General features: G+C 41.2%; 4 protein-coding genes across 6 annotated transcripts; 3 read left to right on the top strand and 1 right to left on the bottom strand.

Annotated features, from left to right (window-relative positions):
• Positions 1-23,469: 23,469 nt before the first annotated feature.
• On the top strand, positions 23,470-76,451 carry TBL1X (transducin beta like 1 X-linked; the record flags this gene model as incomplete). The annotated part of the gene is made up of 14 exons (XM_082009804.1): positions 23,470-23,527; positions 40,668-40,813; positions 43,545-43,794; positions 50,343-50,475; positions 58,864-59,005; positions 61,863-61,926; positions 62,030-62,127; positions 63,669-63,729; positions 67,895-68,016; positions 69,461-69,535; positions 72,009-72,136; positions 73,262-73,427; positions 74,235-74,336; positions 75,495-76,451. 14 exons carry the CDS (start codon positions 23,470-23,472, stop codon positions 75,519-75,521), a joined length of 1,572 nt encoding a protein of 523 aa, XP_081865930.1. The 3' UTR covers positions 75,522-76,451.
• A 19,674-nt stretch (positions 76,452-96,125) lies between these two features.
• Positions 96,126-109,124, bottom strand: GPR143 (G protein-coupled receptor 143; the record flags this gene model as incomplete). The annotated part of the gene is made up of 8 exons (XM_082012925.1): positions 96,126-96,425; positions 97,860-97,977; positions 100,512-100,620; positions 101,978-102,087; positions 102,572-102,664; positions 104,011-104,105; positions 107,052-107,161; positions 108,881-109,124. The coding sequence occupies 8 exons, from the start codon at positions 109,122-109,124 to the stop codon at positions 96,126-96,128; spliced, it is 1,179 nt and encodes a 392-aa protein (XP_081869051.1).
• A 16,221-nt stretch (positions 109,125-125,345) lies between these two features.
• SHROOM2 (shroom family member 2) lies at positions 125,346-250,119 on the top strand. Of its 3 annotated transcripts, XM_082004626.1 has the most exons (11): positions 125,346-125,687; positions 176,277-176,428; positions 205,680-205,811; positions 211,465-214,114; positions 216,099-216,202; positions 232,550-232,627; positions 233,553-234,311; positions 238,028-238,579; positions 239,495-239,675; positions 244,352-244,624; positions 249,094-250,119. In XM_082004626.1, the coding sequence occupies exons 1-11, from the start codon at positions 125,472-125,474 to the stop codon at positions 249,358-249,360; spliced, it is 5,364 nt and encodes a 1,787-aa protein (XP_081860752.1). In that variant the 5' UTR covers positions 125,346-125,471; the 3' UTR covers positions 249,361-250,119. The 3 variants fall into 3 exon arrangements, with proteins under 3 accessions (XP_081860752.1, XP_081860753.1, XP_081860754.1); XM_082004627.1 differs by lacking the exon at positions 232,550-232,627; XM_082004628.1 differs by lacking the exons at positions 125,346-125,687; positions 176,277-176,428; positions 205,680-205,811; ... (1 more) ...; positions 216,099-216,202; positions 232,550-232,627 and having other exon boundaries at positions 234,120-234,311; positions 244,355-244,624.
• A 21,519-nt stretch (positions 250,120-271,638) lies between these two features.
• Positions 271,639-272,283, top strand: CLDN34 (claudin 34; the record flags this gene model as incomplete). Its single annotated transcript, XM_082010485.1, has 1 exon — positions 271,639-272,283. The coding sequence occupies one exon, from the start codon at positions 271,639-271,641 to the stop codon at positions 272,281-272,283; it is 645 nt and encodes a 214-aa protein (XP_081866611.1).
• Positions 272,284-288,358: the final 16,075 nt, after the last annotated feature.

The following is a 288,358-nucleotide window of genomic DNA, read 5'->3' as shown; positions in this document are numbered from 1 at the left end:
AAGAAAGAGTGAGCTGAGAAAGTGGAAAAATTAATTTTTTGGTGCACTATACATGTAGACCCGTGCATTCCTCCTCTTCTTCCTAGTTGTGGTTTAGCCCCTGCCGGCACCTAAGCACCATGCAGCCACTCGCCCACCTCTCGGCCCCCCCGCCAGGTGGGATGGGGAAGAGAATTGGAAGAAACTCATGGCTTGGGGTAAAAACAGTTCAATAGGACAGCAAAGGAAGAGGAAATAATAATAACAACAACAACAATAATAATAGAATAATACTGATAAAGGAATATACAAACCCAAGTGATGCACAGTGCAGCAATTGCTCACCACCCGGTGATCGATAGCCCGTCCCCGAGCAGCGGTTCCCGCCCGCCGGCCACCTCCAGCCGATGCGCTGGGCATGAGGTTACACGGTGGGGAATGTCCCTGTGGCCAGCCAGGGCCAGCTGTCCCGGCCGTGCCCCCTCCCAGCTCCCCGGGCACCTCCCCGCTGGCAGAGCCTGGGGAGCCGGAAGGTCCTTGGCCGAGTACAAGCACCACAACTACTCAGCAGCAACTTCAAACTTCAGCGTGTTATCGGCATCATTCTCGTACTAAATCCAGAACACAGCAGCACTGCACCAGCTATCAGGAAGGAAAGTAACTCCATCCCAGGCAAAACCAGGACACTTGTAAACTGTGTCTCCCTTAGTCCTGCAGGCGATGAGGTTCTGTGAGTACCGCAGGACCGGTGTCACACCCCTGCTTCACTGGAGAGCCACGGAGTCTCATCCTTAACTGTAATAAGTGGGTTTAGTCGAGAGCTTTAACTGCAAGTTCTTTGGGAAGGAGGCTTTGCCTTTACATCTCCTGTCAGAGGGACTTGCCATACTGTGCAGCAGTTAAAAAATAACTACTAATACCAGTGATGAAAACAAAGGGAGCAAAAAGTCAAGGATGTCTGTTTCTGCAGTTGCTGAAAAATGGGTTACACTTTTAGCACTTCAGTCTCTTCCACTAAGAAAGTGCTTCTGCTTTTATTTTGTTGCTTTTCTGAAAGATGAACAGAGGGAATATGGAGATAAGCGATTGTAAAGGGAGTTTTTAGTTGTCTAAGTACATGCACAAATTAGATTTCCCTTCCCCTGCTTCTTCTGGATATCTGCCAGTTAATAATTTGAATTAACAGGAAGCTGGAAGGTTGGGAGTGTGACGAAATTCAATCAACCTTAAATTCAAAGTCACGGTTGGTTTTTTTTATTATTGTGATGATGATGGGAAGCGAACTTCTAAAGTGAAGTTATGTGGTGGTTTATATCCTTTGATAGTTTGCATTATCATCTTGTGTTTTGTTTCTCTTTTTTCTGTAAATTTTGTCCAGCTGATGACCACAAAACGCTGGTGAGGTGAATGAATCCTAAGTGAACTATTATAAAGCACTTTACAGTGGGCTGAAAGTAAAAAGATTAAATTGTATTTCCCAAGGTTGCGGAGTTGGAATTGAGAATCAGATGTAATCTTTGGGAATCAGTCTTCAGCCTAAACCGCTTAGTTTCATTATTTTTAATTATGTAACATACTTCATTAGGACAATATGGAGCAAGCTGGAAATAGCTTCTCTTAATTTCTGTGTTCAAATGATGGTTTTATTCACAAGCGTGTTGTGGTTCCAAATAAATGTAGTAATTTTCAGTACTAAAGGCGTTTTCCTTCTCTGGCACAAAAATGGCTTAGGGATTATACAAGACAAAACATAAGACTTTGTAGCAAAGGCTTTTATCTCTGGATAATACCGGTTTTTATTCTGTGGGTGCAGGTGGCTGTTACTAAATTTTGGGATAGTTCCGAGCTTTTAAAGCAAGGGGGATTGTGTAGGATATGAAAACAAACATGTCTTTTTAACACATGTTTTTAAGCTAACGTAAACAGACTTTCACAATTCGTAATTAATCGCTGGATTTACCATGAACTCCATTTACCATCTAACTCACTTGTAAGGGTGGTCAAACTACATTTTTTAAGCTATCCATTTTTTAAGCTGATAGCTAAAGACAACTTGGAAAACGCTAGTGAAATGCTTCCTAGAAAGGAATTTTTTAGTAAAGTAGAAAAGAATAATTCAGCGTGTGCACAGGTATCATCACCCAATTTTCTGCTTTAAGTGTAGGATACGAGTTAGATGCGCCTTGCTGCCTCTGCACCGCATCCACACTTGTGCAGAGACGTTTTCCGTGGCAGGACCGGTGCTGCCGTGGCAGGAGTCTTTGCTGCTGCCAGGCGATACCTCCATTTTGTCGTTCGCCCCCAGAGCCGCCTTCCCTCTCGCTACTGAGGCTGATAAAACGCGCTCTTTCAGGTGTCAATCAAGGTCACAAAACAAATCCGCGATGGAGCCAGACACCCCGGGTTTTATCCATTTGTTTTTTATCACCTGCCGCTGCTCGTGTTAAGGTAGCACCTAACGCAGCACTGGGATGGGCCGACTGAGGGGTGAGAGCAGGGGCCCCGGGGTGCTGATCCCCCGCCGGCAGGGCTGGCGGCTTGTCCCCGCACTTTGTCCTGGGCGCGGGGAGGGAGCCGCAGTTCGGGAGCCGGGGTTGGGGCGGCCCTGCCGGTGCTGTGCGCCGGGGTCCTTCCCTGCAGACTTCGGTCCAAAGCATGTGGGAGCTCAGGAGGAAGAGCGGAGTTCTGGAGCAAGACCCGTGTCTCCTTCTGGGCGGCAGGCTGGGGTACGCCCAGAGCTCCTATGGGGGGCACGTACGTACGTCATTCTGCCTGTAGCTCCGGTTTCTGTGGCTAAGCCGACCAAACAAAAATGTGTCTACGGTTCCAGTAATAGTCTATTGCCATCTTTACAGGCACAATTCAGCTATCCAAGAGTGGCATTTTTTGTTTTGGTTTGTTCAGGGGCATGCATTTTCCCTCGTTTTGAGGTCAGAGACATCAATGTGTGACTGCATTGAGTACCAGACTTGCTTTTAAAACTGTAAGGAGTTTTGAATGTGAGGAAGGAAAATGTCAGTTCTCTGTTAAATTATAGACCAAGGAGTTTAATACTGGAAGGTGTAATTTGAACTTGAGACACCTAGAGCAGAGTTTTCCCTTGAGTCCCTAATGGAGAGAGAAAATAAAGTTCCTTGGTGAATTTTGAACTATAACACCCTACTAAAGTTATGAAGGTGTTCCAAGTGAGAGAAAAAAGGCATGTTGCATTTTTTCTGTTGTGTGTCCTGTGGCTTTATGTGTACTGTCACTTTTTCATTATATTTGCGGCTCCATAAAATGTTTCTGATCTTCTATATATAAGCCTATTTGAAACCAACGTGCCATTCAGCATCATTTTCATCAACTTTTCTTTAAGTTATCGTATGTTGATGCAGTGTCCAGAAGTGGAGCAGAATATGAAAACCAGTCTAGCAAGTGCCTGAAATAGTTGTCATACAGAAGTTGTTATTTGCTGTCTTTCACAAGTCCAAGTCTGCAAGCCTTTTCCATCATGTGTCAATACCCCGCGTTGGTGTGTAGTTTGGTTTCAGTTACGGCCTGGAGCTACACAGTGATGAGCCAAAAAGGGCAGTTGAAGCACCAGGGACACTTTCCAAATTCTTCCCCCGTAACTAATATTCTTGGGCAGATAAACAGTCATCTCCACTTTTGTACAACGGGCTCCACCTTCTCTGTGGTCTCCCAAACTACAGTCGCACTTAGGTATGCTTTAGGGTCTCAGCAGTGTGGAAGGAGCCTTCAGAGGCTGTGAGCATCTTCACCGCATCAAAATTCTTGGTGTGTTGCATTCTCTAACACCATTTATGTGTCCATATATGTGAATTGCTATACAGGTGGTAAATTACACATTTTGTTAAGCACCAATCTGTATGAATAACTGGTTATCCTCAGAAAGGAATGCGATTTGTGGCATAGTTTCTGTTGGGTTTCCTAGAGAATCGTAGAATCATAGAATCTTTGCGTTGGATGGAGCCTTTAAAGGCCATCTAGTCCAACCCCCTGTAATGGGCAGGGACATCTTCAACTAGATCAGGTTGCTCAGAGCCCCTTCCAACCTGGCCTTGAATGTTGCCAGGGATGGGGCATCTACCCCCTCTCTGGGCAACATTAAAGAAGTAGTTGGTTGTTATGTTTCAACCATATATTTTTAATAATGGTGAGGTCAAAATATTTCAGTCTGAACTTTTTTTCTTACTAGTTCCAAGACTATGTGAAGACAGCCTCAAGGGAATCTTTTGGAAGAGTTTATTCAGCAACACTGAATATCAATAGTAGTTCCAGAATAATTTCAGAAATGGGTAACATTGCTGAGTGTTCGCTGTCAAAATATGGAGCTGGGGTCAAAAGTACCAGTCGACTCCTGAATGCAAATGGCTTGTCACATTTCCCTTTGGAAGCAGCAGATAACTAGAATGAACTGACACTGGAGACAGTCTATTTTTTATGACAGAAATTGAACTCCTGCCAATGACAAATGCCAAGGTACATTGTGAAAATAAAATGATGCAGTGCTAGCTAAAGTGCATGACATAACTATGAATAGATGTACCCATGTGCACGACACGGCTCCTACCTTTCTTTCCTTGGAGAGAACAGTTTCACATGTACCAAGGTCGCCAGAGTGGTTGTATCCTGCGAAGCTCATGTCATGCATGAAAGTACATAAAGACCATCTGGGAACTATAAAAATAGCCTGTCCTGACTAGATGATTTGTGTGGTGGCCAAGGACTGATATGCTCATTCAGGAAATGGCAAAACAATGTCAAGCTTGTTGGGAAATAACCAAGCTCCTTTTCATCCTTGGGAATGGCCTGTTATCTCATGGAACGAAATCCACAAGGAGACTTTGGACCACACGGTTTCTGAATGCCCTGAAGGAGTCCGTGTGAATTGAAGTGGTTCAGTGCATGCAGTGGAAATGTTAAGGTTCTCCTCAATATTTTAAGCTCTCAGGTTTGGTATTTCTGAAACAGATTGAGAGCGACAGTAGAACTTAACTCACATCTAAAAAAATTTTTTAAAAGTTTTTAAACTTTTGTTTTTTTAAGTTTTTAAATGAAGGTATATGAAATTTGTCATACAAGTTACTATGTTCTGACACGCCAGTCAGCTTTATTCAGCCATCTTGCAAGTGGTTTATGTTATGATCTCATGTGAAGATGGTTTCTAAAGCAAGACTGAATTTTTTAAATTGACCTACAGAAGTGCAGGACGTACAACTTAAATCTAGGAAATGTTGGCCAGACTATTTGGGTTGTGGGGTTTTTGGGGGATTTTTTTGTTTTTAATTTAAAAAATCCAATCTAGAAAGAATGATTCTAAACGCAACAGAAATAGCCATAAGTAGCGAAACTCAATTGCAGCCTTTCCATGCTGGAGAAAAAAAATAGAGATATTAATGACTGGTTTTCTGACAAGCATTTCTGTGTCACAGGTGACAACAGCAGCAGCTTTTGAGCACTATTTTAATGAGGTATCATACCTAAATGACTTCTGTTGAAGTCCTTAATCTGAACACTGTAACCTGTGACAAGTCTGTCTTGCAGTTTTTATTGTTAATGGGTATGCTGGATAAAGCTGTTGAGGTTCTCCGGCCATGTCAGGCAGTCCAGGAACTATTTTAGATACTGCCAGGAAGCCCAAGAGATGCTATTAAGAGAATAGTCATAAACCACCTCCCTGACCTGGTTTGTTTAACACTGAGCATCTAATTATCTTAAAAAAATTGTTACTTCAAAACTGCCATTTTATATTGAAGAGAAAGTGCTAGTGTGAAGGACCTTGTGAAAGTGGCAAAGTCTTCAGAATAGTATATTCACATCTAATATTAGTAATGATTCAGATCCTATCTTGGAAATATTTACTTACAATCCAGTCTTCCATTCTTCTGTGTGTAGTCCCTTGCTTCTGAAAGTGGCATGAGCAAGCGTCCTGCTTATACCTAAAGAATATGGATGATTTCTTGAAACGACGATGTTATCTTATGTTAGAGGTATAGTTACAGGCAACAGTTGCGCTAGCATGAAACCCATTTATTCCGCTTGCTTGAATACAAGTCTTTTTTCATGTGTAATCTTGAAGGGAGGGGGAAATTAAGTTGGGTTTTTTCCAGGTTTTTTGAGCACTGTTGAGTGGTTTCAGTGGGGGTCTGTGATGTGGGTGTTTGAGGATTTGTGAAGTCTTTGGAATACAGACTTGAAGCCGAAGTGCAACTTTTCTGTTTTATAGCCTCACCTGTAATCAAAGTAAAAGGTGTTTCCTAAATGCCATTAGAGGGTGAAATTAAACAGCAGGAATTAAATAGGAAACCATTTATTTGCTCTCAGAATGGAGCCTCACTTCAGCTGGCACTCTCGCCCATCACAGTTCTCGTTAGGCAGCTCCCGCAACCTGTCAGCCTTCTGCTTCTTCACTGTGCCTGCGCCGTTGCCCTCTCGTTGACGCTTTTCTTCCACGCTCCCAGACACATGTATGCGGTTCTCCCCATCGGCTCTCTCGCCGTCCCATTTGCCACCCGTCCCCTGAATTTAAGCCCAGCAGTTGAAATTCTGCTCAGACCTTTCCAGGCGCTAAAGTTCGTCATGCCTCTTCTCTGGCTCAGCTGGCTGGTTCCGGAGAGAAGCGCGGGGAATGGGTTTGCCGTTGCAGAAGGAAAGGTGACTGCTTCAACAACCAGTGGCAGGAGAGGCCATATCAGTTAGTAGCTTCTGCAACTTTAATTTTAACAATCACCCGTTGATTTTATATTTATATATAAGGTGACTCGTTGAGGTGCCATGTGTATATTGTAATTTGTGTGTTACATGGTTCTATGTCCTATGGATTAGTGATTATAGATATCACATGTAAATGGTTTACCCCTTCAGCTTCACATCATCAGCATTCTAGCAACTTGGTTTTAAATTACTTTTTATGAGCACAAAATTTTAATAAAAGTAGTCAAAAAAGATCCTTATAAAAACATTTAAATAGAAGTTGTGCATTTCTCTGTAGATAAACCAATTGCCCCAATTTTAAAATAAAGCTGCTGCAACAGAGTATTTATTTAGAGAAGTAATTATAAGAACTGATGTATTGAGACATGCTATTATTCTGTCACTGCTTAGCTCACATGAAGTAAAACAATTTTAAGGGTTTCATTTAACATTAATAGAGATCCATTGCATCTTAGTGACTCTGTATGTCTTACAGAATAATTTAAAAATTTAATACCGTAAGGAACTGGACCGTATATTTAGTGATGAAGTAACAACACTGTGTGTGCATTCACAGGGCTGTTGTGATTCATTAGAACTATTTTTAAGTCAGTGATTTATTTGTTACTTATTTCTACCTCCACGCTGGTAGAAATTGATTTGATATCTTGTCCCCAGGCTTCTCTTTCCTCCACCTCTCCTTGATTTTTAAACTCAACAATATGCACCTTAGTTGAGAGATCCGTCACCCGGAGATGATCTAGCACCTGAACCTTCACCTGGAGCCTGTCAGCCACACCCTGCACTAACTAAGGTGCTTTGTAGAAGTTCACTGGTGAGGATGGATGCAGCTCTGCTCTCCGCTGCTTGCTGCTGCTGTTGTAATGGCAGGCGGAATCAGTAGGAGCTGAAGAGTAGGTTAAAGCGGGACTGGGGCGGGGGGGGGCAAGTGAACAGCTGACACGTGGGTGAATATTTCTGATCTTTTTCTAATATGTTGTGTCAGAAGGGTTACTCAATGTCTCTTAAGAGCCACAGTAGCGTTACTGGCAGGCTATGCTACGTTACAACTTAGTGGCATGAGGTGGAACTAGTAAGATTGTGGTTAGCTTTGCTTTTTGAGAAACAGTAGAAATGATTTTGTGCTTGTTACTAACAGTTGAAATGTTCAGAGAGGTTAGGGATCTGAATTTGTGAAACATGTGCTTTACATTTATGTTCATCACAGATGCACTGTGGTCCTTCACTTTGGAAGAGAAGGGTTGTGGTGACTTAGGACCATACTGGTTAAACCATGGCTGACACATAATGAGAGCGTGAGAAGCTCCAACACGAAAAGCCACACAGGAATGTCTAAGGTGTATTAGATACTGTTTTAAGAGCACTTTGAAAATACAGAGCAATAAAAAGTCATTAATGGGTGACACTGGTAACTTCTGAAGTAGGATAGCCATCTCTTTATGTGAGAATGGGCATTTGTCTGTGCATGAAACTGCTTTTCTTAGGCTATTGTTATCATTATTGATTGTATAAGAACACCCCATATTGTGTTTTAATTTATTTTCCTACTTCTTATATTGTAATCCTTCCAAAAGGAATGCAAATTTTATTACTAATAATAACTAGCTTTCTTTGTCAGTGAGATGTGCTTAAATTATTACCCCCTTAAAAAAAAAAAGTTGGAAGTTGTTTGATTGTGGTTGTATGGTAGTGCTGTATGGGTGTGCCCATGTCAGGTCGTAAAATAAGCTGAGAGTTTAAGTTAAAAAAAAAAAAGGAGAGACGTTATTATCCTCTTACGGGTTAGCTCACATGAAGTAAAACAATTTTAAGGGTTTCATTTAATATTAATGGATAGCCATTGCATCTTAGTGACTACATGTCTTACAGAATATTTCACAGATGTTAATAATTGTGGAAGACTTGCACATAGATCTGGACTTAAAAGTACCAGGAGCAAAAAGTAAAATTTGTTTGCAAAATACCTCCAGTAGTATTTTTTTCCTTTTCTTAAAGAGAACAAAATGCTATTATCGTATCAGGTAACGGTGATATATTAGCATGAAATACAAAATTGGTCAAATCTTTTCCTCTCTTTAAGCTTTCTTTCACTAGATATTTGATGGGAAGGGGAATCATCTGTATCAGTATATTTGGTGAGAGAAGAAATGTCTTTTGGATCTGGGGGGTTGTAAGCATTCTTAAACATCAAGTGAAATTTTAAGACATCTATTAATAAAGGAAAGAAAGGAATCATTTTTTGCACCATTGTGAAAGTCTTATGAGTAAGTAGTTGCTTCCTTTGCAGACAGCAGAGTTTAGAATATCCCTTTTCTCAAGCTCCAGATCAGTTCTGTACAAGTTGGTAGTGAATAAAAATTTAAGTGGTGGATTTATTTTTTTAATCACCTTTTGTCTAGTTTATAGTACCAAAATATGGCTCAGTGACAGCTGAAAAGCAAATGTACCTCCTCAAAACCTGGCATTTTATAAGTGGCATTGACAAGAAGAAGGTCTGTTGCTCTTCTGTCTTTGAATCCAATCCCTGAGAATGAGCATGCATTGAACAGTGTGTGTTTGTGTGCATTTCTGATGTTGAGAGGAGCTGACTAAATATTGGTAGTTTATTAAAGAGCTAAAAATTTCTGCAATTTTCAAATTAAATTTGTCCAAAGTAAAATACAGGTCCTTATAAGTAAGCAGCTATGCTATTTGAGCCTGTTCTTAACGGAGAAAAAACAAATGAGAGGGGAAGAAAAATCTACTTTCTCTTGAAAAAAAAAAATTTTTTTTAGATTTTTATTTTTGTAATAATTTCCTAAACTAGCTGAGTCTCATAATTGAATACTTGGGGGAAAAAACCTTAACTCACACAAATAATAAAAGATGTTAATAAATACATCTACAAGGCATTAAAGATCACATGGTCTAAAAGTGCAGGAATAAACTACGTCTAAAAATTAATATGGAGGACAACTGAGAAATTTCAAAATCAGGATTATATTTTGGCTATAATAATTTTTCCTCTGAAACACTTGTTGGGAAGAAAGAGTATTCTCTCAGTCTGGAGGGAGATGAGACACCTGGGACTACCAACTCAGTGGTCCATCAGCCTGTAGCCATGATGCCCTTTGCCTGTCCCAGTCCCTGTCCCATCCCTCACCTTTCTTCTGCATCAGCATGTGTCTGCTTTCCCTTGTGTAAAAAGACTCTCAGCTCCTGTCACCTGAGTAAGAAGCAAAGTTAATGCGAAGAAAATATTTTGATAAATCAGTTATAGGCCTCTAACAAACCTGTGCAGAATGCATACAAGTAGTATTTTCAAGAGGTTTTATTTTCATCAAATTTGTGTGGATTTTCGCTGTGACAGGAAAGGCACTTTGCCATGAGAGCAATCTCTCTGCCAAATGTCAAGTCCCTGCTCCGAAGTGTGGAAACACTAGAGATTCTCATTGAAACAGCTGCATAAATATCGACAAAACGGGGTTTTCCCCACCTTCACTCTGAAACGACTGAACTGTTTTTGCTTATGCCTTCCAGAAAACATTTTGCCTGAGGCAAACACTCACCGTGGAGTTTTACAGTCCAAATAGTTAAAATGGAGTCAAATTGTAAGTGATAATATAAGCTTATAATGTGTCATACTTAAATATAGGTGTTGCTGTCTGCTCCCTTGCACAATCCTACAAAGACTCTTGAGTTTCTGTAGAAATAAAAGACCAAGATTATCTTCCCTGAATAAGGAAATGTGAAACATATATAAAAATAGTTGTGAAGACTGAAAAAAAATAATGAAAATTCATCTTTGAGTAAACAACACACGGATGCCCATACTTACTATGCATTTTTTTCATTGATGCTGAAAAAATTGAAATATATATGGCTCATGATTCAGCTGCAAGATATCTGCAATATAAGCCAGGGATCATTAAGAGAGGTTACAGATCTCCTTTTCTTTCCTCTGTCCTTCTGGCTTGTGTCTCACATTCTTTGCACGATAGAGTTTTTGTTTCAGCAGCCTGTAACCAGGTGTGAAGTCTGCTCTCCTGGGAGCTGGAAAATGCAAGTTTGAACCTGCTAATTCTTAAGTGAATACTTTAATCTTCAGTCTCTTTAAATCTCTTATACCACTTCCACTGCCACCTTTCTCCTGTAAAAATACGAAGTCAGTTCTCCACAGCCCAAGATACAAATTGGAGTCTAGATTTGGAGGGGAAGTTTGAAGCAATGAATCCCAGTCTCAGGCAAGTGTCTAATCCACAGCTGCAGGAAAACACATAAATCTTTGAAACAGGCGCATAACTTTCCCCATTCCTTGTAGAGGGAATTTCATAGCTAACTAGCCTTGGAGAATTATGTTCCAGGAACTGGATGAATAAAATACTCGCTTGGTTACAGTATCCTTAGAAGATCCAGCAGGCATGACAGTATGGAGTGTTACCCCATCTACCTTCCTGCATGTCTTTTCCAAATAAAAATTATTTTTCCGACTAAAATTAGTAAAGAGGACAGTGAGTGAGCCTGTTCCAATTCAGAAAAATTACTTCCTTTCGATTAACGCCGGTATTGATGTTCATTTTAAAGCCGTATGGAGGTTTTGCATCTTTATAACACCAGTGTAATTTCCCTGTGTGTGAACTAGAAGCAGCAAATAATCTGGGCTGTGTGAGTGGGAGCGCAGCCAGTTATCAAGGGCAGGGATTGTCCCCCTCTATATGGCACTCGCCAGACCACATCTGGATACTGTGTCCTGTTTGGGACCTGACATAGGAAAGATGTGGACAAACTGGAAGGAGCTTGGGAGGCCTCCAAGGTGGTGGGGCTGGAGCACTTGCCCAGTGAGATGGGACAGCCTGGAGAAGGGGCGGCTTCCGGGGTTCCTAACAGCCCCCCAGCACCTACAAGGGATCATTGAGGAGACGGAGCTGGGCTCCTCACAGCGGTGCGGGGTGGGAGGGTGAGAGGCAAGAGGTACAAGTTGCAACAGGTTCCAGCTGAGCATAAGGAGAAACTTTCTCCGGTGTTCCCATGGAGAGTGAGGCAGTCCTGGAAGCCTGTGACATCTCTGTCCTTGGAGGGTTTCACGCCCTGTCTGGTCCAAGCCCTGAGCAGCCTGGTCTAACCTCAGAGCTGGCCCTACTTTGGGCAGGGAGTTGGACTAGAGACCTCCCTGAGACCCCTACCAACCAGCCTGTGACCCTCAAGCCTCTAGGCACCCAAAATCCTACTGATGTTCAGTGGCTTTTATAATGTTTTTGTAATAGCAAACATATGATTGACATCTGCTTCAAACCTTCTGGTCACTTCTAACGTCCCTGGAGTCCTTCTTGGAGGGAAGGCCAGAAACTTAGAATCTTTCTATTCTCTGACAACATAATTCTTGTCTGGTGATTGAAACCTTTAAAAGCTTCCCAAACCCTGTATATATGGATTTAAGGCTTCAGTTCTCTATATCTTGATATTTTAAAGCAGGGGAGTGCTTTTTTTATTTAATCTGAGCTAACTAATAACTGTGTCATAATATATTAAGATCCTTCCTGCAAAGTATTCAGCTGAAATTTTTTAATGAAAAGCTTAGATTATGTCATGTCTGTCTCGGAGTCCCCAAGGACTTTTGAATTCATCTTGGTTTCTAGCCTATTTAGCTTTTAAAAAAAAGCAGGTTAAAAAGCTTTCCTCTTAGTGTTGCCTTTTAATGTATAGACTTTGCTATTTATATTAGGGCTGTGTAGGACTTCATGATGCTCACCAGAAATGTGATTCTTTATCTTTCTGTGCTGTACATTCTTCACTCATCTACAAATGGAAAAAAAACCCCAACAAACTAGTGAGGACTGGCAAGTCACTCTTCAAATACTATCTGAATACACAAACCTTACAAAGTTCTGCTGCTTGAGTCTCCTGCTATCCCTAGACTGGAGGAAACTGCAAAATACCATATTGAAATGTACCAAAAATTGATAGAAGATCGGGAGGGGGAAAAAAACCTTTGTACATTTGGTACCTCCGTACAGGGCCGCTGATGTGTTTGTAAAAACAGTCAAACGCCCTCCAGCTGAAGAGAAGCACAACACTATTCCACTGGTCTTACCAGTAAGACAGAAAGCCAGGAAGACCTAAAATGACAGAGTGCCTCACCCCTCGTGGCCAATTAACAGCATGCAAAAGAAGAAGGATGGATGAAAAGACAGATAATATATGTGATAGTGTTTTACAACTTGGATATGCCATGCATGAATTTTTTGTTGCTATTTGCAGTCTGGATATAGAGCATATGAAGGAAAAGCTCAAGGAAATGAAGAAAAAAACAGGATCGGAAGTTGGCACTTGAGATGATTTTCGTAAGATGGAAATTTCTCTTAATTCTTTGTATTCTTTTTTATGGGAGGTTTCTCTATGAAATATTTAGCAATGTGAATGCAGAAAAGTAACTTAGAAATAAGCTTCTATTCTAATGGTTCCTTAGAAGTTTCTGCAGGCATCCTTTGATAGCCAATTGTGTCTCTCTATCCTTCTTCCTTCCCCCTCACCTTCCAACAAGGAAAGTAGTATTATACCTTCAAGAAAAATGGAAGCATTTAGTGACTCTTCTCCAGAGCTCAAACCAATGTAAACCAGAAGTAAACCTAGTGAAGCTTGTGTTTAAAAAAAAACAAAACAAACAAAAAGCCAACAAACAAACAAAAAAAAGCCAACAAAAAAAGGTAAATGTTGGAGGTAGACATATACACCCAGGAAATATCCTGAATCTGTATTTATTTTTCTATTGTTCCGTTGTGTTATCCTATGTAATCTTTGTCCTTACAGCATTTAACATTGACATTCTCTTAGGACTACTCAAGAGAAAACGTTAAGTATTTATAGCTGTAGTTACTATCTTTATAAATAGTTTATAATAGGATCTGCCCTAATAAAAGTTTGAAATAATTTCCATTATAATTCTTTGTTTTTACATATTCTAAAATTTACAAAATACTTGTTTGGGGGGGGTGAAATTTTCCGTGTTGTGAGTCTGAAAAGTATTTTTTCCCTCTTCAAGGCAGAGTATAATCTTTTCAGCTATTTTGGAATTATAGGCAAATGGGAAAAATACTTTTTCCCTTTGTACGGTAATAATAATAATAACAATAAAAACAAAATCTTCAGCTACACTTTTAACAATACTACAGGGAAAACAAGTTGAAGTTGAAATACATGGTAAGATCTACTGCCTTTGCTTGCTCTGAGGGAAAAATTAAAAATAAAGTTATAAATGACGGAAAAATAACATCAAACTGTTCCCAGTAACATCTGCTAAGCTTATTAGCAGAAACTAATAAAAACCCACCCCCTTAATGACGTCGCTGCACATTCCCTTTGCCTGAGGCCATCCAGACGTGAACTAGCCAGGCTGCGGCGGCTCCCGGTTTGGGCTCTAGACCTTCGCCGGTCCTTCACGGGGCTCCCGCTTGCGGGGCAGCCACGCAGCCCCGGCTGATGCGGCGCCGGGGAAGTGCCCGTCCTCTGCCCACGTGTGATGAACGACGCTGCTACTTCTCCTGTCCGCTCCTTCTAGGGCCCTGCAGCCCTGTGGGGCCAGCCCGCACGGCTAGAAGGATGTAGTTTTTTAGCCCAGGGCCGACTCCTGTTGTTTTGTATCAGCTTATACGTAGAGCTTTGTTAAGTCCAAGGGTTGGTTTTGTCACGCAAGTTACGGCTGTTGTCATGAGACAGCAGTACCAGCATGGCTTTCACATTTGGCCTTTCTCTAACTGCACCTGTGTCAAGCCGTCCTAAAAGATACTAAAAGAGCATGAAACTCAAATGTACGTGGAACTGAAGCACAGGGTTTGCTGAATATCTGGGCCTTGTGGGAGAAAAGGAGTAACACACAAGCCTGCAGGTATGCGGACAAACAGGCCCTTCTGCATGGCGTCGCTGCTGTGTTTGTGTTGGTGCCCCTTGCCTGCAGAGCATTCCCTGCACCCGCAGCTCTGCGACAAAGGAGCTAAATATGAGATCTAAACATGAGATTTCGGGTGTACCTCAAAGACCTCAAACCCTTTCGCACCTACTGCACGTCACCACCCTGGTCTCACGGCGTTTATGCAACATGCCTGCCATGCCTGTCCATAGCGTGTTGGGTAGTGGAGATACCTACCGCTGTAGCTGGCACTAGTACCATTGCAACCAGTAAGGTGGTAGTGGTGTGATTTTTAAAACGAGGGTTCACCTTCAGGGTGGTATAGGAAGTAGTTTATGTAAGGAACATGGAAAAAGCCACAGGTGGACGTTCTATCCTTTCTCGCCCTTCAGAAATAAGGCGCGCAAGCAAGACTGATCCGGCAGCCTAGTTAAAGCGCTCAGATGCGTTGGGAAAAATCGGCGTTTTGGCCGCTGCTCCTGGAGTTGCACCATTTTAAACAGCAAAGTTGCAGGGTAAAAGTCAGAAAGGACTGAAAAAGCCTTATTCAGATATTCCATCTTCTGGGCAAGGCCTTTAGGCTGTCTCTCACTCATCTTTCCAGGCCCATCGCTCTTGCATTCCTTGCTGTGGCGTTGCCTCGTTTAAAATGTACATCACGCCTGCTAACCCCCACTGCCCACGCAGCGGGTGGCTCCGGGCCTTATGGGCGTTTCTGGAAGCTCCTTTTCTGTCCCAGCCGAATGGTGTCACCTCAAAGGCAAATGTTTTACCTACTGGACCTTGGCCTGTCTTATCACAGTTGGGTGTCCGTCTACACCCATTCTCACGGGCAAGATTGTGACTCTGATACCTCACGTTGACGTTTTAGTGGATCTTTACTGTTAGGTGTCTGAGAACTGTTGACAGCTGAAAAAGAAACTGTGCTTCATTCTAAATATTTGGGGGGATGTTAATTCTAAAAGTTCAGCTGTGTTATTTTACTCATGTCGGCGGTCACAGAAAGAAAATGAAACAGGTACAACCAGTTCTGGTAGGAACAAATCCCATGGTATGCCTTTCACCTTCGTACGCTGTGAATGTGGAGCACGCATGAAAAATTTAAACACTAATGTTTGCTCCTTTCGGTTTTGTTGAGGTTTTAGTAAAAATCCAGGTAAATGAAGTGAAAAGTTAAATTTGAGATAGTATTCATACACTGTTCCTCTTTGCCAAAAAACAAGAAAGTCAAATATCTACCGAGTAATTGTGTCATCTTTTTAAAGTTGCAGTCTGCCTTAACTTTTTCGAGCTGTAGCATGACTTGTAATATTTAAAACACATTTCTTGTTGCATTACGTACATGGAAATGCACGCGCATGCAGACAAGTAACTGCACAATCAGACGATCATGTATTTTGGCCTAATTGGTTTGAAATGAGTGGACACATGCTATTGTCCCCCAGTTTATCCTAATTGCCATTTTGTGCTCATGTAAGGAAGAAAACTCTGGTTCTGTTTAGTGGCAGCATTCCCAATTGACTTCAGTTGTTCCAAGAGTGATGAGGTATCTTCATTCTCAAACTAAATCAAATCATGTGTTTTGATTTCTCAAGCCTCTGTAATTCCTTCCTTTTTTTATTTTAAAACAATCAACTTCATTTCATTCGTAAGCTCTAGAACTACTGTCAACCTTTACTCTCCTATCGATTTTATTTTTGGCTTCTCGGAGCTTTCCATACAATATACTAGTGTAAACATTATTTTTGTTTATTTAAAAAAAAAAAGAAAAAAATTAATTGAACTTGCCTCTTCTTAGAACTAAGCTATAAAAGAGGTGTAACACAATTGCACTAATTAAGAAGAGCGATTGGTTTTGTTTGCCTTTTTTTTTCCCCCTAAGAAAAGTGCCAAAAAGGAAAGATCAATACAGGAAAACCCATTTCACTCTTCAGCAAAGGGAGCTGGAAAAGATCCACTTGAATTCTTAGAACTGAAATGCTGGAGACTGATGTAATTAAGTAAACCAGCTGAGAACTGAAAAATAACCTGATCAAACTAAGAGATTATAAGTGCATGAGCTGATGCATAGTTCTGCGTCTTCTGATAGAGGAGGTAGAGTTTGCTGGGAATTGGGCAATGAAAGGCTTGTCTTCTGTTGACAATTAGTTATTCTGCGCTGGAAATTGTTGATTAATTGAAAAGTGTTTGAATAGCACTTAGAAATTGCTGGAATAGCACTTTCTGCTCCTTTTTTTAAATAAATAGATGTGGATTTGGTTCCAAATGGCTTTTCAGTTTGAAATGTAATTTATAATTTAAAGAAAAGTAGTATTCATGCGGAAATAAAACCTTCTGCAATGATGTCCACCAAAATGTTTAATTGGCCAAGTTATTTTTATTAATATTTTTGTATTACTTTTGATTTTTTAAAAAAATGTTTTGATATTTTACTGGACGATGTATTATTTTGTTAATATTTTTTCCAGGCCAGGACAACCATTTTGATAATTTATTGCAGATTTTTAGAAGGATAAATAAAGTAGGCAGAGTTATGCTTTAAAAACAGAAATATTCATCTGTTCAAAAGCATGTCTTTATAGGTATTGCATAGTAAACTGGCCTTCTCCCTGAAGAGAGTTTTTATTTTATTTAAATGAAAACCCGTTTTTTGTCATATTTGCCCACCCAGCATTTGATTCATCATGAGTGACCTCTTCAAGACAGAATTGCAGCTTCATTGATCACTGCCACATGTCTATAGTTGTCATTCCTTCTAACTCCTCTCTCTTCAATTGGCACCAGATTTTGAATACTGATACGGTTCAGTTCAGTGATTAATTGTATGAGATACCCTAACATGTCAGGATCCAAGCGAGAACTTTTTTATATCCGTGCAATTTTTCCTGAAGCACTCCGATGCAGATACATTCATTACTTCTTTTCATCAGACTGTGGTCTTGCAGGCAGCAGTGAGAATGGGGGTGAGCTGGGGCTCCCTGGCTTTGTTTTGCTTTAGTGTGACTTTTTAAAAATCAGCAGAACGTCAGTGTAAATAAATAGACTTAAAAACAAAACTACAAAAAAGGACCCAGCCTTAACATTAGGTAACGCAGGTCTTCTGAGAAGCCTGTTGCCTTTTCTCTTTGAGGTCCCTGTCCTTGTTGAGCTGCTGTAATTGTTGGTGACAGAGCTCGAAGTGAGACAGCACATACTGTACAGCACAATAACCATTCTCAAAGGAGATTACCCTGTTCTGCAGAATCTCAGCTTCCAATGCCCCAGACAACAAAGTTGTTACTGCGTTTGTGGAGAAAACCTCAAAATAGTAACAGTATAAGTGATGCAAAGACATCTGTGAGCATCTGTAAAAAGCCTGGGACTATAGCTCTGAGAGGTTTCAGTTGCCTCATTTTTGTCGTTAAATAGTTCGGATGACCTACGATCATAATTTAGAGAATGAGGATATTTAACTATTTGCCTTCTTGTTAAGAAAGGCCAGGGAGATACGGTGCAGGTCTTACGTGCGCACATCTTTACATGCTTTCTTAAGTGCATGATCTCTAGAAGGGGCAACTGTTTATATTCTAGGTTTAGTTTTTTTAAAGCAAGATGTCAAGTTCAAGCCTTCAAGGAGGAGTCTGGAAGTCATGCATGCACAGCTGCCTTTTGAACAGACTGGCTGTTACTTTGGTGACTGGCATAGGTGGAGTTTGGAAGAGCCATCCTGCACGCACTGTACCTTGTAATCAACAGGAATGCAATGGTCTCATTCCCATGTCAGAATGCTTATAAAGAAGCGATGTTTTACTCTTTAGCTTCATGAAATGGCAGGAGAGACTGCAAAGGGAGAGAGGGCCGAGTCTGCTCTTTTCCTTTCCAGAAGTTCAGTTTTGGCATTTTGGGAAAGAAGTGTGCTGGAGTTCCTCCCCAAGAAGAGGCAGCTGCAAGAAAAGCCAAGACTGAAGAATGCAGTGATGTGGGCCAAGCACAGCTCGTTAGCCTTTGGGGAAGAGCTGCTGGCTGCTGACTCTGTTCTGGTTCCCTGGTAAGACACAGCACAGAAATACAGAAGCACAGGGCTCACTGAAAGTTTCTGATGAAAGTGTTTTTCAACAGAAAATACTGAGATTGACTAAAGTGGCTCGTTTTGTGAGAAGTAGCTTCTGGCTTTGGGAAACGTTTTTTGTTACTACAGAGCATATGCAAAACAGTAAGACATTGATTTGGCTATGCTGTCATGGTGCCTTCCTAGACTCTATTTTAGTTCTCATGTTCACATTCTCTTCTCTGAGATGGGGAGACTGTAGTGGGTCCTGAGATACGTGGCTTGATGCATGGAGCCATCTTGGGACGAGAAAATGGGAACACAAGTAGGTGAACTCCAGTTCCATGTGGCAGGGCATCAATTTGGTAACATTAAACATTTGAACTTTCTGGAATGTTTTCATTTTTATGAAACCTCTAATTTTTGCCTTTTTTTTTCCCCAAAAACAAATATACAATTTCTCTTCACCCCCCATCATTTTAATGACAATCTTGTCATTGAAACTTTGTTTGGGAAGAGACATTTTGGCCTAGCTTTGTCAAATAAGTAGGTAAATAGTGCAACCCCTCCAGGAGATAAGTGAAAATTTTGGGGGTTGGGGTTGTTTTTTTGAGGGGAGGGTATTTATTTAACAGTAATAACCCCCAGAAAATACTCCCAAGAAGCTGACAGCTGCTCAGCACTTAGTTAAAGCAGACTGGAGCTTGCAGATTTCTTCAGGGGGTAAGACAAGGGCCAGACTCGCCGTCTGATGAATTTCTGTCGACAGGGCTGGATGCAGAAATGGGAAGTGCCTGACTTCCTATTTAGGTTTCAGGTTTGGGTTTTAGTTTAGGTGTTTTCCTTAAATGTCTGGCCTGTTTCCGCCTTCCTGAGGGGAAGATTGGACTGGCAACTCCCAGACCCTGTGGATGGCAATGCTGTTTCAAGTAGCAAATGTAAACTTTCCTGAAATAGCCTTGGCCGTCCCCTGTCCCGGGGTGAGCCTGGAGGTCAGGACATGGCCCTGGAGGACCCTGTGAGTATGATTTAGAAGAGAGGCAGAGGAGTTGCGTCTTTAGATGCTATTTCAAAGTTCAAAAAGTTATTTTCCCTTGATTCTTCAGCCAGATCTCCCTTATTTATGGCAACAGTGCTAAAATATGCCGGAAGAAGGAAGAACAACCCTTGAGTAAAGGGATGAGATGTAAATAAACTCTTCTTGGTCGACCTGACTAGCACTGTGCTGAACCGTAGCTTCGTGCAAGGCTGCCTTCTCCAGAGCTACTTACATGGCCCATTAGCAAGATTCCCAGTGCTTCAGGAAGGTTTAATTTGAGAACAGTGGTATGTCAGTGCACAGAGCCAAATCAGGTCTGGTGGTGTACTCCAGGAAATAAGCTGCCCTGGTTGCCCGGAGCACAGGGGAGCGTGCTGCAGGGTTAGCTTTGCTGGAGCCAGCTCAACTCCAGCTGAACGACCTAGTTCAGCAAAAGCCAAGCAGCCCTAGAAGCACAACGGTAGCGTATCTGAATTAATAACCCAGCTTTTTACCTCTGTATGGGAAGCATTTCTGCAAACCTATCCCAGCAGAACTGAGAGTTGAGTGTTTATTTAAAGTAAGTGTTAAATTTAATTTTGCATGGTCTTGACAACCCATCCACTGGGGGAGGGTTGAATGTTTAGGATCCATTATACTTTGGGAAGTCTTAGTGGGCTCTGCTCACATGTTTGGACGTTCTCAAACATCTGCAGGATCACAACCCAGATTCTTAAGGCAAGGTTGAAGTATGTGTAATTTCGTACAGGAAAAAGTGTTGCAAGTAAAGAAAGTTCAGACACATGTTTGAATGCTTTTTGGTAACTCCTCATGACATTGTGAAGAATTAAGCTGTTATTGCTGCTTTAATTGTGAAATGTCTCCAAAGGTACATCACGGTTGTTTATAAGCTGTAATTTATTTCTTCTAAAAAACTACTCATCTAGGTAATACTGATCTCCAGTAACAAAAGGAGACCATCAATTAGCAGAAATAAATCTATCACCATGATAACTAAATGTTTCTGTGATTTTCTACAGAAGTTTGCATTTCTACATTTAAAAAAATGTATTGAGGGGGAGGCTAGTTGTTTGTTCCTTATGAATCAGACTTGGAGTTACACAAAAAATGAGTACGTGCCTTTCCTCCTCACCATGTCTTCTGTAGCCTCTTTTATTTGGGGTGTTTAGAGAAGAAGGAAATCAAAAAGAGTGTTAATGAAACTAAGTATGGTCTTTCATAGCTCAGCCAAATGTCTAATGAATAGGTTTCTCTGGGTCAAAGCCAAGATCTGTGTATCATTTTGGAAGGGCAGAAGCTTTACAGTTGTGTATCTGATTGCTGCACTGGCATCTGTGGGAGGGAAGAAACCTTAAATGTATGAGTGGGGATCATCTGGTTATTTATGGCATGGTAACAATGTGTATAAAGATATGATCTGACACATATGTCAAAGTAATTCCTGTTGACTGACTTCAGGGAAAATGCATTGTAAATCCAGCCACTCGGTGTGTTTGGGATTCTGATACGAAGGTAGCTGCTGTGGAGGTTTTTCTGGGGCTGTCAAACTGTTTATTTTGCAGCCAGGCTGATTTTCTCTGGTTTCAATTCATTTAAGAAAAGTCTTCTTTAGAAAAACAAACAAAAAACAACACTCCTCCTTTCCCTTCCCTTTCCCAAAGCAACCCTCTGTATGTGGGAAATATCATGTTATTGTCTTAAATTAGCAGGACACATCCAGAAACAGCATTTGTAGTTTCTTGATTTTTTTTTTAATAAAGTTCATTTTACCACAAAGTACGTCATTGCTGAAACTGAATTTTTGTAAGAGGTTTCATCTTTACCAACTTTCCTACCACCAAATAATGAAACTGCTATTTTTAAAATGCTTTTAGAAATGTTTTGTCGGGTGGTTTTTTTAGACCCATAGCTATCAGAGTTTCTTGATTTATTGTTATCATGGCCATAGCAGCGATTCAGATGTATTTTAAGTACTCAGACGGAGATGAAAATGGCCTTGACTGTTGCTGTGAATGTCTTTCTTGTTCTTCATTGTATGGTGATGACTGTGCAAAAGGGGGCACAGGGATTTATTAGTTATTCAGAAACAATTCTGTTTATCTGGAAGAAGTATGTATAAAGTTGCACTGAAAGTGGTGCTTTCACTGCCTGCAGTCGCCAACCTTGGTAACTAAAGCCCTTACAGCTACCAGAGCTTCCAGTCTCCTGATCCCGTGGCAGAGAAATTTGAGCCCATTTTACAGATGAGGGATTGAGGAGAAAAGAGACCAAATGGCTTCCCAGGACGATACATGGCATGTGTGACAGAACTGGGTGTTGGATACAGCTGATGTTGTCCTCATCAGGAATCTTAGCAGAAACTGATCGTACTTTCCAAAGCGGATGAAATTTTCCGCACCGAGACTGCACGATTTTCAATATTTTGTTTCATCTCGTTCTCTGGGAAGTGTAAACTGTAATAATGAAGTCAGTAATACTTGAGGAAGATGTCTCCCAAATTAGCAAGCTATGGTTACTTATGGAAAACCCGCATCCGAGCCACTGGCGAAATACAGCAGCCCAGGAGAATAAAAGGTTTACCAGGGTTCGAAAGACCTGCATTTACATAAATATGTGGAGACATCTGTTACAGTCATGAGTGACCTGCTGGTTTAAATCATCAGCAGGGGAAACTTGTAGTCGATCAGCATTGCCTGCAGTAGCAGGTGCTACTTTAGGCAACAGGAATTACTGAAGAGGTTTTCGATGAACAAAGACCTTTCCGCTTGCCAAGAAGAGACATACGGGAAATTGAAACAAATGACACGCGCCTACGGTCTTTCATTTGTAATACGCGACAAGAACGTAGTGTGTGCTTCTGCATCCAAATCTTTACGTGATTAGTTATAGGTATGGGGTGGCTGACAAAGCTGCAAAGTTTATGTCTGAGAAGTACTTACAGCTTTTCAAACCAAACTACTTAAGTCAGATGCCCAAACAGAAATGAATCACCAAGATTTAATGGAAAATGTTCAAAACAAATTTATCATCTAAAACCCACTGTTTTTATTATCAGAGTATATGCCCAAAATAGTAATGTAAAACTGTCATCCTAAAGGTTAAGATTACTTAAGTGAATAATTGAAGTTTAATTCTTGCTCACCGTTAATCAGCAGAGACATTGTAACATTACAACTTTACATAATGCCAGGAGGTTTGTATTGCTTGTTGGCACAAGGTATATGGCATCCTCTCTCTTTTTCGCTCGCTCTCTTCCCCTCCCCCCAGTAATAGCATTTGTAATCTCATCTTAAATTTAGATTTGGTTTTATTTTCTGGGAACTTTATTTAAGTTCTCTGCGTAACATGGTTTTCTAAGGAAAGAATCTGTCTTTTCAGTGGATAAACTACTGGACAGAAAACTAGATTGCAAATTTGGGGCTGCAGAAGTTACAATTTCATGTGTTATACATGACTGTAATTGCCAGCAGTTCTGAAAAGAAAATGCTCACACAGTAAAAGATTTGACATTTGCAAAGGCTTCCAAGATTTAAAATGCTCCCTCTGACTCTCTCATATGTTAAATGCTGCTCTTTACTTATCATAAAAGCTACAGTACAGCTTGAGTACTTGATTCACAATATTTAATGGGTGCCTCACATTGGGACATAACACCTCTAGTAACTATATAAGATCTTTAAATACCTTAACAATTCCCACCTCTATTTTGATAACAAATTTCGTAATAAATCAAGGTAAAACAAAACCTGTTCTTTTTTTTCCCTTTGAACAGAGCGTGGATCACACTTCTCGTAAACCTCATCATATTGAGGTTGGGCTAAGATGAGCATAACCAGTGACGAAGTGAATTTCTTGGTGTATCGCTATCTCCAGGAATCGGGTAAATTTCCTGTCTTTCCTCACAACTTCAGGTCACAGATGAAATGGGAAAATTGGCTTTTTGCATGATGTTGCTTTAGAAATGTTGCATTGAGTGTTTCAGACTGATAGACTAAGTATTTCTTGCACAAACACGTTTCTTTGAAATCATGGTCTTGAACATAATAAAAGTGCAAACATATGCAGGTACAAAGTAAACATTGGAGTTAGGCAAAACAAGGAAATAAATAACATTATGTTAACAAATGTTTTTGTAGAGTTATATCACCTCAGCCAAAGTAATTTTTTGGCAGCAAAGGCAGAAAGCACATGGATTTTGTATCTCTTTTTTCTTAGCTACTTGAAATATTGCTGTCAGATACTTATTAAGTAAAGAGGGATTGTCTAAATTGGTTTTATATTGGATGCGAGCGGAGATTTGGGTGCAAGCATCTGATGTTTTAGAATTTCATTTGGGTAATTCTGTATGTAAACTGAGCTGCGCAAGTGTCAGTGTAGATCTGTCTTAGTATCACTTCCACCTCTATCTGTTCTCATATCAGAAAATAGTGTCTTTACAGGGCCTTGCCTTTTAAAAGGAAAGCTTTATCTTTTCTTCAAAAAAAAGAATTGAAATAAAAACTTAAATTTAGGGTCTATTTTGCTTTCGTAGTCTTGATTCCACTCTTTGCAAGAATTAGAAATTTTCTTCACTAATGGACAATGTTCTGCTAATGCAGAGATGATATGGGAGGTGAGAAATACTGACAAAGGATTTATAGCCAGGATCCCAGTTTACTTGGTACTGGCCCTATGTTCTGAGTTGGTAAAAGTATAATTGATTGAAAATACTTGGTGTTTCATATGATGAAACAAGCAAACAAAAACATTTCTGTGAAAAATACATGTCTTACTGTCAGAATACATGTCTTACTGTCAGAAGACTTGAAGCCAGTTTTAGAGTAAACCCTCCAGACTTGAGAGATGTCTGGGACGGGGACCAAAATCCCAGCAGGTAGAAGTTACTGGGTTAGCCTACTTCTGTTGGTCGTTATATATTGGATACATTATTTTCGTTTGTTTCTTCTACTTCCAAAGCTGTTTCTATCCGAGGAACCCAAATCCCTATGCAAGGAATCTCCACTGAATTTGAGAAGTAGATTTATAATACTTTTTCAGGATTTGGTCTTTTAACACAGCTCTTTGAGAGTCCAGTTGTGGCCTGTGTTAATAGCTGTTTTCTCACATCATATTCCTCTCTCTAATAACAGCACTTACAAAAAATAGTCTAGTTCTAGCATGCAGTCAGATGAAAGAAAGATCGGAACTAACTGAACTAAAATTTCATCCAGACAAAGTTTAGTTTTAAAAATAAGCTGTTGGGTACCACACAGGAAAGGGCTTTTGAACATTAGAGCAGTGCGAAGGTGGACATAATCGAAGCCTAAAGAATCCTGAATTTGTTTTACATTGTTACCTTTGTATTGTAGGAGATTCTACGTAACAGTCTATTAAAACAGTAACTTTCCCTGATGTGAAAAAAGAAAACCGGCCTTTTTTATTCCGCTTAAAATATCAGTAGGTGGGTTAGTGTTGTGTAACGATTCAGAAGGAGGCTTTACAAAGTCAATCAAGAATGGTGGTATCAGCCAAATGTCAGGAGAAAGTTCTTCTAGGTGACCCCTCTCCCACAATCAAGCAATCACTTCTGCCGTTTTAGGGAGAACTTCACATTCAAATTTCCACTTTAATTGCAAGTCATACTACTCTTTTCTTCCTATGTAAAGGGCCAAATGTTTCTGTATTTTACCCAGATAATAGAGTAGAATTTGAGATTAAATGTTTGAAGAAATACTCAAATATGCTTCAAACTGAGCATATTAAAGTCTAGATGCTAGATATTGATTTGGTAGATATACCTGGCAGTTTGGTAGTAATTCCATTCAGCAAATAAGAGCTATAAGCAATGATGAATGTATTTTAAAAGTTTCTTACAGTTAGTTTGAATCTTCTTTCATACTGTCATTGTTTTTTCCAAAGAAATTTTTATATCTGTATTTTCAGATAGAGTAATAGGACAGTAATTGTTATACAGCATCTTGCCTTTCCACCTGCTGGTATAAGTGCCATAAGATGCGACAGCAGATGAAAGATGTTTAATCAATAGCTTCAGAAATAATGCATGCCAAATTTAGAGGGCTAGTGTTTAAATACACTTTAAGTTCAAACCTCTACAGTTTAAGTTTGCCAAAACCAAGGTTGATTATTTGTTAACGTTAGCTGACCCCAGAGCTCCTAAAAATTATGTCAAACACAGCCATAAAGGTTGCTTACAAAACTGTACAAAAGATCAGATTTTTTTCCAGGTATCTGTCCTTTAATCTTACCCTGTAAAACTTTCAGGCTTTCCCATAAAATGTAGGCAAATGGTGGAGGAAGAGAGAACAACCATGTAAAAAGCAAATTGTCTTAATATTTCAAGTATTTTGCAACTGCAAGGCACAGAAGCACTTGAGATTATTTGAAACTTTATAGAAAAGATACTGATGGGTGCTTTACACTTCATTACGAAAATGCTGGCAGGTCATTCTGGTAGAAGTTCAGCTTTTGTAAAATTGAAGTTAGAAGTGAAATTTGATAATTTTATTTCCTCCTTAATTCTCTGTCAGACTAGAAAACTTGCACAGTTATTAATAGAATTGAACTGTCTAAACCATTGTTGTTGCTTTTTAACAAATCTTGGCATACTGAGGGGAGTTCCAGTGAACTGGAAAAAGCAAATGTTGTGCCAGAATTTTTAAAGGTTAAACAAGATGATCCAGGTAACTATAGGTCAAGCAAAGTCGTTGGAAGGTTGAAACTAGATAGCTCCAACAAAAAATGAAGAGATGACAGCATGCCTAATGCCAGCCAGGAAGTTCCTATGGATAATAGATCTTGTCAAACAAACTTGATACTGCTTTTTCCAAGATCACAAATGAAGTTGACAAAGATAACTGTGCTGACAGTAATACGCTTAGACTACTTTTATGACATTTACTTAGCCTTGTTGACACTGTGGTTAAAAACAAAATGAAGGAACAGTGTGTAAAACCAGTGTAATCCCGGGTTACCAAATGGATTAAAAACGGACTAACGGAAGCATCTTGAAAAGTGATTAGAGTTGGAGAATATTCGTCTCACAGGTTGCTTCTAGTGGGAACTCAGAGGAATCTGTTCTTGGCCTAATACTGCTCAATAGCTTTATCAGTGACCTGGAAGGAAATATAAAAGATTCTCGAGTACATTTGCAGATGGAGTGAAATGGTAAGTTGTGGCACTCCGTACTGACTGATCATGTGGTTTAACAGAAAGAAATACAGGCAGGGAGACTGCTTTGAGTTGCCTGCCGCTGGAGAAGCAGGCTGGAGAAGATGCCTGGTCCAGGGGCAGTACAGTCAAATCCCTCCAGTAACAGGAAAGGACTTGGACAAGTTAAGGCTCTAATTGCTTAGCTCTATTAAAATAAGTAAGTTAATAATCGTCTCTTCACATAGGTGACTGTTTCAGGGTTTATCTACGCCCAGAAAAACAAAGCAGTCAGGCATAATTTCCATTTAGGCTCCATGGGTTGATGGCATAGGAATTCCACCACTAAGGTAGCTAGGTGTTGTCACTTCCACTGTAGGACCACGAATGCCTCCCTTCTTGAGGTATAAAGAAATTGAGTGTTTAATTTCAGTGTAAGATTGTTACTTCCTATCCAAAAGTCAAGTCCTGCAATGTTCAGTTTGCTCCTTTTTGGATATGAGCTTGTTGGTGCTTTTTTTGGTGGCCTAATTCTTAAAAGTGCTGAGTACTTGGCAAGCATTGTTTATCTTCGGAGTCAAACTTTTAAAAGTCAGGTTATATTTATTTGTAGGTGTCTTGATTTTAAAGACTACCTTTAAGTGAAAATGTTGGCCTCAGTTACGAAAATCAGGCTTAGGTTGTATCTGCATTGTGACTGTACTATCAGTGTGGAGATAGGGGCTCACAAAATACTCCTGTGGTGCACGTAGTTACACCAGCAAAGCAGGTGCATTGACAAAAGTGAAACAAGCCATACCAAAGAAGCCACAGTTCTGGCCTCCAAACTACATTGGTTCAAGTTTGTACTTCTTCAAACTCCTGAGAAGCATACTTCTGCTAGCAGCCATCTTCACTGCTGAAGAATAGTCTTTCAATTGGTTTTCAGAGTGAAGAACTGTGTTTCTCCAAAACCATAAAGAATTCAGAATATAGAGTTTTCCCATTCTGCTTTGTCTGCCCGAAAGAGAAACAGATAATTATTCGTCTTCTGGCATGAAGGTCAAAGCAGTACAATGCAATGGGAGTAATAAGGATTCCAAGCAAAATTGAAGACGGGTAAAGGGAGGGTGGCAAAACCAAGGGAAATCAAATCTCCCACATACCTTTTAATCTAAAATGTGCTGCCATCTGTTGTGAGTGACAAATCCTATCATAGGTCCAAATGCTACGATAAATTACCTTCCCTACCCAGCCCAACATGTCAATTCAGTTATTACAGCTTTTTCAAATTTGGTATTTTTTGATGCATTGATCGATGTAACTGTGGTCCTTTCCTAGTGCGGTACATGCATGTTGCCGAATAGAATCCTTATCTGAAAACCATCTCCCCAGCTGTCTGTAGCTTATACTGCTCTCTAGTAGGGCATTTATTGTAGTGGATGTCTGGCAATGACTTGTTAGAGTTAAGGTTGTGTAACAGTTTCCATTTTTGCTCATACTTTTACTGTTCGGTTTGAATTTTTCCATGTTTTATGACATACACTTGATAAACTATTCCTCAGGGTACAATCCGTACCATGTCCAAGACAATAAAAACGCTAGCTGGATGCTTTTGCTAAAAAGATGTCAATGAAATTCTTAGCTGCTGACTTGGGACCATTTACCATTATACTTTAGAATTGTGTTTTGTTTTCTTCCCAACCATACAAATTAAGGCAGCTAATAACGTAGTTTTCCATCTATAGGTTCAGAATGACAGCAGCACATTGGTCTGTTTGGTTAATGGTTCACAGATTTTCCTTGTTTTCTCTCAGGTTTTAAGCACAGGATCAAGGGCACATATAGCATGAAGCGTTTCTGTGACTCACAGCGTAAAATCCTTTGTAGAGTTAGGCATGTGCAAACATGGGCCTTTCCTGTCCACGTCCGGGGCATCTTACTCTCATTCTGCTTTTGAAAGTTAGGAGAGAATCCAAAATACGGATGTTCTGAAGCTTCTGGGATTTCATCTTTGTGGTGTTGTCCAACTAGATACTAGTAGTTGGAGTAGTACTAAATTACAGTTTTTCCAATGCCATTTACAATTTTCTTAAAGGAAGCAACAAAATTTGAAGCAAAATATCTTCTTTATGACTCAATTCTCTTTTTTAACAAAGAAATTTTATACAAAATCTAAATAGCACAATTTGCTTGGGTAAGTTCTCAGGCAACAGGGCATGACTGAAGATCAATATTCTGATCTTTTGAATTTGTGCCTTATGCAACGGTCTTGCTTACATAAGCCTATGTAATTTTTCTCTGAAGTCCCTATTTTTTCTGCGTGTGGGGTACATTTAGAGTATTTTGAACAACTGTGTATTTCACAGAGTTCCTGAGTCACAGATGAGAAAAGTGCATGTTGAAAATAATTCAGATTAAGCATAACATAAAATACTGGCATATGTAGGTCAGCTCAATTTTCTTCAAAGCTAACAACTTCCTTTGCGTAGGAAGGCTGCTGCTAGGTAGAAGGGGAATGTACAGTGCATGGGTTTTGCTTAAATTATTAAAATCTATACCTTGAAGAATAATTCATTAAAAGAATTAATCACTTGGTCAATAAAGACACTTGTCCAATGTGACAGTAAAACAATAGTGTGCACTGATAGTAAAGTGAGTGGATAAGACTTTTCCCTTTTTTTTATGTTTTCTTCCAGTTTGGCTCAGTAGGATCATAGGAGAGTTCAGGCTGGATGTTATCTCAGGAGGTGACAGAATCAGAGAATAATTTAGCTTGGCTGGGACCTTTGGAGATCGTCTAGTCTAACTCCCCTGCTCACAGCAGGGTCAGCCACAGCAGGTTGCTCAGGGCTATGTCCAGTCGGGTTTTGAGTATCTCCCAAGGATGGAGTGTCCACAACCTCCCTGGGCAGCCTGTTCCAATACTTGATCACCCTCACATTAGAAAAGTAGTTTGTTTTGTTTCAGTGGAATTTCATGTGTGTTTCAGTTTGTACCTGTTGCCTGTGGTTCTGTCACTGGGCACCACTGTGGAGAGCCTGGCTCCATCCTCTTTGCACTCCCCTCAGATATTTATGCCCATAGATGAGGTCCTCCATGAGCCTTCTGTTCTCCAGCCTGAGCAGTCCCAGCTCTTTCAGCCTCTCCTTGTGTGCCAGATGCTCCAGTCCAGTGATCATCTTCGTGGTCTTTTCTCTGGACTCTCTCCAGTGTGTCCCTGTCTCCTTTGTACCGAGGAGCCCCAGAACAGAACACAGTGCTCCAGCTGTGGCCTCACCAGGGCTGAGTAGAGGGCAAGGATCACCGCCACTGACTGGCTGCAACGCTTTTCATAGCGCAGCTCGGGATGCTCTTGGCTTTCCTGGCTGCAAGGGCACATCGCTGGCTCACGTTCAACTAGTGCGGCCTCCTGCTGAAAGCTGGGGAGCCTTGAAGATCTTTTGAAGAACCTATACATAAAGGTGGCCATTAAACACAGTAGTCACTGGAACGCTCTTGAAGCTGTGAACATAGCTGTGCTCTAATAGTAAAGACGGAGACCTTTTGTTTGCTGAGGGAAAAATACATCCTTGAAATGACATCCTGCCAGCGCAAGAGAAACCACACGTTTTAGTGTTGTTTCAGTAACAATCTACGGCTGCATTATTTGTGTCTCCATACGTGTTCTCACTGGCTGTGGGGCTGCATGTATCCTGCCTGCAGTATAGAGTAACTATAGTTCGTAGACCAAACTCAGCTGCACTGGTAGAAAGATGCTTGTGTATTTGCTTAGTATCTATTTGCACAGGTACTTCTGTGCTAGTGTAACGGGGCGCTGAACAGCTATTACTGAGTAAATAAAACAATACACTTGTTAGGGAAATAGGTAAGAATTGGGTGTTTAAACCTGGCTTTAAAATGTTTGTGCCTCGATATTCCTGTTTGAAAGTGAGGTTAATACTACGTACAACACATGTTAAGAGGTTTTTAGTCCTAAGATGTATTGAAATCCTCTGAGGGAAGACTATTACAGATGTGCTGGGACACTATTTAACATTATTTTTCTATTATTTCAAAGTACTATTTGTGAATTTATAGGTGAATATATGTATCTAAATGCAGTATGAACGAGATGATAACTATATTATTCAGGAACTGGTATTAAGACTGAAGGCCAGGGTTTCTTTCACCTTTTCAGCTGTACAGTGGCTAGGCTTTGGAGCAATACAAAATCCTTTTTTAATTCTCATGGTTCAGCACAGATCTGATTTGTGGGCATGCAGCCCTATTTATATGATGTGTTATCCTCTTTAGAGCCAGCCTACTCAATTAAAATGAAATGACTTAAGCTTATGATCCAAATCTCTGATACACTGAAAGTTGTATATAGAACCAACATTTGTGACCTTTCATGAATTATTTGAGATAAGTGAAAGCCATGGTGTCGTTCTAGGAGTGCAGTATGTGTTATAGTGATTCTTAGATAAAAGCGCTTGAGAAATTTGACAAAAACAGGCTTGGTTTAAATAAAAGTGTTTCCTAAAAGTCACCCCAGAATGAACATTACTATCTAATGAGAAACCATCTGTAACTATATATACTGCATATAATGTAACATAATATATATAACTCCTCCCAGCAAAATATGTATGTAGTAAAAATAGAGTGTACTATCAAAAGGGTTTATAAGAGGTTTCAATAAACTGCTGCTCTTTTTTTTTTTATTTTAATCTCTCCCCTACTTTCTGTATTTCTTTTAAACTAGGGAGGAAATGACTGTATGATTCAAGAAACAGTGAGACTGACTCTGAATTTGAAATAATATTTTATAGTTGGAGGATGGCTGACTACTGAAAAGACAAATCCATTTCTCAAATAGGAACTGCATTATTATGCATAGTTTCTCTCTCTGCTAGTAATCATTTATTCTCTTTGCAAATACTAAGTACAATTTGAGAAAATCAGGGTCAGCATTAGAAGACAACAAGCTTTATTGGGCTGCAGTTCCAAAACCATTTTTTTAAACTTCACAAAGCTATAGCTCTTGGGAAGGATGAAGCTGCTAGGTTAAAGGTAAATACTTTTCCCAGCTTCCTTTAAAGATAAGCAAATTGGTTTCTAAGCCGACAGCACTTCTGTATCGTGTGAAACCATGTGTGAGTCAAAACCACATTGTGCACTTTTTTCGTAGAGCAGTGAATACATACTAGCAGTATTTGATGGTTAGCTTCCCAAAATCCAAATTCCACAATCAAGAGGGGAAAAAATATATTTACAGCTACAGAACTTACTGGTTTTGTCATATTTTGTTCTGGTTATATTTTCAAAAGAATGTAATAAGCTGTATGAGGGCCATTTTTACGTATATTTATATGCAGAGACTTAGAGTTTTGTGACCAGATACCTACTTTACATACATACATATAAACGATAGTTTCAGATGCTTTGTGGTGTAGTTTAACTGGTCGTATTGAAAATGTCTTTCTCTGTGTATTTTACCCGTGTTGCATAACAACAGCAATATAAATGCCATGTAAGATAAGCAGTACCTGGTGCAGAATTTTATAAGTCCTGTGAAGGAAAAAAAATACACTGAGTGTCTTGTTTTTTTGCCATTTGCATAACCCTGCTTACTTGGTATTTCCTTCTAGGTCTCTTCACAGTTTTCTAAACTTGACTATTTTAATTTTTCTTTGGCCTGAAAGTTGCCGTGCAGTGTTGGATCTCAGACACTGAGCAAACACGGTGATTTTTAAGCTACACAAACATAAGCAATTACACCTTTGCAAATTTATTCCATAGCATGGATTTTGGTTCTGATCACTTTATGCAAGCTTCAAAAAACAGGACACAAATGTAGTATTATAAGCATATTAAGAAAGTAGGATGGAAGACAGATCTATAGGTCAAGATGGCTTTGCTAGTAAAACCAGTGAAGTGCTACACATCTGTGCATTTACTGCTTTTCCGTATGGCTCTCCAGCCCCAGTGAAATCTGCCGTGTCTTGCAGCTTTGCAAGTTTTGCCAGTAACCGGCACAGCTACGGCAGTTACAAACCACCCCTCCTCACACCTAACCAGCGTAGCTGTGTTAGGACTCTGTGGTCACCATCAGCAGAAACCATCCTGGTGTTGAAGTTCTTGACTGCTCACTGAGTGTCAGCTGGGGTGTCCTCTTTGCCACCACTTATAGGTGTATATTAAAGGTGATAGAAGAGCAGAGCTTACGGGAATAAATTGTAAAGTATGTATGACTGTGAAAATCTCTTCTATAAATGTGATCCTTGCATTTTGGGTGTTTGGTTGCACGGACAGGGCCAAAAGATAACAGGAAAATACTTTTTTTTTTCTTGCCGTTGCCTTTGTAAATTACTTCAAACCTTGCCTGTAGTTGCATTAAAGTGCTAGATCTGTGTTGACATTTATTCTCAATTGTCAGTCTAATTTACACAGACTGAGTGAAAAAGGGGATTATTTCAGACCTTGTTTTCAAAAGAAAGTTCCTCTTTCCATTGCTTGTGTTCTGTTTTCTCTCTGTATCATATTTCTTTTTGTTAATTTGCAGCCCTCAGAAAGACTTAAACAGTGAGTGCCAAGTACTGCTCATCAAAAGATCATTTCCAAGTTGTATTAATCTTTTCCAACATATTTTCCTGCATAAAAAGAAAAAAAAAAACCTGCCAAAAACATTCTTTGGCACATAATAAAATAATTTTGGGTAGCAGACATTTACTCTGAATTCTTGGCAGCAGGTAAACAGGTCAGATATCCAAGAAAAAAGGGTGTAACATTTAATATTAGTGAATAATTGCTTCTACAAAACTTCGGGTAACCAGGCACACTGTAATTTTGGCAACTGACACAAGCTACAGCTAGGGATCCTTTCTTCGTATTTCCCAGGGACTGTGAAAGAGCTTGTAATACAGGACACATTTCCCAGGGTTCTGGAAATAATTTTAATCGCTCAGCAATCCTAATCTTGAAACAAATGTACAAGCCCTATTGTTCAGCTGATTTTCCAAAAATATATTTCAACTGCAGTTCTCTATTTTAAATTGCTAATGTGTGTCCTTGTTAAGTCCTTTATGTAATTGTGAAGGTAAGTCTTCAAAAATAAGCAGACACTGCCAAAACCAGAGAGGCACTCGAGGATGTATTACCGAGAAACAAAAAGCTCAGCTAGGAGAAGAATCTCAGTCTGCTGTGAATAATAAACAAGATATGGTGTAGAATTTTTGTCCACCTTTTTTTTTAACTGCTTGTAGAACCTTCTCCGTGGCTTGAGGCACCAGACACTTATTAACCGCAAGTGAACATATTTTGGAGAGACTGGTGTCGTTTTTGTGAAGCCTCTGCATGTGTACACTAGGGTTTTATGGCCATGTTTTTATGGATACATAATTAACGTTTAGACAGAAATCTAAGGAGGAGTACGGACTGGGATCCATGCTACATTCTCAGTTCTCACTCAGTGCATCATATGGAAGGGGAAATAGTAGACTCTAAAATGGCAGCTACAGTCAAGTACAGTGAAGAACATCATTGTATTCTCTTGGGCAAAAGGCAAGAAATTATGTCATTTACCTCAGAAACTAGATGAGCATATATTAGGCTCAGGATTAATAAAATACAGTTGCTGTAAGTTAAACTGTTTGCTTCTGGTTTTGCAGCCAGAAACTGCATTCAAATATGCCCTTGGTGATACGTGTCCTTTGCTTCTCTACACTGGTAAATATAGACCTACAAAAGACTTAATGTTAACTGTGCTGTTTGTACATGATTAGTATTTGGAGGAATTTATTTTGTTAATGGTCCTATTTCACTGGTCTTTAGTAGAATTTCTTTAAACTGCAGTGGTGGGGCTCTAATTTAGTTCAGATCACCACATTGCACCACTCTTCCCTTCTTGCCTTCCTGCTTAGATGGCACTCCCAAGACCCAGACATCAGACTTGGGAAGATGTTTTTCCACTGGATCCATCTGGTTTCTTTGGCAAGCAGCTGTGTGGGCAGCTTTGGAGTTGCTTGGGTTTGGTAACATGATAAAGCAGCTGATGGGACTGTGCGGGGACTTCTTTTCCACCTGCGTGTGATTTTCTTTTGACTCATTAAACTGTGGAATGTTTCTACTGATGTGTCTAAATAACCCAGGATTTTTGCCCATATACTCATTTATGGTCATAAAGATGACTTTCCTTTACCTTCTGACAACAGTCATTTTTCCCTGGAGCCTGTAGAGCTGTAGTGAGCTCTTAAAGCGCCTTCCATTCTTGCATGAATTTTATGTTGGTCAAAGTCTCAGCGGTAATGCCAGGTACAATACTACCTTAAGAAAACAGGCACTCCAGCAGCCAGAAAACTCACAATCCCATTATAGCAGTTGCAGGTTGGTTCTACCAAAGCCAGAAGTTTTAATAATTTGTACAATCTTGCTCACTTTTGTATTTTCTACCTGCCAAATACTTTCGAAGAGAACAGCATGTTACTTCAGAGATGAGGATTGGAAGAGCTGGTATTGGGAATTTCAAAAAAGAAAAACAACACAATGTCAGAGAAATCAATGAAATAATTACAGAAAAACAAGGGGTTGTCAGATAGTTTATGCCTCCTCTTTTTTTTTTTTCCTCTTTCTTTCTATTGAGGTAATAACATCACTATTTAGTGATTTCCAGAAGTTGTATCTAAGATCCCTGGATTTGAAAACCTCAATCTGGACTGCTTGAGTTAAAGAAATAGGAAAATTTATTAAAGGAAAATTACTCCATATGAAATCTCACTATGTTCCAGGACAGAGGGCCACACTGGGCATTAATTACACAAAGATTTGTAGGAATGAGTTGTTACTTGTACTCACTGCTGGGATAGAGGCTGTTCATCAGAAAGATGCCCGAGATGAGTGTGAAAGGCAATTTGATGTTCTTAATTCTTTATTCTCTGTTTCATTGTACAGTAACCAGTGTTTCAGTGAAGAATCACATAGTATGAATAATTAAATTGAATAATTCGCAAATAACTTAGAGACATCTGTTTTTTAAAAAATTATTTGAACAGTATGCCAGTTAAATTTACCAGGGAAAACTAAGTCCAGTGAGTTCACAAACTGAAAACTTGTGCAGCGTTCAACAGATCGCTTAACTATTGCTAATCGGGGCATCCCCGAGGTAACTCCCAAGTAACCTGTGAAGACTGAAACACATCAGAAGCTGCTGCTTCCACAGACCCCTCTCTGTCATTCCCCCACCTGTACAAATGCAGCAGTAGGTGCTGTAGCTGTTACAATTTAAGATTGCGATTTAGACAAGACTGCTTTTTGTGGTGCTAAAGGGATCGGAAAATGAAAGGAGCACTTAGTGAAGAATGTCAGTCGGCTGGATCTGTGATTGCCAGATGAGCGAGCACGGGGAATACTCGGCAGCACCCTGGTTGTGTGCCTAAAAGGAAGAATCCGTCACTCCCAGAAGAAGTGAGAGACATCTCTGGAGAAGACAAGGCTTTGCCTGGGCTGCATGGCTGCCCAGTGCCCTTTCCTGCACCTACGTTTGGCAGGCGTTTCTGCTGTGAGCCAGGCATGCTACCAACAATTAAAATTATGCAGCCTGCAGATCAAACGAGCACACGAAGAGCAGCATTATGTTCGCTAAATAAAACCTAGTTGTATTATGATTTTGACAAGTCTTGTTTTAAGGCGAGGCCTTTTTTAACTGAAAAAGGAGCAGCCAAGGGGAAAAAAATCTCTATCATCTCCGTTTTTGCAGTTACAGCAAAATCCATCAGTGAAATTTTGCAAACCACAACCCCACATACGCATTTTTGGCACTGCTTAGGGCAAGAATTCCCGAACGTCTGTGTATGTACCGTTAAGATTATATACAGACACCTTGGTGTGGGAGAAGATACAGAACCAGGACCACTGTCAGTACAAAAAAGTGCAGGAATCTCTGAATGAGGAATTTCATTCCGTTTTCAAGTCAAAAACACTTGTATAACAATTTTTGGGTTGGGGGTGGTCATTTAAGTAATTTTTTCTGCATTCATTATATCCTCTGTGCTTTTATGCTCTGTAAAATCTTTCAAGACCAACTATTCTACAGTTGATAGGTCACCTCCCTTTAAGGTGATCATACCAAGTTCATTTGGATTTTTTTTTTTTTTTTTGTGTATGGTAATGTGTTTACAGATTGTACCTAGTTTGACAGTTTATGTTTTCCCATCTTTTTTGAGGTAGAAAAAACCTGGAAGCCATTCTGTCAGGCCTGCTGAAAGGTGCCGTTCAGGGCACTGGTCGTGTCTCGGCACAAGTGACTGTCCGGTTCACTGGTATGGAACTGGTTCAGTGTGTGGCCATGCTCTCTCCCCTTCGGCCCTTTGTGTTCATGGCTTTAACTTCAAAAGCTTATAGTCTCATTGCATGTGTCCTCGAAGGGTGTACTACATTAAGATTTCATTTAGTGGTGCTATTGGAATAGAAGTTCCTGTTTTATAGAGTGATTATTACAGTCACTGAAATGACAGAATTTATGAGAAATCATGCATACGGACACAGATTTGCAACTTTCATTCATTTTGCTGCTACTACAGCGTTTTGAGTTTGGATCTGTTGTAATTTCATGTCATCCCTACCGCATCCTTTCTTCAGATCCCCCCTTGCAGAGCACCTTCTGTCTCTGCTCTCGCTCCCCAACTGCCTTGACAGCCTGCACCGAGCCACTGGAGGAGGGGGGATGCTGCTGCCTTGGCTTTGCGTTCCCCAGCGTGGTTTCATGAACTTAGAAGGAGAGCCAAGTTAACATTTGTAACACAAGCTAACATTTAAAAAATCTCGCCTTTGTTTAGTAGAAATCACCTTTGTGTAAGAGTGAACTATAGAGCTGCAACGTTGCTATATAATTCAGCATCCTCGCACGCAGAGCCCCGAAGAGAACTGATGACATCTGGTAACTATAAAAGCAAAGCTCAAGTGATTCTTCAGCGTTATCAGAAACCTGACATGGGTACAGCTTCATTCAGGATTTCGTTAACTGTGTGTGTTACTTTTAAAACCGGTCCGCTTTCACATGAGTCATATAAATGCTACGGTAGCATGAAAAATCAGGAGGTAGTTAGCTATCAGTCGGTGGGCTGGTTGGCTTGTTTCTGCTGTACAAACAGACAAACAAACGTTTTTCTTTCAATTACAATTGTATGGGAGGATTTTTCCAAGAGGGGTGAGGAACACAGTCACCAGCAGCACCCCCTGAAGCAGTTTTGCTCCGTTGATTTCCAGTATTTGGATCTTATTCTTGGATCTAAAGATAAGATTTTAGGAAAGTTTGTCACAACTACTGGAGATCCGTGAGTGAGATTGCTCTTCAGTGGCAGTGTAGCCAGGAGTTTTGTGCTTCCTCATCTTAACAGGTGCTTTGGTAATGGTTTCTCAGTGTCTAGAGAAACAAGTGAAAAACCAAGACTCATTGCAATAACACAACTGGGGTTTGTGCCAAGAAGTTCCTTCTCGCACGTGCAGTGAGGTGAGACGTGTTGCTCTTTGGGGATGTGGCAACTCAGTGCTGGACAAAGAGGGTAGCTGTGTGCCACTGTCACCTGTCTGCTGGCAAAGATGGGGCTTGAAGTACGCCAGCAGCCAACTAAGAAGTCTGCGAGACACCAAATGCAGTAGTGAGAGATACAAAGCCATAATTAAAATTGAGCTTTCTGTAGATCCACAGTAACGATTTTCTGCTTTTTTTACATTTTCTATCCATGTTTGTTGGTTGCCATTTTTATGCCAGCCACCTTGTGATTGAATCGGAGACCGTGTTACAATTTTCTGAGCTGCCGACTCACAAACTAGCTGCTGGCTTTTTTAGCAGTCAACTTCGGTGCTTCTGGACAACAGCTTAATTATCTCATTCTTCTCCATTCTTAAGCAGATTCACTGATTTATCCATCATGCATTTTAAAGTCCGTTCCTTTGCAAGAAGGTATCGTTGTTGATTAATTTAAATACACATAAATATAAACTGAGTGGGATCTGATTCTCTAATTCTGGTTAGTTGCCTGCCGTGTATTTATATATACATAGAGATTTCAGTGTGCAGTGATCAAGCCCTAGATTTCTCAGACGCAGGCTGTGTATGCTCAGTGCTTGATTTCTCCCTCACTGTGGTGCCCAGTAATGTGCTTAGGTGTCCTACAAAACTAATAACAAGGGAAAAACACTGCCCTGCAGATCTTACAGTCTGTTTTGGATGCAGCAGGAGGTCCAGCAGCTCATAAACTAGACCAGGATATAAAAAGCAATACAGGATAAGAATTGGGCCAGGGATTTGGTAAATGATACTGCAGTTTTTCAGGTGTTTTTTCCTGTGCTTTATTTTTATGCCTTGTAATCCTACGTAATTCTGCTCACAGATGGACCTGCCACTTCCTAAAAAGTGTCCAAAGCATCCCCCAAAACTGGGGGTGTGCCAGGAAGGGAGGGTAGGGTCGGGAGGGGAGAGGATGGAGGCTGTTACCAGGAAGAGGAGACAAACAGGGGCAAAATAAAATGTGTAGGGGGAGAAAATCACAGAGAAATACATACCTCGGTTTCAAATGTGGGAGGCATTCTGTTTCTCGGCTTGTTTTTGCCATCTATCTGCAATCATAATTAAGCTAGCTGCAAAAAGGATCTTGAGAACAATTTGAGTGAGAGAGAGAGAGCGCATTACTGTGGAGAGAGCCCAAAATCCCGTCCTCCAGCCCACACCCAATTGGACATTGCAGTGATGGGGGGGAAATCCCTTAACGGACAAAACTATAAATGAAACTACTGTTGACAAGGGGAAGAGGCACAGCTATATTTAACGGAAGTATTTTCATTTGAGAGCTGCTTTCTTTTTCTTTTTTTTTTTTTTTTTTCTTCTTTCTTGTCTAGCTGGTGGGGACTGCGAGGGCTCTTCCTGTTTGAGACAGTGCATGGGTGGTTTCCCCAAGGCTTTTAATGGTAGATTAATGCTCTGGAGACAGTGTGGTGATAAATGGGTTCCTACAGTTATATCTACATCCTGTTCCCCCTTCCCCCTCCCGCATCTGCCCCTACGTACGGTCGCTCTGCAGCGCTCGCCTGCGTACCCAGCAACGGTTTTGAGCAGCTTCAGCCAGCGTTCAGGGCACCAATCTTTAAAATCTGTCCACCAAAACTCTTTAGTTTCCAATGCCATCACCTTCATTGCCCCTTATTTCTCAGACAATTACAAAAATGACACGGGGAAGAGGAAGACTTCTGGTTAAAGGACTGCGCTGGCTTGCCGCCTGCTGCTTGGCAGATCCAAATTAATTACTTTTGCTATTACCGTTCGCTTTCAGAAAATAGGTTTACGGGAGCGGCCTTTCTGTTGGTTCACGTTTTGATGGCAATCCTCCGCACATCATATTGTACTCAGCAATAAATGAGCTGAGGATTTGAAATCTCTTCCCTGGTATAAGGGAATGGCTCCCCTGTGCCAGCTGCATCTATGCCTTGATTTTATACAACTTGCATGCTGGTAGGGATTTAAGTATTCCGCTTCAGAAAACACCCCTCCTGAAATGCAGCAAGGGAAATGAAGATTGGAGGCACTTTTTTTAGCTGGGCTTGGCCTTGTGACGATTCCTCATTTCTTACGTGTTTTTGTTTTCAGTTAGTGCGGTTCTCTGGTTACTTTTCACTGCGTGCGTTTCCACGTCTATACGGCTTCCCCTATACGTGCAGCGTGTCGGGGAGGGGGCGGGCGGTGGCAGGGTGGTCAGGATGGCTCTGGTGAACCTCCCTGGCTCCATGCAGCCAGCCCGCGTCCTTCTGCGTATGGCGGCAGCCTCTCTCAGATCTCGGAGCAGAATTATTTTTAGACCGTGAAGGTGTATCTGGCTGGTGCATTTAGATTTCATGTCATGGCTTCCTTTTCCTGCTCTCAGGTTTCTCCCACTCGGCCTTCACCTTCGGTATCGAGAGCCACATCAGCCAGTCCAACATCAACGGGACGCTAGTGCCACCTGCCGCACTCATCTCCATCCTCCAGAAGGGGCTCCAGTATGTGGAGGCTGAGATCAGCATCAACGAAGTAAGTGCCGCCGCCGCCACCCCGCACGCCGCAGCTTGCCAAGCGACGCGTCCCCAACAAGCCCGGAGACGCAAGCCACCGCTCCGCCCTTTCCGTTGATCTGGTTTCATTTTGTTCCTCAGACTTTGCCCCACTCCCAGCAGAGAGCTGAAAAGCTCAGAGATACATTATTCCAATTTTTAGCTGTGGCGTTGCGGCCTTCTTTATGATGCTTAAGTGGGTTTTATGGTGTTTCCACTACCCTGGTCAGCAAATCCGGGGTGCACAGACTCTTGCAGCGAACAAGAAAATGTGTCTGTGTTTAGAGTTTTGTGTTTTCAAGGTCACAGTGGAATTTGGCAGGAAAAGCTTGCAGTGTAGGTTAAAACTTAACCCCTTGACACCTGCTAGCAGGCAGCACTGCTTGCAAGCCGTGAGAAGCCTGATCAAAAATCCATGGCAGTTACTGGAGAGATTCTGCCTGATTTCAGTGACTTTGGCTCAGATCACATAAGACCAGGCATCATCCTCTCATGTGCGTGGTGAGACGGTTGAGTGTAAATTCTGCCTCTGACTGGGACGCTGGTTGTCTGTGGGGATTGTGTGAGCAGCCACAAAGTGGTTCAAGCTCTTCTCCTTGAACTGCCAGGGGAAACAAAGAGGGGATGTGGGCAAAGCCAACCTGCCAACCCTAAAGGCGTGATGTTTCGAGAGGGAGTGAAGCATGACAGATAAGCAAGTACTGCATTACAAAATATTTACCACAGATACTCATAATTGACAGAGATCTGTAATAAATATTGATAACTAAAAAGCTATTGCTTTTTCCTTTATAGCTGAATGTAATATGTGAACAGCGTGGGTGAGAACATAAATAGAATATAAAGTAGAGAAAAGGTGGTGGTGTTTGCAATGTGTAGTTTGGAAACTCGTTCGTTTTTATCACTAACTTTCGGTGTGGTTTTCTTTTCATGACTCAATACGGTGTTTGAGAGTTGTAGATGTGTTATGTTTTAATTGGGGCAATGACATTTGACATTCATGCCAAGCTGTACTTTGATGCAGTTGTAATAACAAACCAGTGTTAGGAATCTGTCCCAATTTGCTGCTACTTAACATTTTGCCCTGTGCCTGAAATAGGAGCTACACAGTCAGAAACTTTCAGTCATGAACAGCACCTATTGGTTCTGGTCACATGAGGGCTGTAGGGGTCTGCTGCTGTGCATCCAGCTTCAGAATTGGCCTCAGTTAAGAGAAAATCTAAAAATATGCCTGTTGTCACCATTAAGATTTATGTTGCTCTCATCGTGGTTTAATTCTGTTCAAATACATACTTGTAAGTACATTACAGCAAAGCAGAGGCCATTCTTGCTACGTCTGAACAGCAGTAATGGCTACATATATGCTTTTCTATGTGTGCATATTACTTAAGAGCAGTGAGTAATAGGTAAGTGTAAACCAATAGTGTATAGAATTAAAGTATTGTTTGTTATCTGTGAAAGGGCAGTCATGGAAATAGTCCAGTGAGTAGTTTTACAGTTAAAAATGTAAGAGCCAAAATCCATTGGCAAACATTTTTTTTCATTGTGTAGCAAAGACTTGAGCCAGGATTCAAATAAATGTCAGTAGAGACATTTACATAAAAAATGTTGAGGAGAAAGAGAGCTTATATTTTTCTTCTCTAGTGACTCTTTCCTCCTTTTTCTTCCCCACGAGGAAGCAAGTATGTATTATGTTAATACTGTAATTTTAAGGGGTAATTCAATGACTAGTCCAACAGAAGGATACTAGTCAGCCAAGCTGCTATTTTTCTACATTAGTTAGTTATCTATTGAAAATGATAGTTTCCCAGCTGCTTCATCTATCCATATCCTAATCTTATCTGTTATTCATCAAATACAAATCTTTCACTGCTACATCTTGATTATTTCAAAGAATGAAAGGGAGTTTGCAGATGATCAGTAAAATAGCACTTTATGGAGGCTACTAAAACCTTTTTCCTATATTTAAGCGAATAGGAAAGTGAAAGTGAAGCAAAACTAAGTAAATACAGCAGTTGTTGACCTAAGTCTGTATTAAGTCTTAAAAAACAGCCCTTAAAGGTTAACTCGGTGAGTTGTTGAACCTGAAGTCTGATTTACAGAAATCAAAATGAAAGCCACAACTATCACAAATAAAACTAGTGGAAAAAAGGAAAGATAATGGTAAAGCAGTCCTGTACAATCAGCTGCAACTGGTGGTGCTGGGCTGATAAACGCAGTGGAAGAAACCACTGAATTTGCGCATACGTCTTGTTTTGGCTGAGGTTCATTATTCATCAGCTGCTTCCATTCCTATGCCTCTGCAAGTGCAGGAAGACAAAACAATTCAACCGAAGTCTGTTTGCCTTTGTCATGGCTTTAGCCATGACTCCTTTTTTTCCAGATACAAAACAAAGAGAAACTTTCTGTCATCAGTCAGACATTTTGTTTTCCACAGCATAAGGTTTTTTGCATCTGTAAAGAGTTTATATGCCTGAATTTTCTATAAAATTCCAATAAATGCCTTATTCACCAAACAGTTTTCTAAGTGGAATGTGGGTACCACTGTCATGGATCTAAGAGAGAGATGGTACGTAGTAATATGGCACTGTTGCTTAAGTCAAAGTGCAGTATCTTCACACACTCTCGTTTTGTTTCTTTATACCTCTTTGCCGACCTCAGCGGTGGAGATCCTAAACTTGCAGTTTCACTTCTGCTCATTTTCCCTGCAGGATGGTACAGTATTTGACGGCAGGCCGATAGAATCACTGTCTCTGATAGACGCAGTGATGCCTGATGTTGTACAGACCCGGCAGCAAGCATTCAGAGAGAAACTAGCTCAGCAACAAGCCAGTGCGGCGGCGGCAGCGGCAGCAACGGCAGCAACAGCAGGAGCAACGACGACTGCTGTTTCCCAGCAGAACACACCAAAGAACGGAGAAGCCACTGTGAATGGAGAGGAGAATGGGGCACATGCAATAAGTAAGCCAACCCTTGCAGCTGCTCGCCACTACTGGGGTAGATTTGAGTTTCAAGAATATTCTTGTACTTAGTTGGTGTCTGCAAGGCGGTAGAACTCAGTGGAATCATTTCAAGGGGGCAGGTTTTTTCTAGAAAGGCTGCTGAGTTTCACATCACAGCACTGTGTTTTACTGGTGTCCTCTCAGAATCCAAAAACTTCAGGTATTTTCAGAATTGCAAGCTGAAGCCAGTATCAAGAAGTGGAGCTGTATGCTCTCTCTTTGGAGTAGGCTGCCCAGACTTTGTCAATATTATCAGCTGTATAGGTGCCTTTAGATATTTGATAAAAGTTGGGACAAGCTGTAGCCACAGTTTGTCATTTTGGCCAGGCTAGGAGGGAGTTGGGTTGAGAGGCTGGGACTTACAAGCCACATCTGTGTAAATGAAACATGGCCAGAGCATAGCCTTGAGCACTAACTATGCTGTGATTATCCATAGCCTTGGCATGGTCCTTGGCACAGTTTGGTCTATACCAGCTATCCATTCTTGAACACCATTGCCAAGCACAGGAGAGGGAGTCGCACATGCCAAGGACTATTCCCAGCAGACAGCTTGGATGCAGCCAACCTGTCTTGAAGGCACGGAGGAAAGAGTTCCTCACCTTTTTATTTAGTAGCACGTGCTTAGTCATACAGTCCACTGCAGATATGTAAGTGAAAGTCCTATCTTCTCGAGACTTCCTTCGTCTATGGGAGCAGTCCGTTCACAGGAGCTCTGAATTCACCTTTGTTTATTGGTGACAGAGGGAGACTGAGCTCATATCTTAGACATCTGAAGTCAGACATATAAAACAAGGAGTGGACATACCTGCTTGTGTAACTAAATCTTGACGGCTGTGCTAACATCGTGGGGCAGACATGATTGATGGTTCTGGTTTCTGTGTGCAGATCATATTAGGGCACTGGCTAACTTCTGAAATGAGACCTTAATGCCTGATTGCCTTCCAAGGAAATTCTAGAGGAACATGCATGGCAAGTTTTGTAGGAAGCCCCAACAGCTGTTTGGCTTAGACAAGTAACAGGTCAGGACTGTAGTCCTGTAACAGATTTTATTTGTTCTGCAGTGTAGATACCTTTATCAGTCTCCATCTTCTCTTTGATCTGAATAGATTCCTCTGTAGGTCAGTGAGAAAAACGCTTTCAAACCAGGTTTTTCTTCAGAGAATTCCTGTTAGACGGGATAGTTTCCCCCAATAAAACTGCATTGACTTAAATTACATTCTTCTTTTGAGAAAGCAATTTTTAGAAAGTTCTGAAAATTTTGAAAATGTTAATCTGTTTTTAGACTATGGAATGCTTGTCTTTTACTTCCAACTAACCCGTTGTTTTGAAATTAAACTTACTTCTTATGTGAAGGGGTGCCAACAGAAATGAAAGCACTTTTAAATGTATCAAATGCTGGTATTTTGTTTGTTGACACTTTCCTTCAGCTGATTTGTGAAAATTTGAGGGGAATGTGTTCCTGTCTCAGGACCAAAAAAACCAAATCCTGATTATCAGTTCATCACTAACGCAGAACTGCTCAGCCTTACTTCCCTCTGATCTGAAGAAACACATACCTGAAGAAACAAAAGCAAAGCCTTGTAGATCAGTTCAGAAGTATGGCCACACTCTAAGCCATGGTCTCTCAGAACTGCCATTTTTTATTAAAAAAAAAATAATTTTCACAGCAAATTTTAGTAGGAAGGATTTTCAGGAACGGTTGCAGACTTTTCTTGGAGTGTTGAGGAGGAAAAGTCCTGTATGACTGAATACCATCCAACAGCTCTGTCTGGAGCAGGATGCAAGAACAGGGCACTGTGTTGTCCAGTAAAATTTCACAGAGGCAGGATACATGTCATCCAGTGAGATACTCTACCAGACAGCAAATTTCAAAGCATTACTGTGGCTAGACAGCCTACCAGGCAGACCAGTTAACTGAGCAGTGGCAACGGGAAGACAGAAAGTCCTCAAGGAGTAGCTGGCCAGCTGGCATGTGCTGTTGGCAGCTGCTGTTCTGCCAGTTGGTCATCCTGAGTGAAGAGGTGAGGTCTGCAATTTAAGGAGAAAGAGCTTGGAGAGAAGCTGCTGAGAAATCCAGGGGCAGCCAACTCTCTGATCTGTGTGACTCCCTCGCCTTGGGAGGACTATAACCTTTCTGTCTGAGGCATTGGAGGATAGCAGCAAGGTGGTGTAGCACCTGCAGATGAGGACTATACATGGGAGATACACACAGCACTGCAAAACTGGCATTCTCACCCTTGAACAGACCTGCTTTAAGTAAACTCCAAGAGATCTGCCTCAGTAATTATCAGAAACCACTAGAAATAAAGACTGACGGATCTAGCTGGCAATTTCCTGCACGGGTCTGATTAACACTCTTAGAATTCTATTTCCCTCTCTAGTGGTAAAGTTAGAAAAATATAGTCATGTTAATGAAATAACAAAAGGGTCATACCCTTCCTTTTCATTGTTTATGCTGGACAAACTGTATATCCAGCCTTACCTTTTCCCTTATCACTGTGTTTAGAGAATCTGTTTCGTCTAGGATAGACGAAGACGAAAGCTCTGGCAAGAGCTTAGCTTAGGACAAAAGGTTTAGGGTAGGAGTGGACAAAAGTTTAGGATAGAATGTACGATGGGTAAGGTGAAACTAGAGAAGACTGCTGATACAAAAGGCATGAGAAACTTCCCAAACCTTCATTTTCAGTCTTGTTGGCTTCCACAGAACTGGCATATATGGGGACGGTTTTGACTAGTGTGCTAATCCGTAGTCATAACCTGGAAGTCACCTGTCATTAAAAGGTGGGATGGAGGGAGTGGGTGAAAGAGATGTCTTTGGGAAGTTAATCTAGTTTGCATTTATTCTGACGTGGAGTTCTCCAATATGCTATAAGTCTTCCAAAAAAGTGTCAATATATTTAATATGATATGATATAGTTTTGTATATGTTGTAATTAATACAATGTGATAGGGTGATTCGATTTAAGAAAGGGAGAGACAGAAAAAATCTAACAATAACAGTTTGAGGGCAGCTTCAAATAATAAATAAATAAAATTGCTGCCTTCTATTGCTGCTTCCTGAGCAATGTTTTCAGCTTTGAGTCACTTTAAAAAAATCTGTTTAAAAAAAAAAAAAAAAAAAAAAGGCATGTAGAAATGAAGCCAAACCTTGGATTGTTTTCCAACTCAAATATTTTTAGTGTCGTTTGTTTCATTATATTTGCAAGGATTGGCATGGGTTTAAGAAAAACAAGGCTGAGCCCAGTTCCTTTATTATAACTACAGCTGTAAAGAACAACCTCAGTGAACAGCCCGTCAAAGGTTTAAGTAAAAAACACCCACATTTCCTGAGAAAAGACAGGGTAAGCATTGGTAAGCTCTTAAAAATAAATATTTTTTTTCATTTGGAGGAAATAGAGAGTTAATATTACTCACTAGTATGTTAGAATTATTTTTTTAAAAAAAATTAATACTTTGGGGAAATATTTTTAGTATTTTTTTAATTTCCAGTTAATTTTGTTTTTTAATACGTGAGGAAAAAAATCAGAATATAGCATAGACTTAAGCAGAGATCCTCTAGCCTTTAGAAAATGGTTTGTGTGAACATTTGAGCAGAGTTCTCAACTATATGAGCTGCAGACTTAAGTTTTTCACCGATGAGAATCTGTTGCACTTGGTAGAACTGCCCCCTCTTTCAGAGACCCCTTCAGAGGCATTCTTTGTGCAGATGAGGTCTTAACCAAGAGCTTTCTGCTCTGAAGATACTTTGAAAAAAAAAGCAGACTATTCATGATCGCTACTGCATCTTACCTATTTATTCTCGTTTCCCATGTACACATTGTAGCTGCATCCATAGGAAAGCCAAATTTTCAGATGAGACCAGGGCTCTCACAAGAGCTCGTGCTGTGTAAGGAACCAGCCCTCTTACGAGGGTGCTGTCTTGTGCTCAGGGGTTTCTGCAGTTTGTTGTTGTTGTCATAATCATACCCATTTTATGTTGCTAGTGTCTGCCTGCATCTGAGAAGAGCCTGAAGCAGTATCGCAGAAGCATGAACTGTCCTGTTTGTTCCACGGGGCATTTTAAGTTTTGTGCTTAACAGTAAGGCTCTAAATACGGATGTGTCTGACTACTAACGAAAATAGGAAGAAAACACATACAATATGAACATTTGTGAATGATTTCTGAAAGACAGCTCATCTTTCCCTCCCTCTTCTCCTGAACCATCAAAGCTGCAGTGTCAAAATCATTACTGGAAGACAATAGAAAATAATCCTGCAGATGTTTCATTGCTTCCAGAGGCCAGGCAGTCTTGCATGTACTAATGCAGGTATCAGCTGATCAAGGTTTCTTTTTCACAGCATGACTTTGTGGGGTTTTTCACAGCAGTTAATAACATTCAAAGTGTGTATCTAGGTTCCTCCTTTCGTTTTACAAACGAAAAATATTTGTAAGTATCAGATGGCCTTTCTCTGATAGCACATTGTAACTCTGACCTTGGAGTAACGCTGCTTCCAAGCTGTTATTTGGCTTTATTCAAGAGTGAAAAGCAGCTCTGCCTTCAGAGCCAGTCAGATAGCAGTAGGATCGTATGTGGTAAGAGTAGCATCTCATTTAATTTTTAAAATGAAAGCACTTGAAAGATCTTACTTCTTGATTTACCCCCAACTTCCAACTCACACTGTGAACAGGACACAGATGAATGCATAGCCATTACCATGCTGCTGTTTTTCTCATGAAAATATGCTTTAAACCTGGTGACTCAGTGCTGTGCTGAGAAATAGAGGATTGTGAGCTCTAGACTCATATCTTCCTTGTGGGTTTTAATAGTGCTTTGCTCTTCATTGCCCTGATATTCTCAGAATACCGTCTCAAAGTTCCCAGCTGCTAGGGTCAGGCTAAATCTGGAGTACTGGCATATCTTGACAGTATTAACTGTGGTAGTTATATACATAGGGAATTATCAAGGACCATGCTTAACATAGGGACGCAGCGTAGGTATAGATTTTACAAATAGGCATTTGTAGTATGTTTAGTTTTGTGCAACAAGTCCATAGGTAATAAGTGTAGTTAAAAATCTAGATATTTTGAATAAGAAACGTGAGCTGCGAAACTGTTGCTAGTTGTTCTCCAATTTCGATACTCCGTGCTATGCAATTCATTGTATTACACATGACTTACATTTCATCTGTGGCGTAGATATGGCACAGACATAGTTAATAGGGTCCCTAACCAAATATGCAATGCGAAGTGCTGCTTGTGTGACTCAGCAGAAATTAGGCAGAGCAAAACAGGGTGTTTGCAAGCCCTGGGTAAGGGTAGAAATCTGGAGATCTTCCTTCCGATGGCAGTTGTGCAACGTCACAGTCTGTTTTGCCAGTTGATGGGCAATAGCTCAGCAGAGCTTGAGTATCGGGACAGATGGCTGATTTTAAATGCCATAAACATGTGGCAATAAAGGAGCATAATTATTCAACTTACGAACCTATGGATCTCCATATGTGATTAAAGAATGACTAACTAAAAGACATAACCCAGACTAAGAACTTGGATTTTGATCAACCAGAGCAGATCAGCTGGCCAAGGTATTGATTAGATAACACGAGGCTGCCTTTCCCCCAGCCAGCCAGCTGTCCGCTCTTGGATTTGCTTTCTGCGAAATGGGCCATGCTTCTGCGTGTGACATCTGCTGTCTGCTGTTTCAGTGTGTTACCTGTCCTTGGTTGGTGTCTTGTTCGCAGAGGATAATAATTTTGCGTTCCTGCCAGGAAGTTGAGCTGAATGAGGAAGGTTTATACTGAAGCAATGAAAACCTGAAGTGAAAACATTGTTCATGATGCAAATTGAAACAAATTGCTGCCACTAAGAGAAGTTCATCATTTTACATTCACTTTTTTTCCTTAAGGAAATAAAAGAGCTTTATAAAAACAAAGTTACTTAGACTGCAGTCTAAAGAACCCCAGAATTACAGCATGCAGATTGAGTATATCTCTGCCTCAGTTGGTACCTTTGCATATATTATGATATCCTTGAGAAGGTGATCACTCACCGTTTCCCTGCCTGCTTAGGGATTGAGGCCCTTGCTCAGTACATTCTTCATCTGTGAGTAGCATACGTATTACTTACAGGACCCTGTGTAAGAAAATGTATGTGCTGTATGTTAATTTTTTAAAAGAACAGCATAAAACTTTTCTCAAATGTGGCAATCCACTATTTTAATAGATCTGTAAGTCATTTTTAATGAAGCCAGCTTAAAAAAAACTATACTAAAATAAATGCTAACTATTTTTTGAGGAAAAGCTACATGCATTTGTAGAAAATACTTTGGAAAGCTCTAAATTTTGAGGAAATACCATAAATTTAAATCATCATAGGGAAGAAAATAGAGTAATATGGTCAGTGACACAACACAGAATATTATTTATAGTGTATACGTTGCTTTAAGCTTTAGGCCATGGGTAGCCAGCTTGTTTTTAAAGCAGACCTAACAGCATCTTGCAAACGACTTACTCTGGTATATCTCCTTACAGATAATCATTCAAAGCCAATGGAGATTGACGGGGATGTTGAAATTCCTCCTAACAAAGCAACAGTCCTTCGGGGCCATGAATCAGAGGTGTTCATCTGTGCCTGGAACCCTGTCAGTGACCTGCTAGCATCTGGGTAAGACCATGACTGAAACCAGCTGCTGCAATTTGAGTGTATTTAGGGATGCAAGAACTTGTGAGTGTATACTAGAGATGAATGAGTACTCTCTTCACTGCTTTTTCAGCCTGCAGCTGTTTTTTTCAGCAGTACTGTACCTATGTAGCAGTTAAGTAATTATAAGGTGACACAGAGTATGAAGCGTTTGCACATTTAAGATGTGCACTGTGTGGCTCTGAATACACATAAATTTTTGCAAAGGTTTTTGAAACAATTATGGATAATTCTCAGTCTATTTGAAGTTCACGTAACCTGCTCCTCCTGCTTTTGGTTCACATTGGGGTCTCAGAAAGTCTGTGGTATCCATGTTTTCTTTTTAAAAGTATGAAGACTCTCAAACAGAGTTCTCTTTGGCTTTGTCTGCATTGGCCTCGTGCAGCACAAACATTGTGTAAGGACCTAATGTCAACGCTGCTTGTATTGCGGGGCACGGGCTTCATGCTGGACCTAGTTTTGTCCGATGTGCTGACGATGAGGGCATGTTTTGGTTTATTGTCGTTGAAAAGGAGTCCAGTCCAGGACTGCTCAGCAGTGACAACCAAAGCATGGTAAGTGGGACAATCAGGACACTGACTTAGAAAAAGTGCGTTTGATTGAAACAAAAATGCTAACGTAAACATACCCCTAGAGCTCTACTGTCACTGTTAGAATCTGTGTTTGTTCATGCTTAAAGTTAAACCTTAAAAAGAAGGCTAAATTTAAGAAGTCTTAACTATGAATGCGGAGGAAAGCTGATAGAGTTAGAGGAGAGAAATGAGCCTTCCTCATGTAAAGTTACCTGACAGTATCACCATACTTATTACAAGGAAGAGGAAAGTCCTTACTTTATTTCCAACTTTTTGCATGATCATCAGTATAGTCTTCTTCTGAGATCTTTGTTGACTTAATACATGAAAAAAGGAAAGTGCAAATGGGACAGAATAAATAGGAAAAATAAAAGTCATTAACTGAAATAAATATCGGGTTGGATAAAGAGCATATGATCTCTAAGAGAGTGAAGACAGCAGTTTCCAAAGAATAATTTCAGACAGCAGACTTCTAGAAAATATAATCCTTCTGAATACACCTTGTTTCTGGAATGCCTAGTCCTGGTATAGCAGTAGAATTTGCAAAAGCTGTATTTAGGGTTTTCGGATGAAAAACTTCGGTTTTCAACTCTTTTTTTCATAGGTTCAGTGAGTATTCTGGTTTGTGTTAGGGCCCCTGAGTGATGACCTGGTACAGACAAGAGCTGTAATAGCAGCCATGCTGCTATGCCATGCATTTGCTGTATTTTCTGCTAACTGTATTCCTCTATCCACTCAGTTTTCTAGTGTCTCAGACAGTATGGCTTGGCAGTATTACTTATCCCTAGCAAATGATTATTATTAAGAAGGGAAGTCCTGATCACTAAGATCAGTCACCAGTTCAAATAAGCAAGCATAAAACAGTTATTTCACACAGATTGTCCTCTTCCCAGCATACAGTTGAGTGAGCCATAAAAAAGAGATTTAGTTAATGTATAAATAAATAAAAATTAGGATTGACAAATGTGGAAGAACTGTGGCATATGTTACTCCTTAACCGTCCCAGCCCAAATCTGAGAGGATCTTTTCAAGGGAAAAAAAAGAATCAAGGGAAGGCAGAGAATCTGTGATGTTCATGAAATGTTACTGCCAGCATAACAATTTGTAAATCAACATCAAGTGATACTGAACGAAGATGCTCCTGTACTACTCCTCTAACTTTTCCATGTATGCCTAAATGCTTTGACTACTCGTAAATGTTAAATCATGACCTAATAGTGAAGAAAACCTCAAAAACTAAGATGAATTTAGTTAACCTCATTAAATTGTTTTTATGGTTGTTTCTCATTAAAGGTGAAAATCTAGAGGTTTCATAAAATCTGGAAAAGCTTTCCCGTTGTGGGGGCAAACTCAATTAGGATTTCATGGGCTGTCTTGAGATCAATAGCTCGCAAATACTTTTATTTAGCATCATTCAAATGGAGGGGCTCTATTTGTTGATACAGTAGAAGTCCTTTAGCCCTGTCATCCTAAACAATATTTTTTTTTAATAGTAAACTTATCCATTATGGTATTGATTTGCATTCTATGGAGAACAGTCTTCAGGTGATCAGTTAGCACACCCACATTATTTTCTAAAGGAAAACCGGTGGGGAGAAAGAATACCATCCAGAATTATTCTTTAGGGACACCTGGTGGCGCCTGAGATGAAGCGAAGATGCTGCTTTATTCTGGAGAATATCTGCACAACTGAAATTAGGCATCTAAGTCAAGCATCAAGTGCTCTGTCCCTCTGCAGGTACCTACATCTCTCAACTCATTACGTAGGGAGTTAAGACTCCTAAGCATAGGTGCTCAGACCTCATCTGTTGGCTTTAGCATCGGTAGCTGCTTCCCGGTATCTGACTTACCTCTCTGCCAGTGCTTGCTGTCCTGAACTGCTTCCCTAGGATCTGCGGTTCGCAGTCCTAGTGTGCATAGTTAATAAGCCAGTGAACCATTTAATAAACCAGAGTATGTACTGCAGCGACTGATGAACTAGTAGGTGTTTAACTTTGCTGCAGGGTGCTAAGCACTGGTAGTTGGATCCCTGGGACTGTCGTATCTTACACAGCTTCAGGTAAACCTGGAGGATGATAATCGGAACCCTTAGTCGGATGTCTAAGATAGAGAAGTATCTTCTCACCATCCTTTCAATTAAGCTTTACCCTTCAGTGTAATAGGTCTTTCTTAACAAGCTTTGCTACTGATTTTGGAAGCACAAAAATATATGCATGGTCTGAAAGTACAGTCAGATGCTCTGTCTCATGCAGACTAATGGCAATGCAATGAAAATGCAAATAATTTAAATCCATGGGCATCTAGATCAGATTTTAGCCTGCTCATAAGAAACAACGTATGTGGTGCAGTTAGCCTCCAGGTAATGCAGTAGTGAGTGCCTGATGAAGCTTACATGACTGAAATGGCATAGTAAGCACAGAAGAAAATGAAACTTGAAGGAAGAGAGCTGAGTGTCTGGTAATGCCACCACACAAAGTATTTGAGATGTCTGGTATAATAACAGTGCAAGCTATCATCTACAGGTACACTGTGTATTATGGCACCAATTAAACGAGGGGGAGAAATTCCCTGAGATCTACAGTATGCTGCAGTTCTGTTTGTCCTTTACAAAGTAGCGCTTCAAAAAAGAAAACTGCAGTTAGTCTGATGTGCAAACACTGAATTGTTAGATTCTATAATGGCCATATTGTGCTGCCCAGTCCATAGTTTTCTTCTGGTTTCCCATCTGCCTGACTGTACCCATCTGTTGCCTTCTTAAAAAATACATATTAAAATCTAGCTTTTAAATAAAGGAAATAACACATTTGTTCTGTTTGTAAAGTGCCTAGTACAATCGAATCTCAATTTGTGGCAATGTATTTTCTTCAAGCCTTGTTATACAAGCAATAAATTTTTCTAGCAATTAGCAGCAGTTTAGACAGCAGCCTGATGTAATCTTCAAAGCACTAAAGGAATAATGCAGGTTCACAACCTAATCTGAAGCAAACTGTGTAAGGGGATTTGTCTGTAGATTGAATTACGCAAAACTAGAGCATTGGTTTCCAGGTTTAGTGAGTATCCCACTGATAGAAAAGCATTTTGATATTTGATGTCCCATCTACTCATTTGCCATGACTTTTTAGGGTGTGAAGGCCAGCACGGGAATATATACTCTGGACTTTGTAAAGGGCTATTTAAAAAAAAACAAATACTGGAGACAAGAGTTTCTCTGATCAAATAGCCAGAAAAAATACATTCTGCAGCTGCTTTTCCTCCTCCACCACACCCATAACTCCTAAAGTGGAGGATGGAGGGGACTAGAGATACCAGTAAAGGCTACCAAAGGAATGACTTGTCACCAAATGCTTATGAGAAGAATGTTTAGGTGTTATGAATGGTAGCATTATAATAGTGCGGTAAAGTGGATACATACAGCCATGTAAGAGGATTAATTACCCTTTATGAAGGAAATCAACATGCCAAAACAAATAATTGCATATAGTGGAAAGGTAAAAAAAAAAAAAAAAAAAAAAAAAGTAGGTGTTTGGCTAAATCTCAAGATTTGTCCGTTCCTGGACATAATTCCAAATTTGCTCTTAAAAGCCAGTTATCCCCCTCTTCAAAGACTGATTTCTTCCATGAGATATCTTTCAATATCTAAGTTTTAACTTTATGACACATGTAAATTGTTACAGATGGTTATGTTCCCTGGGTAGTGCAGAAAGCTGTTACAGCTATGTCCACATCAGTAAACTAACCATGCCTGGGAATATTCCTAGGCACCAAGGCCAACTGGCAGAGAACGGCCAGTATCTGGGCTAGTAAACCATCCTGGCTGCCAAACAAACTGCACATTGAGAATTGTCTCTGGACCGTTATAAGCACCAAGCCATGCCCAGGAGTTACTCAGAGGGAACGCCAGGGCAGCAGGCCAGAGCGGCCAGGGAATAACCTACCAGTTTGCCAGCATAGGTGAGCGGGGTCCAGTGACCCAGGGTGTTCCTGAACATGCTCGAGTTTCCCAGTATGGAAGTGGATGGACTGTGAATGACAAGGTTGCCAGAGCATTGAACTCCAGAAGCTTTGCTAGTTGAATTTAGGATGCTCTGTGCGCACGTTGCGCTGCCGCTTCCAAGAGCATGCTCTGTTCTGTTGCATCCAGCCATGACCTTCAAGTAATTCTCGTAGCTGTGAAGTAGAGGGACCTGGCCTCATTCCAAAAACCCGACAGTAGGTTTCATCTCTTACCTTTGCTAATCTACACCAGCCTCTTTCACACAGGGGAACTTTGACTCTTACAGAGTGCTTCCTGCACCTTCACTCTCCCTAGTCAGCAGAATAACGAGCCATAAAAGCTGTTGCCCAAGATCTCTCAGTTATGGCTGTGTCTCTCAGAAGCAAGAAAGGATGTTTCTAGGCCATCTCCTGTCATCATGTCTGGGTTTTATATAATGCTTCAAGTTACTGTATTCCTCATATCTGTTGTTTAGGATCCACTGTGAATTACGTTTCTGAATAATCCTTTTAAATTACCAGTTTGAGGCGGGTGATTTCAGCCCAGACAGTGCCAGGTGTTAATTCTACTAACTGTAAGTGCTTATTCATTAGCAGGTGACTTTACTGGGACCAGTTTCCTTATTGCATCAGATCCATTAATGCAAAGTGGTCAGCTATTAGGTGAGGTCCGTTTGAATAACCTGTTGCAGGGAGCAATGTTATAGAATCAGTGGGACAGACATCTCCCTTTGGATACCTCTGGAGCACTTCCCTCTCCAGACTGCCTAGGAAGCGTAAGCACTTAACGCTGAGAGACCTGCTTTATTAAGGAAAAGTTAGGTGTGTACATTATGAGGCGGCGTTTCTTTCCCTTTATGCTTTTAATAATCTCTTTTAAAATAAAATAATAAATGTCTAACTTCTTTGAGCCAGAAGTATTAAATACACATTAGCAATATTGCATATCAAAATAACAGTGATTATTGAAGATTAGAAATACCAAGGTTCAACAACCATCATGCAAATTTCTTTGCCCAACGGCGGCTATTTTGAGCTCTGTACTGACAGTTACAGGATGGAGAATTTATATGTCACAAATAAAATTCTGCAAACGTTCGTCCACCTCGATTCATGATTATACTGGGGCTGGAGAGCATGAAATAAAAATCTTTCAGAACTAGCCTTCCTAAAATTTGGCAGTACTTCACCATAATGCAGAACAGTATACCTATTACTCAAGTGTTCATGACTTGCATGTTGCAATGAGCTGCTTTATCATGCAGATAGAAATGCTTCTGTGGGCTAAGGAGATTAAATATCTTCTGAATTGTGCTTGAACTATGGTCCTCTAATAAGGCAGGGTTCACTGAATCGTTCAACAGAAATCAGTATACTTTGCAGAGCAGGGAATACTCTTTTTTTCTTTTCCCCAGCAACAAAAGGGAAGACACACAAATACCCCTGCCACACACTGGTAGGCTTATAAAGCCTCTCTGCAGGGACACATAATAGCTTATGTAGCCTTAGGAAGAAGAAAATGGAAAAACAAAATTAAAATACTGGAAAATAAGATTGCACAAGCATTGCCAGAAAACTGACTAAATAAAACTGTTGAAAAAACAAAACATAACCCTTTTAGAACTAGCAAATAGGATAGTGTTTGATAGCCAAGTGGCTGAGTACTTTATTCACAGGGTCCAATAACAAACTGAATTATTACAATGAAGGCAGGGCTGGCCCGGGGTCTTATGTGGTGGAGAAGCCAGCACTGAAGGAATTTCCTACTTAGCATGTTAACCAATAACCCAAGCCTATGAAAGACTTATGTTCCCATTATTGTAAATTATCACAACTAAAAATGTTCCTTCTGAGCCTCATGATTAACTTTGTTAATTTTCTAGTCGTGTGCAAAATTGTTACTCAGTTTTCCAGACCTCTGAAGGAGTAAGGGAGTTATATTACAGTCACAGCTCTGTATGGTGACAAAAACTATCATGATTCAAATTATTTCTTAATCACTAACATGAAAGATACGTGCCAAAAATTAAGGCGTGGCTGTACAACAGTAGCTTGTGGTGGGGCTGGCAAAGCCCTGGCCAGCCATCGCATCTCAGCCTGACACAAAGGGTTTGGAGGAGATGGGGGCACGTTCCCCAGGCGTGCCATGATCCAGCAGAGCTCAGAGCCACTGATAGAGCCAGAGAGGTTTTTGCTTTTACAATTGAACTGTTACTCCTGTAAAACTTGGCTAAATAATTGGTAAAATAATACACAAACATCAATCAAGTTGGATACTTGATTGGTCAGTATTTGCACTCGAAGATGTATGAAGTGTTTAAAATTTGCCCGGTACTTTTAATATAAATAATTAAAATGTTTTATTAGTAGACCAGAAGAAAATTTAATATTCTCTTGTGATGAATTTCCTTTACAGTAAAACACGGCTTATCAAAGCGAAAATGGATCTCAGGTTTTTAGTCTTTTTCTCCATGTTAGTGTATAGGAAAGGAATTTTTAGTCAGTACTTGAAAAAAAGGAAAAGCTAACACATCAGGTATATCAACAATGAAATTTCATCTAGACTGTATGAATTGTTGGAAATATAAGAGAGATCCTAATTCTGCTCCAAGTTTCTACTTACTGCACGTAAATGCAAATTACCCTCTGGACAAAACAAGCAATCCAGGGTACTTGGATTGTTTTGAGGGTTTTTGTTATTGATTATTTTTTAAAAAGCCAGCGGGGGGGGGGGGGGCGGGGCGGCGGGGAGCGAGAGACAAATGCCAATAAACTAGGAAGCGTAATATCTTCTACCCCATTGCAAATTGATTTTTGACCTCAGAGACATTTTTCATTGGAAGAAAGATTTATGCAAAGTGAAAATAAATATATTATTTATAAGCAGATTACAATAAGCACTTCACTTCCTCCTCACAACTTTTTCTAGACAAAATCGGGATTTCAACCTGCAATAAAAACATCTCCCTAGAAAATATTTGGTCTATAAAATGGATGAAAATCCTGATGCTGTTTCTATCTTGCTCTACTATGTCAATAGTTATTTTGCCACTTTTTCAGACAACGTGAGCTAAGCAGCCAAGGTACAGACAGCAAAGGATGCCGTAGACATGAATTTAAAAAATTGAAATTAAGATGAATTTTAAAAATGAATTTAAATTACCTTTCTGTTTTCCTAACCTTTAGGTTCTGTAGCTTGATTTAATGCCGAGAAGCTGTTTTGCAAACAGCTTCTGTCAGAGGCTATGTTCTGGTCTATCCTGGACAGAAGTACCTTACGAAAGGGCCATGGCCAAATTAAAGGCAGCCTTAAGCTCCCCTCCCGCTCCTGCAGCAGCTGCCTGAGGCAGCGGGGCAGGACCGGGCGCTGCACGCCTTTGTCACGCTGCTGGAGGTCCCCTTCCCCAGGGCTGCCACCAAGGCAACCCTCGCACCTCCACGGGTGGTGGCCCTGCGGGTCCTCTCACGCCGTCTTGGGAGCGTAGCGCAGCGCCGGGGGAACACCAGGGGTGCAGCGAGCCACTGGGAGCTCGCGGGACTGTGCACGCTTTCTACAGGAGGCTTGTCATTTTGTCTTTGTGTGGACAAGGACAAAAACCTGTAGTTTAAATATGTGTAAGCATTTTTTTAAAAAGTACAGAAGTGGAGGAAGGGCAGAATTGGAAAGAAAAATTAACATTTTAAAGGCTGTGATGTTCTCTCAATGAAAACAGAAATAGAGGTTGTTGCTTTGTTTCCTGGGTCGACACCAAGAGGAGTTTTCATCTCTGCACAATTGCTTTTATAGATCCGGAGACTCAACGGCCAGAATATGGAATCTCAATGAAAACAGCAACAGCGGTTCCACTCAACTAGTTTTGAGGCACTGCATAAGAGAAGGAGGACACGATGTCCCCAGCAATAAGGATGTGACTTCATTGGACTGGAATGTAAGCTAACTTCTAAGACTGTGTATGGGTTTTAACTGTCTAAATTTAATTCAGAGGCAATTACAGCTGCTGCTTCATATCTTTTATATCTGAGATGACCAGAAGTTCTGTTCTAACCTACTGACCTCTTGTTTCAAATACTTATAATAGACTGAACTTTCCCCTATATGCTATAATTTTCCAGGACTGTTGCCATCTTCAAGCTTAATAATGATGTATTTATATCTCTTATTTTTGCAGCATGGATAAAAATAAACTTAGCTAAATTTAAGAATTAAGATTAAACAAGCAATCTATGTAGTAATGAAGCCTGATTAATAACGTATTTGCATCTCATAGTTACTTTATTTTGGCATGTGAGGAGATAGAAGCACCAGCAAAGGACTGTTGAGACCCTCTCTTATTTGAATTATGCTGTGCATAGCAAAATGTGCTCACATTATCATCTTTATCTTGGTAGGAGCATGTGTAGTCATTCTCTCTTCACCTACCCACCTTCTGGGTAGGACTGTCTTGCCTCATCCCTTTTTTACTTTCATCCTGCAAAACATTCTATCTTAGATAATATGGTCCTGCACGGAGAAGACTGAAGTCAGCAGAGAGGACAGGTATTGTTAAGAATCCCCAGGGCCTGGGCAGTGTCTTTGGGCAGCTTTAAGCCTGCTTCATGTCTCTGTTCTGCCACCGAGCATTGTAAAAAGAACTTATAAGACCTTGCAGGAACCTTAATTAATTTTGAGATCACTTGTATTCTGTCTGTTTTGCTGATATTAGTACAGACAGAGTTATCATATTAGTCTTGTTTTCGTAGGAAAACAGATTAAAAATTAAGTACCAGAAAGGATGCTCAGCAGTTACATACAGTCTCAGTTCCTGGCCAGAGACCAAGATTTGATTAAATCTTTACTGCAGTATTATTGTCCTTCAGGTGAGCTATGTGCTTCACAAAAGTAAGAGATAAGGCCACTGCACAAATCCACTTACCCTATGCGTTTTGTATTTGACACAATGAAAGAAGTTGGTGAATAGTATGGAAAGTAAAGGTAGGTTAACAAAGCAAATAAAGATAAAACCTAAGAATGTTCATGACTTGTTTCCTGTGGATATCACAGTGAAGAAAAATAGTGGGGGAAAAATGAATTGAGGAGTAGGAAAAGAGTAATTGAAAGAGGAAAACATGCAGAGGTGCAGAACAGTTATGAGAGAAGTCGTCCAAAACATATAGGGCATCCTGTAGTATTTCCTGTAGTAGTTCCTTGCCTTTCCAGACTTTGTTGGTTACTACTTCACATGCATTGTTCTAGTACTTAATGTAAGGAAGTGTTCCTAACTTAAACACTTGAAGCCCTTCCAACTTACTTCAAGTTTTCCAAAGAGTATGAATTACCACCAACAAATTTGGATAAACTGTACATCCAGTGCCTGAGCTTTCCTTCCCTTTTCTCTTTTTGCTCTTACTGCCTTTTGTTCTCATCAGTGGTCCAGATAAGTGTATATCACAGTTGAAGTTGGCTTAGGTTTTGATATTTTTCCCCCTACATTGTTATACATTTAAGTTAAATCTACAACTGCTCTGACTCACTGTTTTTGAAGGGTTGGAATGGACGTATGTTTTAAAGGATTATTTTATGCCTTTCTCTAATTTTCTATTCACGATGCTAGAAATGCCATCTGCCTTTATTGTTTATTTAGAACCAAAATATTAATCATGTTTCACTGTGAAATCTTCACACTGGTGATATTAAATTAGTTCTTCTCTGGTTTATGTGATTTATGTTATGATAAGAAAGGTTATTTCTAGAGGCCATATTCAGATCATGTCCTTTGGTATCAAGCATAGGATTCACCTCCCTTAAATTTAACCATCTAAGCTAGTCATCTAGGCTCCCTCTAAGTCAGTAGAAACAGAGACATGTGTCTTCATACTGGTCTGGGCAGAGTCTAAAGCAAATGGGATCATGAATTACACTCCAGAGGTGGGTGATGCTGTTAGTTAGAGAGGGAGACTGGGTTACTCTTTCAAACTAACTCCTAGCTTCCGGACATCTGGAGATAAATGGGGTGAATCTCCTAATCCAGGTGCTGAAATGTTTGAAGACTAGACGCCCAGCTCCAACAGTACCTATCTCACCAGGGTACAGAGACGAGTTCCTTTTTAATTATTCTCATTCTGGCCCAATAACTCTAGCATTGTTGGCTGCACAGGAGATACCCTTCAATGAAGGGCACCTTCCAGGAGGACACATGCTGATTATGATTTCCACACTTTTTTTCTCTTAAATGAGACCCATGAATCCAGCTTCTCTTAGGCTGTCCATCATGGTACTGTGCCTCTGAGCATGTGTGTGAGTCTGTGTTCGGACAAGGAGGAAGCAGCTTCTTTGTGGTAGATAGCATTCGAGGTGTTAACCGTGAGTGTTAGGTGGCTTAGGTGTTTGGGTCCTTCTTTCAAGGAGAGGTGCCTGAATTTCACTCAGCTGAGATTTAGTCAGGATTTAGATGATTTGTTGGTGTTTTATAGGCTCTTTACATCTAAGAAGTAGTATCTGTTTGTTATCTGAAAGAATCCCATAGAATTTGTTATATCTTGTTTTCGCTTTCTAATCCTTTTGATTAAATTACTCTTACCTGGTGGTGTAGCCTGGTATTTCACAGTACGTTAGAGGGTTTTATTTCCTCTTTGCGGACTGCAGTAATAACCTTTAGATTAAATCATAGTATAATCTGTCTCAATGTGTGGACTCACATTTCCCATAAATCACAATGCACAAACCTTAAAAAGAAATGAAAAGAAAAATGTTCATTGAAACAGATTCCATCTAGTATCGACCTTTGTCATTTTTATATATCCCAACAGAGTGATGGAACACTATTGGCAACAGGCTCATACGATGGTTTTGCAAGAATATGGACAGAAGATGGTAAGTCAAACAGCACTTACTTTTCTTAAGCATTGAACAGCAATGAACTGTAATTTGGCTAATTTATAAACAAATTATAATATTAACCTTTTCTTTATTCCAGGTAACCTTGCAAGCACCTTAGGTCAACATAAAGGTCCAATATTTGCCCTGAAATGGAACAAAAAGGGGAATTATATTTTAAGTGCTGGTGTTGATAAAGTGAGTTTTAAAATACATTATTCTAACATGTAAATGTGCTGACTTAGGGAGCTTGTGCTGCTGAATTCCATAAGATTATTTTCTTCTCCTCCGGGCATCCTGGAGAGTTTATTTTTCTTTAATATGTTTTAGTGCATGTTGATTACATTTTTGAGGCTGCATAAATGTGTACTATTTTTATGTAAAAGATTTTACTTCAAAAAAAAAAAATGACACTTGCCCCATGTGTAAAATTGCGTCTTAAATTTTTCTCAGCTGAGGAAAGAAATGCTTCCGCTAGTTATGTTTATAGCTTTATCATCTAACTATTTCCAGGAAGGAAGTGATCTTAAAGATACTTGACCTTTTAGCTCATCTAATTATTGTAACACTTGTATTTCAATAAAATATATATGGCTTTCTATGCAAATATGCAAAAAATGGTAGTTCTGAACTCATAATCGAGAAGGCACGGTCGTTTCAGCTGAGTGAATATTAGAGATTAAAATGAACAGATGACTGATGATTATGAGCACAAATCCATTAAAACTGAAACTGGAAAGTACACAGCATTCATCTTGCCTAACTTTCCATGATCAAAAATTAGATGTGTACGTCATCCTTGGCTTTCTTCATAAAATTTGGAGAGAAAAGTGGCCTGTGTTACAGCGAGATGCACTGACAGTGCTTCTCTCCAGCAGCTGACAGAGTGAGTCTAGGGAAACTAGCTCAGGCTTGTACATCTGATTTGTAGGCTATAGGTGAATCCCTATGTTTCCACATACTTGTGAAAATGGAAAATTAGAGTTTTATTGCTTTTAATACTGGCTCGTATTCAGCTACACTTATCTCCCAATGGCAGTTCCATTATTCTGGCAAATTTACATTCCCAATAACAGCAGTGATTCTTTAGATGATCCATTATTGGCAAGATGAGGCATCTTTAATTTATTTTCTGGAAGCATGTACTCCCAATAAACTGACAATACACTCAGGAGGTGGCATTGAGCTCTATAGGAGGGTGGCTTATGTGTGCTGTGAATATGGATTAAACTTATAGTAAGCAAATTACACTTTAGTCTGTCCCACCACAGTGGCAAGAAGTGATATGTACTCCGCTGCTAGATAAACATTTCACTTGGTGATTTAATTGTTAGAAATGGAGTGTTACATAGTTTTGCAATAGAATTCAACTTGCATCTTTGAAAAAGGGGGAAAAAGTCATCTTTGAAGGAGATAACTGAAACAGCTGTTACAAAATGTTTATTAAAAATTTGTAGTGCTGTCTTCTAGCATTATTCAGAGAAAATATGCCTGTTCTTAGTAGTTACGTTTCCTCCTCTGTAGGAGTGATACTTCTCTATCTGCACTTAGATTATTATTCTGTAATATTTGGGAGTTCATTCTGCTTTTTCAGCTGTTCAGCACACAAGGCTCTCTGCAGTCAATAATTTTATCAGTCCATCTTTTAGAATTGCTCCTCAGTGAGGGCTCTGTCGATTTGTTTTCTCTGCGCTGAACAGTCACTAATCTTCTTTTTTTCCCCTTTTCTTTGGATGCAGACAACAATAATTTGGGATGCTCACACAGGAGAAGCTAAACAGCAGTTTCCTTTCCATTCAGGTAATTTCTCCATAACTCTTACTCGTAAAATGAAATGCACTTTTTAATTTTGTCAATCTAATTTATCTTTTTGCACAGATCTATCTGCCAGAGAGAAGTAAATTTTGAACCAAGGTTTTTATGCTTTAACTCTCCTGACTATCATGGCTTGTGGGTTTGTTCTTTTTTCCAGAAAAATTAGGTTCTCTGAGAATCAGTGTTGAAAGTCAAACTGACTGTAGGGGAAGATTTATAGACCAGCCATTTCTAGCTGGCTGAATGATTCTGTTTTGCATAGTATCAAGTGGTGATTTATGAAGAGACTTTTCTGTGGAGGTGTCTGGGATCTCTTCCACCCTTTCTGCTCCTGTTACAATGAAGCTGACTTGAGACAGAAGCAGACGGATCTCTCATGCAGCTTGCATTCACCACTGCCAGCATGAAGGTCCTCAGGAATTTCTTAGCTTTTAATTTTGAGTTGAAGTTCTTCAGTATTTGCTTTCTCTGATTAACAGGAGTCAATTGCCAACCTTGAGTTTCAAAACCTCACAGCGCCAAAACCTTTACTTGAATGGTGCTTTGTAGATCTGGTCTGCTGTACGAAGGCAGGAGATGTCACAGGTATTAAGTAATCTTGCGTAACAGGCAATCATTGACGTAATCTTAAATTCACCTCAGACCAGACTTGTAAGATGTCTTACAAGATGTCTTACATGTCTAAATTCATGATTCAAACTGGATAAATTGTCACAGTGAAGAATTTTTAAGGAGCGTAGTCAAACTGAGTTTAAAACCACCAGAACATTCCAGATTCTGATGCTAGAAGTGTTCATCTTCCTGTGTGTTCACTGTAACTAACCCACTTTTAAATACAGCAGGCTTTCACAAGGTGCTTAATGGTGTTTAAAAACACTTACTTTACTACTAATTTTAGAACATTAATTTGCACGTGCTTTTCAACTCAATTTCTAGTTGTTCTCATTCTAACATTCTCACTGATGTTATTTATGTGCAGTAGCAATTGAAATGGTTATTGAACAGAAGACAAAGAGTATGTCCATACACACAGCAGATCCATACTCTGCATTTTTGTCACTCCTCTTCTCACTGTGGTGTGTATTTATGTGTCACAGCTGTTCCATAAAAGCAAACTTCGAGCTGTATAGTGATGTTAATGAGACTCTTAAACCTTCCGATTCCGAATTACTATCTAAGTAGTTGCGGATTTCGAACTTGATTGCCCCTTGAGAATCACGTTCTCTGACATGTAGCTGTCTTAGCAGTGATGTGCATCAAGGACATATCATTCCATTTCCCTTATAGCAAGTTGAAAACTTAACTACATCTTCCAATGCAATATGCTGAAGTCCATCTGCATTAACTGATTTTTTAAAAATTCTTAGCACGCTTGCTGTTTGTCTTCAGGCCATAAAAGACAACTGAAGTGGAGATGTGGAGGGGCTAAATTTTTTTTTTCATTGTTTCAAATATGTTTTCATAGGGAAGTAAAGCAGTTGGTTATTAAGGAAATTGCTGATAGGCCAAAAGCATATGTCCTACAGAAAGCCTCTTAAAATCGTCTGTAGTCTTTGTCCTCACATAAGTCTAAAGCCACAAAAACCTCACCTTGTCCTCCTTGCATCACTTATTCACCAGAACAAACTAATGGCAAATTCCTTACCATATCTGGAATCTGAAAATCTTGTCTACACAAGGATTAAAGGTGGCATTTTAACAATTAAAAGTCTAGTCTAGACAGAGTGCAGTTCCTTTAGCACATACTTGCGTGGCATACTTCTTTGAAGTCTGGAGATAGTTGGCCTGGGAATAACATAAATTTTTTACTCTCGACTGCTTTACAACAACTTGTTTAGTTTACACCCATATGGATTAAACTGTCATCTTAAAATACGTAAGGAGGACTCCTTTGTCTAGGTCTTGAAGGCCTCTGTATCATTGATGTTCCCATGTAACTTTAAGGTTTTATGGACAAATACATGAGTATGTGGATAAGTAGCTTCTAGAGTTTTATTATTCTTCGCAAAACTATGAGTCATCATAGGACATTTGATCAAAGCATGTATTCACAAAGTTTATTTCTTTAAAATTGAGTGAAATAATCCAATTTTCACATGTACTGATAGATACAGACTGATGGCTAGGCACGCAGGAACAAATAATGGTTAAGTGGTACCGTAAGAGGTATTTGTATGACCCAGTTCATAGACATCTAAGTTGCTCTGAATCACTCCCTGCAGAAACTTAACTCTGTCTTCTTCTGAGCTTCTAATTCTGAATCATACCTAAATTTGTTCAGAAAAAGCTTAAATTAACTGACAATTATTCTAAGACTTCTATTGCTGGTATTTATTTTAGCTGCATTTCTTAAGGGTTTGTTGCTGCTTTTATTAGATGACATTCTAATTGGTTGTATGCAATCGGCTTAGTGTCCTGTGGTTTTGGAGACACTTTGGCAATTCGATTACTTGCATCAAAAACCACATTTGGTTGTTTTTTCCAGACCATTTTATGTAGTTACTTACCCAGTAAACATATGATTAAATACACCAATAAATGAATCAGTATTAATTATCAACACTCTATGATTCAAATTATGCTGCAGTGCAAATCCATTGCTTTAGGTGCCAATATCTCTCAGAAAATTACTTTTCAACTCATACGTATCATACTAGATATTAGCCCTGAAGGCATATCGCTAGTAATGAAGATAGATTTTTTGTTTGCTCTGAAACAGTAATACAAAGCTTGCAGCATAAAAAGACAGACAAACAGGGAGTTAAAGAGACAAAATCCTTTACTGTTTCCTGATCCCCACTCAAGATCATTGAAAAAACTCAGAAGTAACCTGCCTTCCTTACAGAGATTTCCTTTCTATTTCTGCAGTGTAGGAATTTCTTACCAGTCACAGAGAATTATTGAGCTTTTTCATTACTATTCTAACATATATTTTATTTGAAACAAATTTCATCCCTCAGTTCTCATTTAGAGCTACCTGATGATTCAGGTGATGTGGTTCAGTCTCATTTTGCAGCTCATAAAAATTATAACGGAAAAAACATATTTAAATGTAATAGGCTTGGCAGAACAGATATCTTTCCACCTCTGTATTACAAAAGTATTTCTCTGAATATATTTGAATAAGGCATTTCTTGGTTTTGTTTTAATGCTAAACCTGCATTGTGTTGTTGCCAGAAAGAGATTCAACTTTGCTTCCTATATCCTGGTCTCGTTCTGACACACTTGCTTCTCTCAGGAGTGTGCTGGGAATGTAGATTTCTGTAGTTTAGCAAGTCTGATGTCATCCTCTGGAGGGCAGCTAAACTCTTTCCTGAGCAAAAAAGCAAGCAGCCATCATAGAAACACAAGCCAGCTGTATGTCAGGAGTTCCCTCCTACTCCTGTGCATGCTTTTAGTCTGCAATGACATGCTGTAAAAGATTTTTTTTCTCTTTTTTCCCACACTTTTTGCAAAGCAGGTGTTTCGCACACAGGCATTAGTTACATGTTCATGTGTTATCTATGTACACAGTTTCATTCCTTCAGTCCTAGTTAATGGCAAACCTGCTACAGAAACTCTTCCTCTCATTTCAGATCAGCTTTATCAATGTCTCTATCTTAAATCAATCCCCAACTAAATTAAACTGAACGTAGGTGTTACTAATCCACGCGTCTGCACAGAACAATAGGTTTGTATCGGTGGAAGGAAGATGTCCATCTGCTGCTTCCCCCTCCCGTGTGTTGTGTCTGGCATTCACCGGAACGTTTTTTCTAACACAGCTGAAATTATCCATGTTTTTTCTGGATTAGTTTTCTTCCAGGTTCTTCGCTGAACTGGCTTACAGAGGAATGAATGGTAGCGGTGGTCCGAGAGACGTGTGTAGCGGGGAGGGTGGAGGTAGATTGTTTTGCCCCCTCTTAGGTAACTTAACACAAAAGACTGTCATAAATAGATGCCATGCAAAGCATCCAGATTATCCACTGCAAGAGAAAAAATGATTTGTGCCCTTCAGACAGTCCCTATCATCCCTGTAACTGGTCGTAGGTGATAGGCCCAGAACTAGCTTTTAGTCCCTTTGACCCAGATGGGTGACAGGAGGAAAATTATTTGGGATAGCTCGCTTTTTGCTGGCTTCCCTGATGTTCCTTCTGCTGTTTGTACTTCACAGCTCCTGCTCTGGATGTAGACTGGCAGAACAACACTACTTTTGCCTCCTGCAGCACTGACATGTGCATTCATGTATGCAGACTTGGCTGCGATCGTCCTGTTAAAACCTTTCAAGGACACACAGTAAGTTTAAGAAGTCCAAAATGTTAGTGGTAAAGTCACAGCAGCATGTTACGATGATGGCAGGTGATGTGTTTGCAGGGTGTGTTCTAGTGCTGAAGTTGTTACATCCCATTGCTTCCCTAAAACCCTATTCCTTGGGAGTGATTCACTGCCTGTGAGAAGGGATAAACTGTTCTAAATCACTGTAGGAGGCAAAACCTGCAGCTTAAACAGTGAGACTATTTATATGCAGTATGAGCTGCAGACTCAGGACACGATAATAAATAAGATTTTGTTTTCTGCTGGTTTAATTTCCTGTAGTAAAAGAGAACTCTGAATAAGGAGATAACAATTTACCTCCAGCCATTGTTCGGTTTTAGAATCAAGTTAATCTAATAAGATCTATTTAAGATGTATTTCCCCCCTCTTTTCCTGGTGGTATTTTATGACCATCAAAGGCTAGTCTTTGTATCTTTCATTCATGAGAAAACTGCTATCAGATACTGACCAGTAATTTAGATATTAACTTCCAGAACTTGCTGTCTCCCCACTGAGGAAAAATTGAGCACTTGGAGACCTTCATCTAGTCTATGGTTAAACTGATATTAAACTAATACTTTATGACAGGTTGTACATTCCTACCAACAGGCTGGTGCTTTTTGTGATTATATGAAATGCACCATTTTGCACATGATCCAAATTTTTACTTCAAATAGCTGTACAATTCCTTTTAATTATGAATGAAACATGTAAAATGGACAAAGCAAAATTTAAATGTTTTCCAGGTTTATTTTCACCAGCAATCTTTCCCTTTTTATGAAATGCTTTTTCCCCTCATACGTATGACCCTCAAAAAAATGCAGGAAACTCGCTCATTACTATGGGGATACACAAGACTTACTTAATTACACAGTGCTAGAAAGATTGATAGAGGAAAGCGTCATAAACGATTCAACATTCCATCCTGGATTTCATTTACACGTACACTTCTTTTTAGAGAGACCGGCATTGTTGTAGAGCTGCAATACAAAGAATTATAAACTCCCCACAACTTTACACCCCACCAGTATTTCCTACTGAAAATTTGTATCTCTGAGATCTACAGAATATTAACCGAAGAAATATATCAATTTTTAAAAGTAAATGCGGTCTCATCGATCTGTCTGGTTTGAGGTTTTATTTATCCTAGCATATGAAGAAAGGGTATGAAAGACTTTGTGCCAGAACATGTAGCAGAAGACTGATTGTGTGTACTGTTCACAAACACAAAATGGTTACCATTGCTAAATGACTGTCAAGTAGCGTGTTATGGAAGCAGCACTGCTTTTGCTCACCCATAAAGCAACCAGGGCTGTAATTTGTGGTTGAACTTGTTGCATGCATAATCCTTGAGTGCCCTCTGCTGGGTGCCCAGTACTATGCAGTAACCGGAATATTTACTTAATAAAATCACTCTTCATTTCAGAATGAGGTGAATGCAATCAAATGGGACCCATCTGGCATGCTACTAGCATCTTGCTCTGATGATATGACATTAAAGGTAATATAATTTCCATTCTTGCTGTTAAAAAAGTAAAGACAAAAACTATGGCTATTTTTTAATCTTCTCCAGAATGCTGGTACAATAGCACTTAAAACTCTGCATGAACAATAGTTTCATTTTGTCCCATATTTCTTAAAGTCAATGTGAAAGACTGAACACAGAGAAACAGCCACTGGGAAAACTGAGACCTCCTATCCAAATCAGTGTTAAGTGACTGATGTGTCACTGTCACAGAATACTCATAGTTTAAATACACACATATATATACACACACACACACCTGCTTGCCTGTCAACAGAGGCACAATCCCTATGCTAAGACATAGTCTAATGGTTACACTTCAAAAAAGAATATAAAAATAAAGAATTTTCCCTTTGGAGTCTTTTTCTGAAAATAATTTCACTGGAGACGTTTGATGATTTTTCTTAATAGCTTTGGATGAAGCGACGGGACACGACATATATATTCAGAGCCCACCAAAAATCTGCTCTCTGAAGATGCTTCTTTCTATCCATTCACTGCATGGGAAGCCTGAGGCAGCTACGCTGCTGATGTACATGCCTCTGTTAGGTGCCTGAAGTGAGATGGAATGAATCTGGATTCTGGCTTGCAGGCAGTGTAGGCTGCTTTACCAGCACACCTGGGCCATTGCGCTGTACCAGCAAACTAATGCTAATACAGAGGGAGTCTGGGCCTGCAAAAATACTGCTCGTGATAGAGCTTTTCCAGCCCGAACTCTTCGCAGCCTCATTCTCCTTTCCCAGCCACATTGAATGGCGGCTGCGTCCACATAGGAATGGCCGTGTGTTGTAACAGTGAAGCCCTCCTGCTGGCCCGTTGCTTTATGCTGGCTCCCTGAGAAAAGCAAACATCCTAGTAAAGATTTGGTTTCATGGATAGAATTGTACCAGTAATACAGTTTCCTCGTAGTATAGTTGTGTTAATAAAGGTGCATACCTTTTTGCACTGCTGATTGACACAGCTGAAGCGAGAGGCGTTTCTGGCATGCACACAGCCTGTGTGTAAGACCTGAAACTGAGAGCAACAGGACTTGTAGATGAGAGCTAAGTGAACGTCAGCCTTATCACTGGTTCCTCGTCACAGGTAGCCTGACTTCTGCTCAGTTCTACTCTGTCTTTGCCATGTACCCACTGGGGTTTTCGTCGCTTTGGATTCTAGATGTAGTATTCCAGACTACTCGCAAAACTGGAAATTGAAAGAAAATAGGGCTAGAAGAGACTGAAAGAGAGCACCTTGTCTGTTGTGCTGCCACAAAGCAGTATTGTAGTAACCAGTATTACTTTGCTTAAACATCCTCACCTAGTAGTAGCACATTTTTTTGGTGCCCAGTTGTGTGCTGTGTTTTAAAAACCACTGCGGCTCGGTGGTGGTGTGCCAGCTGAAATTTCTGACCACTGGATTTGGCACAAGAGCTAACAGTTTGCTCTCCCCAGCCTCACCTGTTTTGAAACATCTTTAGTGATGAACACTGCAAATCCTCTTCAGGCTATTTTGTTATTATTACCATCATTTTTATTATTATTCCTTTGGAAATCAGCCCTCTCTGGCTTCTTTTATTTCTTCTTTGGACTGTTTAATATTTTCCTACAACTTCTTGGAACATGTTGCCTGTTAGCCATAGAACATGGCTAAGCTTTGCATAACATTTTCAAAAGCAGACTAAGGTATGCTGCTGAAAATTCAGCATAAGAGCGCATGATTTCCCTCTTAGTACAGGCTTATAACAAGTGAGTTAAATCATTACTACATTTTTAGTATCTCTCTGAAACTGACTGACCAAATTTGAGTTATTTTCCCTGCTGTGAATTAGCTTCATCTTGCTTTCTCGGTTAGATGAAGAAGAGATGTACTAAATTACCTGTCATCTCTGTTGAGCAAGTTCTTTATCTCACACTGAAGTATTCGGCCATGTAATACCACATAAACAGCTGCTCTTGTTCCATTGTCTGTGCTATTAAAAACATCAGGAAAACAAATGGAATTCAGGAGGAAAAGGAAAATTTTATGTGTCTCTTGACTGGCATAAGAGGCGATTTCTAGGTCCTAAGCAGTTATTGAAACTTTATTTTCATTCTTTAAGATGACTGCTGTTGCAACGTGTGACTTAAACTGCAGTTAAACGTCTCTAAATGGAGTTACTTAAGCTTCCGTATGCAAATAACAGTTACAGCCTATGAGCAGTACAGCAACTATTTAGTTCTTCTTGTCTATTGAATAAATACTACTAAATGTGTAGCTCTTTCCCTTAATAGGGTTATTCTAACGTGTGTGCACTGTAGGTGCCAAACTGCTGCGTTAATAAACTTCAGTTAGGTTATGTTTATGTGTATGCATGTGTGTAGAGATCTTAAATAAACAAATGGTAAGAATAACATAGAACTGAAATAATTCAGCTGAGAAGAGATCAGTAACATTGCCATTTTTCCCTTTCATAATTACTCTTACTTAGATTTGGAGTATGAAGCAAGATACCTGTGTACATGATCTTCAGGCTCACAGCAAAGAGATTTATACTATCAAATGGAGTCCTACAGGACCAGGCACCAGCAACCCAAACTCCAACATCATGTTAGCAAGGTAAAAAATATTTCTATTGCCTACCAAGAAGAAGGATCGTCTTTCTGACATGTAACTCTACTGTCACCTTGCTGTCAGTCTTCCTGCGGACAATTCCAGTCAAAAGTACCTGCATTTGTAAATCGAGGCATGGATACAAAGGGAAAGGAATCGTATTTGAAAAAGGAAAAAGAAGGAAAATAGAGTCATGTGAAATTTAACTTGTCAGCTGTCTTGACAAAAGGATTGTAAATTTGGCATTGCACCTTCACATCCGGCATCCGTTGTTATGAATGAGAGTGCTTAATGAGGCAGGTGGCAGCCCATTCAGCCAGCTGGAATGTGTTCTAACCAGGGTCACACAACTCCCCTGGGCAGATACTGACAATGTTTATAGCCATGTTAACTAACAGAGAAAAGCTTGGATAATCTTTAAAATTCCACTTGAAAATCTGTTCAACATTCCTCTTTGAGTTTAGGAGATAGAATGCCAGTTGATGGTAGTACCATGGGATTATCACATCAGTTCATGGTGTATTCAGTTTGGAGAGGAGTTGTAGCAAAGATGTTTTGTTTATTTTACTCCTTAGTCTGGAAGCAGACAGGGAGGAAGAACTTTGTGTTCTTGGAGTTGCTAGTTTAATACCAGTTATTTCCCTTGCCTTTTTCTAAGACCACAGTTTGGGATTTAGATGGATTGTAGCAAAAAACAGCACTGAAACAAAGCGAAAAGAACCACAGTTCTAGAGAATTACAGAATGCTAATTCATTAAATAATGCAAGTCCATTAGGAATAAGATTTCTCTGGAACATTTACCCTACTAATGACAATATATACTTTACCTTCCTGAATAATATCAGGTAGAATCTCAAGAAGCAGGAGCTTGGCTATTTCAGGGCTACTGATCTGATCGTATGTACAGCACCCCAAGATAAATTCAAAGGTGCCACATAGAAGAATTCAGTTTTGTAGATACAGTTCTTGTTAAGGCTGTAGTGAATATTAGCTTTTCTGTTTGAAACGTTATTTCTTGCCTAGCCAAGGGAAAAAACCCTGTGTTATTCTCTTAAAACATTTACAGTATCAAACTACAAACTGATTAACACTCAAATTAAGACGTTCTTGTGTTTGAATGCTTCTTGCAGTGCTTCGTTTGATTCCACTGTTCGGCTGTGGGACGTTGACCGAGGAGTTTGCATCCATACGTTAACAAAACATCAAGAGCCTGTCTACAGTGTAGCTTTTAGTCCTGATGGAAAATATCTAGCCAGTGGGTCCTTTGACAAATGTGTCCATATATGGAATACTCAGGTACTGTTTTGCTTCATGTGAAGCACATCTGGTTTAGATGACGCATTAATAACAAAAGCTTAAATGGAAAATATATGTGCTTCTGTAAGCGTATGACCTGCCAGCCAAGGTGAACCTGATTGTATTGGCTGATACAAATCCCAGTACGACAGTTGAGTCACTCAGGTAGAGTGAGGTGACTCTCCAGGACATTTCTGCTCAGGCTTCATCGTCTGCTAAAACACTAGCGTGCATGAAAATAGGTGCGTCACATTGTGCCGTCAGCCTTGTGAAGCAGAGGTGCAGGTTGATTCTTAGAAATAAGTGATACTTTTATTTAGTAACAAGCTGAGTTCAGCTGTGAGACCGATGCACCTGGCTTATACTTTGCGATGAGGAGATGGTAGATACAAAGGATGTACAGGCTGGGGAGTGGGGACATTCTGGAGAAAAGTGGGACATCGTAGTTCCACAGATTTGATTCTGGACAGTGATGCCTCACAGTAACACCACCAGTTAGCTGTTGAGTTAACAACAAACTTTAGACGAGACCCCCTCAGCCTAACTCACCAGGCCTTTACTCTTATAACGCTGATAAAAACAGATGTCTGAGAGTCCTACTCTAAATTGCTTTCTGGTGGAGCCTGTTTCTCTTCATTGTCAAAGACCATTTTCCTAACTCCAGGACCTCATGGAGATGACCATAGTTGGGTGATGTGAATAGCCCGCCCTCACCACCACTCTCTTTTTTTTAACATAGTGTCACGCGACAGAGAAAAAGAAGGGTAATTTCTGTATCAAATGTTTGCATGCTGTTTTGCTTTGTAGAGTGGAACTCTAGTACATAGCTACCGAGGCACCGGGGGCATCTTTGAAGTCTGCTGGAATGCTAGAGGAGACAAAGTGGGAGCAAGCGCATCAGACGGATCGGTAAGGAGCTCTACACATTGTAAATGTTGGGTGGAGATTAGTCTTCTGGAGAGCAAAAAAACATACATGCCATACTGCCATCTCTGGACAGAGCTGAAGGCTGGACAGCTCAAGACAGAAATAAGTAGTTCTGTGGAGTATATTAAAACTGCTCCTGCTTTGGAAGGTTTTGGATACTAGGAGGTGGTGTTCCTACTGGAAATGAAGAATGCTTGTGGAATACATGAATATTACTGAAGATGGGAATGACTTTTAAATACATATTTGATAAGAACAACAGTAGTGTTGTTTCTATCATTATTTATCTCATCTGTTAATTTTTAATGAAGGTCAGGTCACAGCAATCAACTCTCTAATAAGCAATTGTCCTGGGGCTTTCTGAGTCTCATCCCACAGAAGAAGTTTACCCTTGAGTAGTTCCTAAAAGAGGAAGTTTTCAGCATGATGCCCAAAGATTTCATCACATTGTAAAGGAGAAATATTGCCATAGAGATACGATTATTCATTACTATTTTTGCTGTTATCGTTACTTTTTAAAAGTGTCATTTTTAGCATGATCAGCTTATGAAGGACGCACACATGTTATAACACACTATAGCTTTTTAGAATAACTTTTCTACATGGCTGGCTGGCATAACTACTTTAGAGCAGTATTTTTCAACTGTTTTTAACAAAGGGTACACCTACGACATGATTCAGTTGCTTGAGCTTAGTTGTGCCGTTCACGATGGTGCCATGCCTGGCTTCCAACAGCTGCTCCATATGGGTGCATGTCCACTCTAGGTCCTGTGTCATGGCTGCCAGGCCTCTGCATCTATTTTGGATATATTTCAGAAATGGAAGTGGACACTGTATCTGAATACAGCAACTAAATAGAACCCATAGTCTTATCTGGATGTGCCACCAAAATGTTTGTTTGTAATCGCGTGAAAGCCCAGCTAGATGTTAAATGTATGGTTTTCACTTGGGTTTTCTCCCATGTCGGGTAGTTAGTTCCCTTGCTTGTGTGCATGTAAACAGGTACTGGAGACAGGCTGGTTCGAAGCTGGGGAGTGTAACATACAGCTGGGTGCTCAGCCTCTGTACTGCGACTTACATGACTAGGACTGCCACGTCACCTTCAGAAATGGTTCTTAATGCTGAGTCTTTTCTCTCCAGGTTTGTGTTCTAGATCTGCGGAAGTAAAAGTGAAAGGTTTTAGAAGGAATTTCAAATGGACCAGCAGTGAATGTGTGGGGAGAAGCACTCTTCAAAACTATTCTTAACAGCTCCAGAACTGTACGAACTTGAACAAAGTTAGAGTGTACCGTGAAACCAGCTCTCCCTGGCCACAGGTGTCTAGTATTTTGTCCGTAACCTTCATCAAGGAGTAAAAACACAGTCACTTCAGAGGGGGAGGGAATGGTTTCCATCTGGAACATTCAGCCTTGGAAGCATGAAGCCACCAGCTAGGCATTGCACTGTTTGGTTTGCGTCTGAGAACTTGCTCTGATGGCTGGGAAAAAAAAGCTGTGCCAAAAAAAAATTAATAAAAAAAAAAGAAAAATGCTGTGATAAACCAAAAGGGAAAAAAAAATCCTCCTCCATGCGGTGTTGTATTTTTTCCTTCCAATTTGGACACTACAGTTGCTCTCCCAAAGGACGTTCAAAGACCAGTTTGTACTGATGAAATGCTCAACTTTGTAATCACAACACTTTCTATTTTCTAGACTACTTTTTTTGTTCAGTGGTTTTTCTATCAGCTGGAATATTACAGCCTGGAGGATCCCAGGCTTAGGATGAAACTTTTGTTTTCCTTTTATTTCTCCCTTCCACTCCCAACTTCTCCTTCCTTTTTTTCCTCCTCTTTCTTCTTGCCTTTTTTTTTTCTTTTTTCCCTGTATGCCCATAGTAGATGCAGCCAGGTGGACATGACAATGAAAATTTTTGACAGACTGCTTCTCCTCTCCTCTCTCTTCCTTTTCCTTTCTTTCTCTCCGTTTAAAAGAAAAAAAAAATCCTCCATGCTTCAGATCTTAGCGTCTCAAGGGCACTTTCAGCAAATTGTGTAATAAGTGCTTTATATAAGAATGCAGTGCTGGGGAAGATTTTTACAGGAGAAAGATGACTTTTAACAGAAAGAACCCAGTGTATTTTTGGAAGAAAAATATTTTTTATGTTGAACAGTTTTAAAAGCCTAAAATGGCCACCAAATGTAGACCAGTTGTGTAATTCAAGCAAAAAGAATGACACAGAGTCCAAGGAACATGAAAGGTGCAGTATCCTTTTTCTCTTCTATCTCAGAAAGTGCTGTAAGAAAAAATGCCATTTAATACAATAAATGCTAGTCATTTACTAAGAGTCCTCTTCCAGCAGCCAGCCATTTATATAGTCTGATTTCATTTTTGTGGCTGTTTGATGATGTACACTTATTAAAAGGGATTCATAAGTTTTGACTATAAATACAGCATTCATTTTCTTGAGTCCATATTTTCGTTTATCCTCGGTAACCAGGGGAGAACGCTTGTGTATCTTCTTTCCTCTAGAGAGAGTTCAAATTGCACACAGAACATGGGTTTGGCTGCCTGTGGCCTGGCTGAGCAGTGCTGTCCTCCACTGTTCATCCCACTCAGCTGTTTCTATTCCAGTAAGTCAATGGGATTTTACCACTGACTTAATGAGACCAGTTGAACCAAGATATGTTGACTGCATCTATCACTCTTGAAGAACGGACTCTGGCCAAGCTCCTGTCCATCCATGATCAGCACAGACCTAGAAGCAGGGTCTTCCATTGCATCTGGCAGCATGTGGTGCTGCTGCTACCCTCAGCCGTGCATGTGCTGCGTGCTACAAGGAAAGCTCTGGGTCTGCACCTGGAGGCTCACCGTCTGCCCAGGTGGGCTTAGCCTTGAGGGTGTCCTCGGCGCGGTGCTCGGAAAACAGTGTAGAACTCTCCGTTAGGTGAGGGCATGATAAAGGATATATCAATTACATCTCAACATATAGAGGTCTAGTGGGTGAAATGATTGGAGTGACACTAGAGACTTCCAAAGCACCACCTATCCACTTTGGACAAGGTTTCCTTGCTGCAAGCTAGACATCTGCAGGGATGCCTACTGAAGACTACGTTACTCTGAGAGCAAATGATGGATGCAAAGAAGGATGCATAGGCAGAGTTTACTGAAAGTGCTGTAAACTATAAGGCAACCTTGGGGTGGTGGCAGCCATTATTTAGATGAATCCTCAGAACTGGCAAAGTTAAACGGGTGTCCTCTCTAGCCCAGAGGCTGGACTAGGATTTGTAGGAGGCAGAAAAACGAACAAGCAGAGAATCCCCTTACATCACGTAGTACCTTCCTGCCCAAAGTCGCTGTTTCTGTAACGCGGGATCTTCCCTGACCACAGCTGCTGAAGTGGTGATTTGATCTGAGCAAAACCAAAACCAGAGCCCTAGTGCTGAACCGGTGGTGTAAGACCTACCAAGCATCATGGCATCATCATGGCATTGTGGAATCTGTACGTCATTTTTTCTCCTGTGTTTTCCTGTCTTTATGCTTGCATCTGTACAGTGTCTTAGTCCTTCCAGTGGAACTAGCCACTGCCAGCTTCAGCTGCGTTTCTTAAAGATACACCTTCGGAAAGGAGAAAAGGATGGAAAGAAAGAACTGCTAAAAGACTTACTCAATCCTGAGATGAAAACAGTTATGTGGGATTTTTGGTGCCTAATGACAGTTAGGCTTGTTTGTAATTTATATCAAAGAATTGGACACTGGAAGGTATCAAGGATTATTTTTGGTGTTAAATGCGTTTATGTGTTGGTTTTAGTTTTCTGCTCCCAGACCATGGGTTGTAGATGACACACAGCAGTTTTTTTACTCTTTTATAATAACCATGTCTACCTACTAATTTAAAGTCACTACTTTTTAAAAAAAAAGAGTACTTGTTTGAAGAGAGACTTGAATTTGAATACAAAGGTTTAATGTGGTTTTATAAAGCACAGTTGGGTCAATGATTTGATTACAGTCATTGCATGTACACGGTTAACTTCCAAAGCTGCTTTTGTGTGGCGTTTCTGACAATAACACGGAGAAGCTCCGGGTCTGCAGGCGGCGGAGGGCAGCGCGGATGGGGCCCTGGCCTTGCCTCTCTCCCTTGATAGATGCTTGGATAGGCCAGACCTCAGGATCCAAAGTGATGAGGTTGCTCAATCCAAGTTCAGCGACACCGATGGCTGGCTGGCCACGTACCCCGTGTTTCGTGGTTGTTTCCGGGATAGCTGCTGTAGATAACTCAGCAGTGTCCATGATGCCTTTTTCTGTTTTTCCTTTTTTTAAATTGTCAGACCACCACCTTTCCTCTGCCCACCTACATGGAGGTAAGAAGCCAAGAGAAACACATTTTGAAAAGCGGTTGGTTTGCAAAGCCTACGTGTGAGAGAGGCTGCTGGTCCCGAGAGTTTTCTCTACAGACCATCTGTACAGGCTTTGAAAGCAGCGTGTGTGAAAAGCTAAGAAAATTCACCTTTTCTTCCCCTTCCCAAGACCCTAAAGACTGGAAAACCCTCGGCGACACTGTAGAACATAGTTTTCCGCTAAAGTGAGGGCAGCTGTTAAGGAAGGTAGAAGATGTAGTTGCAAAGGCTAATCCCAGCCTAGCGGGTTGGTTTTGTTAGGACGTGGGCAATGGGGAGAGAGGCTTTTCCAGGGTGTAGTTCAATGTGGACGTCTAAGCCTGGACCTGCAGAACTACCCTTGTGGGAGCTCTCGCTTTCCTCCACTGCTGCGGTGGCATCCCCTGGCTGGTGGTGCCTTTCTGCGGCTCCCCTGCGACAGAACAGCGCAAAGCAACAGGCTGGTAGACTTCATTTTTTTTCATATAATATATTTTGATGATTTTGTTTCTAGTTCTTTGTAACAGAAGAGAAACTGAAAAGCCTAAGTGACCAAACAGGATTGTGAAAGCATTGAGAGACTTGCTGGATTTTTATCATTGCTGGCTGTCTGGAACTGGCCTTGAATTAAAAAAAAAGTTTCTGAAAAACCACTTGACTCTCTGGATTAGAAGGATACTGAATCTTTTATGTAGAAAACACTGGGTCCCTTATGGGGCACTAAAGGGCCTGACCTACAGGGTTATACACACATTAACCCCATGCTACATCTTAGAAATTTCCTTTTAATTTGTTTTAAAAAAAAAGAATAGCTAATTTTAGAGCCAAGTGAAGTGCACTTTGTCAAATGTAAGGGTCTGCTTTGTTTTTGGGTTTCTTTTTTCTTTTTCCCTTTTTAATTTTTCCTCCTTTTTTTCCTCCTTTTGCCTTTTTAAAAGATGTGGTTCTTTGTCAATTGCAGAAATGTTCTTTCAGCCACTCACTGAAATTCTGAATTCTGGCTTCTGCAGTTTTTATTGTCTGTGTCAGACTTGCAGCCAGACTTGGTTCTCATTTCAGCATTTCCTAGGTTCTGTTGAAACAACATCAACCCTTATTTTGTTTCTCCCCCACCCACACTTTCTTCAAATTCACCTTGTGTATTGTAGCTCATTTGTTTTAAGGAGAGAATCAACAGATCATATTCAGTGTCTTGAATAAATTGCTATATTTTGATATTAGAGAATTCTGTGCGTGTTGTTCCTTATTCTTTCCCGGTTGTTTTGCATCCTGCGCTTAAGAGTTGGGGTTGGGTGACTTAAATTGTTAACGTGGTGTCACAACCTAAAGGGTTGCAGGCCTGCGGGTGTATAAAGATTGAGACCGTGATCTTTATTTTACAAATCGTAGGATTTTGTAATAACACAAGGGCACAGAGGCTTTTTCCTCTAACTTTCTCTACTTCATTACAGATTGCCACAAATAACCACACAAATCACCACTAGCAAGTGTACCTTGCATTAAGAAAGTGGAGAGATATATAGAGAAATATATATATATTTATATAAAAAGCTGTTACAAATTATTATCAGCAAGCAATAATATAGCAACAATCAATAATACAGCAGCGATCAATTATAGCAACAATCAATTATGGCAGCATCCAATAATAGCAGCAATGAAGCATGTGCATATATGTATATAAAAAAATATTGCAGGTAACAAAGTTCATACCAGTGAAGCAAACTCATCAATAATGCAACAGCAGATGCACTTCGGCTAGGTTACTTACACGCATATATGTGGCACCAGGCGCATTAGACAAGTCTCAGAAGGGACCCAACCATCCCAAAAGGTGGGAGGACAAACCAGACCGGCCCAGACGTGGGCTCAGTGGGGGAACGATAAAAAACAACGGGCAGAATCTCGCTTCAAAGATGATCCATGCCACAGAGTTTGGAGTCAGCCAGGCGTCCCCAGCGAGGGTCCCAGGCCTTGAAGAAAGCTCACCCAGACCTGTTTAGGAAGGGGATGGGTATGTGGGTTTGTGCAGCACGGGAAAAGAGAAGCTCCATATTGGATAGAAAGTCATTTTTGTATCATAAAGACATAAGAGGGTGTAGGACACCACCACTTCGAGCAGCCAATAGATGCCGTTAATGTCCATTTTTCACCCAGCCAATAGATGATGATGGTTTCTATTCTCTCAGACCCATTTTTATTTTCCTGCTCTTGCAGATAGAACAGCCCGTGGCAGTTACCGATTCTTGCTTTTTCAGGATCTTTTCCCCCTTTTCCAGTGTATTTTTCACCCTTTCAGACAAGTTGCCATTAAAACTCCTTGGATTTCTGCTTATTGAGGGTATGTCAGGATGTCTTCGGTTTGTAGGTACCCAGCTGCACTTCAAAGATGCTGGCCCTGCTTCTCAAGGGTGCTTCTGGTTCCCAGGTTCGCAGCTCCCAGGCTGCCAGGCAATTTCTCTCTCAGTATTTCAGCAGACATCTTCTGTTCATTACTTTTTCCCTTCTAACCAAGTCACCTTTATGGCTGCTCACGTCACACGTTTATTGTTGAGTTTTATTTCCCACCGTCATGCCTTTATTGGAGATCTGTACAGCTGTTAAGGAACCAATTTCAGTAAGATAGCGTTGAAGTACTTTTTACACAAGTCCTTTAAAAAAGTTTCCTCAGGAGGAAGTTTCTCCGGATAAAATAAATTGGACTCTAGTTCTGAACAAAGTAAATTGGTAATTTTTCCTCAAGCTAGCAAGGCTTAAATTCAATCCTGCTTGAGCAGTTGGAGATTTTTTAAGAACTTCAGGATATTCCAGCTTGTGCGATGGGGTCACAGTCATCTCCTCTGGCAGGAGCTCCCATGGGAACCATCTCATAGCTCCTCTCTCTGCTTGGAGCTGGTGGCACTGACACCTCAAAGGATACGGTGGGCATCTCTTAGCTTTAACAGGCTGAATGTTGTGTGGTCTTTAGCTGGGTTTTATTCCACAAAATGGTACCCACGGTACTTAGTGGGGGATTCAACATGAAACGTGGGATTTTTGCTTTGTGACCATGTAACACGCTGACCATTCACCTAAGCTAAGGCTGAAAGATTGTCAAAAGCCTTCAAAAGGAATTAGCGCTCAGATCAAACACAGTCTTATGTCTGTGTCACGTCATCTAGTTTTTAGGTGTTTAAGGACCTAAAGCATTAAGTTAGGATTGATATACAACATTTGGGAAGACTCAAGTGCTAGAAAAACTGGTATGCTGATGATGAGCACCTTACCATGTCATCAATACTCAAAAAAGAGAAAGGAATGCCCTTTCATGCCACTCGTCTCAGTTTGTGCTCTGAAATTTGCACGGCGTTAATGTACAATTAATCCCCTGTAACTGTACGAGGTGAAAGCACTAGGACACATATGTTTGTTCAGCTCTCACAAAACCAGGAACCACCAGCAGTCTTCCTGACGGTTTCTGTAAAGAACGTGAGAGCTGAGGAGGCAGCCACAGTGGGGCTAGAGCTTTAACAGGGAGCGCGGTATAAAAGCTCTCACTTTACCTGCTTCTTAAACAAATGCTATGCGATGGTCCTGTTTTTAGTCACGTCATTCCCAGGCATTTCAAGAAAATGTGTGACTGTCAAACTAAAATTGTAGTTCAGTTTTCCTTTATTTATCCTATAAATATTTACTTATCCTGTAAAGTATTTGACAACTAACACTGGAGGCATTGAGCTTCTCGCTTCTGTCAGCGTCCAATACAATAAAGGGGTATTTGTTAGAGCTATTCTGGGAAGGTGTAATATTGCAGCATCTCACTCAAAACCAGTTATTTCCCTGCCATCTTTCTATGTATCATTTCCCACCAAGGGACAGATCAGCTTCGTCCATTAAGAGCACATGCAATTTCATATCTAAGCTCCATGGTACAAAAAGTAATTTTTGAAGCTTTGGAGTCTCTTAAGTGAAGAAATTACTCACTTAGCAAGAAATTTATCATCCTTGCTTACTCCTTTCCCAACAGGAAGGAAGATCTTTGCTTCCTTAGAGATAGGGGTTTTTTCTATTTCTTTTTGAATATATTCACAAAACTAAAAAATACAGAACTTAATAACCACAGGAAAGCAGCTATATCCTCATTTCCTGCTGCAAGGTCTAACATCTACCTTCATACAAGCAGCCTTGGCTTCACCATGTAAATCATTAGTATCTCCATACAAAAGATCAAGAAAAGATTCTGCTCATCTCTTTTCCAAACCCTTCCCATTAAATACTGGGACAAAGTTGGCACCCTCCTCCTTTGCCAGCATAATTCAGCACAGTAAGAAATGCACAACAAACAAGAATGGATTTAGTTGGGAAGCACTGCCATTCTGCAGTTACAGAACTGAGAATTACCTCTCTAGGCTTCTGAAAATCGGTGGTGTCAAGTGAGCATCACGTCCCTACACGCTGTGCTGCAGTTCCTGAAAAACTCTGAATATTTTCTTCAAGGGAAAAACAGAAAGGGCAAACCCTTAGAAGGGTTTTTGAGACTTTCTGCAATCCTCACAGCCACGGTGTCTGGCCAGGTGGACTGAAAGACATGTCCAGTCCCTACAAGAGAGTACCATCAGTGGGGACACTTAGGGTGGACAGGATCACAGACTCCTGAGAATAACAGAAATCTGATGGGAAGAGTCTGCAGCATGGTGTTGCTATCTTTTAAGTCTTGGACAAGGGCTGCTTGTCAGCTTCTTTCCCAGAGGCTAGTTTGGGGACAATCGTGAGAAATTCCTGCGCAATGTGATGACCATGCCATTCATCTTTCTCCACGGAGGATGACGCAAGCAGAGAGCCTGTGGTTCAGTCAACTCACACAGACACCCTTTTTTTTTCATATCCACATTAAAGGTCCAGGTCTTATGACTTGACTTGATCAAGGAATACAGATCAAAGCAATTAAAAAAAACCCAAACCTTTCTAATCTACCAGCTTTTAGGACGGCATTCTTACTTCAGCCTGCTTCAGTACAGAGACATTGCTGAAGACTGAAGATCTATAAAAACCTTTTCACAGAGAAGAAACATCAGCTTTCAACAGAAAATCCTAGATCTCCTAGGCACGTGGGTAAAAAAATTAATTGGTACAAAACCAATGTTCTGGACTATGTGCCAGAGTCTGCAAAAGATCAATAGATTCAGGTGTATTTCTACAGGTGCAAATTTGGAAACTGAAGGTGTTGGTATGGGAGAAACCAGCATTTCTCATCGCTGCAGAAGTTCCACCAGCCCTCCTGAGAGTGGGGAAGCTAGTAGAAGGTTAACTGCATATATCATTGAAGACCCCTTGCCAACAAAAACCCCCATTTCTATCAATACAAACTAGCACATTTCTGCCTCATTTTCACTTCTGCAATGTCAGAGAAGCAAGCAGAAATTATCAGCGCTCAGGTGGGGAGAGGGGGACTAGTCTATGTGCCACTCCAGGCCGAGAACAGGTCCCACAGCTTTCCCCGCCGAACCTTACATAATAGTTACTTTAAAAAAACACACCATCACCCTGATCCATTTCTTGAGCCAAACCCAGTAGTAACTGAACTCACAGCAGCACTTCTAGCAGAAAAGAAAAAAAAAAATGATTTTGTTACATATTGCCACTTGGTCACTCCTTTCACCACAAAAGGGTTGGTGCTCATTCCTCCTTTGGTGGAAAGATGAGTGGATCAGCTCCCAAAATGAAATTAATTTAAGAGAATGAAGAACATCTTGCTTTCTGCTCTACTGTTTGTCCCTGCTCATTGCAGGGGGTTTGGACTAGCTGACCTTTAAAGGTCCCTCCCAACCCAAACTATTCTATGATTCTGTGATTCTATGTTGACCTAATTCATTAATACTGTCTTTCTCCTTGCTATGCCCTGGATGTCTTGGACTGGGGAAGATATTGCCTAGTAAGAGCTGTGTATCTGGCTTTGTTTCTAAGATGGACTTCCCCTTTGGACCTGCTTCTCCCAAGCAAATATCCTCCAGTGGCCTCTTGGAGGCCCATGTAAAAGGTTATTGCTTGAGTTGTCTGAAATAAAACAAAACCAACCAAACACCCCAACCGTCATTGGAAAATGGCCCAAAAATGCTGAGAAAACAAGGCAATGGCATTTAATGAGGAAATGTTGCTGGAGTTTTTGATGCCGTTTTTGAAGGATATTTGGGGGAAGTAGTGAATTGCATGTTGAAATTTTATTTCAATGAAAATTTGGTTTTGTTAAACTGAAAATTTGTTTATCATTTCAGTAGTGTCTTCTGGGGAACTTACCGTTGTTGGTTTTAATAAAAGGTATTCACACTTGGAGGAGAACCACCAAAAAAGTTCTAGAACATGAAAATTTAGTTTATAGTTTACCCATCATCAGAAACTATGAAGTTACAATGTTAAAACCTAAGGAGTACTTACCTCTGTGTGTGTGTCGTTTTCTATGTATATGTGCACTGACACAGGGGTTGTTTGTGTAATTGTGCCTGAATATTTACCAGTTTCTTCCACAAGTGCCTACAGGAGCAGGCCAAGAGGCAACCCCACAGTTTCATAGGTATGACCCGAATCTCACCTGCCATAAAATGAAGCCATCCACTGGGTATCTACTAATAAACTAAAACAATGCGTAGCATTTATGTCTCCCAGTAACGTGCTGATAAATTTAATACCCGAAACAGGTGCCATGAAAACAAAAATCTACTTTTTTTAAGGTTTTGCAGACCCGTAGCCAACAGCCTGGTGCTGGGGCAGCTCTGCTGACAGCGCCGACGCCGGGGGCAGGCAGCACCCGGCCTGTCCCTCGCAGCCCCGGCTCCCCCTCCGCAGCTGAACGGTGCCAGCCTGGAGCACGGGCCCTCCTACCGCCGGGCTGCCGGCTCAGCGGCGCTTGCTTGTCTCCCCTCCTTTCATCCCGGTGCAGAATGAATGGCACGAGCATGGCGGGAGGCTCCGAGGGGCAGGAGGGCCGCCGGCGTGGTGGCGGGGACAGCAGCAGCAGCGCGGGCGCGTGGGCGTCCCACCGACCCGACCCCACGGGAGGGTGGACACATCCAGAAGCGAGGAACAACTCTCAGAGCCCTGTAGCTGCCGTCGTCTCCTCAGCTCGCCCGCCCGTGCCGTCCATGGGTTTCCCGGTATTCTACGTCAGCCTCGTTGCTATTCAAGACATAGAGCGTCAGGCCCCAGCAAGCAAAGGAGAAAGGCCTCTGGTGCCTTGAAAGATATTTGTTAAAAAGTCTTTTGTCTTCGGCAAAAAGTGTTTTGTTAATGTAGACGTGATTTTTTTCTTTATTTTATATTCAAACGTTCTATTGAAGGAGTCCGGATATACCAGCTTTCGGGCTATAAAATCCCTGGGGAACAAGGAGAAAGCCTCCTTACCGAGCCTCCGCTCTCGTTGCTCCGGGGGGAGCCGCATTCCCAGGGGATGGCTGACGGCCTGACACCCGACAGGGCCGGGGGATTGCTTCCCATCCTTGGCAAGCCGGGTCCGCTGCCTTGAGGGAAGGGCTGGTGAGAAGGCAGCCACGCTCCCCATCAGACGGCGGCGCATGGCTCGGCGCTGGGTGGGAGGAGGCCGCTTCGCTGCCACAGAAAACGTGGCGCTTGGTTGACTGCTTTAGCCTAAGAAGACAGTTGCATTGTTGGGGGGGGTGCTAGTGGTTTGTTTTGTTTTGTTTTGTTTTGTTTTGTTTTCTCAAGGAAATTCACTGAAGATCTGCTGTAGCGGGCAAAAGAGGAGCAGATGTGGCTACAGCTGCTACAGGCTTGGGGAGGAGTGTCTGGAGAGCTGCCCAGCAGAAAAGGACCTGGGGGTGCTGCTTGACAGCTGGCTGAATATGAGCCAGCAGTGTGCCCAGGTGGCCAAGAAGGCCAACAGCATCCTGGCCTGTATCAGCAATAGTGTGGCCAGCAGGAGTAGGGAAGTGATTGTGCCCCTGTACTCGGCACTGGTGAGGCCGCACCTTGAATCCTGTGTTCAGTTTTGGGCCCCTCACTACAAGAAGGATGTTGAGGTGCTGGAGCGTGTCCAGAGAAGGGCAACAAAGCTGGTGATGGGTCTGGAGCACAAGTCTTATGAGTAGTGGCTGAGGGAACTGGGGTTGTTTAGTCTGGAGAAGAGGAGGCTGAGGGGAGACATTATCGCTCTCTACAACTACCTGAAAGGGGGTTGTGGTGAGGTGGGTGTTGGTCTCTTCTCCCAAGTAACAAGCGATAGGATGAGAGGAAATGGCCTCAAGTTGCGCCAGGGGAGGTTTAAATTGGGTATTGGGAATAATTTCTTTACGGAGAAGGAGATCAAGCATTGGCACAGGCTGCCCAGAGAGGTGGTGGAGTCATCATCATGAGGTGTTCAAAAAACGTGTGGATGTGGCACTTTGGGACATGGTTTAGTGGACTTGGTGGTGTTGGGTTGATGGTTGGACTTGATGATCTTAAAGGTCTTCTCCAACCTTAATGATTCTGTGATTCTGTGATTCTGTGAATTGCTGCTAGTGTTTCCATGCTGTCCCAAGCCATGGTGCTCTCTGAGCGGGGAGGACACTGCAAGGACAACCCAGCCAATGCAGCCGGTCCCTTACAAAAAACCCCACGCCACTGCTTTAAACTCACGTCTTTAAAACGTACCTTTTTAATTAGCATGATAAAAGAGGTCATGTTTCGTTTTACACATTTTCAAGACTTCAGGAGGCTCACAGATGCGTAAGTGAGTGGGTACCTCCCCGGAGGCAGCTGGAGAGCAAGGATCCAAGGCCTCCATTTGCCCTCTGCATCCTTCTCGGCGATGCTGTGTGAAAGCGCTCAGTAGATCACAGGAGGCAGAAGAAAGCTGGTGGAGAACTAGCTTAGGGTGAGGCTTGGCCAGCAAAGGTAGCCTTTATTAACAGACACGCTGTCATCCTGTTCTCCAGAGGGATGGAACCTATCTCAAGCCTCCACGGCTCTTTTCCAGCCCTTAAGTCTTCCCATCACTTTCACCACTGGATGGTTTCCGCGATGTCAGCGCGCTCACTCCCCACTCCTCCCTACTGCCAGGGCTGGGAATGGGGTACTGCTGCTGACAAACCCTGGCAAAGTAACGAGGCCTGATGAAAAAAGTAATATAAGACCCCCCTTCTGATGGTACAAAGAGAAATGGAGTCTTGAAAGCTGTCTTGGCCTTGTTTTAACTGTAGATCTTCTCATTTATAAACAGGTGATAAAGTCTAAAAAAACCAGGTGATAAAGATGATAAACAGCTGATAAACAGGTGATGAAGTCTAAAAAAGACGTATACATCATACGTCTTTTCCAATGGATGCTTAGGTGGATTAGACAGCCATGAGGCTGTCTTCCTATTGCACTCAGGCGGTACAAATTACTTGGTGGGCTTTTTTGGACTACTGACTTTTTTTTTCCAACTGACTGGTAACATTACTTAAATTGACTGTGTTATTTTTACACAAATACTGTTTTTACCCTTGGCCAAGAGAAGAACACCCAGTTCCTTCTATTCAAGCTTCTCAGGACAAATTTACCTGTTGTAGTTTTTTATTCAGATTAAGATCATACCACACTCATATTTGTAAATATAAATCACAGGATGATTTTCATTCAGAGGCCTTATAGAGAGACACAGTAACATGCAGGGCTGTTAGAAATAATAGCTTCTAACCACAGCAGACTAACACCTCCATCTGGACTTGCCTTCCTTTCCGGAGGTGACAGCCACCGTATGATGCACAGCAAAACCACCTGCTCCCTCGTTTTCCTAAGTGAATTCAGTCTCCAGATCCCTCAGAAGGCTCAGACTAGAAAATGCTCAGTGCGTGCTCCCAGCTCAGAAACGATAACGTGAGCTTCTTCACCATCCGTTAGTCTGTGCCCAACATCTGACCAAAAGACCTAATGGGGTGAGGGTGAGAGCCCAGATCACAGGAGGCATTGAATCACTGGAAGCATCAAAACCATCCACCACCCAGTATTCCACCATCACTGGAAGTATTCAAAAAACGTGTAAATGTGGCACTTCGGATGTGGTTTAGTGGGCATGATGGTGTTGGGTTAATGGTTGGACTTAATGATCTTAAAGGTCTTTTCCAGCCTTAATGATTCTGTGATTCAGTGATTCTGTGAGTCACAGACTGGCTGAGGTGGGAAGGGACCTCTGGAGGTCACCTGGTCCAACCCCCCTGCTCCAGCAAGGCCACCTGGAGCCGGTTGACCAGGTCGGTGATACTGGAGCTAGACATCAGGCCCAGGCGCTTCCAGTTCTTGCCTCCTGGGGCAGCTCCTCCAAAGCAGACGCCTGCATTTTGGGAGCCAAATTAAGACTACAATCTGCGTTCAGAGAAGCCAGCACAGTGTCACCAGATGACAATGGGTTTAGATCCCCCACTAATGTAAAACCGGATTCATACCAGCGCTGTGAGAACTGAAGCTCTTCTTAAGGTTTAAATGCCTTTTATAACAGAGCCTTCCCTTGGTCTAGCTACCAGGTTTTTAACCTGTTGAACCAAACAAAATGGAAATGTGAATTCAAACCAGCCCTGTACAGCTTACTGTGTAAAAGCCACACTCTTCTCACAGAAGGTTTTCCATTAAAAAGTAGTAGGAGAAACTCCAAGCTGGGTGGAGAGCTAGAGTCTGCCGGGGAGAAGAGCAGTCACTTGACTATTTCTCTATATCTCTGCTAAGGCACTGCAAAATACTATGTGCTGTCCCCCAAACTCTCAAGCAGCAACAGATGACATCATAATGCTTCACAGGGACTGAGATAAACTGCAGTCATCATTCTGACTAAAGGGGCTCTCGCAGCTTCTTGTGGCTGAGAATTTCTGTCTGCAAAATCCTAATCTTATCTGGAAGTTGCCCAGACTATATCCCTCACTCAGCATCATAGGATATTTTTGTTTCAGCGGGATTGCTTATTTCACCTCATCAGAAGCTAATTTGTTTTGGAGTGAGGAAAGGGAAAGTTAGGCCACTTCCACTCTGAAGTGTTTGTTTCTTTATCCGACACAGGTAATTCCCTGCCTGGGAGTTCTCCTTCATTTTCCTCTGTCCATATGAACATCAATTAACATGCTCGGTGTAAGCACCCACACAACCTGGCATTCCTATTTCCTACACATTTATGCTACTTTCACTGCACCGTGCAGCTTCTGGCTTGTACACAGCCAAACTCCAGCTCTGACTCCATGGACTGGTTTCATGTTAGTCCAACTTCCCAGACACATCATGGCTTTTTCTAAACTAAGGGTGTTAATAGTCATTTGGGCACAGAAGGCACCTACCATAATATAGATAACTAACAGATACCTTTTTTCCAGTAGTTCTTTAATATGGTATTGCATTTTCACCTCTCATTCTACTTGTAAAGCGCACTCAAAATAAAAATTGAGATAAATGTAGGCTTAGCCACAAAATCCTACAGAAGCAAATACAGCTAGCATATTAAAGTCCACTCTACGTCATTATAAGTGATCATGTTAACTAATGATCCAATAAATACAATTGGCCTGAACCTGCCTTATCACATACTAGCTTGTTAAAATACACATTGAAGGACCCCATCAAATTTATTTTGTTTTTTCATCAGCTAACCACTTCACAAAATAATCATTCCTGCAAAACTCAGAGAAGCCTGAATTAATTTCTAGGGCTCTAAATCCTCCCTAAGCCCACAGACATTCAAATGAAGATTGAGAGCTGAGCTTTCTACCTTTGAGACATAAACATTTCTATATTAATTAGAAACACGGGCTTTTCTCCACGTGGATGCCACCTTTGGGTCTCACCGTTTCCACTGTATTGCTTCTGACCCAATTCACACGGTGCCGTTGGCTGCGCTGGGCTCCAGCAAGGTCACCCATCCCTTTGGCCTTTCAGCCTTGGCTCTAACGATGCCGTCAACGGCAAAACGTCTTCTGGGGGCTTTCAGTTACACAGCACGCACAAAAGCACCCCCACACAGGCTGGTCCTTCCTGTAGATTGCGCAGCCCAGCAGGTCCTTGCTGCACCACACGTTTAAACACGCCAAGCAGGGACAAGGGTAGGCTAGCTGGGAACGCGTCTAAACCACGGGGCTGTCAAAGGTCTAGGGGTGGCTACAGTGCCTCTCTTCCTAGGTATGATGGCCTGATTTCTTTTCTAGGACTCTTTCAATCCCGTATAGCGTGAGCACACAGAAGCTGGAGAGAGCTAGAAAGACACCTCTTCTTAGTTGTGTGGAAGAAAGCGCTTTAGTTGGCTTTGGGGTTTTGTTTTGGGTGTAAACTCAAATGCTACCATCACTCAGTGAATTTTCTCGGCCTTTTGAAAACTTTACCTACAAATCCCCTAATACGTTTAGCTTCTGAATGTTTAAGAGTTTGCTTAGTCAGAGGTGCAGTGTGAGAACCAACTTTCCATACAGCTCACAGTGCATCCTCGGGAATATAAACCGCCGAGGAAAACAGATTCAAATGCATCCCAGGGTTTGACTGTGCTCCCTATTTTTCTCTCAGTAAGCCTGCATCTTCTTCAGCTGCCGACCTCCATGACCACACAGATGCATGCCTGCTCCTTAAATGATGAGTGACCCAGACGTCATCTGACCTGTCTTAAAATTACGTTAGCTGCCATGTGATTTGGTGATTTCCATCTAGGATTACTGTAAACTTCAGGAATCCATGAAAATTAAGAAAATTTTAGAAGATCAGATAACTTTTCATCATGAATACACAAGGACAATTCCTGAATTACAAGTCCATTCCTGTTATACAGGAGATGGGGGGTGAGCATGACATTTAGCATTTTGCTTTCTGCTTACTCCTTGTATTTGGTCTACAAGACCAGAGGAAGGGCTTAATGAGAGGTGTAGTTTAAATTTTGGTATTCAGACAGATGGTGGACCTCATAAATGCAGAGCTTTGGTATGCAAGAAGCCTGCCTATTCAAGTAGTTCATTATTTTACTAGTGCTCATATTTCAGTTTTGCAATTAGCCTGAACATCTGGTCAAATAAAATAGTGATTAAATGTATGAGATTGGCAGGTCAAATACAGTTCCATATGTCCTCTTCTACCAACAGAGAACAGCTAGGAGTCTTTAAGAAAGTATTACAGGATATGAGAGGACATTTTTCCTGGAAGTTTTAATTTTATCTTTGAGGGCTTAAAGACAAGTTTTGGTGAACACAGGGAACACTTACTGTGTATGGTTGGATTTGATAAGCTGAGTGTTAAATAGAGGCAATTCTGCTGCACTGCCCTGTGTGCATAGATAACCTTTTTATGAGATTCCACTACAGAATTTTATTTCAGTATTCAACTATTTTTTCTAAATTTACTTTTTCCCCCCCCCTTCAATAATTTCAAGAAGGCTTTGTTGTGCCCTAATGGACTTAAAATACAAGAAGCTAAAATTGACAATTGCTGTACTCTCAAAACAGTACTTTAGCTGCATGTATTTTCCTAGACAATATCTGATCTCGTTCCCTATTTACTTCTCCTCTTGAGTCACGCCTTGCTGTTACAGAGAAAACAGCCACGTTCCTGCTGGTGAAGTGTAGAGCTGTGTGGCTGTGGAAGAGACCCCCACCACCACAGGCAGTGTAAGATGAAGACCATAGGCTCTGACTGCATCTACAGACTCCAGTATTGCCAAGATCTCTCCCTTGTTAATTCAAGCCATGTTTGAAACACACCTCAGAAAACAAATATTCAGGCCAGAGACGAGCATTTCCACATTCAGCAGAAGCAGCCTGCCAGCACACTCCCTAAAAAAAAGCATTTTTGAAGCCACCCCTTGTACCATCATAGACTGGGAACCTAGGTACGGAGATGAACAGAGTGTGATGACTCTGCAGATACAAGTCATCGTCCAAATGAAAAGCAGGATGTTTTTCTATGTGCCGATGAGCACAATGCTCCTGTCAGGAGCAGGCGGGTGGCACACTGAAGGCGGCCGTGTCACGGTCGGTGTCACAGCTATACTGTCCAGGACGCAGTGTCTATAGCGTGCCTTCACTGAGCCTTGGAGCACACATGTAGCTTCCCTCAAAACGAAGCCGGCTGTGGCACCATGAGGTGCAGGCAGCACGTGGGGGCAGTCGGGAGATGCACCTCAAAAGCACAGCCCTGATGGGAAGAGACGAGCAGCCCCTGCAACGCCGGGAGAAGGCAATGCTGTGCCTGAACTGTTGAACATTGAGGCGAGGACAAGGCCTGTGTGGGGTGAAATCAAATATGGTCACGCTTACACATGAGCAGAATCAATTATTGCCCCAATTTAAGCCGCAGAGGAATGTCTTGTGTGCGTTCAACAGAGGCTGGGAGCATCAGGTAAGGAAACTCTCCTCACGCCTGCTTCTTTTGCTGTTGGTTTGCTCTGCCCCATTTCATGTTCTCAGTGCACCAGCATTAGCTCAGTTGTCTTCCTTAAGCTCTCAGATGAGCCCTAATCTTTCACGATGACACCCCAAATACAGAGGCTCGCCACGCGCATCCCGAGGACAACCTTGAAAGACCAAGAGAAGGAGGGGAGGCAAACATGGCCCTTGCAGGAGGCTGCCCCAGTGCAGGGGTGCTCCAGCCCCCCAGCACTGCTCAGGGGCTGCTCACGGCACCGGGGCCGGGGCTGGGGCACGGCATTGGCCCCGTCCCGCACATGCCCTGGAGTGGCAAAAGGAAGGGGGGATTAGTCGTGTGGCCCTCTCACGGGCCCTCTTGCTGCAGCCTGTCGCCTCCCAAGTGCTTTTGTGCCACGTGATTGTTCTTGTGAAGCCAGAGGCTGTTCATTTGGGTTTAGGGTTTCGTAGTCTGGCCCACACCCTAACATCTGAAAAGGTTTACCAACAATTCCACTTCCGCCTTTTTCCTGCTCTTTTGAACCCTCTTGTGATGAGTATTGCACCGAAAATGTGGTCTCTGATTCAAAAGGATCAGTATAGTCTGCTCCCAAGTCCCCGTGCTTTCTCTTCACTCTTAGCTAGGAGAGAAATGACGGTGATGAAAAGAAAGGAGCTGGTCATCTGCCCGTATTTCTGACTACTAGAACAGTAATATTAAGCCATAAACCCACAGAGGTTTCTACAGCGCACAATTTAAAAGACTTGCTACAAACCAACCACCGCTCTGCAACGATCCACCTAACAATTATTGGATTATTGTTACACACCTTTGTATCAAAAGATAAATTCAAGAAAACAATTTACTTAAGACAGCTAATCAATATTTTTCTGTACAGTTTCTGCTGAGCCTGCTTCTCTAACCATCCTGGGACTCTCCCAAGTAACACAGCAGCTTAAGCTTCATGTTATTATTGCGCTAACCTTTCAGCTTTCTTTAATAATATCTTAATTTTTTTACAACAGCTGGGACTGAACTGGGTTTGAAAAGAAAGGTGTGGACAGCCAGTAAAGTTCAGCCAAAGCGGCTGTGAACAGCCTTTAAAAAATTGGTTTTTTTTATGATGGGACCTGAAGGAAGGGAGGGAGGTTACCTGGGGTCAAGGGGCTTCCACCATGCCATCGGTCAAATTGTATTGTAAACAGCTTCCAGCACAACCAGACTTAAATCATACCACTTCTACTTTTGATATGAAGTTAAAAGCCTGGGGTAGACACGGTCACCATTTTTTCTTAACTTTCAACTGAACTGGGGAATTGTTTGGGTAAGGGTACTTCTTAGCGCGCTGCACCAAATGAGATACATATCTGAGAAGATAAGAAGAACGGATTTAACATCTCTTTGTTCAGCAGCTGAAGACATAAAATAGAGCACACCACAGAGAAAAGACCGTTGATTCTACTTACTCTGTTTTTCAATGAGCACTCTGATCATCTAGGTGTTTTTTGCAAACGTTACCTCGTAATGCACTTGCCCCTAGCAGTCATAATCCTGTTAGACAAGTACAAACAAGGATCAAACTGCATCCATACTAAAAAATAGTTTGAAGGGTTATTTTTGCTTGAAACAGGAGTGAACTGGAACCATTATTTTGAAGTGTTTATGGAACCTAGCCCAGGCCTGATTTTTTTTTTTTTTTTAAGGACTTGCAGCTCCCTAGATAAAAGCAAACTGAAAATTCATATAAACAAACTAATAGAAGACTTTGTAGGTGAGACTCTACACAAAGAGGGAATATCTGTGATTATGTCAATGTTTGCTGTCACTAACATTTTACCAGAGTGTCAAGGCTGGAAATAGTGTCTCAGAAATCCTAGAGCTGCAATTCTGGGTGAAGAATTTTATATTGCTATTAACACACAGGTGGATGGAAAGTTATGTATGTATGTATTGCATAACGCTTGATGCAGGATCAAAATTATTATCAGTTAGATTTCTATTTTAACCTTCAGTCATGGACCGAATTAACTCCACAGACATTTTAAAGTGATGGCCCATGGACTAAGAAAGTGATATCTGTGTGTATATATTAAAAGACAGGAAGAGTAATAATGAATAATTGGAATGTATTGAAAAGTATACAACCCGGGCATGACATAAATGGTATGGAATAAGGGGTGGATACTGTCCTGGTTTCAGCCAGGATAGAGCTGGTTTTCTTCACAGAAGCCAGTGTGAGACTGTGTTTTGGATTTGGGATGAGAAACTGTTGATAACGTGCTGATGTTTTGGGTTGTTGCTGAGCAGTCAAGGACAGTCCAGCTTCTAGTGCCGGGCTGCCAGCGAGCAGGCTGGGGGTGCCCGGAGAGCTGGGAGGGGACACAGCCGGGACAGCTGGCCCAGACTGGCCAAAGGGATATTCCCTACCATACGACGTCATGCCCAGTACATAAACTGGAGTTGGCCGGGGGGCGGAAATCGCTGCTTGGGGACGGGCTTTCGATCACGAGGTGGTGAGCAATCGCTGTATTGGGCACCACTTGTTCTGGTACATTCCTTTGTTGGTATTATCATTGTTGTTTCCGTCTCTCTTTCTGTCCTATTAAACCGTGTTTATCTCAACCCACGAAGTTTTTTTTCTAATTCTCTCTGCGGGAGGGGGAGTGAGCGAGCTGCGTGGTGCTTAGCTGCCGGCTGGGGCTAAACCACGACAGTTGAGCAAGGCAAGCAAGGCAACACATTTAAAAACCCAACATATTAATAGTCTGTTTATTTAAACAAAAGACTTTTCTACCATATGGAGTTTACAAGAGAGATTAAAACAAAGTGGATGAAAATGAATCATAAGTAACATAGACCCTTGCAGAGATATACTCCTGCTGAAAAAGGATCAGGTCTTTATACCTTTTAACACGTCCCATAGGAAAATGAAGACATCATAAAGCATAATTTCTCCCCATCTCCCATGCTCTCTGTCACACATACACACAAGTTGGAAATGCCATCAAGCCATTGGCCATAAACCTAATTCCAGAGTACACAACGGTTCACACAGTGATGTGGTTTTGAGTCTTGACAACAGGAGAAGTGAGATCCAGCTCTGCACCTATAAACTACCAGCCTTGGTAGATGGGAGAGCTCCTGGTTAACCTGTCATCACTGCTTGTGTTACCTTCAGACAACATGCTTATAGCCTCATCAGTCTGCTGGCTGTCAGTTGTCGATATCTTCTTTGAGTCATGGATGTTGCTTTGGTAGTTCACTGGTGAGGGATAGGCATTTTCAGCCACAGTTGATGAGGACATCGATTCCCAAGGTATTTCTTTCTTTCGCCATTTCAGGTCCACTCTCCATCCCGTCCAGCCGTAGAAAGCTAAGGTGAAGAGGAAGCCTTGCATCGGATTAAGAACACCCTAGGAAGGAGAAGGGCAACAAGAGTTACACCAGCAAGGCTTCATTTTGAACTCCAGCAAAACATTTTGCATGCATTAACAACTTCCCTTTCACAGAACAACTGCTGTCTTTAAAAGATGCATGCAAATGTATGTTGTGTATGTATGTGTTATGTTGTGCATGTTGTTCCCATTGCAGACACAAGTCAGAGTGAAACACGACAACCTGTTGTTCCAATATGCTGAGGCCATCCCAGTGAACAGTATGCCAAATAATTTTCTAGCATGAATTTTAGCTGGTCAAGCCCCTGGTGTGTTTTTAACATTTCCCACAAGCTCTAGACTTTTTTATTCACAAAAGCAAGTATTATATTTTTCACTAGAAGCCAAGTTAAATATAGGAGAGTAGACACTAGCACACACGGTCAAGTTTTTTTTTAAAATAGCAGCAACTGATCTGTCTGGAATTGCTGCAGATTCCTGAGCCAGTGAAAACGTCCATCAAAATGGGATGGAAAAACAGGGAGAAATGCTGAAAAAGAAATTCCCAAGTGATATATAAAAAAAAAAATTGTCTTTGTTCCCAGTGCCATGGGATGCTTGGCAAGTAAGTGGCTTTAGCTGTTTCCATTTTTCTCATGAGAAAAGAGCAAATTATTTTTACAGCCAATTTAAAAAATAGCTCAGCTCCTAGACCTGACCTCTTGCTCTGCAGGTGAGCAGGAGCAAGGTTCCTGTCACATGAATGTCTTCACTCCTTGGCAGACGAGGAGGTTGTATCAAATCAGTTGCATTGCTTAACGCTGCAATACAAAATGGCTCAAGGGCTTAACTACACAAAGCATGCTCAGGCCTTACACGTATTTAACAGCTCCAGAATAAACTCTCTTGGAAAAGGAACTTGCAATATCACCTCTGAAAAATCCCTTGACAAATATTCCAATGGGCAAAAAGAGGGTAGGGTACAGTAAGAGGCCAGCACCTTACAGCTACTTTTTGGTGCATTGCTTTCAAGTTTTTTCATGTATTTGTCCCCAAATAATTACCCAAATGTCATGATATAAGATGCAATTATTCTTTATAATAAAGGAAACCCTGGTTACAAACAGATGATTACCAGAAAATGCCCATTTTATTGGAGAACCTCCAGGAATCGTGAGTTAAAACTTTGTAGCTTGCGTTATGGCAGAGGTTAGCAAGGTGAGACTAGAAATTGTTGTAGTGTACTGCAGTAAATGGGAGAAGAAGTTGGCCTTTTGTACTTTTTTGGCAAGGTTTATGTGTGAAAAGCACTCCCAGTGACGACTCCTTCCTCTCTCTTACTTTCTGCTTTTCTTGACTTTCAGAGTGTTTATACACCCCAAAATCATAAACAAGCCACTCACTACAGTGGTGCTGTTCCGCCAGCCTTATAAAAGTAATTTGTAAGACTAAGCAATGTCGCGGCTGACCTACCATTATAATCCATGTGATCAGTGCAGCACTTCTGATGTTTTTCAGGGGCATTTCATTGATATCTGGCTGCATTTCGAGGTAGAACAAAAGGCTCTCATTGATGATATTGGATGACCAGCTATTGCAGGAATAAAGAAGAGAACAAGACAGTTACATATATGTGTGTATATATATGTAAAATATGCTTTACTTTCAAATTAAAGACATTAGGTTCCTCAATAAGGAGAGTGAGATTTTTTTTAATGTTTAGTCTCAATCTGAAAGCACCAGTAGGTCTCTGAGATCAAAAATCAAACACCTACCTGGTAGCCCAGGCCTAGACAAAGAAATCAATATAACAAACAAACAAACAAACAAACAAACAAAGAACCTGATCATTTGAGCTTGCTGCAGAACATTAAATTGCAGGATGAAATTGAGATGATGAACAACTGTGATCCATAACGGGAACATCATGCATGCTGACTTCTTTTACTTGAGTCTTAAAAGGTTAGTGCTCACAGATAAGGAAACCAAATATATGCTTGGGTGTTGTAAAAGGCTGCAGAAACTCTAGCTGGAGTTAGAATTTCAGGGTTAGATTACAGCAAACTGTCAAAATGTATGTAAAAAAACTACAAAACAAAACAAAAGTTGACTTTAAAATCCTTGAAAATGCCATCAACTTTTTACAATAAAGGTAATTTCTGTTTTCAAAGAAGGAAGAGCATAATCAAACCTCACCCTGTGAAAGAAAATGAAGATATTCTACACTAAATAAAGGTTATAGTAAATGGCTGTAACTTCTTATGACTTCTAAATAGTCAGACCAGAATTTCTTTATAGTTCTACTGCAGCATCAGAAAGGAAACATCAGCATCCGTGTCATACTTTCTAAAGGGCTTTACACATGTCCTTCATGCAATTATATTTTCATCACAGGGCAAAACTCCTGCTCTCCCTTCCCAAATCTGCAGGGATCTCTTCTACCCCATGTTGCCCCGACCTGATGTCTTTGACTAACTCATCTCATATTTGACCTCTGGGATGGAAGGGCATCTCCCCTAAGCTTCTGAGATGGGACTGCCTCAGTCTTCCCCTACAGTAACCTTTGAGAGAGTTTTGACATTCTAAAGCTTATGTTTTATCAGGAGAACAACTAGAGCCGTGTTTATTTTTTTTAATAGGAAAGCCCAGAATGTGACAGAATGGAAATAAACAAATGTTCCCCCTGATTCCTTGGGGAATTTGTTCTTTCTTTCATGCTTGCTCCCAGAGCAGCCACCATTCCTTAGGTTGCAATGCACTTCTGTGGTGCCTCTGGGCTCCAGAGCAAGGCTCGCTCCTTCCACAGCCCTGGAAGCCTGGCTAAACCTCTGCTCCTCATTATTTCAACAGTTTCCAGGAAGCCGGGCTGCAGGCTTGTTCACTGCTGTCTCCCTCCCCCTCTCCCGCGGGCTACCCCACCCTTCACACTAGAAGCCTTTCTCTCGAGCCAAGCAGACTCCGTAGTACCCCAAGAAAATGCGATCATTTTCCTCCAGAGCACTCTCGCGTACAGCAGCCAGCAGAAGATAAAAGGGCAGCCTTTCTCCTTACTCATCCTTTTAAAGCAATGTAAAATTCATTAATGTACCTGCGTATAAAAAACTTAAGCAGTAGGTCGAGCTGTTAAATTTGGCCAAGTCATTTCACTGCTCCAGGACCATTTCTTTCCTCCTCCTGTCACTTGTGTTACCCACAGAGGTAGTAAACACTTCACAGCAGTGACCACTTCTTGCTCGGTCATTGCACAGACCCTTGTAGAGTGGATCATCGCTCCTTCTGGTGCCTTTCTTACTGAGTGATAATTGTGAGATTGCAGTAAAAACCATTTCCTCCAAAACCAGGCCCTATTTCAGCTCAGTTTTGCTGTGTGCACCCAGAACCTCCGGTTCCAGTCACCACTCCACTGGATGGTGCTGCTGGAGCGGAGGCGCAGGGATTTCAGGATGAGGTGTGCACCCTTCCTCCTTCCCCACTTCCCGTGCTTCCTCTCTCCTCACCTGCCTATCTCTTTCCCGCCCTACCCCAAAGTACTATTATCATGGAAGAAGATGGAATATTAAAAAAAAGACTAAATTATCCGAAATTTCACACACAATCATACAGAGATTTCTTTTTCGGCGTATAGCCCCGTTATTTCCAGTCGATATCCATTCTTTTTTCACACACTTGAGCTCTGCAGACCACAGAGGTGGCTGCATTATTAAGTAATCATAGCCAGAACCATAAAGGCAGTCTTAGAAGTACATTTATTGCAGGTTTTCAGTGATGCCTTTGGTGACAAGAGGCTCTGAGAAATCTTGAGTACAGAAAGCCGTCTATCAGCTCACAGTGCTGGGGAGATGTTGTTCCAGACAGCTTTAGTCTATGCCCAACTTTTTTTTTTTTTTTAATTGTTTCTTGGGGTTATTGTTTTCCTGTTGGTTAAACATTTTGATCATTTGCTCGCAGCCTTGTGATGCTACATGAGTGATTCAGCTACTTTGTGACTAGTTTAAAACTACTTCTTCCTTCCCTTCCAAGCATCAAGACAAACAAATGAAGCAACCCATCAGACTCTATATTCTTGTCCCCAACCCACTCCAGCTGGGAAAAAGGCAGTTTAAAACAAAATAATGCACCTCTTACCAAATAACAAATACCAGCATAATTTTGAAGAAGCGGATCTGGATTTCTGTCCCCAGACGTCTCTCATTCTCTGTGTAAATCCCTTGTCTCCCTTTCAGTAAGGAGGCAACTGGAAAGTATACAATTATGTTCATTAATATATGTGCATCTTGTTAGTTATAGGCACAAGGATCCAGAAGATGGATGTCTGTAAAGAGGGAACAAAGGAACGGATGGACTTGGCTCCAGCAGCAGTTGGAGCTGGAGGAACCATCTTCAAGGCATCTCACACACAGCCCAATACTAAAGGAAAAGAAATATGTCCATTATGGATTCCTAAAATGGGTGATATCCCACTAGCTGTTTTTCCTTCTCTCAATCCCACAGAAAATACAAAATAGTACAGTCAACATACTTTTCTTTTATAGCAAAAAGGTAGTGCTTACGACTCCTAGATAATGTGTGATATAATGATATATTTATTATGTGATATTTAGGCTAAAATAGAATAAATACTATTTTATTATGCACATTATATTTCATTGTGCAATTGATACAGCATTGGATACACCTTGAAAACTTGAAGGCGTAACATCAGCAAAAATAGACAGTTGTGCCACATGCTGTTCAGATACCACAAGGAATATACATACGCACAAACATAGTCAGTGTGTATTTTCCCATAAAAAGAGCAACTTTTTATAGGATCAACTTTTTAAAGGAACAACTGTTCCTTTGAAAATCAGTATCACTGAGGCACGCAGGGTAGATGGGATGAAGACTGAACTGAGAATACAAGGTCTTCTGTTGGTGTTTTTATATATTCAATGTGTAGATGATAAGTATGAATTCAGGTACTGCAAACATCTAGAAGTGATCATATCACGTGCAAAGAATGCATTGAATCTGTGGCTTTTCTTGGGTCTCATTTCTTCAAAGCACTGGATAATAAATTAAAGGAGAACTTCAAGATCCCATCTGAATTGTGTACCATACCCATTTGTTTCATAATCTCAGAATCAGGACTGACAAAGTTCTGATCATATTTATTATTTTTTTCAGCTCCAGGGCTGCCAAGAAGTTAAATCAACTATCAGATCTCACCAATATTATTCTTAAACCAGAATATATGACATTTAAACATCCAGGTTGGTACCAATACATGGTAGAGTTAAGCATCCACTATACACTGCCTAAAATACTTCAAGTCAAGAGTAACCTAGTAACACAGAAACACCTTTGCCAGTCTGTGGTAGAGGTTTGTAACAGCATAGCTTGAGTATGTCATCACAGTGTGTCTCTAGGGCAAATTTCCCATCCAGATGGTATCTTCATTTCAATAGGCAATTCCCTCCCACCCTTTGCTGTATCTTTATGATTTAATGAGGAGCTATCCCACATCGCTGAATACACAGGCATGACTTTTCACACTATAGTTATGTTGCTAAATAACACGCACTGATTCATGCTGGCCATGAGGAACATACCTGCCGATACTGTCCTCCTAAACAGGATTGGGTTGACCACCAGCACTAGCAGGAGTGGGGCGTAGGTTGTGATATAATGTGGGACTGCGTGCTCCAAGCCATTTTCACAGCTGAGAAGAAATCATTAACAGCTTACGCATTATTTTTCCCCACATCTGACAGTTCTGGTTGTTTTATATATGTCACCTTTAACTTAAAAAAATGAAAGGAATGAAGCAAACAGATGCTAAGCTTCTAATTCACAGGCCTTCGCCACCGGCTCACAAGGGACACAAAGTTATTAATATGCACCATCTGTGCATTTTTCTCAAATTTAAAGGGACAAATAATACAAAGCTGAAACCAGGAATGGGAGAACAGTGGCTCAGAGCAGAAGCTCTACCACAGCCTCTATCACCCTGCCCCAGTGCCTGCATTGCCGGGCACGTTTCTTCAGGGCCCTCCGAAACCCAGGCAAGTATTTCTAGGATCACACTGACTCAGTGTGGGACACGCTTGCCAAGGATCAGAAAAGCCCAATGTTTGGCCGTCTGTCTCTACAGCTGACCAAAAGACGTTCAAATGACCCGAGAGTGTTCCCAGAGCCCTGCTCACCTGGAGAGAGAAGGGTAGTAGAGCAGTGCAATCCCCTCCACGCAGAGCATCACGGCGAGGCCCCACGTCATCATGTGGTAGAGCACAATTGTACTGCAGGCACCAAACAGGACAGGCGTAATTAAAAGATACTAAACCTTACCCTTTCCACGTTGCAGCATAAAAACAGGACCCTCACTAAACCAGAGCCTTACAGATACGAAATGGTGCAAAGCAAAACTGACAGTGCACGAAACTAAGGTAAGCAGGAGGTGTCCCTTCAGAAAAAGGCTGAGCCAAAGCAGTTGTTCAGGCTTGCACCCAGAAGTCCTGTGTCCTCCAACCTGTAGGGTGGAAAGCTTTTCCCTTATGCCCAAATCTCCAGAAGGAACCCCTGCCTCCATCATTTCTCCTGCAGAGAGCAAATTAGGGGGTTAAAACTTAAGAAGGGAGCAAAACAGTCAAATAAGCCACCCTTTTGTAGTTTGCAGAGAATTATGTTTATCTTTAGAGGGGTCAAATACTGCTCTCATCTTAGGGAGGTTCAGATCCATGTGTGTCAAAAGTCTTTCGTTGTTTGCTATGATCTTAGAATCAGGCCATGATTTTTTTGTTGTTGTTGTTAATAGATATGCAGAAAGGAGGTAAGTCCCAGTTGTTTCAGACTAGAACTATGGGACTTTACAAAACCAGATTGTTCTCCACAAGCTGATGATAACTCAGAAATCCCCATTTTGATAACATCTGCCTGACGAACCGTGTCTCCAGTACCTGACTGCTCAGTATCGTCTGGGTAGAGTCATATAATTCCATGTTTAGCAGTGGCAACCAAAGGTCATTTTGTCTTTCTAACCACCAACTTAGAAAGACCTTATATTTTCTGTCTCACATTACAGCATGGTGCTTTCCAAAGTGTTTAGGTTCCTCTGTTACAGGCATTGCAGAAAAATGTATAGTAAATACATATCCTTTTTCTTAAAAAAGTCTATAAATGTGATCAGAAGCTTAGTAATAGCAACACTGCAAAGTGAGCAAAATTGAAAATCTGAGCGGAAAAATGGAGACTGAACTGTATGAAATTCAGCACTTCCCCCTTCCTACATTTTATTTTCAGGACAACACTTTTTTTGCCGCAAGAATCTATTTCAAGTACGGAGGAGGGACAAAAATAGTATCTCACTGCAATAAAGTTTATACAGCCTGATCTGCTCCTTATTTTTCCAAAGGTTAAATGAATTCAATTGCATTTCAATTCCAATTGGGCATAAACAAATCAATAACTGAGCGTTGCCCTGGCAATTTAAGCACTCAGCACACCACTCATCCATATCATTACCTGGTAACGGTATGAACACCAGATGTTTGTACAAGCTTCACTTATACACTTAGATAGCTGCAGACAAACATGGACACACAGTGTTGGAAGGAAAATAACAAATTCAGAGCTTAAACTCTGGTACCTCAGTCCAGCTGATCTTCTTACCACCAAGTAAGAATCAACGGCGTAGCAAAACAACCACCAGAAGCCAGCACTGTATAACAGCTGGATCCACATCTGCAGGGAAAAAACGCCAAATGTCACAGCTGCTTCTCAAGTACCACTGGGGACAGGGGAGGGACTCAAACCTTTAGCCTGGTGATTTGTTCTTTAAATGTGTGCATTTTCCAGCTGAGATTATGAAGTATGAAATCTTACTCAAAATCACAAGGACAGCATTGCTGGAGCCATAGGTATATGGCTCAATATGGTCAAGTCATAGGTAAATTGAACAGCATTTGCTTTCACAGCTTATTCTGTTGTTTAGAAAACCTGTTATTTACCTCTCCGGTCCTAACGCTCAGTGTCGTGAGTGAAGCCCAAAGAAATTTATGGTGAGGCTGTTTTAATTTTAGGTTAATATTTTAGTAGTTTCTCAGTGGCTGAGGCATAAAAATACAACTGAGGTCAGTCATCACCACAGCGTGCCTATGCATTGCGGACTCGGCATGTGACAGGCGTTTTCTCCATGCACAACAATCCCATTCAGGGAACAATTATTATGAAAAAAGGTCATTAACAAAAATCTCACTCACCCTCTGGAAACATTATGCATACCAAATTACCTGACTGAGTTCTTCAATAAAAATCCGAAGGAAACAGGTTCAAGTCAAGTTAAATTCCACAGTGTTCGTGAGCTGACCCTATGCATTTTTCCCATGAGCCTATATAAGATAAGTGATGTTTCTTTGCTGCTGTTTATAAATTCCAAATTTCTCCCACACAGGAGCTGGCTCTTCGTAACAGTCTGGAACTATTTTAATATTCAGACTACCTTCCCTCTGAACCCTCTTTCAGTTCTTATCTGAATATCCTTTGTCACCGCTCCATAGTAGCATCCTTTTACAGCTGGAAACCAACATACTTGTTATTGAGCCAAATGTCAGTGAATACAAATCTACCATTCCTTCCTCCAAAAGGTAAATCAAGCTGGAAAATATTTCCTTTGGGTGCAGACCCCACCTCTAGTCATTTGCGACACGAATTATTCAGTGTTTGATTCAAACGCAATGACATTTTCCTAGAGCACAGGAGCCAGAAAATAAAATTCTAGTCTTACTTCTAATGTGTTTCATCCATAGCACTCAGCATGTAACTTCATCTGCACTGTTACATATTTACAATTTAAAAAATGCACAATTTACTATAGACATGCACAGACATACAAAAATAAACCGTGGGGTCTTTCCACCTGGAAAATCCAACATAGACAAGATCGTCTCCAGAAATAATATAAATCAGATGCACCTAAATCCAAAATCTTCATACACTACCTCACTTTTTTGCAAAATGCCACATTTTGCTACAGTGCCTGAGAGGGTACCCCTCTGCAATCCAGAGGGTGTTATTCAAAGAAGATGCCTAAAGGCCTCACTATCTGGAGTTTGTATTGGCTTGTAGTTAAGTGAAATAAAACAATAGTACTAAAAGAAAAATAAAATCGAATCAGAAATATTTTATTAACACACATGAGAATATGTTAGGGGAAGTGAGTGGAAGGAGGGTTATTTTTCATTCCAATACAATTAAATCTAAATTTAGCAAGTGACTCAAATTACAGCACTTTGCTGGAGCCCAAGAAAGGGAAAATAAAAATTGTGGTAGACCGTTATGCTGCTCCCCACCTAACCTGAGACCCAAATGAAAAACAAACAGCCTGCATACACTATCTTTGTCACCATTTAAAACTATTATTTTTTGTGTTAAGGGCCAGAAAGTGAAATTTAAGACACAGGGAAATATGCTTTTTGAATAGGACGTTCTTGCTACCAGATATTGATGTTGCTGGTTTCCCCTTCCTCAAAGAAAAAAAAAAAACAACATTTGCATCTAATAAGCAAAACTTAAACATGTCTGACAGAATTGAGAATCGATAGATGCGGGCAACTGATATCTGCTTCTATAGCACAACACCATCAGGTCTGAAATTGTCATTATATAGGCATATAAGGTACAGTGAGTTGCATTTTGGCATGTATTGTTTCATTTAAAAAATTATGGAGCTGAAGAATTTTGTTTACACGCAGCATATCCTCTTCTATATTGTAAACATTGAATTGTAAAGCTAATACTGTTATTGCTCATGCATGTGTTCATTGGGCACCCTACGTTCCTACAGAATTTGGGTAAAGTGATGATCTATCTTATTTGTCGTTCTCCATGTTTTGGTTAAAAAAAGGCCTTTTTTCTTGCACAGAGAACTCCAATTCTAGGTCTCAGACAGTGCTTCAATTGTAGTATTTGAAACCGCGTTTACATGTTCTTATTCTACGCTTTTTAACCCGGAAGATACCGGATCAGACGTGGCCAGATGTGGTCGTTTCCCAAGGCCCATAGGAGCAGCGGCCCGAGCTGCAAGCCCGCGCGGCGGGGACGGAAGCGCTGCAGCAGCTCCGCACCTCTGGGGATATTTATCCCGCGGTCCCCGCGTCTCTAAAGCACGCGCTCCCGCACCGCGAAAGCTAACTGCAGCTACTCGAGCTGCTGGGTTTCGGTCAGCCCCCACAAGACACCACCACACAGGCTGCAGCTTCTGCCGGAGAAGGTGGCCAGAGACCCTCGTGCCGCCGGCACGATGGAGCTGCCGGGGTCCCGGCGATGCTGCGCCGGTGCCACCCGAGCCCGTCGTTTCCCGTCCCGTTCAGGAATGCCTGCTGCCTTACGCCCCCGTACCCCGGACGCGCCTGCGATGAGCGAGTCCTACAAGAAGCTCGGGAGCAGCCTGACCCGTGCCGCCCCGCGCCCGCAGCCGCCCCGTGCGGCGCCCGGCCCGCCCCGAGCCGGGCTTTCGGCAGGAGGCATGAGCGCGCTTGCAGGGGCGCGGCAGAGGCTGAAACCATCATATCCAGGCTCTGACTCACAGCCGAGTTTCCTTTCGGACGCGGTGGTTTGCCTTTCAGAGTCCCCACGATGAGGGATTGTCAACTGGGAGCCGGAGGAATGGGAGACGACCCGGGTACCTACCGCGCTCCCCACGCAGAAAGCAGAAGGCCACACGTCCGTCCCGTTCGCCACGGAAATGTTGGCTATGAAGCCCGGGAAGCCCAGCCATACGCTTGACCTGAATATCATACCTAAAGAAAAAAAGCGTGTTAATGCTTTGAATCTGCTGGTGTGATTCGAGTCACATGGTTCTTCCCGGCCACATATTTCACATCGCAGCCCAGATTTTGGGCGTTCACAGCAAGGCTAGGGCTGCAGAGGAGCAGGGCAGGAGCAACTGCGCTACTTGGACCTCGGCGGAATCGCTCAGGGGAGGTAGCCCCAAGAGTCTGAAGCTGCTGGGACTTGAAACGTTATGTAGATTAAAATCTCACTTACCTACAGATACTGTCATGCACTTCCCTAAAATGAGTTGGGTAGCACTTAACAGATTGACATAAAACAGTAACTAACTCTCTACAGTTCTACTGGTATATATTCACATGCTAATACTCATTTCTCTATCATGTCTCATTGCAGAAAAAAGCTATTTCCCACTTTTCGCTGTCTTCATTTTTACAAGCGGCTCTTTTCCTCTTGGTCACAGGGCTGAACAAAGCAGGGCTTTGCAATTACGTGAGAAGGTAATTTTTTTTAAACCCTTTTTTTTTCAAAGGAACTTACAGTTTGTTAGTGAGACTTTCTGGGTTTGCTTGAACTACGCATTAAAGCACCAACAGTTTGTAGCAGAACAAACGCACCAGGTTTCCCACCAAGAGAGAACGGTTTCCCACCCACTGAAGTGCGTCTAATTCAAAAACAATGATGGATAAATAGTTTGAGTTTGCCAGTGAAAGAGAAAGGGAGAAAAATAATAACTTTATCTATTGCTGGCCTCATCTGACTGAAAGGACGTTTTCCAGGTGAATGCACATACGCTTTTTCAATATCTCCCTTTCTTTATTTTCCTCTCTATCACTTGTTTTAATATTGGTGCTTAATACATACTGTGAGAGAAGTTGGCTAGGTATAAAAGGGGAAAAGATTCTAAAATCCTACTCCCTTCCCAGGCAGTGAGAGAGACTTACAAAATGGCACTACTTCTGTTATCTAATGTGAGGGAAAAAATGTTATTTTAGAAAAAACTCATCCTGTATTTTCATAGCATGTGTCATGGCAATTTATACCTAATTTGGCAGTAAATGCCATAGACTGACAGGACAGATTTAGATACATTAGTTTCATTTTGACTCATTAGTTTGGTTTTATTCTCTGTTGTTTTATTCCTCCAGCCTATCAGCCACAGGCCGGGCAGCAGGTTGTCTTTGATAAGGGAGCTTCGCTCACGTTTCAAAAGCCTGTGTCCAGCATGATCTGTGTCCAGCTGCATTTCAAATTCGTTTGCTGTCGACACGATGTGCCCAGAGGAGCGTCTGGCACCTGAAGAAGATGGCAAACTTGGTCTTAGAGGATTTAAAGACATACAGGGAGTGTTTTTCAAATGTAGTCCTAAGGGCTGGCTAAGTGTTTGATGTCAGCTTTAGTTTTAAATATGCTGCCTTGCCTCCACTTTTATGCCTTCCTCTGAGAACCAGCCACTGTTCCGGATTTTAATTTCTTTTAAAGCAGAGATTTTGGTGTACATTTGTCAAGAGCTTTTGCTTATAAAATATAGCTATTAAACAAGACCTTTCTTGCCCAAAGGCCCGTCATTTTCTGATCTCACTTAGCCCAATTCTTCCCATGAATACTTATGGCATGTTTCTCTCAGAAATCTCTGTTGTCCACTCACCAGCTTCATTTGGCTATGGCACCTCAGGGCAACAAGAGCCTGCTACAGCAAGGGTGAGGGACATCAAGCTGGCACTTACCTAAGCCACCAAGGATGTCACAAATGGAGATAAGGAGAAGGATGGTGGAAGAAGAGGAGGCTTTGGGCATCTTCCGCGAGCTCTGTCCCTTCTTCGGCAGGAGCTGCAGGATGGTCAATAGCAGACTGACAGAGGCGCTGCCAATGCAAACCCCGCAGAAGACTTGAGGCGCGAAGTTCATCACTAGCTGCGTGGCTGCATCGCGGTTCGGGCAGCAGTAAGTTTCTAACCTGGGAGAAGCCATGGAGCGTTCAGCTGGTGGAGAGGCCCCGCGAGCAGAAGAAACTGCTGTTGCTTCCCCAAGGCAGCGCTCACTTTCTCTTCACCCTCCCCATTAGTCCTCGGTGGTGAGAATCACGCGATTGATGGATCATGTGCTGCTGCTGCTAGAAGTAAATCCCCTAGAGCTGCCTTTCTCAGCCTCTCCTAGCTAGGAGATCAGATCCGAACAAGAAAACACAGTGTAATCTGAAACATGCCCCATGCTTGCTCCGAGCCACTGGCAACAGTTCACTCACATATTTCTGCTTGCACAGTATGTGATACAGAAGACTTAAACTCACCAGCGCATTGAAGATGGTTTAAAATAAATAAGGCTGCAGATACCAAAGGAGAAGCACTACATTTTAATTGTCTTTCTCTTTAGCCCCATCCCAGATAGCACCCTTTAATTACTGCAAATTAATTAAAAAGATGAGTCCAGACACAAGCAGTCCCAGCCTTTACAGGGAGGAGCTGGGCTATAAATCCACACCCTAACCCAAGTATAAATTTTAGTGATCCAACCCACCCACCTCTGTAATTAAAATTAGAAACACGATACCTTATCACTGTAGAAGCAGATTACATATAGGAAGAGAATATTAACCTCATCCTATTTAAACCACAATCGCGAAGTCTTCTCTTTAGTCTGTAGTGTCTGCATTGGATCAGCTTGACATGGAAAATTCCAGGACTTCTGATTTCTCAAGAATACTTATCTTTTTTTTTTTTTTAATTTGGTAAAGGTTTCATATGAAAATAGGAGTTTGACCTGTAATATTTGTTTTTACTTTATAAGCTAGACGATACTCTTTAAGTCAGGGGTCCTATTAGACGCAGCAGCAAATACTCGCTATCATAAATACAAAAATCAACTCTCCTCTCTCAGCTGAGTTTCAAACTCCTTGCGTCAGCCCTCACCCCTCCAGCAAACTTGTTTGTAGGAACATGTTCAGGAAATACAGGAGGGAGTATTGCCAACATACTTGGAAATGGATGTTAAGTAACACAGTCATGGATTTTATAATTAGTCCTTATAAGAACAAATGACCTAACCTTTTATTTTTTTCCAATGTCCCAGCTTATAATTTCAGCACAAATTATGAAGGCCTGATGAATGACAGTGGATGTTTTGTGTGCAGGGGTTGTAAAACACAGAGGTTGGGGTGGTAGCCAGTAGTAGCCATGGCAGGGCTTGGGTGGTAGCTGGTGCCCAAGCTGCCAGGCAGGTCGTGCGTCCACCCAGCCTGCTCCCAGGGGCTGCCCGGGCGACATCAGCCAAGGAGCAGGATGTCAGTTTGCAGATTCAGGCTTCTACACACAGGTGCCCATCCATGGGCAAGGTGTCTGAGCTCTATAATGGGAATTTAGGTGTAGACATCGTTAAAGACTCTGAAAACCCAGGCAGCTGAGTTTGAACCTGAATGTTACCTGGACGTTTTTGCTGCTTTCCAGCATAAAGACATTTTCCTGTCCCATGGATGAGGACAGGTGAGTGACCTGGATGTTGGGATCCCATGTTTTGTTACTACAAAACTATACTGGGGACAGCAAGGTTGCGAACCAGATTGCCCTGCTCCAGAAATACAAACTCTTGTTGAGGTAAAGGAGGATACCTATGCTCTGTTGTCAATACAAGGCTCTGTTGTCAGTACAAGGTTGGGACTCCTCAGATTTTACTCCATCTCTCTGCCAAGATACTGCACTGCAGTCTACCCGGTTACCAAAACCCAAAAATTACGATGATTCTGGAGAGACAGATTATTATTTAAAACAAAGCCATCATATAACACATATACAATGCAAATGCATATGCATTAAAATAAATTATGTTTGCTCTCATTTGAAGGTGAATTTATGTTGCCAGGTTTATACTTAGAACAGCCAGACTTTTAGATTTTTAGACAGAAACTGTTGAATAGAAGCCTTTCATTTCCACTATCGTTTTTTAAAAATTGTTCCCCTCACTATTCCTGTTGCCATTTTCCTTCCTTCAGAAATTTTAAAAGCATGTCAAGTTGTTACCCTGATCATTTGTTCTGGCTTACAGACAGGAATGTTTTGTGTGTTTTGCTTTTTCTGCTTATCATCCGTTTTCATTGATCCTAACTACGATTGTCTAGTTTTCCCATGTGGATTTATCATTTCATTTCTTCTCCCTCCCTTTTATTCAGCTGCTTTGAAACTACTTTCATTCCTCAATTGTACTTTTATACTCCGGAGATTAATTTTTTTCAATCCTTCTCTCCTTTTCTCTCCACAGTTCTGCCAGCTGTGCACCCTATTTGTATTGCTTTACTTCTCTGAGTGGAGGATTGCTTTTTAAGCTCTTCTTCTGGGTCCCCTCCCTCCTACTGCCTCAGGACATGATTACACATTTACTTACAGAGGGAGTAAGTGATTTTTATTGGAAGCAAAGCGTATGACCTGTAGCACACCTAATACAAAAAGAAAATGAAGTGACTCATGAATGAATGGATACCTGCCATGATACAAGTAGATGTGTCTTTACATGTGGACATCTGCGGTTGAATGGAAGATGGATCTGCCAAACCAATCAGCCACCAAATATCTCAACTGGTAAGATCTAGCTAGTCTCTGGCCCTCATTGCTGGACTCAAAGTATAAAGAATCAGAACAGTCAAAGAAATTCAAAGCTGGTTTGGCATTCTAACACCTGAGATTAATTTGGCTTCTCATGATTATGAAAATAAAAGGATAAAACCTGGGGACAAAGGCAAAGGAAAGAAAAAGTTATGAAAGAAAGTAAGAGGAGAGTTATTTTGCCTTGTTAAGGAACACTGTTTAGTATTCAATAAAACATTGTTCTACAGGTCTTAATTCCCTTCCCTCTGAAATTATTGACACAGTTCCCACTGCCGTCAGTGGTACAAAACAGCCCCACAAATATGGTATGTCTCTCATTTCTGCACCAAGGCAGGATCTCAATTAAGCAAATGATGTACCTTGGAGACAACCATTAGCACACATAGAAGAAACATAAAAGAACCCTCCTGGCATTGCAAATATCAATCAATCAAACTCTCAGTGTAAGTACAACATTGCACAACACTGAAAATTCCAGTCCTGGTTTTGTACATTGGCAACAGCGAGCTCAAGACTGAGAAAAATACACAGGAACAGGCATGTCCTCCATGCGCACAGCTTTTAGAAATACCTACTCACGCTCTCCTTGCACCCAGGACCTAATGTTTCAGTCCAGTCCATGTCCATCATTAAGACCAAACACTGGCTTGCCTGCTTCTAAGGGAAAGCAATAGGTTTGCAAAAATATGACAGGCATGCATTTCTGCTGCAAAGGAGCGTGCTATAGCTTATGCTTGAGTGTGCAGCTACAGATCCTTCAATAACTGTTTTAATTAAATCTGAGACTACAGTACTGGTTTACAAAGGGGAAGGAAATTTATGGATATAGAGACAGAGGAGAATTTATTTTTGTTTATGTGTACAGTTCAACGCACCGCTGCCTGAATTTACAGCTCCCAATGAAGAATGTAGCTACCTTACAAATGTAAAAAACATATTTTGTCAATGGTTCGTGATGTCCTAGTCTTACACACCTGATGTAGCATTTCTTGAACTGATGAAAGTTGGGCCTTTCTTCAGGCTGAATGGATGCAATAAAACCAGTTATGATCTTCCCAGCAGATCCTGCAATATGTTCTTAAAGACCTTAACTTTCAAATCTATATGCTTAGCAAAGTACTTCATTTTATCCACACAGGCCTCCTGCAATTAGAAGAAATTGTAAGAAAACTGTAAGATATGTCTTTCCCATAATTATCAGTGCTAATTTTCAAAGCTAATTTTAAACTGGCATTTCACTTAATGCATAACTGAAGTGAATGGAGAAATTCACACCCCACCATTTCTGTTTCAAGTTTTCTGTAAATTTAGGCAGTAGTATTGTAACAATAGTGATATTCAAAGTGTAACATCTGTCATGATTTTAACAGCTACAGACTCCATTAAAAATTACCAGAAGAAAAACAGTGGTATCTCTTCCCTTCCCTCAGTGATTTGAATATAATTATAGAGTTGTAAGTCAGTCAGTCACTAATTTATGTTTAAAGATGGTGAACATTAATTTGAAAGGATGAGAATGAATGTATCTCCTTTGCATAAAAATAATGTTTGCATTCTTTTTGTTTTCTTTTAGAATGAAAATATAAGTACCTGAAATGAGTGTGCATTTGAACAGCTCAATAATTTTGTGTATTTGACTGCTGCAATCATGTTTGTTACACGTATTTTACTGACTTCTTACTTATCTTCTCCAGTGAAGTGTTATTCTACCTGACTTTTGTTAAGAACTGTACACAAATTATTGAAACTACACCTATTATGCATTTAAAGCAGTAAACAAGGTTTATATGGATGAAGTACAAAGTAACTGAGTAGAAAAATGCATCCATAAGATGTAGAAAACAATTTTTGCTTAGGGATTGGAAGAACACAATCCCTGATTCTCTGTACCAATGCTAAAAGTATTACAGTCTTTGAACTTGCATTAGGACAGATGTTGTGGCCACATTTCTGGACAAATTTCACCATTAATCATTGCCATCATTGTATTAGTTCACAGAACAAAACGACACCTCCCTTTCAGCATACATGTAAGAAAGAGACCTTGTCCCACACCTACACAGACTACATGAGGCACAGTTTGCGTAGGAACTGATTAATGAAAAAGACTGTGAAAAGAAAGAATATCATCCTCTCTACACACAGTGATATTGAGAATTGGTTCTTAATGTTCATAAGCATGCAGAGGTTACCCCGGTCTACAAACATGCTGAATGTCTATCCCGCCCTCAGTATCTTCCAAAGGTATCCTAGGCCCCACTACTTCTGCATTCTCTTCTAGAGGTGATATTAGTTGGTTCCCTCAGGAAAAAATTTGTGGGATACTCTGATACCCTTCTTACAATTGTTAGGCTGTGGAATCTTGTCAGATTGTATCTCCCACCACCCAGAAGTCACATTTTCAAAGCCATTAGCACTAGAAAATTATCTTATAAAACCTCTATTCTGAGGCCAGTCTACATAACCAAATCAAAATATGTGACAGCACTAATTTCACAGCTCTTATTCAATGCAAGAAGTCTCCAAGGCTCTGTTAATTAACTTGTTAAAAATGTCAGTGTACCGCGGCCAGTTAGATGGTCTTGTTGAACAATGTGACCAAGTATTGAAGGGAATTCTGAAAAAGCATGCAGCCCAGGTCCACACAAGGGGGACCAGATGATGCTTCCCTTTGAAATTCCATGAGCATCACTGAGTTTCTTCCCTCTCCAGTGGCTGCATGGCCAGCAGTCAGCCCTGCAGCATCTTGGGACTGGGTGAAGGAAAGTTGCAATCTTCTGCTCCACAAATTGTTGTCTGGTAGTTTCTGAAATGAGCAGAAAGCCCAAAAACGTGCCTTACCCAAACTAGGAAATCAAGAGGAAACTCAGTAATAACAGCAGAAACATTGTAGTGCAGGAAGCATTTAAGATGCACTCTGTTCACTGTTCTGTTCTTCAAGACTGAAGATCATGATTTTATTGTCAGATGTGGACTTCGCAGTCCAGAGTGGACAAAGTCATGAGACTAACCCCTCAGTATCCAAAGTAGTTTACTGGCTATACTCTTCAGATGACCAATACAGCTACACTGTACATTTGTATTATATCTTGGCTACCTCAGCTACCCCCATTAGTCAACTTCCTGGGAGCACAACTCCAAGAAATTGGTTTGTGCTAAGCCTGCCTCAGAAAATGCAATGTTCTGCAAAAAATCTTCTGTGTACTTTTAATACTCCATAATTCAGACTTTCAAAAGAAATTAACCTTTGGGGTTGTAATAGGATCTGTGTTATCACAGAAGATAGGCAAACAAGTCCCCAAAGCTGTTTCCTCAGGATGTTACTAACAATGTCCCACTGACATGAGAACACTCCATGTTGTAGACAAAATTCAGGCTAGCAAAGCAGTACCTCCCACAGCAGCCTTATCCTTTCTAAGTCTAACACAATCCGAATGTTGGCACTTTTTCTCATATGTACGACCCAGTAGGATTCCCTCAAACTTCCCATCAACTGCTAATTGTTCTGCTTTGGTCTCCTGAGAGAGGAGACCATATCTATATCTTCAGTATAAAGGGGCATAGCAGTCTACGGGGAGGTGGCATGCACAGAAAGAACTTCTGAACTCCCAGGCATGCTCAAACTAGCCTCGTATCAGCCCTAGTATCACCAAATTCATGTAACATCACAGGTCTGGCACTGCTGGACCACAGCCTCTTGTGCATACCTGATGCTTTAGAGCAAACTGCTATAGCACGGGAAAAAAAAAAAAAAAAAAGGAACATTTACTTCATACTGCATGCACGCTTAGATGGACTCTCACAAGATGCTACATCCTATGACCTCCACCTGGACACGGTTCATGTTCTGTGTAACCAAGCTGGGAGTAGAAAGGTCATTTGTAATGAAGGAATTGTGTCTATTTATAGAATGCCCTGAGAGATTTATTTACACATTGCTGACAGGCAGAAAAAGGAACGTCTGTTTGGGGTTAGCTAGCAAATGAAGACAAAGTCCAAGCGAAAAATACCAGATTACAAGGCTTTTGTCTGCTCTCATGTATACTCTGGCCTTTTGCTATTTATCTACCCTTTTAAAAGCCTTCACAGCATTCTCTGATAAAAGAACATTTGAAACCTTCCCTTTGGCATTTTCCCTGCTCCAGTGATCATCTTCATCAAGTACAGAATTTAGATACGACATGCTGTGATATCAGAGTCTAGATGCATTAAAGACTGCTTGTTAGCCTCTGAGGCTATGTCCCTCTTGTAACTAAGATGGGCCAGTGCCTGGTTTTTGGCACATAAGGGCAAGTGGCACAGCACAGTTTGTATAGAGAATGTTATCATGTAACGCGTGTTATCAAAGAAGATGGACAATGAAAAGCACTCCCTAATGTACCATGATCAGAAATGCAACAGCAAGAAAAAATATGACAAATGATGCTTCACTGAAATGGTGCAACTTCATGAAGCAAAAACAAATCCCAGGTCAACGAAGTTGCAACACACATACATATGACCAAATATAGCTATATAGTGTACATATACATGCATATACTGCTGAAGTCTCTTCCACAGCTGAAAAAGGGCCATACACCCAGTAACAGCCATTGGCCCACACTATGGCCCAAGCTTTGCTTAGTTAGCCTGCTGACAATGAAGCAGTACGGACTGTCATGTACCAGTGCTTCAACGAGTTTGTTCTCACTCTGCTTTTTGGTTTCTTTATAAAGTGGTAGTCTGAGATGTTGTTATACGATTTGACAAAGGGGCCTAAGGCAGGAACTGGAAAAGGAACAGGTATACAGATACCAGAGGGACTATGGCCCAAGCATGACTTCATTTGTGCCTGAATTTGACTGCCAGCTGAAAACCCCATCCCCAGGGAAAGCAGGTTACATATTCACCTGCTCTTGCAAGGTTGCATGTTGTCTTCTGACTCTGCAACCACATGAGGAGTTGCTATTGCCCTTTTCTTTGACTATCAATCTTGTTATCATGCAAAATCATGAAAATTATAAATCCTGAAGTGGCATATGGATTACAGGAGTCTGTATTGGACTCATCTCCTTTTTCTCTGTCCAGAGGTCTAATAGGTCTCAAGATCTGAGCTAGCAAATCATGTTCTTTTTTCTCTTGGTGACTTGTAGCCACAGTTTGTTCTGCAGTGTGTGCTTTCACTCTCAGAAAATTGCTCTGAGGTTCAAAGCATGTATGATGTTGTGAGAGCATGTAAGAACTGAATAATGTTTGAAACAAAAACTTAATGGGGATAGAAATACCAGAGTATCATATGAAAAGCTATTATTTCACAATAAATGTCAGCTTCATAAAAAGCCCTAGATAAAGAACACAGAAGCTTTTTTTTTTTTAATTGTCCTAAAGAACTGAAGAAGTTAACATATATTTGAGTATTTATCTGAAAGGTTGAGAACTTCTAAGGGTTTCTGCAGCACTAATTATGTGCTGATGAAGCCTTATTTGCAATACAGGAGAAACAAGGCACACTTGGGAAAGAGTTTTAAAGTGCCTAAATCACACAGGAGACATCCTGCTGGAGTTTTTAAACATGGTATTTTTCATTCTGGGAAAATGGATAATTTGTTGAAATCAAAGTGTTTTGCAGAAGAGCATGATTATGCTGAATCCATCAGAAGAAACATGGCAGGTTTCCAAAGTAAACCCTCCTGGTTCACAGCTATGCCAGGATGTCTGTCTCTCGGGCTGCTACCCAACCTGTTTCTCCAGGTTCTCAGGACTTTCAGACTCCACAACAAACTGTCAGCGGCTTGCCAACCCTTGATACTTTACTTGATCAAAAAAACCATCCACTTCTGCTACAGGAACTTCTTATCACTATTTTAGTTGTTTTGGTCTTTGTGATGGTTATTTTTAAAGACACTAGAGTGTCAAACAGGACACTGTTTGACTTCAAACAGGAAGGAGCTGGAAGCCACTGTGCAGCTAGAAAGCTACGATCTAATCACTATCGCCGAAATGTGGTGGGACGAATTGCACAACTGGAGCGCTGTAGTTGATGGCTTTAAACTGTTCAGAAGGGACAGGCACGGAAGGAGGAGTGTGTGTGTTCATTGTCCTCTATGTGAAAAAATGGAGTTGAGAAATGGTAATGAACAGGTTGAGAGCTCATGGGTAAAAATTAGGGGCCAAGCCAACAAAGGAAACCTTGCAGTTCGTGTTTACTACAGGCTGCCTGAGCAAGGGGGCCTGTTGATGAAGCATTCTTACTTCATCTACAGGAAGCATAATGCTCTGAGGCTCTGATCCTGCCAGGGGACTTCAATCACCCTGACAACTGCTGGAAAAGCAGCAGAGCAAGCTGTAAGCAGTCCAAAAGACTCTTGGAGTGCGACAAAGATAATTTCTAATCCAGGTGATAGCCTGACCAGAGGAGAAGCATTACTAGACCTGTTGCTTACCAACACGGATGAACTAATTAGAGATGTCAATATTGGTGGCAGCCTGGGCTGCAATGGTCATGTCCTGGTAGAATTCACAACCTTGAGAGAAATGGGCCAGGTGAAGAGCAGAGTCAGGATGCTGAATTTTAGGAGAGAAAACTTTCAGTTGTTTAAGGAATTAGTGGATGAGACCACCTGGGAAACTGCCCTCAGGGACAAAGAAGCTGAACAGACCTGGCAGCTTTTTAATGACATTTTTCTTAGAGTGCAAGAGGTCTTGATTCCCACATGTAAGAAATCACGCAAGGAAGGCAGGAGACTGGCATGGCTCCGTAAGGATCTTCTGGTCAAACTAAACTATATGAAGGAAATGCACAGGCAGTGGAACCAGGGATATGTATCCTGAGAAGAATGTAAGGACACTGTTTGGAGGTATAGAGATGGGATTAGAAAAGGTAATGCACAGTTGGAGCTGAATTTGGTGAGGGATACAAAGAATAATAAGAAGGGCATCTACAGGTATGCTGGCCAGAAAAAGAAGATTAAAGAAAATGTACTCTCCCAATAAATGAGACAGGAGAGGTGGTGGCAACCAACATGGAGAAGGCAGAGGTACTCAACAATTTTTTTTCCTCAGTTTTCAAAGGTAATGTCTCTTCCCACATCTCTCAAGCCCCTGAACCTCGAAGCAGGGACTGGGGAAATAAAGTCCCTCCCATTGTAGGAGAAGGTCAGGTTCGAGAACACCTGAAGAACCTGAATATACACAAGTCCATGGGACCCGATGAGATGCATCCCAGGGTCATGAGGGAATTGTCTGATGAAGTTGCCAATATGATTGAGATTGGCAACTCAATCATATTTGAAAAGTCATGGCAGTCAGGAGAAGTCCCCGGTGACTGGAAAAAGGGAAATATTTAGCCCATTTTTAAAAAGGGTAAAAAGGAGGGCCCTGGGAACAACTGATCAGTCAGTCTCACCTTTGTGCCCAGTAAGATCAGGAAGCAGATCATCCTGGAAGACTTGTCAAAACATATGGAAGACAGAGAGGTAATTAGAGACAGCCAACATGGCTTCAACAACGGCAAATCATGCCTGACTAATCTAGCTTCCTTCTATGATGGAGTGGCTCCATCAGTGGGCAAGAGAAGAACTTGGAAGAGAAATCCAGTCATTTACCTGGACTTAAGGCCTTTGATGCAGTCCGCTACAACATTCTTACCTCTAAATTTGAGACATATGGATTTGATGGATGGACTGTTAGATGAATAAGGAATTGGCTGTATGGCCACATTCAAAGAGTTACAGTCAATGGTTCAATGTCCAAGTGGAAACTAGTGATGAGTGGTGTCCCTCAGGGCTCTGTACTGGGACCAATAGCGTTTAATATCTTCATCAGTGACATAGACACTAGGATTGAGTGCACCCTCAGCAAGTTTGCAGATGAGTGGTGCAGTTTGTAGTAAAGGGATGCCATCCAAAGAGACCTTGATAGGGTTGAGGAGTGGGCTTCTGCAAACCTCATGAAGTTCAACAAGGCCAAGTGCAAGGTCCTGCACCTGGATGGGGGAAATCCCCACCAATATCAATACAGACTGGGGGATGAAGGGGTTGAAAGCAGCTCTGCCAAGAAGGACTTGGGGGTACTGGTGGATGAAAAGCTGGACATAAGCCGGCAGTGTGCACTTACAGCCCAGAAAGCCCATCGTATCCTGGGCTGCACCCAAAGCAGCATGTCCAGCAGGTCGAGGGAGGAGATTCTGCCCCTCTACTGTGCTCTTGTGAGACCCCACCTGGAGTCCTGCGTCCAGCTCTTTCTTTTCCCTCAGCACAGGAAAGACATGGACCTGTTGGAGCGGGTCCAGAGGTGGGCAACAAAATTGATCAGGGGGATGGAACACCTCTCCTATGAGTAACGGCTGAGAGAGTTGGGGCTGCTCAACCTGGAGAGGTGAAGGCTCCAGGAAGACCTTATTGCAGCCTTCCAGTACTTAAAGGGGGCTTATAAGAAAGATGGAGAGAGACTTTTTATCAAGGCCTGTACTGACAGGACAAGGAGCAACAGTTTTAAACTGAAAGAGTTTAGGTTTAGTCTGGACATAAAGGGAGAAATTTTTTACGATGAGGGTGGTGAGACACTGGAGCAGGTTGCCCAGAGAAATTGTGGATACTCCATCATTCAAAGTGTTCAAGCTCACGTTAGATGGGTCCTTGAGTAACCCGATCTAGTGAAAGATGTCACTGCCCATGGTAGGAGCATTGGACTAGATTATCTTTAAAGGTCCCTTCGAACCCAAACCATTATATGATCCTATGATTCACTGTATGTTTTGCTAAATGTACCATAAACACTGCATAGGATTAACTTTTGCTCCACATACAATATGTGCATGCATGCCCCAAGATTTCAACAGCAATATTGCAGATTACTGTGCCAGGGGAACTGAGGACTAGAGAGAGCTCTCTGGGAATAAGGTATGCAAGTCCATAACCCCTGTCTTGTAATCTATTTTCCCTCTGAGTTCTGGCAGTACTCTTACTGGATTCACAGTATTCTCAGAAAGCTCTAGCCTTCAGAAGAAGGTTTTTTGAGTCCTTCCATCTTTCCTGAGATCACACTATACATACATTTCTACCTATCAAGATTTCTTCCAGCACTGGTGACTAAAATGATATTACTTCAGGAACTATTGCAGCTGATTACATAGAAGAAGCTGCATTGGTACAATTATCAAATAGCTAGGTCATTTTGGCAAATGCCACTGAGGACATGTACAAGTCTGCCCAGCTTTTTTGCTGGAGTTTGCAACCCCTGTAACTGAGCTGACAGAGCAGAACATGTGCCATGGATCAGCTACTCCATTTCATAGCCCAGCATCTTGACTTAAATTGTCGGTGAGCTATGCATGCTCCAGGGCATCAATTTTTTATTTCAAATGGCTGAGGCAGAGGCATTTTGCCTCTTCACCGAACTGTGATATTTGGTGGTTAGCTCCAGGAAAGGAATAGTAACAAACAGTGGGAGGTTGTAAAGGCTTAACTCACCTCAGTTCTCCACTCTGTAACTATGAGTCAGAAGTGCTGCTTTCAAATTTCTCAGCTGCTGGGGAAAAAAAAGCACATCTGGCATTGCAAGGTCCGGCACAACGAATGCTCTCAAGACTGAGAGTAAACCACTCTATTCTAGAGTCATCCCGCAGGTGTCCTGTGCAGTTCAGTAAGAGGGTGTCTTAAGGAAAAGCTATGTGGTGTAAAGCCACAAAGGTGAAACAGGCTGTGGCTTAACAGTATGCTGTGCCTAATACTGTTTAAACAAAACCCTGCCATAGGGGAATTTATTCACATTCACATGACTAAGTAGGGAACAGATATGCAATCTGTGCAACAGAAAGGATGAAGGCTGAGTAAATTCTGTAGAACAAAATTTCCCTTGAAATTATTAATTAAGCTTTGAGTACCAAGGTAGGAAGATAGAAGTACGGTGAAAGGAACCTGGTTTACTACAGAAAGCTTTTGTTGTTACAGGGCAGGGACTCACAACCTGGGTTTGTGGGAACCATCCCTTAATATAGTCTGATAGCTCCTTGTGCACGGCAGGAGGCAGCGTTAGGATAACTTTTGTGTATCACTGTAAAGTATCTTTGATAATATTAATGGCACAAGTTATTACAGAGTGGGATCCCTCTTATACCACGTCGGTTATAGTTGCATCATTCTCTGTCCTTAGTGTGAAAAAGCCTGTTACTTCCTTCAATACATTTATGGCACCTGGATCATACCTTCACCAAGGTAGGAATCTTGCATTTCTGCCTTGTACTGATAACTTTTGTGTACTCAGACAACATTTGACAAGTGAAAAACAAGCTGTAAGGGAGAAAACTGAGGGTTTTGCCACTGAGGGTTTTGTTAGACAAATACAGTTACCATTGGTTTTCTTATCAGACAAATTAAAAGTCATATTTTAGAATACATTTACTAAATCCTTTGTTCTTTATGACTATCTGAAACCCTGTGAAGGTTGGCAGAAGCTACAGAAATTCAAGTAATACAATTATCACAATATTTTAAGAAGAGCAGGAGTACAAGCCTCCAGCTGGGTTCTGAACAAGCTTAAAATCCCACAGAGAGGGAGGATATAAAAGATGTGATGAAAAATTTGACCGGTATGACAAAAGAGAATTTCTGTCTTGCTTCGGTCTGGCAAAACTTAAATCTATGAGGACCTTTACATATAGGTGTCTCAATTTTCCATTGGTAACATCAAAGGACAGAAGGTAAAAAAGATGTCATTCAAAATAAAGAAGTCTGATTTCTGAACTGTCAGCCATAGGCTGAGGACCTGCTTGATAACTGTGTCAGACCACCAGGCTCTAAGTGAGTGTCAGCCTGAAAACTGTTCTTTACTGAGGTCTCTCTTAATTGGGAGTGTGAAAGCTTTCAGATACTCTTTCTTTAGGCAACTGCTTTCCCAAGAGCTACAAGTCCATGTCTTCTACTGATATAATTACAGCAGCAGAGCTTGACAGTTTTCACTTGGCTTCCTTAATGTATATGACAGTCCTTGGATCTAGATATTCCAGTTTGAAAACCTGAGCTGAGACTTCTTCATCATTCTTCAATACTGGACTTGTAAGACCAAATCAAAAAGCCAGAACAGTAATGTAAATATTCAATTTCTCATGGACAACAAAAATTTCAAGATGAAGAAAAAGAAATGTTTGGCAGTAAAAAAGATGGGACACATGCAGAGAAGACATTTTTGGAAGCACAATTTGCTCTTCTCATTAATGATGTATGCTATTATTTATTTATTCATGTTTCATTTGCATATTTGGGGATACACTAAAGTTCAAATTATTATTCTGGATCTTTCTTTTATTACCATGCTTAAAACAACAAAATTGTATATACTGCAGCTCCTTAAAACTTACAGCTATAGGTTATTGAGTGCATATCGCTGTGTAGAGAACCTGATACGTGTTACAGGTTCTAATGATACAAAAATAACTGAACACTTTGTCTCAGATTTCAAGAACACCTGGAAACAGTACATGAAGAAAACTATTTGTATTTCCCTTTACCTGTGCTTTGCTAAATTAGCATTGGAACAGGCTGCCCAGGAAAGTGGTTGAGTCACCATCTCTGGAGGTATTTAAAAGACATGTAGATGTGGTGCTGAGGGACATGGTTTAGTGGTGGACTTTGCAGTGCTAGGTTTACGGTTGGACTCAATGATCTTTTCCAACCTAAATGATTCCATGATTCTATGAGTCTATGTGTAAGTTGGTGCCATTTGGGTCCCCTGCTCCATGGTTTCTTCTGTCCCTTAACCATGAGGGAACAACAATCATCCTCATCAAATATTTTTCTTCTATTTCTGTATGTCCTCCAATCTGCTACAGGGGTTGATGACCTCAGATGCTCTCAGTCTTGAAAACAAGGTTTTCTTCAGGTATTAGAGACACATACAGTAGGTAGTTCTGAAGGTATTATAGAAAGAAACTGCCGCCTTTAGATCAAGGCAGGAGAGTCTTCTGAGGATCAAATCAGCTGAAACAGAAGTTAGAGGATCAGACTACATAAGTGTAATGGCCACTTTTGGAAGCAAAATATGTGAACTGTCACATTTATACAAAACCTTAAATCCCACTGTATATACCAGGCACCTCCTTGAGACTATTTGTCATACATGTACCTTGAAGTTCACTAGTCTTTCAGAAACTAAAATACAGATCTTCCTTTGTTTTAGAGCAAGCAGTACTTCACCTGCTCAGTAAAGAAAAGCAAGGGACGATTGTGTGCTGGTACTCAGGTACTCCAGGCCAAATCTAGTCCTGATTTAAGCCACTGAAACCTCCTACGAAGTGATGCAGTTCAGCTGAGAGAATGATGCCCCGCAAGAAATACGCATTTCACTCCCAGCCCCACCACTAACTCAGTGAAAAGATCAGGCAACCCCAACCCTGCATTTATTTCCCATCCATAAAACAACATTTGTAGGAAGATCAACACTTCTAGTCCTGCCACGTGCTCCTCTGTCAAACGTTTTTGGTGATACTTATGCAGCCGAACCCATGTCTGTGCCCGTCTGTCCTGCCAAACCGTTTTCCCTTTGCGTTTTTCTTCCTGTAGCCTTCACCTGCCTTTACCACACCTCCGGCCCGCCGCCCGGCCCGGCGCGGCCGCGTTTCTGACCCCTGAGGCCTCCGGCCCCTCCAGCCGCCGGGGCCGGGCCTCGCCTCACCTCAGCCCGGTCCGGCCTCGCCCCCGGCTGCCGCTAGAGGGTCTCGGAGGGAGAGCGAGGCGGGCAGGCCTGGCCCGGCACACGCTGGGGCCCCTCCCGCCCCACAGGTGGCGGAGACAGCACGGGGCGGGGGGAGAGGCCGGGAACAAGCGCCTCCCTCGGCTGCCCCCTGACCTGCCCTCCATGTTGCCCGGCCTCCTCCCGTCCCGTCGCCCTCGCCGCTTAACCCGCCCCAAACACCACGGCGCGGCGGGAACAGCGGCTCCTCCTCTCTCCGTCGCTCCCCGGCCGGGGCGGTGCGGCCCCCAGCCGCCTGGCACCGCGAGGGCGGGGCGTCCCTGGCCGGGGGCAGGCCACAGCCACCGGCTGCCCCCTTCCCCCCTAACTCTCCCCGCCGCTGCTGTGGGGCCGGAGCGCGGCCGCCTTCCACCTGCTCGTTGCTTTTGTTTCGGGACAGAGGGTGAAGGAGAGGCGCGGCCGCTCCTGTGTGTGGCGGGGCGGGCACGGGCGCTGGCATGGCCCCGGGGTGACTCGGGGCTCACGGACCCTCTCGCCGCCGCTTTTGTCTGGCGGCCGTCCCGGGGCTGCTCTCCCCCACTCCTCCTCCTCTTCCTCCTCCTCGCCCGGGGGCATCGCGCTGCGGGGCTGCACGCTTTCGGAACGGGGTGAGCGGCTCCCCGCTGGGGAAGCCCGCGGTGAAAAGCGGGTTTAGCCCTCTTTTCGGGCGAGAGGGAGGCGAGGGCTCTTTGCCCCGCCGCGCTCCTCCCGGCGTCCCGCGTTGCTCGGCGGCGTTTGCCCCGCCGCCAAGTTGCCTCAAGTTGGAGCCGCGCCCCCGCCGCCGGGCTCTGGCCTCAGTGTGAGACAATACCGCGGGCTGGGGAGGAGGAGGAGGAGGAAGAAGAGGGGGCGGGCGGGAGGGAGCAGCCCTCTCTCGCCGCTGATGGGGCCTGGCTGGACGGCGCTGCGGGGCGGGTAGGTGGCTACGCGGGCTGCCGCCGGCTGGCGCGCAGCGGGGAGCGGCCGGCAGAGGCAGGCGAGCCCCGGCCCCAGCCCCGACGGGCGGCGCGAGGGCTCCATGGAGGACGTGGGGCTGCGGAGCGGGCGGGAGCGGCTGGCCGGCGGCGACCCGCGGCTCGGCGCCGTGCTGGTGGAGCCGGGGCCGGTGGTGATGGTGGAGCAGCGGGCAGCGGAGGGCTACAAGCTGGTGGAGGTGCTGCTGAGCGGCGGGGCTCCCTGGGGCTTCACCCTGAAGGGCGGACGGGAGCACGGGGAGCCCCTCATCATCACCAAGGTGAGAGGCGCCGGCGGGGCGTGGGTGGTGGGTCCGGCCGGCTCCATTTTGGCGTGCCCGCCGCGCTGACAGCCCGGCGGCGGCAGCGGGCCCGGTCCAGCCGCGCCGCCTGCCCGCAGCCCGGGGCGCACCGCGGGGCAGGGCGGCTGCGGCGGTGCCGCCGGCCCTAGCGCAGGTGCCGCCGGGCCGGCTGCCTGGCGGCGGGGCTCTGAAGGCCCCAAGGAGGCCGTTAGCGCTCGGGGGGCGGGTGCCTGTGGGCGCTGGGACAGCCCGGCACCGGGGGCGCCCGCGCGGGTCTGGGGGCGACAGGTTGCTGAGCGCAGCCGGCCGCGCCGCTCCGGGCTGCCGCTTCTGGTCGCTCTCGCTCCCCATGAAAAGCCCGGTGCGGTCGTTGGTAGCTGCTGGGGGGGGGACCCCGCTTCCGCCCGGGACCCTGTGCGGGGCCCTCCCCTCCCTCCCTGCGGGCTCCTGGCGCAGGAGCCTCTGGAGGATGAAACTCCCGGCTCTGAGGCGGAGTTTTCTGCGCTGCGGTTGCGCTTGCAAATTCAAAATAACTGGGGTAACCTTTTGTATCTCCCTCTTCCCTTTAACAAAAGGTCTTGTGATTAGTGACCAAATCCATGCTCCCAAGATCGGGGGGAAGGCGCCTGGGTATAAATGCACCTTCTGATTGCCTCCCCCCCCCCCCCCCCCCCGGTTTTTTTGTTTGTTTGTTCTGGTATACTCACAGCTTTAATCCCGGTGTATTGGGCATGAGTTAAAGAAATGCATCATGTTTTCTAGAAAATGTTTTTCATCTGGATGTGTTTTGACTTGAGAACCCCCCTCCCCAGTAATTGTTGGGTTTTGCTGTTAAGACAGCTTTCTTGTTGCACAGTGAAAACACATTAAAACAGAACCATATGCAGTTGGGGAAAAAAATCCCAATTAGCAAAGCACATTTTGCTCCAGATTTGTAGGAAAGATATATATGCTTTGTCTGCAGGTCGTGTGGATTCTGCCTTTTCACGTTTTAGAAGTGCACAGAGTGTCAGAGGTCAAAAAGTCCTATTTTATCCACAGCAGAAATTCTAATCTTATTTTTCAGTTGGTTTCATTGTGAGTTGTTCAGTTGGTTCCCTTCTCCCACCCTTGGAACAACTACATTGTGGATTTCCCAAGTTAGGACTTTTGAAACAGTCTTTTTCTAGATCTCTTTCCTGCTGCTGTTTTTCAAGAAACAACAGTGTCAGAAGATGTATAGGCTGAAAAATGCGTGTCTGTTGGTCTCTTACCAGTACCCTGAATAACAGAATATCAAACCTGGGAGCATTTGAGGAAAGGAGAAGAGAGCTACTTACTATGTATATAATAGCTATCAAGTGCCAAATCAAATAATTCCACCTTTCTGGTAATGGCTAATAAGTGCTAATAAGACTGATCAGTGATACTTATTCATAATGTTACCTAGGTATTAAGTAACAGGCTTAAGTATTTGTGGCATGAGGATGCAGCTGTGGTATGTGGAGAGAAGTGTCTGGGGATGGGAACCTTGTAAACTGGGTCTGTTGTAAAGGAGTAATTAAGTGGAACCACAGCCTTGATACCTCCTGAAACTGTGCTGCTGTGCAAAAGAGAAATCTGGGTCCGTCTATGATAACCTGTAGGAAGAAGAGACAACCTGGATCCTTGGGACTAAGGTTTTGGAGTGTGTTTACAGTCGCAGTTGTTGGATGCAAGTTCAAAGAACTAGGGACCAGAGCTTGTGTATGCCGCATCCCTAGGACTCTTCAGCTGCAAAATCTTCCCCTTGATTTGTCCCACCCATCTTGGTGGTGAGTTTTGCTTTATCTGTACAACTTCTAGTGGTGGAAAGCTGCTAGGAAGAATAATTTAGTATCAGATAATTAAAATAGTCCCTCCTTATAGGGATGATAATGTAAAGTTTGTCTCTTCTCAGCTGAAGAGAGCCCTGAAATCAGGTTGTCCACTTCTGAGTGCATGTGCGGATTGCCAGGCTGTCGTGGAAGAAGACATGCTGCTTCACCTGTACTTCTCTCCCTTCTTGGGTAGGCTGGTGGCTGGTCAGTGGGAGAACCAAGAAAACCCACTGGACCAAATCCTTCAGGATACCTATACATGTGGAAAAACTCCCAGTTTTGCAGGTTCAAACTGTTGTTAAGTGTGAGCTGGCTATGGATCTGTTTCACTCTAGTCCGGCTCTGGGGAAGTGAGGATGGATGACGCCAAGTACCGCTTTTTAAAGAGAGGAATGTGACAAGGTGTGAATGGAGTCTCAGATAGCAGCTACTTAAGGGGGATTTCTAGAATTCTGCCTGTCTCCCTTTCTTACTGCTGTCTCGAAAGCAAGATCAGCCTTTGAAGCAAGTTGCACCTTTATGTAAATGCTGGGAACTCTGTGGTGTAGAAGTTTCCTGCGTTCCTTAGCATATATGGGACAACTACTGTAACTGCCAGAAAAGTAGCACCAGAAAATACTGTAATTGAAAAATTAGCAAGCAAGTGTATGTTGTTCATTTTGCACCACTTTGTGTGGCACACCTCTTGGGTGTTAGTTTCTCTGATTGCGTGGCTATTTCGCTTGCTCGACAGGAGGGGAGATTTTTTTGTAAGAGGTATCATGGGGAGAATCTAGGACAAGGAGAGCTGCGAACACTGGGAATTTATTAGCTGGAAGTCTAGTCAATTAAAAGAAGAGTGTTCTTTAATCCACCAAATGACCAATAATCAGGGAAGAGGAGGCATGGTAAAGAAGAGAAAACGTGTCCAGCCTTAGCAGGGGGGTAAGTGTGTGCTCAGCCGCTGGAATGCCAGGAGGAAAAATGCTTTGCCCAGGGAGAGGTCAGCCTGCAGTCACGTGGCAGTGGGCCCCGGCATTGCGGGGTGGGCAGGCTTCCCTGTTTCATGAGAGTGTTTCTTTCTGTAACTGAAACAAGACTTAGAGAAATAATCCTGAACCAGGTAGGTAGAATATCAAGTTCACCTGCCAGGCGCGAGCCTTTTTCTTTATTTATTTATTTTCCCCTTGCCCTTTTTATTGTTGCTGCAATAAGCACAGAGAAAACTGGTGCATGATACAGCTTGCTCAATCTTTAAACATAGCTGGTCTTCTAAAACTTGCCCCACCCACGTGCAAGGGCTGTTGCTAATATTTAAGAAAAAAGTCTCTTAGCTTTGTTGGTGTGTTGCTTACTATTGTTTTTATAGTGTCCCTTTAAAAAAATGCTTTACATTTTTTCTGATCTCTGCATGTGTGTATGATAACATTCCAAAAAAATTGCCCAAAGGCAGCTTGTTCTTGCCTAATTTGACATCTTGAAAGAAAGGACTTGCTTTTTATAGCAATGTGTATTTCAACAGAAGGTGAAATGGCAGCTTTGAGGACTTTAATTAGAAGACTCACAAGCCTCACTTTATTTTTTTCCTCTTTTTAAAGAAACAAAGTAAATGCTGAAGAGGAAGATCTTACTGGAAATAATGAAAAGTCAAGATACTCAAGTGTGAATCTTGTGAAAATCTCCCATAGCTGCATTATCTTGATTACTTTTACTTTAAAATTACTCTTATCTCAGATGCACAACTTGTAGTGTCAGTCACAGCATTGATTGTGGGTGATGGACAGAAAGTCATTTCACTTCCTATACTAACAATATCCTTAGGAACTCTGAAGCTGTTCTGCAGTCAACGTTGTCCTTATTACTTTAATAAATATGAAAACATTATGCGTTTCAAGAAAGATCGATGTATCATTTAAATAAATCGGCTTTACAAGGGCCTACAGCCATACCTCCTCAAGCTATGATCTCATTGCAGGCTAATCAAGGCTGGGCTTGGCTGGTATTTCGGCAAGATTTCCAAGTGAAACCTGGACTGTTGCAAGAAGTTGTGTTGTTGATTTAGTAGATAGAGTTCTTGTCTCCTGAATCAGTGCTGAATTCATGCCCCAGCTGGAGGTGCTGTCTTTCAAGAAGCAGCAGTATCAGACAGACTCTGAACCTTTATTTCTCTTTATTCCATCGCACTTTCCTAATCTGCTCCTGTCTATGGTTAAGTGTGAACTGTAATTTGTTTAACCTAATAATTATTTAAATTGTATAAAGGAATGCTTCTGTATTAACTGACTGCAGGATTTCTCCATATGAGATATCAATTTATTGTTTCAGGACTAAGTGAAGTGATTACTGTTTTCATTTAAGTAATTCTTTTATCCTTTGGCCTTAAACATATAACTAAAGGCAATTACTTGCATTGCTATATTGCCACAATATTTAGAGGGAAAAAAGCTTTAAAGGTGCTGTATGAGAATGAAGCAAAAAAAAAAAAAAAGACATTTTCAAACTTAAATACCAGTTGCCTCCCTCAAGTTAGGTGTTTGAGGTGAGCTGCATTGCTTGTAGACATTAACAATTCTTAAACTTGGCTGCAAAGCTTGATGTCCAGAACACCAGCATTTAATGGTAATCCTGGGAAATTACTGACTACTTCAATGTAAATGCAGTCATTTCGTTTGTGTAAACAGCTGATTTAGAAGTTGTACTGTGGCTGAGAAGGAGAGTTCTAATCTAGGTTTCTGTATCCTGACAAATTTCATTTGCTTCCTTCAGTTCTAGAACGATAACGCATGAAGGAGTATTCATTCTATTTTGTTTTCTATCCAGATTCTCTTAGCTGTCAAAAACAACAAGTAAAATTATGGAGCTATACGGGCCATGATTTGAACATGTATCTTCACCAGCGATTTTAAAAGAATGTATCAAATCACATTCTATATTTGTTTTGAAATCTTTATTCAACGTCTTAATTTTCAAGAGGGGTTTATTGTTTGGGAAGGATTCGCCTTGGACTTGGACCTTTTCTTTGTGCTGTTAAATTTCATAGTTGAGAAATTTCAGGAAATGTTTATATATTAGAATGAAAGTTTCAGCATTAAAATAGTATCATGTAGGTATTTACCTTTTTTTACTTGTCAAATATGCTAAAAGTTATGGTTTTTCAGTGCTATAGAAACTGTTTTGAGTGGTATTTACCTTTGTGTCTGGTTGCTGGATCCCACATCTCGATTGTTGGAAGAGAGGAATTGGTTTGCTTTGATGCAAGAAGATATTACTACTTTTACTTTGGTAAGCTGATTGATGAAGGGAGTGCTCTCAATTTTAGCACTTTAATGGCTGTTGAATGGACTCTTTATTGTAACTGTTAATCTACTGGCGGAGTGGAGCCCACCATGCTCATATGTGGTGTAAACGGTCTCGCTGTGGAAGCCTGAAACTTAAGAGAGGATTTTCTTTGCAACAGCATTAACAGTTGAAATGCTGCCATTATTGGAAATTGCATTTTAAAGCTATCGTGGATATTGCTACATGTGATCCACAAACTGTGCAAGGAGTTGAAATGAGTGGATGGGTTAAAAGGCTTGTGACTCGAGAAGTTTCAAGTCAGTTGAGTTGCGTGCTTAGAAATCGGCAGTGTGAGAGTGTGATTTAAGAAACAGCGTGTGTGCGCTTGCAGTCCTGAAACTGCAGTTTTTCTTTGTGCATTTCATGCTACGTTTCAGGACAGAAATTCATCCGGAGAAAGATTCAGAATGCTGTGTTTAAAACCAGAACTAAGAAACTTTCTCACAACAAGCAGAATTTTAACTTTTGGAAATACTGGTTGCTTCCAAATTGCTTGGTTTTCTCTCCTCTGCATTTCCCCCTTCCAGCTACCTAGGACAAAACTGTCAAATCTGTAATGATTTTTTGTTGTTGTTGTTGAAAACAAAATACAAACAAAAACATTCATGTTTGTGGAGTCTGGCAGAAGGATTGATGTGTTTTGTGGGAAGAGTTACTACAACAGGAGTTAGCAGGATTGCCTGTTTGAATTTTTATTAATTTAGTCTACTTATAGGACAATTTAAACTTCTCATGTTGTTAGTGTCTGTTGCTACTTTTCAGTATGAATATTGGATGCTACCATAGGCATTAGCATAAAAATAAAAGACCAGCAAGAGACCTCTAGTTATTGCTTGCTGTTGTCAGAGGATTGCCAGTAACACCATTTATTACCTAGTTATCCATCATGCTTGTGTGTTTGCTTGTTTGTTTGTTTGTTTTTTTTTTTTAAGAGGAAAAAACAGTGTGGGCTTGTGTGGTATTTATGCATGTGCTACATATGCTTTACTCAATAGACTGTGTATATTTTTTCCTGTAGAACTTGATTCATTGTGTGTTCTCCTGCTTAATGAATATTTAAAGTATGGGAGTGTGGAAAGAACAAGGTAAATGGGAAATGAAACCTGGTCATGAATAGATTAGAGAAAACAACTGTTTAGTAGTAACCAAGCCAATATTACATCACGTAGGTGAGCTTTTTTTCTTCTTAAGGAAAGCCATTTGTGTTTAGTCTTCCTATGCATTTGTAATCTATACAGAGAATACCTAGTATGTATATGGATCTAGTTCTGTGGGTCACTTTATTACAGAAGTTTGAGACAAATCCCAGCCATTAAGCAGATTTTTTTACTTGCTGTACGTTTAAGAGTCTCAGTGCATGAAGAGTTTCCTGGAGAGGTAAAGTAAAAATTGATGCTGTTATGTTGAGACTTCATCTGTTTAATCTACGCAAACTTGCTTTCTATTGTCTGTGTTTTGAGGCTATAAAAAAAAAAACTGTAGTATATATTGATGTAAAGTCAATTGTAGTTTTTTTTAATATACACATAAAGAAAAATACTGGTGCCTCTCTAAAACTTATTAAAGTCTTTCTGGATTTTTGGTTTTGTGATGTTTTGGGGTTTTTTTCTCTTGTGGTTTTTTTTTTTTTTTTTACTTTAAGGTAAGAAACAAATTTGGAAGCCTTCTAATTCCACATAGCACAATATTTTCAGTTTCTTAAAAGTTATGCAGCAGGTATACTGTGCTATTCCCCTATCCCCCAATATTATTGCCGCTCTGGTGATGAATTTTTAGGAGTTGTAACTTTTATACTACTCCTAACTTCACAGATACAGTCATACACAAGCAAGATGGAATGTAACATTTATGGAAGGGGTAACTGAATGCTTTCTGATTAAATGCATTCGTTCAGCGATAGGAAACGTCTTCAAAGTTTTGAACTGTACATTCAACTTGATGCACTTGTAGAATGTGTTTGTATCATTCATATATGCTTTGCCAAGCAGCAGACTTTTGGTGGTGTTCACCCAGACTTAAGCTAGATGTTTGATAGAAGTAGATACTTTTGGAAAGTGATTTGTAGTGTTTAAATTAGACATGACTTTAGTGCTCTGAATTGCTTTCTGAAGGTGCCTACCATTTGCTGTCAACTCTGTGAGAAGATGAGGAAACCCATGGTTCCTCAACACATACCTGGATGCCTACGTAGGTACCTTTAGTAAGACAAAATATACCCAAGCAAGATTATTGTCTGCATATTTGCAATGTGTGTGGCTATACCTAAAACTGTTGGAAAATTCTTCATTTCTCTGATTGTGCTTTGTTTCTGAACATCACAACGTAGCTTTTCAGTTTGATTTATCGAGCTAATCAGGGAAGAGTTGTAACCTACTAAGGATGACGACGTTTGTGAAGTTAGAAGAGAACTTCTTTCTCCTACCTGTCAGTTAATGCAGTATCAGTATTCAGTCTCTAATTAATTTGGGACATTCTTGGTAAGCACAGGTCAGGTCACAGAGAGAAGAGAATGGCTTCTGCAACATAACAGGTTATTGGGGGACCTTTTTAGTGGCCTTTGTGTGTACCTGAGGGTCACTGTGGTATGCTGAACTCCCCAAGGCAGAAAGAGCTGACTGTTCGGTAAATGCTGGAAATGCAACAAATTGCTGCTTTGAGAAACTAAATAGCTTTTGTCAGGTACACAATTCTTGGGTTGGCTCTTAAAGTAGAACCAGATGGAGTAGAGCGTTTGACAACAGAAAAGAGGTGGTTATTTCAAAGTTCTTCTGAACCCCAATGAAACGGCAAAATCAACTGAAAGCTTTGAACTGTAAGGCACAGTAGCATTGTCATTGAGGGGAAGGCTTCATGTCCTGTCCCCCTGTACTACTGCTGCCTCACCCCATATAGAAGGGAAGCCTTCCCCTCTTCCACCAGCCCTGCTCTCTCCCCCTTTAAATCTATCTCTCAATTTCTAAATTATTAGCGTCTTTGAAATACTTAGATTCTTCTACTTACTCATTCACATCCATCAACTCTGATATATGGGTTAGGCAATATGTTGTCATGTTTCTTAGATGCAGGGTTTCTAAAGAATTGTACCTAGTAGGGAGGTCTTTGAAGGATGTAGAGTGGCCTTTTGTTCAAGGGTGGTACAAAGGGCAAAAAATAGTCTCAGTGACTAAAAGTTGGAAATACAGAATATATGGGGACCTCTGCTGTGGTGCTTCAGAGACTGTATCCCTTTGGATAGCTGGTAACAGTGCAATTTCATCCGTTCTTGCAGTCATTTTTCTAGCTGAATGACCTTTTAGAAAGAAGGTGGATAATGATTGAGGGTCCTCTCGTTATTGTGGTTGTAGGTGGGCTTATCGGATGCTTTCTTTGCCCCAGACTCTTAGCTGTTCTGTCAGTCATGTTTCTGAGATCTAGACCATTTCTGTACTCAGAGGAGTTTAGTCCTTTGCTGTGTGTTTGTGTCATCTGCAACAACAGGGTGTTTAATGTTCTGGTAATAACAGAGAGGCAGTTATCTCTGAGCAGTTTGGCAGAGATTGTAAGAATGCTCTTGCTGATGTGTGAAGTTGACTTCAGCTTGGTTTTGTTGAAACTGTAGTATAACCTGGTGAAACTAAGTCAGAGTGGTTTTTTTTTTTAATGGAAATACATGAGCTTCATTCTAAGTTGTGCTTTTTCTTTCAAGTGGAAAAAGACCCAAGTGTTAGTGAAACTTACTTGAAACAAAATCCAGAGACTTTTAAAATGGTCAGACACTTTAATTTTAGAGTAACAAGTTTCTGTCTGTAATGGACTTGCAGTCAAGTTTGAATAGCTGAAGTAGGGAGGGATCTGTCAATGGGGAGCACGAGAGTACAATAAATTTGTTCAAAAGTGAAACATGGGTATCTACTGCTGTACTCAAAATTGCAGCTTCAGTACTTTTCCTCTTCAGTAAAGTAGATTATTGTTCTCAAAAATCCCTTCACAAAACTATAAAAATGTATTATTTTGGATTTTTTCTGTCTCTTGAGATAAAACATACTTTATTATACACTTTGCTTTGAAAGCTTCCAACATAAACTATGAAACAGCACAGTATCTCTGTTTCCCAAATACATATAAACTCTTCATTCTTTAGGAAATAAAGCTCTGATTTGGTTCACTGAATACTGTAAAAAGTTACTCTTGAGGGGTAACAGTTTATTTGGAAGCTGTGTATTTTTCACTAAAGTACTATAATCTTTTAGGGTAGTATCATAGAAACATGATTTCATGGTAAAGGAAGCGAAACACTTCCTACACAGTATCAGTTAGTCATCACTGTGTTAATTTTCTTAAACAAATTACATGCAAAAATGAGTTTGTGGGTGTCTAGCTGGCCGATATCTGATATAACAAATTCTCCAACTCCTGATGAGTATTTGGATTCTGGATAATGAAATCTTTACAGTATTTTAAATTGCTTTCTTTTCTATACAAATACATATTTTGTTGATCCTGAAGAAAGGAGGACATTAGATTTTCATTAGAGACATTTCCAGTTGTCTTTTTCTTTCTTTTGTTTTTAGTGGAATAGCAAAGCATCCATTACAGTCATTCATTTAAATAAAAGAAAGATATAAACATACTGTGTTGACATAAGGTAGTGTTTTCTTGGGTGTTTATATGTGGAAAGAATTTTAAGATCATAACAGGGAAAACTTGAAGCCTTATGTATCTGTTAAATATAACTAATGTTTAGAATACTTAAGAGAATACTTTAAGAGAAATGTACACTTTCAAAATCAGCTTTTATAAACAATTTGTAATCTATTTCTTACATGACTGTTTTGGTAAATTGCCTTTATTTCTAAATGTAACGGCTTCTGTAAAATTAAAAAGCAATGTCTTGTTCTGAGGCTGGAAGATGTTATGTAAATACTGGATTCTCTTAAATCCAGCTCTAATGGCATAATGTTATTTCTACTTTCTAAAAAATTGGTAAGGCAAAACTTTAAAGCTCTAAGGTAATTTTTTCCCCCCTTTTTAAACTATGTATTCTTAGTATGTGCAAGAATTTTTGTATTTCTTATTCTTTTTCCTTTCCTCAGTTTTGTAGAAGGTAGAACCCAACAATTTGCTCCCATGCTTGTAAAACTTAAACTACAGTGATTTATTAGCAAAATATTTTTTTTTCCTACAGTCTTTACCTTCTGGGAACTTGATGTTTTTCCTGACTGCTGGGGGAGATTGCTATCGAGAGGAGGGCTGTGCCTTTCCTGACACCTTGGAGACCTGAGGAGTTTCTGTGATTGCTCAATCTGATGTTAGGGAGGGGTGTGAGGCAAGTCTTGTTGCTCAACTGAATTTCTTCTGGCTGATTAAGGAAATTGTCGTCTTAACAGGTCACAGCTATGATATTTTTTTATGTTAAAGGTGTAAGTGATTAAAATGTGAGGGTGGAGAGGCATGTGGCACTTTGGTGGTGGTTTGGTTCCATGAAGCCACTGGTGAGTCCCACTAAAGTTTGGAGAGCTTCAACAAGAACCCTGTGAGAAGCTAGGAACTGTGAGTGTCAGTGAATTGGAAATTGGGAGATCTAGTAAATTAATTACCTCTTTTGCCACAGGTTGCTTGTGTACCCATGTGGAGTTGTATGGCATTTTTGCCTCAGTGTCCAGTGTTGAATAGGACTAACAATATTTCCTACTTCACAGAAGTCTGTTGCTGATGAAACAGACCTGACATGGAAGTGCTGAAATATTATGGTGGCAAAGGCTGTCTAGTCTTTCTAGTAAAACCCAGAACCCAAGTATATGGAAACCCTAGGAGTACACAGAGTTGTTTTTAAAGGCTATAGTTGTGCAATTCTGTTGGGAGTAAATTCTTCTTCACAACAGAAAACAATGCTTTGTGCTTGTGTATCTCCAGCGTTCGTCATAAATGAAGTACTGAAGTGTACAATTAGATCTCTTCTCACAAAATTAAACCCACTACCTTCCCAAAATGCAGATATGCTCTCAGTACCTCAGAAAAGATGAATGGAAGGAGACAAGCTGTCGATGGCTGAGCCAGAGGGAGAAAACATCCTATAATGTGGACTTCTTATATGAAAGGTCAGCCAGACATTTGAATCTGTGAGATTTGAAACATTTGTTAGCAATAAAGCTTCATAAGGAAATGCAGTTTTGTAGCCAAAACACATGTCCTTGCTGACCACTTGAATTTCCTTCAATTTCTGATGACTATGACCTACTTACAGCTCCTTGATAGAAATACACTGTCAGTGGCTTGAAGACTGATGGTGAACTTACGGTTTATCATCTCAGGTAAACATAGGCTACAAGTTTCATAAGAATAAAGGGAGCATGCACATGTTTTCTTCTAACTGCAAAGAAACTTAAAAATTCAGTTTCTTCATCTGCACATCACCACCACTAATTGGAGGCTACTGTTTGCTCCAATACACTGTATCAATGATTGGTACAATCGCCCCACCTTTCAACCTAAAGGTGCTGGGCTGGCATAGACTCTTCATCCTAAATCCAGTGCTGCAAACAGTAGGTCTTCAGCAATCTAGTTTATTTTGCTGAAAGCTGACTGGGGAAATGTTGCATGAGCAATTTAATTAGCCGATGAGAGGGAGTGGAGATGAGCAGCAGGGAGTGGCAACATCGTGGTATATAGTCACATGCCCTGCAGTGACTTACAGGCTGTATTCCAGCTGACTTCCAGTGAAAATTAATTTGAAGTACGGAAATAATTTTAGAAAATAGGAGATAAGCGTTTACGACTTTTGACCTTTCAATAATGAGCCGTCTGAATCCAGACCTGTACTCTTTCTTCATCTTGTGATTTCAAAAAAATGCATCCAGCCCTCTTCTGAGGACAAAATGGACTTAACTGTTACTAAGATCAGAGTAAAAAGAAAACTGTTCTGCTTGTTTTAATTTTTTGCTCCTAAAAGATACTTCACATTTGAACATCTAGGAGAGAATGTTCACTAAATCAACACTAAATTAAATAATGACACATTATAACTATGTCTGCATCTGTTGTGGGTACCTCTTTGTCTAAAGGCTTGGAATTCTCTGGGATATTTGATTGATGCTGGCTGCAGTTTGTTATGGCCAGGTTTTCTTTGAGTTCTGGGGAAGTTTCTTTGAGGACTCTTTTGTGCAGCTTGTTTTGATATGAAAAAGTTGGTTTTATACCTTTTAATGACATGTTGCTAGGGATTACTACTTTTTAAAAATGTTTTTGAACTTTGGACTCCAAAGTTCTCCTTTAGATTTCTGATGTGTTTAACTTTTTTGTAGCATTTCCAGTGCTAATTTAACTACTTCTTAGTCACTGGAAAGCTGCCTCTAGATCTAGACTGTTATAAAACATTTCAAGGAAAATTATTCATGGATGTGTTTGACTCTGCTAGTAATAAGACTGGCTTCCACCTTTTAAAACACAGTTGCAGTCAGTGCCCTGAAAAGCAGCCCCCCTTCACCCCACAAAACCAATCAGTTTTTGAGCACTGGACAGTAATTCTCATTTGCAGTAAATTGATGAGAGGAAGGAAACAGCATGCTATTTGGCCATGAAATTTGGCGTGTTATCGTAGAATCATAGAATCTTTGGGTTGGAAGGGACCTTTAAATGTCATCTAGTCCAAATCCCCTGCAATAAGCAGGGACATCTTCAACTAGAATTGGTTGCTCAGGGCCCCGTCCAGCCTGACCTTGAATGTTTCCAGAGATGGAGCATCTACCACCTCTCTGGGTAACCTGGGTCAGGATTTCACCACCCTCACTGTATCATGTATGGTTGTAAGGAGTGTGGGACAGGGTTGTATATATGTAACACTTAATTACAGAAGCCTTAAATAATTCTACAGAGTGATTTGCTTTGTAAATTTTATATTCTTGTAACGTGTTTTGTGTATATTTGCTTTTACTTATTTTTTAAAGAAAGAAATGTGGCATCCTAGTGGCATTCATATAATTTTATCAACTGAACTGTAATTTTCCAAACTAATAGGAACAACGGTAGGTTGTTGTTTCCTGTGGGGATCAACACTAGAAGGTGACCAGAGTACCTTGCCCACCAGGTTTAGGTTTCTCCACTGACAAAGGTATGTTTGGATTCAAGAACTCAATCTCCAGACTCTGGAGGGAGCATGTTGTAGCTGCCTCTTCTTTACAGTGCTTGGTCCCAGCCTTTTCTGAATTTCCTTTAACCTGTTACAGTTCTACCTCTTTCTTACCTAAAAGTTTTTATCTGTTATCATTCTCCTCATCTGATTGGTTCCAGATTCAATTAAACAGACAAAATCATGTTTCTTTACCAGTTTCTCTCACTCTGATGTTGCTGCCCCTAGCTCCAAATCTTGTTCTGCGTTTTTCAGCCACGTGCATTTTGGCTTACACGGCCTCCTTTCCTTTTCTTTGGCACATCTCTGCTTAAAGCCCCAAGCTGATAAAATGTTTAGCATGGAGGATCTCCTCACAGGACTTGCAGTTGATTGAGACTTGTAATAAGCGGATGCTTTCAAAGGTGTTTAACTCAAGCAGCATAAGGCATATATGCATGTAGACAGCCATGTGCACATCCTGGGTGCTGTCAGATTACTCCTTTTACTGAAGCAGGGGTCACTAGAGTGACCAACAAATTCAAGTATGGCAAATTCGTCAACCACTGAAAGAAAATATGATCTCATGATGGGAAGCATTGAACGACTTTGATTAGTGAAGTGGCTAATAACACCTGTGGTTAATGACCAAAATGGATCTTAGAGGAAGATGAGGACATAAGATGATTCTTGTTATACCTTGGCTTAGATAATACTTTATTAGAAAGGCGTACTATGGAAATAAGAGCAACAAAAAGATGTCTGCACTTGTTGCACCATAAATATCAATACAAACAAAGAGGAAGTTGAGAGCTTGCAGGAAGAACAGTGATTTTTGTGTTTTTGTAGTTGTATTTTAAGTTAATCAGTCTGCTTTTTTAATTCAAAACCACATGGCCTGAAAAAGTATCCTGTGAATATTGGTACGCAACAGAGCCCATTGTTTTTTCTCTACCTCAGTGACTCATGCAGCTAAGATGTCTCATCCAGCCTTAGTTTTGAAGAGAAGAGTATCTAGCATGGTTAGTGAATGTTTTGTAGTGTTTGATGATAGTTGTCCAGGTGATGATTAAATTGTAGCAAAGCACCAGAAGGATGTGTCGTCTTTCTGAGATATTCTGGGAGTTCCTTCCCTTTATTAGGCTGTGAGTTGAGGAAGAAGGAGAATGATGTAGTAGTTACAGATTTTAAAAAGCAGAACTAGCTTTAATGTACAGTGACAGAAAAGGAATTTTCCATTCTTGACCACATTATTCAAAGCTTGCAGTTTTGGAAGGAAAGCAGGAACACCTTATGACCTCCAGCACATTCCAGTGTTTTGTTTTTGAGGTTTTAAAAAAAAAGTGACAGTTTCAAATGCATTCTGTTCTTATCTGATTTATGTTCACAGATCCATTTCCTGAACTGACCAAAAATTCTGATGATGGATGCCAATTTCTTCAAGGGTTTCAATGATTATGTAATTAAAACTAAATCTTGAAGTTCATAAGCTTTAGTTACTGAATGCTGCATATCAATGTCAAAGCAGTGGAGGAGTGGGGGGGAACCACCTGTAAGCTGTATCTCTGTGACACCACTTCTCGTTGTAATGCAGTACAAGTTGTGCACGTGGAATGGGTGCTCTCTTAGAAGGCAAGAAGAGCCTAAGATTTTTAATAGGCAACCATGGGACTAAGATGCAGTGCCATCCCAAAAAAGGGAGACCGTGGTCTTGGGTGTTACAGGCAAGGGTGCAGTCACCAAAAATAGGTGGGTTTTTAATCTGGTGCAGGACAGTTGACACAGACTTCCATTTTATTAAGGGGATGTTAAAAATTGAGTAAGGCACTGGAAAGCAGCATAACAGTTACCTAAAAACTGACAAAATGTATTTTACTCAAGGAAGTTCAACCACAGGCCAAAATTCAATAGATTTTTAATCTAACAAACATGAAGACTTGCCATGTTTGAAATAGCAGTCTAACCTTAAGAGCAAAGTTCCAAGGCATATTGCTTGATGTTTTCTGTTGCTTGGTGTTTTTTTTGAAAAATGCTTGCTTAGTATAAAAGAAGTTATTGGGCTTAGTATCAATGTACCTGGAGGAAAGTAGATCAGAAATCAAGTTGGATTGTGAACTGATAGACCCTTTTAGTCTTTTGTCCATTCACAGGTATTTAGTGTCTGAAGAAACATAAATGGTCACTGGGATTCCAAACCAAAAAGCTTTGAGTTGTGTGATGGCAAAGTAAATGCTAGCAAATTGTAGGATCTGTAATCTACAAAGCCGTTAATCAGTCAGAGGAACTGAACAGTGAAACTTTTGACTGATACCGTTCAGGTTAAGTACAGAAAAAAATGGGTTTTGTTCTGTATTGCATTGTGTTTGCAGGATACTCAAATGAAAACATGTGGCTTTGTTGGTAGTTAAACACAGCTTTGAATCCTTGTTTTGCCATGTTCATAAGATTGTTTCCATGATCATAAGATATGAGATCAGGTCTTAAATTAGCAAACTTTCTGAAATTTTGCAAATACGTAACTTCTTGAAGGTGGAAACCTATGCCCTTGTATTGGAAATGCCACACAGCTGTAGGATTTGGTAAGACAATCCCATGATATGCTTGGGGGTGGAGACCTGAGAGGGTGTGCAGCAACACTGGAGGTAATTACACAAGATCACAATAGCATCAACTTGTGGTTAACTCGGTGGCTGTATCAGTTTTGTGCTTGTAATTCTCACAAGGAAAACTTCCTAAGGGACCCTGCGTCATACTGATGTATGGTCGCTCTGTCATAACCTGGCTGGAGTCAGCTTTGTGACTCCTTGAGCGTGGGAGATGTATCAAGGCATAGTTTCAGATTGCTTTGTAGTTTCAGAGGGAAAGATCTGTGGGAAATAAGTGGGGCTAATACATTTGAAAATGTGATGAGCTCTTAACGTGCAGGTCATGAACCTTAATGATGTACTGGGCATCCCCACTGATGAGGAAAACATCTTGGTCTTGCCAATCAAAGATTTCCATCCAGGGCTAGACATACTTTTTCCTGATTTGCTGCAGACTCTGTATAATGACTGTTGCAGGAACATTTCTGTGTATTCTCAGAGAGCACCTTCTAATTTGTTTCACATTTTAAATTTCATATATTTGGAGAGAACCAGTATTTTCAGTGCTAAGAAAACATATCCTGCTGGCTCACAGAGGAAAAAATAGTTATAGAGTAGCTCTGGAAAACTTAGGAGACCAGTAATTTCAATTGAAGTTATGTTGCCTAGGAAGATTCCTGTTCATTTAAGTGCGCATTTACGGAGTCACTGCAAGTAGGAAGAAAACTTAGGTGAACTATTTTTATTTAGTCCTAAATTCATGTGACTGGACTAATTTTGTTTGGTCACAACTTGGGCTTGATATTATAAGCTTCTGTAAAAAGCTTCTGTAAAAACTGAGTATTTGTCAGCTTTATTTAGGGGTTGGGGTTTCAATTTCCTCATGAAGCTTTAAAATTCTCAGCTGAAACTCTTTTATTTCCTAAGTGATACCTGTTGGCACTGGTGAGTCTATTGGTGATAAGCCTGTCGGTGTTCACTGACAGGACAGCAATTCATCTACTGTCCAGTCCAAACCAGAGAGCCTGATAAGCTAGCTGTGTTTCAAGTCAGTGACATTTCCTGTTTGATAAATATAATAAATAGCGCTATGGATTTGTATCAATCCATTGCATTTTTCAAAAGCTTCTGTTTGATTTTGGCATTTAAGTATGCTTGAAATAGTCTTACTGCTTCACATGCAAGCTAAATGGTACAGTACAGTTTAAGGATTTTTGTAGAGTAAGTATATTGCCTTTATTTCTTTTCTTTTATCATTAGATGCATTTGTTCTTGTCTCCAGAGTCAGAGCTCTAGTTTTTGTAGCTCCTTCATTTGAGGTAGCCATCCTATGAATATCTTTGCTATGGATGCAGTCTTCCAGTGCTGTTTTCAAAACCTGTTTACTCTTGCAGACAACATCTGCTACTCCTGACTATCCCAGTATTGCTTAGAGGCATTGTGACTTTGCACCTCTTTCTAAAAATGCCTTACCTGTAATTGTTGACAGTATCCTTTCCTTTAAAATAAAAAAGGAAATTATTTTTTGTTAGTCTCACCTTGCTAACATTATGTATTTTATGGTAGCTGCTGTATAGCAATTTAATGCGCTCTTTGTGTTACGGATTGATTTCCTCCTTCCTCCCCCTTGCCTTCCTCCTCAGCATCGTGAGACAGGGTTATTGTCTGGGCAGTCATGTCTGCTGTACCTAGGATCATGAGGACAGCTGTAGCAAGTAGGGACAAAGTCTACTGGACCTCGTTTCCTGTTTTTGGAAGTAGCTGGGAGTTAATAATTGAGGAATGGTTCTAAGAAGCAGGAGGAGTGTAGTGTAATTTTTTAAAAAATTATTTACCCTCTTTCGTTTCCTTTTGATACTGTCTTTTAATAGTCAGCAAGTTAGGGCTGTCTGAATCATTTGTGTTTAAAAGTCAATTAGCGAATTCATGGCAGGACTGATTTTTTTGTTTGTTTGTTTGTTTTCTGTTGTTGTGTTTTTGACCTCACACTATTTTTAAACTTTCACCTTCCTTGGTATTTACTAGCAATGTTTCATACCTGCTTTTAAGAAAAAGGTGCTATTTTACAGAGGTGTCCAACTGGCTTTATTATTTCTGAAAAATAACTGTCCCATCTCCATTTTGTGGATTTATGATAGTATGTGTTAGTCATGTGTTTATAGACTAATACATAATACTATATAATAGTTCTTCTTGCCACATCTTATCTAGGTTCAAGTCTGTCCTAATGAAATTCTCCTCATGTAAATGTTGGTCAGTATCTCTGATCAGCCTGTTCTTCTCCCTTACATTTCTAAATTCTGCTAGATTCTTGTTTGGGTGGGTTGACAAGAATTACTTGAAACTTTCAGTTTATGCTAACAAAGAGGATTGATTGACACAGCACCATCTGTGTGAATGAGAAGGGAAAACCATTCCCTTTTGAATAATTCCAGATGTTTTTGTTTACTTGTCTGCTGTTGACCGCTGAACTGCTGTTTTCAGAGCATGGCCTAAAGTTGCAAGTAAAGATGTCTGGTGAGCTCCCTAGTGCTCTCCTATGGGTCTGTGTTTATTGCTTGGGGGGGGGGGTGTCTGTGTGTGTGTGTGCGCGCGCACGCGTGTGTGTGTGTTTTGCCTTATCTACGTGACTTTAAGCAATGCAGTCTTTATTGTGTGGCACTTTCCAGCCAATGCAGCTTTGACTAATCCAGGTAGTCTTGCATCATCAGTAAACTTTGATTGTTCATCCTCTTGCAGATCACTTATTTGACAAACAAAACCACAAAAAACCAACACAAACAAACAAAAACCCCAACCAAACCCCCCCAAAACAAACAAACCCCCCAAACAAAAAACCCTGAAGAGCTCAGGCCATACTGTAGATGCCAGTGAGACTCTTGGTATCTTCTCTATATTGTGAAACTGGCTTTTTTATTTCTATCTATTTGTTTTCTCCTAACTGGGCTTTTAGAGAGTAATTTTTTTTTTTTATTCCCATGACAGCATAGTTCCTTTAACAAGTTTTGGTAAGAAACATTGTCAAAAAATGTAAGAAACTTTCTGGGGTAAGGGGGGGGGAAGTGTATTGCTTTGGTAATTCTTCATGTTGAGTCCATCAAAGAATTGTAACACAGCTGTGAGACAGAAGCGTATAGAAATCACACTCTGCTGCTGTCTGCTGCATGTTACTAATGTGGTCTCTTCTGTAGGGTGTAAATCAGTAGTATCTATTGTACTCTGAATTTCTCAGGACTGTTGTGGGGCTGCTGTAGAGATCTCTTCCATATACTGTCTTCATTTTGTGAGGTAGAACGGTTGTTTTAAATGAGAGGTTATACTCTGCAGTATGAGATGCTTTAAAACATAGTGGACCTTTGATTTGTTGAAGATTGTGCCTTTGAGGGTTTTTTTAATGCCTTTTCTGGTGCTTCAGTTTGTGTGACTGTTCTACGGTTTCTTCCTTTTGTAAGAAATTATTCTGGTATGTGAGAGATTCTTGGACTTTCTCTGAAGCTTTTTTCCTCAAATTTTACAGACTACTTCACTGTTAGTAGCAATGCAACATCTTGCTGAATGCGTTTGTTATACACAGATCGTTACTCAGGATCTGCAGAGTTTGTGACTGCAGCGCCAAATTATTGATTTTGGCTTCCCAGATCAAATACTGAGGCTCCTTTCTTGATCTCTGAAAGTTTCTAGTTTGGTTCTTGGCACTCGTTAGAATAGCAGCATTGTGATTTTAAGTGAGCAGGAAAGGCTGTATACAAAATAAAGCTGTATGGTCCTGTTGCTCTTTAGAGGATGTCTTGAAATAAAACCTGATTTGCAGTGTGAGTGATGTGCTTGATCTCACAGACACCTGGCCAAAAGCAATTTTAACAAGCAGCTGTATGTTTCATTCCATAAGCGTTCCTATACCTTGTTTACAGGACAAGAACCTGATCCTGTTTTCTGGTCAGGTATAATTACTAGCAAAATTTGAATGTGTTTTACTTTGTGGTTTGGGGTTTTTTGTGTGTGTAATCTTGCATAATAACAGTCCATAGCCTAGTTATTTTTTATAAATTACTAAGCATTCTTTAAATTATTGCTTAATCAGATAATTGACCCTGTCTTCTTTTTAGGAGGCAGCTGTTTCTCAGTAAGACAGTTGTGTTTGTTGGACTCCTGTCCAGTCAGTCCTGTCCTGGATTTGTTGGACAGTCCTGATTCATTGATCTTGATCATTGATCACTTTTTTCAGATCTTCTGACTCTGAGGCTTGACGTTTGAGGATGGCTGCATACACTAATCACCTGCATACATTAATAATGCTTTGTGTGGTTTTTTTCAGTATGTTCTTTTTCTGTCTGTGGTGTAGCATTACCTGGCTGTATTTGTTTTCTTCCATTTCTCTGAGTGCTTAGACAACATCATTCACTTATCTAGCATTGTCCACATATGGACATCATTTGCTTTTCTCAGGCTCTAGGAAGCTGTGCAGCTTTTGTTCTGCATTAAAGCCATAATTATAACACTGCTTCCCCTTATTTCAAGAATAGTTCTGACCTGTGAGTGAGCTTTCTGAAATGACAAGTCTTTGGATACTGTGGTTTTTTGTTGTTTTTTTTTTTTTTAAGGTAACTTGTGCCAAAATTGAGACTATTGGAAAATAAGGGCATGTAAGGTTATGTTATGAACTAGGTTTTACCCAGGGGCCTGGATCCTACTTCAGGATTTGTTCAAAGAAAACACTTGTCTCTTTGAATCTCATTTTGACAAAAGAAACTTCAGTGTAAGATTCAGGCTTCCTTTGTAATCTCCTTTTTCTGTTATTTTGTCACACCCTTGTTCACTTACATCTGTATGAACTTAACTGTGATTTACTTAAAAGAGAGTATCATTGCTCCCAACATACTGTGTGGGCTGGCTGATTCGAAAATACAGGAGGCTGGCTTCTTAGCTGAGCTGTGGGTTTGATTTACTGCAAATGGGCTAATTAACCGTAAGGTGCCATACTGCTCAGGTTGTGTGCAAGGAAGCTACCTAGTGTTTAGGCTGAGTTGCTCACAGTATTCTACTTGTGATCAATGGATTTGCAGTAGTTAAATGTAAGGAGATAACAGTGGTATAACAAAACTTGAAATAAAATAGAGAAATACGCAAGACAAAAACTTGCTATTTTGTGAGCTTCTCAGTTTGCACTCAGCGTTTCTAGATCGTTTTTTAAGTATAGACCTACCTCAGATTTTTGTATTTTGTTATTAAATAACCGAGAAGAAATTTGTGATTTGCACTTACAATTGTTCTGGAGAGTCTTACTAAAGACTAATTGATGAAGAATCTGTGCTTTTTAACCCTTTCACACAGAGAGATTTAGGAAGTGCAGTATTCCAGTACTTTCAAAGAAAGAGTGGAGTGGTAATCTCTATTACTATAATTGAGGTAACTTAGGCTATCTTAAGGTTGTCATCATAAAACCAGTATCTTTTGGTATTTTTTTATTGTTGTGTTTTGGGGTTTTTTTTCTATTTGTCTGGTTGACAAAAGAAACTTTTTAAAAAAATTTGTAGTTGATGGACTCTCTCGGTTCTGTAACTGAGATAAGCAGTAAAAATCTCATATATGTCTGTTCAGTAGAAGACAGACATCTGTCTTCCAGCCTTATCATTCTACCATTCTGTACCATCTGTAGACAATTAAGAAAACAAGGTAAGAAAATATTGTTTGCTTTTTGCTCTATACAAATAAATGGAAGTGAGCATAATAGCAGCCAAAGGAAACATTCCTCCGTGATTGCAGCAAGGTTTGTCCAAAAGAATAGGCCTTGTATTTTGTAAATGTTTGGTTTGCCTCTGATGTTTAACATTTTAGGCTCTTTAATGTATTTGGGTGCATACCAGGCTAAGTGTAAAATTTCAAAATCCGTTGGTGGAAGTCTTCTAAGACGGGACCACCTGCTGTGTTTTCTGTGCTGTTTCAGTTGCTCTATTGTACAATTTCTTCCGCTGCAAGTTGAGGAAGATGGAAGAAGCCACTTGGTTAAAGTATTGCTTGGAATTGAGTGTTTTTGCTGGTCACCACTTTCCTGGTTTTGGAACAAAAAGTTTTATACAAATGACTTGTTTTGGGGTAAAAGTCCACAGAACAATGGCTCCATCTTTCTGTGGATCCAACCAAATTGGACTGAACGAAGGTTGAACTGCTTCTGCTCCCATGAAGTGAGGAGATCACAAGCCTGTTGTTTCCTGTGCACTTCATTAATTATTCTTGGGTTTTAACACTGAAGTAGCTGTTGAGGCTCTGTCACTCTAGTCACAGCACTACTGCTGGCTGGTAAATAAATTGTTAAGAATAATAAATTCTTCAGGCTTTACAAATGTCTTCATGTAACTATAATTGCAGAATTAACAAGCACTTTGGTATGGGACTTTAAATAAACCATGCAGAACTGTATGATAAACAGTAATGATTTTGGCCAAGAAGCATCTGAGTCAGCACAGGAGATAGTCTGAAACATTCCTCTGTCTTGTGCAGAAAAATAAGGGCTTTCCTTGTATTGAGAGGACAGTGGTTGTCAGCTTACTTCTAGTTTTCCAGACAGCCTTCTGCACCTCTGGAAGGAAATCAGATTTGTGAACATAATCCAAATGATGGCATTGTCTCCATACCTTACGATGTGTCTGTGATTCTGTTGACTAAACCAAAAGCACAGTCAAATGGGAACCTCCAGTCTTCAGAAGCAAACTTAGGTCTTGTCCTTAGTCCAGTCTGTCCAGTCCTTATCTGTATGATAAGGCCTCTCAAATGTTTGTGAGCACTGATACAGAATGACTTGCCAATCTTAGAACCATTTAAAAAGCTCAGCTTTAGCAGCATTTCAGTTAAAAGCTGCACTGAGGAACTGCTCTTCTGGGTGAGGTGATGCTGGTGTGGGAGACCTAGAAATCATGCTACAGGAACTTCTGGGTGCCCTCTTCTCAGCCACAGTTAATGCTGGGCAAATACTGTCAAGTGATTAAATTTGCACCTTACAAGATGTAATGAGGAAATCATGCTTTAATACAATTTAAAGTATTAAGATAAATCACAGGCAATTTAATGCCATTTTAGAGGCAACTCAAATGCATTCTGCCACCTGGGTCTGTCACTTACGTAGTAATGTGCTGGTAACAAGGACAGATTTTACTCTCTGGATTGTGCTGTGCTGAGCATTTATTTGGTAATGTAAACAGGTACAGTAATGGAAAAGCAGTGGGTAGGGGAGCGTAAAACCTGTATGTAAGAAGCCCTGTGAATGTTGACTGGTAAGAGTATTTTTAAATTTAAAGATCTTATTTTGTCCAGCTCTTGAGTTGGGTTCATATAGGAATGATGTTTTGAGCAAATCCATCTTGTCTCTTATTTAGATCCTTTAATTTTCTTAATACATCTTCAGTGTCTGCAAAGAAAGCATCTGTTGCTCTAATTTTTTTCACACTGAAACTAACGCTGCCTAGTAGACTGGATTTCATTTGCAACATTACTCTATAAATATTCTAATGGCTAATGATGTGGGTCAGTGTTGGGATGGGTGACTTGGAAGCCATTAGCCTGTGCATGGTCATCTTGATAATGTTCATCGCTGCTAATCTTTTAAAATTTATCTGAAAATGAGTAACAAAAACTTTGAGGTGACATTGTCCATGCTTCCATGGCAGCAGTGGAGATGGTAGTCTTTCACACAGATTTTTTTTTTGTTTTGTTTTGGGTTTTTTCTGCTGGATATTCTGTCTGTATGCTTTTACTCTCCAGCTCTTAGTTGTGGTTGGTCCATGTCTTTTCTACCCCAGCCCTCAACACCAACACTGGAACAGCTCAAGGTCAAGAATCTGGCTGGTAAAGGAAACTGTTTTGTTTTGCATTAAGATTAATGGAGCTTTAAACTAACCAGGAGAGAAGGATTGTTCTGCTGGCATTGTTAAACATATCTACTCTTTTCAGCAGACGAGTTTTTGTTTTCAGTAGTGCTGGAAATTAGTTTTTAACAGATTGCACAAGCAGTAAGATATTCAGTGCAAGTGTGTAATTCTTTTTTTAATGAAAGGTGAGATTGGGTATGTATAAAAGTGGCAATCATACTTAAGAACTTAAGTAAACCCTAGACGATAGTATTGCTCAGTAGGGGATCATGCAATTGGAAATAACCTAAAATTATAGTCTATGCCTTTGTCCGTGTCTGTGCTTTATGTTAGATTACTAAACAGTGAGATACACTGACTATGGTTCACTTTTCTGAGTGATTTGATGGGGACATGGAGAGAGAATACAAGGGAGGGCCTCTGAGCCCTCCTTGTCTATTCAAAAGGCAGAATGGTTCCCACCTTTTGCGCTAAACATCTTCATGAGTCCTTTTGGGAGCAATATGGCAGCTGCTTGAGTAATTCTGGAACAGAAAAATCTGAAAATAAAAATCAAGCAGAGGTGTTTTGTCAGTAGTATATTTCTCATATGTGTAATCGGTTAACTTCTGATACTTCTTCTTCCCCATTGCCTTCCAGACACAGTTTGCGAGGTGCTCTGTCTGGCTTGTGCAAGCATTGAGAAGCATGACCAGCAACATGGCTCATGCCCTCTCTGTTTAATTCCATGTATTGGAGGGTCCAGTACTGGAAGTAAAATATAGTATTGTCACTCACTTCTGTCTGAGTATAACTTCTGGCTGACTGCAACCAGGCGATAACTTGCTAGTCTTTCTGATGAGTAGGAGGAGTTCACTGCATGTGTGCTGACCGCAAAAGCCGACACTGTCATTTTTCACTGAGAGGTTATGCAGTCCAGAGATGAAATGTTAATGTTTCCTTTCAGCCGTACACTTACAAATTCTTGAGGCCTTTTTTAGCCAGTTTGCTTGCATTTATTGCTGTCTAAAGTATTAACATCTTCTGCTGTGCAATACTTTAGAAGTATAGTTATCTATTTTTATTTTCTTTCCTCTAAGATAGATGATGACCCTAGGGGGGTATAAGGCAAAGACCAACAATTGGAGGTTTCTCCTGCAGCTGGAGTTTTCTAAAGAAAATAAATCAAATCTGAATTTGTACAGGAATGTTTGCCTTGCATTCCACACACTGAGTCAATTTATCTCAGGGGCTCTCTTTTTCCTCCTCCCCACCCTCTTTAAAGGCTTGGTGACTGGAAAAAAAAAAAAAAAGGAGGGGTGTATGGTAGATGGTAGGAAGAGATTTTGTAGCCACTGGTGCCAGGAATCATCAAGGAATGCTTAAGTAGTGCTTCTTGTGACAGCATCCAGTCTATTGGAAAAGCAGCATGTGCCATCTGGCTTCGATTTTGACTTAATTAAATGCATGCAGCCATTTTTAACAACTCGGCTGAGATTCAGCTGTCTTGACATTTTGTAAAGAGCTAGAGTTCAGATTTTGTTGGGGAAGCTACAATAGTCACCTGATTTATGTTGTTCGGTTCCCTTTCAGTGTGGTCCATGCAGTTTGCTGGTATTTGAGTGACAATTCTGCTTAAATAAACTCTTAAAGCTTGCTCACTCTTGGAAGCCTGATTCAGTAGGCTTTTTCCACTCTAGATTCTCTGATTTTTCTTAGAACTGCAGTTATTGTGGAATTTTTTTAATAGTGAAAGGAAATTCTTAAGTTCAGCCAAGTAATTTGTCTGGGAAAAAGGAAAGTTTCTTTATTGAAGAAGTTAGGTTACTCTGCCCAAAGACTCCTTATCAATGGGATTTTAGCTCTGAGTGAGAAGGCAGGAAGGGGAAGGATGAGGGAAGGAGGAGAATGCTTTCTTTACTACTAGCTAGAGTCCTTCTTAATGCAGAAAATAACAAGGAACTACTTTTCATGGCTGAGCAAACCATCTTGTACTGATGAGAGCCTGTCCTTTTGGTTCTCTTACCTGTTGTTTGATCTTGCATCTTTAACAGTAACTTACCTATGCAGATGAAGGATGTTGAGGAAGAAAACCCCCACAAAACCAAACCAACCTCTGCAAACTCCTACCCATGCAACTGTAATTTTTAAAAAATACTTTTTGCTTGTTTTTTCAACTATTTTTGTTGTTCTGAGTGCAAGGTATCTTGATTTTGAGGCTTTATCATTTTGATCTTTATAATTTTAAAAAAAATTGAAGGAAAGGCATTCATAGAAATAGTATTATTTTTATTTAGCATCAAGCTGAGATGAACAAACACTCATTCAAATTGCCCTTTTTACTTTGAGTTTTATTGAGTTGACTAGTGATACTGGTGAAGTATTAATGTAAAGTAAGTTTTCTGCCATATTTCTAAAACTCCCAAATAGTCAATTTTTCTCTTTTTCATCCATCTGTAAAGGACTACCCCATTTGTTCCCACTTTTATAATTGTAAAGAATATATTCTTGGAAGGCCCTTGCTGAAGAGGGAGTAGTTCTAGTTAGATGTGCAGGAGTATCTGGCCCTTTTCTAGTTCTATATTGCAATAAATGTTTTTGCTTTTTAATCATTCTAGATCTCTTATTTTTAGCAAGTTATCCTTGGCCAGTTGCCACCCATTGTATGAATGGAATTCTACAGCTCTCGTTATGAACGTCAGTTTGCTTAGACCTCTCTAGCTGATTCAGTAAGTACAATATCCAGATCCCTCCTGCTGTGTCTTAACAGCTGTGCTGCAGACTTGGGATAGATTTAACATTTCATTTACCCTCTTTACTCTTTTTACCCCTCTCCTCCCCAAAACAAACCAACCTCCTAACCTATAATGGGCACTCTGGTCTACTCATTCAAGGAAGAAACTTTATGAGCTGGTCAGCAGGCCTTCACATGTCCATTTCCCTTTATCCATTCATGTTTGAAATCAGGATTTATGGAGAAAAAAAAAAATGCTGTTTTGACAACCTTGGTGATTGGTCCACTATCTGTGGAAGAAAACTAGCATGAAGAGATAACTGTCAAACTTCCTCATGCAACTCTGATAAATGTGTCTTAAGCCTGGCCTTGAGAGCCCTGTTCCCGAGGGTGAGGGACTGCTGGAGTTCTGCTTTCATACGTGTTGAATTCTTTGCCTCTGAATTCAGACTGCTGAAGAGGTTACAAACTATGTTTCTTACAAAGGAGGCACTTACTAGTGATAACGAAACAACATCTTCTTTCTAATGTTAATCTTATTACTGTAGGGCTAATTGACTCAAAGCAGTTGAAAATCAAGGAGCATTAATTTCTTATATGTCCACATGCACTTGTAATCATCAGGATAAGGAGCGACTGGGTATGTTGAACAGCTCAGATTGTTTGGAATGACTTTCTCAGAATCACTTTGCTAGTATGTATTGCGTGTGCATTATTTTTTTATTTGCTGCAAAGTTAAATAATTGAATTGAGAAGCCCTCAAATATTTCCTTTTGTTGATGGTGAATTGAGTATCAGAGTATGAGATTCTTTTTCCTTGGTATGAATGCATTTAGATTGTTTTGCTTGTGCTTATCCCAAGTCGTTTTAGTGGGATTGCTGCATGTTCTCTCTGGGCTTGAGGGTGGCACTACTGTAGTGGTAGACATGCTTTTATATAATTTTTAAGAAAATGTTTGTCTACTTTTTTGTGATTTTTTGGAGACGCACCAGCAATATATACAAACAACATTCACATTTCACCTACCGTGAAACAGGTAAGCAAAGCAATGGAAGCTGGGATGTTGGAAATAAATCTCTGTCAGGAAAGCGATCTGATTGTTCTGCCTGTTTCCTCTCTGACCACATACTTATTTTTTTGAAGGAGACTGTGTAGGACAGAAACGTGAGCCAGAAATAGGTTGGGGTAAGAGGAGAGGATATGATTCAAGCCAGCAACTCTTACTCAGTTCAACTGAAGTTGACCGCAAGTTCATTTGGCACCTCCTCTGATTTAGAGTTGTGGGACATTACTTGAAGAGCTCTAAAAAGACTGCAAACTAGAGAAATGCCTGAAATTGTAGCCAGGTTATGCTATGAGTCCCTCATCTGAGAGTAGCAGTGTAGTTTCTTACCTTCATAGCGTATGTGCAGCTATGCTTAGGAGCCCTCTCCCAGCTGATGGTCTAGCAGAGGAAGCTTTGGGAGTTGACTATACAGGAGGTCTAAGAGTTGAACCTGCTGATTAGTGGCTCAGCTGTGGAGTGAGTCAAAAAGGGTGTAAAACAACTGAAACCACCATTGCTTTGAGTGAGACTACCTCTCTACAATTCTTCTTTGGCTCTGCTCTTATATGAAAGATAGTCAGCTTATCTTCTCTAACCTGTTACTGATTTGACTTCTGCTGCTTCTTGATCTGCAATTTTAATTTCAGTTGCATGCTTACTCTAATATTTAGTAAAAATGTTTGTTTGCTTTGTATTTATCTTGTAGTAGGTGCTTCCTATAGAGGACTGCATTGGTGCTTTGTGTTTTTATGAATCACAGCACATTTTCTTACGTACTTCAATTGTAAATTATCTGGATGAAGAAACAATCTCCTTGAAGTACATTCTTAGTAGCATGTAGTAGACTGGTCTTGGTGCTTGACTAGGGCTCTGAAAGAGCATGATGGTGAAAGCTTTTCATTGTTTGTACAGTTAACCGCTGTTCTCCCATTTCCTAATCTTTGGGGGAACTGACTTTTGAATCTGAAGATATTTTTACTGTTTCAGTTTGCTATGCAAGTGCATGCATGTATGTGCATATATTATGAAATGGCATAAAAGGTGAAGATTACCTTTATGTGAATATCTTCAATGTTTATGTCTAATTGTGAATCAAACAGTTCCTTAGAGGGAGTTCTAACCAAGCAAGTACAGAATGTAAAAACATGGGGTCTCAAGGTCCAAGAGCCTGACCCCTTCAAAAACTGAGGAAGAAAAGAGCTATGTAACTGACTTTTCTAGGATTATTGATCTACTTTCATCCAATGTAATGCTCTTCGTATGGGAATTGAAAAGTCTTTACACTGTCTGCAGTTTAAATTTTATTCAGAGAATTAGCACTGTGTCTTTTATTAAAATATCTCTACATTCCACTGAGAAATAAAATTAACATCTTCTGTGTGGCACAGTTTACTCTGTTATTATAACAGAAACTTTTAGTTGTGGCTTTTGAAAGTGCTGATTGGAAGACATAGGACACTTACTGAAAACTGAAAATTAAAAAAACTTACTTGGAGTTTTAAAACAGGAAAGCAAAAAAACTTCCTCTGTATTCACCACCTTCTCCTTTCACTACTGGAAAAGAGTGAGCGAGCTAACACTTTAATAAACAAGAGGGAAGATTTTTTTAATAAGTTGTCTAAGACTTTATTTTAAAGTAATACTTGCTTTAGTGTATTTTCAAGGAGACTATTTTGACCAGCTTCAGTTTTATGGTTTCAGTTATTGAGATTTTTAATGACAGGAAGAATGCAGATTTCAAATCATTAGGGTTTTGTGCATTAGCTATGATACAGAGCCTTTTCTCTGCCAAAAGAAGTGTGATAATACAACTTGAGCTGGAAGTTCAGAATTTTTTTTTTTTTTTACTTGTGTGGATACGTGACAAGGGGAGCTTTTAATAAGGAGAATGACTCTGGGAGAAGGGAAAAATTAAAGCAAGCCAGTCTCATTTCTTCTTACATGGTTAGAGCTTTAGACCTAAGAATAGGACTTTCCTCCAATGTGGATAGGCCTTGGATTTTCTGGATTTTGTTGACTGAAACCTGCTCTGTGACATGTAGCCAGGACTTGTTCCATGGGCAAAACAGAAAGTGGAGTGAATGACGTACCTTCATAACATAGGTATGTTCCTCCTGGGCAGGCAAGTCCTGAAGGGTTAAGTTGTTCCTTACAGCACTGAGTGTACCACCCCAGCCCTTACACCTTTACAGGCTGTAATACCAATAACTACAACATAGGAAATATCTTTGTTACTTCTGTTTACAAGGCATTGAGCAGTATGGAAATTACAATTGCATCCAAAGCGATAAAGCCATGTGCATGTTTTGTGGGTGGGGATCTGGGCTGCAATAAACTCCTTAAGTTACGTTGCTCAGATGAGAAACATTTGTACAGTGACAATAGTTGAGTGTGCATTTAGTATATAGATCTCTTTTAAAATATAGGAGGGCTATGACCTCGCATTCCAGAGGAGATTAAGTAGAAAGCATCAGTATAAGCCATCTGTAATCAGATTCTCTGCACAGTTTTTCTTTGAGTGCTTTTGATCAGAGATGAAGCCAATGAGTGATGTGAAAGTCGCCTTAGCAGAGCATGAAACTTCCTAACTTCATGCATTTGGCACATGTTCAAATAGCTCCGTGTGGGGTCAGTTGTACTTTAACCTTGAGCTTTAGGCATGCTGCTAGAGAGTCCAAACACTTTTTATTTGTCCTTTCCTTGGTTAATATATTCTATCTTAAAAGTGAAAATATTTAACAGAATGACTTTTTTTTTGTTTTTCCACAAGTCAGCAATCCAGCTCACTTTTTTCTTTTTTTTTTAACCACTTTCCGAATTCAAACTACTATGATAAACCATTTCAGTTTGGGCGCTGGCCAAAGTTAGCTGAGGAGTTTCTTACCTAGCCTAGTCATTCTGCAAGCATTCCCTTAAAACTCACCTTGAGTCCAGAGAAATGAGCTGGTAAAGTCTTGCTGTGTCTTAATTCTGCCTGCCCAGCATCTCGGCAAACTATTAATTTAGTAGAAATGTGCTCTAGCGTTAAATACTTTGGAAGGGATCCTATTTTGCTGTTGCTTAATGCAACAAAGAGAGAATATATCACAATTTTGCTTTAATACCAATTAAAGCAATAGGTATTTGGTATTTGTGATTATTCCATACTAAGGGATAGAGCTTGGTATATCTTCTGTAGCAGTATTGTGTTTGTTCATCTGTCTTGTGCAATCTGTACAACTTCCTTTAAAAAAAAAAAAAAAAAAGCCTTTCATGACTGGTGTCATGTGGCAGTTTCCATGAATCTAAAAGAAAAATTGTTAAATGTCAACATGTTTAGATGTTACCTGAAAATAATTCCTTAGTGCTCTCAAATGATACCATTGTGTCCATTTAACAGAGAGGTGTTTTGTCTCTTCAGCCACAGAACAACTCCTGAAGAATATACCTCACTTGATCGGGTTATTTTGCTTTCTTTCCTTCTCCCCCGTTAGTTAACTGATTTGGATCCCAAGTGTGCTTGGCACACTACTTAAGTCAAATTGGTGTGCAGTAAGATTCATACTTTGCTGCATGTATTCTTATGCCACAAAAAATGTTAGCTTTTCTTTTTCTACAAAGCTCCTTAAAATACTCTTTTGCACTTCTGTGCCATTGACTGAGCAGATGGGCAGATTTTGAAGGTTGGAAGGCTGTTCTGTATTTCGTCTCTTCCATGGATCGGTTTGTTTATCCTCTGGGATGTGATCATTTGCAAACAATGCACAGCCTAGTACAAACTATTGTAAAGTTGTCAGCCACAAAACAACACAGATAATTCCTAACTCAAATTTTATATGTTGTAACTTTTTTCCCCAAAGACAAGCTGCATATTTGATAGGCTTAGGCAAATCTGTAAATATTTCAACCCTTTTAATATTGCAATACTGTAAGGATTTCAATGCAATTTATACTTGAGATAGTTATATAAAGACAATATTCAGTACACTGCAGAATAATGCTCCAGCGTAAAAATGTTATGCTTGAAAGCAAAGGGAAGGGTCTTTATTTTAGGGTGAAAGGGCAAAACTGCTACTTCAAATGTTCCTTAGTTTTTCTGCGCTGTAATTTGCTCCTATTAGAGTCCAAGTGTTTCACAGTGGATATGGCTGGTGTGGGACAGTTGCGAGAGAGCCGTCAAGTCGGCACGAGGCCGCGTTTGGGACCGGGTTTGCACAGCGTACAAGCAGCTGTGTCACAAAAGAATTTTTGTAAGGGCGTATTTTTATTTAGCTCTGTGTTCTTTTCCCCCATTTTCTTTTTCCTTTTTCCTCTTTTTTTTTTTTTTTTTTTAATTGGGAAAATAGCTGTTACTTTTGAAAAATCTAGTATAGCATTGTAGGTTAAAGACGATGCTCCTCTGTGAAAGGGGGCTGACTGTTGGAGTTTTGGAGTTAAAGTAACTTCTTCCGCTGCGTTCTTAGAAAATTACGACTTGTTGCAAAAGGGAGTTGCCTTAAAGGTGCTTTTTAAATGTATCATTCACTATACATTGTACAGTGTACGGAAAATATCCGTAATGTTAGAGTTGATTAAAATGTGACTTTTCATATTATTTTTCTTTTGCACAGAATTTGAGTATGTGCTGCCAAATCTTATGTAAGATTTCTTTTAATCAGTAAGTGAGCTGCACTTTTTAACTTGTAATCTTGTGATAGAAGATTCAGAGTTTTCTAAATGAGTATTTTTTTTTCTGGCCCTCTGCTGCTTATATTTTAAATCTTCTTGACAAGCAGAGCAACTGTTGTGCTCCTTGTGCATATGTATAATTAACAAGCTGCTTGTATTGCCTCCTAATCTAGATTATCATCCTGAAGAAAAATGTTTTCCTTCCGCAAAGAGAAGAATGAAAGGCTGAGGTGCAACATAATACTAGCACAGAGGAATAGCATTACCGATTAATAACACTATCAGGAGAAGGAGGCTTGTGTTCCTTATCACAAGACCATTTTTTAAGTTGCACAATTCTTAACTCAGCCAATTTTTCCGTGTTTGTATTTGACAGGCTCTCTGTAAGAATCCTGAAAATACGTATTTGGTGCAGTATGAAGGAGGCAATGTTTTATTGAATTTCAAACTCTTAGTTTCCTGTTTGTAAGAGACTTTCTAAAATGACTTTTTTACAGCTTTAAGCCATTTTAGTAAGTAAATCATAGCGTTATTAAGTACACTAACTTACCAGTTTATTCATTGTTTTGTGCTAAGCTCCTGGAAAGTTGATACTGAGATAGCCAGCTTTAGTTCTGATGTCAGATGATATTGGCTCTGTGGCAGCAGACTGGCTCTGATCCTTTATCTTTTAGAAGATCATTGTGGAGAACTTTGCATGTGTAATAGAGTTTATGCTACTTGTATTCCTCTGGAGATTTGTTTACAGTGAAGTAATGAATGGGGAAAACTAGTAACCTTTAATGCAATCCACGCTGTAGTGGTTGTGCCAGTTAGGACTGAGAGGGTGAACTTCTGAAGCAGAACGAATGGACTCTTTGTAGACTTCCCTTTTTATTCCTAGTAAGTTGCTACACAACATAGCTGTGTATTGGACCCCAAAAGTGCTTCAGTCACTTTTGTTAATAACTAAACTATCCAACCAAGCGGTCTGTTCTTTGCCTTTTGTGCCTCACTGATAAATAGGAAATATGATACTCCCAATATGAAATGAAGTACAACAGTATTCCAGAAATAGTATGTGGATATTCCTCTAGATCACAGCCTTTAAACTTCATGGAAGAACCACCATACAGAAAAAGTTCTAAAATATGAATAATAAAACAGTGAAGAATTCAAAGGGTATATACTAAAAAGACAGTAGTTTTAGAAAGTTAATTAAAGTTTTGAAACAGTCTTGAAATACAAATAATAACTACAGTACGTAACTGGTAAAGGAGGGAGGAGAGAGGGATTGCTATTTGTAATGAGAAAACTATTAATAGAAGATAAAAACAAACTTGTGGTTTGGATAACCACATGGAAAATGCAGTGAGATTTTATTTGTAAACTTAAACTGGATGATACCCAGACAAGGAAAAACCTATGATTGATAACTCTTATGGATCTGTTGTAGCTTTAAAATTCTGTATGTAGCCAACCAGTCTCTCTGGCTTCATGTAACTAGCTAATATTTCAGGGTAAGAAAATTCCTGCATTTCAGTACAGGAACATAAACTAGTGGTTTAAAAAAATGGAGGAAGAGGTACTGTCTAGTAGATACACCATGCTTGCTTTAACTGGTAATGTCCATGCACTTGAGAGAGTTTCATGAAATGTTTTGTCTTACAGTTAGTTTGTGCAGCTCAGAAAAAGTATGTGAACGCAGCAGGAGTCCCTGCAGCTTTCCTCAAATAATGAAATGGGAATTTTGGGTCTTTTATTGCAGAGTTATTTAACTTCCTGCACTTCAGTCTTACTCACGCTCTGGAAACTCCCGTAATATAAAAAGCCACAGTTCTTTCCTCTGTTGAGCCACCCAACAGAGGGCTCAACTGCAGCCCACACTGGCACAGTCCCATGGCTATTTGCTGTGTGGTACAGACCTAGACCAACTTAAATGGACTATTGCTAGTCCACCTCTGCCTTCCTGTATCTCCGAAAGAACAAATGTGTTTTTCTCCACAGTTCACTAGAAATGAAGAGTATTGTTCAGCTTACTGGGAGGAAGCTGAGTGTTTTGGGGTGTACTCCCAGAAGGCACATTTGCACCTCCAGAGACAAGAACAAAATCCCAGAACACCAGTGCAACTTTCCTCCAAATTGCTCTAGCTGCACGTCTTTCTGGTGTGTCTGTGTAATGCTTTTTTCTCGCCAAGGTGCAGACCTGTGTTTCTGAAACACTAGGTGTACATAAACAGGAGCTAAGCCATCTGAACTCACACTTGCTATAGTCCTTAGCTGCTATTGAGATAGAGAAACTAGCAACAACCCAGGAAGGACAGGGATAGCTGCCTAATAAAAAAACAGTGGGTTTGTACTGACCTGCTTAGTAAGAGACTTGCAAGACATTCTTATTTTCAACAGCCCTTGACTTTGATCTGTAGTAATAATACACTGTTTTAATACTTAAAAACAAACAAACAAAAGCAAAAGCTCCAAATCTGATTTTAGGTATATCATTTGTTTTACCTGTTAAAAGGAGAATTATAGTTCTTAGGAAAAATAGCAAGGTTCATCTTCGGGACCTGAGATGACAAATACTTTAAAAAAATATGTTAACTGGTCTTCAGGTCCATACCTAGGCCAAACGAAAAACTCTAGAGGCTTATAAATTGGTCATCACAGTGGCTGACATTTAGCTTCTAGAATCCATATACAGTTTATAGTAATGAAGTGCTTGAAATAGGTAATCCAGAAACCTCCCTCTTTAAGCAAGGAGCTACTTAAAGAAGTATCCCAATATGAGCATCTGAACAGAGAAGCAGTCTGAATTCTCCCTCAGTCATTCGAAGAGGAGAGTCAAGACAGCAGTAGCAAAGCGAATTTACAAACCACAAGCTTAGGCTGAACTCCTACTTCTTCCCTCCACACCCCTTTCTTTTTTCCGAGCTGGGGATTACTAATTGCTCTCCTTTTAAAACGAAACCAAAGTAGGCAGCAACAGAAGTGGTGCTTGCTCATCTTTTATGTTCTATCCAAATGTTGGGCTGCATGTCCAGAAAAGGGGAGATATTTCTTCTTCTGTTTGGGTGTGGTTCAAACTCATACCTCCTACGGCTGGAAGACTGCCCTAACCACCAGGCTGGATGCTGGGACAGTGCCGTGCTCCTCAAGGACTATGTAGAAGCACTCCTGGACTGGTAGAGCTGGGGTGAGAGTACAAAGGGAATGTGATTTTTTTCTTTTTTTTTTTTTCCTTTCTTTTTCTGTTGTAGGCCATGACGAGGATGATTTTTGGAGGAGAGATGAGTGAGCAGTCATAGGTACAGATTTCAGCCCCCAGTATTTATGTCTATAATAAGAAATATAAAGTGCATAAACACTTGTGGAAGCAGAGAGAGAAACCTGCAATTACTCTTCTCTGTGAATATGCCACATCTGTCAGACATTTGGATAAAAGAACTGCTTTTCCAAAAGCCCGCTCCTAATAAATTGAGATTAAAATGTGTTTCTGCGTCGTTAGCATTTAAAGGATGAGAGATACTCTTATCGCCTAAAAACCCAAAGTAGTCAGCTGCAGCCCAGTCCTCAGCATAACTACTGAGAGGCAGAACCACTCAGTGATGTACCACTCTCTCCAGTTAATTTTTCTTCCACACCTTAAATATAGCCGCTTATTCTTCAAGCAACTATGAATGAGGAATCCCAGGAAGGATTTACCGGTGGGTAAAAATGCATTCATGCAGCTAAATTTTGAGGCTGTTTCTCAAAACAGCCTGTTACTTCTATAGTAAGCAAAGGCAACAAACTGCCTTGGTGGAAAGATTGCATACGCTAATGCACAGCCTGAAGGTAAGCTTGAGCTATAGATTTTAAGCTTCAGCTGGGACATTGTAGAAGACCAGTTGGATGATGGATTTACCTAAGAATGCGAGACATTCCTTGAGTTTCTGGAGGTGGCATGGTTCAGCTCTGGAGGTAGCTGTGTACCAGTGAAGTCTAAGTCGTGCACGGTCAGTGATCCAGAATGAAGGCAGGCATGAGGCACAGGTGGCAGGCGTCTTCAGAAACCAAAGTATTTTTCAAATTATGTGCCTCTGAATGCAGATGTTTGGTTTTTTTCTTTTTAAATAAGTTTTCATCTCTATGATTGAGTTTGTGATGCAACTAATGTAATGCTGATCATAGTCTTAGTTGCATAACAGAATCTTCACCAGATACTGCAGTTTCCTGAATCACAAACTGTTGAATTACCCTGTGGAGGGCTGGTCAGCCTCTGGCCCCAAAACAAATGATGCAGAAACATGTTGCCTATTTCATTTGTAAAGCAGAAGGCTTTCCAGTTACTGGTTTAGTCAAACCTTCAACTTTCATTTACCATCATAAATAAAATCTTAATAAAAGGTTTTCCTACAGTTTAGAGTGTAAAAATTTTAGAGATAACTTACATACATACTGCAAAATTTTGTTTGCACTGTATCTGTTGTAAAGTAGTATGCAGTTTAAATATTTGGGTATCATTCAGAAGAGTAGATTGTTCTCTGCTGTTTTCAGCGATGATAGATGTTTTTGTTGAACTCAACATGTAGCTAAGTCTTGTAATGCTTTGTGACCTAATCATCTTTGCAGGATGGGTTTAAGAATTGCTTTGAAATTTCATCCGCCAGGTTGGTGTTTACAAAAATATTCCTCCTTTGTGATTGAATCTCAGCCTATGTGCATAGATCTTTATACATAAAACAAATTTCAGGGGTTTTGTCTAGGGAATCCTTTGCACTTGAAGAATCAGGTCTCTGCTCAGAATATGCTTCCGGGGCAAGGCAGGCTGTGGTGACAGGCTTGAGAATGAAAGGCAAGTTTTGAATGTAAGTTCTGCTTACAGTGGGCAGGCTCTCCAAAAGACCATGTTCCTTTTCTCTGAAGATGGTCATACGAATGTGCCTGTGGGAAGTTGTCAGGACTATCAAACGGTTAAAATACTGCTTTGCTCCCAGCTCTTGCGTACTTCATCATTAGGGTTTTAAGACCTGTCTTGTCTCAAAGGAAAACAGGTGTTTCATGGCGTTCATAAATAATACAGACAGTATCTTGTGAGTTCCACAAAATACCCAGTTTCCTTAACTGTGTTACAGACTTATTTCAGATTGTCGGTACAGAGAGTCTTTAACAGTCTGTCAGTTATCAGGATGTGCAAGTTCAAAACCTCCTGTGCAGTGCGGTATTTAGAACAGTCAATCTCTTGGCAACACTGACATCCTAAACTGGTGTGCTAAGACATGAATTTTTCATTAGTGTGGTTGCATACTGCTGGAATACACACTTCTGAGAAGTGTTCATGTTCACCAGCGTAAGCGGCAGTGGGAGACATAAGCCATATGTATGATGGCATGCATATGTGCATATATAGTGATCCCACCACCAACGTGGGAAAATAGAAGTATAATTATAAATTTTCTCCTGTTCTGCAAGAATTATTGTACAAACATTCTTCCCTGAAATTCCATTCATACTTGAGCAAGTGCTGTGCAGTGGAGTTGTGACTTGAGCTGCATGAACGAGATGTGTCTTTTAGTAAGTACATCTGCACATATGACAGATACTTTTGCCAAACAGAAATACAGATGCTTGTCAAACTGAGTAGTTTTGTCGTAATTAAATATATGCTGCCTTAATCAGGAAAAGCAGCTAATTGTGTGTGTAATGTTTTGATATTTCTTTGAAATTTTTTTTGAAGTCTTTGGAGTAATGTGCCTGCTCTTAGAACTAATTGTGTCAGCAACATGTGTTATACAATGAAGCTTTTTAAAAAGAGCTGCGAATGAAAGCCAATTTGGAAAATATCCATTTAGAGTAGTAAGCATACGCTAATTTCAGAATATAAGAATTCTCCTGTGCTACATCACAATTTACTATTAAATCCATGCAGCTTTTTGAAGTTCCTATTTGTATGTTTTGTCTAAATTTCCATTATTTTAATCCATGGTGATTTTAGTGCATTAGTTGCTAATTCACGGCACAATCCTACAATTTCGTAAGAAAAAAATACCTTTGTCATGTGAGTGTGAATTACATGACCCAGTATAATTATCTTATTGGTTAATTATCTCTCATTAATCCTAGGAAGAATTGGACCTCTATTAGAGAAAAGGTGGCAAAATACGTGCAGAGATGCCAAAAATGCTTGCATATCTAATTCCTATGGTAAATTTTTCATGAGGAAGGAATGTCTTCTAATGTTCCGTGATTATATTAAGTAATGGAGTTGTCAGGAATGGTATATAGAACAACTACACAAAATGAAGAATCTGAAGTTATGAACACCTGGGTCCATTTAGAAAAAAGGAAAATTCCTTTTTTTTAAGAAAGATTTCCCCCCCCCCCCCTCTTTAATCTGATATATATGGCAACAGAGCACTGATGGTTAGGGGGAAAAGGGCAGGATACCATAATGTGAATGTTGCCTAGGGGCATAAATTGCTATAGATTAATCCCTCTCCACAGAATTGTATTTTGCTTTTTTCAGGTTCCTGACTCAGAACAAACTTAAGATGTTGGTACTTAATTCTAGCTACATGAATGTTTCACACCCTGCTGAGTTGAGTGTGTGCCCTAGGAAGGTAGATGGGTACTATTTCGTTTTGTCAATAAACTGCATAAAAACACTGGTAGGCTTTTTATTGACATGCTTTTATTACCGTGGCATCCCGAGAGATACACACTGATTGTATTACCAGTATGTCTCTGTAAGAGCGACCCTTTGGTGTCTGACCATACCAGTAAGCTCAGATACTGCAAGCTGACAAGGTGGAGCAGCTTGGGAAGAAACTGTCATGCAGTTCTTACTGCAACTTGCTTTGTGAACTTTGTTTGATAGTTTTAGAAGCAATTGCATTGTAGTTCCTGCCCTAGAAAAATACACTTGATGCTGTATTTAGTGTTTGCTTTCTTCGTCGTTTCATGTTTGAATTCTGGGTGAAAGGGGAGTGGGGGAAACTCTCTTCCTTTACTGGGACACTAATAAACAAGAACAGAGGAGAAACTAAGGGCAAGGTTACCCAGACCTTTTTTGTTTCTATAATAATATGCATTTTTGTTTCCTTGAGGGTCATCCCACTAGCTTCCCAATTTTTTTATTGCTTTAAGAAAGCAGAATTGAGATAACGTAAAAAGTGCACAGCAAGAACAAGGGGTTTGGCAGAGTGGCAACATATCTGCATCTGTTCAGTTTGAAGTACTATATACTTACAGTAAATGGAGTTGTATAGGTTAGAGAATGATGAATTAAGACAGCTTTAGGGTTTGTTGCCTATTTTAACACTGGGATGGGGGAGAAAGGAATAAATACGTTGTCTTGTTTGAACTTGACTTTACATATTGGAATTGTTGAGGAAGATGGTGGCAGAGGAAGGCTTCAGTCTGTAATTGGGGTGCTCTGTAAGCCTGAATATCAATTTGGAACAGGGGGCAAAGGTTAAGGCAAAGAACAAAGTCTGTTGTCAAATTATAAAAACTAAAATTTTAGGAGCAAGCTGACCCTTCTTTTGAAGGTGTTTTCATTTTCTTTGCAGAAGAATGGGTATGGGAATCAACAAATAAGATGTGTTTTAAAATTCAGCACCTTAGTAAGACTTTTTTTCTTTAAAGTTGAGTAATACTGTGAAGGGGAATTCTTGCTGAAGAAATTGCTATTAGTTTTTATGAGATCAAGTCATTCTGTTATTAATGCTTATGTCTACTAGACCATTGCTTAGAAGTGTAATGTTATGTTCTTTTTGCTCCACTATGTAGCAACGGGTTCCCAAATGAATACTTCAGCAGTAATTTATAAAAATTACTTTTATTTTAGTGGTAAAATCAAGTTTTCAGGAGTTGATAAGAGTATTTTTGCAAGAATAATTATTGGGGAGTGTTATACTTCCTTACTGTGTGAAAAATGAGCATCTGTGCTATGACAAAAATGGAAGGTCCCAAATAGCAGGTGTGACTGGCGGAGGAGCTTGCCAAGCCACTCTCCATCATCTATCAGCAGCCCTGGTTAACGGGGAGGTCCCAGACAAGTGGAGGCTTGCCAATGTAATGACCATCTAAAAGAAGGGCCAGAAGGAGGATCTGGGCAACTACAGGCCTGTCAGCCTGACCTCAGTACCAGGGAAGATTATGGAGAGGTTCATCTGGAGGGTGCTCACAGGGCATGTGCAGGACAACCAAGGGATCAGGCCCAGCCAGCATGGGTTCATGAAAGACAGGTCCTGCTTGACCAACCTGATTTCCTTCTATGACCAGGTGACCTGCCTAGTGGATGAGGGAAAGGCTGTGGATGTTGTCTTCCTGGACTTTAGTAAAGTCTTTGACAGCGTCTTCCACAGCATTCTCCTGGAGAATCTGGCGGCTCATGGCTTAGACAGGTGTACTCTTCGCTGGGTGAAGAACTGGCTGGATGGCCAAGCCCAGAGAGTTGTGGTGAACGGAGTTAAATCCAGTTGGCGGCTGGTCACAAGCGGTGTTCCCCAGGGCTGTTTTGGGGCTGGTCTTGTTTATCTGGATGAGGGGATTGAGTGCTCCCTCAGTAAGTTTGCAGATGACACCAAGTTGGGTGGGAGTGTTGATCTGCTGGAGGGCAGGAGCGCTCTGCAGAGGGATCTGGACAGGCTGGATCGATGGGCTGAAGTCAACTGCATGAGGTTCAATAAGGCCAAGTGCTGGGTCCTGCACTTTGGCCACAACAACCCCATGCAATGCTACAGGCTTGGGGAGGAGTGGCTGGAGAGCTGCCCGGCAGAAAAGGACCTGGGGGTGCTGGCTGACAGCCGGCTGAACATGAGCAGGCAGTATGCCCAGGTAGCCAAGAAGGCCAACAGCATCCTGGCCTGTATCAGAAATAGTGTGGCCAGCAGGAGAAGGGAAGTGATTGTGCCCCTGTACTCGGCACTGGTGAGGCGGCACCTCAAATCCTGTGTTCAGTTTTGGGCCCCTCACTACCAGAAGGATGCTGAGGTGCTGGAGCGTGTCCAAAGAAGGGCGACGAAGCTGGTGAGGGGTCTGGAGCACAAGTCTTCTGAGGAGCAGGTGAGGGAACTGGGGTTGCTTATTCTGCAGAAGAGGAGGCTGAGAGGAGACCTTATCGCTCTCTACAACTCCTTGAAAGGGGGATTGTGGTGAGGTGGGTCTTGGTCTCTTCTCCCAGGTAACCAGTGATAGGGCAAGAGGAGATGGCCTCAAGTTTCACCAGGGGAGGTGTAGACTGGATATTAGGAAAAATGTCTTCACTGAGAGAGTGGTCAAACGTTGGAACGGGCGGCGCAGGGAGGTGGTGGAGTCACTATCACTGGAAGCGTTCAAAAAACCTGTGGACATGGCAGTTCGGGACATGGTTTAGTGAGCATGATGGTGTTGGGTTGATGGTTAGACTTGATGATCTTAAAGGTCTTTTCCAACTGTAATGATTCTGTGACTATAACGCACAGATGGTACAAGTTTGTCAAGATAAGTATTCTGTTAAAAATGGACTGTGCAAGAGAAGGTATTTAAAATGGAAACTGAACACTATTTATAAAATTTCTGTGGCTTTGAAGCAGACCCATCACAGCATTTTTTGAAACTAACAGGCAATGAAGCATTTTTTTCTGGTTTTGGGTCTTAATCAGTGTTACCAGTGTCTAAATATGTTTTTTTCTGGAAACCACCGAAGTGTCAGTAGACACAGGCATAGATGCAACTTAAATTTTTATGTAAAAGATTATATTTGGACTGATTGAGTGAATGAAATAGGTGACATTTATTCTCAGTAAGCTGTTGCTACCTACTTTGAGTTTCATCTTTTGAGGCATATCAGAGCTCTTTACAAATAAACCATAAGTTGACGAAACCAGACTTTTCCTTTGTAATTAATGTACAACTGTACTCACATGACCATGCAGACACATTCTATATTTTTAGGTAAGTCCTACCCTTTCCCTAGTTATGCAGTGGTGTTTTAGAATCACAGAACAGTTTGAGTTAGAAGGGAACTTTAAAGGTCACCTAGTCCAACCCCCCTGCAGTGAGCAGGGACATCTGCAACTAGATCAGGTTGCTCAGAGCCCCATCCAACCTGACCTTGAATGTTTCCAGGGATGGGGCATCTACCACCTCTCTGGGCAACCTGGGCCAGGTTTTACCACCCTCATTGTGAAAAATGTCTTCTTTATGTCTAGTCTAAATCTGCCCTCTTTTTCTTTAAAACCATTACCCCTTGTCCTATCACATCAGGCCCTGCTAAAAAGTCTGTCCCCATCTTTCTTATAAGGCCCCTTTAAGTACTGGAAGGCTGCAATAAGGTGTCCCCGGAGCCTTCTCTTTTCCAGGCGGAACAACCCCAACTCTTTCAACCTGTCCTCACAGGAGAGGTGTTCCATCCCTCTGGTCATTTTTGTGGCCCTCCTCTGGACCTGCTCCAACAGGTCCATGTCTTTCCTGTGCCGAGGGCTCCAGAACTGGATGCAGGACTCCTCGTAGGGTCTCACCAGAGCGGAGTAGAGGGGCAGAATCCCCTCCCTCGACCTGCTGGTCACGCTTCTTTGGATGCAGCCCAAGCCCTGTTTTACAGCCTGTTGGATTGTATTCCGTGTGTTATTGTCAAGGGCACATTGGCAAGCTGTGACATTATTTTCCTGGGATGGACAGGAAGGCAGAAAGATAAGCCAACCTTGTGGAAGTGTATGGTAGTTGCAAAGTAAAAATCCTTGAGCCTTATGATCGTAAAGATAACTTTTGCCAGATTGTATTTTTCCTCTTGGAAGACTGTTCCTGTTATCAGTTTGAAAAGATAAAATGTGAGTTGTTTCTATGCATAACCTCTTTTTTAACCATTCTTATCATTGTTCCTAGTAGCTGAAAATACAAAAATGTAGACCTATAAAAAATGCTTAATGTTAACTGCACAGATTACATATATAAACAGCCTACACCTATAATCATTCGTAAGTAAATTTGCACAAGTAAATACACATAAGCTAACCCTTTCAGACTTCTCTGATAGAATATTTGTGAGAATAAGTAAACTGCATATAGAGAAAGAAGTTCTCTTGTGGCCTTCTGTTGTTTTTTTTTTTTTTTTTCATGGCACAGGTATGTGCTCCTTTCTTATACAAGTTATTTTGGAAAAAAGATAGGAAGGTATGTTTAAGAACAGTGTAACATATCCATGAGTTCAAATGGGTTCCTCTGGGTTGGATGCAGTTAGCTTCTCTAAAATGCAAAACCAAACTCTCAGCTAAAAATAAATGGAAATTATTTCTCTGTAATTATTGAATAAGACATGTACAGCTTGTCTGGATGAAAGCTGTACTAAATAATAGCAGTAAAAGAGTGTCTAGGTGTTGATGTGGTGCTAGGAGAAAAGAAAACTTGAGCTATGCTTCACAGGTGTTACAAATGCATTGAAGGTGAGGGAGGGATGGGACTGGGGTTCTCAACGTTCAGGATCAGCACTGACAGCAGGCTTCTTCTAGCACCCCTGCTTCCAGCTTCTCCATCTTTTCCACTCTTGTCTTGGCCTTATTCTTATTCTGGATACGCTGGCTCAATTTTTGCTTTCCTCTTGCCTGGGTGCCAGCCTGGGGTTGTCAGGACTGTAAGAGCTAGGAAGCTTCCCTGATGGACTTGTGCTGCCCAGGAGGGGCACTTGCATAGAAAGATGCTCAAAGACCTGTAATTTGTACCTGTTTAGTTGCTCTGTGGAGATGGAATATGTGCAGGCCTGCTGGTGTGGGTTATGTGATCTGAAAAGATCTTAATATGCTTCTAAACGCTGTTGTGGTAAATCTCATTGAGCTGGAAAAAGCAAATTTTATTTAGAAGCTGTAAAATGTGTCTAGCAAAGCCGAGGTACTAATAGCAAAAAAAAAAAAAAAAATCCTTGACCCTAAGCAGTCCCACCTTTTTCCTGATGCATTAGCCCTATGCTTTCAAAGCATCAAGGTGGTTTTAAATTTATTTTTCTTTTTAATTTGAGTACAAGTGTTCAGCGGCGGTGAAATGTTTCGGTAACAGAAGTTGGAAACAATGGAATCACTTTGAAAAAAAACTTAAAAACGATATATGTTTATTTTTAAAAACCTACAAATCTATGTTAAGTCTTTCTTCCTGATACTTTTCATCTGTAAATTGTTATCATTAGTTTCTTGGGGCTAAGATTCATTACATTTTTAACTTTGAACACTTTAATTGGTCATTCTCAACTTGCAGAGCTTACAGTGGCTCTGTGATTTACATGGACTAAGATATAACAACAGTATCCTCTTAGAAATAGTAATTGATGATTTTTAATCAGAAAAGTCTTCTCACAGCCCAATCGTAGGTATTGTTTTGAATGTAGGTTGGAATAAAGTATTAATCAGTTTACGTATATAAATTTTTAAAATGGGAAACGGTGGGTGTTTTACCATACTTTGTAAACACTTCTGGTTTGAGAAACTCTGAGTTTAAGTTAGAGCCTGGTGTCAGTTTTTACAGCTGTAATAAATCCCTCACAGAAATGGCCTGTTCTAGTGGAAGTGATGGCAAGCCCTTAATCAAAACAGTGGAGTGGACACCATTATAAAAATTGAATAAATACTTAAAGAACTGTACCAAGTGACAGCTTTTCAAAATATGATACTTTATTTAAAAGAAAACAAACAAAAAAACCCCAACACAACAAAAAAAGAAAAAGATTGCTGGGCAAATACCCAACTGTTTAAATACATGGAATGAAAAGCAATTAGGAAGGGCTGTGATAGACTGCGTCCTATTACTGAACTCTACCCTTGAAAAAAACGTTTCCAAATTGATATTTAAGAGCCACCTGTTGACAGAAGGCAGGGCTCAGCCTGCCAGCTTGCGGTCTGTGCAGTGTGATGGGCAACGCTGGAGAGCAGCTGGCCAAGGCGGGCTTCTCTGCCTTGTCAGAGGTTCTGGGACCATGACTGTGAGCCATTGCCCTGAGGTCTAGGGAGAAGGAAACGGCCGTAAGGGAAATACATTGCCCTGGACTAAATGTTCCTAAAATTTAGTGCAGTTTGCTGTGATGTTTAAAAATAATCTGGGGAAGAGCAAATACGGGCGGTGGCTGGTGGGGTGTGAAATGATGACACCAGGCAAAAGGTTAAGGTAGAACGTTACCAAATGCAGCAGACACTTACCTGCCTGGTCAAAGTGCAGCGATCGCCAAGTTAATAGTATTGGATAGTACTGGATAGGCCCAGATTGCGCAAGTTGGTAGCACACAGTTAAAGCGTTCTTTCCCTTGTGTGGTGTTCCTTAAAGTTCGTGTTGGGTGGTTAATGCTGGTTTTTGGACCGGGAGTCTGTGGGGAGAGGTGGTTTACGGTTACGGGTACCTTCCAGTGACTTGTAGGTTTGTGTGGATTTCCATGCTTTGCCATACATGTCCTGCATCATTTTGGGCCTTTTTTTCCATATATGCTTCTGAGCCCATCTGTGAAGTGGGGATAGAGTTAGTTCCCTGCCAGTTGTCCTTCCAACAGTCTCTTCAATGTCCAAGTACTAAATCTGAAGTGGAAGAGAAAGGATATGGAGGAACAAAAAATCAAATGCATTAGCCTTGCCCAGCTTTTACTGCATGCGTGCCTCTGCGAGATGCCTTATTTATACACACCCATTCTCTTTGGATCGGTTTGGTCCTGTTGCAGTTTGCACCTCTGCTTCATCCTGCCGTAGTCTGACCTATGAGTCTTGCCAGTGAACGCAGCCCTTGCCGCTCAAACTGTATTTGCAGAATGTAGAGCTGGAACTCAGGTCAGTTCTGTTACTTTTATGTTGATTCCTCAAAGTTACACAAATGCCAGGCTTTAACTGTAAAGGTATTTCTCCTTCATTTAACTCAGTGCAACTCATTTAACACTTCCTACATTTTACTTGCTCTGAAGGCCTCATACAAAGTTTGTTAGTTTTTTGAAAAAATCTGTATTAGATGCTTATAAGGCAAACAACCACAGAATCGTTTCTTGGCTGCATGAGAAGTGAATTATGATAAAATATCATGGCCGATAGCAGAATGCTGATAAATGGCGCTGTTTTTTCCTGTGTTTGTCTCTGGGTTTGGATTTCCATCCCGTCTCCCACCCTGTCCAAAGAGAGCATGGACAAGAAACTGTCGTCACTGTAAACAAAACTAGGTCTGTTGCATGACATGGCATTTCCCCAACCTGTCTCCTGCTTGTTTATACAGGTGCCTGTAGAAGAATGCGGGTATTTTGAGTAAAGTGTCAGACCTGATAAACACAGAAGTGAAGGGGTCACATTCTAGAAGCAGTGCTCCCCATCAACACTGCAGCGTTTTAAAGCTGCGAATATAGGCTGTTATGTTCCCTTTCCTGTGTGTTACTGACAGTGGAAATACAGACTTGAAAGTGTCCTTATCTAGCTGTTAGACTCTTCTCCACGGGCTGGCTTTTCTCCCATTTCAAGGCACTCTCTCCTCACAGGAAGAATTTCACATACCAGTTACATGTGTGTTGTTTTTTCAATCACTTTTTTTTAATCCTAAGCATTATCTGCATCTGCATCTTGTATCAGTGTTTCTTCCTGTTTTGTGGATATGATATTTTATAAGCAAAAATAAATTTGGGAAGATATGACGGTTAATGTAGATACCATTACTACAGCAGAAGTCTGAGGTTCCAGTCCTCCTTCATGCAGAGATCCCAAAGTTTGCCTTTGCTCTTGGCCATAGGGAGGTCGTCAGGGACAGCAGGGTGAGAGTTGGAGACTGTCTGAACAGATGCTTTTCGTCAACAAACATCCTTTTCATCTCCTCTTGAAAACACTTTTTTCTGCAGCAGTATCGACATCCCTGCTAAGTATAGGAAGTCGTGGTGTTTACTGTTGTTAATTTAGCTTAGTAAGAGGGTTATTTGTTCATACATATTGAAAGCATGATTTGAAGGTGCTTCTAGAACTCTTCTTTACTCATCCAAGAGAGGCAGTGTAACTATACCTGTTTTTTGAAGGCTTATCTCCGTTATTTATAAGAAAATAAGGTGTTGATTGTTTTTCTTGTATGTATCTCTTATTTCCTGGTATTGCTAAAAAAATGTATATTTTATGGACATTCAGTTCCTGCCAGTACCCCAGACTGAGCAGAGGGGTTGTTCAGGGTTACGTCCAGTTGCATCTGCATGCTGACAGTGACTGAGGCAGGTCTCTTCTTGTTGACTGTTCTTGAAGGAATTAATCTTAAAATGCATTTTCAGGGCTTTATTTTCAGATGTTGACTGTTAGTTTTTCTGGGCACCTGAAATTCAGAAACAAATTGGATGTTTGTTAGATAAATAACATGGATTTTAAATCTTAAAATTCAGGCTTAAATCCTGAACACTGCATAGCATAGTAAACTCTATAGATGAATGAATGAAATACATTCATGTTTGAGCTGTGAAAAATAGTTGTCAAATTTTCAAGTGTTCTAAAATGTTTATGTATTTTGGTTGGGATTTACTCTTCTATTTAAAGTCTAATGAGATGGAAATTTTGTCAATGGATGAATAAATAAAAACAATAAATAGAAAGACTTGTTAGCAGAAAAACAGTAAACCTGAAGGAGAAGCTGCAATGGCACTGCCCAAGTTTGTGCTGAGGAGGCAGGTTAGTAGGGCAACGTTTCTGAAGAGGTCTTTTCCTCATGGATTTTTTGGGGGGACTGTGTTTCTTTAGATGTGTGCAAAGCCTAATGCTTTTATTTAGTCATAATGACTAAAGACTTTTTAGTGTAACTGAAGAAATTGTATTTTTCCTGTCTAGCTAACATTGCCGTTTCCACTTAAAAGTGTGTTGTCAAGTGGAATCGCATTCATAGAGCCCTTCGGGAATCTGAGGTAGAATCCGTACGGAAGATTTGTGTTTGAATCTGTTCAGCTTGAGACTTTTACTGTGAGTGGATGTGTAGTCTTTATTCTCCATAGCTGCAGCTGATCTAGAGGCAAGGTATTAAAGAAAGCCACTTCTAGTTTTCATAAGGATGGCTTCAGCTTTGTGTCTAGGTTTTGATTTGTAAGAAAATCTTTAAATTTTTTTTTTTTATTAATGTTGTTTTCGACAGCCAAAGTCTCTTTGGAAAGCTTGTGCTGTGTGGAATGTGTAGTCTCCCTGCTGAAATTAAAACTCAGAGGGGGTAACTGAATATTCCCTGCCGTCAGTGCATTGCCAGCCTGAAGAAAAAACAAACATGCTTACAGAGAACAATGAACATTCCTTGAAACCCTAGGAGACAGATTTTTGCTTTTTTTTTTGCCCCCTTTTTTTTTAAAAAAAAAAAAAAGTCTCTGAGGTCTTCAGGCCCAGGTGGCAGGGCCCAGGGGCTTCTCACCCCTTGTCATTAGGTTGGTGCCTTGCTCAGGGTATAAGGGCTGCAACTGGTTGGCATCTATATTTTGGAGTTTAAAATGTGTCCTCCTACAAGATATTTTCCCTCTCTTTTTAATTTTTTTTTTACCTCTGTTTGACCTTCTCCCTATAATTCTAGTGATTCAACTCTGACTTTCATTAATGTTTTTCACACCGCTTTTCTGACCTACTAGGCTTCAGACCTCCAAACACAGTTTATTTAGTAGTAACCCAGAAATGCATCTGAACGCTTGAAGGACTTGCGATTGCCTATTAGGAGGCTTGAGATTCATGAGTCCCCACCTGCCTCTCCTCTGGTTCAGCTCTGCCTGACATCAGTGTCCCTGCTCTGACCTTGACATCCCTGAACTAAAATCCCTCCTTGCATATAAGCGATTTCCACTTCTGCTCCCTTGCTTTCAACTTTACTGAAAATTTGTAACGATAATTCAGTATTCTGTTAAATTCTTGATGTTCAGAGGATACACAAGCAGGTCAGAGGCAGGTTGTAGCTGGAGAACTAAATGGATTGGCATGTAGAAACTTGCTCTGTCTTTAATTATCTGTGCTTTTATTAAGATAAGTTCTGGAAATTAGATTGTTTAGGTATTAACAATGAGCATTTTAGAATGGTGTATAAGAATAAGCATTTTATATGGCATTCTTTTTGGCTTAGATTTACAGGTCTGAAGATTTTTAAGAACATTTATCCTAAACTTACATAATGAGAGCTTTTATGTGCATGCAGTGAGATTGCTGGGGTGTATGAGATCATCCTAATGTACTTTCATCAAGAGATATTGCTGTATTTTATTAGGTTATTTAATTTATACTTTGGTTGCTTGAGTGTCCCTAAACCTGCACTGTGAGCTTCAGAATTCATGAAGTTAAATTTCCTCTGGATTTATCTTGTTGTTGATTGACTTTGGTGCCTCAGAAGATGGCAGTTCTTTATGAAACTTTCTGCAGTTGGGGCAATTACAAGGATTTCTTCGTTGTAGGTTCACTGGCATTTAATAATGTGGGACTTGGAGATACTGTAGTCAAGGCACAATATAATGAAGACATAAATGAAAGTCTTTGCTTTGAAGACAAAGTGTCAAATCTACAAGAGGAGGTGGGATATGGATTGTGAGCAAGTGAGGGAGGAATGAAATTAAATGCATAGATCATGAGCTCAAGCAACTGAGAAGCTGGAGGCTGCGTCGACAGCAAAGGAGATGGGAAGAAGCTGAGAAAGCTGAGGGCCTGAATTGCAAAGTGTTCAACACCTACAGCTATATTTAAAATCTGTTCAAATTGTTGGTACTTGCTAGTCTGGCTGATCGAGCTTTTGGGATTTGTTTTAAATTTTAAAAATGGATAACTCGTAATGTGTTTGTTTCCTTCATTGGGGTGTGAATTGCCAAAAACAGACTCTTTAATTTATCTTGTGCATGTTTCGCCACATGTTATGAATAGTTGTGTAAAAATTCAGTGCATGCAAGAGATGCCTGTGGCAGCAAAATAATCTTCCAGTGAATTTCCCTTAGTATTGCTGTGTTCTTTGGCAGTGTGACATGCTGTTTTTCTTCCTTGGATCTCAGACCACTATCTCTTCTTCTAGCCAGAGCTGTTAGTTAGCTGTATGGATTGTAAATTCTCAGGTATTTCCTAAATGTTACGTGCCTGATGAAAATCACTATTTTACAGACTAGCTTGTTATGCCATATTTTGGGGTTTCATAGCATGCCATATTTTTGGACTTGACTGTGGTTAATGTTATTGACTATATGGTTAATATTATTGGTTACCTTCTCTAGAGAACCAGATTTTAAGATGCCTGCCCAAAGCTCTATTTGCAAGTATGATTGAAATACTTGCAAATAATAGTCCTGTATTGAATGGAGCTCAAGATCACAGCTGCTTTTTGACTCCCAAATTTCCATCCAGCTTTCTGGTTTTCTCAGGTTTCCCCCCTTCCATTTCTTTCCTGTTCCGATTGCCTCCATATCATTACTCTCTTTATAGCATTTTAAAATGTATTTTTCAAAATCATTTTAACCACTTAATTACTGTATTGTATGGGGCCAATATTGAAAGCTCATTAACTTATTTTAAAGGTATCACTGTGCAACCTGACTAATTCTACCATTTGATATGCTTTTTCTTCAGATCGAAGATGGGAGCAAAGCTGCAGCTGTGGACAAGTTACTGGCTGGGGATGAAATTGTTGGCATCAATGATGTGGGCCTCTCCGGTTTCCGACAAGAAGCAATCTGTCTGGTGAAAGGTTCACACAAGACGCTGAAGCTTGTAGTAAAAAGGTAAGCTTGTGTTGTTCAGCTGGAAAACCAAATGTGTTCTAGGCTATAAGCTACTGGGCAGCTAAATTTGCCAAGACTTGGCAAGATAATGACGTTCATTCAGTGTTGTTAGTGTGCATATTATGTGGTGTTACCTCCTTTTTGAACACAGACTCTTTATGGATGAAGATGTAAGGAGAGGAACCTACTGATCAGAGCAAAACCTGAGGCAATATGTTCTGTGAAGACTGTTGTGTTGTGGTGATTCGAGACACTGTTCCTTTCTGTCCTCCTGAAGTGCAGGGCCCGAAGCAGGCTGTCCATCCTGCCTTTGGTGTGCGGACACAGGGAACGCTTTTTAGTGCGTTTGCTGTGCAGGCAGTTGGGCTCTGAGGAGTGGGTACGTGGGAAGCTTTTGGAAAAGTGTTCTCCCACTTCGTGAGAATATTTGAGGTCTCAAGCATTTCTTGCATGGTATAGGTAAAAAGTACTTTCGGTTAGTTATTAGTGAAAGTGAAAAACTGAAACAGTTTATCAAAACAAACCATGGTATGGAAACTTTTTGTTTGTCATTTTGACTTATGACTTTTAAGTTCACGGTTTTTTTACTAACTTGAATTAAAAGTAAGTTTCATCAAATAATTTTGACAAGTGAAAAGGTATGTAAGTAAGTTAAATCTTATAACTTCTGAAAAAAATTCAAACCAGGAAATTTGAAAGACAAAATCTTTCTCATTAATTTCCTGCTCTGATGAACCAGAATTTTCTAATTAATTACTTTTATCAAATTATACCAACCAGTGTTTCATAAGAGAGTTGTGAGTGTCTTTGTTAGAATCAAAAAAGAATTTTGTTGCAACATTGAAAATGCAGAGAATTGGGGTTTGACAGGTATGACGATACAGTCTGTAAATATAACCACTGTTTGAGGCTGTCTTAACTGAGGGCTATCTTTTGTGAAATAGCACTGATAGGTGAGAGAGGTATAAAGGCATGCTTTTCACCTTTGGTTTAAGGTGTTTTTGACGTTACCATAACGAATTATGGGAACCCGAATCTTTTCACAGGTGATAGTTCATATCCTCACCAATAGCTACTTCGGGAAGATCTCCGAAAGTTTTTGTAGCACTAAAGCTAATAAATGCAAAATAAAATGCATTCACAACTGTTATAAATCATGTTGATGTTCAGAACTTTCAACTTGCACTGGCTATTCCAGTAAAAGCACTTTTGCTGGCAGAGGTTACATCAGCTGTTTCTGTCACAGAAAGGGAGAACTTCAGGATTGAAAAGTTTTATAGACATTGAAGAATCTGCCAAGACAGCAAGTCTTAATTACTACAAAAAGCTTCAGATCAAGTGGAAAGATTCCCTCTTTCTTGGTGCTTTTCAGTTTTATGACAGTAGCTTGCTCAGAATCTGTGAATTCTGATCTATCTTTGGAAGTGGCAGAAAGTTTGATGCTGAAATACCCTCATAAGTGACAAAGCTGTGCCATTCTTGTCATTCACAAGTACTTCACTGGATGCATGTGATGTTGGAGAACTTTCATACAGCTAATCAAGCACTGGTTTGCTGCTGGGGATTTGTAGCCATTCTCTGCAGGGAGCAGAGCCCCACTGCTATGCGTGCCCGTATGCAGTTTGATGCAGAGCTGATGGATTTTCATCAGTCCTTTCTCATCCCTCTTCTTTTTCCTTCGCTAGCACATGTGCAATGGCAATCTCACTGTTCTAGCCAAGAGGCTGAAATAGGGGCTGTTGTTAGGGAAAACATTTTTGTCTTAAATTCATGAAGATTTACATAGCTCCCAAAAGAGGCAAGAGACTTTTGGGTCCTTGACAAGCCTGCATAATATTAGATAAAATTTCATAAAACTTACTAAATGAAATTAGCTGGGGTTTTTGTCGGTGTTTTTTCAACTTTGCTCTTTCACTTGGAAAGTTGCCTTAGGACATCAGTCCTTTGACGGTCAGAAACCTTTTAACACCCAGTCTCATTTTATCCTTGGCCAGCTTGTGCCATGCACTGCTGTCTGTGTACTGAAATAGCTTTTGTTTTCCTGTTGGAAGTTCAAATGATGCAGGTTTTTATAAAAGCCTTGTTGCATGCTTTCTTCCAGAAGTTATGGTTTGAACAACAGTATTGTTTTGTTCTGTTTGCCCTAAATCTTAGGCTGAATTTTTATGAGTGCTTTAAACAGTCCTGTCTTTAAGCAAACCAGTTGTTTAGTCTTTGTATGAGCACTCCTGCAGGTCTGGATTGAATTGGATCAGGGAACTGATCTGACTGCAAAATTACTTGGGGAAGCAGGTTTTCAGCTGGATAGGACCACCACTTTCAGAGGCAGTCTGTACTTTAATTAATTACAGCAATCTTGAAATGGCTGCCTTAGCATTTTTAGACTATTTCAGTCTTCTTTAGATCCACCCTTACTGTTCTCTGGGGGGACTGCAGATAGTCCCACAATTCCCTTTCATTGAGTTACATACAAGATGAAGTATTGATCTGCAAGTCATCTTAGCATCTTTTTGTCTGCTTGCTCTGTGTCCTTTGTCTAGCACTGTGATGCTTCTCTATAGCCTTGATTTAACATTTTATTTCCTGTGCGTGTCAGTGCAATAATGTGAAGCACAAAATAAACAAATGGTTTGAAGTTCGACAACCCAGTCCTGAAGGTTATAAGAGTCTTTGTTTTATTTGTGTTTGTCCTTGCTATCTGTGAGGGTAAGCTTGGGAAGCCAAGGTCTAGATTTTCTGTTGAAAATATTTTGCCCTAGGGTTGGTTGTGGTATCTATTTCTAGACTGATCCAGAAGTGAAAAGCAAACTTATTTTAAAACTGTCTTGATACAGAAAGTTTTTTAACAAAATTCTTCTGGAAAGTAGAGAACTTCCTTCCTATTAATGTCAGTAGAATCAATCCAGAAAAATCAGGGTTTTTTTGTCACTGCTGTGAAGCATGTCCATGTGAAATTTGTCCATACGGGTCAATTCCTTCATGCAGTAATGCCACATCCTGATCTTATATTGATCTAACTATTCCTGCACTTGGGAAGCAGTAGGACATGCTATCTTCAGTTTAGAAGTCTACAGCCAAGACCAAGATTAAAAGTTTTGCCATAGCGAGTAACGTGTTCACGATAATTGACTTGTAACTGTGGCAAAAGTTTCTCAAGGGGCTGGTGGTGTTCAGCAGTGGTAGCTGGCTTCCACAACATTATTTTTACCCACCATTTTTAAAGAATCTGATGCTTGACTCACACAGGGAAAATAACATTGGTCTCTAAATAAAAGTGCCTGCAGTACCAAATACTCAGCATAAATGTGCTGGCTATCAGGATACATGCTTTGCTGTATTTTTTGGAAACATTGCATAGTTGTGGTCTAAACCAAATCAGGACTGTGCAACTGGCTCAACAACAAATAGGATATTTAAGTAGCTTACATATATTGATGGTTGAGCAAACGCAGTGTACTTTGGTCTTGGATTAAAGAGGACTCAGGAGGCTTTACGTTGTTTTCTCAAGTGGATTTATCAAAACAACACATCTTAATTACATGCTAGTTCTTCAGTGTAGTACTGCATCATTTCTTGAGTAGATTCCTTTCTTAGGAAATGGAAAGGAAAGTGTGCTTGGGACCTTACAAGAATTGTATGTGAATTTCTGTTGTTTTGGAAAAGATGTGTGCATGTCTATATACACAGGTAAAATTGTTCTGAGTGTTGATACTGAGGTGCTTACCATATTCTGTGTAATTTAACTGTTCTGCATACAATTCTAACTTAAATTACTTTCTAGTTATTAAATATAATCTCAATTCCTTTGCACATGCTAGTCATAAGCATATACCACAAATCCATGAAAGTTTGGAATAATTTTTCACTACGAATTTGTGAAACACATTAAACTGTTAAAAATTGACACATAGGTGACATTTCCATTTGTGGATTATTAACTTTAAAGGGAGAGTGGGATTATATGGCCTTTGGGAGCCACCCTAATGTGGGGTTGTCCTGTTGGCTGCTTGAATTGTCTGTTAGTGACAGTGGGAACAGGTGGGCAAGGAAGAGAGTAGCCATGGACTTGCTTTCCTCAGGGTCTGCTGGCAAAGACCAGCAGGGTGGGATGGGAAGTGATGGGAAGCTGGATATTTAGTTTAACTTGACCAGCTCTGCAGGCACTGCCAATGCCTTAGAAGCAGCCTTAAGGTTCTGGAGTAGTTCTGGCCGTGTTGTGTGCACATGTGAGCGGACATGTTTTCTTTTCCTTTATCTAGCGTTTTGTTTTGGTGCTTTTATGTGGCGAAAGTGCAAGCTGCTTTTGCAATGCTGAGGAGTCCCTTGTTACGGGAGAGGGAAAGAGAGCGAGAGCAAACACACTTGCCATCCGAAGTGTAGTCTGAATGCTGAAATTTACTGTGCAAAACCCTAATAAAGGAAGTGAATGTCATGATATGTGAACTATAAACACCTAGACGTAGAAAGCTAGGGTAATCTTTATTTGCATGGCACTTCATGAAGACAGCCAGCCATTTAATTGAAGCACAGCAGAAGGAGAGTTTTTAATGAATGTCCCAAGGGCCCCAAGATTGTACAGTACGGTCTCTGAGACCTGAGCAGAAATCCAGCAATAAAAATCTGACAGTCATTTACAGTGTTCAGATCGGAAGTCACTGAAGTTTTGTCATATTCTGAGTGGAAATCTGCTCAATGCCACCAGGGAGCTTTCTGTAGTGAGTTTTGTGTAACTTACCAATGGGATCTAGTCTTACCCGCTTAGGACTTGTGGAGCAGCTAGCTGTGCACTTCATAGCTGCTTCTGGCTGCAGGAGTACTGTCAACCTTGGCAATATCAATTTGTGAGATGACTTGGGAAGATGAGGGATTTGTGTTTTCTGTACAATTACAAGATACTGATGGAGGACTCTGAATTCTGCCTTACCTGTGTTTGGCCACTTGATAGTTCTGGTTTTGTTGATATCAAAATAGTTAGTATAGGAAACAAGTAGAAAACTACAGTTTTGCAGATTTTAAGCAAGTAGTAGACATATTTAGTCCATGGTTATGGTTAAGTATTGCTCAATAAACCAAATGCATTTGTGGAGAAACACTGTTGAGTAGGAGTAAAATTGCTTTCGCCATTAAATTTGATTCCGTTGCTTCTGGAACTATGGTTTGTTACAGCAGAACAAATAGCAGCAATTTCTCTCTTGTTGCCCAGTAGTCATAATTCTTCCTTTCTGAAGACTGACCTTGGCCTTGACCGACCAAGAACAGATTTTTGGTTTTAATGCCTGTATTTTCAGCCAGACTTTGGAAATAGGTAGGAAACTGCAGTAGGGCTTTCCAGGACTGTATCTGCATGCGTGTACCATTGCCGTAAGAAGTAGGCAGGTGCGATAGCCCCTCACTACCCATGTTTCTTGGAATTGACGTGGGTGTGGAACAGCATGTGCCCGTGCAGATCTTTGGTATACGCACTTTGCTTGTGGGTGTTTGTAACAGACGTGCACAGCTTTAAGGTTCAAGGCTTAAACATTTCTGTGTGGCTGCAGTTGGTGGAAGGGCTGGGCTGTTAAATTCCTGTTTCACAAATTCACTGAGAAATGGGTCAGGGCGTTGCTGTAGGCCCACTCGTCTGCAGAAAGCAGGATGGCTAGTTTTAAAGGCGTGCCAGATACGATCCTGTCTACCAGTCCCTGCTTCTAGCCGGGTCTTGTGAGGGAAAGAGGAGAGCAAGCCGTGTGTGTTGGGATGTGGGACGGGCATCACCAGGGCAGGGCCTCTTGTGTCTCCTTTGGTGCTGCCCGTGAGCTGCCATGGGACCAGATAAGCACAAACCTAACGCGTCATGCGAATTGCACAGCACCCGCAGGCTTGGTTCCGGAGCCCTTGGGGTGCATGTCCTGTATTTTAAGGAGCACCTAGCAATCACAGCAGGATCTCCTCGTGAAGGAGTGCCGAATGGAGCAAATAAGCCATTCGGTATCTGCATGCTCGGTGGGGGTCCACAGGGGAGGCTGGCTGGTGTGGAGCTCCCTTCCCACCCAGGCATGCCCCCCGCTTCCTCCACCGGCAAACCCGGGGCTGGCCGGGCCGCCACTGTGCTGCTCCTCCCGTTGTGTGACCCTGCGCTACTGACAGAAGGAATGGACACGACCAAAGTAGAAGTGCACGCGTTCATCTTATTTTCGACAAATTGTACCTTGGAAGAGCCTTGATGAGGGCCATTTCCCCTGGCTGCCGAACTGCCGGTGCAGTCACTTAACCAACAGGAAAACGGTGTGAATCTGTGTTCCTTCGCCGTGACCCTAGCCATACCACCCAGGTGTTTGGATGTTTCCCATGCCAGTTGTCTTTTTGGTGGGGTGTACATCTAAAAAGCACTTTTATTTCGTAGTTTTCTGCCCACCTCACCTGTTTCTTAGTTGCGTTAACGTGATTTGATTCATGCCGTTAGTGACACACGAACGGGTGCTTGAGGTGAACACAAGCTTCAGTTTGTCCAGTTGTCCCTGGTTTCAAAGAGCAAATGGTTGTCTTTGTGGTTTTGGATGTTTGTCTTGTACAACTGTCAGGACTCTCTCGATACGAATGCTGTGACTGACATGTTTTTGTGTTGTGGCGACTTTCATAGTTTATTTCTTTAAAAATCTAAAAAATTCAGCCTGTAGCACTTGAATAACAGAAAGCCAAAAACACAATAGATGCCACTGTTTTACCAAGTCAACTCTGTTAGGGTGATATTTGGAGTACTAAGAAAGGCATAGACATTTCTTTGTGGGTAAAAGGAATTCTCTGTAATTTGAATATGCTCATTCAAAAGGTTACTTGTGGCAATGATATTCAGTTTTGAGAAGTAATTAACAAAACTGGGCAACATTGCTTTTTTGGTGGAATAGAATATGCATCAGATGGTAACAACCTGTGAGTCATGACTGGTTTTTAGGGTTTTATTTTCTTTAGTCCTGCAAGCACTTGTCAAAATGGTTAATTTTGAGCATGAGTAGTTTCATCCAGCTTAGTGAGAGTACTCACGTGACTTAAGATGAAAAAGTATACAAGTGCTTACAGGGTTTAACCAGAACTTGTTACCAAAGCGGTACATCGGATTTATTCTTAAAACTGCTTTCCACTGGTGAATTTCAGTATTAGGTGGTAGAGCTGTAATATGTAGCCCCTTGGGTAAGAGGGGGAAACAGGTGAGCCTTCTAAAATGTGGGGGTCTGCAGACTTACTCATTTCACATAGTACTCTCACATGCACACACGGAGGGTTTTTCTGTGTTTGTTTGACAATACTGTACATCTCTGCAGACTCCTGACCGAAACAGTATTGTAACCCCATCCATTAAATAACAAATAATGTTTTTATGTCAGGAATCTTCTTTGCATTTGGAAGGAATGCTTCTGTGTATATTGTATGCATTTTGAAATATTAAATTGCTTGGGGTTGCTTAAGAGCGCTTAAGAGCATTGGGGTTTTTTTTTAAACACTAGTCAAGAACTTTGACATACGCATTTACAACTTCATGAGAGTAGTATTAATACTCCTGTTTCAGTGTGTTGTAGTTCTGCTTGTGGTACTTTTAGGTTACATATTTTATCTCCTGAAGGTTAAATGACTGACAAGATTGAGAATTTGGATGCTTCTTAAATGTTTCGGTGTCAAGTAGCCTACCATGTTGAGTGTCGAGATTTTATGCTCTACTTGATCACGTAACTGCATGTAACACCTTCCAAATTGAAAAGAAATTATGACCACTTAAAAGAAGGGCAGGAATGCAAGAGTGTTGGAGCTTTAGTTACTGAGTAACTGAACAAATTTGCATCTTATCTCTTACACAAGAAATCCATTATTTTATGGTCATTGCTGCTGAATCTGCATAATACTGGATCACCTGGCAAAACAAAGTCTGGCACAGAGACCCAGCTTACCACACTGCTGAGTTACACTGCCCTTAGCTTTTAGTCTAGCTTCATGCTGAGTGCAGGGGAAGGACAGAGTGACAAAAGCCGGGACTTGGGGAAATTTCTGCTGGGTTGCAACTGAAATCAGAGTCAGTTCCTTGGTTTGGCTCATGGAGCAGTCTTGCCAGCAGGTGGGCTGCCAAACCAGGGGTGGCATCTGATGGAGGAAAAAAGCGCTCGGGGGGATGGTAACGTCTTCAAAATCTGATCTGGCATAGGACATGTCAGAGCAAAATACCTTTCCCAAATAAAACTTGAAGCATCTCAGCTCGTGGCGTTGTTCTTTGTGGAGGCTCAGCAATTTGCATCATGTGGCTATAGTGTTTTAACCAGGAATGGGATGAACTAAGGCTGGGCTGTCTCCTGAAATGCCCTGGGACTGGAGGAACTCTCTTCCCTCACTCCCATTTTTGGGTCATGTTGGACATGGTTAGGTATATCACAGCTGAAATTGGTGTGGGAATGCACCACACCTGTGTAGAAACACCAGTTGGTATTTGGAATGTGGTTTCTGAGGAAACTCAATTCGTTTGGGACAGCTATCAAACAGTAAGCTCATTGCAGCAAAGCGGCTGGAAGGCAAAACACACCCATTGTTTCTGGCCACAAGCAACACAAGAGTTTCCATGGCCGCGTGCTCCAAGGACACAGCAAGTTCCTTCTTGCTGAAGGCAGCGTGTTGGGCTGGTGTAGGCAGCTGTGTGCTGCTGTGCCTGCTGACCCCGTCCTGGGCAAAGGTGGTGGTGGGGAGCGTGTCCGAAGGCTGCTCTGCTTCCTGTTCCTTGCTCCCGATCCTTCGCCTCAGCCGTGGTGAGACAACCTGAAATCCTCAATTATTTTGACTCTTCCTGCTGCTGTTAGCTGTTAGCCTCCTCTCATCAGTGTTACTGATGAATGAAGCCTTTTTTGTATTTATGTTAAAGGTTAATTTCTTTAGCACCTTACATAGTATTATACTTTCCAAAATATTTCAAAGTAGACCCTGCTGGAACCGGTGTTTATACCTGGTTTTTCAATGTGTGAAGCATTTTAGAAGCTTAGAGATGATAAATACTCATGAAAAAAATGTTTCATTATCCTTTAGAGGAATTACGATAAATCATGTCAAAAACTGAGCTAAGAGAATGACATCAGGAGTTTAATACTATTTAGCCATCAAAAGGTAGTGGAATATGCATAAAATAAGGATAAGGAAAAAGTATTTATGTAGCTTATATAATATACCATAAATCCCAAGATCAACACTTTTATCTCAGACATCCAGATGTGCCTGTCTAGTTCCCCAAGGCAGAGGAGGAAAAACAGTTCCAGAATATGGAAGCTTTATCGTGGTAGTCTATTGTGGGTTTAGCAGACAGGAAGATTGATGATGTCATACCTCATGCAACTTAATACCTTGGTGTCGACAGTGCATATCTTATTTATAAATGAAATTGCTGTTCCATCCTGCTTAAGCCTGTACAGTTGGGCTGAGGTACAAGGAAAACCGGAGCAAACTGTGGTGCTGATGAAATCCCGATTTGCTCAAGTTAATGACTGAACTCTAAGAGCACTGAAACTTGATAATTGATTTGCATTTGTTTGTTTTCATAGGCTGAAGCAGAGCATTTTGCAGAGGTCTCTATTTTTTTACTGTAAAATGCCACTTACTAGGTTATGGGATAGGAAAGGAGCTGCTCTGTTGTGCTGTGACAAGGTAATACTCCTTCTAGCATGGCTTCTTTTAAAAGAGGCAGTTGTTGACTGTAGTGCGGTGTTGCTCCATTCTCAGACACCAGGTGACTGGCAAGTGGGAGGTCAGACCAACCGGTTACCTGACGCATGGGAGAAGAAAGCAAGAGTAATACTATGGACTTTACAGGTCTTGCTATGGCTGAGAGCAAGACAAAAGGCAGTTGTGTAGATCTTTTGTGTGAATTTTGGCAGGTGAGAATAGGTATTTAAGATAGGATATGCTGCTTTGCTAAAATTTTAGGGATTTGGACAGATACCTGTATCGTGTAACTCTGTCAGTATCTTGTCTGTCAAAATACTGGTTCAATTTGCCATTCTAAGACATCTGAATATTAATAGGTTGCTGTTATTACTGCTTTTTTATCTTTAGAGCCCCTCTCTCCCTCCAGAAGTCTGTAGTTTAAGCATGTGGTTATATTTTTATTTTTTTGTTTTCAAATTCTAGGTCAGTTCTTTTTTAGGGATACTTTCTGGGAGTCACTTCCTTTTACGATAAGATACTGGAAGCTGAAAATGCAAAAACAGGAACTCCTCCTGTTTTGCATGGAAAAAAATGCTGCAGTTCCATTTGCTGCTTCCAGAAAAATAGGCTGACTTTGTTGTTGTTGTTAGAATTTGTCAGCACTGTTCTTGGAAAGATAAGTAAGAAGAGAGTACAAGGTATTCAGATACTGGGTGCATAGAAAACAAAAAGAAACAGTAAAGCCACAAAGAGTTTTTATGTTTTAGCTCATTGCATTGAGTTTTAGTGAGTTACAAATGTTAAAAAAAAATATGGTGATATCAGAAAACAACCTGTTAATTGCAGGTGTCTCAGTTGGAGTGAGTCATTTTAAAGGTGCCTAATATCCAAAACTGCTGAGTAATCTCCCTTTGAAAACAAAGAGAAAGCACAATGAATGTGTTTCGAAGTCTGCGTTCGAAAATGGAGACACCCAGAATCTCTCCCGACTTCTGAAGATTCTGAAGGTCATAGCAATTAAATGTCTGAGGACTTTTTTTAAATGTGCAAATAAGACCACCTGACCACAACAGATGCTTTTTTTTTTTTTTTTTTCATTTTTTTAGTCTGAATAGCTTCAAGTCTGTAGTTTTCCCTGTGGTTGAATCCTTTGCTGGTAGCGCTCTCTTGTGGCTATTATTTTCATTAAATAACTTAAAAGCTATTTCAAAAATATGTATGTAACTTAGAAATTTCTGCTTTAGAACACACACTGACTCTTTTGGATAAGCATTCCTAAATTAAATGTGGTAATATATATTTTAGTGATGCAGGAAGGTCAGTCAAGACAAAGCATCCCAAATGTGCTTCCCAGAGATCTCGAAGGGGGCACGTGTACTGAGCGTTCAGGTTTTTGACTGGTTTTCATCTTGGTGTTTTCGGCAGAAAGCCGTATGCCTGAGGAAGGACAGCCAAAAGGCTTGGTGGGGAGTGAAGTCAGCGTGGCAGCCGGAGTCAGGTGGAGGAGAGACTGGGACGGGCACCTTCGGCGATGGGCTGGAACACAGATGCTGCTTTTCTTCTGGTGCTGCTCTTGGTGATGAGCAGGTTTACTCCCCAAAGCTTTGGTTATGAAAAGGAACAAAAAGGGATCTGGGAGATCTTTCTCAGTGAAACTGATATGTGTGCTCCCGGTGGAGGTTTTTCACCCTGAATCACTGTTTTCTGATGCCAGGGGTGGGAGGGTAGAAGGTGGGGGGGTAACTCTTGACCCGTTCTGTTTTCAAATTACAAAGCTCTTAGCTGGTGTTTTATTTTTCAGTAAGGAGGTAAAGGCTTCTGGAAGCTCCGATTGTGGTGTGCAGAGGGTTCCTTTTGAACTAGAAACCTACAGAAGAGAGCAGTTATTAATGAAAAGTTGTTTGGTACTACATCGACTGGATATCATCATGATTACAAATCCCGTGTCATAGCTTTATAAGCACATCTGCATTAATACCAAGTGTGTGAAGTTGACTGTAGGCTCCTTTTCTTTCTACATCGTAATACAACAGCAACTAAAGCAATGATCCCAGCTTATTTATTTAGTTGTACTCTCCTGGAGAGAGGCAGGTTTACACTTAAGATAAGGCCTTGAGTGAGAGGAGTCTTCGCCCTCAAAATACTTGTCTGAAAAGTCTCTGTTCTTCGATAGGGCAAAATCTTTGTGCATGGCATTTGTCTGGTCACCCACCTTCTCTGATCTTTGAATCCTATGTGTAAAATAAGCACAGTAATAATCCCAGTCCGTTCAGGGATATTTGTAGGTTTTCAACTAGTCTTGTATAAATGCTTTCAAAGCAATTACGTGACTGTTTATTTACAGCTGTTTTCCAGCAAAAGTAGTGCTATGCCCAGCAGTCCTTGTAGTGAAGGTAAGATGAGCTTGCTTTGTTTGCTGTTCTGGCTGCAATCTAGCAGGCCAGCTCATCAGAATCTGATTTCAGATCAAGACTGGGAAAAAAGCTTTTTAAAGCCAAATTAAAAATCCTATTAGCAAACTAGGTTTTGAAGTTCCAGTTTTCTTTTTCTTTAAAATCAAGGAGATACTTGCTTTTTAACTTGTTTTCCATCTTTTGTACCACTGTACCAATGTAATTCTAATACTTCTTCAAACGGTGGATTCAATAATACTCTATGCAATTTATTCTTCTGTTATCTAGAATGAAGAGGCACTTGCTGCTGGAAATTCAGGAAAAAAGTTCTTTTTTCCACTTGATTTTACTTTATTTTGCTAAATAAGTCACCAAGTATGGAATAGTATTTGTCAGCTGGGCTTTGTATTCACTCACACAACAATAACTCCATGGTGTTTAGACTTTTTCAGAAAAAAAAGTTAGAAAAGTGAGCCATTCAAACAAACGTTTGTCTCTGGACTGAGTGCGCATGTGCGTACATCTGCGTGTGTGTTAATGTAGATAAACAAGGGATCATGCTAGGTTATCTTTATTCAGATCACTTCCAAAAAACCCTCATTATATTAGCTTTCAGCGTCTGTGAGAAATCAATACTCTCACTTTTATATGATATGCAGTCATTTTTTGATAGAGTATTGCAGTCTGACTGGGAAAGTTTTAGCCATAGGCTATCTAACTTTCAGCAAGCTCACACAGTGGAGCTATTGGACTTCTTTGTAATTGTGTAATTCTGCCATATGCTGTCTTAACTAGTTTTCTTATTAAAATCCAAAGATGCCTGTGTAAAATAAGACCACTCCTTACCCTTTTGCCAACCTCCTCCTCCTTCCTGAAGTTTGAGGATTTCTGTATCCCAATCCCCGGTACTGCCAGCATTTCTGTTGCACGTCCTCCTTTGACCTGTGGAAAGCCGTTCATTTTTTTCATACGCAGGGTGTGTGTCAATCAGTTGGTAAGGATGCCGTGGTGCAGTCGGCTTCCCGTGGCAGTCTGCTGTGTTACAGCACAGAACCAATAAAAACGTATAGTCATTGTATGTTTAGTGTGATGGGTCAGTGAACCTAAGGAAAACCTGGTCTTGGCATTTATGCCTGTGTATGAGCAGAAAGTTTCTCCTTCCCGTTTTCCTGGGCTGATCCTTAAGGATACAGCGGAGCTAATCTTTTTCATTTTCCCCCAAATAAACTCTGTGCAGCCTGTTACTGTGTCCTTTACATCCTCAGGCATGATCATGGTCAGCAACCGTAGCAAGCTTACACGTGCAAATCTGGCCAGCAGCAGGGGATTAATGGTGTGACTATGGAATAAAACTTTTTTACCAAAAAGATTATTAAAATAAATTGTCCTTTGAATGAATTCCCCAGAATTTGTAATGTCAGTCTGCCTGGGGGATGGAAGGATGTACCTGCCACTTTTCTCCATAGGCGATAATTTACAATGCCTTTCTGAGTACTGTGGTTAGTTATTTGTAGGGATGTCACAAGCTGCTTCTCTTTTGGGGGAAGTGCTGCTCCCTGAGAAGACTGGCTGGTTAGTTTTAATGTATAGGAAAACCTTCTATAACTCTCAAATGCTATTGACAGCCCACCAGACCTTAAGAGGCCCAGGTTGTTCTAGATATTTTCTGTTCGCTTTACTCCTTGAGCAGATATGTCATCTCATAGGTGACATTAACTTCTTTACAATGTAGTGCCCCAGACTGGTCTATTCACCCACGTATTTGCTTAGAAGGTGGCAAAGGCAAGAATGGAATAGCTGAAAAAAATGCCAGTTTCAGCAGCATCTCAGTGTATTTTCAATGTGCCATGTCAAACACCACTTAAATTTAAAAATAAAAATTCCACCCCCCCCCACCCCCCCTGCCTTCCAGGAGGAGTCCTCTGGTTTCAGTTTTTGGGCTTCGCTCAGCTTTACCCCACCGAGCTCCGCAGGCGACGTTCTCCAGAGTCGCTGGTATGACTAATCAAAACTGCTACGGCCTCTTGGCGGGGAGTGTAACAAGGCTCCTTTGTGAGTCTAATTATATCCCCTAAGCTGGCACAGCGGCGCGGATTAGTGCGGGAGGAGGACAGTCGGTCGCGGAGGGCTGCGGGGTCCCATGCCCTGCTCCGCCAGCGTTGTCCACTTGTGCCGAGGACAGAGCCCAGGCGGGTGCCGCCCGCACCCCACACGTGCTGCCCTGGCCCACAGCTGGGGCCCCATCGCTCCTCTCTTGGCCCGGTCCCGCTCCCTGACGTGGAGGCTTGCCCACCAGCCGGGAGCCATGCCTGGTCCCTGAGGGAAGGGGTCTGGGGAGGAGGTGCTGCCCAGCGCGGTGCCTGGGTAGGTACCTGGGGCTGCGGGGGGAGAGGGGAAAGCCATGCAGAGTTGTCTCAAATGTGTCTGATTAAAATTTTGTAATAGGATTGTTGAAGTGGAGTCGGCAGGTGTGGAAGAGGGGAAGTGGCTTTGAGAAGAGTATTTGTAGTTTGCTTGCCAGTTTGCCTCCCCTTTCTCACACAGACCTGCCTTCAGAGTCTTTTGTGTTCCTGAGCAAAACCACTCCTCTCCCAGCGAGGCCGTGCACTGGGGTGGCTTGCAGTTCCTATTTTCTAAGAGGTCTGCAGCTAGTTTTACTGGGCTGGTTTCTTCATCCCAGTATGTATCATCAGGACAAATGGAGCAGCAGAGTCAGTCTGTTAGTGAAACTTAAAGTGTGAAGACCTGAGAGTTTTTCAGGTCTTTTTCTTGAGCTTTTATTGGTGTGAAAAGGAAATTCAGTGGAAAAAGTTTCCCAGGCTGTGAGCAGCTTGCCAACATGTGCAGAGGTTACACAAGGATGCAAGGGGATTTTTATGGAACAGTGCAAGAGGAAACGAGTATGCTGATAAATGTGTGAGACAAAAATTGTTTGTTCCTGCCTGTAAATCTAAAGAAGGGATCATGGGATTTCTCCTTGGGAAGGAGAGGACTATAAAGTAGTGAGCAAAACTGGGGAAAAAAAAATCTTATAAATATACTTGTCTTATGCAGTTTTGGGAAGTGGGGGAAGGGTGTTAAATGATAAATTTGGTGGAGTAGGATTTTTTTTTTCTCCTTGCTGCTAAGCAGTTGCTGCTTCCTGCTCTTCAAGAACATATGCTGTGAAGGTGGGGTGCCGGAGCAGCGTGGGCTCAGGATGTCTTACTATCTGCTTAGTGGTGACCAGAGGGAGCAGCCAGCTCCATTAGAGAAATCCTTAATCTAGAGAGGCTAATGGAGCTTCCCTCCAGCGCGAGCTGCTCAGATAGGAACTGCCTGTGGTATTTGTGGGGCAGGATCCCAGAAGAGTTATGATCAACTTCTGCACGTTACTGTTGGTTTATAATAAAACATAATAATACATAGCAGAGTGTTGTTTTCCGTTGGCATGTAAAACACATCACACGTTTCTGCTGACCTCACTGAATTTTGAGTAAAGCTATAAAATATTAGGCTTTCATTAATCACTTGGAGTTCATATGTAATATTCAATGTGTCTCTTTCAGTGATCTTTTTTTATATAAAAAAGACATTTATTCTTTGAGGCTGTTTAAACTTCCCTGAGGGAGCTCTATACCACCCTAATGCCAGTGTTACAATGCAGTTTTGTTTTCCAGCTGAAGAAAACTAAATCTAGTGTGTATAATGCAAACAGCAGAGTATTAAGTTAGGCAGAGCCACATTCACTGTTCCAGGTTTAAAAATGGTCATGTAAGCACAACTTGCATGCGAATATAGTATCGTTGTTTGTTGTGAGACTGTCCGTAGATACCTTACATCAGGATCCATACCTTGGTTTATGTGGGAGTAGTACGTGGATGAATTCAGTTATTAGTTTCTTCAGAAGGATGCTGATAGCCCCAGCAGCTTTTTAACACACAAGCTTTAGCAACAGGAGTAACTATTTATAAATATTAGCTAGAGATTATTTTTTTTCCTGTATTTGGTCATCCACTGTAACTGATCTGGCCTTGGAAAATCACTGAGGTAGTTTTCGATTTGATTTCTTTGTATCCAACCACATGTTTCAACTTGCAGGCTTTTTTAGTTTTGTTTTTGCCAGATTGACTCTCTTGTAAAACTTATTCTTGGTGATAATTAGGGTGAGTAAAGATTAAGATCTGAAGGGGTGGTGTGAGGTGGGCTGGAAGAAGAATAATCTATTGAAGATTTGTGGTGATACTGCTGTGAAGTGATTCTGTTTTCAATCTTGCTCAGAAAATAGCTTTTACTTTGCTGTGAAGTGACTGAACCCGCCTTTCAAGTGTAATGATGTTAAATTGCGTGCATATCTTGGCACATTCAGTTTCTGCAAAATAAGCCTAAAAGCCTGCAAGAACATTATCCACTAAACAAAATTACCTGTGCTCTGGGAATCCCAGAAATTGGAGTTGTCTGGTCACTTTTAAACTTCAAGCTCTAAGTGGTTTTAAGTGGTTTAAGGCTGCCATACATCTGCTCAGAATAAGGCCTGTACATGTTCCCAGGGTATCCAAATCAAGGGAAACAGCCTTATTGCAGTTAATAGGTTAAGTAGGGTTTTATTTTTTTTGTCAGCATAAATCTACTGAAGACTTGAGTGTGTTTACACAGTGGCTGGACTGGAGTGGGTTCTTCACCTGGACCAGTGGCTCAGACCAGCAGCTCCGGGAGCTGTTGCCTGAGGAGCTGAGCCGCAGGGGATGGCCACTTGTCCGAGTCCACCGCTGTTTCTGTGGGCATGGTCTGAGGTGGGTGAATCTTTAGCAGAGGTATTGCTGGTTGATATCCTTGTGTTCATGGCATTTCCTTTTCATGAACTGTCAGTCATAGTCCGTGTCTGCATTTCTGGAAGGGTCTCACGTTGTTGAGAGGAGTGAAGAAATGAAGCCCTCTGTTTTCCAGATTAGGGCATGCCCCTCTGTTTCTGGGTATGTGATGGAGGAAGGAAGGCTTGGGCGGGGGTGGAGACAGGGACAAGTCTGTGTATCCTGTAGGTACAGTACTGTATGCAGAGAGCAAAGAGACCCATCTTCTCCAGACACAGCTTCTAGTCCCTTTGCAGTAAGGAGAGGATCACTGTCTCCGGATGACCCAGATACTCACCCATAAGAGATAGGATGCAGGGAAAGAAAGGTCATTCTCACCCATTCTTGCTTCTGTGGCCATCGTCTGGATCTTAGTCTTGCTTAACCACCATGTCCTTATCAGCACTGTCTTGTAGCAGGGAGGATTGAAGTTGGGGTGTAGCTCTGTTTCTGGCAGGAGATGAAGCAGGATGTAGAGCCAGCCTCACCGGAGGAGCCTGCTTCTTTCACTTGGCTCACCGCAGCCCCCACTCCCCATGCAGGGATGGAGGGCAGTGGCCTGGCCTTTATCTGGGTGAGGTGCAGATCTGCAACCCCACAGGCGGGTAGGAGCTCTCGGTGACAGCAGTGTCAACGTTATACCTGGCCATGCAGATCCCCTCTACTTCAATGAAGAGTCTCTACACAAAACATTAGAGAGAGTGGGCCCGAATTAATACAGGCGTAGGAGGAGAGGAGCTCATGGTCCAAGAAGCGGCAGGAAAATATCTGCCCTTTGCCAATGGAAAAACTGGAGATGGATGTGTAAGTGTTTCAAATTATACTGCTTTTTGTTATAATGCTGTTACAGCTGCAGTCATCAGTTGGAGATTAAGAAGGGGATATAACTTGGAATCGAACAATTGCCTTCTCCATCTGAAACTTGAGCTGCCCCTGGGAGGTAAGGAGGGAGAGGTTACCTCAGAAGATGTTTGTGCAACTATAACCACCTTACGCCTTGGGCTTCCAACACATTAAGGCAGCTGAGATTTCATGCCCAAATTATGAGTTCTGTGATGTGCCAAAACTCTAATGTCTGTTTTAATCTGAAAGTAGGTATTAATGACACTAAAAATTCTTTTTAAAAACAGTGCCATATATCTCAGAGTGATTTACAGTTGCATAGCAATCTCCAAATGTCACATTCAGTGGAAGCACTTCAAATTTTTACATACACTTGTATGTGTAGTCCAGATGGGTTCCTCCCGAAGAGGAGTTTTTCTCGTCCCCCCCCCCCCCTTTTTTTTTATTTTTTAATGGAGCAGTTTTTCCTTTCAAATCTCTCTTGTCCTTCTGAGACCAAGATTCCTCAAGGGAAAATTTCTGTATAAAAAGCTTATTCAGTTATTTTATTAATGTAGAAAATATTGTAATTTTTTCTACGGTGTGGCACTCATCTTTTACATCAGTTATGGCTAGGATGGAATAAATGGCTTTTGGATGCTGTGTGATGTGGCCAGTACTTGTTTGGAAGATTACTTGAGAATCCTGAGTGTTGTGAGAATAGGCTGAGAAGCAGTGTTTGAATACTTAACAAGTGCAAGATCTTAAGGAGATGAGCAAAAAGACTTCATGTGGGCCTGTTGAGTTGATTCTACTTCTTATTTTCTGGCTAGAAGGGACTATATCATTGGTAATGGAGACCTGCAGTATTGTTCTAAGTATTTATTTCATTAAATACTATTCCTGCAGTGCATCTGCTTTAGCCATTCCTTTTTGTGAACAATTTTACCACATATTGTATCGTCAAGGTTGCATTATCCTCTGTGTTTCTATGCCACCACTACCAACATGGTTTCAACAGAGGTTTAGAAAAGTCTTTTGGATAGGGAAGTCTAAACATTGGGCCACGAGTTTGTCATTCTGTATGAATTCCCTTACTGGTCCTGTTGGCTGGTGCTTTATTCAGTATTCCTTCTCTCAGGTCTTGGTGAACCAAAGTCATTTCTGCTGCTGTATTTGGGGGAAAAAATGTGATGTGGCACTTAAAACTTTCAGAAAGTGGGAAAGCCAGAATTTAATTTTTCCTCTGACTTAGAAATAATGGGAGGGTTGAGTTAGAATACTGATACAGAAATTCAAGAAATGGGAAACTGAGTTGTCCCTGGTATAGCATTGTTGGTCTTGTAATGACAGGATGTCCAAAACTCCTTTTTAGTGTGGTGGTGATCTTGATACTACAGCTTCAGACTGGACAAGAGTGGATAGTAATCATTCCTTGAAGAAACCAGAAGCTGTTTGTGGCCAGTTTGCACTGGTTTTAGATTGGGAATAAGATGCTTCATTATTAGGGGTTGGTAGTGCTGCATCCTCTGTGTATTAACACAGCTTCCATGTTTCAGAAGTTGGATGAATAATTCCCACCTTAAGGAAGGACAGGTACTGGGTTTCATTTTTATGCATGGAAATTTATAGTGATGGTATTGTGAATCTAGAGGTGTTGAGAGTAAGATTTTCACAGAGCTCGAGATACTGCTTTTAAGGTTTACAGGCTGGAGAAAGCTCAATTGCCAGCATAGAGTATGTCAGGAGTAAATTGGGGCTGGGTGGACTGGAGCAGAGGGAGCTGAGAGAATCAGATTTCTTCTTGAGAGGAGTATTTTGTTTGGTGATTTTGTCTGTGTACTTCTGAAATGTCCTGTGGGTTCTGATGGAACAGAAGGCAGATCCTTGTCTTCCTGTGTTTTCTTCATTCATATTGAAGGTCAGGTAATACACACATCCACACATGGTGTGGGGTTATATTTTTTTGTAGGCATACTATGGTGATTATTCTTAGCTCATAGATAATGTGGAGGGGCAGATATACTGATATTTTGTAGATTTTGGAAGGTTCAGCTCTGAAGCCTATTTTGAATTCACCCCTGCAGATTGTCCCTAAACTAAATACATTTTGAAGGCACTTTATCTAAAGCATTAAATAATTCTTAACAGCTATTGATAGAGCTCTTAAATCTAGCATAATTAACCAGCTTGATACACTGGATTTAATACACATTCAGTATTTTCCTACATGTTTTAACTTGGTTATTAAGTGACTACAACACCATCTTCTATTGTTGCAGCTTTCTTTCTGACACTATAGTAGATCCACAAAAAGCTTGTCTGGCTGCCAACGTAAAGACACAAGTGGGAAAAGACTGTGTAGGAACTGGCCTGCAAAGAGAGTGTGCTTGCCATGTTCTTGGAGAGGGCAAGGTGGGAATAGCCAACCCCAAATGAGTATGGGGGATGGGGGCTAGAGAGAGGAAAAGATGCAAAGACAGAGGTGGTGATGACGCTCCAGGGGAAATCGCGCTGGTGACTCCATCCGGGGAGATGACTGAGCTGAGCGAAGAGCTGCCAGTGCAGAAGGTGGGGATATGAAAACTTGTAAGGAGCTTCTGTAATTGCTAGGGATTAGGAATTGGGTGGACTGCTGTTAGACCAGACTTGTTCATCGCTTCATGGTTATTCAGTTGTTAACAGCTTTCCTTAATTAAGACACAATTTTCTTCAACTATAATGTGTTTTCAATACATTTTAACCAGAAAAGATAATAGTTTGCTATTTGATAAGTTCGAGGGATTCATAAAGTTGATTAGGAGCCCAATTTTCATGTAGTTTTTTCTGTTCATCCAAATCATTTAAACTTTGAAAAGAATTGAGTACACTAGGGCAGTCCTAGATTTGTTTTAGGAGGACAAGGCTGCTAATGACTTTTTTCTTTGCCTGAAAATTTTATTATTTAATTTCTATACACGGGTTTCAGTGTTGCTTGAGACTACCAACTGTTCCCCATCTCAGCTGTTCATCTTCTGCAGTTTGTGTGTCTCTGCATGTTATGTGCACAGTCCTGGATGTCTGGGTGTTTTGCCTGGGGCTGATCCAGCTGTCACCAGACAAGGGGATGTAGGCAGCGGGGCTCAGCTGTCTGAGGTCAGAGAAGAGTTTTTTTCATATACCAAGCTGATTAGTTTTCATCATTGGTTCTTCCCATTCCAATGAAGTATGTCACAGGGGATTTTCCCAAAAGGATAGATGCTAATATGCAAGGAGAGGTGATTCTGACAGATGGGGTGCATGCTGCTGTTAACAGAGAGGAGGAGAGCCTTGAAACAGAACCTCTGGTATGGCTCAAGTGTTGCTAGTATTAATTTGAATTTGTATATGTCAGCCCTCCTGTGTTTATTTTGGAAAACAGTGCACAGTTGGCAAACTAATAGTAATGTTGCTGTTGATGATTTCTGATATTAAGAGCTTCACCTTTAAATTCACTTTCCTAGGCTCTTGAGCTGTCATGCTAGTTTTTTAAATCTCACATAAGCAGCATTTGATCAATTATGATGTGAAAGCATTTACATTTAATCGTCAGCAGATGCCTAATATAACAACCTTCAAAAAATTTTCATCCTAAATAAAGGTCCATTCAGGCATTTTTTTTGTATTCAGAGAGTAAATGTGAAAGAGAGATGACGTATGGTGTTTTTATAAAGCTCCCTATAGATCATAGAATCATTAAGGTTGGAAAACACCTTTAAGGTCATCAAGTCCAACCATCAATCTGCAGATGTAAAAGGCATTGCCTTAAAATACTTACCATGATGATATTTACCAGTAGTTTTTCACATTTATTGTTTGCCATGAAGAGGCATTTTACACATTTTAAGTTTAATCTGTATAAAAGTGAGACTGTGATGTCTCCACACAGTTAACTTAAAATTTAAAATCCTAATGTTTCTGCCTCAGCTAGGAAGGCCCTCTGTTTGTTGGTTTTTGAGAAGGGTTTATGCAGTCACTGTGCAGCTCACCCAAACAAAGCCTAAATTTACAGTCCCTTTGTGGAAGGACATTTAAGGCTGTGCTGGATAGACAGTGTGAATGCTGGCATAGAGTGAACTTTAGAAAAAGCATTTAAATTGCCACTCTGTAGCCTCAGGACAGTGAAAAGTTGGGGCATCCAAGGCTGAACCTGAGTGAAAGCAACCTCACAAAAAGGGAACAAAGCAGTTCAGACTATGATGCTCTAGAAAGAAGCAGGGAGACAAATTCAGAAGTGGGCTGTGGGTCTGGTTTTCACAGGGCTTCAGTACATTGGGAAGACCAAAAACCGGTGGTTAAAGTGTAAAACCATCAACCTGGACAGAGAATTTGTGGGCATATTTTGAATTTGAAAAGCCTAAAAAGAGACTTTGCATATATGCTTAGATGTGTGCATATATATATATTTACATATACATAAAAAATATTTTTTTGACTCATTTGTATTGGTTATGAATGACAGTGAAGACTTACTTCAAAATATATTGAGGGGGGCTAATTTTGGGAGGATATTTTAATATGGAATTATTGCATGAAAGTTTTCAGGGAGCTTTCTGTGGTTTTCTTCCATCACATATTCTTTCACACATACATATTAGCCCCCTTCCTTTCTTCAAAGAAATGAGGAAGAAATAAAGTGTGAGAGTAACTGTGTTTAGGAAGAGTGTTCAACCTCAAGTTTTGTATGCTTTGCCCTCCTTTTAATATGACTTTTACCCATTGCCTGGTTTTCTGTTATATCCAAGGTATAGACAGGTATGTCGGGAGGCAGGACAACACTGAAAATGGCAAGGGGAAAGGAGGAGGGGATTGTATTGCACTTAACCTAAAGCTTCTTTATGGAATTAATAACAACTCTTTGAGCCTAGATTAGGGTAACTCCTGGAGGTATTGAATTATTGAAAATGACACATCCCTTATATAGTTTTGCTGGACCTTAGTCTTTTGCCAAATGTTAGATACTTCATTCCTGTATTACCCTGGCAGATAGATCTGCCAGTGGTGACTAACGTAACATGAAGTTAATTTGAATTCTACAAATATAGTTGCCTGAGAGAGAAAACACCTAATGTCTTTGTGGAGGGCAATGACTCCTTCAGTACTCTATGGAAAGGAATGTTGTCTATTTGAAGGGAGGGTAAGAAGAAAGAAAGAAAGATTACATTTTGACCAAATAAGTGCTCATTCCAAAAAGTATTGGATTTGTTCCGATAGCAGTTTTATCTTTTCTTTTTCTTTTTAGGAAAAAAAAAAAACATCCTGTTCTAATCATGAGCTCCCAGGTTAGACAGTTGGGTGAGGCCTTCACAATCTGCAGAGAAAAAGACATTGAACTATTTTTAGAATGAAAAATGGTGGCATCGTTAATTTCTTATTATTTGAGGCCCTTGTGGGTAACTGCAGCTTCATGGTGGTTTTCAGCCTCCTATTTTTTCCACCAAGGGTTCAGAACACTAAAAAAATCTGAATAATGTTTTTCATAAATTGAATAAGTGATTTAGTAGTTTATTTACAGTGGCTTCTTGCATAGCCATTTAACTGCATTATCTGTTGGTCTTCTAGTGTATTTTAATCCATTGAGGAAAAAAAAAAAAGTCCTTGGGAGGACTTCTTTTCCCCCAGCACATACAGATTTGTAAAAAAATTTTTGATAAAGTGTTGGTATATCTGGCCTAGTGTTACTTTAAAGGAGGTGAGGTGAAAAAGCTAGGAACTACGAAGTCGTTTGGAATTTAGAAAGGGACAAACAAGGGCACCTGTGGTGTCACGACAAATTCGTGACACTTTCTCTACGTGGACTGAAAAACGATGGATGAGTGGCTTGCTGAGGAGATCCCAAAGCCTAAACTCCTCGTCGTTAACTTGCATGGCCGGTGCGGGGCCGCACTGTTTGTAACTGGCCGCCTTCACGATGTACGAGAGTATTTTTCTTCCATGGGATGAACTGCAGCATCATTTGGTTTACTTGGCTTTGAAACAACCCGAGGGCACCTCGTGAGACGTACCGTTCAGTACGTGCAGTGTCCGAGCGTGCTTCGTGTTTGAGAATGACCATGAATTGTGCATTTGACCTTTAAGGACGCGTAGGTTTCCATTTTATCTCAGTGCTGCAGCCTTTCTGCATTTCCTTGGCATGCAGGCAGGGCAGTCTTGTAGCCATTCACCCTACGCTGGAATCGGGACAAATTCCTGGTTATGGGCAAGGTTTAAAATAACTCTAAATAGTTTGGACCTCTGGCTGCATCTGTGAAACCGTGAACTTGGGCTATTTTAAAAACGAAGTGCTGGAGAGAGGCTTTTGCTTCACTGCTGAAAAATCTTGAGTTGCATTGTGAATGGAAGGAGAATTTTATTCCGCTAGCTGCTGTTCAGTTTAACTATATTGACTGGTTCCCAAATTCTGGGGCTTGCAGGGAGGCTGTACCTTGACACCTGTGGACTGTCAGGTGAAGCAGTAGTCCGCAGCGTTGCGAACAACAATGTTCGGTAGAAACTAAAGTGACTGAAAATCGAGTACATTTTTTTAAAGAATCTTTAACATAAATAAAACTGTTGTAGTGATGAACTCGGAGAATTAGCACTGAGAGTGTGTAACAGTTGTTTTTAGACACAACTCAGTTCTGACTGGGGCCACTGACTCGTCCTTCCTTTTAAATTAGAAATATTGGGAATTCTTGTCTAAGCCCAGGTTTTGTTTCCTGGTGCAGCGGATGCGGATGAAGGGATGCCCGCTGCTGGTGAGACGTGCCGTAGGCAACCCTTGACTAGAACCGATGGCTACCCATTTGACATGGTGCGGGGGATTCTGTGGTCCGAGGGTTGCAGCCACCGGGGGGGGGGCGGGGGAGGGTGGAGAATAAAAAAAATTCTTTTGTTTATGACACTTTAATGACCTGAGGAAGGATTAATTAGCATGAGAAATAATAGTAGTAAAAAGAAGTAGTAAGCGAACAGGAGAGCTGAAGTGGCGTTACATCGGGTGTTGAGGGTAGATGCCGTCACTGGGACGAGCGTCGTTTCAGGGGCCGGGGCGGGGCGCCTGCCGCCGGCAGGGGGCGCCGGCGGAGCGCGGCGCGGGACGCGGGATTGGCGGGCGGGCGCGGGGTGGCAGGCCGGGCGCCGCCCGCGGCCCGGCAGCGGCCTGCTCCCGCCTTCCGTGGAGATCTAAAAACCTCTTTCTGGCAGCCTTGTCCGGGCTTTATTAGCGTAGGTGACACCTGGCGGGGGCAGGGGGGCCTTCTGTGAACTGTAAAGGAGTTTCTCTGCCCCGCCCCGCCCCCCCCCCCCCCGCAATTTTGAAGAATTATTTAGAGTTAACGTGAAAAGTTATCATATGGATCGGTACATTCTGGGCAATCTAAGGACATGAAATAACAGAAGATAGGCTTTAAAAACGGAAGTTGCTGCTGGGAAATCCTGGTTAAAATGCCCCCCTCATCAGTAGGACTCTTCATTCATTTTCACATTGCCAAAGTTTTACCTCAAAAATCCCTGTAGGAACTGTTCAGTACCTTGTTTTGGGGATGGGTCAGAGTGTCTTTTGTGTGGGTATGTCAGCTCTGCTGGTATTAAAAGCTTTGAGCTAAAGGGAAGAGACCACGTCTTTTTCCAGCCAAAATGATTCTGTGATTCTATGACCAGTAACAATGAATGACAACCAGTTTTCTATTTCAGAAATACTGTACGGCCTTTGTTATGTGTAGCAGCCACTACTTGCAGTGAAAGATTTGCAGCCTTACCTTTACACGTGAGCCAGCAGTCAGGCCTTCCTGACAGAGAACAGAGAGCTGGAACAAAGTGATTAACGGACAAATAAATCCTAGCGATTGCTTCCCACCTGGATGTGCAGGTCCCTAGGAACTGCCTGTCCTCCTTTTGCTTTGGGACTCCAAATGTAAAAGCCTGTACGGTAGGGTTGCAGCAGGGCTGCTCTTTGGTAGATGGGAATAAAACAGGAATTCTGCTGGGGGACACACAGATGGGGAATACACACCTCTCTTCTTGTATCTGCTGGCCTTCAATGATACCTACAGGAATTCAGAATGTGTCTGAAAACAGAGGAGATAGCTCATATTCATTGATATTTTTATTGTATGTTGAGGTAGTTCAATTACTTTATTCCATTTCCTGTCTAGTTTTAATTTTTAAGATTTTTTTTCTGGCTTTTGTTGTTGTTTACAGACAAATCTGCTTGTCCAGTTTAATAATTTTTCTCTTTTGGTCAAGGAAGTACATTTTCTCCTCCCTTCCCACCCTCCCATCTCTCCCCCCAGTCAACCTCTTCAGTATTGGTGAAACAATCTAAGCCAGTATCTCTAATCTCTATAGCCTGTGAAATTCAGACTATCTTTGTTAATGACTTCCAAACAGTAATTATAAAAGGACAGACTTATTCTGAAAAACTGGATTGGAAAGGTTGTTTTATTGCTGAAGCATTTGCACACATATGTCATGGAGACCACTATCTTAACAGGTTGCTTATAGTCAACAGAAAATTTTTTTTTCTTCCCTTTGAATCATATCTTCAAAGCTTATCAGCGTTTTCCTTCCAGCAGCTTTTGTAAAAGCACTGGTAGAAAGACACTCGGTGAAATGCTTTTATTAATGCTTCCATTAATGCTAGAGGTTTTCTGGGTTGTAGGTTCAGATGATCTCATTCTGTCACTCGGAATTAATACAGAGGTATTACATTAGGATATAAATGCCTAGCTTCCAGCGTCTTTAGTTGCCTGCAAAATATTAGTTTTGAGTATTTTAATCTTTTCTTTCCAGTCTTTCTACCCATTTGTACTGAGTCTTGGAATCAGTAGTCAGGCACAGTAGTCATGCTGCGCCCCGTTTATTGAAAAATTTGTTTCTTGAAGTACAGGAAATAGTAAATGTAATTAAATGGGGAGAATCCAGTGGAAAGCATTGTTGACTATGCACAGTAAATTACTGTTTAGTCATGTTGTAGACTTCAACGAAAGCAGGTGTCTACATGATTCCACCCTCCAGGTATCCCACCAGTATTTTTAGGCTGTTCAGACTATTGTGTCTTTTTTTTTTTTAAAACAAAACAAAACTCTCAAAAATATACATGTGTCCAGAAATACAAAAAATTAAACAGAACTTGTAAGTTCTTATCCGCTTCCCTTGCCCTATGTCACAACTCAGTCCAGTCTGTTCCTCCCCTTGCTTGGCTGCTCAGGAAGATGAAGGTGGTGGTGGATATTGTAGCACAGAAAATGCCATCTGAAAATGATGTTCATATGGCGAGAAACTATCTTATGAAGATCTTGAGAAATTCCATGAGGTACAGTACTGACTTTACAAGTGTATCCCTTCTGTTCCTTCCTAGTGATTGAATTCCTCTACCATTTGCCAGACACATAGCAAACCATCGCAGAAGTCCTCTTTCCCAACTTCCATTTCCTCACATTCCAAACGTTGCTTGTGTTGTGCTAGTTTTCTAGTTTTGTGTTTCCTTAGTGGTGCATCATAGAAAAGTAATTGTCTCATAATAGATAAACCTTTTTGCTGAATTGATGCCTGGCAGGTCTGTTGAATTTGCCTAGGTAGGTATTTGTGGTTTGCCGAGCTGGTATCAATATCATTAGAAGTGAGCTGTGAGGGGAAAAAACCCTTCGATGTTCTGTGCAGCTGATCGATGGAATGATTTTCCCCCTCCCCCCCCCCCCCAATACCTGAACACAGACTTGGGGCCCTTGGAGTATGCAAGGACCGTCTGGAGCCCAGTGTTGCGTGGCTGAGCAGAATTTTTTACACTTGTTTGCACTGAAAGTATTTGGGCTCCTCCACTGACTCCGAATTTCATATTCTGCCAAGAAAGAACAACATAGTGATGCTCTGCTTAACTGTTTTCTCTTTTGTCGTGCTGGGAAGAGTAGGCTTTTGTTTATGGAAACAATTACTTTGGTTTTTTAGTGACAGTAATGGTGCTACACTTCTTAGTGAAATTACAACTTCCCTGTAGAATTGTTACTTTCCTTTTGTAGTCCTGCATGCAGAGTTTGGAAAGGCAATTCATTGAATTCATCAGATCTTCCTGAATGTACTGCAAAAAGCCATGTGCTCAAATTTGACCTGTGTTGAAGATACTGGGTTTATAATGAGCTTTAGTTTTGTTCTCTAAATCCAGTGGTGTCTGATAACCCGAATTTGTAAAAAGGGGAAATGAGTAAAGAAATGTAGAACTGCCTTTAGAGTTCAAGTTGAAAACAGGGAACACTCACTTTCTCAGCTTAGCAAATTACTTTGTGACTTAGGCAAATTACTTAACCTTGCAGTAATAAACTTCGTAAATATGTAAGTGAAATACATAAGTGCATTAAAAAAGCCCTCAACAGCGAAGGTCCTGTAAGCCTTTGTTTCAGACTGTGGCTTGGAAGGGTGGGATTTGTGTCACCTTACACCTCATCTGAATTTTAAATTACACTTCCCCCAAGATAAGCCAAAGAGAAGGCTGAGATGAATTACCTTCAAGAAGTTCCTGCTTCGTTCCTGGGTGACTGAGAGGGTCTAGACAAATGGCCCATGCTCAGCATCTGCTCACTGGAACAGAAGCAGCTGAATTCCATCCAGAAGGCTTATTTAACATTGGGGAAAAAGAATGCACTTATTTCATGAGTGCCGAGAGGTGTTTGAAACAGCAAGCCCTTGGAAGGAAGTGCAAGCTGTTGTTACTAATTCCTGAACTGAAGGAAAGGGCAGAGGAGCATAGAGCAGTTTTGCAAGGTCTGAAACTCTAAGAATTTATTGTTGTACTTCATAGGAGAGATCTCTTCAGTTATATGAGCATGTACTTTTGGAGGTGGTATCCAAGTAGTTATTTGAGGACTTAGAATTGATGAACTATTTTTGAGGTATATTCTTCAAAAAAACCCCACCAAAAAACAGCAAAACAAAAACTCCCTGCATACCTGGGATGCCAAATATTTCAAGAGCTGAAGCAGAACTTGACTGAAGTTAAAATTATTAGTTATATCACTCTTACTAACTTGTACGAAACAATTGTAATCCTTCCTGTAATTAACTCTGTTCTTCCCACCTCCTCCCATAAGCACATACCTACAGTAAAACCTTGCCCAAAGTCTTACTCTACTGCTGACACGTTGTAAAAGTCTCAGTATTGGCTTTAACTGTTAAAGCTCTGGATATGTGTCAGGTACTTTAAAATTTGTTTGCCTCTCTCATAAAAACCACCCCATCCCAAAATTAAATTAAAAAAACAAAACAACCAAACAAAAAAAAAACCCCACCAAAATGAAAACCAACCAGAAAAAACACCCAAGCACAGACCTTGGAGAGTATTGATGTTTCGCTGCATCTTGAGCATTTTAAAGGAATGATGGTGTCTTTTCAAAATTGGCATGCATGTAGAAAGTGGTCTCATTTGCTGTCATTTAAAGTCGTTATGCCTCTGTCCTATCTGTATAGCATTTGACTACTGCCCTGATAGATTATTTTTTCTCTTTCCCCTGCTTGTCACCTTACTTAACTGTTTGCATTAAACTTGCACTCTGCCTTTCTCGTTTTCAGAAGAAATGACCTAGCCTGCAGGCCTCACTCCTGGCATGCAACCAAATTTACAGAAAGTCAACCTGAGACAGCCACGTCACACCTTTCCTCATCCAATGCCTGCTCTTCCTGGCACTCGCGCTATCATGCAAGGTGAGTCTCTGTTTAAGTTACACGCATTAAGCTCCAACAGCGAGACAATAATAATGTAGGTCATGACATTGAGTGTTTTTTAAAGCCACGAATGCAGAATAATTGTATTATACGTCTTTAGTATTGCCTATCCTTTCAGTGCTTGAAGGGCATGGGAAGTTTGACATATGGATGAGTGGATTTCAGAAACAGTATGTGATATGTGCATGTGACTGAAAGGTAAGAAACTAGCTTTAAAAGCACTCAAAAAGTTATGTTTCTTGCTCTGCATTTCATTTCAGTGTCCACTGGTAAAATCATAAACCTTTGTAAATGAAAAGAAACCATCAAAATTAATATACCTAAAGTAGTAAAGGGAGAAGAAATTGAAAAATACTGTTTCAGTCTATTAAAAAGCCTTTTCCTAAAGGGAGGGTGCAGAATGTTCTCCTGTTGGACTTTAAGGTATTACTGGTTTTATGAGTTAAACTGTCTGTCTGTAATCTGATCTTCCTTACAGCTGTGCTCTTGCTTGTGTATCGAGGTAATAAGACCAGTGATTTTCAGACCCTGTTTAAAGCACCTTAATATTTGTTAGGTCTCTTTCAGCACTAGGGGAGGAAGGCTGGCAGCCATGCAGTTTTAGTTGCGAAATTTTAAACTTCAGATAATGCCTGTTTGTGTCTGGTTACAGGTTCTTGCTTGTTTCCTGCTCATAGGTGACATTCTTCAGCATTTTCACAAGGGTTTTTTGGTTTGTTTTGTTTTCTACTTTTGTCACTTTTCTTCTCAGTTCCCATTGGGCCATAGTTATGCTGAGCATTAAAGAAAATGAGCCTGGTATGCAATCCCAGTTTGGAAAGTAGCCTTGTGTTTTCTATACATACTGCTGTACATTCTCTGTCATTACTTCTTGATGTTAATTTATCATGGTAGTTAAAACAGAAGAATGCTCATACTTTAAGACTTTATTTTATTTTTTCATGTCACTTTTACAATCGTTTTTACATCGTTTGTTTTCTTTAGAACCTTCCTACAGTTTCTAAAATAATATGCTATCTGTCTTTGACTAAAATATGAATGTTAACGTTTAGACAGAAAGGTTTTTTAAATGCATTATGTAATACTTCATTAGCAGAAGTTTTAGCACATTATATTTCTTAAATACTCAATTATAATTGCTGCTGGTTTACACTGATTTAGAGAGTTTGTATTTAAATTTCATGTAGATGGGCTGAATTAAGATTTATGGATTTGAAGACAGCAAAAGTCCTTGTACATAGAAAAAAAATTCAGAAATTTCTAAAAACTTTATAGAGTTCCTGGTTGCAATGGTAACTCAAGAGTATTTATACTTTTAGTCTACTTGAGTCTTCTTATGGAGCTGTAAATCAATATATGCTTCCTGTTCGTCCTGATGGTTGTCCTTGTACCTTGTGAAAGTAAAATATTGCAAGACATATGTCTCAGAGTGTGATTTGATAGGAGCTGTGTGAATCATAATAATTAAAAAGGAAAAAAGAATATATTAATATGGTTCAAGGCCAGTTTGAAATGAGCTTTGGGCAGGAAATTGAGGCTGTAAAGCAAAAGGGGGAGGGGAATAGAGCAATCCGCTCACCCTACATATCAGCAATAGCAGCAACTGCTGGTAGACATCAATATTAATAAAAAGGGCAAATTCTGCTTTCTCAGGTGCTGCTGAAATATTTAGTGGCTTTAGCACGGTCTAATACCGGTGTTTCCAGGGCATTGCCATCCTGAACTTCTTTGCTGCCTGTATTGCCCACTTGAAAGGTGATGTATTTGGGACATCGGTCAGTCCTGGTGTCTCTTGCCCAAGACAGTTTCAGTGGCAGAGCTGACTTAAGACTAGCTGCTGGAGGCCCAGCGCTCCCCAAGTGCCAACCCAAGGATTTGGGTGTTTCGAGGATTCGAGTGGCAGTGGGGGGTTCTTTGGGTTTGCTGGGGTGAACAGCTTCAGAGATTCCCCACTTTCAAAGTACGATTCACAAAACCATGCTATGTGCTCTAGTGTCAAGCACCAAGCTGAACAGGACCCACAGCAATCAGTAGCTGAAAGCAGCAGTATGCAAGGAGATAATAGAAATAGCCCCAGGAGGGTGTATTTCTAGCCCAGGGATCCCATCCTCAGGCTATTTCTGGAACTTCTTTGTCCTTCCTTGAGACAAGCATCTGAGATTGGTATTCACAGCCTAAAATCTCTTCTGAATGTGCCTGTCTGCATTCTTGCTGTGAGTATGTGAAAAATAAATCACTTGTAAAACATGGAGAGCTCAGTCAGGGGAAGAGATGCTTTTGCTCTCTTCTAAGCATGATATACCTGGATTTTGTGTGTTGGGGAGATGGGGCACAACTGGACAAAACAACCCCCTGAAAATTGTCCTTACTACCTAGATAGATGCTAGATTAAGCTATGGGTAATTTGATTTGGTTTGACGGCGGGGGGGGGGGGTGTGAGGGAGTGGTTGGTTTTGGTGGGAGTTTTTTGCTAGCCTACTGAATTTGAACCTTTGAGAAGGTGCATGAAGCTAGAGGAAGACAGACCAGAAGACACTGTACCAATGTAGATAGGAGAGAGGGTAGTTCTGGAGCACCACTGTATGTGTATTTTTTATCATGTGACTTTGATTCAAAAACTGTAAGCTATCTTGGGAGCAATAGACTTAGGCCTAGATGCCTCTTAGGCAAGTGTAGAGGGTTAGACCTTGTAAGCTTCTGGTGCCTTCATTTCCCTCTGTGAGTCTTCTGCTGTCTTTTTCACAGAAGTCATATCTTAATGACACGGATGCAGACTTTTTTCCTAGCCCACCCTAGAGTAAGGCTGAATGCACTTTTCTGGGAGGTGTGGGCATGAACTATCTGTTAGACCTGTTGGAGTGAGTCCAGAGCGGGGCTGTGAAGATGATCAGAGTGCTGGATCACCTTTCCTATCAAGACACGCTGAGAGAGTTGGGGTTGTTCAGCCTGGAGAAGAGAAGGCTCCAGGGAGACCTTACAGCAGTCTTCAAGTACCTGAAGGGGGCTTATAAGAAAGCTGGACAGGGACTTTTTATAAGGGCAGGTAGTGATAGGACAAGGGGTAAGGGCTTTAAACTGAAAGAGGGTAGATTTAGATTAGATATAAGAAAGAAATTCTTCACTACAAGGGTAGCGAGACAATAGAACACATCGCCCAAAGAAGTTGTGGATGCCCCATCCCTGGAAGTGTTCAAGGCCAGGTTGGATGGGGCTTTGAGAAACCTGGTCTATTGGAAGGTGTCTCTGCCCATTGCAGGGGGGCTGGAACTAGATGATCTTTAAGGTACCTTCCAAGACAAACCATTCTATGATTCTATGATCTTAAGCTGCTGAAAGTTTAGACCCTGCATTTTCTCCCAGTAGGATATACTATAATAGAGGACCTTATAATACTTTTTTTGTGCCCCTGAGTGTGCAGATGAAACCAACCTCTTTGTACTTTGTTCTGGCCTTACAGGTGTGGGTGTGAGGCAAGTATGCTTTGAGAAGGCTGCTTAAACTGAGTTTTTGGAGCAATTAGGGTCAGGTACATCTGATCTCTAATCACATGTGGTCTGAATATGCTGGATTTCAACCAGCAGTGTAGGTGCTTTTGTGAATCCACTCTAAAAAAGCTGTTGAGAGAGGGATATCCTGGGCTGCCAGGCTCAGGCAGAGAAATGGCTTTTGGATTCTCTTCCATGTCAGGGCTCGTAGGAGTATTGCCTTGTAGTTAACGACCACAGGAGGCTGTGCTTTGCAGTAACACACCATCAGAAACTTTCCTGTCCTTTCTTTGAAGCTTTTGCTGCATCTGCTGGGTTTCCATTAGGCATTTTCTAGCAGGGCTTTGACCTCTTATGCTGATGATCTCTGCTTCATGTTTGATACCAGCAGATCTGTGTGAGACTTGTAAATTTTAAATTGAGGCTTTCCTGCATAAGTGTCATCTTTATTTTAATCAATGCCAAGTATCTCCTTGGTGCTGAAGAGGGGGAAAATATCAGCAATTCATAGCAATATGTGGCTTACGTTCTTCATTGATGAAAAAGATTCAAATAATGATCAAGATGCTTTTTACATGAACCAGAGTATCTGCCTAAGAAGATAATTAAGACCTTTTATAAGTATTCAGCAAGATGTTTTAAAATGCTGAAAATAAAAGAATGAAAGAACAAAAAACCCAGATGAGGCCAACGCTAGTGTATCTTGCTAAAAAAATGCTTTTAGAAACTAAGCACAAAACAGACCTTCTCTTATTTCACATAAATTGCTTTCGACCATGTTTATTTAAAAAAAAAAAATTACAAAGACTGTAGTAATGGGGGGGAAAGCAACTCTCATGTTAATACTGAATTCCAAAGAGCTGTTAGTTGACCTTTGCAATATTTTTCACCAAAAAAAAAGATCTATATCACTCTTTGTATTTTTTTTATATGCGGACTAATCTAATTTCATTGCTGGCTTTCACAAGTTTCTTTACGACACAAGATTTGATAGATGCTTCATATAATTATAGCTACAAGGAAGTGGAATAATTCTGGGATTTCTACCAAGGGGCTTTGCATGCAAGGGCAAGAATTTGAATTTGGTATATAAAAGCAGGAGGGGCTGCCAGTGAAGTTCAAACAGGGAGATATGATGAGAATAGATGGAAAGACTATCATCTCAGCATGAGTGTGTTGGATTGACAGGAGGTGGGTGTGGTGAAAGGTATAAAAAAAAAGAAAGAAAACAGAACAAAACTGATTGGGAAGGAAAACAACAGAAGCAGCAAGATTTTTGAAATAGTGTCCTAGGCAAATGATCCAGAGAAAGTACAATGTCAAAGATGACATTTCTATAGAGGAAGGAGTGGCAGAGAGGAACTGATGGTGGTAGGGATTCTTCAAGGACGGTCAGAAGTTTAGTTTTGGCCATGCAAAGTTTATGTTGCTCGGGCATCTCCTCCTGACGTTTTCCTGTCAGTGTTGTAGAACTGGGTGTAGTTGAGTGACGTTGTAAGAGTGTCAACCTGACAGTGGTTTGAAACTACATTGGCAAGGTGCGTATGGAGGCTTAGAACTAAAATGGTGGGATTTGAGGCAAATGTTTCTGGTGAACCTCCACTTAGAAATGAAAATATTAAATGAATGGGCAGGTTTGGATAAGCAGGACAAGGGAATAACTTCATGGGCTGAAGAAGTATAGAGTGTGATTACAAAAGATGAACAGGGAATTTACGTGAGTTTAATATCTGGAAGAATCAGGGTGCCTGGAAAATAAGCTGAAAAATAAGTTGGTGTTTGTCCTGAGAAAGAGTGAGCTAATGGAGCTCAAACTAAATTTGGCTGAAATTCAAGTCGGCAAAATCAACAATTTGCAGAGGAAGAGGGGAGCCTTCAAGGAGATTAATGTGTATTACTTATTGGTAAACTTACAAAGAGAAGTTGAGTTATTAAGGTTTCAAGCTTTGAATCAGTGGCAGAGTATAAAGATAAAGCCCTGACTTTGTGTTCAAGCTTCCAATTTTATTAGATTGTCTTGAGTAGCTGCTGTGCAGATGGATCTTAACCAATGTTAGGAAAATTGGTGGCTATATATATATATGATTATGTTGTGTATATTTGTTGATATATTTATGCTGACGCTTTTTGTCTGTTTCTTACCATAGCTGTTCTTCTCATGACCTGTCAAACTCATGGGATCAGTCAAGTCTACATCGCACTTCTGACCAATTCAGCTCTTTGGGAAGTATGGACAGCTGGGACCACACTCCACAAGTAGCCCAGTATGGAAGACTTTCTTCTGCAAGGTCTAATAGTAGTATTGATCATCTAGGGAGCCAAAGTAAGCGGGATTCAGCCTACGGGTCTTTCTCCACGAGTTCTAGCACCCCTGACCACACTCTGTCCAATGCAGACACTTCTTCAACAGAGAACATGCTGTACAAAGTAGGCCACTGGGAGGCTGCTAAGCATGTGAACAAATCTGGCCAGTTCTTGAATGACAACAGTGGAACAGAGGATAAACATGGGTATATGCCAGCTCCCATCCAATATGAGAACAGCAGAAGTCCTAGAATAGAGGAACATCCTGATGGCAAGCTCACTAGCTCTGGAAGATCCAGTTTTGGACCTGTCTGGTATGTTCCTGATAAGAAGAAGTCTTCATCTCCTCCCCCGCCCCCTCCACCTCTTCGTAGTGACAGCTTTGCTGCTACCAAAGGCCATGAGAAAGCCCATGGCCCTGTGTACTCAGAGGGTGCCAGCACGCAGCACTTTACAGCCCTGAACCGGTCTCAGCCCAGGAGCGACTGGAACTTGGAAACTGTGGAGCAGCAGCGACGGCCGTCCAGAGCATGTGACAGGAGGGTCAGTAGCTCAAATTATAAACCTGATCTCAGTTCAGAACACACTTTTCCTTCAACTTGTGAAAGGTACAATAGTAATGCAGGAACTGTGAATAAACTGCAGTCGTCCTTGTCCAGCACTGATGTTCGGTTTGCACAGCCTACTTACAGTTACCACCACCAGCACCAGTACAGTGATGAAAGCACTTTTATTCACAATGCAAGAATCTTAGCTGCGCCTAAAGATCAGCAACATTATCTGTCCTATAGTGGCATTCGGGAGTTACCTACAGATCATTTTCATGGCTACAGTCCAAACCCAGCCAGTCTGCTCAACACTTCCTCTTCTTCGAATAGTACTGCTGAACAGAAGGTGGACAACACTGGACAGAGTCGTTATTATTGCGTGACAGCAAAACAGCCTGCTCAGGGAAGCTCAAAGCCACTACAACTCAAGGATGACAGCTGCAAACCTGCAGTGGGGGCTGATGCATCACTTGGACCTCATGAAAATCCTGCAGTTGTCACAATGGTCCAAAACCCAAAATACTATCTACCTCAACAATCTGTTGAATCTTCACTGAAAGGGTATGAGAACAGTAGTCACTACCCTGTGGACAGAGAGGGGGATGCTAGGTGTGCTGTAGTAGAAGAAGCTAAAAAGCCCAATCACACTGAAAAGTCTGGACAAAAGAAAAACTTTGAGAGCAGCTCTGAGGAATATGAAACTAGGTATGGTCAACAGGAGTATATAAAGGGCTGTGTTCTTACCGCTGAAAGCAGATCTGCTCAAAAAGATTTTAGGTGGGGGAAAGATGAGAGCAGCAAGATTTCTCCTCAGAAGACCCCAATGTTGCACTCTTTAGCTCAGGAAGGGAAAAAACAGTCTGACAACAGCCCAGAAGCGGTAACAGAGCGACAAGCCCCATTTGACACTCACTTGTCTAAACAGGCACGAAGGAGTGATCGTTTTGCAACAACCCTGAGAAATGAGATCCAAATGAGAAGAGCAAAGCTGCAGAAAAGTAGAAGCACTGCTACATTATTAGGGTCATCTGAAACAGAGGAGTGCAATGAGACCTGGAAGCCAGATTCAATGGAAAATGTCATCATCTCCCCAGACACTAACTTTACCAGCACCTACAAAGATCACCTCAAGGAAGCACAGGCCAGGGTTCTGAGGGCGACATCCTTCAAACGGCGGGATTTGGAGCCCAGCCCCACTGAATATCACCCCAGGTCACCCGAGCAGAAAACTGGTAGTTATAACTCTTCGTTATTGGCTTTGGTTTCTGAAGATGCGTCTGGATTCCTCGAGGCTACACAAGCTAAACCGAACCCTACAGGGAGTGGCACTCATCACGTTTCTCGCATTGGAGCCAGGAAGAGGTTCACAACAGAGCAAAAACTGAAGTCTTACTCTGAACCGGAGAAGATGAATGAGGTGGGGATGTCAGAGGATGAGTGCCGAGCTCATTGCTGTCCAAATACATCTGAAGAAGCCCTGGGCTCATTTGCAGACAGGTGGAAATTTTTTGAAGAAACAAGTAAGCCTGCCTATAGGAAATTGGCACAGAAACCAGCTCCCCACAGTCTAGCTGAGGGACAGACTGAGAGGCCGGATAGGAAAGCTCACAGTGGACAAGAGGGAGAGGAGTCATGGTATGAGAGAAGAGGTCGGGCAGCCTGTGCTGGACTTGAAACTGCACATGCTTCAAAAGATAACATCCACCACAGTAGCAGCAATAAGGCTGCTGATAGGATTGTGAAATCTGAGCAGCCGCAGCGCCTAGGAACCTTTGCAGAGTATCAGGCATCATGGAAGGAGCAGCGGAAGCCAGTAGAGCCAAGGAGCTCAGGAAGGTACCATTCAGCCGATAATATCCTTGATGCAGGCCATGAACAGCATGAGAAACACCAGTACACTCATGAGAGGTCTAGATCATCCCCTTCTACTGACTTCTACAAACAGGTACAGTGTCTTTTGCATTATCCTTTAAATTGCCTGGGGAGGGGGGAGGAAAGTGGTAGAGGGGGAACGAGATAAATTTCACAAAAAATTTCCAGTTTAGGAACACAATGTAGTGTGGTGTTTGCCTTTTAACAATAAGGGAATAATTGTTATAGGTAGCTCTCATAAGTAAAATGAAAGAGATCAAAGTTGGTATTGCACAGGAATTGAGTGTAGCAAAGAGCAATTGGATCAGGTAATTTCGTGTGTATTGTAGCCAGATGGATGGAAACAACCAGGATGACTTGATATTATCCTCTTTTTTTACAGTAGAGATACAGGAGGATCAAAGCAATCTTCACACAGATTTATTTCTTCATTGGTGTGGCTGCCTTCCCCATTTTAAGGCTTTCAGTTCTCTGAAACTGAAGAAAAATGTTCCAAAGGGACATAGTATCTACTTTTGTCCAGTTTTCTTAATGGTCTAATAATTTTCCATGGATTTCCTCTTTTCTTCTGAACCTGCTTAATGCAGAAGCTACATAGGACAAAACTTCTGCCTAATAAAGTTTAGAGATCAAAAATATGCCAGTTAATGTTAAAGCTATACTACGACAACAAATGAAACTGCTTAGTGTTTTATTTTATGTCAGTTTGCTTGATTTAAGCTGTATAAACTTATTCCTTAGAGAAATGCTGAATGTCGGTTCAACTTAGAAGTAAATATTAAGTTAATAATTAACTAAGCGGGGCCAGGGAATGGTTGGCAGGTGGCAGGGGAAGTAAACAGAGAAACCAAGTCTCTTAAATTCTCTGTTTAAAAGATCTTGTTGAAGCTGCCTCAAGGTTGCCTGATACATATAAGGAGTCATAGTGTGTTCAACCTCTGCTGAACTTCACCTTATGCTAGAAAAGAATTGAGGCAATGCAGTTGTACGTTATTTCCACACACACGCACACACCCTCCCCCTTCTTGGTGAAAACGTTGCATACCTACATACATACACACACACACATACACATCCACACAGCACCTCTGTTTATGTGTGTATATACAGGGAGTAGAATGAGAATAGCTCAAAAAGAAACAAAATGTGTTGATCTCTAAAAGTTGCGGACTCTCAGTTTTTTGTGTCTTTAAGTTTTGCAAAAGTTACTTTTTGACTCTTAAGTGCAGACTGAACTATGTGGATAATTTACTAGGGTAGAGATTCCAAGGACTGGAAATATTCACCTGGAAGTTATTTTGAAAATTAAATTAACTAAATTATTAAATAATTGCCTACCCAGCAGAAAAATCATCATATAATCTATTCCATGTATGCATTTCTGGTTTATTAGTCAGTGCCTTTAAGTTCAGTATAGGCCTCCTGGGGCAAAAAGCAGACACCTGCTTAGGCACCTGGAAAATATGGTGATAAGTGCATTGAAGATGCTTACAACAGACTGAAGTTAAAGATGTTGTTTCGCATATATGATTCAGATGATTCCAGTGCTAATGCGCAATTAAATTTCCTGTAGGTTCACTGTTTGTAATGCAAAGCTATGCTTTGGGTGTGGTTGTTTGAAGATAGTGAGATAATAAAATTCTGGAGCAGCAATGTTCTGTGTTTTACTGAGACACTGAAGTACGCGCTCAGAGATTCAAAGGCTGGTGTGTACTCGCCTCTTCTAAAATGTGAGCAAGTCTTCTGCAACTTTTGCCGCACTTATTTTTTCTTTGCCAAATGGAACTTACAAAGGTTTATATAAATGTTAAGCTCTTCTGTAGATCAGCAAAGTAGAGCAGTAACTTGAGCACGGCCAGGTCGGTAGTGCTACGCGAGAGGTCACATAGCATACTGTACCACTTAAAACCAAACAAGCTTAAGACATGCTATGCTGTTGACTTCATGTATATTCAAACACAGCAAACCCACAAATAAGAGGTTCCATAATCATAGATTTTTCAGGAGTCTGAAACATGATGACTTGGTGTCTTACTTATGCTATAAACCACTTCTAGGAAGTCTCAGTTGAAGTAAGGAGGCAAGCAGAGGATTTGAAGGAAGACGGGGAGCGTGTTTTCTCTAAAGTTAACAATCTCGGTGAAAGGAACTGCACTGTAAGGTAAGTATTTCTTAATTTCTGGCTTTAAGAGATTTCTTATGACACCTCTGATCTGATCTTTTCCTCACCCATGTTTTGGGTCTGGAAGTTTTGCTGTGATTATTTCAGAGTTTTTGCAATGCCTTTTTCCCTTGTTTTCCTCTTTCTCCCCACATACTTCAATGTGCATGATAAATTTCAGTCCCAACATTAATTTTATGCAGACTCTAGGGTGAGCTTGAAGTTGTCAAGTGTTGAGTGTATTACAGTTTGTTTGGAGCCAGATGATTCTTATTTGTGTGCATGAAATGATTCAGATATATTTCACATTTATCTGCTACAGGGTTGGTTGTTTTTCTTTGGGGGAGGGGGGTTGATGCTTGTGGTTTCCCAAAGGAGTTTTCCAGTATTATCCTTGGCAAAGACAGTATGCTACTGGACCACAGTAGTACTGTAAATTGGACTTTTCTTTACTTGTGCCTTTACAGAATGCAATACATGAACAGAAGCCACCTAAAGTTGTTTTCCCATTTGATCAGCCCCATTTTTGTCTGTTAATTCATGTTTTGATTAAACTGTATGGTATTTTCAGACCCTTTTCAAATGTATGACTATATATCACAGAATCACAGAATCATTAAGGTTAGAAAAGACCTTCGAGATCATCAAGTCCAACCATCAACCCAAACACCACCATGTCCCCTCTATATGCACAATGCAGTTAAAATCCTTAAATGCCTAGCGTGCAGGGTGGTGCCCTCTCCTTGGCCCGCAGTTTGCTGGAGCCGTTGTAATGCAAGCAGTGATTTCAGCAATCGCTGATACTGCGGCTGCTTAAGTGGTGTGTGGCAGCTGAACTGAGACTGTGAACACACTGCTATCACCAGGTTTGATAGCTCTGGGTTTTGTAACAGAAGAAACACATGTATAGGAAAAATAATTTCTATGGGCTTTCCTTGGTTCTGTAAGTGGCATTAATCTCTCAAGGTGGGAGAAAATTATGAACTGTAGAAAAAAACCCACATACTCTAATTATGATTGTAGAAGCCTGTAAAATACATGCATTTATTTGTTTTATGCGGTTGTATTTTGCATTGCTTATCACCCAGCTGAAGAGACCATCTGCTATTTTTCTAATTCTTTGTAGCCCTTTGTACTTACCATAGTGATTTCAAAATGAATAGCCCATGAGGGCGTGAATGTGTGCGCACGCGTGGAGGGGAGATTTGGCTGGAGGGGAGGGAAGGGAAGGGAAGGAGGGGAGGGAGAGGGGGAGGCAGCAGCACGATCAGCCGGGAGCAGACATGCTTCTGTAGGCAGACAGCATCTTTGGACAAGTAAAATGATTTCCATCCACCAGTGCTGAACCCAAGTCACAAAAGCATGTGAATAATACTCCTACGCCAGCATTTTAGCAGTGTTTGTGCAGCACAATTCTTGCTTTATAATCACGGAATCCATGAAAATCACATGACTGGGCACCCGCTGCAATAACTCTTTTTTTATGTCAAAGCCTATTTTGACATACTATTTCAGATGTAGTATTTGGCCATTTCACCACATTACAGGAGGTTTTGTAAAGTGGTCTCTTTTGCAGTCTTTCCCTCAGTACTTGTGTTGTGCAGAGGGCTTCTATGTCTTCCATATTCAAAAAACTAGCTAAATAAAATCTCTAATTCGGGCATTTGATTCCTGTGTTGTGAACTGCTATTGCATGACGATGAATGGCTGTCCTGTGGGGAAGAGTATGTGTTTCCATGCGCTCTTTGTTTTAACAAGGCGTTCCTATGCTCAAGAGGAACTGGACTCATCATGATATGAATTGATTTTACGATTTTTAAGCTGCCCTAAAGGCATATAGTTTCCTACTTTTAAAAGCTAGCAATCTAGAAATGGCTAGCAAATCTATCTAATCCATGGTATATTCTAGAACATGAATATTAACCAAAGCTAAGGTGGTCTTCATATTTATTGGTCATCTTTAAGACTTTCTTTGAAAATTTGGGTTTGGATTATATTGCTGATGGCCCTTATTTTGTGCTACTGAGACCTGTGTGCTACAGGTGCCCATGTGCTACCAAAGCCTCTGTGACCACGCTGGACGCAGGAGCAGCCCTTCAGCATTTGTGTGAGTTAGAGGTGCAGGGACACCAGCTGAGAGCCAGCTGTGGAGTCCATGGGTGCCTTCTGTAGGTTAGAGACTGTCCAACAATACAGGGTGCCTCTGGCCCCCCTCCCCTCTGGCTGTTTTGAAAAAAGAATGAGTAATTTGGGTTTTAAATAAACTTTGAATCTTTACTGTTACAGCTTCCCTGGATATTTTCATAAGAAATGAGTCTCCTTAATGCACTGAATCTAGGATGAAAAGGGATTGGAGTATTGTAACAGCAAATGGTTAAAAATGGAAAAAAATAGTGCTTGAGAAGCAATTTTTTTTCTCCTGGGCTTTTTGCTGCTGGATCATTTTGCTACAGTGGCTTTTTTGTGCTCTTTTTTTAGCACACAGTTGCAAAACCTAAATTGACATTACTTCTGAAAGTTGGGGGTTTTTTTAAAGTTGATGAAGATAATTTGTGAACTCCTTTCATCTTTGGGCTGTATATTTCCCCTCTGAGATTACTGAGTGCTTCCAATGAATTCAGGTTGTTTCATCTCCATTTTTAGAAAAGCTACAACATGTTCTTCCGAATTGCAGTATTTAATAGCTTGAAGTATTATTTTTATAGGAAGAGAAAGGAGTGGTCCATAATTGCCGTTGTCATCTCATGCAAGAACCAAGCCACTCTTGTTATGAATTTACAAGTATGCAAGCAGTCATCTGATGTGAGCTGAATATTTTTATACTGAGACTTGATGCAATTCTTAGTATGTTTTTAACTATAGGACTGCTTTAAAAGTGTTATGTGAGTTTGGTGATCTGTAAAACAAAAGTTGATGCTTTTTTGTTTTTAATGATGCTGCTCTTTCTATTTCAAATTAGTTACAAAAGCTTAGCTTTTTAGAGATGTAAAGTCTGTTCTTTAAACAGGTATCTCTCTCTGTATTTATCAAAGGACATATGCTGGTTATATAATTAACTTCCCTATAGATGTCTCCACTATTTCTAAACCAACATAGCACTTCAAAAGGTTAAAGATGGAAATGTGTGCTCTGACCTGTAGTCTGGCTTCCTGCAGGATGACACGGTGCACATAAAAGTCAATCTGCATCAAAAGAATAGCACTTTATAATCTAATTCTTAAGATTGCCATCTACTAGTGATGTTCCCAGCCATTGCTCTTATTTGCTAAGAACATTTGACTTTTATCTCTATTAATTTGTTTCTGCAATGGCTATGAAAATTATATGATTTCAAAGTGTGTAAAGGGATTTATGAGGTCACAGGTCACAGAAAATCTTTCAACGTTTAATAGGTGTCAAGTACAAGAGCATGTGCATGTTAAGTATAGGACCACAGCATGACTTAACTCTAATTAAGCACAATAAGATGGTTTTTTTAGGCCTTTCGTGCCTTACTAGTTGCTCTTATCTTGGCTTTTAAAGACAGAGGGACAGGCTTTACCATACAAAACCAAGGTAAAAGTAATTCTTGATGCCTAAGTTGACCTAAATGCCCAAGTTTAATGTTCTATCGAGAACTATATAAGCAAAACGTTTTCACCTTCCTCCCTTTTCCTCTTGAGGAAGAAATGGTATCATCTTGGGCAACTGCTTCCTTACAAATCATTGAAAAATGACTTTGGCAAACATTTAATGTGTATTAACAATCTTCAATATTTTATGGTGTGAGAGAGGTTTAAGTTCTCTGTTCTACACTTCACCTACAGCTGTTGTCATTTTTCACGTAAATTCTTCTGTTGGAAAGAAATATTTGCTATCAGTTTGCTAAGTATAGAATGACCTAATAAGTAGTATTCTGTACGAAATAAATTATAAAATATGCATGATTACTTTTTATCTAAAGTGCAGTGTACTAACAATTTCTACATTCATTTTATTTAAGAGCTTATAAAGTGAAGTGTCCTCTTTAAAATCAATTTAAGTATAATAAGGACCTTTATAAAGGTTTAAGTGCTCTTTTTGAGGGAGATGAATTATTCAGATAAAGGGAGAAGAAAACATTCTTTTCATGCAGCCAGAACATACCAGTTTGGTTGAAGTAATGCTTCAGATACCTGAATTCCTAATAATAATGAACTCACATGTGAAAATGCCTTCTTGCATGAAGTTAAAAATAAACTGCAGTTTTCCCTTTCCGGCAAGTTGTGTTCAGCTATTTGTCATCACCTGGAGGAAGTGCAGGAGAGCCGACGTGCATCCTCGCAGGCACTTAGCGATTAACAAAGACTTGAAGAACATGAGCTGCTGAAGCCCTTTCTATTTACATTAGCATTTCCTCATTGTTAAGATACAGATTATTAAGGCATCTCTCAGACCACTTCTTTTTGCCAATGATGTCACTGTATGTATCGTATCGACTAATAGATGATGCAGTACAGTCTTGGGCTGTATTTTGTCTGAAACTGGGAAAACGCTTCTGTGGCTCTTGCCATGCATATAGAGGCAACAAAGGAGAGAGTCCAGCAGCATCTGTACATGTATTGGGAGTCCCCTGCCGCCTTTTGTCTTCCTTCGATTTTGGTAAATACTTGTGATTAGTACAAGTTTCATTGCCATGTCTTTCCAGTGTATTAGAGTGTGTGACCAACTAGTAACAGCTAAACAAATGTCGCACTTTGAGGCAGTATAACCTTGAATCACTGATACATGAAGGAACGTGATGGAAGTTAATTCTTAAGAACAGTCATGCTAGGGCAGGACGAAGGTCTACCTAAGCAGGTTTCCTCTCTCTGACTGAACAGTAGCAGATGCTTGGAGAAAATAAAACCAAAACGAACACAGAGCCATGCTGCTGGGTATCCTTGCCCAACCTCTGCTGATCTGCAGCTAAGAGGTGAAATCCTAAGTATTTGTGGTTGACAGCCCTTGATGAATTTTTCTTTGAGAAAAGTGTCTAACTGGTTTTGTGCCCACATCAACGTTTGACATCCATAGCTTTTTGTTGTGAGGATGTTGGTTTTGATGTGTTGTGAGGAAAAGCACCTCTTCTGTGGGGGGTGGGTGCGGTGTCTCCTCTGCGAAAGGTGTTGTATGGCTTTTTATTCTCTTCTGTGTCTTTCCACATTCTCTTATGTTACTTTTGGAGCAGTGGGAGAACTGCAACAACATTAGAGTGTACTATGGATTCATAAAGTAACATAATGTTTCCTTTATCTTGACTTTTTTTGTTGTTTTGTTTGGTTTGGTTTTTTACTGCTGTGGAGTAGAGAGTTGATATGTTTGTAAAACAGTCTGTGAAATCCAGCTTTTCCTTCTTATGTAGCAGTAGTTTCAGTTATACATCATTGTATGTGTTGCTGAGGTATAGGAAAAGCTATTATATGGGTTATTTTGCATTTATTAAATCTAAATTTCATCTGTTGTTTTATGGCCCATTCACTCAATGATAGGAAATATTTGGCTTCTGTCTTTATTACTCGGAATAACCTCCTCACAGCAGCAACTGTTGCCACCTTCTTTTTCACCCCTTTTTTTAAATCATCTAACCACTTCTGTTAATCATGTGATGATGCAAGTGAGGACTTTGTCCCACAGCAGATTTTTAAGACACTCTGCTGAGGATAATTTTTTTTTTTTTTTTTTAGAATCTTCTAAAAATCCAAATAGTCTCTGTCATGCAGATCACTGTTGTCCAAGTGTGTAGTGACTCTTTCTAAGAATAGTAGCGCATCTGAGACATGGCTTTTCTGCACAAGCCCAAATGATTCTTTTTCATTTTAACATGCTAGTTAGTGCAGCTGCTGAATCTCTTCATGTAACTTCTACCTGTTTGCTTAATTCAGATTTAAGTTTATGGTTCTGAAGTTCTCCAGATTCATAATGAATATTTCTTTTACTCTTGCTTGCTTTCTCTCATTATCTCTCTTCAACACCCTCACTCCTTCCCTCCCCAAACATTCCGTGCGTCACTTTGCTCAAGCAGTTGCCCAAGTATGAGAAGAATGGGTAGTTGTGTATCACAGCTACTATTTCAGCAATTTCCTATGGGAGTTTCAGGTCCAGCTAACTCATGACTACCCACTTAATGGTGCACAGCATCTGAGAATTCCCACATAGGCTGTTCTTTGCTCATGGAGATGTGGAGGGGGGTCTATGTCTATTTTCTGCTGTGGCCTTATTTTTTCAAATTCTTACTGTTGCACTTTTGGCCCTATAATCTGTCTGGCAGATACCTGTGTTTTGAAAAAGTGCCTTTTTTTTTGACAACACCTTTAAGAATTTGTACCTCAGCCTTTTTTTTCCCCCTTTTTCACTTTACACTGTTTATACATCTGTTTTGCTAGAATAGTTCTGGATTTTCCTCAGCTGGGTAGGACTTCAGTTCTCTGGTGGATGTCCTTTTAATTACTGTTTAATCCAGCCTTCAGAAGGAACAGAGAGAGGGAAGGAAAAAGGGTGGTCTTCTGGGTTTTTTGGTCGGTGTTATGCATTTTCTCTGAGTTGCATATATTGTATCTTCTGTCGCATGTTATCTCTTAGCATTATACCATCTGGCTTGTTCCTTTTAAAAATATTCCTCTCATGTATGTAAATGCCCTTTTCAAAATTAAATACCACAGTGTGGATCCTTGATCTTTCAAGAATGATTACTCTAAATACATATGGCCACTGGCACAGGGTAGCTCTTCAGTAACAAAGTTTTGAACCAGATTCTTCTCATACCTCAGGATCAGGGCAGGAGTTGCATGATAAATTGTCCCACTTGTAGTCTTTTTCTTCCTCCTGTTGTCCTTTTTAAAACTTTCAGGCTGCGTGAGCTGAGATGTGTGGTTCTTCAAGTGCATCCCAATTGCATTATTTTGGGATCTAGGACTGGTTGTGGCTAAATGAGAGCACTAAACCTTGCAGGCTGCTCCCCTTGCCTTCCCATTCCTCGCTCCCGAGCGGCGCTCAGCCCAGCGGCTGTCAGGTGCACATCCCGCAGCTCGGTGTGATGCTCCACTCTGGCTTACCACCAGCTGCTGGGTCTCATTAAATGGGTGCTGGACTGTCTCCAAAACCTGCGTTTGGTTTACAGTACGCTACAGTAATGTAGCCCTGTTTCTCCCCCATCCAATTTGCTCATTCCCCACACCCTTGGAAGTGTGGCTTCTCCCTCTGCCTTTGTTCGGTGAATTTTGAATCCCTGTTTCTAAACTTGAGGGTAGCTACCCCACATCACATATCCCCTTTATTCCACTTCCAGCTTCTTATTATGGAGTGAAGTTCCTTTCGCTTAATTGCTGCTGGCGCATCTGTTCTCCACTGCACATGCGGCGACAGCTAGGGGTGTGCAAGGTCACCATGGTCTGATAAAAGGAAAGGTTGGAGGGTAGTTTCTTCTTACAGAAAGTTTCTTCCCCTGTCCCCAAAGGTGTTACCAAGCATGAGAAGCTGGGAGAAGACGTGATTTTGAAGGTATTGAAATTGGGGCAGATCAAAAGGAACAGTACACAAAAAAGTTTCGGGAGTGAGAAACAGAGATAAATTTGTAAGCATTAGTCCATTTTTGTGTTCTGGTTTGGTTTTACTGCTTTCCCTGGAAAGAGGATTAGAATGCAGACTATGTAAAGACTAAGCTTTTGTTGCATCGCTTGAAATCCAGGTATCTTCTTGTGGCTATTTTAATGATAACAGTTGAGTATGGAGGTTAGGGACAATATAAGATATAGTCTCCAGTGGTTATACTCATAAAAGCATCGTATGCTGATGTATTGTAGATTTTATTTTCCCCTAAGTTACTTGATGAAAAGCATCTTTGGAAATAGGTGACTGATTTGTCTCCTCAGTGCAGCAGTTCATGTATTTCTAACATATGGAGTGGCTTTATGGTGTTCTGGTACTAAAAGCTGGCCTGTGAAATGTTCACCTTCTGCTATAAGCCCTTAGGCAACGTGGATTATGGTTTGCTGTCATGCAGGAGACTGTTTATGCCAGTAAATTTGAGTAAAGTTTTGTGCTAAAAAGTAACATGACAGCTGTAACTTCCGTTTCTCTGCATGGGCCAACCAGACTTGCTACAGTCTGTTAACCGGTGGTGGTGTACTGTGTAAATGGGTGAGTTTTCTTGATGTCATGCTCTCTCTATCTTGAAATCAAATAGACAGCTCTGGGACATATAAAAATTTTAGGGGACATAGAAAAATTTTAGGGGAGGATATTAACTGCGTATCAGTGCTGTAACATAATATCTAACTGCTGTATGTGATTTTTGCATGCAGTTTAAACAACTTTTTCCTCTTAAAGTTGTCATGTTTAAAATTATCTTTTAATACATATTAAAGCCTTATCCACAGTTTCTCTGTTAAGTCTTTAATGTGTTCTTGTAGAAAAATTGAAAGGAGCTTGAGCTTTGCTCTGATGGAAGGCCATGATGCCTTTGCTTTCTAAAGATGGAGTGTGGGGGTGGTAATTCGCTCATGCAGCATGAAAGCATTTAGTTCTCTCCCTGCAGAATCTCCTGCGAGGGAGAGCGCCTGTACACACAACACATGCAAAAAAATTCAAGCTGGAGGGCTGTTGATGAAGACTCCTCTCTAAAATTAAAGACTTGGTTATTTGAACATTGTTCAGAAAGGAGCCTAGTAACACACTAATCTTTTTAAATAATTTTAAATAATTAAAACTTGCGGAACTGTTGTTGCTGAAACGTGGATCATGGATTTTCTCAAATGAAAGGAAAAACCCTTAAAAAATTAAAGGAGTTTTAATTTTTTTTTTATTATTATTAAAATAACCAAATCCAGGGGGTGGGTGTGGGGGAAAGGAGAAGCTTTGAAGTCTCTGAGATCTTTTCCCCGAGGTCAGAAGTTTCTGATGATGTAACGTACAATACAGACCAAGCCTTCACTTATCAAGGTTAAAGTTGACGGAGCTTGTATGAACTTGTCAATCATAGGAAGCAGGCAAAAACAAGCCAGCTGTTGTGAGGCATGGCTTTGAAAATCCTCTGTGTTACAGTAAATGAGACACAGAGGTTGAGACAGATTCAGTTCTGCGAGGCTTTCAAACTGGCTGGCACATTTGCAAGGATGCAAAAGCTCACATATCCAGTGAATACGGGTAAACAGCTGTAAATCCTGGTAAGATTGTCTTGTCTTTAGTGTTAAAGCGTGAGAGAAACAGCTAGAGGCACGTGCCTTAATTACCTTTTTCTGTCAGTTCTGAACAGAAATTTGCGGTATTAATTCATACAGTATTTCTTTTGTTCTCCAGGTCTTTGAGCACAGGCTGCATCTTCTGTCCCTATCAGCAGAAGCTACAGTAACAAATTAGGAATGATGCGATGCTTGGTACAGAATTTTATTTTGCTTAGTGTAATTGACTGCTCTGTTCACTGATGGGTTGGGAGAATAGGGGGAAAACGTGAGTTAATTCCAGCTAAGATGCTCTGTGTGCATGTGCTCGTGCTCGCACAGGCGCGCTGTTTTTAGCAGCTTTTGTTTTCACAGTTGGCATCATGCACACTGGAATTAGAAGGCAGTGCCTTTCGAAAATATTTGTTTTCTGGACCGAGGGCTGCAGTGCCATTGTTGTGGCTCGGGGTGCCAGGCTCGGGGTTCCTCTCGGCTAGGGGTGGTGCGAGAGCTTTTCATCTTATTATTTTCCTGGTAAGCCTGTTACTGTGAGTGCAGGCTCACACGAAGACCTTTTCCACAGCAGCAGGAGATACTAGCTGGGAGTGTAAGAGAATTGGATGTGACTATTGGAAGCAAGCGGTGAGTGTGGCTCTGAGTGAAAAGATGGCTATTGAAATGTGTGCATATGCATGCTAATTAATTTAAAAAATTGTTCTAGGATATTTTTTTTTCTTTAGAGGTGAGCTACATGCTCATTTTGGTGCCTGCCTGAGAAACCCAGGTGACCTAGCTACTGTTCACAAAGTGTTTCATTTTATAGCCTCTGTTCTTTTACTGAATTTTTGTTCAGCTGGAAGCAGCTGTTTTCAGTAGTAATAGCAACAAGAAAATAGCAACAGCATATCAGAAAAATAAAGTCTAGATGTAAAAAATGAAAATAAAAAATCAAAATGAGTGGCAACTAGAATGTAGGGTGTTTTTTTAGTAAATTGACAAAATAATAATTTTTCTTTGAGCTTTTTTTTAATGTGACTGTGATTTCCTTGTTAGCAGTGTTGGAAAGTATTGTCTTTTGTCTCCGCAATGGTTGCCATTTGTGTAATATGATGGCTCTTGTTATACGTGGGGTATTGTGATGATTGAATTCAGCGTGTAAGTACAGAACACATTAACTGGTTGACTTAAGTGAGCAGAAGTCATTTTAATTCCATGCAGGCAATCCCCTGTGTGCTAAGACAGGCATGCAATAGATAAAGCAAGTAAGAATATAGCTATAAAAATTATCTTTTATCATTGATTTTTGATGTGCAGCAGCATGGAGGAGGGGCTTTTATTTTTCTGAACTCAGGAAAGAAAAACATCCTTCCCTCTGCCCTTTCCCACAAGATTCTTCGCTTCTGCATAAAGGCCCCTATGCTTTTCTAAGAAATTAAATTTTAATCGGATTTGATTTTTACTGTGGGCCTATGCATTGTGCTGTTGCCCATGACTGACTGGCCTACATTTCATCCATCAACGTACCTTTGCTTATCTACTGCAGAATTAGAATGGGTCTGTTGAATCTATTTGTGGTTTTCATGGGGAGAGAGGTAACATTTTTAGAAACAGAAAGAATGTCAGATGAAAAACCATTGCTGTGTATGTTGCCATGCAGGCAGGACAGGAGAGAAATTGTGGTGGGATCAACGGACTGGAGAACAGCATCTGTTATCGTATTTCGTTCTGTGATAAAGCCAGGTGATAATGCAAGGGTTGTTAAGCTAGAGTGACATTTTGCTTTAATACATAGGGTGCAATAACTAAGCTGTATTTGGTGTGACAGACTAAACAGATAGCTGCCATCAAGGTGCAGATAATGTTAACAGGCATTCAGAGATAGAACTGGAAAACCAAGACTCACATCATGATAAGTGGGTTGTAGTATAACAGTGATATGCCATGGGGTGTACTTTGTGAAGTACTTTACTGGTTTTGTACCTCCAGTTGTTCTCTGAAGTGTATGAGGGCATCTCTTCATCTCTTTCTTTTTTTCTTTTTTCCTTTTTTTTTCTTTTTTTCTTTTTTCTTTTTTTCTTTTTTTCTTTTTTCTTTTTTTTTTCTTTTTCCCCTGAGAGAGAGCATTCTCTCAGTATTCATTATTCATTTTGTATTAACACATGCTTTGGTTTTAAGACTGTTTGCTTCAGTAGTTCTTCTGGGATGCTAGTTGCCATCATTCATCTCTTCAGACCAAGGTAATGGTCTACTTCTTTGTAGTGACCTATGTGCTATGCCTCGTCCTGGAGTCACTGTTATGGTACAGCCATCATGCTGATTAAATGGGTCTGTTTTCTGGAGGGTCCTTTATTCTGTGCATTTGTCTTCAAAGATTTCTAAGTAATTTTGTAGTCCAAGTTCTGTTTGGCATCTTTGGAATATGCTTAATGTATCACTATATGGTGGATAGTGTGTACTGTACTGACTCAGTAGTGATAGCAGACACAGTGCTCATCAGAAAAATGGACCACTAGTAATACAATTGCCCTTTTATCAGATGTCCCAATTGTGGTGTTCTGGTGTCAGTGTCTCCTTGGCATTGCAATAGTAAAACCAATGTGAGGGTTTCAAAACCTTTGGGATCCCGGAGCCTCTGAAAGAAAAAGCATATGGGATTCAGATGAGGATTCAGATACCTAATAGAAGAAAGATGTCTACATGTGAGTGAAGTGCTGACTCAAGTTATAACCCATAGAGATCTTGGGCTTGATTCTGTTGGCTAAACACAGGTGTCTAGTGAGACCTGAGGTAGCTCAGCATATCCCACTTGCCTTCCAGCTGCCGCCTCTTAGGGGAACTGATGCCTTTGAATCTTTGAAGTTTCTGAAATGGTAGAAGACACCTGTGTTTAGGTAACTAAACTGATCCCCTAGACAGTGAAAACAATGCATGATTTGCTTGTAGAGACTACTTCAGGATGAGCTGAACTATGAGATTGCATTGACGTTATCAATATGGAATAAAACGTGGTATTAAACCTCAAACTTTTTCCTAAATTTCAAACAATCTTACCCTGTGCATCCCATTCCAACTGTATAGCATCCTGTTGTGGTCTCAAGCAGAACTATACTGGGTAAAAGAAACTACTCTTTATTTGCAAACTGTTGCAGAAGTGCTTTTGGATCCACTGTGCCAAGTGCCAGGCAAATACTAATGGAAGACATAGTTGCAGCACATAAAGTTCACAGCTGAAAAAGTAGCGTATCGGCAAGGGCTCTGCCTGTAAACAGAGTTTTGGCATAAGCAAAGACAGTGTTTCACAATTGCTTTAAGCCACATAATTATCTGTTTCAAGCCAGGTCAGTTCCTTGTTCCAGTTTTCTCTGGGACTGTACAAGTCCTACTGCTAATACAATGGAGAGAGCAGGAAGACAAAATCCAAGCGGACTAAGAAGGAGACTGCCTCTTCTGGCAAAACATTTGCATTTAGATCAGCTTAAAGGGACTGCAAAACTGTGGCCTTGCTATGAGGGAGTTGTTATTGTAGGGTAAGAACTTTTATGGAGAAGCCTTACTCAGATATGAAGGCCTTTTTCCAGTGTAGCTTATAGTGTTTGAGAAGGAATTTAAGCTAAATCAGAAACAACCCCTCCATTTGCTCTCTTTTACCAGTAAGTTAGTGCAGGGCACGTTGTTGCTTAGAGCCGTACTTATGTTTTATGGTGAAACTTCTGCACAGAGGTCAGGTCTTTAACAGACGATGCATTTTTCAAATGTTGGCTAATGCATTTTTGCAAAGCTTACCTAGTCTGGGATTTTAAAGTTGGAGTGTCTTGTGGCACTGTTTGGCTTGGCCTGAAGTGTTCTCAAGGAACTGTAAATCAGACACATTATGTTGATCGAAGTGACTCTCGTTTATTGAGATACGACATTCAATCAGATCATTCTACCTCTCTGTCCAGATTTAGTCAAATCCTGAGTATGGGGCAAACGAAGGAAGTGGTTTGGGGTTGTTTTTTATGGCAACCAAAAATGTTATCCTTCTGATAGGCATCTATACATAATGATTCATTTTCGTAATTGCTCATTGACTCCACTGGCAGGCTGCTATGAGTGTGTATGTGTATATATAGCTCTCCATGGTTTAAGTTGCATGTGACACCTTACAGTAATGTTACCTGTCTCTGGTTTGTTAGAATAGCCTCTTGTGTTATTGCTGGGGGACTTGGGGGTGCCCAGGCTACGGAGGAGACTTGGTTGATTTTCCTGGCTTAGTGTTTACTTGGCCTTTATGTTTCAGTTGTGTGTATGCCCCAAGCGAATGGAGCCAGAAGGAAACACAGAGATGTACTTAGTGCCATTATGGAGATGCTCATTTCCACGCCTGCGGTGTAAATGGTGGTGTTATGTCTGGTGGCTATGGCCATTATGTGGAATCACAGAATCATTAAGGTTGGAAAAGACTTAAGATCAAGTCCAACCATCAACCCAACACCATCATGTCCACTAAACCATGTCCTGAAATGCCACATCCACATGTTTTTTCAATACTTCCAGTGATGGTGACTCTACCACCTCTCTGGGCAGCCTGTTCCAATGTTTGACCATTGACCAGGAAGGTGCAAGCCACAGAGCAGAGCTCCTCCCAAGCTCACCTGGCCAGCAAGTGTGCAGCCTCTTGTCTCTCTGCACAGACCTGCTCTGGGAGAGGTGAGACATTTCCTAAATGAGAGCTTCTAGAAAGTGTGGAGGACTGTTTTTTCTAGTGAAGCCATTCCTTCTTTTCAGCTAGAAGCATATTTTGGGTTTCTTCCCCCCACGATTTAGATATGAAGGCTCCTATATCTAAATACCAAAAGCAGGTACAGCAGAAAAGACTCATGTCAGCCTCCTGTACTAGACTCACCCTTACGGAATACCACTTTGCATCAACAGCATAAGGCTGTTGATTACACTTCCTTTGCAGCTCAGGTTAAGTGAGTGGTGTAAGTCATCTGACAGTCAGAGCTGTAATGTCAACGTATGCCAGGGATGGGGACCATGGTGTGAGCTTTCCCAGTTCTGTTGGCATCAGGAAGGCTCTTGCATTTGGATAGTTGGGGCATTGTATCATGGGGGTGGGGATGGGAGAGCTTTGAGTTTAAAGATAATTTAGAGTTTAACATTTTTGATGATGTTTGTTACCTAGAATGAAAGTGGTAATTAAGTCAATTGTCATGTTTTCAAATTATTTAATACTGTTCTGTCTCTCTCACTTTGTGATGTTTGGTCATAAATAATGAGTTCCTTTCAGTGGCACATTATCCTATGGGCCTCCTTTCCGAAACAGCTGTATTCTGGGCATATCATTACATGAAGCACCAACGGATTTAAAGTATCTTAGTGGACTTCTTGGTATTGATAATAATGTAACACCTTTGCAGGTTCTTGCCACTGTGTTCTCCTGGGGCTTGAAGCTTGCTTTCTTTTCCTCCTTTCTGAACAGTAAGCTCAAATCTCTCCAAAATAATGTGATAAGCATGTTTTGCATGAGGACCCACTCACACTGAATGCAAACTAGCCTCAGTGTTGTATGTAGCCACATTTCCTCAGACCCATTTTCTGTGGCACTGCAAAATGTTTGATTAAGTTTGTGGAAGCTGTATGAAGGCACGTATGTAATCTCTGAATTTTATCTCCACGTTTGCAAATGTAGCATCTCTAAATTTCTCTGTGCTGTGATTCATTATTTCCTTTTACTTTATTTTGGAAGGTGACAGGACTACTAAAACATTCATTGCTTCTGAGCCAGGGTAATATTAAATTTGGTTACATGCTTTGGATATGTAAATGTGTCAGATCAATGGTATGCTCTGTCCTGTTTGCTTCCACCAGCACACCCATGCCTGATGTGCATGTGAAGTTCAATGTATACTTTGCAAACTGGCTGAGGCAGTGCATGCAATTTATGTCTTTGTGACATTTTGTGCCATGCCCTCGATTCTTCCATGCACCTAAGTGCAGCTATTACGCTGTCTTATGTTATGGCTTATGTATGTGACAATGAATAGAGAGGCCTGAAGAATTTTTTGGCACGGGTTAACTAGGAGAAAACTGTGCTCTACATGAGTTATCTAGACAACGAAAAATGCTGATTTAAACACAGTATTCCTTACTTAAGGCCTGCAGTCTTCATTTGATAAATATTTCCATTAAAATTAGTGGAACTATTTGCAGGCCCGGTTCTGCTTACGTTGAACTTGCTAGGGGAAACCAGCTGACTCTAGAGATGCCATGTAACCAAGTCTCAATAGTGTTGATCTTCCTGGCCTTACATCATCGTACTTAACAAAACTGTCCTTCATCTAGTGTTAAAATAGGAGTCGCTAAATACTGTTTTGTAAAACAGAATTGACTCTGAATTTGTCAGACTACTTGAAGTTGTCTGAACCAACTCCTCTTAGTTAAGAGAAACAAGAAAAGATCTGAGTTCAAACAATATTCAGCTCCTCATTCATGTTCAATTGAAAATTTATCCACTAAAATTGAGTTTTAAAATTTAACACTTCACATGAGAGAGATTGTGTATGTGACTGTTCAGGAATTAAATTGTGAAAAAGCCATCTCTCTTGGAAGTACAATGCTATTTTATTACTGACATGTAAAAATCAGTGTGAAGTACAATTATTAAAAGTCCCATGCATCAGTCAGTTTATTGACAATGTCCAGATTTATTTTTTTTAGAACTTTTTCTATAAGTGCTAAAACATCACAGATCCAAGGACTAAAAAATAGCAATTTTGAATGTAATTTGCACATCTAATCAGTTGCCTTCCCACAATACTTAAAGATTTGTTTTAATTTAATTAAAGTAGTAATGCAGTGTGTAGTTGCTCCAATTTTTTTTTTTTTGCTTCTTGAGTTTGTAGTGGACTTTAACAAATTACTTATTTTATGTGCTTTTATCTCAAATTTCACTTTCATACACACTGATGTTAGCCTCCTATAAACTTGTTCTCAAAACCGGTACAGTGATGTTAATAACCTGTTCACATTGAAAATTCAAGTTAACCTTACTTTACAAGTAGGCTGGGAAAGATGCCTCTTTTGCCTCAAAGGAAAGCTTGGGCAGTGTATGTCTACAGGGTTACTATTTCAAAATACAGAGACCAGCACTGTCAGTAGCATAATTGATGTTAGCAGCTCTCTGAAGCCTTTCACTTCTCTGTTGCAGCTTCTTTTCTAAGCTCACAGTGTCTCTTCAGCCTCCTCTAAGCAGAGAGCAAACCTGTCTCCTCTCGGGGCTCCAGAGGTACCCCACCCGCCCCCCTTCTGTTTCTTTCTCAGTTTGTCTTTCTCTGGTGAGCACAAATGAACTACATGTCTTGTGGCAAAGCACAAGCCTGGAGCTGTGAAAGCCTGTTTCCTGGCTAGAGGAATAGAGAGTGTAAAATTGGAATAAACCCAAAAATATTTCTGTCTAAGATAAGACCTTTTTGGCCATTGTTTGTCATTTGTGCTGACAGGGTAAAAGAAGTTCAAGTTTAAGATAAGCCTGACTGGAAAATACTATCCTTTCTAAATTTCCTTTTCTGCCTTTTTTTCAGGAGATACTCATTTTCCCTTTCCCAGATTTTTAGCTTCAGCAAACATTTTGTTTGCACTCATTTGATTTTTTACCTGTTATGCAAAAATTCAACCTCCAGATTCATAATTAAAGTTCATGGTATTCAATTCACATTTAAAACGGCACCGAAGAATTAATTTTGCACATAGAGAAGGAACTTGTTCTCCACACTTCGTTACTGACTCTGAAGCAAGATAAGAATTAAATTTTAGTATGAGGATTCCTCTTCTTGAGACAGGTGGTTTTTTTTCTATCAACATTAGCACATTTGGCTGTGCCACATACATCAACGCTTGAGGTGTGCTGTGCATTTAACTACGCCATGCACACTGCAGCGCCTCAGGTTACCCGGAGGTTGTGTCACATCCCGTGGCGCTCCATACCCTAATTTCGCCTGACATTATGCTTTGACTCATCATGTTAGATTAGGTACAGCGTGTGTGCCCATACGTGAGAGGATGCTTTTGTGCCGTACAGTTACTGTAGACTGGAGGAGTTGGTGTTAAGTGTTGGATGTGATCTCGGTGTTCAAGCTCCCTGGATCGGTGCAGTGGCCTCGCACCAAAGGAAATAAATCAGCAGTGCTCTAACAACGTGTTCTTCTCTCTAGGCAAGCTGACACAGGGGCCCTGAGGGATAACCCGCGGGAGAAGAGGGATCAGCTGGACCAGAATTTAGACCACAAGTGGAAGGCATCTGTGAGACTTTTGCATGCGCAAGAGCCTACGGTTCTGCCTCACGAGAGACGGGGGAGGTCTGGGACGTTGCCTAGTGATTACCGATACTCTCAGGAAAACGTGAACGGGAAGAGCAAGCGTTGTAGCCCGCCTCATCTCCCCTGCTCTGAGCCACAGACCTTGAACGAGAACCACTCCTGTCTGTCCCAGGGCAAAGGAGAGGAAAACCATAGGGTAGAGCCGGTGCTGCTGAATAAGAAGCGTGGACCTGCTCCTCAGAGGCCGCCGCCACCGAAAAGAGATAAATACAGGCGACCAGATAATTCTGCACCATCGCTTGGCACCTCTTCTGAATCCCTGCTGGCAGTGCCCAGCCGACTTTTTCCGTCCTCGTCCCCCAGCTCTGCCGAAGTATTTGCCAGTCAATCCTCTCTCTGTCAGAGTCCTGCAGCTTTCAATGGAAAACTGAAGAGTGCTCATCCACAGGAGCTCCAGCAAGCGTCATCCACGGAGAATGTTTGTCAGCACTTAGAAGAAAAAACGCACCTTAGGTCTGAGTCTGTATTGTCTTCGAAGTATCGGTATCTTCACAAACCTGGCATGGAGACATCAAGGTCCCCTTCTCCTCAGTTTGCACCACAGAAGCTTACTGATAAACCTCCTGTGTCCGTACAGGATGAGAACCCAGCCAGGTACTAGATGTAACTCTCTTACTATTTTATTAACACTTTTTGCCCAGTTAGACCTTATCAATGGTTGACTGTTCATTTTCTTTACTAGATTCATTAAGCATGAGCCATCCCAGCATGTCCTAAAGAGACTTAAGACTTTTGTGAAATTCCAGTTGGTACCGTTGAAGTCCTTCAACTGGTCTGTGGTTTCTTTTAGCTGATTGATGCTGCTCAGGTGTTACAGCTGGTAGTTTGTAGAAAAATGGGAGGGATGGATTCAAATGGATTTTCCATTCTATGTCTGGGTGAAATCAGAAAACTCCCTGTTGTCATTTCCCTCACCCGAGTCTGTATATGAATATGAATCAGTGTAGGGACAAAGCAGATGTGGGAAAGGAAGCTGTATCCTTTGTGAGAACATGTGTTTTGAAAGCACACACAGTAAGGTACACTGACAAATCATGACTGTTTTCATGTTGCTTTTACGATGAAACATGGCATGCCAGGTAGTCTGCGGAGGGATCTGCAGCACTGTTTGTGTTGAGATGGGCTGAAGATTTAGCAGAATGTCAGTCATTTCCCAAGCTAGATAAACTCAGAATTAGACAAACCAACTGAAATTGAGTGGTGTGTCGGTCATATGCTGCTAACATCATAAAAGGTTTTTCTCCCACAAGATAACAAACTCTTCCAGGAAGCTCAGGGATCCTAGTTTTCATAAATCCTTCAGCACTACAATTCATGGATAAAGAATGAAAACAAAAACTCCAAGCTGAATGAATGCAGAGTTTACTTCCCTGAGCAAAAGTAGTTGGAATAGCTTGTCTCTACTGTAATGTAAATGGTTGAATAGACTCAATCATGTTGTTTTCCAGTGTGCCTTATGACACAGGAAAGATGAATTACTTTTTTCCCTAAACATGCCTTGATGTTTTTCCTTTTGTAACCAAAGGGAAGAAAATGGTATTTCATCCTACAGTGTTTTTTTAACATGAAGTAATAATACAGTTTACTAGGCACACAGATGCTAGGATTCACATGACATGTTGCACTTTTCAAAGGTAGATGACAGTAATGACTTCCTTAATGTATTGCTTTATGAATAGATACTAAGGCTGCATAGGAAGCTAATTGTATTTGTCCTTCCTTTTTACTAAGCTTTAGTGTTGAAATGAGCACTGAGGTGTGCCTAATTATATGCCCATATCTGAATGATAATAAACTTACCCTGAAAATCTTTTGTTAACATTTAAAATTCTTAAGCCCAGACAGCTCTTGTTTGTGCACAATGTATTGTCGTCAGTTAATAATTAGTCAATAACACAGGTATGGCAAAAAAGGAAAGACATGCAGGCCATACCTCTGAACCTTCTATGTGGTACTTACTGTATGGTATTTATTTCATATGAGTAAAAGTCATCAAGTAGATTTATCTTAATATGCAATTAATTAGATTTGGCTTATTACTTCTGTTGGCTCCTCGCATATGAGCTTTTGGACATGCCAGTTTGCATGCTGTGGGCAGCTAATGTTTGATGATGTCAGCATGTAGCTGTTTACTTTTCTTTAAGAAATGTGTCTTGTTTATCAACAGGATTGAGTGAGTGTGTAGGGTTTCCTGCAGCGTTTTAGGTAGGACAATGTAGTGTGGGGAAATACTGGTGGTGTGCAGAACCCAGCTATTTCCAAAGATGACTGTTTAGTGATAATGAAGATGAAAAGAGTGCATTAGTGGATGTGCATCAATAAATTTCCAGTAAACATACACTTGGTTCAAGGAGTGACTCTGCTCATGGTTGGAGTAAAGCTTTGTAATGGCCACAGAGTTGCTGCAAATCAAAATTTCATGCTGCAGTTCCACAAATGGAAAACCTTCAGAAATCAGGAGGATAGTGATTGCAGAAACAGAATTTCTGAAGCACCTGATGTTGAACTGTCTTTGCTCTGACAGAAATCAGTTGACTTAATGATGCCTTAAGGACCTGGAAAATCTTTTACTAGGCTGAGAGGCATGTACTCGGCGTCTCAAAACAGATGACGGGCATTTTGTGTAAAGAATTGCAGTCAGCTCACTTCTTCTCTTCCCATTACTCCCCCACACACACTTATGCACGCATCTTGTATTTCCCCCGAATTCAGAAATGTGTTCCTTTTTGCAGTCTGTGGAGTCCAAGAGGTGTGGGCTTTATTTAAAAACAAGCAAAAGAAAGGGTCGGAGGCAATGGCAGGCCTCTGCCTAGCTCCGGGGCAGCCAGGAGGAGAGCCCACATCTGAAGGCAGGGAACTGGGGCTGAGTGGCGGACACAGGAGCGAGCTATTTAAAATGACAGTCACCCTGAATGAAAACACCCTGACCAAATGGGAATGGGGGGTTCAGCATGGGCTGGGAAAATGGCCCCAAAAGTTGAATCAGTATGCCAAAGCATGTCTGCAGAGCACTTGAGGAAAGTAAATAGCTATTGGGAGACTGCACAGTCATTCAGAAGCAAATATACCTTTAAAATATAAGATACAACTTCTGAAAAATATGAAGTCAAATGGATTTTTCTATTCCCTGTGAAAGAAAAGTACAGCACAATAAAGTATATGTTTATTTTTAAAGAAAGTGACACACCCACACTTAGAGGAAAAGAGCCGTAGTATGTCTTGGTCACTTATCTGAAAGGCGGCAAGCAATCCAGCCAGTTGAAACCAGATATTTTAGCTAGTAGGCAATGTTCCTTTACTTGCTGTAGAACTTCCAAACCCACATTATGACAATAATTTCAAACTTTCTGCAAACTCAAAACCACCAAACCAGACTTCAGTTTCTTGTACAGCTTACATACAGTACAGATGTTTCAGTAATGGTATTTAACGTGTTACTGTCCAACTGAAAAATCAAAGTTAGCCTCCTCTTTAAATAGCTTGCCTTTCTGAATGTCCAAGGTGGCCCTTCATGCTGTGCAGTACAGAATTTTTGCTATAAGCTTTCCATAAAAGGAATATCCACAGTTGTGTGCTATCTTCTTCAGTGGCTGGTTTTTCTTCTTGAATTAGAAAACTAGGACACTATGGTGGGATCTATTTATTAAACTTCTGTATCTTGTGTGAAATTTTACAAATACAGATTATTTTGTTTTCAATCATGGAATTAAATTTTGAATAATTTCCAGGTTTTTCATTTGTGATTATTTGTTATTCTTGTAGTTCAGCACAGGCCTAGCCTGCAGGATGCTTCCGTCTGCTCTGTTGTCTCTTCCCTTGGAAGAGCTGGGAATTGATGTGAGGACATCACAACCTCCCCAGGCAGCTAAACCGCCTGTCAGACCAAAAGCTGAGGCCCACTGTTGGATCTGTGTGAGGCAATGAGGTTGAGCTTGAGGCGTGTTTTCTTCCGTATATGTGGCAGCAAAGGGGTAAAAGGCAGTTCACCAGCACAGTCTCAAATCTGGGGTCTGGCTGCTGAGATTGGACCCACACATTCATGGAAACAAACAGAAGTCCTATACCACGAGTATTGTGCAAGGCTGGTATTAGGATTACTTAGTTCATTACAAATGAACTAATACTATTTAAAATGTGTGGGCAGAAAGGAAAACATGTAGATTCAGGGTTTGAAGTACAATGCAAGGAATATTGTTACCTAGATCTCTCATCTACCTTTTCTCATATTTGTGCTTCCCCACTGATTTGCAAATAAGTATTGAGTTGTAAGGTTCTTACATTTCTAAAGATGGATTTTCCTTGTTTTCCAGAATTGAAAGGGTTATAGACAACAATACGACGGTGAAAATGGTTCCCATCAAGATAGTTCATTCTGAGAGCAGCGCAGAGAAGGAGAGTCGCCAAAGTCTTGTCAGTACCATGGAGCCTCCTGCTTTACCCAGTGGTTTGGAAAAGGACCAAATTAAAACACTCAGCACTTCTGAGCAATCCTATTCACGATTCTGTGCTTACACCAGGCAAGGTGTAGAGCCAGAGCCAGAAGCCAGAACTAAACCAGCTGACCCTCAACCAGCTGAAGAACCTGGGAGCAACTTGAAGGATAACAGTGCTGCCACACCAGCAGTCAGCTATGTAAAGGCCAAAGAGAAGACCTTTGAAGACTGGAAGTCAGAGGAACTAGCCAGAGAGATTGTGGGAAGAGATAAATCTCTAGCAGACATACTAGATCCTACTGTGAAAATAAAAACAACAATGGATCTGATGGTTGGAATATTCCCTAAAGACGAACACCTCTTAGAAGAAGCTCAGCAGCGCAGGAAGCTGCTGCCAAAAGTTCCTTCTCCAAAAATTTCAGAGGAGAAGTGAGTATTACTTTCTGTAGGCCAGTTGTTCCTTGTATGCTGCTGTCCAAAGTGTGTCCGTTTTCCTAAGGGGATGAAGGTGAGGACCTTCCTACTGCTGAGGCTTGGGGCTTTTCTAAGACTCTTAGTTAAAATAGCAGTCAAACATAATACTACTAACAATACCTTTAATGACAGAAAAAGAACAGTGTTGTATAATATGAAAAGTTTCCGGAGACCTGGTGAAAACTATTTGTGTGGGAACGTAAGAAATAATTAACTTCCCCCATTTCACAGCAATTAGGTATTTTTACCAAGATCACCCAGTCTAGTTACTGGAGAGAGAAGGAACAATATTTTAGCCTTTTTTTATGTGATTAAAATTTGCAAAGACAACTTGAAGTGGGCATGAGACGTTTCCTGGAAGTGAATGAGAGCAAAGTAAGAAAATATTTCACTTCCATCCATGTTGACATTCTGTGGGTCTTTTGTTTTCTTGATAGGAGTGACTAAATTAAGTTGTAGCCTTCTCAAGAAGTTCATGTGTAATCCCATAATCAAAAAGATAAATACTTACATTGTAGTAGCCCACATTTGGCAGTCTGAAGGGATACTCTTTATGACACGGAGGTCTTTGCACTACTTAGTAAAATGTGACCTTATGTTTTGTTTCCAGCTGAGATATCTTAGGTACGTTTCACTCATTGTAATGGTGAAAGATCTTCTGCACTACTTCACTTTTAGCTTTTGGTGGGCATGTGCTGAGTTCACACAAATTCTCTTCATAACCAGTATTTATTTATCCTATTTCCATAGGTAATGGCTTTCTGTCGAACCCCCTGCTTAACTGGTGAAATGATGGCTCTAAAAGAGTGTCCTTTCTTTTCGGTGATTAGGGTGTCAAGGCAGTTAATGGAGGTTTTGACTTTTTACCAGGAAAGAGGAGCAGAGCGCACCGTCTGCCATCTCCCTGACAACCAATTCTACTTACTACAGCACATCTGCACCAAAGGCAGAGCTGCTGATTAAAATGAAGGACATGCAGGAGCAGCAGCAACAGCAGCAGAGCGAGGATGATTCTGAAGACGAGCTGGATCATGACTTGTCAGAAAAGAAGGTAAAAGACATTTCTAAAAGCGTAATGGGAGGCTCTTGGTTGCGTGCATTTCATTAACTGTGAATTTGCTAGGCAAGCACCCCTAAATAAAAGGCCTTCTAGATGTACAGGATCACTTGGAAAATCAGCCTGGGGTTTTTTGCGGGGAGGTGAGGAGCAGGGCAGTGCTAAGTGTCCAACTGTGAATTTAGGAACTTCAGGTTAGGTGCTTTTTGCAGCTTGATAAATGTTTTGGAAAGTCCCAAGGGCAGAATTTTTGGGGAGGTTGTTTGCAAATACTGTTTTCCATTTGAGATTCCTAGTGTATTTCTCGCACTTGCTGATGCAAAAAAACCAGTAGTGCTTATGTATCCCACTGTAAACTAGTGGTGGTTTTAGTTGCTCCATATTTTTGAAATTTAGGTCCAGTATTTGGGTTTGTCATGAGTGAGAAAGAACACACATCCCTTTTTTTTTTTTGTTAATTTGTTTTCATGAGCAACAAACCACTTTGCTTTCTATTTTTTTTACCTTCCAAATTAATAACAGTAGTGGTGGGAGATAGCTAATCAGTTTGGATTCAGTGGAAGTTCCTCATCACAAGGGAGGCAGTCTTCTCCATTCTTGTTCATCCCCACCCTTTGGTGTTTCATTTCTGATCTAAGGTCAACATAATCCACTAGGTATTAAAATGATGATATAATGGCATTTCTGTGGCATTTGAGAAAGTGTCCTATGTTAAAATCATTGTACTCATCTCATTAGTGATTTGGCATGAAATATTTTAATCATAGTTCCCAGTATGGATAATCTGGAGGAAATGGTCTGTTTGATCAACTAAAGTGATGTAGTTTAACTCTGTTTACCTAAGCCAGTAACGCAATGGTGTGCAAATCTTTTCTGTCAGCTTTCTGCTTAATAATCAATGGCCAGGGTGCATTTGGTAATCCAGTCCCACAGAAATGTCTTTTAATTAAATATTAGGAATATATTCAGTTGCTATGAATCAGAGATTCTATAGGAGATTCCCACCTCTGGTTCAGTGCAGAAATGGATGCCACTGCATTTGAGGGGGCTGTAGTGTTTTCTGTTACCACTCTGTTTTGGGTTTTTTCCCCTCCCTCCCTCTGCCCCCACGGCATCGCACAGTTCAATATAGCATGCGCTGCCAGGGGCATGGCATGGCTGTGGCAGGAGAGCTGCCCTTACCCTCTTGCCAGACAGCTGCTGAATCCAACAGCTGTACTGTACTTAGACAAATTAAGGATTTCACTGCATTTGAAATAATTTGGTTTTATCTGATGCCACACATGATGGGTCACGTTCATTGTTTTTGCTAGAATTAGTTTCCCTCTCATTAATTATGGAGTGTATGTGTGGGGACTATTAAAATTAAACCTTTCTGGTTTGCCCAACAAGCTAAATACTAAAACTTTCATAAGCAAAAGTGCCATTTATTTGTGTTGGTGTCTTAACAGGAAAATCATGTTCACCCTTTATGTACTCCTCCCTCCATCACCCCAGCTCCATCATACACCACTAATCGCATGAGATAGGAAGTATTTCATTAAGAGCTTTTAGCAGAGCTCCCCCATCTTCTTCTCTGAACGTACATATTGTTGTAGCCATGCAGACATCGCTACTTACTTCTCTCCCGGCTCTTCCACATGTAATAGGATGCAAGCACTCAGTTCAGTGGGCTTTCATTTTGGATCTTGTCAGAAAATGTATAAAACTCGTGGTAAGTGGGTCAAGGCATCTTTATAAAACAGCCAGAATATATAACTTGGCCCAGCTTCACATATTTGGCAGCAGTTTAACAAGGGATCATTAAGGACCTGAACACTTTAATAGCACACTTTACGACTTCAATTATTTTAGAGGAGGCATATGCCCAGAACCTGTTTCCTTGATTCCTAGAAACTGGTCAGCACTGTTATGAGATACCTTAATTGCAGTCCACAGTGGAATGATTGTAATATTTGTCATTCTCTGCTCTGCAAACCAGAAATGTGTGGTGCTTTTTTTTTTTTTAAATAAGTATAGGAATTTCATGTACATTAGTTGTTTTTTTATTTTTTTGTTTTAATTTGGGACAATCCCTGTATTCCCAGCTAGCAGGAATGGAATATGTTTGTGTCATACTGAATTTAATGTAGGTTTACCACAATTATAAAACGTTGGACAGATGTTGAAGACACTACAGGAGTGTTTTTTGTAGGAAGGAAAAATCCCTGCGTGGCTGAGTGGGAAGTGTCCCCTTTGCCTTTAGGAAAGTTTCAGCAACTCCTGAATACTGTAAAAATAATTGAAGAATACCAGGCTGCTTCTACTTTTAGGCCTGAACTTCATGTGAAATGGGGTGGTGAGCTGAGTACTCTACACAAAGCATGCCAAGGAGTGAACCACCTGAGCAGCACTCTGCTGAGCTGCTTTCTGTGTTGCTAGTCAGATCAGCAAGAATTACTGGAAAAAGATGAGATTTTATTGTTTTCTTGTTTACTGTACAGAATTCACAGCTATAATTTATCTGCCGGTTTCAAGATGTACATTGGAGCTCTTCTGGCTCAGTAGATATTGAACCTAATACAGGTTTTCTGCTGGTTAGCAAAAGCATGTAGTGAGCTCACAGTTGCTGCATCTAAAGGCTGTTTCGTCTGGGTAGGAAGCAATCAGTGATCATAATCAAATTCTTAATAGATGTGGTAGTCTGAAAGAGGGGTGAGTGCTTATGGCCTTCTTGCCCGCAAAAGCGATCCTTTAGAGGCTAGCTTCAGCTGCTTGAGGACATCTAAATAGGATGCTACTGGGGGAAAATGGCTTTTTTCCTTTTTTTTTCTTTTTCTTTTTTTTTTTAAATAAAGAAAGAAACTTTATGAGCGAGCTGATCTGGACTGTCAGTCCAGATTGGTAAATGTTGAGCACACATACGGCATTTTTTCATTAGAGAAAGTCGCAGCACAGCTACAGAAGTGAAATACTCAAGATAGTAACATAGAACACAACAGTATCCTGTTGTGTTTCAGATGGTAAAACAGCAGCATGTGCACATGCATGTCATCTGAGGGAAATGAGAGCATAGCACTGTGACCTAGATAATCCAAATCAAACTGTGTTTGCATTGAGAGAAGGGGGGGAAAAAATCAAATCCTGCAGATTAATCAGTCAATAAAGCAGGCATCTGTAGAACTGCTTACTACCTTAATCTTTTGGGCACCCAGACTAACAGATAACCCAAAGCCAGATTAACCTGGCCTGAGTATATTAAATCGAAAAGGAGAAAACCAGCCTGGATAATCCATGTGTCGAATTTCTACTTTCAAAAAGTCTGTTAAATTTTCAGGGTGTATTTGCTTGCTTTTTTTTTTTCCCCTCTTTTGCTTCCCAAAATAAATTGTCAATGACTGTTCAGTGGCGTCTGAGAATGGTAGCTGCTATCAGTATGTTTCTCGGTGATCATGGAGGCTTTGTAATCAGATTTGCATTTAAAAAGCAGAGTTCCTAAAGAATGTCATGAGTAATTTTTTCAAAAAAAAATTGAAGGGGTACTGTGAAATAATGGCTATTTTAAAGGATGTAATTTTCATTTAGAAATTGCACTGAGGTATATGTTTAGAGAACGCTTTGGGAATTTTTCTTACCTGAAATTAGCTGAATACTAAATAGTCATCTACATTTACATGAATGAGGCATTTTTAGGGTGTGATTCATCTCATGTTAGGGTAGACAGCTAGCTGAACTGACTTCCACCTCTTGTGCAGAAGTGAAAGCTAATGGACACGTAAGAAATGAGCCCTGTTGTCCAAATGCAGGGAGGTAGCCGGGCAGCACGGATGGAGCACAGGTCACTGAGGGAGATGATCTGGGTTCTCGGTCTGGCACTGCTGGTAATGCATCTGACATGCTTTTTCTAAGCCAGGGCATGTGCATCCCAAACAATGGGGGATCATACCCTGCCAAATTGCAGGTGAGGTGGCATATTTGCCTGGCATAGGACAGTGACAGCCAAAGATGTTGTTTGGTCTTTTGGCAGAGCCACTTTGCACAGCTTCGCACAGGGCTGCTTTATATGATACAGAAGTAGATTTTGTTCCCTGTTCTGTGCCACAGGGATTATGATTTCCCTACAGAAATGTTGAAAGGCAGTGTTAACGCTAAAATTTTCTGAGAGTAGAAGGACTGCTATTGGAGGGATGTTAATATTATGCGGAAAGGAAGACAAAGCTAGACAGTGCCCTAGTTTTAACTGCATCATGTGGAAAATATAGGATTGTTTTCCTGGTAGTGTTTATCTTTGTCAGTGTAGCTCTTCAGAAAGGTGTCATGGACCTAGTATTTAGAGAGAAAAGGATGTGCTAACTTCATGTTGCTCCATAGCAGACTTTGAAGCTGTTCAAAGCAGCAGCAGGAATGTTTGCTGCGGGCATGGGGGGGAAGTCCTTCATTTTTTGCCACAAAGGTAAATTGCTTTAACACAAGTCTCAAGCTGAGCATCGTAGACCTACATCCTGCAACTTTGAATCCAGAGGCATAGACCTTAGACATATACTTAGACATATATTTGTTTGTAATGCACTCATTGTCAAAGCCACATGGGAGTTTCAATGTATTAAAATGCTAGATTTCTGACATGACTTTCAGAAGTGGGGAAAAATGCAGTAGTGCTAATAACTTCTCATCCCCTTTATTTTCCACAGCAAGAACTTATTGACAGCATTAGTAGGAAGCTGCAGGTGCTGAGGGAAGCACGGGAGACACTTCTGGAAGACATCCAAGCAAACAATATACTAGGGGAGGAGGTAGAGACCATTGTGAAGGAAGTCTGCAAACCAAATGAGTTCGACAAATTCAAGATGTTTATCGGCGACCTTGACAAAGTGGTCAATCTCCTGTTGTCACTATCGGGTCGTCTGGCCCGGGTGGAAAATGCCCTTAATAACCTGGATGAAAATACCTCTCCGGAAGAACGGGTGAGAAAGGCCAATAGTAATATCACTGCATTTAGTGAACCTGGTGTGGGGTTTTTTTCTTGGTTTTGTTTATCTAAATTGCAGAGCTCAAAATGAGGGATAGTGAATCTCATATGGCCATTTTCTGTAGATTTCTTAAAACTTTTTGCCTTGCTCTTGCTTGGAATACTAAAATTAAAAATGGCTTGATGAGAAAAAGTTGTGTTTTGGGGTGCAGCATACTGGAAGACAGACTTCTTAGCAAAACTTTAAATGAAGAGGGGAACTACTGATAAGAGACTAAAAAGGAGGCGGACAAATATTCTAATAATTCAAGATGGGAAAAGGAGTGTCACTTTGTGCTATAATGCAGAAAGCTTACAGGCTTCTTTATACTCAATACGGATCTTGATAAAAATCTATAAGGTTGTTAAAAATAAAATGTTTCTCATCTACTACAGCTTCCTCCTCAATGCCTGGAAAGGAACGAGAGCAAGAAGTGACAGAAAGACAAGACTTGACTTATAAAAAGAAGGGGTGGGGGGGAGGCAGGAGGGAGGCATTGCAAAAATACTTTTTCAATAGAAAACCTGTTTTACCCAACCAGAATAGCCCAGTAGTGGTGTGGAGGAATCCCAGCAGATGTGAAAATTTCATGAACGTTCACTTACCTGTTGGACCTTGTCTCTGCTGGCAGCACTTTGTTTAGCTCCAGATCCCCTCAGGCCTTAGCTAGGAAGCAGATATCTAGTGATACAGATATGCACCAAAGGAGAGATGTAGACATGTGTGAAACTTAAAGACTAAAATAAATAAATAGAGAGGGTGGGGGTGGGTATGTGTCAAGTGAGTTTAGCTTCTACAGTTAAATGAATGTGAAGTGGGATTTTTGGCTCGTAGCTGTGGGCTGCTTGTAGCTGCCAGCCATCCATCTAAGTGTTGTAACAGAATTTTTTCCACAGGCTGTGGATTCATGTTGTGTTTCTTCAGCGTGCTCCGTTGTTTCACCAATAAGAATCAGCAAGTGCTGCGACTAGTTTGAAGCTGTGTTTTTGCTGTTTGGCCCTAGCTGCTGCCAAACATACTTGTTTAATGGCTGTCCAGACCCTTTTCTGACTGAGGCAAAGGGAAGGTATTTGACAGCTTATTAGAGGGTAGATCAAAGCTTCTGAAAATTAAAGAAATGTAATCCTTCTTTAGACTTCTTTTTTTCTAAATGTGGTTGCAGTTGCCTAATGGGCTCAAAGACGAGAGTGTGAGCTAAGGAAAGAGCTACCAGATGATACGAGCATATAGGAAACACAGTTTGAGAGCAGTGATAAAAATAGCTTATTGGCTAGGTGTGGAAAAGGAAGAAGGTGAGTAGGTGGTGTAGTAAGGGCAGTCAGAAATTGTCTGTGTGCTCTGCTGTCAAATTTAGACTGACAGAAATCCAAATCCCTAACACACTCTAATCCCCATTCATCTTCTCATGCACTGACACCAAAGTCTTGCCATAGTAATGTCAGAAACGTATCTTAAAGTGTTGGTCAGAGATGCTTCTCAGATGGATCAAGTCCCCAGGTACTTTGACTATAAATACAATGCATGTAGGGTTACAAATGCATATCTTTGAATTTAGACTGGTGCATGTGGCTTTTTTGGTTGTCCTTTGGTGTTTTGTAGGTCACATGGTGATGATATTTGGTGTACTACAGTTTACTGTATAAACAAAACAGGGGAGATTACGTGCCTCGCTGGGGATCATAACCCTAGTGATCACTGCATATTATAATTATTTTTTTTAATTATTTTAATTTTTTTTTTTTAAAGCTGATGTTGTCTAATAAACATTACTCTGATAGTTTTGCACTTTCTAGGAACCACCAACAGCTCAGCAGACTTTCTGAATAAACAGTCCGTCAGCAGGCACATAATCACTGGTGAATTAATATTCTGTATAGATGCTCTATCATGGGTCTCTTTTGCCACAAGGAACACTATCAGGCATTTCAACTTGAGCTTCTGAAAGGTGCTTTATCTGAAATAGCTACCAGCCCCCTTCCTTCCACACAGTGAGACCAGTGTCTTCTCATTACTTTCCTTATCAGTCAAAGACAGAGTGTGCTGAGAACCCTATAGCACTGAACCAGCAGTCCACAGGTGTGATCAGGTGCCTAGTTAACCAGGTAAGACCCGGTTTTACAAGACAAGGGACAAGTGTCAGAGAGAGTAGTTTACTGGATGCTGGGAAGTCAAATACATGGAGGGAGTCCCCCTTCATAGGGCTGTGGTTCAAAACTGTTCCATCAGGTGGCTTGTGTTTGGCTGGGGCTTCAGATCACTGCTAACTGCAAAAAACCCTTCTGCACTCTGCTTGGCTTTGGTTGAAGTCAGTCAGATGAAACCATCTGACATCATTTATGCCTGTAGGCCTGGTGAGCCATTCACCCATTGCTAGGAAAACCTGCTCAAGAATGGTGTCTTGAGCCTGTTACAGTGTGTTTCACTTTACCCTTCAAAACAGGCTTTCTAGTGTCAGTCATCTTTGACAGAGGTAAAAGCAAATTCAAGAGGTTTCTCATTTGCCTTCTGACCTTTATGTATCCCATTTATCTTAGCTATTTCCTAAAACTCCACAAGGGCTGAGGTACTAAGGCGTCATGCAAAGTTCATAACAGAAGTAGTGTTTATCCTTAAACTGTCAGTTTACTCATGTTCATCTTAGTCATGCCATAGGCTTGGTAAGAAGAAAGCATACAACTTAAAACTCAGGAATTGTTATGAAGGACTAAGCATTTGATTGTTCTTGTGTCTGTTGACAATGATAGCAAATGGCTTGAAAAACAGAGCTATTTCTTCCTAAGGTTATGTGGGTAACTCTGCAACTGACCTACCAGCTGGTTAATACATGCCCTCTTGGTTTCACCAAATTCTGTCTAATTCTTCCTCTGCTTCTCAGTGTACACACAAGCTGCAAGGCTACCCTGGGGAGCAGTGTAACCACGCTGCCGAGTTTGGACTTGGCTGCTGGTTCCCCTGGTGAATTTAGGAGAACAGTGCTTACATCTCTTTGCAGCAGATAGTTCTGCTTGCTACTTGCAGTGGGATTTTTTTCCCTGGCAGATGCTCAAAGGAAGACTGAACTGTGGTTTTTCTAATAATGTGTGATTGAATCCTGAGTTAATCTAGGCTGTATATTTTAGGTACGTTGAGAGCGCAAGTCTGAAAGTGTTTCAGCCTCTGAGCTTTGTGCCGTCTATAGGAAAAGAGGCAGCACAGGGTTCATGTGCAACTCTGACAGATAGGTCTACTAAAGCTTCCTGGTCTGTATTGCCCTTTGTCTCCCTCTTCCATTTTGAAAGTACTCTAGATAAACACTTTTCTGTAAATCCTTTAGGCTTATTACAGCATGTGTGATTTAACATCAAGTCCAAATGAAGAAAATAGACACATTTATTTAAACAGACTGTGGTTTATTTGAAGTCGTAGGTTCTCAAAGAAAATTAACCTCTGAAGCATAGCTAACAGTTACGGAGTGGTACCTCTTAGAGGCCCTTTTTAATTAAGTTCAGAAGTCTGCACGGGAATTCTTGATGTCAGAGTAGGCCAGCCATACTCTGTCACTGGAAAAAGGCAATCAGTTCTAGGCAGACATCTGAAATATGTCAGATTAATATTGCTCTTGTTTCTTTCCATATACTGGTAAAGGAGTGTGCCTGAGTGATTCAGGTGTGGCTGCCTACTGTGTAGACAGATGAGGTTGGGTGAGATGTACCTCACCCTTTATGCTCGAACGTATGTCCGAGTGGGACATAGTTCCTGTCCTCTTTCTTTGTGTGTTTCTTCATTCAACCTCCCTTTTTCCTATTTTGTCTCTTGTGAGGACATGACACAAAGTTTACAGCCTTTTGGGGAAGATTATGCTATTTTTTTTTTTACCTCCCTTCTGTTGTCTTGCCCCAGCTCTTGCTTGTATTTTAAGACCGCACGACTTCACATCTCATGGAGAAGCCATGCAGATTGCAGCAGAACTGCAAAATACCGCGGTGTCAGGAGCTGTGTATGAACAAATCATTCCATTAATTAGTCTGTTTGTGGGTTCTCGAACCACAGCTGTTTCAGTGTGGAAGTTTGGTGCTGTGTACTGAAGATGTAAGTTATTGCTCAGTGAAGTCTTAATTTGGAGAACTTGGATGTTTCTCAAAGCCAACTGTATTTTATGTAACTATTTTGAACTATTAAATAGTAAAGTAGTCTTTGAAGTTCTTGCTGTTGAGGCCAATAGAAGTTAATGGTCCGTCTTTCATTGATTCCCTATGCTTTTTTCCTGTTTGTTAATGCATTTTATTAGACTACACTTTAAGGAGCGATCTTATTCCACCTCTCTTAAGTATTCAGGAAAGTCTTTGTCTTTGCAGATAAAAAAAGACTTGAAACTTAAACACTGACGCTGTTGTCCCAGCCTGATAAATCCAGTGAATTTTTAACTGTTTTTCTTTTCTCCTAAGCGGACGTTGGTAGAGAAGCAGAAGCTGCTGACCCAGCAACATGAAGATGCAAAAGAACTGAAGGAAAACCTGGACCGTCGAGAGCGCATTGTCTTCGACATTTTGGCAAATTACTTGAGTGAGGAGAACTTAGCAGACTATGAGCACTTTGTAAAAATGAAGTCAGCCCTCATCATTGAGCAGCGAGAGCTTGAGGACAAGATCAAGCTGGGGGAAGAGCAACTGAAGTGTCTGACCGATAGTCTCCAACCTGAACGGCTCAAATAAGAGGACTGAGTTCAACCAAGGATGTGAAAAACAGGAAAGAAGGAAGGGATGGGGAGTTTCCAAGTATACAAATGAGTATCTTGGCTTGTCTGAGTGTTCAGTAGAGAAACAAGTGCACAAGAGAAAAATAGCTCTCACAACAGCAATAATGCTCTCTTTCATTTTTTTTGCGATGATGTATTTAATTTTTTAGAACACATTTTTACTGCTGGACTCTACAGCTGTTTCTCATTGCTTAACTTACAGACAGCTCCACAGAAAAGGATAGACTCTTAACCTTTCTGCTCAGTAAGTTGAAAGTCTGTGGCAGTTGTGCATGCAAACAACAATGTTTTTTAGAATAGGTTGTATACTTCCTTTATGTTCAGATGCTGTACAGACTGCTGGGAAACCCAACAGCAATTTATGAATGCACACAAATTTAGAAGCTCTAAATTTAGTGGCTTTTTATTTTTTTTAAAGACACATTAAATAGGGGAAGCATGCATCTTACAGCTAATATATTCAGATTGCTGAAATGTAGTGTCACTCTGATCCTGTGGCATCAGACACTTTTTTGTAATATTGTATATAAGATGGCACTTTCCCCTTGCAGAAAATAATTTTACAATCAGTCTCAGTTAAACACTACTTAAACCAGCTTGCAAATCACCTAATGGCTACCTTGCTGAAGACTTCTTTTTTAAATTATTTTGCAAGACATAGTTGTACACCTTCTTACTGCAATGCAAGCGATTTTCTTCACTAAGTTGTACTCCATTTAAGAAACAGGCTGGAAGTACTGTGCTGATTTTGTTCAAAACATTTCTCATCTAAATTATTTAGAAAGCTCATTTGCTCTTTCTTGTGCTTTTTATGCATGTTTTAATTCTTCCTCCCCCAAAACTGCTACACTTTCTGAAAATAAATGTTGGCGAAGGATTCTGCTTCTATATTTCGTCTGATTGCTCAACATTGTGACGGTTTTATATAGACAGTTCAGTTATACTGCAGTTGACCTACATAATACTCTTCATTCTTTCCTCTTTCTCAGACTACCAAATGCAATATAAACAACTTCTGCCATGTAAATACTTTGCATTACTTGGAGCAACTCTGCTTTGTGAACTTAAGTGGGTTTTGTTTGGTTTTTTCCATTTCACAATGATAAATAAGAGGATGCTAGTTCACGGTATCAGATTACTGGTTGTGCTGTAGTAATACTGCCATTGACTTACAACAGACGATTTCCAGTAGCTCTAAAAAGAGGTGCTAACTCATGTTTTAGCGCAGTAATAGGTTATGTTGACTTGCTAAGACACCTACAGAGAAATTTTGTAGTGTCTAAATGTCAAGTTCTATGTTAAGATAAAGTTTTGCAGGCAAAGGAAAGTCTTGGATGACTTTGTGTATATGCCATTTACATTGTAGTACGGAAAACATTTATCTCTCTGTAGACAAACAGCTTGCCCAACAAGAAGCCATTTTTGAGGCAGATGTGAATGCCAGTCTGTAGCTAAGCAGGGTGAATATACAAGTAGTTAGGTGTTGAAAAGAGAAAGAAAATAATTCTTCCCACTGTTCCTGCAGTGTCAGCATTCACAAAAGGTTTTCTGTCCTTCTTACCTGAATCCTCCCTTTTGCGGCAAGAGAACCGGAGAGGTGCTGATCAGTGAATTCCTTGCGTGTTGGGGAACTGAGGAGCAAAAATCTTCTGGAACCGGTTACTTTTACAGACAGATGCAAATGTTGAAAGGACTGTTGCCCCCCTTATAGTGCACTACTTTGCATACCTGGACCAAATCTTTAATGAAATTACATTGATGTGTATCAGCTGAGGTCAAATGGAGCTACCATTTTACAAGACCTACAGTTGACCTTAGTTTCTTCCTCCTAGTTCAGAAATGTAGTCTCTGGCATCTCACAGTTATTTGCTGCTATGTTCCTAGGACAAGTGATCCCTTTGTCCTTAAACTTATCCCTTAACCATAACAAACCCAAAACTAAACAATTCCCAAATAAATTATGCTTGTCTTTTAGCTTGGAGAAAAGTGTGCGTTGTTTTATCTGTGGCATTTTAAAAATTTTACATATTGTGGTTACTCTGAAATGTGTATGTGAAATGTGAATAATAATATAATTACAATGTGTTTGTATACAATACTTCGATTTAGATCTTTCTGATAAAAGGTAGCAATATTGTGAATGCTATATATATTATCCTTTTCACAGAACAGTTGCGTAGACACCGTTCCCTCCTTTCCTTTTTTAAAACAATGTTGAAAATCTCTCACCCTGGGAACCTGAAGATGGTTGCCTCCCAATGCTATATGTAAATCTGTAAATAGCTGTACTGTTGCTTTTTGAAAAAATCTGGTGCTAATGTTTTGCCTTTGGCATCCTGGGGATGGCTGTTTCTTCACCTTATGTTGTTCTCAATTCTAGATCTCTTTGTATAGTGAAAGATTTCCACTATGTTTCTCCAACTGTTTGGATCCTGCAGCCCAGAGTGGAAAATGTACAGTTTTCCTGCCTGACACCTAACACTTACCTACTGACAAATGGTATTGCTTGACTTTGAGAAAATAAACTGTATATTTCAATGTAGAGTTAGTTTTTGTGTGCAGTTTTAACTGTCAAAACCCACTGTTTTGCTGTGCAGCGTTACCCATCTCATGGTGCCTATCAACAGTGCCTGTAGCTTTTAAAGGCCAGGCCAGTTATCTGATGGTCTGAAGTAGCGTGCTGTCTTTTCACAGATTATTTAACATGTCGCCTTGACCGATCATTCTCAAGTTCTTAGTGTAAGTACCAGAAATGCGTTCATGTCTCATCAGTATTTTAAATTGTGTGAGTATGAGGGGGCAGAAAAGAAGATGCATTATGAGGTGGATAAAATAAATCAGTCTGACTCGACTTACGGCGTACATACCAGGGGAAGAGTTAAGATTTTTCTGCTTGGGCAATTACACTGTTTTGGCTCATCTGAAGTCAGTGGTTCTTGAGATTTTTTTTTTTTTTCAAGAACAGATCACTGTGAATTCTCCATCTCTAACAGACTGCCACAGAAACGGTTTAATTTCAATTTAATGGGGGTTCTCAGATTAACTGCAGAATCTTATTGGGAAACATTGTCAAGTGTGCACAGATTTGTTCTAGAGGTGACCACAGGTAATGTTTTATGGCTTGATAAATCATCCTGGAAATTAATTGTCTGTGAAGGTCTTTGTTGTAGAAACTATCTGGAAAAAGGAAGTCAGGGAAGGAAAAGTACTGGGGTATTTGTAGGATTTTTCTAAACTTCTAACAATGCTTTAACCTCCCTCTGCGTGTACATGCACCCATCTCCTTATGCCTGCTTTTCTGGGCACTTGGTATAATCCCGGGTGGCAGCTATAGGGGAATAGCAGTCTAATTTTTGTGTACTGTTCGAATTGGAAAAAATTGCTTTTTTTTAAACTGAAATTAGGTTCTTTATTGTCAGTTTTGGGGTATTTGAGACCCTCAGATTTCAAAGGAGTCACCATTTCAGGGTGTTCTTTCCTAATCAAGCTCTATTGATTAATTCTGCTGTACTTAATTGTCTCTGTTTTTACAGCTGAAGTGATCTGTTGGCACCCCGGTGGCTAGCAAGGCATTGTGACGGCTGCACAGTAGAATATCACTGCCTGTTTTAATGGCATCCAGTCATTTATTGCAGAAGTTCATAGGTTTGTCCTAATTAAGGGCTTCTCAGTTGCGGGGGGGCGGGGGTAAGTATAAATTGTTTTTTCAACATACTTGGGCAGAACCTGCCCACAGAGTAGATGTTATAAAAGTTAATAATTAAATCTTAAAAGTGCTGGACTATATATTGTCAATTGTCAGCAGTGGTAAATTGGACATCACATTCACTTGCCGCAGTTCCAGTCTGTAACTTAACAGTTAATTATAATGATCCACAGATTGTACGATGGGTTACCCATGTGGCTTAGCAGTTCACCTCATGAACTCCTGGGTTTCATTCTCCCCACCTACTGTTTTGATAATGTTTCTATGAATAAAATTGTTCCATTTGAAGTAGGTTAACTTAACTGTAATTTAATACACCTCAGGATAAAAATCTGAACTGAAGTAAATTCAATGTACTTCAAACAGCAGAAAGTAATTTCTCTCCCAGACCACAACAGCACACTTACGAGGACCTTTTTCTCACTTGTAGCCATGTGGGCAGGTACTTCATATGGCTGTTGTTTAGCTTAGGCTAAAAGTTTTATTTCAGTCAAAGCAGTTGAGCCTTTCCTGAGAACAAGGCTAGTAAAATGCCTTTTTTTTTTTTTTTTAAATCCTCTGTTAAAGATTCTCACAGCAGCTTCATTTTTAGGTGCTCTGATATGTCTGTCTTGGAGGCAGTCTCCTAAATTTGGCAGGGGGAGATGGCCTTGTGACTAGGCTGTGCCTTCCGCTACTGCCAAACGTGTCGGTATTAGTGAAGTCTGTTGCTACAAATCTAATTCTCACTTCCTCTAGTTCTTCTGGATGCAGCAAACTGCTGGCTGGTAAGGTTAACAAGAAGCCTGTCCGCTAACTGCCATTACTTGTTGCCTGCTGGTGATTTCGAATTGCCCGCTGCTGGCTGCTGCCGTGGCTGGGAGACCGAGAATGTCTGGAGTGCTCACGCGGCGGTTTTGGGCATCTCTTCTGGGGTGAAGCAAGACGAGGAATTCCGTGCATCTCCCGCTCACTAGGTGTGAGTTAACCCAAAATACAATAGTACCGCTAGAGAAGAACCAGGTTCCCACCACGTATCCGCTTCTACTGAAATATTTGTATTTGCTATTTGTGATTGCCTGTCTTGATGTGGAAGAAAACTTAATTAAAACCAATAGATTTGTGACAGGGGAGCTGAAGATTTACAAGGTGTTGAAAGATACAGAAGAATAATCCTACTTATTTTTGGTAACGTAAATCTCCAGCAAAATGGTATCTAAATGAAGCCTGCATGCCACAAGTCCCAGGTGAGAGTACTCAAGAATTCTAGATCTGCGCTCACAGAGCTAGTGAAAGGCAGGCGTTTCTTAAGCATATACTACGTTGCAACTATGTTAACTCGATTTTATGCATTCCAAGCAACTTTCGTCAGAGGAGCCAATGTTGGCTCTGGAAGAGCCGTGGTCTGAGGTGCACTACCAAGAGTTGTTAGTTTGCCACGGTTCCTTGCGACAGCATCTTTGCTAGCCTCCTGATGGGGAGCGCCTTCCCTACACCATAAAAATGGATGTGTTGTTACAAGAGTTTTACCAGAACGTTATTTTTGGTAGAGCTGTGAAGTCCAAAAGCCTGAGAGGAATTAAAATCCTCCTGATGAAGATTGTTTTCCAGCATTTAGTTTCAACATCTGTTTTACTTCCCAGCTGTCTTCATAAAGTGTTTGTTACTGATAAATTAGGCTTGCGTCTTTCCTAACAGCCTCAGAGAAATATAAATACAATGAGCAATTGCAGACTAAATAAGAAGCAATGGTAGATAAGATTATCTCTGTATCTAAATAGAAAAGCGTGAGTCTTGTGAGCTACAGCTTCTGCAGCTTTCACAGGCAGGTATGGTTCCTCCAAAGATAAAAAGGGAAATCAAGCTGATGATCGAAGTGGCCAACATTGACCCAAAAGGGGTGGAGCAGGTCACAGTCTTTTTATTAGTAATGGGGTGATACAGATCTCAAGGAAGTGAAAACTAAGAAAACCTGGAAGGATCAGTGCCCTGAAGGAAGAAAAACTAAACGAGCAGTAAAGAGCATCAGGGCTGTGCATTTCCTGCTTCTCTCTTTCTCTGTACGTGACACAGCAAAACCATACTGTCTCCATATGCTGGGGCAGGCATTTTTCATTACTGTAGTGTAAAAAAAAAAAAAAACCCAAAAAAAACCCACAACCCACTTTAAAGCATCTTTGAAATACCAACTTATGGGGAATGACCCAGAATCTCAGATTGTCGGCTCTCACCGTGTTAGGAGGACACCATGGTGCTGTTACTGCAGTCGGTGACGCCCCAGTGAGGCTCTCTGGGTCTAACAGGCACTCGGCATTGGGGAAGAAGTCGTCCTTCTGCTCTAGTCATCCTAAATTCTCTAAACAGCCCAGCTAGCTGGGTGTGCTGAGATGCTTAAGTCACCTGGGCTGTGAGATGAGGGTGTTTTCTCTCTTGTGCAGCACACCGCACATTAACCAAGTGACCAGCGTGGCTTGTTCTCCCGCGTTTTGCTTCCGCTATTGCCACTTCTCAAGGGCTTGCTTTACCAACCAAAAGGTTGAGGGCAGAGCAAGATGGAATTCCTGCTTAAGCCAGATCGTCCTGTGCTGCCAGGAAAGCATGATTTAGAAAGCCGGAAGCAAAACAGGCCTAAATATTCAGCCCAGTCATTTGGGTATCAATAGGGAGTGGAGGATCTTGGGTTTCTGGCTCTAGGACTACTTACATAGCTCATGGTGGGCAATCAGTGAATTGAAAACCAGAAATGGTCAAGGGGGAAGGGCGACCAGAATCTGCCCCACTGCCCTACCTCCCCTCCAGATGCATAGCATCTGACATAGCATCAGGCGCTGAATCCAAGGTTAAAGTGCTGGCTAACTGCAGCACTAAGAGAAGCGCCAAAGGCTGCTGAGGACACAGCTGCAGATACACCTTTCTCCTGTTTTTTTCTAGTCTGAGGTGCCTGGGAGCAGACACTGATAATGCCACCAGTATCGAAGCCTAACTCTTCCTCTTCGGTGTGTACGGGCTGCTAGATCTGGGTTACCATTTAGGTACGTAGTAGCTGGGGGCCTACATTAGGACCCTAATTGTCCTTTGATTCCCTCCATAGGCAAGCTGAGACAAGGTTACCAAAAGAGCTTGGGTCAACCCAGATACCGCTCCCTTCCCCATCTCCTCCTCTTTCTCTAGGAAGACACAGCTCTTCAGTTGGGCATTGAAATCGAAAGTGGGATTAATCCATGCTTTAGGTGCCTAACTCAGCATTTAATTCTAAAAGCCCAGGCGTTGTGGTACACAGCATTAATTGCAGGTCCGTTTGTCAAATGCCTGCGTGTACTGAATCCCTTTGATTTGAATATAGACTATATGTGTCTGGGGCTTAAGCTCTAGGGATTCTGACAGAACTGTTCAGTCACTCTGTTCTCCCAATACTCTGTGTGTGTTTCTATACATTTATAGTTTGAGAAGCAAACAAAATAGCTTTTCCTCCTATTTTTACTGCAAAGGGGAAAAAAAGAACTAAGTGAGTAAACTCGGTTATCACACTGGTTTTGCAAAGGTGGAGTTGTTTAGACTAGCTTTTTTATGCGATGGGCAGTTCCACCACACAAACAAGAGAGATGGTTACAAAAGGGTCACAGTGGTAATGGTCACCACTTGCCACATACATGGCAAACAATGAAGAGGAAAGTTGTATAGAGCAAGATTGGTAGTCTGGGTGTGTTCAAACAAATTGCCATTTCATACGGTGACATGCAAAGGAATTAATCAAGGAGCAAACGATGGAGATCACATGGATGGGGTGATGGCATATAGACCAGAAAACAATGACTCTCAAAAACTGTGTGGAGTCACAGTGACTGAACAGCTCATATGAACTCTGTGCTCTAGGAAAGAGGCTGAAACGGTACCTTGGAAGAGAAGGGTAACAAGGGGAAAGTAGTATCTTGCTATGCAGTATTACTGAAAACTTTCTAAACTTTCTAAAATATAGTGTCTAATTTTTCAATCCATATCCAACGCAAAGGTGTTGAAAAGCTGGAAAACACAAGAAAAGACTCATCTAAATTATTAGAGAGTAGAGAGACTGTCAAACCTGAGCTGTAAAGCTTGCCGTGTATGCGCTACCTCGCATCACATACAAAATGAGACTCGTTTAGCAGAGAAGTCCTCCCAAGAACCAGTGAGCGCAAGACAGACGCATGAAAATAAAAATTAGGTGCAAATGTTCGAGGGTGTCAGGAGTTCAGTGCTGCTTCATGAATGGCGGGAAGAGGGTGCAGTGTGAAGGTCAGGCGTTAACTCTCTGGTAGTCGGGAAACTCGGAATGAAAATTTTATGGTGACCATAAATCCACCTTTTCTGTTTGAAGTTCTTACATTACATGGTCACATACCAAGGTGTGACTACTTTGGTAAATATTTATACTGCCAGCGGTTTTATAACTGGGGTCTTAAAGAGCAGAGGGAATTATAGCACGTGGCTTTTGTAGACTGACGGGTCAGGAAAAGAGATGGGAGTTTGCAAAGCCCTCAGCTTGCAAACGGGGCTTGAGTGCTCCAGGCAGCACGTCTCAGTCAGATGACCTTTCTCCTCCCGCTACGGACCCTCTCCACACATGCACCTACAGGAATTCCCACAGACCCTTCTCCATATCAACTTTGGTTAGTTACTGAGTTTGCCTTTGGTTTGCCTCAGGTTTTCTGAGAGAACGCGTTCTATACGGGCGAGTCTTCCCCCCGGTGCTCCCACACTGACAAACTTAGCGGTCCGTAAAAACATCTCCCTGGGCCAGCATAAAGCTGGTCTCACTTCGTCAGCTCCTTCCAGGTGGTCATCCCCCCTTTTTGAAACTGTCCCCTGCGTGTGCTGGCGCACACGTCGTCGGAGGGTGGCCTTGCATCTCCCGCGCCCTTGTAGTTTGTCAGCCGGCACGGGGTGCTGTGCGGGAAAGCAGGGACAGCCTGGCACCCCCGTCCCCCGGCGCCCAGGCACAGGGCAGACTAGCACAAGGACAGCAAGCAGAGCTGTCTTACCTCTGAGGCCAAGCTGCTGCAACAAAATGCTTTTGAAAAGCAGCTGCCCTTCACGTATCTCAGGCATTCGCCCTGTTAGGAGCTTTTCACAGAACCGCAGCCTTCTGCTCCCCACCGGTACCCTGCTCGTGGTGATAAGGTAGTTCATAAGAAACCTGTCTTGCTTTCTGCAGAATCCTATTTCATTTGTGTTCTGTCTCGCCAGAACATTTGCATGCATTTCCTACTGAACGGGGTATTGATCAGTTGGAAGATCACAGTCGTCGTACAGCTATGACGATAACCAGGAAGGGGGGTAAAGGCATAGAAGCACTTTCAGGGTGTCAATGAAGAACCTGAAGATCTACATGTAGCCGAGGTCATAGCCATGATCAGCTAATGAGCAACCAGTGATTCACAAGTTTCTCCTAAAGTGGTACTTTAATAGTGCCCCGTGATCTGTGCTGGAAGTTGCTTTGTGAAGCTTTAAAACCCCCGTGGTATGTTACCAGCTAAAAGTTTCTATTGATCTCTTACTTTCATTCTCTTTAACGGAAATTTATAGGAATTTTATTTTCTTGTGACTTCGAACGGCTGGGAAGAACAAGCTGCTAAGGCAGCTCCAGTGAAGTGGAAAAAGGCTGGTGGTGTAACACCGCGGCGCGCTCGCAGCGCAGCAACGCTGCCAAGGCAGAGCGAAACCCGAGTGTGACATGTTGATAACATCCTCCCATCAGGTGGTCTTTTCCACTAGCTCTAAAATGTCAACAGTTCTGAGGGAAATGTCTTTGTTAAGCTTTGAATGACCTACTTTTGGGTGTCTGGGAATAACCAGAAAACTACCCAAACCACGAGAGTGCATCTGATTGTAGCAGCCCTTCATTTTGTGCATGCGAGCTTTTGTGTTCTGCATCTCCAGGAAAAAACATTGATTTCTTGCTGAGCCAAAGACAAATTTGTAGTTTTAAATCAGCCCCTTGTTGAGTCACAATCACAGTGAAATCATCCCTCTTGAAATTATTGAGTCTGTAATTGTCAACTGTTTTGCTTCAAAAACTAATACCCAGCCCATTCCAGAGGATCTATGGTTGCTGGTCTCTGAAGAAAATGCCTGAGCAGCCCATGCTGCAGCTGTGTTTCATGTGTTTCCTTTTCCCCCTTGTTTTTAATTGACTGATAGTAAAAGGGTCGACTTCTTCATAGGAAGTTTCTGCGAGTCTTCTAGCTCAGTTATAAGGGCAATCCAGGAAAAGTTAAGGACAAGAAAAAAAAGAGTTGTTTGTGTGTCGGCGGGGAGCCTGAGGTGATGTTGATGGTGATGTTGATGATCTCTGACATAGTTTGGATAGAAGAAGCACTAAACAAGTATTTGACCATTGATAGGGATATTAGTGCTGTGCAAGATTGCTTGAAGGAAGCACGTCCAGCTGTGGGTGAAGTACAGGCTTCCCAGCTTCCAGTACCTAAATTGGACATCGAACACCGTCTCTCTTGCTGGGAGGGACAGCATAAAACGTTCCTCATATCATGTCAGAGCCCACTGGAGTGCTAGACTAAAACATGTTTAAATCTCACCCACACTGGACAGAAAAAAATACAAACAGAACAAACACAGAGGATGGTGGGGACTGAACATTTTGGACACTTGTTTGGGACTTCACAAAACAGAAGACAAATCAAAGCCAGCAAAATGCAATGATGTAATGGCAGTAGCGCAACAAAACTGAGTAACAGTTCTCTGGAGCCAGAGAACCTCCCAGCTGATGGAATCAACCATAAAAACGTGCAACACCTGCTGGCAGCTGTGAAGGGGGTCAGCCTGGTTTGGGATTGAGTTGATTATCAGGTAATGTGTAGTGTTTCCCAGCGGAGTGCGTTGAGCTTGGCAGCGGATGCCTCCCTTTAGAGGCAAGCCTTGGGCGGTCTGACTGCTGCACGCTCCTAGCCTTAGCCAGGCATGGCCGGACGAAGAGGGTGATAACCACTCGAACAGCCAAAGTCAAGCTCCTTCACAACCAAGCCCTTTGCCATGCTCTGGCAAGAGCACCCCTGCCCCAGGGTCATGCTTAGCACCACGGGGAGGATCCCGCTGTGGCCCGTCCATCCCACCACCGCTGATCCACCTCCATCTGCAGAGGAACACGGAGCCCACCCCCTCGGAGGGCTCCCAAACCCCCCGCCTGGAAGCTTTCTTCCCCCTTCCCAAGGCATGCGCAATGAAGCGCAAGGGGGTTTAACCCTTTCAAAAGCCCATCTTGCTTTTGGGTGGTTTTTATTGCAACAGCTGTAGAGTTTATCTATGCAGGTGTCCAATGGGCTGTTTATGGGATTAGCCTCAACAGTGGGGCAACGATTGCAACGAGGCCATCGCGTGCTCTCTGAAAACGCATCCGCATCCTTTAAGTGTCCTGCTTTCCAGTGTCATTTAGCGTACTATTGATAATGTATTTGTGATCCACGTTTGAAGAGGCACAGGCAAAATGGGCAGAGTCTACTGCTGCTGATCGTGTGAGTTGTGCCTTTTGATAGAGGTGTTTGTCTCGCCTCTGAATTTCCCAGGTTTCAAACGACAACTTGGTTTGGCCATAAAGGTAGACAGTTAGGAAAGGTGTTCATGCAAATATTTTTTTTCAGGCTCAAGCTGTTGTTTGAGAGACCTACGCTTACATTCAGTGTTGGATTTGGAGAGGTGTGGGTCTGATGATCTGCTGAGGACAAGTGGTGACAAAGAGTGAGTACGCAACAACTCTAATCACCAGTTCACCGAGCACAGAGAGGCAAGCTGCATGCAGGGAGGCCGCTGTGTTTCCTGGGAGAAGTAACCTTTGTCTCAAAACAAAAAGCAAGAAAATCCTTGTACCGGAGCCTCCGAGCTGGTTACGGGGCTCTTGCTGCTGCCTATTTGGTACCGTTCTACCGGGCAATGTATCTTGCACGGCATCTTGATTTCAGGCTGGCTTTTTCAACGTGGCAAATGAAGGGAAAAATAACTTGAAACAAATAGTTCCTGTTCTGTGGTATTTAACAATGAAATTGTAAACCACAGAAAGGACTGGGCTTGATCTAGAGGTCTTTGAAGTCAGCAGAACGATTCCTACTGATTTCAATGCGCTTTGGGTCAAGGCCACAGGAGGAAGAAAGCAAATGTTTTCTGCCCCAAAAAAGTATTAACCATCAGCATTCAAAGAACAATAAAACCTGATGTGTAAAATGTGTGCCTTTAAATAAGGCAGTCAGAAACTTATTTAATTTCCATCCGCTTCCTAATAGTTTGTCACTAATACACTAAAAAGGAACACATTTATAGAGGTCATAATCATATACTGAGAAGAAATAACACTTAATGCTGTCGTTTGCCTCCTATCTTGCTTCCATTCCATTTTGTGCATATTGTATTTCGCAGTAACATAATGGTGCTTATGCTATCGCAGACTAAGCGCTGTAGATTTCCAGACGAACTAAACTTCACTGCACTGATGGCAGTTGACAAAGATATGAAAATTATTATTATTCTGTACAACTTAATCTTTAAAACATCACAATGTTTTTTGGTGACTGAGAATAGGTCAGAGATACAGAATTGGGGGGCAAAGAGGCGTTGTTCTGGGAGTAGCGTAGGGGATGCCACTCGTCTCGCAGGGTTAGTCAAATAGGCTGCACGCAGCAGCTTCATATGTAAAATCAGCAATAGGTTTGCCTGCAAATTTTGTCTCACACGGTTATTAAATCCAGGAAAAGGATTGTCTCTGCCAGCTGCCTACTGCCCAAGAACGCTGTCCTCCTGAATCAGCAGAGCCATCACCATGTCAAAAGGCCATACTCAAGTCTACAAGCCCATTGGGGTCTATGCGTGTCGGGGCTTTTTGGCACGCACCAGCAAAGCCCGAGTAGCTGAGTTTGCCTGTGCAACAAGCTGACACCATCTAGCTGTGACCAGCCAGAGAAGAGATCCCAGCCTGGTAAGCTGCAGCAGATAAGACCACGTTGCCGTAGCCGAGCTACGTTACCTGCATGTGAAACCAGTGAATCGGCGTCAGCTGGAAGAAACAGCAAGAGAGGAGGGGAACTGGATTAAAGGTGATGTAGAGAACTGAAGGGTATGGATTAATGCCATTTTGCAGCCGCCTTTAGTGCTGGCAATGACCAGCCATGGTGCGTGTTACAGGTGAGAAGAATTTTTCAATGAGATCTTCCTGTTTCAGGATATTTCCATGAAATAAACTTCCTCGGCTCTGAACACCAGCCCTGGAAATGTCCTCCCACTGTAGGAGCCAGTGCATCATTTGGAGAGTAGCGTAGTTTATTCTAGGTTTCAAAGAGGATGAAACCAGAATGGAGTTAAGAACTCTCTTACCGTTTGTAAGAACCATTGTTTACACTCATGGGAAAACCACAAAGCAAGCCAAACTTAACATAATTAAAAAAAAAAGTGCGTGTTTGTTTGTTTGTTTGTTTTTAAAATCATTTGAGATAGCAAGCACGGTACTATTTGTACTAAAGTATGAGTACTGCCAACCACAGTCCAACAAGAGACCAGTTCAGCTTGAGTGTACTCCTTGGAAAACCTTCCCCTTCTCCCCTATATTTGTTCCCACTGCAGACCTGCACTGATTGGGGTTGCATAAATACAGGAGGAAAACTCTAACAAAGAAGAAAGGGTTATGAAATCATCTCATTGGCTTTCAGATGAGAATTCTGTGTCCTTCAGGCTGTCAGGCTGGGACATCCTGGTGGTCTTGGGCTGGAAAATCATGTAATCACAGAGGCAGATTTTCTGAAAGGGTGTCCTACAGAAAACTGAATTTTCCATGTGAGTTATCTATATACTTTGCTAAGTGTTTTAGGGCAAGTAGAAAAAATGGCATATGGTAAAGCTTTCATATTTTTATAATACGTTAATGATTAACTGACTTCCTACATCTTTGTTGACTTAGTGGGAGAGTGACAAGGAACTGTGAGGTACCTATTTGGTAGCATAACAAGTCGGACAATTTGCACGGGCATTTTTTGTCCGCCTCCCTTCTGGAACTTGCTTCATCCAGCTGACACTGCTTCAAAGCCTTAGGCAACTCTCAGACTCACAGAAGTAAGTCTCTTTTTTTTTAATATGACTTATTTTATGAAGTGCTGATAGAGAACAGATGGAGAGAGATTTAAATATTTATTTGTTTCCTATAAAGAATGTCTTTCCAACCGGGAATTGAAAAATTACATTTTCAAGCATTAAATCATAGGTATATTGCTAGGAAGAGACCATCTTAATTACTTAATTACTGCTGGGTTTTTTTTAAACTTCCTTTCTGCTGTAAGACTTAGGTTGAACTTACCATCCTTTGATTTGGTTAGTAAGACATGTCCAGTATAGACCAATAAAGCTGCATCTAGGCTATAAAACAAAAGCAGGATTTGAATGTTAATTTCAAAACACATGTGGTGCCTGGCAACATCTAAAGCAAAACTATTTGCTTAAAACATGAAATAAATGGAAGTAAATTAATTCCTGCTTACACAGGCTGAGAAAAATAACTTTTTGTGTATTTTATATAGGAAGAGTTTATCATGAACTTTCTCTTCGAGGTGATTACAAGTTGCAGTAGAATTCCTAAAGCACAATCATCTTTCCACAGGCAGACGGGCTGCAGACAGGGAGACTCATACTTCGCTCTTCTATAGTTACATTATTTAGTGTACTTTATTTTGGCTGTGAGTGATAACTCACAAAGAAACAAGTATTGCCTCCTATCATCTTGGAAAGCTCTCCTTTCAACCACCCGCCCAACGCCTGCGAAGAAAACCTCATCACCAGGTAGCTGTGTGCGGGTCGCGCGCTCTCCGGTTCCCCCTTCTGTAGGCGGTTCCTTGGGCAACGCTCGCTCCTCCTGACCGGGTGCCCCTGCAGCACGTCCCGGTGGAAGCTCTGCGTGCTTCGGGTGTTCTTCATTCCTCCCGCAGGCACCAGGCAGCATTAGCTCCCCTTCTTTCAGCTGGAAGGTGACTCCTTCTGGGTGACGTCTTCCCATGCCCCAAGCCTGTATGCAGTGCCCTCATCTTCCCAGTCATGTGTGAGCTCTCTGGCACCTGGATGTGGTTGCCTTAGTCACGTTCCTGACCTCGTAGCTCTCTTCCCTCTGTGCCAGACACCCAGAGTAGGCAAGCTCTGGGGCTTCCCTCTGCTTTCTGAAGCTTCCTAACAGGATCCCACCTCAACACAGCCAGTGCAGCTGCCTTGGTTTGTCAGGGGCTGTCATTCCTGGCATGTCCCTAAACCGTTCCACTAAGGCTCTGAATGGAGTCCCCTTCAAGGCAGAGGCAAAACAGTCTGTAGAAACTATGATAATGTGAGGTCATCTGGGTCCTGGGTCAAGCCTACTGCTGCCCCACTCCCTACAAGCCTGCAACTTTTCCTTATTGAACAAAAGCTTAAGGTGGGCTCAATCTCAGAAAAGTAAATTGCAGCCTGAAAAAACAGCGAGGAGTATATACAAGTTATCTATACCTATGTCTGTTTGCTATTATCTGTATAATGTCTATATAATATGACATTATATAATATCATATTATCGATATATCCATTTTTCTTCATCCTACCATCAAAGCAAATCAAACAAAATCTTTTCCTGAAATGGGCAAAGAACTTTTATACTGCTAAATTTCAATGTATTCTTACTCTGTGGAACACAAGTGAAGACTGTTTTGGTCTGCTTGTTTTGAAACATGATGAGAAAGTGGAAGCAGCAGAGTTCCTAACACTGGATATTGGCATTCGGGAAGAAGGGGGTACATAAGTTGTGATAACTCTGGAGATAGATACTATAATGACTTTTAAGACTTTATGCCCTGCTAGTTTGTCTTCTCTACTTTAAATGAGTATTTTAGTGACAGTTGAAACCTAAACATTAGACATTCAAGGTTCAAGACTTCATGAATCTCAAGGAGACCGTACCCAAGCAAGGCGTCATAAATGCAGCTAACTTTTTATCTAGGAAATAGGAGCAAAAGAATTTCCACACTGAGTGTTTGTTTAAGTGTCTTTTGAAGAAGCTAGGAATAGACTGATTTAGCAGCCACTGCTGTCAACCCTTGTGGCGGGGACCACAGTGAGAAGATAACCTTGGAGATAAAGCCACACTTCAGCCAGAGCTGTGCTGAAACAGTGATGACAAGGATAAAAAACATTTCCGAAGTTCTCTTCTAGACATGTCCAAACTCAAGGGTCTAGAGCATTAGTAAAGTCTTTCAGTATTGTGTCGAGGATCATGCAATTTGTGTTAAGGCTTCCGCAAATTCACATGACAAGCCCCAGCTCCATCTCACACTTCCCTGCAGCCTCTTTCTGCATCTGAGATTTTATGTTCCAGGTGTTGATGACTGGCCCATCCAGCTCTGTCTAGTGGTTGAGGTCCCAGAGGGGCAGAGATACTGCAGAGGGGATGCTGCTGCTGGGGAATGTATTACCTAGCACATACCAACCACTAAATACCTCTGCTAAATGGCAAACTCCCTCCATGCCGCTGAAAGCTAGTGCCATCTGGCCCTCAACCCATCATAGGAAATGATGCATTTAAAGACCAGCCTCGTGGGTGATTGCATGGTTAGGGTCACTCTCTTATGCCACCCTACAAGTTGGATATCAGCCCCTGGCACAGGCCCTCACCCCATGAGGGAGTCTGAGACCAAGTAACCTGAAAGTCCTAATTATATTTAAACGCGCTGATTAAGAAAGTATGCTAGCTTTTTTTACTGCATTTACCTGCAGGTTTTTTAAAATTGTTGTTTCAGGAGCTTAAGGCAGGTTGAGTTTTAGAAAGTACATTTGAAACCCAGCTGATGCTTATAGACTTACTGAATGTAACTAACACAGCTTTTCAGAGGACCCAGTATTAATTCAGAAGTGAAATGCCTTTGGTGCCATTTAGATTTCTCTGCTCTGAGAACTGATATCATAGCCCCAGCCTTTTGTCACTAGCAATTACTGGAAGTAAAAGAAGTGTTTACAAAATTTCAAGCATAGCTCCATTTCTATTTGCTCCTGCTGCTTGAGAACATCAGGAGGTGGGACTGGAACTGTGGCCACAAAGAACTGACCTTTACCTCTTTGACTGCAGCATTTCACTTCAGTCTTTTTAAAGGTAAGCCTGATGCACAGATGACCCAAAAAACCCTCCATGAAACCACCTGGCAGTTGAGAGAGCAGCTTGCTTCTATTTTTTCTCCTAGAAGCAAGCTTGCAGCTGTAGGAAAGTCAACACAGCTCCTGGGCATCCTCATCTGTTTCGTGTTGCTGAGAGGGGGAAAGTCCTGTCTCATTCTGTCCCTGAAGTATATGGGCAATGGCTCAACACACTTTCCATAAACAGCTACTCACTGTGCAATGCTTGATTTAAATAAAAATAAGCAATAAAGAAAAAAGGATCCTTCAAGTTTCTACGTTTGGATGAATACATGAGCATGTGTCATTATTTACTGCTAGCTTCTGTCTTCTCTGTGCAGATTCCCATTGAATGCTAGCAAGTTTACATTTTTATTTTACTCAGGTAGGGTATTTAGTTAAAAATACATCCATGAAGGAAAGCCCTTACAAATAAAGGAAATGAAAGATGTATTAAGAGAGAAAATGATAGCAAAGGACTACCAGGTCAGAAGCCTTGTAGAAGCAGCTCTCCTTTTTTAGCCATTGCTTCTAGACTTTCTAAAGACTGTCCCCAGAAGCTGCTGGAATGCTTGTTGTATTGGACGAAATTGATTTCAAATGAAAATGTTGATGTAATCATGGGACACCAAGAGATGGAACCGTAGCTGCCTCTTAACACACTTCTCTTGCTTCTTTGGGTGAAAAGGTTTTCAGTCCTGCTTTTTGTCCCCAGGCATACATACCACGTAGACCTAGCTTGGATTGCCCTTGTAGGTTACCTCCATCCCACAAAATAGCTGGCATGCAAACTTTGAATGCTGAGATCTGCAGCTCCGAGCGAGATTCCAAATCAAGAACCACATGCCAGTAATGCCAACTAATTATTCAGAAGACCTCCTGTAGCTGACTGAATGAGTTCATTTGCCTTAGGAAATTTCAGATAGTGATCATGTTACATCATTGTATTACTCAGACCATGCAGGTAATCTTACTATACTGATTAAATTAATTCATAATATTTATATAATTACAAAAGCATGAAACCAGCCAATGAAACCAGAGGAGGGACAGAAAAATGATCAGAGGGCTAGAACACCTCTCCTGTGAGGACAGGCTGAGAGAGTTGGGGTTGTTCAGCCTGGAGAAGAGAAGGCTGTGGGGACACCTTACTGCAGCCTGCCAGTACTTAAAGGGGGCCTATAGGAAAGATGGGGACAGACATTTTAGCAGAACCTGTTGCAATAGGACAAGGTGTAATGGTTTTAAACTAAAAGAGGGTGGATTTAGACTAGATACAAGGAAGACATTTTTCACTATGAGGGTGGTGAAACCCTGGCCCAGGTTGCCCAGAGAGGTGGCAGATGCCCCATCCCTGGCAACATTCCAGGTCAGGTTGGACGGGGCTCTGAGCAACCCGATCTGGTTGCAGATGTCCCTGCTCACTGCAGGGCGTGGACTAGATGGTCTTTAAAGGTCTCTTCTGACCCAAACTACTCTGATTCTATTCTACAATTCAACAGATTATGCCAATGCTGTCCGTGTTAGCACAGACTGCCATATGATCTGGGCTTTGAACTGTATTTTATCCAATATAGCTCTAAACATACAGGGACTGAACTTCCACATTTTTCTTTAGAAGGCTGGAAAGGGCATTTGCACAGGGACCAAAAGGTTTTATTAAAAAAAGAGATATCTTCTTTTATCGTGAGAATGGCAAGTTAGCGATGGATCAAATTCTTCCTTTCCAAAGGGGTTGTCTGTCTTTGAAACCTATAGGAAGGTCACTGCTGGTATCAGAGGCGGGTTCGACACCTGCATCACCTCCAGCGGACGGGGACCTGTGTGGGGGCACCCCGGCCCACACACCGCTCAGGGGACCCGGCTGCTGAGGCGACCAGTGGGTGAACGAGGCTGCTGCAGCCTGGCCCTGCTCTCGGCTCCAGCGCAGGGCCCTGCAGCGCTTCTCGCTATGAGCTCCCCTTCCCCTTCCCACAGCAGGCCCGTCGCTGCGGCGGGTGAAATCCTGGCGGGAGACGCCCTCTGCAGCTCACTCCCGGGTTTACCTGGCATCTGCAAGAGAAACGTTTTATTTTGGGGGGAGCGCTTGCTACAGCAGTCCTGAAAAAATAAACGTATCTATCTCGCTACATTTGGGGGAAAACGAGTTTCCCTGACACCCTTTGCCCGCTGGCAGGCACACTGCGTGACCGCGGCTGGTGCCGTGGCTGGACCCCTCGTGGGATGTCCCACAGCGCGCCCGAGGTGCCGTGGATGCTGCGACCTGCGGCAGTGTTCAGGCTTAGGGTTTATGTCAGAAACTTGAGACTAAATATGTTCTTATCCAAAAGTCTTACCTTAAAATCAAGGCGTCTGGGCAAGCGATATGCATCTGTTCTCATTTGCTGATACCAGCAAAACCAATAATGTGATTATTGATATTCGTAACGATAGAGGCTGGAATCAGGAACTAGATCTTTGTTTTAATTTGCCTTAATAATAAAACAAGCAAATTCCCACAACTATTTCACCTTCATATTTTGTTCCTTATTTTCTTATTTCTTTAATTTATTTTAATTTATTCTTAATTTTCTTATTTCCAAGAATCTTAATACTGAGAGGACATAAGTATAGGCTTCTGTCTGATTTTTCTAAAACAAGCCAGTATGATAACTGTAATTCAGAAGTACTTCTTTTTCACCTTGATTTTCCTCTAAATCAGTCAGTACTATCAGGTTAGATCAAATAAGTTCCAGTGGGCAGGGTGTGGAGAAATGAGCCAAAATGAATCATTTCCTACATAAGCAATTTTTTGTGTCTAGACATTTGGTACCTCATCTGAAGCCTGTCTTTGTTAGCTGTTTTTTCATTTTCCAATGTTTTCAGAATTTTTGTATAAGCCTTGAATTCTTTCATCCTGCGTGTTCACTTGTTCTGTGTCTTTTGTGAATCGCAGGGGAAAAAAAAGATCTTTTCCTAATTTTTAATTTTATAATTCAATTCTGGACACCATTCTAAGTAATGTAGCACATGAAGGTTTGATAGAGGGCTCAGTAATCACGGATACGATCACATTTAATTCTGTGGGAAGACAGGTGAGTAAATTCAATCCGTGGAGATATACGCTGACATCATACTCCAAACAGCTCTCAGTGACACGGACTGGCCTGCTTGCCTATCTTTTATGACCTTGATGTCAGCAAGTTGTTTAAATGAATGTTTGTGATATATACGGAAAGTGTGACAGAAATATGGGCTCTGCGCAAAACGGTATTTTAATACGGTTCGGGTCGGTCTCCATGCGCTCAGCCGACTCAAACGGAAGCAGAAGGGAGTCGGCGCAGGACTCCTTTGATCACGCTCTTTTCTCTCCAGCACCTTCCCACCGCTAGACACGTACAGGAACGACGCTATTTTGATGTGGAACAGGGACGGAAAGAAAACTGTCCATAACCTCCTCTATGCTCTAACCACGCTCCATGGCTGGTAACAGCTGTTAATTAGATCGGGGGTTATAATCGCTTTGTAAATAACGTAGCAGGTTGAGAAAGCATTTGTAAATCGGTTGCGTTTTAAGTAGATAAAAACACAGGAGGCTATTCCGGAGCAATTTCCGCCATGCAGGAAAGGATTAACTGTACATTTGCAATAATGGAGATAATATGTCCCACAGGAAATCAGTCCTGTCGGAGATACATAGATGAACTGGGAGGCCAAAATTGCAGATGTTGCCATGTTTGCCTGGTGTCAAAACCACTATGTCTCATCCTCTTATCACACAATCACAGAATCATTAAGGTTGGAAAAGACCTTCAAGATCATCACGTCCGACCATCAACCCAACACCACCAAGCCCACTAAACCACATCCTGAAGTGCCACGTCCACACATTTTTTGAACACTTCCAGTGATGGCGACTCCACCACCTCCCTGGGCAGCCTGTGCCAATGCTTGACCGCTCTCTCCATAAAGAAATTTTTCCTGATATCGAGTCTAAGATAGACTATCACTGGCATCAGGTTGAAGTAAGCATATAGTGGGCACTGGTATGAAAAGACGCACTGTGTTTGCTTAAGGCCATATTGTTATAAAGATACTTTCAATTTAAAATTTCCATAGATGGATTTGTGCAACCAGATTGTATCACCAACTGAATCTGTTAGTTTAATACAAGTAAACAGAAAATGTATTGCTTTAGTAACAAAACATAGTTGCAGAACTATCTTCTTTTTATTAGAGTGAACTTGGTGCAGTATTTCTTCAGTCTTGAATGCAACGGGAGCAGGAGAAAAGGTATTTTAGATAGTTCACAAAACATAAAGGTCCCCTAGAACTTTTCAGATCTACATAGTAAGTTCAAGGCCCCATCTTGTCTGATCACAGATCATTCCTATAATTGTTCAGAAGGTTGTGTGAAAGACATGGGAAATTAACAGATTTTTTTTTTTTTTAATTAGAATAAAACCCGCATTTCCACTTAGAAGGCACAGTCAGCAAACAGATCTAAAATCCTTTGCTAGGCTAAATGACTAAAATCTTTTCCACCACAGCGTTAGGATGATTTGGACTGGAGAAGTTGAGCAGGTTATGAACGAGTATGATTTGCAAAGGTGAAACACTAAAGAAATCTTGGTTAAAGTTTGAGGGTGGGAACGCAACGGCAGTGCATCCAGGCTCCAGCCCCTGCACAGAGCGTTACACTTCTGATTAATTCAAGTGTTTCTGCTAATGCTTTCATGGTTAAATAATCTAAAAATTGTCAAAGTTCAGTGGTCGTTGCTAGACTTTGTGGCCTGGATTTGTTCTTGCCTCTGAAGTACGGGGTTTTCTGTCTAACGCTGGCCCCAGCAGCGCTGGGCAAGGGCAGCACAAAAGCAGAGGTCTGTTCAGGTTGCACGGAAAACACAGCTGCCAGGAGAGAGGAGCGTGGCTTCTGCGGCTGCTTCGCAGAATCTCCTGTGACTGCCAGGAGCCTGAGGATTTTGTCAGATTTAGTTTCTACTAGCCAGTAACCCTAGGGCTCCTGATTATATGTAACTTGTATAAGGATCTTTGAACATAATGGTTAATTAGCAAGGAAGAAAATAACTTGGAAAAAGATGAGAATTTTCCTTTTGTGCATGTAAAAAGAAGATTGTCACGGGAGCTAAGCAGAGACCTTTTCTTCTCCTTTGTGCTACAATGACATATACAGAATTCGAACCTAGATGTTACTTGTCTACGGACATTCAACAATTCATTGCTGTTGGGGAAACATGACTACCATCCTCACATATTCTCTCCGGCTTTTTCTTTTTCACCAACAGGTTCACCTATTCACCCAAATAATAATTACCTTCATAATTCTATACCATGTTTCTCTCCAGTGCCTGCCTCTCTTCGCATGGCAACCGTGTCTGTGACAGAGTAGAAGACCTCCAGAGGATGAGCTCCCTGGTCAGCACCTCGCACCTCCAGCTAGCTGCCTTTGCTCTGGGTACGGTAGGCTGGATCCTGTGCACTGTTTCAATGGGAACTGTGGAATGGAGAGTGTGGCACTTGGACAACACCACCGTCATCTCCTCTGGCATTGCCTGGGTGGGGATTTGGAAAGTCTGCTTCATCAGTTACCTTCACGTCTCGCCCGGCTATAAAGAACAGTTCTGCCATAAATTCAGTGGCTATGACTCCTCCATCCCCGCCGAAATTTATGCTGCTCAGGGTCTCCTGTTGATCGCCATGTTCATGGGCTTGCTGGGACTGACTGCCACGATATTTGCTCTGAGAAATATTTATATGGGGATCACTCACAAAACTCTCATCACCCGTTTCTTCCTGGTGGGTGGCTGCTTCTACTTATTGGCTGGTCTGTGCATCCTGATTCCCGTGAGCTGGAATTTCTATTCCGTAACACACAACCAGAGCATCGCTTTTCCTCCTTCCTACCACATGCCCTCCAGCCCAGCGGCACAGGAAGCTGGTGCTGCCATTCCTATCGGGGTTGTAGCTGTCATCCTCCTGCTGCTAAGTGGGAGTTTTTCTGTCTCGTACAGATTTCCAGTGACCACAAACACTATTGTGAAATCCTGACGGGGTAAATCCCCCCTGTGCTCTTTCAGAACAAGAACATAGTCAAGAGAAAAGGACGGCAGCACAAGTGATTTTATAGTCAAGGAACTGCAGAATTTAGTTTTCGTCTACAGTCGCCACAGTATTGTGTTATATGAACCAGCTGAATTACCATCTTAATTGTCACATATGACCAGAGGTTCATCTTTGAGATAATTGCTGTTGAGCAGCAATTGTGATTGTTTTACCAGTTATCCGCTTTTGTATATACAAACATTGATTAATTTATTTTTCATATAAGATATTTACCATGCTCAAAGAGCTGACTCTGAATTAACTGTCCTGTTAGGAAAATGTGAAATAACACATGTTAAATGTGAACTTGTCTCCTTGTTGGTACTAAAATATATTGTCCATTATTTAATTACCTCTGTAGCAAAGTATGTTTCGTGACAAGTCAAGACTTTTAATACCAATAATATGAGTGTCATCATGGTTGTGTCAAGTGAGTCTTCCCTGAGTTGTCTGACAAAGGTCTTGCCAGTTTCTCCTCTTCCTCTAGGGCACATAAAGAGCTGTGTCTTTAATGCTTCTATTTTTCTTTCAAGCTATTTGCGTTTTATGTTGCAACATGTTTGCCTCTGGGCAAGGTGCGCTCTTAGTTCCTCACTTAGGCAGAGCCAAAAAGTCTGCAAGTGTTTGCTTCTTCATCAGACACTTCACCAAATCCAAAGGTATTGCAAAAGACGGAAACAACTTCTGCAAGTTATTACAAAACTGCCGTCAAAACCAGTGCTGTCAGTAACCAGGAATATTCTGTACAACTTTCAGAGTATGATTCATCTGATGTAGACCCTATACCTAAACCGGTCACTTCGGGCTCCGTTTATGGTCAATGTAGAGACAAAGGCAGTCTTTTTCCAAAACAGATGCCTCTAATGACTGGGAGATTACATGCTCCCTAAAAACCTGTTTCTCTTGACCTACTGTAACAGCTGTAATAACTACAGTTGCTAACTCTGGCATACGCAACCAAACTTCACCTAAGCTAGGTAAAGTTAGGTGAAATAAACCTGTCATTTAAGTGGCATTTCATATGCCAGTGCCATTTAAAAAAAAAAAAGATAAATGTCCCAAACACTGCAATAAGGGCAATTAAAAATAAATAATTAAGAGGTTGGGAGGAATGAATAAACAGTGTTGATAAACTGATGATCTCTTGAAAACAGGTTTCTCAAAAAGTTATTACACTTTTAAAGGAATGCTACAGGAATCTAAAAGTGATTGAGTTTTACTCTTTTAATTGTCCTCTATTTTCTCAAACACTCATGAATTCAGAGAAAGAATCAAAAATGTAGTAATTCTTGTACATTGCAAGAAAAGGTAAAATACCAGCAAACCAGGTCTTCTTGCTCGTAGCTGTTACTACCTCAACTTGTCCTAGCAGTCCAATTTTTCCTCCACATCTTCCACATGGTCTCGAGTTTGCTGTACTGTCTGTCTATCCAGAATCTCTACAGCACCTTCATTTCCTCTCTGGTCCTCCAGCCTCTTCTGAAACAGCAGCTTATCTCATCATTGGTGATTTTTTCATCTGCTGCAAGGGTTTCTCTTTTGGCTGTTTACAATGCTGTAAAGCACTTTCAAGTGGTGTTTCAATGCAGGCAAGTGATTTAATAGCTTTTTTATTGTATATTGTTTCTAGTTTGATTTCTACTATACATCCTTTACTATGTTGGTAGGTTTCATTTTTAAATGTGCAAGTCAATAGAACTGTTATCTCTTCCCACAGGGCCTACAACAATATTAGATTTTATCTTACTGTAGTTGTAAGGATAAAAATACCTACCCATGTGTTTATGCCAGCATTTCCCTACGCTAGTAAACCACCAATATTCCCTGGTGAGGAATTTGAACTTTAACAGAAAATTATGGATTCTTCAATTTTTTTTGAGTTCATGTACGGACAGAAATGCCAATGACCCCAACTGTATTTGTTAGCTATCTTCACTAAATGATCGGGTTGAATTTACATTCATGCTTCTTGGCTAAAAGAAAAAGCAACAAATAACATCAGACACGTGCCAAGTCTCTGCTGTTTCCACCAGGGATTCTGTTGATCTGTCCTGATGTGTGGCTAGGAAACACTGGTGGTGTGTCAGACGTAGGCTAGATGAGGAGGAAATTCCCCAGCTAAACACGGGAATAGATTACCTAAGGAGATGTGAGGGTTTTTAAAATTACATTTTGTAAAAATAAGTTTAGAGAAATAGTGTCATGAACACGATGAGTATGAGTTGAGTCTATCGTCTCAGTGGAGAGGGGTGATCTAGATGGAGCTCTGCGTGTCCTTTCCCACTGTACCTCCTAGGTCTCTAATACAGGAGTCTATCAATAGTCACATGGTCCAGATTATATGCTGCTATATGATAAAATACACTCTATGGTCAAATACCAAACTCCCAGTCTTTCCCTGAAGAAAATATAGGAGAAAAAAAAAAAAACCTTCGCTCAAAACAAGGCAGAGGCAAAACTTCCATTGATTGCAATGGAAGCGAACCTGTCTAATCTTGACCCCTCAAGGCTGTGTGATTCATTAAGTTTTAGCGAATGTTTGTGTTTATTAAGATTTTGGTATTGGAGGAAAGTAAAGCCCCTGTGCTTTTACTTCACGAGCGAGGAGGCATAGTTTCTTTGTGCATTTTTCCATGACATGTTTCTTTCAGAATTTGAGAAGCTAAGTTACCTTTCAGTAGGTCAGTTTGTTCCCATTTCAGTTGTGCTTGTACAGCTATTTTTAGGGTTGTCTGCAAAATCAGGCGGCTGAAATTATTTCAATTTAAAACTCAAAAATGTAAAACTTTTCTGGAAGGCTATTTTTAACCTAGATTACTTTAGGGAGCTATGTTATAGCTTGGCCCCACAATCATTTGTAGCAGCACAGCTGAAGAGAGGCAGCGAGCTGTAGTGCAAAGACAGGAGTGGGTGGTCGGGGCCTTGAGGCAGAGATAAGGGGCAAGAACCTCTAAAGAAAATTTCACCACTGAAGAGATCATATCACGCAGCTCCATCTCCAGCCTCAGCGCAGACTGGGACCTGCTGCCTCCCCAGTGACAGCACCGCTCGCCTTGTGGGCTCCACCCTGTCTAGGAATGTCTCCACGCTGGCCTCAGTCTACACATAAACCAGTCTCGCTTTATTTTTTCTGAGTTGACAATAAACAAGTATCTTGTGATTCACTCACATGTCTGAATTCACCGCTGGGGCAATGATCTGAATACCAAGACTCCCTTTGAGTTCTGCTGGGTGCGTAGGCATAATGATAAAGGACCCATCTTTCACCTCCATAACGTACTGCTTGGCATTAAGCTACTACATGATGCATTTTGTTAACCTTATTTATGCATACCATCTACCTCACCCATCCATTCATGGCCGCAGACCAAAATGTATACGAATATATGTTCAATATTCCTCTCAAAGATGGATGCTCAAATAGTGGATGGAGCTGAAAAGTGCCAAGTAGTAAAACAAGCCGAGAGCGCAGTCCACCAAGATTTTCTCTCCAGGCGAATATGCAATTCTGACCAACATCATTTATGTTCAGGTAAAGGAAGAGGGAGGAACCGGAGACATCGTAGTGCAGAGTAGGTCATCAAATTATTCAGGTTAAGAGGTCAGTAAACAAAATTTTTATTCAAGTCAGCAGTTTTACATGAAGACAGTCTTAGTTGCTGTTTTAGCTGATTAAAAACAACGCTAGGCTCAGAAAGAAATGTCTTTGTTGTCACATGGCTTATGGTATATTACAATGATGAGAAGGAGGGTGTTTTTCAGGAGAGTGCTATTTTTAGAACTTGGACCATTTTTCCCTTCAAATGGAAAAACTGAAATGTCACAGGCAATTTCCTGCTTTTTAGGCCATTAAAATACTTCAGGACAAAGAGTTTTTGCTTAAAAAATGTACGTCTGGCTGGCATAGTGTTTAACAGCAAATTGTTTTCTTAAAATAGGAAACCAATGTACATTAAATTAAAGGTTCCCAGAAGAGACATGTTCTCTGTGAAAATATACCTTTTTCAAAACTGAACTGGGATTCCTTTCATTCCTGCCAACATCTGTATTGTTAGATCCAGTACCGGCTCATAAAAAACGTATTTATCAACCGACATATCCCCTTTCCACTGCTCAAATAACTTACTCCGTTTCCCTTGCTTGAGAGAGATGAGTGTGTTCAATAATGAGCATGGCAGTTTGGAGTGGATTGGCTCTCAGTTATTGTGTCAAAACCAACTATACGCCAATCAAGAAACTGTAACTGACTCTCATCTCAGAATTACAAAACCAATAAATACAGGCTCATAATTGGGAATGGGGTACAGTATGCACTGTTAAGATCCAATTCACAGATCATAACGGCACCTCCTTTCTCTTGGGATATCTGTGGAAAAGACCAAGTGCAAGGTTGGTTCCCAGCATGATGTTTTCAAGAGGTATATGCATTATGAACAGGGTTTTATACCCGGCACCGTCCAAGGTTACTGCACGTGCAGGCTGGTTTCCAGCAGCTGAACGTGCAGACCCATTATAGAATAAATTGGTAAAGGTAAAAAAATAGATCTCACTTTGAATTAACATTGACAAAATATTACCAGATACCTGAGATCAGCTGATGAGAACAACACGTACCTGCCCACCCAGCCTGCCCCACACGGCCTCAGGAAAGGCTTTGCAAGTAGGAGAGAAAGCGTCTGGGAAATTGGAAATGAGAGGCATTGCACCCTCTTCGAAGGTATATCGCAGCTGCCGGCTGACTGAAATTGAGGCGGGGAAAAAATCCCTTGCGCAACAGAACTGTTTAAAAAACCCTGAAGGCTATGGAACTGGAAATGAAGCATTCACAGTCTGGGGAAGAGATTGGAAATATCGGTGTGATTGCTGAAGAGCAATTTGAAGGTATGGGAATAAAACTGTCCAATATGGAGACCTTTGATCTGTCCCTACAAGAATGATGTAATATCCAGCAGCTAGCCATGGCCAAGAAAAAAAAGGACTACATCTTGGGGTGAATTTAAAATTATTTAAAGCCAGATTTCTAGTGATTTGCCCATGTAAAGATGTGGCCACCCACTTACTGGACTTTCAGAAGTTCTGCTGAAAAGATTATACTGTCTATATGCGCCTTTCAGAATAATAAATGCCAGTGGACCTCAAAGTCTTATTTACAGCTGAGGTTTAGTATTTCAAATACATGTGAAGTCTGACCCATAGTCTTTCCATATGACAGTTTCTCATTTGTACAATAAATATAGCAGCAACTCACAAAAAATTATGGCAATAAATACATTAAAGATTGGTATGATGGAAGCCACAGAAGGCGCTGAAATAGATCTGCTGAACCACTGGGTTTCGGTTGCACTCCGTAGCCATACTGAGGGATGCAGAAGTCCCTTGGGTGCGTGAAGCTGCCTTGCTGTTACTAACAGAGCAGAGGCAGAAAAGGAATGGTGTCAAGGGAAAGTGGTGGGGAAAGAGGGACAGCAAGGGGAAAGAAGGAAGAAAAGGAGGGAGTGAAAAGGAAAAAGAGGCAAATTCCAGGATGCTTTAAAACTACAAAATATTATCACTATCTAACATCATGATAATAAATATTTAATAAAAATTTCAGCAACAGGCAGAAGGGCTGACTAACAAGTGATGGGTCAAATATGGAAAAACAGGTGGACAAGAAAGCGGGAATGACCTGTTTCAAAGACAAGTGAAAACGAACTGAAAAAAAGCAGAGGAAAAAAAGTAGATGATACAGAAGACAACACTGCAAAAGAGCAGGGAGGGGACCCACCACGTTCCCATCTAACTACACTGGCTTCAGCAACGTCCTCCTTGATGGCAGTGGCTCAGGTGAGAACCGGCTCCTTTTGCAGCACTGAGGACACCCGGGACCTGACCGACCCCCACTGTGCTGAACCCCACTGGGCTGCTCAGGCCAGGCAGTGAAGTAACATGCTGTGCTTTTTGTTTTTTCCCCCCGATGCATCCATCTTGGCCCATGTTTGCCTATGGCACGGCTGTGGCAGTTCGCAGAGGTGTCTGGACCATGGCATGTTTGGCACCACCTTCGGCTGGTTGGCATCAGGTACGCCGGGCCGGATGCTGCCCATCACCTCCCGAGCAGTGCCGAGCACGGCATGCCGACGACACCGCCGTCACCTCCTTCAGCACCGCTCAGGTGGGGACCGGGAGACTTGAGGAGTCGCTGCGGAGTCTCCAGGGACTTCTGAACAAAGGTCTGGCACAGAGTCGGACTCAGCGAAGACGTTACCCCCTGGAAACCTCGGTTGCACAGATGCTTTCGCCAGCCGCTACGATCCTGGGAGCACTAGGAAAAACCTACAAGCTTTGCTCTACGATATATTTATAAGGGTTGTGCTCCAAATCCACATACCAGCTTTTTCCTCGCTGGCGGGGAATATGTTGAAAATATTTGCTGGCGTATGTGTGTTAACCCGAGAGAGCTGCAATTTCTGTTCTGCAGCGTGCAGCCACAGTGTCTCATTTCCCCTTCTCCCTACGCCAGCCTGGGGCGCAGGAAGCCGGTGCTGCCGCTCCTACCGGGATGAGAGCCCTCGTCCCGCCGCTCGTGAGTGGGACCTTTTCTCTCTAACACAAACACACTATTGTGCTGGATGCCCAGGTTCCTCCTGATAACGCAGGCTTCAGATGCCTGTGAGAAATGTGAGGCAGGGCGACAGGATAAACATAGCGACGCAGTGACTTCATCTGCCCAAGGAGCTCTCTGGGTTCAGCTGTGACTCTTCAGTGATGTTCTTAATTTGCTGTTTGAATTCAGGGGAACAGAAATAAACTATGCGACAAATGATTTTCACCCAAAGAATTATTTCTTGTTCGCTAACTCTGAAACACCGCTATGTCTCGGTTGGGTAGCTGAGTTCGCTCACTGGTGAGTGTTATTTTAAAGTGACCTTCTGCATAGGTGGACTTCTTTGTTTTGTTTGTTTTTCAGAGGTATGTAAATTCAGTGCTCCTTTAATTGAATTTTGACTACTGTAATCAAATGCTGTTATCAATGGACTCTTTACCAAAAGGCACCTAAAGGACCCCTTTTTTAATAACATCGCTTTAGAACTGACCTGCACTAGTTCATACAGAGATCATGGCCTGTATTATGCAGGTGGATGGATACGGTATTTGCCACAGTTAAATGTAGCCTTAAATATTATAACCTACGGCAGGAATAAAATGGGATTGTTGAAGTGACTGTACGTTTTTAATGTAAGGGTTTTGAATTAACTGACATAATACCTCTCTGGCAGGAAGGCGCTCAGCACATGGGGCTCAGCACATGCCAGTTCATCCTATCTTTCTGTGAGCGCATCGTGAAAAGCGATATGAAAAGAGCGTGCATGAGTGAAAGCAATACTCCAGGAACCTATCAATGGGATCAGTTGAAAGAGCACTAATACCTTATCTTCTTGCCACTGTTTCTCAGAAATGTTTGTGTCCACTGGGACATCTTTCCATAAATAAATACATTTCCAGTGAAAACTCAGGAATTCTGAGACTTACCTTTTGCAGCTGTACATAGTAAATGTCGCTTGGTTCACTGATAGTCCAGAATTCATAGATGGTCCTGGTGATGCTCAAAGCCAGTGCAGACAGTCACCGAAGCTGGTGGCAGTCTTCAGTGCCTACAGGATCCTTCTAGCTGCCATGCTCAGTCCAGACGTCCAACGTTGCTGTCAGGTGCCACTCTCTCTTTTGAAAGGCTAGTCATCAACCCAGTCGAAGAGAGCATTTATATCACCCATATCCTGTGCCAGGAGGAGTTTTGCCCACCAGTTTCACAAGCTTTGACATGAACATTTAAACAGCAGTCATATGACGATTGTTATTATGGGTCAGAGAAACTTGCTTCTGACAAGAGCATTGCTTGCTCCTTGGAGACCTAGCAGTGCTTCAGAAAACCTGTTTTGTTAGTGAAACTTCATATTTGCAGCAGCAAATACAAAGTATTCTGGAATAGGTATAACCAAAACAAACCTGAGAGTGAGAAGACAATTCATGCTTTTAGTCTGAAAAGTGAGTCTTACAGGAGTCTAATCATGGAAGTCAAAGGGAATTTAGGAAAGTACTCAGCATCTTGCAGGATTGCTCTTTAATCCCAGTCTAAAAAGGCTAAGCTCTGATATGCAATGTAACTGCCTAAGGACATGCTGTCAAAACTTCTTGGTTTAAGCTAAAGAAAAACTAGATTTTTTGAAGAAAACTATCAGAAGTTGATACCACCTAAATTACCCCATTATTCTATTTGCAAATCATGTTGTTTCTAGAAAATCTGACAAAGGTTCTTTTAAAATTACCTGATTTCAAAGCACCCTTATTGTAATGGCCATTCCAATGCCTTAAGTTTTCTTAATGTTTTCTTGTCTAAACAACCACTGCAAACTGAAGATCAAGAGTGAGACAAAAGAAAGCACAAGCGTATGAGCAATGAAGGACATACCATGGGAGGCATAGGAGAAGAGCAACACTGAACGTGAGAGCTATAAAAAAAAGCTTGTGAGGGGTAAGGGAGAAGAAAGTTGGGTGAGTCACTGAGGACAAAACTGAGAAAGGCAGGAAAATGTGAATGGAGAGAAGCAGAAAGGGAAAGTGAGAAGAAGTTGATTTAACAAAGACAGGGACGAGTAGAAGATAAAATCCGGTTGGAGGTTCAGAAAACAGAGTTTTTGCCTTTGCAGAATTCAGCCTGAAATGGTCTTCTACTCAGAAAATGAGAACAGACACTTCTACTTCATGGATTCAGATTCAGAAAGAAGATAAAAAGAATAAGTTACACAGAGAAATAAACTTAGCTGGCCTGTGATTTCGTGGTTGACCGAGGGCCTAGCACTCAAATCTGGAGAGCTTAGAGTTGGTACATCTGGCAGTGGAGAATGCAAATGACTGCAGATTTATGTAACACATATAAATTATATTTTGTAGCATATATGAGTCTTGACAGTTCCTGTCATCATACTAGTGTTCATCTACCTAAGCCTTTCTCAGGAATTAACTTTTGGAGTTACAGGGGTTTGTAAATGGATGGCCAACCTCCTATTTGGGATGGCCAACATCTTAATCCTGAGAGCGTATATCCATGTTAGTTTCTCTCAACTAATAGTTTTCTCTGTCCATTCTCTGCAGTCTGACAAATTATGCCACAAGAAGAAGATTTAACCCCAAAGCCAGTTTAATCCATTGTTTACACAAAAACTTAGAAATTGTGCTCAGTTACTGGAAAACTAGTGGAGGAAGCCCACGTTAACACAACCTTTTACACTCTCTCTGATGAATTCAGTGCTGGTGAGTAAACAAAAAAAAGTAAAAAAGCTCTTTGTCTTTTAAAGCAGAAGCAGTTTACAGAGTAGCTTCTGCTTTCAAGCTTTTACAAATAACGAAAGGTTTTATATCAGTTCACTTTGGCAGATTGGTGTTGGTGACCAAAGTCTGAATTAGGAACCACAAAAATGCTGTTACCCAGCCCCTGTGGTAAGTGATCTAATCACTGTGCGATGGCTAGACGTACAACTGTTGGGAGATGCATTCATGTCTGTGAAGTACTCAGAAAATCATTTGCATTGCTCAGACAACACCTGGACTGCTGAACTAAGGCTCAGTGATTTAATACCATTAAGACTGAGTAGTAAGCAAGTAGCTACAGATACCAGCTTGGTTTTAGGACAGGCTGCTTTTTTGCCAAATCATCCCTGGGAAAAAGATTATCAGCTGACATCATAAAATGAAACCAATTAACATCAGTTGAGAAACCGGGTCTTGTCCTGTAATAGACATACATGAAGATTAAATATGCTGAAAAACTCCACTAACCTTAGTTCAGTCTTCTTGGAGTAATCATCTGGCAATGGGATTATGAAAAAAACCCCACATAATTTGTGATGTCAGTGCTAGTTATTTGAATCCCCTTTTCTGATCACTTGTCAAATAATTCTTTCCTTATTTTGCATTAATTCTTTTTCTTCTTTTTTGTTATAGGTATTTCTGATGGGCTAAATTGTACTTCTTCAGACTGAAAGGCTGGAAGGTTATTATTGAGAGAAATAACTAATTCAAGCGTGGGGACTCTTGCAAAAGGAATGAAATTTTAAAACCTAAAAGGAGTTGAACTTTGACTGGGGAGCTCTATACTCCCAGGAAAGGCATGAAAGAAGGTTTTCTTCTTATAGATTTAAGCAAAATTGTTAAAAGAGAAAGATTCCTCTTAAAATAATTTGGCCAAGTGTTTTAAACCACAGATGCAATTGCAGTGCTCTTGACTTGCAACGGCCATCCATGGCTCCTTGACAGGTTCCTTTAGTGGAAATCTACCTCCTTTAACAATGCCAATGTTGATTAAATATGTTAGTTTATAATTTAATGGTTAAATATCTAAATTAAAATCATAGGACAGTTATTTGAGGATTTGTTATAGATGCAGACCACTAGAATGAAATCAAGCAATAATTTGTCATTGCTACAAGATCCTAAAATTACTCCCTTGGTTTACCTGCTGGAGGCCTGGGCTGGGATGAGGAATGAGTTGGTGCCAATTGCAGACAAAAGTTTGGATGCTCACATGTTAACATGCTCTAACATGTGAATTTTAGAAGCCCAGAAGCCTTATTTTTTACAGCTTTATTCCCAGCATGGTGAATGAGAACAAAATTCAAAATTTTTCTGCAATCAGAAAACCTACCTTCAAACCGCATGCACAGAGCAAAATACCACACAGAGCTAAATGTCTGGAAACTCTGGGGACACCCTATTCCTCTGTTCCTTCTGCTGAATCTGGGTCACCCAGCAGCAAAAAAACTCCGCAAGACTTTGATCATACAGAAAAGCTTGGCTGCACAGCTAGGGGCTCAGCAGTGCTAACCACAGAACCTGTCTCACTAGTTAAGATAAGGAGGGCCTTGGACCCAGGTCACCCACTTTTAAAGGAAATGTGCTCTTACGATACAAAAAGGTGATTAACGTCCTTGCAGGCCTTTTTTTACAGTAGCTGTCACTGCATTTTGTGAGGGGCTGGATCCACTTGATGAGAGTCAAATGTGCTCTGTCTGAGCTCCTGGGTTTTAGGGTATTCCAGAGGTGTGGATGGATCATGTTTCTAGAGTCTAATGGGGCTTTAGCAGGAGTTACCTGCCTGGCCAGTAAAATCTTGGGCTCTTGCTCAATACAGAACTTCGGGTATCATTAAATCTTTGTAGGACACAAAAAGCACAACTTAGACTTCAGATCACCCCAGAAGCCAGGCCTTTCCTTCTGTAAATTCATACTTCATTGCACGCACTGGGTTTTTCAGTGAATATTTAGTTTTAGTTTAGTTTAGTCACACCCAACAAAAATGTGACAACAGCTGATTACCTTCAACTTAAAAATTTCTTGTCCATCATTTTTTGTATCACCTAATGGGAATTGCTTTCCGTATGTGAGGGTGGCGTTTGTGTATAGCATTAATGCTTCCTATAGAACGGAAACTGTGGCATACTGAGGATGCTACTTTCAGCTCATCTGCGGATATTTTATGGTTCAGACTCTGGAAAGCCCCACATTATTTGAAAGAACTCTTCTAAAAGTTTTTGTCATTTGCATTTTAATCCTCCTGCCTCCAAAGAAATTACTGCCAATCAAGACTGCCCGATGCTAGCTGCTGCCACGGAGATAGCAGCGATATGCTTGGGCCTCTTTGCTTTGTGGAATATGTCCAACAAAGTGTTTCAAAAATATTATAACATTTTGTCTGGTGGGAGGAATCCTAAACACCATTCCCAGCAATGCTGGTTTAATGCCAGTAATCTTGAGTTCAACTCGTAGTTAAAAATTGGGGCATTTCTTTTTTTCCTGAGTTCAAACTTTCCTCCAACCCAGGAGGAGAGTTCCTCCTCAGAAAGCTGGGAATGCTGTTTCTATTGATTTCACCTTTGCTGTTATGCCAATTCTTAAGCAGGGTCTTAATGATCTTTGGCAGATATTTTTCTATATGGTATATCCTACCAATAAAAAAGAAAGAAATCTAAATTTGGGCTCTTGCAAACAAGAAAAAAAGGAAATTTTTTCTGTCAGCTCAGAACAAACCTGTCCTACTTGTAGCTCTGGGTTATCAATTGATTCACAGTGCTCAAAGAAAGAATTTGTTACCAATATTTGCTCTGGGACTGTCCATGAAATATCTTGCATTTCTAAAAGAACTTTTGCAGCAAAAACCTGAGACCAACCTTTCTCACCTTGCTGCTGGATATCTTCCATGGCAAAATTGTACGTATGTAAGGGCTCTCATAGAACTTTCAGCAGTTCATGGAGAAAATCTTTAGTTTGGCTAGCCAGTTTCAAACTGCATCTTTAAAACAGATGTTTCATAAAATCTCTGGAAACAGAATAACACAGTGAAGGATATCTATGCTTGGTAGAAGGTGGAATGACACCTCATATGCTTTGTTGTTTTGAGGCTTTAAAAAGCTTTGGCCTCTTACCTGTTGCTTTCATTAAAGTTCTTTACATTACGCACTTAAATGTATCTACAGTATGGGTAAGCAAATTCTGTCACTTGTAACACAGGTGTTGCACCTGTATAATTCGGAAGAGAAAGCAGCTCTGGGTGTCCTCTAGTGAGTGCTGTGTCTCTACTGTCTCCTGCAGGATATTATCCCCTATCGAGGCCACATGTTGGCCTGACCTCACCAAATTCTAATCTGATACACAAAAAGACTGAATGTCTTCACATAATTAAAGTTAATGGATGGTGGTATTTTACATTTTAGACTCAGCATCTCAATAAATTGTCTTTGAAAATAATATATTATTATTGACTGACAAAGTTATAAGCTATAGTGATGTGAGGTATTGCTTAGCTCCACAGCTGGTATTTACTTTCAGCTGTTGCCTTCTTTGTCAAGTTATTCCTTTATCAAAATTAAAAAAGTCTTAAAAAGTGAGAGAAAGGGTAGGTGTTTGTTTTCTTGATGACATCTGGTTCATGTGCAGACTTTCTACATCTTTATGTCCCACACCCTGGGAAGCAAAACTTGATGCATAAATTTATTGTGGCACTGCATGAAAGTAAGTAAAGCCTACATTTAAAAGCACAAGAAATTAGTAGAGAGTACTATTTAAAAGCAAGGACAGCAAATCTGAGAAATGTCATCCAGTGGGCAAACTTGCCAGGACTGGTGTGGGGAAATACTGTCCACAACCGCCATGTCAAATATTTGCAGGTTTTAGGCTAGCTTTACTTTCGACGGCTTAGCTCATGCATATGTCCACAGCCACAACTTTGTGTTTATTTTCACCTTTCAGAACATATGAGGATTAGAAAATTTAGTAATAATCTCTGTCTGTCTGGAAAGGGATTGTCCTAGAGTGGTTTTCTGCATTGCCACTAAGATTCTATGGCTTCTTCGGGGCTGCCCCGAGTGCATGTACAAGAGGACCACAGAAGAGGGCACAAAGAACCTTAGGAAACACAGCTGTGAGCACGTTGTACCTGCTTTACTTCTCTTTGCAGCTAAATCACAACTCTGGTCTTCATAATAAAGGAAGAAGAGGTAGGTTTAGCACTCCATTTTCTTGCCTTTCGACTTGTAAGGGGAGGTACACACCTGCCAACGATTCACCAAGAAAAAACCAGCTGGGAGTTCAGCGGGTGAGCACCAGGATGCATGAGCAATTACCCTGACATACCCAGAATGTGGCAAACTTCATTGCAAATGTGCAGGTCAATGCAAAGTCACACACATTGCGTATGATTAGCACCGTTGTTTTGTATTGCAGAGAGGTTTTGGTAAGAGTGACCTTGCTTCACCAGACTCGGGGCCACAAAAAGGTGTGGGCAGCCTCCACCGTGCTCGTTTGTGAACGAGCCAAAGCGGAAACAAGGCAGGAGTATCAGCAGCAACAGAATTAAAGGTTGCTGTCACATGCAAGGCTTTACACAAGCAATGGTGGCAGAAGCGGCGAGCCGGTAACATCACCTGTGAAAGACGGGCACAAGGACTCCACGGGGCATCCTAAGGTGGCCTGCTGAGGGGTCTGCAGCTGGGAAAGCAAAGCTTTCCTTAAAATAGCTTCAAACCATGTATATGAGTAATAACTGGGATGTTCAGTCCAGGAAAAACAGACAGGCCTGCGAGAAAAGCCTAGGAAGAGGATGCAGTGTAAACGTCAGGGGCTCTCGGGGCCCTCAGCACCCTCGGCTGCAACCGGCCGCTCTCCTCCCGCCGAGCGCCGGGACTTGCTCACGTGGCACCGCAACACCGCAGAGCTCTCCGGAGGACGTACACGGCTTCTTGCCCCCTCTCTTCCCCCACTCAAAAAAAAAAAAAAAAAAAAAAAAAAAAAAGAAAGCGTAAGCCGTCAGGCGGCTGCAGGAGAACCGAGGCCGCCGCAAGCCCACTGCGACCCCAACGGAGGCCGGGGCGGGGGCGAACAGCCCTCAGTGCAGCGCTGCCGGGAGGCGCCAGGGGGCGCCCGGGTGAAGCGGGTCCGCGGCGGGCGGTGCGCGGGGCAGCGGCAGCCCCACCCACCGAGACCGCCGCACGCCGGCGTCCCTGCGCCGCCGGCAGCCGCCTCGGTGCCGGCCCGGCCGCGGGGCTGCCGAGCAGGCGGAAGGCGGGTTTAACCGTTCGTATCCGCCCGCGCGGCAGGCGCCTTAACTGCAAGCACTCAGCTTGGCCCCGCGGAGAGCGCGTGAATGCCTTCGCGGCCGTGCCTTTCCCGCCGCTGCGGCCGGGCAGAGCGGTGCCGTCCGCGCGGGAAGGAAAGTAGCTCCGCCTTGGGGCCCGCGGGGGCACGGGCCTGGCGTTCCGGGTAGGCGCACGCCCGACGGGCTGCTGCGGAGCTGGGGCTGGGGCTGGTGCGGGACAGGTGGGGTAAACCCTCTACACCCCTTTAGCCCTGTTTCTCGTAATTCAGGTCGTTTAATTAATGGCTCTTTTTTTTGCTTGTTCCCCATTCCTTGCGTAGTTCCATTGGATTTTCGCAGGAGGTGGTGCAAGGTACATTATTTGTGTTCATTCGGTAAAGTTCTTTTTTTTTCCCCAAATAACGCGTAGTTAAACAAACTTGAGCCTTTTTATTTTTTTCTTTGAATATAGGGACATTTTTTACTATTGATGTTCACAAAGTGTATCTTGAGGTCAAATTTAGCATTTACAGGAAGGGGAACAAAGATGCCCTTAACTTTTTTTTTCCCCCTGAAATTTCAATACATTTTGTCCTATTCTACTGACTTTGAAGTTCTAGCACTTCTAGAAAACCAATTTCAGAAATTCATCTGACTGCAGTTACCCAGGGCTGAGACCATTGCTGAACCATGCAATACCGGCACACTGTACGGAGCTGGAGCCCTCCGAGGGCGCTTGCTCTGCTGCACGATGCTGCTCTGGTGTGGTAAAAGGATCTTCATGTTACTTGAAAAACATGTGTTCCTGTATTACAAGAGAAGGTACTGCTGGGTGTCTATCACAGGGCAGAATTAAGTTTACATAGAACATTTCCAAGGTTCTACTTTGTTACACTGAGAATAAAACTTAGAGGCACCGTACCATAATGCTGTTTTAGTTCTCCTGGGAACTGCAGTTGAGTATGCAACATGGTAGACCACTCTGTCTACTGCAGCCTGAGACACTTGCATGATAATTTATTGATGTAGCTACAAAGGATATGTTTATTTTAAAGCAACACTTTTTTTTTATGCCTAATTATACTACCGTGGCAAAAATAATCACAGTTACTGTAAAAGGCTTTTTTCTTTTTCAGTTTTTAAGGCAGAAAGGCAATCTTAGTCTTCTGAAGACCTCTGTTTGCTACTGCCAGAGAGGGTTCTCTCCTTTCTCTCTTTAATTTTCCTGGCGCTTGACATTGTTTGGTAATCTCCACTCCATAGCGCTGCAACATTTCTGACAGTTCAGGACAGCAGATGTTACAAAAAACGTGTCCTGAGAAACACACTGCGTATCACACGCCAAACTCTTAGAAATGTTTCAGGTTGTTCACGTCTTAATCTGGAGGAGGGCCTGGACAGGCAGTGATGAGCTGT

This window comes from Phaethon aethereus (assembly GCF_964289735.1).
Source record: "Phaethon aethereus genome assembly, chromosome: 1".
NCBI lineage: Eukaryota > Metazoa > Chordata > Aves > Phaethontiformes > Phaethontidae > Phaethon > Phaethon aethereus.
This window is presented reverse-complemented; position numbering and strand designations above follow the sequence as displayed.

Bases quoted from the DNA above. Each gene is read 5' to 3' on its own strand.
- SHROOM2 (XM_082004626.1), top strand. From the start codon at position 125,472: ATGGAGGACGTGGGGCTGCGGAGCGGGCGGGAGCGGCTGGCCGGCGGC. The intron at 238,580-239,494 runs GTGAGTATTACT...ACTTTTTACCAG, and splicing joins CCAAAAATTTCAGAGGAGAA to GAAAGAGGAGCAGAGCGCAC. The intron at 244,625-249,093 runs GTGAGAAAGGCC...TTTTCTCCTAAG, and splicing joins ATACCTCTCCGGAAGAACGG to CGGACGTTGGTAGAGAAGCA.